This window comes from Dasypus novemcinctus, chromosome 31, assembly GCF_030445035.2.
Source record: "Dasypus novemcinctus isolate mDasNov1 chromosome 31, mDasNov1.1.hap2, whole genome shotgun sequence".
Taxonomy (NCBI): domain Eukaryota; kingdom Metazoa; phylum Chordata; class Mammalia; order Cingulata; family Dasypodidae; genus Dasypus; species Dasypus novemcinctus.
In genome coordinates, this window is record NC_080703.1 from 39,646,609 (window position 1) to 39,934,966 (window position 288,358).

General features: G+C 40.9%; 1 protein-coding gene, 2 long non-coding RNA genes and 2 pseudogenes across 15 annotated transcripts; 3 read left to right on the forward strand and 2 right to left on the reverse strand.

Moving 5' to 3' along the window:
• Window positions 1-20,898: 20,898 nt before the first annotated feature.
• On the reverse strand, window positions 20,899-65,524 carry LOC105745636 (uncharacterized). The gene is made up of 6 exons (XR_001118298.4): window positions 65,394-65,524; window positions 59,001-59,162; window positions 56,034-56,252; window positions 48,955-49,023; window positions 39,635-39,708; window positions 20,899-23,052 (listed from the first exon to the last, which is right to left on the reverse strand). It is a non-coding gene; the product is annotated as an uncharacterized lncRNA (long non-coding RNA).
• LOC101444208 (non-histone chromosomal protein HMG-17 pseudogene) lies at window positions 26,130-26,840 on the forward strand (annotated as a pseudogene).
• Window positions 65,525-81,408: 15,884 nt separating the features above from the next.
• Window positions 81,409-107,979, reverse strand: LOC101443455 (uncharacterized). Of its 4 annotated transcripts, XR_011647841.1 has the most exons (5): window positions 107,872-107,979; window positions 89,846-89,908; window positions 83,515-83,684; window positions 82,642-82,825; window positions 81,409-82,252 (listed from the first exon to the last, which is right to left on the reverse strand). It is a non-coding gene; the product is annotated as an uncharacterized lncRNA (long non-coding RNA). The 4 variants fall into 4 exon arrangements; XR_009184257.2 differs by lacking the exon at window positions 83,515-83,684; XR_187987.5 differs by lacking the exons at window positions 83,515-83,684; window positions 107,872-107,979 and adding an exon at window positions 107,668-107,810.
• Window positions 107,772-205,769, forward strand: SATB1 (SATB homeobox 1). Of its 10 annotated transcripts, none has more exons than XM_071212877.1 (11): window positions 107,772-107,822; window positions 130,478-130,712; window positions 134,354-134,530; window positions 135,322-135,448; window positions 136,189-136,312; window positions 154,658-154,769; window positions 156,940-157,394; window positions 165,177-165,389; window positions 173,399-173,554; window positions 198,774-198,977; window positions 201,413-205,769. In XM_071212877.1, exons 2-11 carry the CDS (start codon window positions 130,502-130,504, stop codon window positions 201,911-201,913), a joined length of 2,280 nt encoding a protein of 759 aa, XP_071068978.1. In that variant the 5' UTR covers window positions 107,772-107,822; window positions 130,478-130,501; the 3' UTR covers window positions 201,914-205,769. The 10 variants fall into 10 exon arrangements, with proteins under 10 accessions (XP_071068978.1, XP_058146760.1, XP_058146761.1 ...); XM_058290777.2 differs by lacking the exon at window positions 107,772-107,822 and adding an exon at window positions 108,406-108,480; XM_058290778.2 differs by lacking the exon at window positions 107,772-107,822 and adding an exon at window positions 108,613-108,703.
• Window positions 205,770-213,741: 7,972 nt separating this feature from the next.
• On the forward strand, window positions 213,742-216,742 carry LOC101446464 (G-protein coupled receptor family C group 5 member C-like; annotated as a pseudogene).
• The last annotated feature ends 71,616 nt before the right edge of the window (window positions 216,743-288,358 follow it).

The window sequence follows — 288,358 nt, forward strand, 5'->3', positions numbered from 1 at the left end:
CTCGGAATCTCATCTCCACACTAACGTCACAAAGACTCACTGAAAACCAGTATCTGCACACACTACTGCCTTGCTGAAACCCTTTCGGTGATGGTCCCTTTCCAACAAAATAGCCAAACCTCCTACTCTTGCATAAAAGGGTCTCAGTGAATGGCCTCTGCCCATTTTTCCAGCATCATCCCACCACAACCTTGCTTTATCCTTTCGTGTTCTACTAGTAACAGATTTCTTGCATTTCCTCACACACAACGTTGTTTTCTATCAACTTTGAATTATCCTTGACATCTTTTCCTTTCATATCATGCACATTATATCCATCAGGACAACTTGTCAACTCTGGAGTTTATCTAGAATCCCACCACACTGCACCATCTTCACAGTGATTACCCTGTTCCAGAAATTACTCTCACCCAGATTATTGTGACAGTATGCTAATTGGTGCCCTGCTTCTAACCTTATTCCCTGTAGCCAACTCACCCTCAAGAAGCCAAGTAATACTTGTCAAACGTTGCTCATGTCATGTCTTCCATCAGTGGTTTCCATTTTACTTAAGTAGACTCCAACTTTTTTATAGTGGTCTACAAGATCCCACATGGTCTTCTACCCTGTCCCCCTTACCTGCCAGGGCTCATCTCCTCCCACTTTCCTTTTGTCCCCTCCGCTCAAGCCACACTGGCCTCCCCATGCTTCCTTGACCATTGCCATTCCATCCAAGCATGTGGCCTCTTCACAGGCATTTCCATGTGCTTTGAGCACTCCTCCCCTAGTTATCTACCTGACTTCCTCTCCAACTACTTTCACAGTCCTTACGAAGGAGTCCTTCTGTGAAGACCCTAGGTAAAATAGAGACTACTCTCCCCCATTATTTTTTTTTAAGATTTATTTATTTATTCTCACCTACCTCCACCCTCGTTTTGGTGCTTGTTGTCTGCTCTCTGTGTCCATTCACTGTGTTCTTCTGTGTCTGCTTGTCTTCTCTTTAGGCAGGGAACCAATCCTGGAACCTTCCAGAGTGGGAGAGGGGCGATCATTCTCTTGTGCCACCTCAGCTCATTGGTCTGCTGTGTCTCTTATTGTCCCCCCTCTGTGTCTCTTTTAGTTGCATCATCTTGCTCCTGTCTGCATGGGTCAGCAGTCCTGTGTAGACCAGCTCTCTGCTTGGGCCAGTTTACTGCACAGGACAGCTCCTCGCTTGGGCCAGCTTGCCTTCACCAGGAGGCCCCAGGAATCAAACCCTGGACCTCCTATATGGTAGACAGGAGCCCAGTTGTTTGAGCCACATCAGCTTCCTTCTCCCCCATTATTGATATGGTTTTTTAATTATTATTATCTGGGAAGCAGATGTGGCTCGGGTGATAGAGCTTCCGCCTACCATATGGGAGGACCTGGGTTTGATACCCTGGGGCCTCCTGGTGAAAAAGAAGAGAAAGCATGCCCACATGGTGAGCCAGAGCTCCTGCAAGTGAATCATGCAGCAAGATGATGATGCATCAAAAGAAAGACAAGGGGAGAGTCAAGGTGAAGTGTAGCAGAAACCAGGAAGTGAGATGGTGCAATTGACAGGGAATCTCTCTCCACATCAGAGGTCCCCAGGATCAAATCCCAGTGAATCCCAGAGTAGAGAAAATGAGAAGAGAAGACAACACAAGACAGCAAAAACAGCAGGGCAGGAGAAGGGGAACGGGGGAAAATGAATAAATAAACAAATCTTTTTTTAAAAAAGTATTATTATCTGTATCCCTGGTGTAACAGAAGCTCCAGGAGGACAAGAATTATTTTCTGACTTCTTCATCTTCAGTCTTCTGCATCTACAGCAGTGTTTGGCACAATAAAGTTATTAAATAAATATTTCTTGAATGAATTAATGAATCTCCATGCTCTGGCATAAGTTATTTTTCTGCCTGGCATATTCCCCTTTTTTCTTGTTACACTTACATTCATCCTTCAAGTCTTAGCATGGACATCATCCCGTCTATGAAGCATTTCCAGAGACTACAGTTGGCCTGATTGCCCCTCCTCTCTACACCGACAGAACCAAATGTGCCATCATCCAGCAATTGTCTCTCTCTTAAAATGGCACGAATCTGTGCCTGCCTTTGCACTAGATGTCAATATCCATCAAATGAGGCACTCTACACATTCTACACGTTCTACAATGTCTACACATTCGATAAATACTTGTTGAGCATCTGAACTAGGTACTCAGGATACAACATGGAGCAGTCAGGAAAGACCCTCATACACATAATACTGGCTTGTAGGATGCCTCACTTGTGGATGTTTTCCCAAGACTTGGGACTTTACTTGACACAGCCAGGATGACGAACGAATGTCTCTGGACCTATTACCTTATAACGGTATGTTTGCAAAATGGTATCTACTCTTGATAAATACTTCTATCTTTAATCAGAATAAAGGAGATATTAACCCAGGCTTTCCTATGTAGGTTCTTTAACCCCCCTCCCACCTATTTTGTCAAAGGTATTCGTGTATTTTCCCCCCATAAACAGGAGGATCGCACACAAGAGCTTGAAGAGGATAAATCAGTTGAGATTCTAATTTATTTTTAAATCACCTTTATTGACACACAATTTATCTACACTAAAATGTGCTATTTGTCTTGTGTACTTTAATGACTTTTGAGTAATTTATTAATCCATATGACCACCATCATCAATGAAGTCATCTACAAAGACACAGAACATTTCTATCAACACAGAAAGTTCCCTTGTTGGTTTAAATTTGATTTGTCCTTTCTGGTTTTACATAAATGAATCATTCACTGTGTACTCTTTTGGGTCTAGCTAATTTTGCTCAACACATTGTCTTTGAGATTCACCTATACTGGTGCTTGAATCAGTATGTTATTCCTCTTTATTGACTGAGTAGTATTCCATTGGATAGAAACACAATGTGTTTGTGCATTCATCAGTTGATGAACACATGGGTTGTTTTCAATTTGGGGTGATTATGAGTTAAGCTGCCATGAGCATTTGTGTATAACCCTTTGGTAGAGAGCTGTGCTCATTTCTCTTGGACAAATGCCTAGGAGCGGAAATGCTGGATCATATGGTAAGTATATGTTTAACTTAGTAAGAAACTAACAACTATTTTCCAAAGGGATAAACCATTTTTGCATCATTACCAGCAAAGTATGAGAAGTCTGGATAGTTGGCATCGTGGCCAGCACTTGGTATTGTCATTCCTTCTTATTCATCTAATTTATTTCTAATAAATACCAGTGCAGATCACTTCTTGGTAGCCAGGGCAGAGCCCATGGAATCCTCAAGCCTTGCAAAATAGCAAGAATTGGTCTGCAGATGGGTTCTCATAGGCAGTTCAATGAAGCCTTCTACATTTAAGCCTGGTGTAGAGAGAGGAGCCAAGATTCTTTGAGCCCCAAGAGCTGAAAGTGGGCAACAAACTTGAAAGGACTTTGAGGTTCAGAGGTTAAGGATGCAGAGAACAAAGATGTCACAGGAGATCATGGTTGGGCTTCAAACTTTAGTAGCCAACGCCGGCACCAAATTATAAGGAACTAATGATTTGATTCATGACTCAGAGACTGCCAGGGATGGCAGAAGGTTACAGAGAAGCAAAAACCTCCTCCTGTTTGCTACCATGTCCTTGCAGAGGTTAGATAGAATCTTAAGGAGCAGAGAACCCTTAGAAGATATTTTCCTTAAATTGGCAGACCTTCAATCCTAAATCCACAAAGTTTATATCTCGAAGTAACTGAGTTTACTTAAGAGTAGCATTTTGAAGCATTGTCCAATAAGCAGCTTGTAGGTATAAACAGAAATTAAGGAAGTTTATTAAAAATAAACTTCATTTTTACACACTTGAGTTTGCTGAGTGTGAAAATTCATCTACAACATAATAGCATATGTCTACCTTTTATACTTTTATACTATATATGTATATATATACATTTATACTATATATGATAAGCAGTCTGTGTTTGATTTTCCTACGTATTTTGAAGGTGGTGATGGTGATGATAAAGAAGGAAATCTTATAATGAAATAATATATTTCAATTAAGGCTTTGAAAACAACTTGACAATAGTTTTTTGACTTAAAAAGTATCCTGCTTCAATGGAAATATTAAAAACTGTTATAAAAGTAATAAAACATAAGCCTGAAGCTAATTATTTCAAACCATAAATACACAGACTTATTTAATGTCAAGTACTTTCAAAAATATATCTGAAGTGAGAGTCCCTGGTAAATATATATAAATAAATAAGTATATGTATATAAATATAATAATAGTGCACGGCAGGCTCCCTGAAGATATCAATATTGCTGATATCGCTGATGATAACTTTGTAAATAGTTAGCTCTCTGTAGATACTCAATATATATTGAATAATCAGTAATTTTTAATCCCACATTAGATTGAAGGAATTTAGCCAAGGTCCCATTCACTTCTTTCCAAAGGTGTTAATACAATAATTTATAAATAATCATTTAACTTCAGACTAGACTAGATAAAGTACTTTGCAGAAGTGGTTTGTACCTTTGTAAAACAATAATTTTATCCAAAATACTACTATCCCAGAATTTAAATATCAATCACCTTAATGCAGCAGACGCTGTTTGCCAGGTTTAGAAAACGTATTCCTTGGAACTGGATCTTTGTGACCTTTCCTTAAGGAACATCAGCATTTAGGTCTAGACGATCCTTTGTGAGGTCACCCTTAACTAGCACCCCAATTTTCCCTTTTCACTCTCCAACCCCTCCCCCAGCCCTTTTCTGGAAGGAGCCTATACACTATCTTCCACATTTTGAATAAACTTGTAGAATTTTATCCCAATGTAAATTGCCTTTTTTATAATTTCAACTATTTTTTCTTATTGACTCAGGGGAGATGCATAATTCATTCCCTTATTTTAAAAGCTCATTTAAGAAATGATGATTGAGTGACTATTGTGTCCTTGATTGCCACCATGCTCTGTGTAGGATCTGTCCTCTACATGCATGCCACCTAGCCAGCATCCTGCCAGATGTAACCATCTTGATTCACATTGCCCAACTTCTCAGTCATCTTCATGTCTCTGTTCTATTATCTTCTTTCCTGTTCTCCAAATATGCTTTCAGTTGAATAGCCCAGAAACAAAACCATTAAATATCCAACCTACTGAAGGGAAAATCTACCAGCAACAGCAATAAAATGACAAAGAGGGTATAAACTTTTCTAATTATAAAGCTGATGATTTGTACTGCCCCCAAATACCTGAAATCATTGGAAAGTTACAAGACAGAGAATAATATAAAATCACACTACCACTTCCAATCCCAGCACCTAGTGATAATCCTCTTTACAATTTGTTGTATTCCTCTACTGGGCATATTGTTTAAATAGTTCAGATTGACAGTTTATGCATTTTCTTGCCTCTTCCACTTCTCCATTATTTAAATTATTTATAAATATAATAATATGATAATAATGTTTATAAATGACATCATAATTTATTAAATCATTCCCATGCTGTTAGATAAAAAGATTCTTTCCAATTAAATAACATTTCAAAGAATTAGCTTGCTACTCAAGTGAAGCCTTAGTCATTTGTTGCCATGGTTGAATACAACCTGTTAATTCTGATTGGTATACACAGTGTTATATTTATTCCTGGGGAATATAATATCCTGTGTTTTTTGACTTCCACTTGTGTTTACCAAGGTCGCTTCAAATTTATTCCTATCAAAAGTGTAAATTTAGCAATGGAACTTTAAGAGAATGTATTATAAATAAGGGACACTTGAATAGAAACATAGATATAGAAGAGTTTTCCATGCTATAAATAAAACAAAAATATTCTTATAAAAATAATTTTAGAAAAATGCCGAAAATGAGCAGGGAGCTTATATATGCTAGAGTTCAAATTAGACACCAAGAATAACAGCACACTAAGTTTAGGGCAGTCCATTTCACAATAAATTATATATTTTACATTAGGCATGATAACTAAAAAAAAAGTTAGAGCTGTTATTACTCAGAGCTTGTATTAATAAAACAGGATCTACTTTTTCAAATGTTAACTTTTACTTTGTAGTTTAAAACCCAACAACTGTTCTCACCACTTAATATTTATTAGGCTCCCCACCTAGCTCGGGGAGCATAGCTATTGCATCTTCTGAAAATGGCAATTAAAAAGTCGAGAATTTTTATTTTAGAGAACACGTGGGAATGGGATGAGAAAAATGTATTTTTGGAAGCATTTTATAGCAAAGGTGTTATGATATAGGCATAGAAAGGAGGCCTCAAGGGAATGGAGACAAAACTGGGGTGTTGAAAAATTTGTCAGTGTGGGTGATATTACATGGAGGCAAATTCATGTAATCTCACAGAATATGCTCATCATAAAATTCATTCCCTGCCTCCTTAGCCATGGGACTTGCATGGACCAATGAAACAAGAAGAGAAGTGATGTATGTCACTTCCAGAAGCAGCTTGAAGACTGATGCACAGTTTGTGAGGATCCCCTTTCCTTCTTCCATGATCAGAGAAGCACATGTTGAAATGAGGTCTAATTCTCCTTGGGTCTCTGAATGACTAAAATGAACAGAGAATTCCTGATCATTTGCTTTGGAAATGCAGAATGTACAAGAAATAAAAGTTTGCTCTTTGAAGCCACTGAGATTTGAGGGTTGTTTGTCACTGTAGCATTAACCTAACTTATGCTGACTGATAACACCTGTGAAAAAATCTCCAGTAACAAACTGTCTTAGTTTGCCAGGGCTGCTGTGACAAATACCACACAATGAGTTGGCTTAAACAACAGAATTAATTGTCTTACATTCTTGGAGGCTGGAAGTCCACAGTCAAGGTCTTGATGAGCCACGTTTTCTCCTTGAGTCTGTATCACTCTGTTGCTGACTCATTGCGATCCTTTGGGTTCCTAGCTTGTGGATGCATCTCTACCTCCACCATATAGCCATCTGCTCCTTTTTCTGGCTTCTTTTGACTTCCAGCTTCTTTTGACCAATTGTGTCCAAATTTCCTTTTCTTTTAAGACCCCATTGATTGGACTCAGATGTGATCTTTGGCCTCAAGTCTCTCCTGTTAATTTTACCGGAACTGTAGTTGGTGCTGGGGTTTAATGTATACCCAGGGGACCTGAATCTCTGGACTGACAATGTGATAGCCAGGCCCTGAGCCTCAACAGACTTGCAACTCCTACACTCTGGTTTATTGGACTTACCCCACTCAGCTAACATGGAGGTGAAGAAGGTCAACCACCACACCACAGAGCCAAGAGTGCCTACAATGGAAAACAGGAGAATTGTATCCAGCATCCATGTGGAATCTAAGCCCCCTCTTGATATACATGTGGTATGGACACAACCATTCTAAGGTCCACAGGATGGAGGAATCGAGTATGGATTAGAGTGGACTTACTGATATTCTATTCATGAACTATTGTGATTAGTAATTGAAGAAAATGTGGCATTGGTGTGGAGAAAGTAGCCATGGTGGCTGCTGAGGGTAGGGAGTGGGAGGAAGAGATGTGATGTAGGGGCATTTTCGGGGGTTAGAGTTGTCCTGGGTGGTGCTGCAGGGACAGTTACCAGACTTGTATGTCCTCCCATGGCCCACTGGGTGGACTGTGGGAGAGTGTGGGCTATGATGTGGACCATTGATCATGAGGTGCAGCAGTGCTCAGAGATGTATTCACCAAATGCAATAAATGTCTCATGATGATGGAGGAGGTTGTTGTTATGGGGGAAGAGTGGGGGGAGGGGGTGGCGGGTATATGGAGACCTCATTTTTTTTAATGTAACATTAAAAAAACAAGTAAAGACAAAAAAAATAAGAAAAAAGGAAATGGGTGCACAATTCATTTCGATTAAAAAAAAAAAAGACTCCAATGTTAGGGATTAAAGATCATCCTGATTCAGTTTGGCCTCATCTAGGTAGGGTCTTCAGAGGTCCTATTCACAAATGAGTCCACACCTAACCTAGCTTTCTTTTTTCCTTTTTGCTATTTCATTGTTTTTCTTTTGTTTTTCTTTTTTTTTAAATACTTTTTTAATTAAAAAAATACTTTAGATTACATAAATGTTACATAAAAAATATAGAGGGGCGGCAGACTTGGCCCAGTGGTTAGGGCGTCTGTCTACCACATGGGAGGTCCACGGTTCAAACCCCGGGCCTCCTTGACCCGTGTGGAGCTGGCCCATGCGCAGTGCTGATGCGCACAAGGAGTGCCCTGCCATGCAGGGGTGTCCCCTGGGTAGGGGAGCCCCACGCGCAAGGAGTGCGCCCATAAGGAGAGCCGCCCAGAGCGAAATAAAGTGCAGCCTGCCCAGGAATGGCACCGCACACACGGAGAGCTGATACAACAAGATGATGCAACAAAAAAGAAACACAGATTCTGCTGACAACAACAGAAGCGGACAAAGAAGACGCAACAAATAGACACAGAGAGCAGACAACCGGGATGGGGGGAGGGGGAGGCAAGAGAAATAAATAAATCTTTACAAAAATAGAGAGAGAGAGAGAGGATTCCATAAGCCCCACTCCCTACCCCTCCCACACTTTCCCACATTAACAACAACCTTTAGTCTGGTACATTTGTTACAATTAATGAACACATATTGGAGCATTGCCACTAACTGTGGATTATAGTCTACATTATACTTTACACTCTGTCCCACACAACTTTGTAAGTTATGACAAAATACATAATGGTCTGTAAAGAAATTATTTACAAACAGGTTCACAACCACAGGAACTCTAAGACTTGAGCATATCTTTTGTGGGAAAAAATGATTCAAACTCCAGAATAAATCATAAAATTCTCCTTGCCTTCAGAATAACTTCACCTGCAAAGAACTAAATAGAACTTTGGTAGAGAGAGGGTTCTTCTGACATGACTTTTTCTCTAAAACCATGGAACTGGCGAAGTTTGAAATTTGCTTCAAATGAACCTAGAGGGTTTGTTGAATGTCCCTTATTCCATAAGGAAAAATCTCCTTAATTAATTTTACGTTTTTCGTTTTTTATATTCATTCCCACAAAGGTATATATTGCCTTTTATGAGCCAAATGATCTGGAGAAGTCAAAGGTGACATGAACCTCACTCTTGAAGACTTTATTACGTAAGGATAGGCAATGTATGAAGTAGAAATGAAAGTTCCCCCATAACCCTATACTTTAGAAATAATTATTTAATTAAGTATGTAGTTTTCAGGATTTTAATGTACATAAAAATAGCATTTTTTCCCTTTACATAACTAGAAATGTACTCTACATGATTTTCCAGGACCTCTTATTTTTTTCCACTTTTGGGGCATCTTTCAATATGAATATGCATACATCAACCTCATTATTTGTTTAACAGTTGCCTTGCATTACATTTAGAAATACCTCAGTTTATATAACTAAGACCCCCATTATGCATATGTTTTTAAATTATGATTATAAATTTGATAGTCTTATTATTTATAAAATACTTTTTTTCTCTTTATTTTTTTTAAATGTTACATTCAAAAAAGAGGTCCCCATATACCCCCACCCCCCTCAACCCACTCCTCCCACATCAACAATCTCTTCCATCGTCATGGGACTTTCATTGCATTTGGTGAATACATTTTGGAGCACGGCTGCACCACATGGATAATGGTTTGCATTGTAGTTTACATTCTCCCCCAGCCCACCCAGTGGGCCACGGCAGGACATACAATGTCCAGCATCTGTCCCCTGCAGCACCACCCAGGACAACTCCAAGTTCTGAAAATGTCCCCACATCATATCTCTTCTTCTTGTCCCTACCCTCAGCAGCTACCGTGGCCACTTTCTCCACATCAATGCTACAATTTCTTCCATTACTAAACACAATAGTTCCATAGTACAATATCAGTAAGTCCACTCTAGTCCATATTCTATTCCTTCATCCTGTAGACCCTGGGATGGTGATGTCCACTCCACCTCTATATCAAGAGGGGGTTAGATTCCACATGGATGATGGATGCAGTTCTCCTGCTTGCAGTCGTAGGCACTCCTGGCTCCCTGGTATGGTGGTTGACCTTCACCTCCCTGTTCACTGGCCAGGGTAAGTCCAATAAACCAGAGGGTAGGAGCTGCAAGTCTGCTGAGGCTCAGGGTCTGGCTGTCACATGGACAGTCCGGAGATTCAGGTCTCCTGAGTATACACCAACCCCAGCACCAACCACAGGTCCAGTAAAAGTGACAGAAGAGGTAGAAATGTCACATCTGAGTCCAACTCCATCACACTCAGGAACACAAACTCCAAAGAGGGCCATCCGACATGGCACTGAATTCCAGAACCATCTGCCATGACCATAGAACCTGTGGGTCTCTGTAGCCCTCAGGAGCACCAGTACCTGGGGTTGTATCTACTTTGGCTGTCTCTGGGACCCTGCTGAGGCATGTGTAAGCCCAACCCCTCTGATGACCTCCTGTCTTTTTGGAGACTGATAGCCATATAACCTCATTTATTCTTTCCATTTCTCCCTTTTATTCAAGGTCAAAAAGCAGTTTTTAACACCTAATATTACATGTAGGCTGAGATATTATGTTCATATAGACTGAACAGAATGATATTAAAAGAAAGAAAAAGAACCCATCTCAAGTAGGTCCTAATTCAAAGTTGCAAAAGGATAAAAATGGTTTATTCTATTTATTTAGCTATCTGCTTGTTTATTACTTTTTGTATTTAACTGCAATATCTAAGGCTCTCACTCTGGGTATGTCAGCTCTGCTGCTGCTTTGTTGTACTGTTTCATCGTTATGATATTTAAATGCTGCAGCAGTTCCAGATGCAAGTATAGAAGAAAAGTGCATTAACTTCCCAAGAGCTTACAAACAAATCCCTGATTCTCTCTGATTGGACTAACTTGCAAATCATAACATCTCTGAACCAATCACCATCGCTAGTAGAACTGGATGGGTTGTTTGACCTGCTCAGGGCCCATGCTCCACTTTTTTTTTTTTAAGATTTATTTTATTTTTATTTATTTCTCTCCCCTTACCCACCCTCCCCCCTCTCAGTTGTCTGCTCTCAGTGTCCGTTCGTTGTGTGTTTTTCTGTGTCTGCTTATGTTCTTGTCAGCAGCACTGGGAATCTGTGTCTCTTTTTGTTGCATCATCTTGCTGTGTCAGCTCTGCGAGTCTGCAGAGCCACTCCTGGGCAGGCTGCACTTTTTTTTCACGCTGGGTGGCTCTCCTTGCAGGGCACACTCCTTGCATGTGGGGCTCCCCTATGTGGCATGGCACTCCTTGCGTGCATCAGCACGGCCAGCTCACCACACGGGTCAGGAGGCCCTAGGTTTGAACCCTGGACCTCCCATGTGGTAGGCAGATGCTCTATCTGTTGAGCCAAATCTGCTTCCCTCATGCTCCACTTCTAAACTCAGTGGGATGTAGCAGCCCCTCACAGCATGTGATTTGAGTGAGAGAGGATGCTATGCTTTAATGAAACGAAGGAGGACTGAGTGGTGATGGCCAAAAAAGCCCTTTCTACCTCCCTGAGCCCCTACTACCCTGCTCTTACGTCATCGCTCTGAACAATTTCTTGTGCACTCCTTCAGAGATTGTCTATTCATATGACAGACACACACAAATAGGGTTTTGCTCTTGACTTTTCATTAGCACTCCACCCCTGAATATCCATGCCAGCCCACAGAAATCTATCTCCTGCTTTTCAATGGCTGCATACGATTCCATTAGAATGGCTGCATACTACTCCATTACTTTAATTCATTTAACTAATCTATTTTTGGACTTCTGTTCTTTTGGGCGGAGTGTATTTCAGTGAACATTCTTGTATGTAAATCCTGATGCATTTGTTCAAGTTCATCTCTAATTGAGTTCCTAGGCTTAAATTACTGAATCAAAAGGGATACACATTTATAATGTTAATAGATATGTTAAAATACATCTTTCTTTCTTTTTTTTAAATTTTGGCATGTCATACATTTAAGGGCCAATTGAATGTCACCACCTGTGAATTGCCTATTTCCTTGATCATTTTTCTTCTGGGTACTAATACTGAGTTATTAGTATATTGAAAAAATTAGGATCTACTCTGCTATGTTAATATCTTTTTAAGACTTCCCTTTGGCTTTTATTTTTTGATGGCACTTTCATCAAATTTTTAAAAAGTTTTATGCATTTAAATGTGTCAATCTCTTTCCTTTGTAGTTGCTGGATTTGGTATAATACTTAGCAATAAATCACTTCAAAATTAAACAAAGCTCACTTGTGTGTTTTCTTTTTCTTATATTTGTGCCTCTTTTTCATTGAAGTGTTTGATCCACGTGTAATTAACGTTAGCTAGGGATGCGGAGTTAATCTGTCACTTCTATTTCTCTTTTCTTCCAGGTGCATAGTAGATGGCAAGTCTGCCCCTAGTGGTTAGACGGGCACATAACCGGATCAGTTGTGAGTAGAGGTAGCACAGGGTAATGGGTCAGACTATTAATTGCTAATGCAGGACCTCTCTTTTCCCTTTTGTACAGCATCAGACCATGCTGGAGAGGATTACCAGTCCATCGGCCTGCGTCTTTTGAGTAAAAGGTCCCCTGACAACCATGCATAAAAATAAACGTGTGTGGTATTCAGCCACTAGTGCTTGGTTGCTTTTTAACCACAGCATAACCAAACTGATCCCAACTGGTACAAGCATTGTTTTTGCTTTGCTTTGCTTTTGTCCTGAACACGCCACCTTTTCTCTTGGGCACAGCTCCGTAGCTGGGGGTGTCAGTTCCCCTCCCATATTGCCTTCCCCTGAAGCACTTGTCTGTCCTTGGCCCAGCTTTCAACTCCCAGCACCAGCAGTTCTTTGTTGAGGTATCCTGTCTCTGCTGGAACTCCCTTTGCCATCTGATCAATGGGTTAGAAGCTCCTGGAATCAATGTCCCTAGAGCAATACTGAGGAGTGCTGGTATATAAATACTGTAGCTCCTTACCTCTTGGAGGGGATAACTCTAAAGTGGAGTAATTTACACCAGCTTCCAGAGCTTTCCCTATGGGATTATACTTCAGGTGCTTGCTGAAGCTGGAAGCTGGCTTGGTGCATGCTCTCGGAGGGCAACCTTCCCTTCTTTGCATCACCTCCCCATTTTCCTCCCTTTACTTCTCAAAAACAAACTACTGGAACTTAAGATCTTACCTCGGTGTCTATTTCTGGGGTAACCCAAACTAAGTCAAATATCAATAACAAAAGTTGGGGACAGGGAATGGTACCTGAGAATGCAGCATCAGAATCGATTTTGAGGTAGAGAAATAAAGCACTTGAGGAAAAGCAAGTAGTTTGTTTGGCTTGGATTATGCAATATGTAAGGCAAAGAAGATGGATTGTAGCTGGAAAATTAGATTGGGCAATATCAGGTAGGGTCTTGAGTGACAAAATGAAGTGTTTGAGGATAGAAACACGTGGATTCCTTGTCTACTCTGATGTTGATCCTTTCATTTGCTCATATTTTCTGCCATATTTTTAAACCTCCCCTCCACCCATCATTTCACAAGATATGTAAAGTGAGGAGCAAAGCCTTAGATGAATACATCAAAGCAAAGAGAAGCATTAGGCAATCCTCGTGATAATTCAATCACTCAACAGTATCAAATTAAACAAGAATTGGACCATAAGACCTGTGTATTTCTAACCTACAAATAGACTGTATCACCATCTTCCCCTTTCAGCTGGGCAAATTCAGAAGGCATTGTTGCTTAGTGGTAGCATGACTACAATTTCATACTCAAAAAAACATCTGATTTAAGACCTTGAGAGGTACATGGCTATTATCTACCCATTAGGATAGCAAGCACAAACTCAAGAAAAACACACGGTCAACAATTTAGTTTGATGTATCAAAAAGCTGGAATCACCTCATTATGGAGATTACAAGGTCTTAGAAAGGAAGCGAATAGTGATGGTGAGCATTGGCTAGAACTCAAGGGGCACAGGATTCTAGTTTCTATATGTTCTTAACCAAATTACTTCTCTTTTACAGTCTGAGTGTTTACATATCTAAAATCACAGAGTAGGGCTAGAGGAACACCTAGGAAATTTTCTTCCTCAAACACTCCAGGATTTCAAGTATGTAGATGTCGTATCTGCTTTATAAGTAAGCAGACCAGACATATCAGAACTTGTTTAACTGGCTCTGCAATTCCAAATTATTGTGGCAGCTAGACACTGCCTCTACTCTCTTAAATCCCCTTCCATCTCTGTTTACCTTCCTTTCTCTTACACTCCCTGAAAGATAGTATGCAAATACCTAACCTCTGGGAAGAGTCTGAAGATTAAGTTGTCCCTGTCCTCAAGAAAATGGAAGATAATTTTTTAAAAAAAATTTTATTAGAGAAGTCATGGATTTACAGAACAATCATACATAAAATGCAGAATCCTATAGATCACCCCACTACCAATACCTTGCACTGACGTGGAGCATTTGTTACAATTAATGACAGCACTTTTTATACTTGTACTATTTTTTTAACAATAGTTACCTTTGTTACAATTGATGAAAGACTATTAAAATAATACTATTAACCGTTATCCATCATTTACAAATTAGGCGCATTTTTCCCCATATACCACCCTCTTCTTAACACCTTGTATTAATGTCATACATTTGCTATATTCCATGAAAGAACATATTTATATCTGGACTATTACCTATGTACAGTCTATTGTCTATAACAGAGTTCACTATGGAAGCTAAATTTTGAGTTACTACAAGTTATGTCGTAAACCCACAGAGTTCTATTAAGAAAGGACAAGAGAATAATAGTTCTGAGAAAAGAGAAAACATTTTTCAAGAATGTGAGTGAATCAAGGAATTATTACTCAAACTCCTGGAGTTCAGAAATTGCAAAGAAGGCCTGAGGGCCCCTTAGCTCAAGAAGAGTTGGGTAAAAAAATCTGGCAAATCTGCATTGTTTGGGCACCCAGAAGTTCCATGGGCAGAGATGGGGGGTCCCATCCCATGGGACAACCTAGGACCCCAGGGACCCCACCTTCAGTTGTCCCATCTACACAGAGACAAGAACTTCTCTGGTCAACCTTTAGCACTTCAAGTGTTGACTGCCCAGTGTTGGCCACACTTTTGGTCAGTAGTTCTCTGATTACAACTTTAATAATCCCTTCTCACAACAGCCCAGGATGTTTATGCCCGAGAAGAGATGTGGAGAAGGGAAAACAATATTAGCCTTTGGACCTTATTGTGAATTTAGTTCTGGAAACTTTCAAGTTCTGACGATAGAATTGATTTCCAAAAATACAAAAAGCCAGTCTAATTATCCTAGGCTTATTCACATTAACTAATGGATATTTATCCTTTAGTTTTTTTGTCAGATTTACTTGAAACTCTTTTCTAGTAAGAACCTCTCAAATTTAAACTGAATGGTTGGATTTTATAAAACACTATATTTATACAAAATAACAACAACTAGTGTATGGGTGACCATAGAAACAATGATATAATTCAGAGATAACATAGCAATATTTGAGGTAATATGAATGGAATTAAAGATTTTTCTTCATGAATTTAACGTTTTTCTTCATGTTTTTATTAGTGAGAAAGTTCAAAGGAGAAGACATTTTTTTAGTGAAAGAGAATATGTAATAGTATTCAAAGGACTGAATATGTATTTACTACAATTAATCCAAAGTCCGTCTAATGCCTACCATGAGAAGGGCATTTTAGGAACGTAGAAATCTGGGTTGTGAAGTTCACACCTTTCAACCATAAATTAATCAGCGTCCTCAGAGTGGAACAGGTGTTAAATGAGCAAGCTCAGGCTTCACCAACTAAAGGTAACAAGAAACCAACAAACTGAAGTTCCATAACCTATTACCAAGTTACAAATCAAAATAATATTTTAAATTATGGTATTTGGTGTGTTTTGTCATGATAAGCCAATATTACCTCATATCGGAGAAGAGGAGCTTGAGGAACTCAGAGAGAAAAATCCACTTGTGCAGTGTTCATGGGATTAGGGCTGTGGGAGAAATTTTTCCATTACGGGCAAAGCCAGGAAAATCTTTTTTGTTTGTTTGGTTTTTGTTTTTGTTTTTTTGCAGAATTTGCAAAAACAATAACTTTAAATCAGCCCTCCTGAACTACCACAGGCTCTGGGTAATTATCCCCAGTAGGTCCCTTTAGTGAGTCAGTTTCTATTTTTTTCATCAAAAGTAGTTTCTTTCTAACATTTTTATGCAGTCTTTCTGATGGTGAAAATAACAGAAGTCTCCTATTACAAAATCATGGGCAACTGTCAGGGATTTTGTTTCTCCAGGGTTTAGCTTTCAAGCCTCCTGACACAGTGGCTAACATGGCAATCTGAGTTGTGAATTTCATGCAAATCCTTTTTTCCCCCTGCAGATTAATGAAACTGAAATTGAGATTGGCTCACTGACCTATTTGACAAACATATAGGTCCCATACCTGAAATCTCCTTTGAGTTCCTGAAAGATTCTTAATTTTTTCATCCTGATCACAAAGGATCCAGTTTAAACAAAAAAGAAAAAGGAGATTGTAGTAGTTTGATATGGTTATGAATTCCAAAAATATTGCATATGTTTGTGATCTGGTCTGTACCTGGGCATGACTGAATTATAACTGGGGCTTTGATTGGTCCATATCATTAATGCATTGAGTCCCCACCCACCAAGGGGCATGGCAAAGGACAGAGTTGAGGGTTCTTAATGTTGGAGTTTTGATGTTGGAGTTTGATGCTGAAGTCTTAAGCTGATGCCCCAGGAAGTAAGTTCACAGAGGAAAGAGAAGCCAGCCCCAGGAAGAAAGGAACCTTGAAACCAGAGAGAAGCAAGACCCTGGAAGGGAGGAACCCAGGAAGCCTGAACTCTCACAGACTTTGGCAGCCACCTTGCTCCAACACGTGGAAAGAGACTTTGGTGAAGGAAGTTATGGCCTGGTATCTGTAAGCTCCTACCCAAAATAAATACCCTTTATAAAAACCAACCAATTTCTGGTATTTTGCATCTGCACTCCTTCGGCTGACTAATACAGAGAGCTTCTTCCAGCGAAGTTGTAGAAACAAGAACTGGATTTACTATCCCACCTGAAACAACCAAAAACTAGACAAAATATATGAAGCAACAGTTTTCAAGAGACTATGTCACTGGGCAATGAAGGATAGTGATGCCTGAGAAATAAGAAACAAATGAAGTGAACCCAATGATTAAGCCACTTCGCTACCTTGAGGGAGTTCAAGGCCAAGCCTGGGGAAGGAGAACCCAGATGGACTGAAGCAGACCCCTCGAGTTGAGGAGATGTGGCTGAGAATTTGAGTCCAAGGCCACAAGAGTTCTCTACCAGAGAGGAGAGAGCTGCAGAGACAGAGAGAACTCCAAAGATCTGCCGAATGTCCATCTAAACACAGAGAAGCCTATGCCTATGAAAAAATGACTGAGGCTAGAGAAAGAACCACTCAAAAGGATTAGAGATAAAAGTACATAGTGAACACAGAGGGGTAGGACTAGTGCCTGTTCTTATCCAGTCAGACTGAAAAACCTAAAGACTTAACAGGGCACTGAGTAGAATATTCAAAAAGGTCTTGCCTCAGTAATCAGGAATACTTAGCTTGAGACTGAGTATTACCTTGGTTCTGCCTAACAATTTTTAAAAGCAAGATGGGAAAAGATCAAACTGTTTTCAAGTAACTTAACTGTGTCCCAGAACAGAACTCAAGAATTCTTTTATTTTGTAGTCTTATCTTAAAGAATCCAGGGTAAACAAAATTTTAAAAATCAAATGAGGAGAATTTCTGCTTCTAAACGAGGAAGGTGTGATGGTTAACTTCATGGTTCAGCTTGGCCTGGTGATGGTGTCCGGTTGTTTGGTCAAGCAAACACTGGCCTCATTGCTACTGTAGGGTATTTCATGAACCTAAATCCTCAGTAAATTGATAGCATCTATGGATGATTACATCCACAATCAACTGAGGAGACTGCCTTCATCATCTCATCCAATCAGTGATGATTTCAGCTGTCAGAGGAGAGAGTCACAGGAAGCAAGAAGCTGGACATCAGTGGAAGTGGAAGAGAAGAGAAAGACCAGGAGACATTGCCATGTGTCTTTCCTTATGAGAAAAGAGTCCACGATCACCAGCAGCCAGCCCCAGAATGCTGGTCTTGGGAAGAAAGCATTGCCTTGATGACACCTTGGTTTGGACTTTCCTTTAGCCTCAAAACCATAAGCTAATAAATTCCCATTGCTTAAACCAACCCACTGCATGGTATTTGCCTGGGCAACCTAGAAAACTAAAAACAGAAGGATATAGAAACAGAAAAATATGAAGCACCCATCAAGGTATAATTTACAATGCATGGCATACAATAAGAAATGTCCAGACCTCCAAAAAGGCAGGAAATCATACATAATGAGAACCCAAGAATATAAGACATTGGAATTAGCAGAGAAAGACATTAAAATGAGTATTTAAATATTCCATCTGTTCCAAAAGTTAAGCAAAATATAGGATATTTAAAAGATATTACAATCAAATTTCTGGAAATGAAAACTACAATGTGTGTGTGATGAAAAAAATACAGTTAATCAGATTAGCAGCAGATTAGACATTGCAGAAGAAAAGGTTAGTGAACATGAAGCCAAAGCAATAGAAATAATACAAAACGTAACACAGAAAGAAAATACAACTTTTAAAATTGGATGGAGCTATGGAACAACTTCAAACAGCCTAATATGTGAACAATTGGAGTCAAAAGGAGAGGCAGAAAAAATATTTGAAGAAATAATGTCTGAAAAATTTCCAGATTTGATAAAAACTATAAATACAAAATCTTAAAAGCAGCCAGAGAAAAAATTAGATATTAGTACAGAGGAAAAAAGATAACGTTGACAATAGATTTCTTGCCACAAACAATGCAAGAATGAAAATAGTGGAGTAATATTTCTAAAGTATTGAAAGAAAAAACAATGAAGGGAAATAATTTTCAGACATAGAAAAGCTAAAAGAATTCATTGTTTCTTTAAGATAAAAAAAGTAATAAATAGCAAGAATGATCAGGAAAGAAAAGATACATATTACTAGTATTGGAAATGAGAGAGATGATATCACTACAAATTCTATAAATATCAAAATAATACCAAGGTAACAGACACAACTTATAAAACTGCAACTGGGATGCAATGCACACATTTCTTTAAAGATACAAACTGTCAAAAACTCACTCAAGTAGAGTTAGAGTAACATGAATAATCTTTACTTATTAAAGACATTGAATTTGTAGTTAAAACCTTCCCACAAAGAAATATCTAGACCCAGATGGCCTGACTGATGAATTTTGGCAAAGATTTAAGGAAGAAACAATGTCAATTCTACACAAATTCTTCCATAAAATTGAAGAAAGGAATATTCTCCAACTCACTCTATGAAGCCAGAATTACCCTGGTATCAAAAACAAATGTACAGGACAGTGAGCCTTAAGGTAAACCATGAACTATAGTACAAACCTAAAATGTGTTTTCATCACTTCTAACAAATGTACCACACTAATGCAAGGTGTTAATAATAGGGTGATATTGGGAAACCCTGTATTTTATGCATGATTTTTCTGTAAACCCACAACTTCATTAACAGAAGAAACAACAAATGTAGAAATTACAAGAAATAAGACAACAAATTAATATCCCTCATAATCATAAATGAAAAATTTCTGATCAAAATATGAGCAATTCAGGCAGCGGACTTGGCCCAGTGGTTAGGGTGTCCATCTACCACATGGGAGGTCCATGGTTCAAACCCTGGGCCTCCTTGACCCATGTGGAGCTGACCCGTGCACAGTGCTGTTGCGTGCAAGGAGTGCCCTGCCACGCAGGAGCGTCCCCGCGTAGGGGAGACCCACGCGCAAGGAGTGCGCCCTGTAAGGAGAGTCGCCCAGAGCAAAAGAAAGTGCAGCCTGTCCAGGAATGGTGCCACACACACGGAGAACTGACACAACAAGATGATGCAACAAAGAGAAACACAGATTCCCGTGCCGCTGACAACAACAGAAGCGGACAAAGAAGACGCAGCAATGGGAAACGGACTTGGCCCAGTGGTTAGGGTGTCCGTCTACCACATGGGAGGTCCGCAGTTCAAGCCCCGGGCCTCCTTGACCCATGTGGAGCTGGCCCATGTGCAGTGCTGATGCGCGCAAGGAGTGCCGTGCTACACAGGGGTGTCCCCCGTGTAGGGGAGCCCCACGCGCAAGGAGTGCACCCATAAGGAGAGCCGCCCAGTGCGAAGGAGGGAGCAGCCTGCGGAGGAATGGCGCCGCCCACACTTCCCCTGCCGCTGACGACAACAGAAGCGGACAAAGAAACAAGACGCAGCAAAAAGACACAGAAAACAGACAACCAGGGGAGGGGAGGGGAATTAAATAAATAAAAATAAATCTAAAAAAAAAAAAAAAAGAAGACGCAGCAAATAGACACAGAGAACAGACAACCAGGGTGGGGGGGGGAAGGGGAGAGAAATAAATAAATAAATATTTTTAAAAAATATATGAGCAATTCAAATTCAATAGTATATAAAATGATAATACATCAAAACCAAGTTTGCAAGATTGTGCAAGGTTCATTTAAAAACAGAAAATTAACCAAAGTACTTCACCATATTAACAAAAGCAATAAAGAAAAACTGTATGATTATCACAACAGATGAAAATATTTGACAAAATTCAACGTCCATTCTTAATTAAAACTCTCAGAAAACTAAGATTAGAAGAGAACATTCTCAACTTGATCAAAGGCATCTATGAAAAACCTAATATCATACTTAATGATGAAACACTAAATAACTCTCCCCTAAGATCAGGAGTAAACCAGCAATGTCCACTCTTAGCACTTCTCTTTAACATAGTACTGGGATTTTTAAAAGAAATAAAAGGCATTCAGTTTGGAAAGGAGGAAGTGAAACTTTATTCATTAACAACATGATCATTTACGTAGAAAATCCAAAGGAATCTCCCAAAAGTATGTAGAAATATTAAGTGAGTTTAGGCAGGGTTGTAGGATAAAAGATCAATATGCAAAAAGCAATTGTATTTCTATATACTAGCAATGAACAATCAGAAATTGAAGTTTCTAAAAAATCATTGACAATGAACATCAAAAATATCAAATAGAGATAAATGCAACAAAAGATGTGATCTTGTGCACTGAAAGCTACACAACACTGCTTTGAGTAAAAGACCTTAATAAATGGTGAGATATATCATGTTCATCAGTAGGAACACAATAATATTGAGATGCTGATCCTTCCCAAACTTATTTATAGATTTAACAAAATCCCATTGAAAATCCCAGCAGACTTTTTTTATAGGAATTGACTGACTGATTCTAAAATTCATACAAAAAAATCAAAGTACCTAGTAGCCAAAACAATTTTGAAGAGAATGAACAAATGTAACATCAACTGATATCAAAACTTACTATGAAACTACAATAATCAAACTAGTTCGGTATAAAGATAGACAAATAGACAAATGGAACAGACCAGAATACAATCTAGAAACAGACCCACACATATACAAATGATTTTCACAAAGGTTCAAAGGCAATTAGGGGAGAAAGATTAGTCTTTTCAACCAATAGTGCAATAATAATTTATCTGTGTGCAAGAAAAAAGTAAACTTTGATTTCTTATCTCCCACTCTAAAAATAAAAAACTCAAAATGAATCCTAGATCTCAATGTAATGATTAAGCCTATAAAACATAAGGAAAAAATTTTACAACCTTGCATTAGATAAATATTTCTTAAATAAGACAGTAAATCATGATCTTTAAAGAAAATATTGATAAACGGGATGTCATCAAATAAAAAAAATTCTCCTTTTTAAAATATACTGTTAAGAGATTATAAAAACAAATTAGACAGTGAGAAAATATTTACAAATCACATATATAATTAAGGACTTGTATCCAGAATATACAAAGACCTTCTATATCTCAATAATAAGAAAACAAGCAATAGGGAAAAGATTTGAATCCATATTTTACCAAAGAAGAAATATGGATGACAAATCAACACATAAGTCCTCAATTTTACTGAATTAAAACCACAGTGAGATAGCATTGCACACCTACTAGATGGCTAAAGCTAAAAAGATAGACTATACCTTGGGTTAGCAAGAATATGGAGTAACTAGAACTTACACACTGCTAATGGGAATGCAAAAGGGTCCAACTACTTTGGAAAGCCATTTGACAGTTTCTAAAAAAGGTGAACCATTTAGCTACATAAAATCTAGTTAATCCATTTCTGGGTGTTTAGCCAAGAATACGAAAGACTTGTGCACAAATATTCATAGCAGATACATCTGAAATAGCCAAAAACTGGAAACAGTATAAACATCCATCAAAAGGTGAAGGGATAAACAAACTGTGGTCTATCAATACCATGGAATAGTATGCAGCACAAAAAATGAATGACGCATTGATATACGAGCAACAACGTGGATGAACCTCAAAATAATTATGCTAACTGAAAGAAGCCAGACTGAGAAAGAGAGAGAGAGAGGGGGAGGGAGAGTGACCATACTGAAGATCCCATTCATAAAAATTTCTGGAAAATGACAACTACTGTATGACAGAAGGCAGATCACTGGTTGCCTAGGCATGGAGTGGCATGAGGAGAAGAAGAAGGGAGGTATTCTAAGGGGCCATGAGGAGAGTTTTGGGAGTGAAGGAGATGCTTATTGTCTTGGTCATGTTGACAATTCCATAGGTATCAACATCTGTTAAAAGTTATCAAATAGTACACTGAATACGCTGTTTGTTTTGTGTCAATTACATTCAATAGATCTGATAAAAAATATTAATATGAAATAAGTAGATCTGATCCTTCCTTTTCATAGGTACCAGAAGCCCTTTAACGAAGACTCAAGGAGATGTTCATGGTGACCCCACAAATGTTCACCAGGCAGGAAAATCTGGGAGGTCCCAGGATTCATCTACATCTTGACCTAATTCCTCTTCGGCTGCAAAGTCTGAAGTAAGCCAAGGTCACAGGAGCTGTGGGCCTGAAGAATGTCAATTTACGGGGTCCTCTTTAAGAAAAGAAATAAAAATCACTATGAATTAGGTACAAAAGTGATTATTAATACAGAACAAGAAATCAGAAAACCTTTCAAATTTTAAAAGGCGGGCAAAAACCAAATATAGCACAAAATCCATAAAATTGAAAACATTTTGTTATTAACCACCTAACACACTGAATACTTTTCGTGCAACTCTTTGATCACCTCTTCATGTGACAATGATTTTTATAATAGCATAGTCTATCGAGAAAATAAGAATGATTATTCAGTCTTTCCTTTTGTAACTTATAGAGAGAGTTAATAATGGTTTATGCAGCATGATTTATTATATTTCTGACAGGAACAAACTTCCTGTTAGACTTCATATTGATAAGAACATAATCTTCTGCTGGCAACTTTACATTTATAATGTTTGGAAGAATTTCTTGAGTCGAGCTTCTGGATCTGTAAATTTCACCCAGGTTTCTCTTACCTGCCTATAAACTTCTAATGGACACAATAGCACCCATCCATTTTGTGAATAAACCTCTCACCCAGTCAGTTCTTGTCCCAAAGCAGGTAACAGTATTTCTCAAAGGCGATCCTCCACCAGGATAGCTAGTCGTACCTTAACTAACCATGGAAGCGTCTTTGACCCATGGAAATACACCCTACTTTAATTTCATCCACAGGAAAACTTTCCCTCACCCAGATGCTAAAATAGTCTGTAGTCATCTCCACAGCTACCCAACCCAAGTAGAAATATGAGGCAGCAGGGGGATTAGAAGTGGAAAAACATAGGAGTCTTAACCAATTGCAGTTCAATTTGCTCTGAATATTTTGGAGAAGCATCTTACTGTGAATGCTTTGCTAGAGTCTCTCCCAGCTCTTCAAAGCTCCCCTGCAAGTGAGGGAAGGATCCTGAAGCTTAAGCTTCGTTAGTTTCACAGTGAAATGACCTTCGAGATAAACCACCTCACTTTGTCCCTCCTGTGTGCTTTCTCCCTCACACCCATATCCCAGCTTCCCTCAGTTTCTTAGTTTAGAGAATAATCGGCAGGCATTCTGCTTTATATGTCATCCATCTAGCACTTGAGAACCATAGCTAAGTTTTCTTATCACGTATAGGAGAAGAGACTGAAAGTACTTTCTGCAAAATGAGTAACGGTCATGATAAAGAGAAATATAATATATTTTGCTTAAAATACAAAATTAATATATTATCTCAGATGAGAAACTCATGTGTATGTACATGTTTTTTAAAAATTAAGCATATGTCAGTTTGCAATTTTTAGTTCTCAGACACAAACCAAAACCCTAGATTTTATTATTCTTACTGGAATTAAAACTTCAATTAACTAGAATTATCAGAGAATGGGGCATTCAATTAATTTTTTCTTCCTAACTTAAAATCGTTAACCAAAACATCTTTATTTTCATTCTTTATTGTTCAGAACCTTGATACCTTGTAAGTGGACAACTTTTCTCAAAGCAAAGAGTATAACCTGAATGTAATTAATTAAGTGGCTGAATTGTTTCAGGAATGTGAACCTGGAAGTCATTTCTCATCATTATCAGAGGTTTAGGAAATATAAAGGTTCTTAATGAAAGTGTATTCTGGGGGGGGGAAGGGGGAATGGGTTATGTCAGTTGCAACTCTACATTGAAGGCAGCACAAAATCCACAAAGTAGCTCCCACTACAAATGGTATGCAATTAAGTTCAGAAGCAGCTCTTACTTCAGAGAAGACTTGATCTAGAAGTTCAAAGTTGTCAGCATGAATCTGAATTCCCTGACTCTGCCCTCTGTCTTGACCCAGTGGCTTCAAATTCAGGTTCTATGCAGTGTTTATGCCAGCAGAATCTGCTCTACCCTAGAAGTAAGAAAACGCTACCACCGTTTGAGAACTCACAAACTTACACAACACAGTTAAAAGTAGCTGCTCAGTCCTAGAAAACTAGCCAACATCACCTTCCATCTTATTGGCTCTGACTGAGGTACCCACCTGTCCTTGAACCACTGGTTAGGGTAGAAAATAGTGGTTGGGGTAAACCAATCTGGGGACACTCCTAAGGCAGGTGACGGGGTCCAGTTCACACAAACTAAATGGTTGTGGGGTGGTAAACAGGTAGTAGCGCTAAATTATCCAAAGAAAAGTAAAGAAAGAATGGGTAAAACTGACTTATAGATTCAAGGTGATCCAAATCAAAATTCCTACAGTCTACTTTAAGAAATAGAAAAGTCAATTATCAAACTTATTTAGAAGGGAAGGGGGTTCCAAATAGTCAAAAACATCCTAAAAAAGAAGAGCAAAGTTGGAAGACTTGCACTTCCTGACCTTGCAGCGTATTATAAAACTACACTGGTCAAAATTATATGATATTGTCGTAAAGATAGACACATTGATCAATGGAATTGAACAGATAGTTCAGAAATAAACTTGCACCTGTATGGTCAAATGATTTTATTTTTTTATTTTTAAAGAAGCTTTAGATTACATAAATGTGACACTGAAAATATAGAGGATTTCCATATAACCCACCTCCTTCCCCTCCCACACTTTCCCCCATTAACATCTTCAATTAGTGTGATACATTTGTTACAATTGAAAACATATTGAAATATTGCTACTAACGGTGGTCTATAGTTTACATTATGGTTTACACTTTGCACTGCACAGTTTTATAGATACTGATAAAATGTATAATGGCCTGTATCCATCACTGCAATGTCATGCTGAACAATTCCAATGTCCCAAAATGCACCATGTTACACCTATTCTCCCCTCTCCCTCCCTTCAGAGCGTCTGGTGACCACTGCCTTTATATCAATGATAAAAGTTCTTCCATTACTAGAATAATAAGTCTACTTTGGTCGATGGTTCCATTCCCCCCTTATGTTTGCTCATTCCTCAATCTTGGGGATTTGGGGATGGTGATTCCCACTCTTCTTCTGATAGAGAGGAGACTAGATCCCATGGGGCAGATGGATGGAACCGTCTTGCTTGCAGTTGTAGATACTCTCTGATTTTGGGATGGGCATTGTCCATCATCATTCTTTTGTTACTTGTCCTGGGTGAGTTCAAAGAACTGGAGAGTAGGAGCAGTGTGAAGAAGAGGCGAGGATGACCCCCGGACCGACCAAAGCCCGTGTGTCGCTGCATCCCCGCGCCCAGCGCCCACGTCCCGCTGCCGCCACCATGCCCAAGAGAAAGGCTGAAGGGGACGTTAAAGGAGATAAAGCCAAGGTAAAGGACAAGCCACAGAGAAGATCGGCAAGGTTATCTGCTAAACTTGCTCCTCCAAAGCCAGAACCCAAGCCTAAAAAGGCTCCTGCAAAGAAAGGAGAGAAGGCACCCAAAGGGAAAAAAGGGAAAGCTGATGCTGGCAAGGATGGGAATAACCCTGCAGAAAATGGAGATGCCAAAACAGACCAGGCACAAAAAGCGGAAGGTGCTGGAGATGCCAAGTGAAGTGTGTGCATTTTTGATAACTGTGTACTTCTGGTGACTGTATAGTTTGAAATACTATTTTTTATCAAGTTTTATAAAAATGTAGAATTTTGTTTTACTTTTTTTTTTTAAGCTATGTTGTTAGCACACAGAACACTTCATTGTTTTGGGGGGAAGGGGCAAATGTCACTAATAGAATATCTCTGAAGCTGGATTAATATGGGAGAAAACAGCTTTCCCCTTAGTTTTTTGAGAGACTTCCTCTTTACTTCCAGAAGGGAATCCCTGACGTTGATAAACATTATTCAACTTGGCACAGATGCCTTGCAGTGTGGAAAAACTAAAATTTGTTTTTATGTCCTCATGACCTATTCTCTCTCTCTGCCTTCAGCATACACTTGACTCTCTTAACCCAGAGACCTGTTGGGGCCTGACCCCAAGAAAATTGGTTACCAGGATGTCAGGCGATCTGGACTTTGCAGTGATGCCATGGATATGGCATCCTCAAAAAAAGTAGCAATTCCTTTTTCAGATTGTGGATAATTCTGCTGTTTTCATTTCATTTCCTGAAAGTCAGGGTCGGCTCGTGAAAAGTTGTTAAACAACATGCTAAACGTGAAATGTCAACCCTCACTCTAAACTTCCCCTGTTCAGAGCATCCAATGAAGACTTCATTGGGTTTTATAGTGGCTTTCTGATTTTGGTAGTCCATTGAAGAAGGGAGTTTGAAAGTTGTTGTATACCGTTAACGATTGTCTGCCCATGTCCTGCCTGAAATGCCATGATTGTTTATGAAAAGTATCTTTAATAAAAGCTGGATACAGTTTGGCTTGGGAAAAAAAAAAAAAACAGAGAGTAGGTGTTGGCTGCAACTCTGCTGAGATTCAGAGGCAACCAGTGTATGAACAGCTGGAGCATTTAAGACTCTGGGGCATACATTTAATAGGTATAATGCTAATTATAGCTTCAAATAAAAAGGCTTAAGAATCATGTGTTGGAAAACTATAAATGAGTCCAACTTTGATACATTATGGGGCTAGGTCATCATATATTCCAGTATAAGTCCCAATGACAGGATACTGAATTCCTGGGGTTATCTGCTCTCTCTCTAGGGTCTAGAAGTCTCTAGAGCCCTCAGGAGGCCCACTGCTTGAGGCACTGTTTACTGTGGCAGTCAGTGAGATCCTACTAAGACATGCCTAAGTATAACCTCTGGAATAACCTCCTGACCCAATTTGAAACCTCATAGTATAAAAATTCATTTTTATTTCCTTTTGGTCAAGGTCTTTTTCAAAATGCATCACTAGTTGGAGCTTGGTAATAATCCCCTGGGTGCTAGGGAGGCTCATCCCTGGGAGTCATTTCTCATGCCAGGGGGAATGTAGTGAGTTTATATGCTGAGTTTGACTTAGAGAGAGGCCATATATGAACAACAAAGAGGCTTCAGGAGGTAACTCTTAGGTAATCTATAGGCTAAGTTTCAATATTATAAGAACACGGGTCATAAGTACAATCAATATCGAGGGCTGGCAAAATGGTCTGTCCTCCTTTGCTAGGCATCGCCCATGTACTTTAGAGATTCTTGCCACTCTATTAGAGAATGTAATAGGACTCCCCACGATGAGAATTCAATGTTTTTTCACTTATTGTGTGGGTCTCCACTCACCGAGACAACCCTCCATGACCACATGAATAAATTCATATTCCATAAAGGCATCACCCCTCCCCACACATCTCCCCACCACTGACACCCCTCACCAATGATCTGCCCCTGCCACAATTGTGATTCTTTTGCAATCCAAAACCTCCCTGAAAACAAAGAAGCTAAATAGTAAATAAATAATTAAAATATATAAAAATAATTTTTTGCATTGTCTTTCATCACTGTAAGATCTGTTATCTTTTATGTACAGTGACGATTTCTTTGGTATGCTCCCTTAGTGTCTTACTTTTATCACTTTATTTTCAAAGAAGCTTTAGGTTACAAAAAAGCCATATGAGAAATAAAGGGGATTCCAATATACTCCCCCATGCCCACTCACATTTTCCTCTACTAATAACATCTTACATGAGTATGGTACATTTCTTACAATTGATGAACAAATATTGAAGCATTGCCGCTAACCATGATCTATGGTTTACATTCTGTACCATACACTTTTACAGTTTCTAACAAAATGCATGGTGGCCTGCATCCATCATTGCAAGATCATGCAGAATAATTCCAATGCCTTAGAAATGCCCCCTGCTCCATCCATTCTTCCTTCCCCCTTTCCTTGGAACCTGTAGTAACCACTAAGTTGCAATCTTTGAAGAATACGGCTCATGGCTACATGCATTAATATTGAGGGCTTGATATGTTGGTCTATCTTCTTTTATCAGGCACTGCCTATGTTCTCAAGAGAATCTTGTCCCTCTATTGGAGAACCTAGCAAGACCCCCTAGGGTGGGAGTTTATTATTTTCTTGTTTATTGTGTGGGTCTCCACCACTGAGATAACATACTATGACAAGAAGAACACTTTCATATCCCATAGAAGCATGCCCCAGGCATGCCTTATCCTGCATATTGCCCTATCTCCAATGCCCTGCACCAGTAACCCAGCCCTGCCATATTTGCCAAAAGAACATTCCCATCATTTAAGTTTTAACCACAAACTACAGAGTTTGTTTAAACCTACAAGGAGAGGTCACCTGTCCCTTCCTCCAGTCCTCACCCCAGTCCCAAGATTAGTCTTACCCAAACCCCCCATCCTCCTCACCCTCAAATTCCAGCACTCACATCCCTGCACCACTATCACCCCCATGTACTACCAAATCACTCCTTCCACTTTATCATAGGTTTTACCCATATTGAGCATTGGCTCACCAAGTTCTACTCCCTCTCTGTATCCTGGTAACCTATTTTGCAGACTAGCTCTGTAAGTCTGCTCAATTTTCTTAAGTCATATCAGTGAGGTCATGTAATATTTGTCCTTTAGTGACTGGCTTACTTAACTCAACATAAAGTCTTCAAGATTCATCCATGTTGTCTTATGTGTCAATACTGCATTCCTTCTTTTAGCTGAGTAATATTCCACTGTATATATATGCCACAATTTGCTTATCCATTCATCTGCTGGTGTACACTTGGGTTGCTCCCAATTTTTGGTAATAGTGAATAATGCCACTATAAACATTGGTGTGCATTTATTTGTTCATGACCCAGCTTTCAATTCTTCAGGTATATACCCAGCAGTGGCATTGCTGGGTCATATGGCAGGTCTATAGTTAGCTTCCTGAGAAACAGCCAAACCATCTTCCACAATGGCTGCACCATTCTACATTCCCACCAGCAGTGAATAAAGGTTCCCTTTCCTTCACATTCCCTCCAACACTTGCAGTTCTCTGTTTTTTTTAAATGCCACCAGTCTAATAAGTGTGAGATGATATTTCATTGTAGTTTTGATTTGCATTTCCTGAGTAGCTAGTGATGTTGAGCATCTTTTCATGTATTTTTTAGCAATTTATACTTCCTCTTTGGAAAAGTGTCTATTCAATCTCTTGCCCATTTATTAAATGGGTTGTTTGTCTTTTTATTTTCAAGATGTAGAATTTCTTTATACATGCTGGATATTAGGCCCGTTGGATAAATGGTTACTAAATATTTTCTCCTTTTCAAAAGACTGCCTTTTCACTTTCTTGACAAACACCTTTGAAGCACAAAAGTTTTAAAATTTTGAGCAGGTCCCATTTATCTATTTTTTCTTTCATTGCTTGTGCTTTGTGTGTAAATTGGATGAAACTATTTCCTACTATGAGAACTCATAAATGATTCCTTACATTATCTTCTAGGAACTTTATGGTTTTGGCTCTTATATTGAGATCTTTGATCCATCTTGAGTTAATTTTTGTAAAGGGCATGAGATGGCAATCCTCTCTCATTCTTTTGGATGTCGATCTACAGTTCTCCCAGCACCATTTGTTGAAGAGGCCATTCTGTCCCAGTTGAGTGGTCTAGGTGGCCTTGTTGAATTTCATTGACTGTATATGCAAGGATTTGTATCAAAACTCACAATTCGGTTCCATTGGTACTTCTATCCTTGTGCCAATACCAAGCAATTTTGACCACTGTAGCTTTGCAGTATGCTTTAAAGTCAGGTAGCATGATTTCTACAATCTCTTTTTCTTTTTCAATATGTTTTTGACTATTCAGGGTCCATTGCCCTTCCAAATAAATTTCATAATTAGCTTTTGCAATTCAATAAAAAATGTTGTTGTAATTTTTATTGGGATTGAATTAAATCTGTAGGTCAATTTGGGTAGGATAGACATCTTAACAATATTAAGTTTTCCAATCCATGAACATGGAATATTCTTCCTCTTATTTAGGTCTTCTTTGATTTCCTTTAACATTGTTGTGTACAAGTCCTTTTCATCTTTAGTTAAGTTTATTCCTATTTGATTCTTTTAGTTACTATTGTAAATGGAATTCTTTCTTGATTTCATTCTCAGAGTATACATTCTTGGTGTACAGAAATGCTACTGATTTTTGCATGTCGATATTATATCCTGTTACTTTACTGAACTCATTTATCAGCTCTAGAAGCTTTGTTGTAGATATTACAGGGCTATCTACGCACAGAATCATGTCATCAGCAAATGATGAACTTGTACTTCTTCCTTTCCAATTTGGATGCCTTTTATTTATTTTTCTTGCCTAAGTACTCAAGCAAGTGTCTCTAACACAATGATAAATAAGGGTGGTGACAATGGGCTTCCTTGTCTTGTTCCAGATTTTATAGACAATGCCTTTAGCATTTCAACATTGAATATGATATTAGCTGTGTGGTTTTTTTTCATATATACCCTTTATCATGTTGAGTAACTTTCCTTCTTTTCCTATCTTTTGAAATGTTTTTAGCAAGAATGGGTGCTTTTTCCTTCATCGATAGAGATGATCCTGTGATTTTTTTCTCTCAATCTGTTAATGTGGTGGATTACATTGATTGATTTTCTTATATTGAACCATCCTTGCATACCAGGGATGAAACCCACTTGATCATGATGAATAATTTGATTGATGTGTTGTTGAATTTGACTAGCAAGTATTTTGTTGAGGATTTTAGCATCCACATTCATTAGATAGACTGGTCTGTAGTTTTCTTTTCTTGTGATGCCTTTACATATCTTTGGCATTAGGGTGATATGGGCATCATAGAATGAATTAGGCAATGTTCCATCTGCTTTTATTTTTTGGAAGAGTTTAAGCTGGATTGGTATTAGTTATTTCCAAATATGATTGGTAGAACTTACCTGTGAAGCCATGTGGTCCTGCACTTTTCTTAGTTAGGAGGTTTTTGATGACTAATTCAGTCTCATACTTGTGAGTGGTCTGCTGTTGAGTTCATCGATTTCTTCTTTCATTAATGTAGGCTGCTTGTTTGTTTCTTGAAATTTGTCCATTTCATCTAAGTTATCCATTTTGTTGGCATACAATTTTTTTCAAGTATCCTCTTATTATACTTTATTTCTATGGGATCAGTGGCGATATCAACTCCTTCATTTTTTATTTCATGAATTTGCATCTTCTCTCTTTTTTTCCTTTTTTAGTCTAGCTAAGGGTTTGTCAAATTTATTGATCTTCTCGAAGAACCAGATTTTGGTTTTGTCAGATTTTTCTATTCTTTTATTAATTCTCAATTTCATTTAATTTTGTGCTAATATTTGTTATTTCCTTCTTTTGGTTTGCTTTGGGATGTGTTTGTTGTTCCTTTCCTAGTTCCTCCAGGTGTGCAGTTAGGTCTTTGATTTTAGACTTTTCTTCTTTTTTAATATAAGCATTCATGGCTATAAATTTCCCTTTCAGCACTGCTTTTGCTGTGTCCCATAAGTTTTCATATGTTGAGTTCTTATTTTCATTCATTTCAGGGTAGTTACTGGTTTCTTTTGCAGTGTCTTTCTTGACCCACTGATTGTCTAAGAGTGTGTTTTTTAACTTTCATATCTTTGTGCCTATTCTGGTTCTTTCCCCCTTATTTATTTCAAGCTTATTCCATTGTAGTCAGAGAAATTACTTTGTATAATTTCAATCTGTCTGAATTTACTGAGAGTTATTCTGTGATCTATCATGTGGTCTGTCCTGGAGAATGATACATGTGTGCTCAAGAAGAATGCATATCTTGCTGTATTTGGGTGTAATGTTCTATATATATCTATTAGATCTAGATCCTCTAACATATTATTCAAGGTGTCTGTTTTTTTTTTACTGACCCTCTGTTGAGATGTTCTGTGTAAGGGTGATAATGGTGTATTAAAGTTCCCCACTATAATTTTAGAGGAATTTACTTCTCCATTTAGTTTTTCCAGTGTTTGCTTCATGTATTTTGGGACACCATGGTTAGGTGCATAAATGTTTATGATTGTTCTTTCTTCTTGATAGATTACCCATTTTATTAATATATACTGTCCTTCTCTGTCTCTTACAAGAGTTTCACATTTAAAGTCTATCATTTGTTTGATATTAGTATAGCTACTCCTGCCCTTCTTTTGTTATTATTTGCATGTAAAATTATTTCAGTTACCACCTCCCAGCATCCCTGGTGAGTTTCTTGTAGATATTACACAGATTGGTCATATTTCCTTAAGCATTCTGCCAATCTCTGTCTTTTGATTGAGAGTTTAATCCATTAACATTCAATGTTATTACTGTCAAGGCAGTACTTATATTACCCATTTTTTCTTTAGGTTTATATGTCATATTTTGTTTTTGTTTTTCTTTTTTATCCTTTTAATTATTCTTACTAATAATCTCCTTTCTATACTCACCTCCAACCCTCTCTCTCCTGTTCTTTTTTCCTTTCAACCTGCAGGCTCCTTTAGTATTTCTTGAAGGGCAGGTTTCTTGTTGACAAACTCTCTTAATTTCTGTTTATCTGTGAATATTTTGAACTCTCTCTCACTTTTGATTGCCAGGTTTGTTAAATACAGAATTACTGGCTGGCAATTTTTTTTCTTTTAGCACCTTAAGTATGTCGTACTAATTTCTTCTTGCCTCCACAGTTTCAGGCAAGAATTCAGCACTTAATCTGATCAAGCTTCCCTTGTATGTGATGGATCTATTTTCTCTTGTTACTTTCAGGATCTATTTTCTCTTGTTACTTTCAGTATTCTCTCTTTGTCTTGAGCATTTGACAATTTGATAAGTCTATGTCTTAGAGCACGCCTGTTAGAATTTATACTGTTTGAAGTGTGCTATCCTTTCTGGAAATACACATCTATGTCCCTCAAAAGAGCTGGGAAATTTTCAGCCATTATTTCCTTCAACACTACTTCTGCCCCCCTTTCCCTTCTCTTCTCCCTCTGGGACACCTATAATGCATGTTTGTGCACTTTGTGTTGTCATTCAATTCCTTGAGTCCTGCTGAATTTTTTCTATCTTTTTATCTATCTATTCTACTATCTGTATGTTTTCAGATGTACTATCTTCAACATCACTATTTCTTTCTTCTGCTTGTTCAAATCTCCTGTTATGTGTTTCCAACATATTTTGAATTCTTGCTGTACCATTAATTACCAACAGCTCTGTTATCTTTTTAATGTACATTTATGATTTCTTCTGTATGCTCCCCCAGTGTCTTCTTAATATCTTTGGTCTCTTACTTTACTTCATTAAATTGATTCATGATAATTGTTTGGACATCCTTGATTAGTTTTCCACATTCTGCATCTCCTCCATTTTTTCAGTTTGTCCAGTAGACTGGGCCTTGTCTTCCTGTTTCTTAGTATGGCTTGTAATATTTTGTTGTTGTCTAGGTATCTGTTTATTTTGATAAGCTTGTTCAGATGCTAGCTTCTCTTTCAACTCTAGGGTTTTATTTTGCTTTGTTTTGTGTTAAGGTTCCTCTTTGGCACTTGGTTCCACTTATTGTATATCTTTGTCATTGTCCATGTCCCCTTGAAAAAATGTTAAGACTGTAGAAAAGGAATGAGAGAGGAAGACAAAAGGAACAAGAGTGAAAACTTAAAAAAAAAAAAAATAGAAAAGGAAACATAAAAGAGCTGGGGAGAGGGAAAAAGTAATGAGTGAAAAATCATTAAAAAGTACAAAGATAAAAATTTAAAAGGTGGAATTTTTAAAAATGAAACAAGAAAAAAAAAATAGAACAAAATAAAAGACAGGAATGATGAGAATAGAAGGGGAGGAAAAAGACCAAACTAGAGAAGGTAGAATGAAAGAAAAGCAATGGAAAAGGGAAAATGAAAGAAAAGAAATAAAGAAACCAAGGAGAAAAAAGAATGAAAAGGAAAAAAAAGGAAACAAAGAGAGAAGACAAACGCCACAAAACAAAAACAACTCAGGAAAAACAGGCTTCCCCCATTGGCCTCTAGCAACTGTCTCAGGCTGCCAGTGCCCATCAATTAATCACCCTGTATCCAGCCATCCACAGGTAAGATACTCATTTTTAGAGAATAAAATAAAGAATGATAATAATTTTTAAAGACATAAAATAATACATTAAAAAAAAAACAGAAAGAAAAACAACCCCAATCTGTAAATCCCCTGTCAGGAGGTGCCCGCTGGGTGCCTGACCACTGGCTGGACTACTCTCTGGACCCCTCCTCTTTGGAGGTACTGAGGGTTGAATTGGGACCTAGCACCTGTGAAGCATTTCCTCCACTGAGCCACACCTGCTCCACAGGTTAGGTGGGCTTCTAGAAGCTATCTAGTCTCCTCCAACCCCTTTCCCTCAGGCAGTTGGTCTTCTAACAGTCTGCCTGCTCTCTCCCCTGCTTCCTTCTCTCCATGGCTGTTAGGTGCCTCTCCACCCACCTCTCTGAACTAGTTCCTCCCTCTCTTGGGGCACGTGGGTGTGACAGCCTGCCTGGTCATTCTCCACCATCCCCCTGGCCACTCTTTCTCCAGTGAACCAGAGGATTCACCCAGGCGATTCGCCTTGAGGGTGCAGTGGAAGTGCCCTTCCCAGCCCAAGAGGCCGGCTTCTTTGTCTCTCCTGTCCCTTTCCCTCCTGAAGCTCAACTGGTCTGCAGAGTTGCCAAAGCCACTCGCTTGGATTGTCAACTGATTTTTGATAAGCCTACCAAGTCTACTTTTCTGGGACAGAACAGTGTCCTCAACAAATTGTGCTGGGAGAACTGGATATCCAACCAAAATAATGAAAGAGGACCCCTATCTTACTCCCAATGCAACAATCAAGGTGAGATGGATCAAAGACCTAAACAAAAGCCAGGACATAAAACTCCTGGAAGATAATGTAGGGAAACATCTACAAGACCTTGTAGTAGGTGGGAGTCTCTTGAACCTTATGTCCAAAGCATGAGCAACAAAAGAAAAAATAGATCAATAGGATCTCCTCAAAAGTAAACACTTTCACACCTCAAAGGACTTTGTAAAGAGGGTAAAAAGACAGCCTACTCAGTGGGAGAAAATATTTGGAAATCACCTAGCCTACAAGGGTTTAATATCCATGATATATAAAAAGAGCCTCAACTCAACAATAAAAAGACAAAACGACTTGATTAAAAAATGGGCAAAAGACCTGAATAGACATTTTTCAAAAGAAGAAATATGAATGGTGAAAAACAATGAAAAAATGTTCAACATCACTGGGTATTAGGGAAATAAAAATCAAAGCTACAATGAGTTATTTTACACATACTGGAATGGACACTATTTAAAAAAAGAAACAAAGAAACAAAAAAAACTGTAAGTATTGGAGAGGATGTGGAGAGATGGGAACATTTATTCACTATTGGTGGGAATGCAGAATGGTACAGCCACTGTGGAGGACTGTTTAGTGGTTCCTAAGGAAGTTAGATATATAGCAGATCTACCATGTAACCCTGCGATACTGCTACTAGGTATATATCCAGAAGATCTGAGAGCAGGTATACAAACAGATATATGCATACCAATGTTCACAGCGGCATCACTCACAATTGCCAAAAGATGGAAATAACCCAGGTGCCCATCAACCAATGAATGGATAAACAAACTGTGGTGTATACACAGGATGGAATATTACTCAGCTGTAAGAAGAAATGAAGTGTGAAGCATATGACAATGTGGATGAACCTGGAGGACATTATGTTGAGTGAAGCAAGCCAGGCACAAAAGGACAAATATTGTATGATTTCGCTATAATGAACTAAACATAATGAGCAAACTCATGGAGTTAATTGCTACACTATAAGTCACCAGAGACTAGAATGTGGTTAAAGCATGGAAAGCTGAGGTTTAATTTGTGCAGAATTGCTAAAAAGTTGTTTGTAAATGTTTGGAAATGAGTAGAAATGGTAAGAACACATCATTGGATTTGTAATTAGTAGCACTAACATATAGGTATGATAGTGGTTTGCTTTTTGTCGTTTTTCTTTTTTTTTTGGAGTAATGAAAATGCTCTAATATTGATTGAAGTGATGAAGGCACAACTGTGTGATTATACCAAATGTCACTGATTGTATACTTTAGATAAATTATATGGTTTACCAAACAAAAAATAGTAATAGATAGGGTTGGGGGAAAATACACCAAATGTGGGTTTTGATCTATAGTTAGTAGCAATACATTGAAAATATTCTTTCATAATTTGTAACAACACAACAATGCAAGGTCTTGGTGGTAGATGATGTGTGGGAGCCTTGTATGGCATTATGCATGTTTGTTTTGTAAAGTTCACAACTTTTCCTATACACCTACTGCTTATGGATATTTGTGTATGAATGGTATGTTTCAATAAAATTTTTTAAATGAAAAAAAAAAAGAATGAATGGATATTAGGATGCAACTAACACGTGTCCACCACAATACCATGGCACGGATTAGGTTTTCCAGTCAGCCAGTCTGGTGCTCACAGCTGAATCCATCACTTCTTATTCAAAGGGTCACAATCAGTTAACTCTGTTTAAGGCAGTTTTCTCTTCTGTACAATGGGGACAATAATACCTCTATCCCAAAGTTGTTGTGAAGACTACCTAAGATAATTATACAAATGACTCAAGGCAAAATATCTGATAGATAGTTGGTGCTCAGTCATAATAGCTGTTAAAATGCCTCGATCCTATGAATGGCTGCCATTAAACAAATAGACAAGGGGATTCTCTTTTATAGGGGACAAATGACCACTTAGGCTAGAGGAAGAGCAGCCCTTGACTTCAGGGGGCAGTTGACTTTGGGCTATTGGCTTTACAGAAAAGCCCCCTGTTCAACCCTTCCCCCTCCCCAAGAGGATAAACAGGGTGGAAATATTCCTGGGATTCTAGATCCAAGTTGGAATTCCTTTGCCCAGAGAGATAATGATCTGAATGGTGACTGAATTCTTAGGCTAGCACAGAATAATTTCGTCCACAGTGTAGCTGAAAAATAGTACCTCCACTAGTTAAATGGGGTGCCCCAAATAATAAATCCATCTATGTCAGAGATTCTAAGGGAAAAACATATTCATAGGTGACTTCCACATGAATTTTAAATGCATGCTTCATTATAAAATGGGAAGATAGTTTAGTGTTCCTGCAGTACCTACCATGCAGATGCATAATCTAGTAAATTAAATACATATATATATGCACGAAAGCTAAAGGAAGATCATCTTCAACACACACGCACAGACACACACAGACACACGTACTCAAATCCCCAAGGGCAGGGGCTATGAGGAGACAGAGAACAACAAAACAGGTTAGTCAAAAATGTGCAGCCCCTCCAAGGAAAGCCGTCCAAGTCCATTCCCTCTGCTCTCCAAAGAGTCATTGGCTCTTTGCCACATTGTAAATAACACAAATGTTTTTTCTCTGTATTCCTCTATAAAATGCTTTTTTACTTGTGTGCAATGTCATTTGAGAACTTGAGGTCTCTGGGGGGAAAAAGGACAAAAGGAAAACAGAGTGTGCTCCATGAGAGGCAAACTACCAGACTAGCCTAGCTCCTATCTCTTCCCTGGCACAAACAATTAGTCAGATAGTTTCTGGAAGGCCATCAGGTTTCCAAGCATCCTCAGCTCCAGCGGAGTTTGCTGGGTTTTTTCACATTCACGCTCCCCCCTTGGTGGAAGGTTGCAGGTGTGAGGCAGCTGTGCTCAAGGTACATTTGCCCGGAGCAGCAGGCTGTGCCTCACGTCCCTCTCCTTCTCTTCCTTTCCAATTTGAGTTTACAGGATTTCACTCAAGTGCGCAATAGCCCCTATGGCCAGGCAGTGCCACCTTAAATCCAGCCTAAAACCTGGGTGCTCTAGCAAGGGGACCTCTTTTTTCCCACTGCTCTGTGAAGACTCGAGGGTAGCTGGTCAGTCTCTTCTGGGTTGAAGCCTTTCGTGAATTCAAAGACCGTGCTTCAGTTTCCTCTCCGTCCTCCCTTGGAATAAGCCCACTCGTTTCCAGGAACATTGTCTTGTTGACAAACCATTTTATCCTTTCTCCTCTTCCTGCTTCCCCTAGCCCAGGCTCACCCATCCCTTGCTGAATAAAATCCTCACTTTCGTAAAGGCTGGCCTTTACCCCTTGCAGACAAACTTGGGGCTAGCATCAGCTCAGCCAACGACGGTTTTTGAACATGTACAAATTACTTAACACTTCAGCTCCTTAGTAGGTTAAAGAGAGATCTTCACAGGGACTTTGTGAAAACTACATGAACTGCTACATGAATAAAAAGCTTTTCTATCACTAACACAGGCTCAACAAATGCCTACGATGCCATCCCAGATACTGCAGCACCCCAGCAAGTTTCCCCGGAATTCCTTGACCATATCTGTGCATTCCTCCCTGGCTGCCTGCCATTTACTTCCAACAGGTACCCACAGGACTCTTCTTTGGAGGATTATTCCAGGGCTGCTGGGCCAGAAGCAGGGGGTTTTCATGAGGTGGTCCTTATCAGTGATTGATCTTACAGAGCTAGGACATCCCCCATTCCTGCTTCTTGCCTGGTGGTGATCCACTCCTACGCTCCACTCAGAGCTCCCTTGCGGGATCCGGCTAAAGTCTCCTTCCATGGGGCTTTGTCCCAAATCGCACACTCTGCTTGACTCTTCCCTTTGCTCACCCTGATTCTCCCACTTCCTCCCTGGTTTCTCCCGGGAGCCCTTCCTTGAAAAGCCACTTATGTTGTAAATCTCAGGATCTGCTTCTGGCATCCCCAGAAGATAATCACCAAAATAATTATCGGACTTACTTCCTCATAGCGTAAGTTGTTCAAATGCCTCCGTTGGAGAGAGAGATCACTTTTTGCTCAGTCGGACAAAGGTTCTGAAAAAAATTCCCCATCAGAAGTTTTTTTAAAAATCATCACGTTGTAGATAAACTATAGAACCTATTGAATTTAGCTAGCATTATCACCAGAAATAAAGGAGGTGGTTAGCAAGTGGCATGGGCATTTACAAAATAATTCACCCTAATTCACTCTGTAGACATTTCTTGGCCATTCCAGGCCTTGTTTCTAAACTGCCAAGCCAACCAGGAAAAAAACATCTCTAATCCGTGGGCTCCATTCTGCTCTGCATTAGAGAAATGGGATTCAGTACATCTAATCTCCTCTCCTCCTTTGTAAGGGAGCTAGGAGTAGAGTTGGGATCTTGAGACATTGGCACAGGGCCTCTTAACTCACCCTGGGAAAGGGGACGTGAGGATGGAACCTGTAAGAGACAAGGCACAAACACGTACTCAAGTTGGAGAGGCAAGAGAAGAAGTCTGCGGTTTTGCAGAGGCAGGTTCAGGCAAAAGAACCAGGAGGAGCACGCAGGAAGAGCCCAGGGTCATTGACACTCAGAGGCTTGGGTCATTGGACCTGTGTCCTGGGAACACTGGGGCCGGCTCACAAGTCCAGACGCAGGGAGTTTAAAGCTAACAGCCCCTCAGGATGGGGTCGATTGTCTTCCACTATCGGCCACCACTCCTGAGGTGTGTCATTTCAAGAACTTAAATGGCCATCTCGTAGCTTTGTTCCTACTCTCCCCACTGCACTCCACTTGCAGAGTCATCAGAAATCGGGCAGTGAATCTACTGCCAAGTAACCAACATGCCCGCCACAGCATGAGCTTTGGGACAGTTTTTCCTTCCGAGGAATCCCAAACACCAGCTGTATTTCAGTTAGTTGAGACTGCCAAAAAAGGCAACGCTGAAGACCTGAGGCCGTGCCGCCATTACTTCCCATAAGTATTCGCCTTTCCTGAGAGTCATGGGGGAACGGTCTGCATTCTTCTAATTTAATAATTAATATGTTCTCTTCCATCCACGTCTCTCACTTTTTACCAATTCTCATACCAATGAGATTGAGTCTGAGGCCTTCAAAAACCCAAAGAGCTATGCTTTTGTTCTATCCAAGATTAGCCTCCACTCTGTACCACGCTTAGACTCCCTACAAAATCCACCCACACAACTGCAACCCCACCCATTGTTTTTGAATGGGGCTTTTACATTTAAATGGATAACTACATAAATGATTCTTAACCACTGACATTAGACCAGTTTTATTTTTTTTCCAAAAGATGGAGAATCACTTATTTATTTTTCCCTCACTCTTGCCAAGGTCACAGCTTGATAAATACATTGGAAAAGCAGAGCACACACATACCCACACAAACGTTTTACAAGACCTCGTTTCCCTGTTGTCATGGTTTCTACTGAAGCCTATTACCTGTGGTAATCCTATTTGGAGCATGTTTTATTTGTCTGTTTGTTCTAAATATCACATCCTTTCCACACTTTAATCTATAAGATGGTACTGGTCAGGAATTTATAACTCTCAGCCTCCGTATCTAGTCGTCTTGTTCACTTTGCCCTACTTTTGAACAAGCTGCTTACATCTGAACCCATTTATTGCATGACCTAAACAGTAGGGGGTTGCAGTAGTGTCTTGGATTACTCCAGACCTTAAGCTGATCAGAAATGAGTTCTTCTCAAGGTCACCGATAACCCCCACATTGTCAAATACAATGGTTAAATCCAATAGAGTGCACCTATCTTATTTGGCCTTTCAGCAACATGTGACATAACTGATTGCTATTTCTGCCTTGAAATAGTCCTTCACGTGGCTTCCAGGATATCATGCATTTTTTAACTATTCCTTCTCAGTTTTAGCAGCTGGTTTCTCCTCATCACCCTGAACACCAGGGTTCTGGCCACTAACCTCTTCTATGTGAAGTGATCTAAGTGATCTCACGCGGTCTCATTGGCTCTAAATGCTATTTATATACTGAGGACCCTCAAGTTTCCATTTCCAACTTGGGCCTCTCTCAACTCCAGACTTGTAAATCCAACTGCTTATTTGATAGCTCCACGTGGATATATAATATACATTTCACTATTAAAATGCCCAAATATCTCCCTCTCCCCACAACCCTGACTCCCCCTCTCCCCCAAAAAAAACCTCCTCCTCCAATCTTCCTCATTTTGATTCATTGAATTCTATCCTACCAGTTACTCAAGTCAAATAACCTGCTGGCATCCATAACTCTACCCCTATGCCTAACAGCTCTCCCCAAACCCTATTGAATCTACCGTCAAAACATTTTCAAGATTTGACTGCCCTGGACACTCCACCTTGGTCCAATATTGTCTGGATAATTTTAGTAGCCTACTAACTGATTTCCCTCCATCTGCCCTTGAACTCCTTCCATCTACTCCCAGTTAACATAGTATCCAGAATCATCTTGTTAAAATGTAAATCTGGTTACATCACTCAACTGCACATAACCACCCCATATGTTCCTCATGGGACTCGGAGTAAAAGTCAGTGACTGAACAAAGACATACCACATCCCATGTGGTCTGGCCTTCCATTACTTCCATGACATCACCTCCTACAACTCTCCCTTTCCCCTCTAGTAATCCCAGCTCCTTTGCTGTTCCTCACACATACAAAAAGCCAGGTATCTCCTACCCCACGACCCTTGTATTGGCCATTCCTTTCTGTCTGGATTACTCATCTTTGAGATATTTGCATGGCAAGTTCCTCCACTTTCTTCAGGTCTTTACTCAAATCACTTTCTCAGTGAGGCTTCCCTTGGCCACCTTATCTAAAACTTTCCCTCCTTCCCTCCTTTATTTCTTTATTATTAGCCCTCCTCACTATCTAACATACCATTTTCTTTGCTTATATATTTGTTATCTGTCTCACTCACCAGAATGCAAGAGCTGTGAAGGCAGAAGGTCTTTCCTGTTTTGTTTACTATTGAATCACCAGATCCTGGTGTCTGAAATAAATATTTGTTGAATGAATGATCTTCAACAGAGAGATCGCTTTATCTCATCCATATCTCTTACCTCAAACTAAAAGTAGTGTGGTAGAGTTAAGAGTTGCTCTGGGAATGGGTGCAAGGTGCTGCCAAGGGGACCACACCCACTCATTACTGAAGTGACATCAGACATCAGACTGGAACCCATGACCAGGTATATCTGATACCTTAACATTGCAACAGTCATTGGATGTGCCTGGTTGGGAAGAAAGGGGTTTCTCCAAAATCATCAAGCATATTAGGCTGCTGAGAACTTATCTTGTGCTCAATTACCTGGAGAGGCTTTTCCTAGCCACAACTTTCTTCCATGCAGTGGTCTTAGCAAGCGCACCATCTAGCAGATTAGTACCTATCATCCTCTTCTTTGAGGTGGGTGTCCACGTGAAGTTTCTTGGCCTTGATGTGTCAGAAAGAATTTTGGGTAGTTTTGTTTAAAAGTCAGTTTTTCATCAATTGATGGCAAGTTGGGCCAAACAGCTGAGAGATTCAACTCCCTCTGCCTGATTTTGCCTCTCCCTTTGTTTTCCTGATTTTCACAAGTCTCCTCGTTGCCAACTGTGTTTTTGCTTTCTCTTTTGTTATTTTTAATTTGGGGGGACATAGCAGGAATCCTACATAGTTCACCTGGAAGCAACAGAAAATTACTCAAGGAATGAAGAAGTATCTGCAATTTTATTACTCAGGAGAGACCAATTTAGATAACTTTTCAGAATTGTGGCAAGTCTTCCAGTTTAGTTGGTTTCTTTGTTTTCCTGCTTCTCTGATTCCATCATACCTAAGAACAGGGGGTGCGGGGGCCCTCCCTTCCCATATTGTATCACCTATAGGCATGACCATATCTATAAGCACTTGTGTGGGTTTTCTGTTCATTTAGAGATTTGGGATAGTCCTATTAGGGTGCTGAAGATGCGTTTCATACAGGGAGTTATGCAGCATCTTCAGGGGATCTGAGACCTAAAAAACAGCAGTCCTAGTCAAGGAAGCCCCTGCTACCAGGGAGCCCAGCTATCAATCAGTGTAGCACAAAAATTAAACCGTCTCTTGTAACAGCAGTTGAAGCACTGAGGGCAATGAATTCTTAGGGGGTGGCAAAACAGATGAAATCCAGTCATCACATTTTACAACAGATCTGTTGCTTGATAAAGTACAACTGGAGAGCAGACTGTGCACAAGAAGGCCATTTCTGAGAATACAATGAGAGTTTGTAAAAGATCCATTTGAATTATTAACTCGGGAAAGTGGCTGGAGAAGAAAATGGTTGCTGCTATCACGGGCTTTTCCCCTCACATGTATGATTAGAACAAAGGGAGGCACAGGAGAGCAGGGGAAAGACGGGAAAGCAAATTTCCCTCCGACATAAGGAGGCACATTTTCACGCAGTGCCTCCTCGGTACATGGAGAGGCCACCTACCAGGTAAAGAAAAGCACTGCGGCCATTGCACAGGCAAGCAGATGCCGGGGCAGGGGAAAACAATGCTCGTTTTTACCAAATACTCTCTCTTTTTTTGCTTGCAAAAGCATTCCTTTAATACCAAGTGGACACATCCAGCCTTTACTTTATTCTGAACCCTGTGGCTTTCCACTCCCCACTCCCACGCACCCCAATCCAGATTCCCTTTTAAGTGAAGGTCACCAGGAAATAGCTAAGGTGACCATTAATATCTTTTCTCTTGTTGAAAGTTACAAACAGAACGAATCAATACGGAAAGACGACGTTAGTGCTTTCCAATTCAATATTTTTCACCACATTAATGATGAGATTTGAAATCTTTCATCCGAAGCAAAGCGGAGAAACATGTTAAACGGGTCACAGTAGTCAATGCTCTCCTTTGATTTTATGGGCTTGTTTTCTCCATGTTGAAAGGAGACAAGCAGATGCATTTCTGGCTCTAGAAAATAAGATGCTTACTTATGGGACCGAGTTCAGTGAAGGAAAACAGAGCCACACTCTGGCGGATATTGAAGATCCTGGGCTGTGACGCAGCCTTTTCCTGGGCAGGTCAGTTGCCCTAAGGTCTCAGGACCCTTCCAAGTCTTCCTTTTCAAACCCTGAGAGTAGGAAATCCCAAAGTCTTCGTCAAAGAATGTAAACCACGATCTCTCAGAACACTTGAGTCCCATGGCCATAGTACTATTAATAAGCAAAGTCAGGGTTCCCTGGAAAGATGGGACCTTCTCTATATACAATAATTGAGTTAAGATAAATTAAATAATATTTCAGACCATAAAGGAATCAGTTGCCCTTCTATTGAAAAGAAGAGGGGAGTAGCGTTTACATCTCAAATATTGCAGGTCTGATCAGGGTAGTGCAAGGAAGAGATAGGAAACGATCCCAGACAAGAAAAGAACAAAAACAAAAACTATGTACACGCTTAGCCTCAACCACTGCAGAGGGAGAGCCATATGATTAAAGGTTGCACAAATCACCATGGGTAAAATGACTTGTCCACCAAATTCTGGAATAACAAGACAAGAGTATTTGAAAGAAGTCGTTTTAGGTTGAATTATTTTTGCTATTGTTTGTAGTTGGTGTTTTAGCTTTCTAAGGGAATTCTTTATGTAACGGGATGGATGCACATTCCGTTTTAGGATTTGGGGTCATTTCATTTGCCTTTATTTACTGTGCACTAGGCACATTTAACAAATTAACTCATGAATCCCCACAAAGTTCACTAAGGCAGGTACTCTTCTTTGCCTTTTTCAGACAGAGCCTGAGGCTCAGAGAGGTCAGGACCTGCTGGTAGGTGGCAGAGTCTTGCCCCCACGTCTGCGCTCTTATCCGCTCCACTGGCTTTCATTTTGGGGTGCATTCAAAAAAGTTCAGCGAGCACCTACTGGGCGCCAGGGGCTCTGATGAGGTAAAGGATGCATTCCCTTTTCGTCACGAGGCCTATAGATTTAGGAAGTGAGACGAGGCACATGTGCCGACAGCCTAAGAGAGCACATGACAAGCCACCTGGCAGAGCTGCCCACACTGGATGGGGCAGCGCCACAGTCCCTGGAGGTGCCCCAAGTGGATTGGGAAGGACCAGAATTGGAAAGAAAAGTTTAGAAGGAAGGGACCAACAGACATGATGAGGGTGGGTCTGAAGGAAGAGGAAGCCTCCAGTAATTTCCATTCAAATTTTAGGAAAAGAGACCTCTCCTTGGGGGAAAATGAATTCTTACAAAATTTGGCAATTTTGATGTGGGATAGACTCGCAGTGAGGCTGGATCTCCTGGAGCAAAGTTTGGCTCTTACGATGCAACCCCCGACAGCAAAGAAGTTGGTCTAGTGCTTACACATTTTAAAAATACAGTTCAGCTTCTAAACACCAATGAAAAGAGCTAAAATTTAAAAAACAAAAATACTGACAATGCCAGGTACTGCTGAGAACAAGGAGCAAATGCAACTCGTAACTTGTGTAAAATGGGTCAACACTTTTGGAAAAAGACTTATCAATTTCTTATGAAACTAAATGTACACTTGCAGTTTGGCCCAGCAACTCTACTCCTAGGTAGTTACCTAAAAGGAATTAAAATATATGCTCACTGGGGAGCAGATGTGGCTCGAGTACCTGCTTTCCCCATGGGAGCCCCATGTTAGGTTCCCAGTGCCTCCTAAAAACAAAAACAAAAAATAACAACAAGCAAAACAAACAAACAAAAACAACTCAGGGGAGCCCATGTGGTTGAGCACCAACTTCCCATATATGAGGTCCTGGGTTCACTCTCCAGCTCCAGTACCTCAAGAAAACAAGAAAACATCATGCTGAGTAAAAGTTGCCAGGCACAAATGACTACCTGCTGTGTGTTCCATTTATATGAAGTTCTAGACTTGGAAAAATAGTTCTATGATGGAAACTAATCAAACAATGGTTGGCTCTGGGAAGATCAGTGCAGGGAATTCTGGCAAGGAGCTCAAGGGGACTTCCTGGATGATAGTAAGTTTCCATAACTTGGCATCAGTTAAGATTATGCTGGTATATGTATTTGTTAAAACTGGTCATGTTTGTATATTCTGTTACATACAAATTTTACCTCAAAAGGTAAGAAAAGAACTTTAAAAAATGTTAAAGTTAGTTAAAGATATGCACGGTGTAGGATTGCAGTGTCCCTTTGTCTGCTATTTACTTTGAAATATATATATATATAAAAAAGACGGATTGATGGATGGATAAATTGATATGTGATGAAGCAAGTATATTAAAATGTTAATTATAGAATCTAGGTGGTGGATCTAAGAGAGAGCACTGTACCATTCTTTCAATTTTTCTACATGTTTGAAAGTTTTCATAATAAATGTTGGAAAAATACAACTCTAGGATATATTAAGACATATATGTTAGAAGAAAGAGATGTTTGACTATTTGAAAAGCCTCCAAATTAAAAGTACTTTGAGGTGGAGAAAGCTTTAGGTTTTCCTTTTTGAAATTTTCCTCCTTTATTAAAGCATAGAACGAAATAACCAGAGAGGTAGCACAACTGCAATTTGTGACCGAATGACTTCAGTTTTATGGCGTAAGAAGTGTGTCTTATCTGTATTTTAGAAATAATTTGACTGCAGGTTTCAAACATAGTGTAACACTTTTGGAGAAACCCACAAGTGCTCAGTGAAGTAGGAAGTAACTATACCCCTCACCCTACCACTAAGAGAAAAATCACTGTTAATTTAATAGTTGAGGACATTTATTTCCAATCATTTCTCTTTCTGTATTTTAACATAGTTAAAATGGTAGATATACTATTTCAGTATCTAAATAGAAATGTTTCATACCAATACAAAATTTCTCTTAAATAATTTCCAGGGTTATACAATATCATTTTAAGTGGGTATGTCATATTTTACTAAGGAAATGTGGTCATATATGCAGTTTTTGTTTTATTCTGCTGTAATCAATAACGTTGAAAGCAAAGAATTTCTGGAGATGTCCACTTAACAGAGTATCTTAGCTGGTCTAGGGTTAAGAAGAGTCTCTATATGTTCTTGACAAAGCATACTTACCTTTCCAGGCAGGTCAATGCGATTAAATACAGCTTTAACCCCATCCCATGGTTTGTCAGCCTTCCAGCAGCTATGTGGAAAGGGATTTGAACACCTGGAGTACATGCAAACACAGATTTGTCCCTTGAACAGGGGACGGGATGGGAGGTAGAAGACGAACTTGGTATAAAAGCACCCACATCTTTCCCAGCATGGGAGGAATAAAATATCAGCCTAGCTGAGGCAGAAGTCTGGCACCAGAAAAAGCCCGGGAGAGCGGCAGGAAGAGACGCTCTCCCAGTGGGAGCCTGTGTTTGAAGTCCTCCCAGGTTGAGGCACCTGGTAGCCTCTGGGTATCCCTGGAGAGTGCAGCCTCTGCCTTAGAAAAGAAAAAAAGAACTATTGCATCAGCAGGAGAAAGGCTAAACCACTTTGCCGGAGGGCCATTTAGAGCAGTGGACGTAAGAGGATAAGGTGGTTCTCTCACCACAGCAGGAAAAAGTGTACTCCATCCAGAGGACCCCTCAGAAATGGGGATCCACCGCAAATGAACTTAATTAAACACAAATTATGTCCCGCAGGCACAAGTTCTGCAAGGTGAGAAAAGACTGGCCTCTCATCGTGTGCCACTGCAAATGACTCACATCTAGACATGCACAGAAGCTGCAGGCAGCAGCTGAAGAGAGCTCATTGATGAGGATTCAGGAATTGGGCAAACCGGTTTGGTAACTTGAAATTGGCCACGAGGGGAGTATTTAAACCAAGGAAATCAGCAAATGCTACGTATCAGAGCCATTTTTTTTCCCCTGGAGAGTTGGTTCACCAGCACATCTCCATTCAAATCCAAAGTTCCTTTTCTAATTTCTCTCCCAAATTCCAGATCCATTGTTGGCCACTATTTCAGGACATCTCTTAGTGTCTCGAATTCATTTTGTTACACAGAGAATTCATCAGATTCTCTCTGCCAGGTATGATCTTACTAGTATGTTCTGCTTTTTTTGTTGTTGTTGTTATTACTGCCAGAGATTGAACCAAGGACCTCGTACGTGGGAAGCTGGTGCCCAGTCACTGGGCCACACTGGATCCCCCAAGTTAGTTCTTTGGTTTGTTTGCTACTTATCTGGTTTTCTTTTTAGGAGGTACCGGGACTGAACCCTGGACCTCCCATGTGGGAAGCAGGTACTCAATGGCTTCAGCCACATCTGCTCTCTGCGTTTTTGTTAACAATTTACTCTTTTCCCAAACACCCACACTAAAAACCTCACATTCAAGTAGCAATACTTTTTTAACACATACCTTAGTATCAGGCCTTTTGAATTACAAACATTTTCACGACATCTCTTGAAAGAAGGTATTATCTCAACTCTGCAGAAGAGAAAACAGAAGCTCTAGGAAGTTATGTTACTTACTCAAGCTTTCACAGCTAATAAATTCAGGATTACGATTTAAATGCAGGTCCTCTGACTACAAAATCCATGCTTCAACCAACGTGCCATGTTTTTAGCCAGTCAGTTGCTAAATTCTGCCTCCTCGCACTTTTTTCATTGTTATTAATGGAAGTAAATACAATGAAATGCACAAATTAAATGTACGTTCACTGTGTTAAAAAAATAACTCATACTTCCTATTATGATATAGAACATTTCTTTACCCCAGAAAGTTTCCTCTTCCCCTATTTTTGTCAATTCTCCTTGGTAAGTCAACCACTGTTTTAATTTTTTCCTCAACAATGAGTTTTACCTATTCTACAACATCATATATTAGCTCAGCATTTGAGAATAATCCACATATTTCAGTTTATCAGTAATCATTCTTTTTTGTTGTTGAGGAATGTTACAAACATAAACCAATGTTTGCTTAGGCACTCTTATTAATGAACATTTGAATACCTGGCTATTTTTAATAAGGATTCTATGGACATTCTTATACAAGCTTTTTAGTTGATATATGTCTTCCCTTCTTGTGAGTAGAGCCTGGATGTATAATTTTTGAATCATAACTTAAATATATGTTTACCTAAAGGAGAAACTGTTAGACTGATTTCCAAAGAGATTTTGACATTTTATATTCCCACCTGCAGTGAATGATGATTCTAGTTGTTTCACATGCTAGCCAACACTTAGTATTGTCAGTTTTTTTTAATTAGAGTTATTCTAACGGATGTGTAATACATTCCCCAAATGACTTACCATACAGACTAAATGTAGAGTAAAATACAAGAATATAGCTTCATGACTTTGGAGTGGGCAAAGATTTTCCGGGCGGGATCCAAAAAGAAAAAAACTATCACCAAAATTAAAATCTTAAGAAAATGATAAATCAAGTCACAAGCTGGAAGAAAATTTATATATATCAACATACACACACACACACACGTCACAAGGGCTTGTACCCAGAATATATAAACAATTCCAACTTCCTCAAATGAAACAACAACAAAAAAAAACCAAAGGGAAAATACGGGCAAAAATCTTGAATAGTCACTTCACGAAGGAAGATATAAATGGCCAAAAAAATCACAGGAAAACAATACCTCCTAGCACTTCCCGTTGACTTTGTCTAGGAGTCGGTCACTTTTTATTTTGCACTACAGTGTGCATAAATATAACTCCCAACCCAAACAAGAAGAAAATTGAAAGTTAAAGTGACATTTTGAGGAATTGCTGTACCCCCAGTGGATATATACATATAGAGACAAGACACGTCCACAAATATTTTAAGTGGTTGACCAAATGAATTAATTCATTTGCAGACCATTAATCTTGTAAACAAATAAAGCAATAATAATAGAGCAGTGCCTGGCGAGAAAAGACATAACAGATAACAATGAGAATAAGGGGGAAATAAGGAATTCTTAAAGACAGAAGAAATGGCATTTTAAGTGATAGTGTAAAAAGTAAGAAGAAATAATGTTAGTAGAATAAAAAACAACCAAGATAATGTGAGACAAAGCCTTTCAAAACTGAAACACCTCTTTTGCACAGGTTGCCCATCTCTGTGTGGGTAATTTTACATCTACGAAAGCCAGGGGGAAGAAAGCAGACCAAAACAGGAAGCTGTGCTGTGCTTTCAGGCGGAAGTCACCAAGACGTGCTCTTGGTGAACTGATGTGCCTCCTGCTTGCCAGAAAACTCAGATTCCTTGTCAGAAATCAGACCCATAAAATGCACACAGCATTGCTACTGCATCACAGCAGTATTTTCAGTTTGGGGTTGATTCCTAGCACACCATAATTTTAACTTCTCCAGGGCATTTCTTCCTTGAAATAAATATGGTTCACCAAGGCTCTTGGGAACGACTTGTGTGAAAGTCTCATCAGCGTGACACGTGGGTACTGTTCAGTGTTTACGGTAACTCAGAAACACATTATCTAGAGCTAGAGGCTTATCTGGACCATCCTCATAATTATTTTAAAATAGTAATGTGCACTTTGTTTCAGATGATGACCTCAGGAGCCAGTTCTTTTCAGGAAAAATCAAATATATTCCAATGCTCTTATTTCTGTCTCAAATTTCAAACGAATTTGTATAAATCATTCAGTGTAAAAGGAAGATGGTGGTTGTTTTTCTGTTTTCCATTACTGATCAGATGTAGAGATATCAGTACTTTGAAACATAGAGATTCTGACCAATAGAAGCAATTTTTGTGTCTTTTCCTTTTTGAGAGTCTCAGGAGAAAAGAACGCAACCTTACCAAATAAATGAAAATTACACTTCATGACTAGAGAGGTAAACAAAAGGATTAGAGTAATGCTCTGGACAGGATTCTTATAGGTCCTGGAAAAATAAGAGAAAACAGAAGTTAAAAAAAAAAAAAACAACAGAAGCATTAAAAGATTTAGAGGACCCTAAAGAATGACATTCCAGAGATGTATCTCACACTTAGCTAAAAAACGTTTGTGTGTGGAGAGGGAGTTATGAGCGTCAGAGAAAAAACTTAAGAGAAAGTTACACTTTTGTTGGGAAAACCTTGGAGACTGAGTTTTCTGTCATGAAACCAATGCATAAGACTGTTTTTTTAGAGAAAAGGTGATGGGGCAAGGAGCCTCTAATTTATCTAATTCGTATACTCATTCATTCATAACTTCAATCCTCTAATAAGAAATGTTCTAAATAAACTTAATCTCCTCTCCATCAGTGTACTCTTCGAAACTCAAAAAATATATAATTTTTAGGACAAATGAAAGGCATTATCTTTATATAAAAGATAGACTTCGCTATCCTAAAGTGTGGAGGTAGTTTTGGTAAGTGTGTTCCTGTATCTGAGCCCTGCCCAAAGTCACGTAGGGGAATCCATCCCACCCTCAGAATGCCCACAACTGAATGCTCACTGGGTTTTTTGTTGTTGTTGTTGTTTTCTTTTTTTTTCACTTTTTTTAATTAAAGTTAATAGATCACAAAGAACGTTACATTAAAAAACATAAAAAACCTAAGAGGTTCCCATATAACCCACTCCCCACCCCCCACCCCACCATTTTTATAAATTGTATTTTTTTAAAGATATATACACCACCAAAAAAAGTTACATTAAAAAATATAAGAGGTTCCCATATACCCCCCACCCCTCCCACACCAACAACCTCCCCCATCGTTGTGGCACACTCGTTGCACTTGGTGAACACATTTTGGAGGACTGCTGTACCAAACTATTGTGACTAGTAATAGAAGAAATTGGAACACTGAGGTGGAGAAAGTGACCACAGTAGTTGCTGAGGGCAGGGAGAGGGAAGAAGAGATATGATGTGGGGGCATTTTGGGTACTTGGAGTTGTCCTAAATGATAGTGCAGGGTCAGATGCTGGACATTATATATCCTGCCATAACCCACTGGATGGACTGGGGGAGAGTGTGAACTACGGGGTAAACTATTATCTATGTGGTGGTCACTGGGTTTTAGTCTGACTGCCTCGACTTCACTCCTCTCAGCTTCCAGACTCCTGCCTCAGTCCCTGACGCAGCCCTGAGATGGCTCAAGTCCAGTGCTCTTGTTTTGACCCATTGCTCCCACCATGCTTCCAAAACTTCCCTCTCACGCCAGATCCCCAGGTGAAAGTCAGCCGCCATCAACAGGGCTTGCTTGCTTCCCTCCAACATTCCCTACAGGGCCACAAGGTCCAGAATCACTATGCTAAGTATTTTTGTTACAAGAGTTCTTTATTTTCTTGACCTTCTCTCCTGGAAAGTTGGCATTAAGGCAGGGGATGGCAAGGCAGTTGCCAACAGAAGTCACTGAATGCACATTTCAAGACACACCTAACTACCTGCTTCAAACTTGGAAACTCTGATGAAGCAGAAACGAAGTAACATCTGTTCTGTGACAAAGCCAATTTTTCCAGCAGGCTGCTAAGAACTAGAAAGAGTAACCAATTCCATTACTATACCTTGATAGAGTTGGGAAAACAGAAAAGATCTGACACCAACTTGAAAAAATGGCCATGACGGGGAAGGTTTAAAATGGCATTTTAGATTTTATGGTGAATGGACAGATACATAAAGCTAGATGGAACATCGGGGTGGATATACATAATGGATTCATAAGACAGTAGCAGCCTGCACAAAAAAATACTGCTTTTTTTGTGCACCTAGCTTGATTAGAATTTCTTGTTTTACTTTTAACATTTGAATCCAACTGTTTTTATTGCCATTTTTGGGTGTTAAAATGGAGGATACACATATCTATACCTACTCAAGCAAAACATACTCAGCTAAGTAGCAGAACTACTTAAATAAGTTTCAAGTTTTCTCACTGAAGAGATAAAAAGAGAAGAAAGTGCTCACAGTCAGGGTTGGGAGAAAAAGAAAAGGGTCCCAAATTCTAGAATGACATCCAGGCAAAGGCAAATTTATTCCAGCTGTCGCCTCCTTGTCCTTCCCACTGTACAGGACATAGACTCAAGTTTGGCTTGCCCCTGGGCTCTCCTGTATTGCCACTCTCAGCCTAGATTTTTTTCAACAAACCTGACCTATTCCTTTACATGCTCATAGCATTTTGCAGATTTTTAAATTTTAAATGCTCAAGGAAAGCCTATCAATTAAAGAATTTCCCTTAGTTTATATATTTTCTAAGTTCTAATTTTGGCATTTTGGACTTCAAAGTCCAGAATAGGATTCCATTTGAACGTGTTTGCTACACCCGAATGCCAGGCGTGAGCCTGCTATTTTATACTTTGTTTGAGATCACAATTCAGATCCTTCATGGGATAGCTATCCACCTCTAATCTGAATTTTGCTGGGTGGTTTAAAGGCGTAAGCCCTTTCTCATCCATTCTTTAAATGCTTAGTTTAGCATCTTGCTTCCTCCTAAGGTTTTATCCGTGCATAATTCTTTAGCACCCCGGGAGGCAGGCTCTGAAACAGTTGCTGGGCTTTCTGTGGCCCCCAAACCATCCCAAGTAATACGGGCAACTTGGGAGGGTCCTGCAGGCTTTTTGGTGCCTGAGGTAATGTGTGCTGTTTGCCTAGTGAATTAGCACCTCAGAAAAAGATGATAAAGAAGGTGCCCCTGATGGCACAGAGGCAAAAATAGGGAATTATTCAATCTGTTTCAGCACTATTTGGTGCTCTGTCAGCACTATCTAAATTTTAGACTCTGGTTTAAAACTGATAGACTAGAAGATGTTTTAACCAGTGTTTACAGTGTCTGAAGATTCTATTGAGAGGGTGTCAGCTAGAATCTATCATCTTGGAGGACCTTTTAAATGAGGATATCGTTTACTTGGTCATGGAGGAGTCAAATGCCTACTGTGTTGTTTTGTACTCGCTTGATGGAATGTGAAGCAAATTTTCCAGGCACCTCAGTTCTAATGTAGCTTTATAAAAAAATTCTTCACTTCAGCAATAAATCTATAATGACTATCTTAAGAACTAACCAAATATGTGAAACTTACAAAGAGTGAAAAGGACATCTGCAATATTACGATCGCAACAATGAAGGCTACCAGCTATGTGGTGCTAAGGTGCCGTCACGAGACTGAGCTATTTGCACAGATCTAATCTTTATAATAATGCTACAACTTAGGTACTATTATCTGTGTTTTACAGATAAAGAAACTGGGCCTTTACATAGCAAAAAATACATCTCCTTCACTCCAAACCCAAAAGTGTTTGATCATTACACTGCACTGCCTCTCTCTGTAATGAATCTAAGTATACGTTGTAAAGGTCTAACACTCTCTATAAATGTCAGCTGGCACTTTCACGGCTGATGGAAAAGACTTTTAATTTTGTACTGCTCTTATTCCTACCAGTTGAAGGAAGCAATGCCTTAAAGCGGTTTGAACGGTAGCGGTACCCCTGTGAGCCATTTAAGTGCATGGAGCTTATACCTTGAGAAATGGGCACAGTCATACTTCACCTCCAAGAACTTGAGATCTGAGTCCAGATCACCAGAAGCTGCTGCTATCCACTTGTGAGTACAGAGAAGGAAAACCCTTGACAAAAAAACAGCAAGGAAAAGCAACCACTTCAAGGTTGAGGAAGCCCTGCCTGGGATACCTACATTTTTCTGCTGCCAAGCAAAGAACATATTTGCATTCCAAGAGCACTCCAAAATTAGTTCATTTATCTGCTCCTTGGAAGAGATATTAAGGTCTCCAAGGAAAGGAGCTTGTTTGTGTGACAGCACAGGTTAAAGGCATGTGTTTCCACTCTCCATGGCTATAATTCTGAAGTGAAATATTGACTGAGGGACAAAGGTCAAGACTTCTGAAGCATAAAACTCAAACGTGTTCAGTCCTTCAGTGACAATCATCCACCCTCAGCCGATACGGCAACTCATAGTCAAAGGGTTATTGTTTCTGATATATCTCTATGAAAACATTATTTATCAGCCTTCCCTGAAATAGAAACACAGATCACTATTGAGACATTAGACTGCTTTTGCTAGCAAGTTGATGATTTGGACAGCAGTAAGCAATTGCAAGTTATCAATAATTGCTTTGTTAAGCAAACAGATTTCAGCAATTTCTCTCTAGTAAAATATTGCTTTCATGACATCCACCCTTTAGCTGAAAAGAGAAATTAATCTGTTGTTGAGGCAACAAAAGTGATCTTAATTATAGCTGTGAATTTGGTCTCATCCATAGATTAGGGGAACTATTTTGTTGATCTCAATGGATTCATGAATTTGCAAGAATGTCTCCAATCTCTCTCTCTCTCTCTCTCTCTTTCTCTCCACCCTGCCCTCCCCCAAATTATGCAAGAATCCTCAAGCCTGAGCTGATGTAGCCAACTTCTATTTAGGGATTCAAATTATCTACCCCCTCTACCATCATTAGTAAACACTGCTTTGGAGCAGGCGCAGCAGCAAACAGCCTTGTCAGTTGAGGGGATGTCAAAGCGTCTTTCTCGATAAGGTAAGGTACCTGTGATCACATACCTTCAGGAGGGAGCAGATGTGGTGTGCTGGGGTGAGAAAGGTGAATTAGCAAACTTGGTGACCATCCAAGCCGCCGCGAAGAGCTTGAGAACTGCCATTGGGATGTGGAACATGCCTGATTATTACCCATTTCTTTTAAAAAAAAATACTTATTAAAAAACAAATGAACAGGAAAACTGTCCACGACACGCCCAACCAGCATCTTCATTTTGCTTTTACCTGAGGAAATAAAATTTATTGTTGGGTACAATTCTAACTTGTTTTGGGGTATCACAGATTTATCCCATTTTGTTTCAACTTACATTCTGCTTTGTTCTGGAGGGAAAACTTCAGAAATGTAAGCCTCCCCTAAGGACAAATTGTGGAGAGCCCATAGTAGGTTTCCGTAACTTCTGTAAGCCTATATCTAAAGAAGTACTTTGAAAAGTCATAGGAGCCATGAGGGTTGCTCCTCCTGACTTAATGAGACAAGGTCTTTCACCGATTCATACACACTTCTCAGCCTGGAAAACAATGTGGGAAAGTCCTTAAAATATTTTTGACAGAAACAGCTAAAACATAATGTGTATGTGTGTGTATGTTGTGTGCATGTGTGGGTGTGTACCACTAGCTTTGGGCTAGAAGCCAAAATGAGAGGTGAAAAATTAAAAGTAATAGGCAAAGTCTCAAAAGTTTAAGTGTTGCTTTCAGTTTGAATCTTCGAGAAGGGTTTGAGTGGTTCGTAGTCTATCGAAAATGGTCTGCTCATAAATAATGAAGGACTGAAAGGCAGCCTCATGCTAAAGCCCCTTGGCCTCCAAAAGGAAATTTATGATCCCTTCAAAATTTCAAAGCACTTTAGATTGCAGAAAAGGAATACCTTTAGGTATTATTTCTGACCAAAGTTCTCCTCAGGCAACTTGCTAGAATTATAATCCATATAAGCAGGGTTCCTTGCCTCAGCACTGCTGACATTTTGTACCAGGTAATTCTTTGGAGCTGGGGGCTGCCCTGTGCATCGTAGGAGGTTGTGGAGCATCCCTGGTCTCTACCCTCTAGATGCCAGGAGCAATCTCAACTGCCACAGTGACAATCAAAACCGTCTCCAGGCACTGCCAATGCCCCCTGGGGGAGGTGGGAACAAAACGGAGCCTAGCTGAACCACTGATATAAGGAGTAACTGTGCAGCATAGGATTCTTGCTAAAGAAACCTAACTGTAAGATCATTTCTCCCTTAAGATGGCATTTGTTGATTATAAAATCATGTCCTCTAGAAAAAAAACATGTTCAAATCTTACTCCTCATCCCTGGAAGCATGACCCCATTCGTGCACAGGACCTCTGGAGATGCAATTGTTAAGGCAAGACTCATACGTGAATAGGACCTTGGAAGATTCTATTTAACTGAGGCCAAAATGAATCGGGGTGGACCTTAATCCATATGACTAGAGTCCTTATAAACAATGGAAATTCAGGCATCGTAGTCAGTAGAAGCCAGAGTCAGAGGAAACCAGAGGAGCAGATAGAAAGAGAGAGAGATGGCCATGTGACTGGGGAATGCCAAAGAGGTCATGAGAAAACAAGTTCGACAAATATCTTGATGTTGGACTCTTGGTCTCCAAAACTGTGAGGCAATAAGTTGCTGTTCTTTAAGGTAACCCATTGTGTGATATTTGTCATAGCAGCCCTGGCAAACTAAGACTGTGTTGCAGATTGAAAAACATGGCTGCAACATTTGGCATCTCCTTTCAAACAATGATAGAGTCCATTTCCCCCTCCCTTTGAATCTGGCTTTGCCTGGGGAAGAGCTTTGGCCAAAGACTACAGCAAAAGTGACTCTGAGGATAGGATTTCAGAGGATTTGCAGCTTCCAATCTTACCATCTTGGAATGCTACCCTGAGACCACCTGGTCAGAAAGCCAGGTTCAGAGGATAAAAGGACACCTGGAAGAGAAAAAAATGTGACCCAACCAACAGCCAGCACCAACCACAGGACATAGGAGCGGGGCCACCTTGGACCCTCCAGCCCAGCTGATCCTCCAGCTGATGCAGCCTCGTGAGCAGGCCCAAGTGAAATGAGCAGAAGAAATACCCAGCCAACGTACAGAATCAGGAAAATGTGGAAGTGTGGTTTTGAGCCTCTAAGTTATGGGGTGGTTTGTTAGCAGCAAAGGCTAATAAACAGATGGCTCCCTGGCTTGGATCCAAAATATACTGCGTTCAAGAGACTCTCATGTGAAATGTAACAGAGCAGATCCCGAGAGGTGACTGATTTACTATTAGAGTCTTGGAGACTTTCAGGTAGATCCTTGGTGTCCTCAGAGACTTCACCCAGCTTCTTAGAAATGCATTACCAAATGAGTTAGTAACTTTTCAGAGCAGCACTCGATTTGATAGGAGAAATGCATTCATTGGTAGAGAACTAACAATTCACAAACTACTAGGCTAGGAGTGGGGGAAGGGGAGCTCTAGTTTTCTGTTTTAAAGCAGGTAAACCAGAATCTTGGTTATTATTGTGAAAAAGAAATGAAACAAGGTGACCTAGAACAAACCAATCATGACTGTGGAAGCTTTGCCCTGATCACTTGTAAAGTTGCTGTGCTGCAAGTTTTTGCCTGGAATCCTCTGCACTTAAGGTTCCACATTCGAGATGACCAAAAGAGAAATTGACATGATTTCTGGACGTTGGCAATGAAGCCACAGCCAGTATGCTTTGATGGCTTTTATGGTTAGAGGCAGTGAAACATGGGTGCAAAGATGCCAATGGATTCCAACTTGTCCCTTCTAACCCCCTTTCTTGCTCTACTCCCCACCCCACCCCAGCTGCAGGAATAGCTGCTCTTCTTTCCAATTGCTGGTCCTACTGAACATGCTCAACCCCACCACCTGATGCAGAGGCTACAACTTCCATAAACACAATTTTCTACCAGCTCTCCTTTGAAGTGTGACTTTAGCAGCTGGATGTTCTTAGGTTTCCCCAATTCTCTACCTGAACTCGCCGGTGTTCTCTCGCAGCAGTGCTTCATCAGGGCTGCACAGGAGCTACTCTCTGTTCCTTCAGCTCTCCCTTTTGACTTCTCTCCAACTTCTCCTCCAATTGTGTAAGGTTGTCCGGTGATACTCACAGTGGTTTTGCTTCCTCAAGGGAACCCTGGCAGATACAGGAATGCAACAGTTCAGAAAGGAGAGGACTAGAGTTTGCTCTTGCACCCACTTTATTTTGAGAATGCCTTAACTGTTAGAGTTCCTCGTGTGAGTGATGCTGGAGAACACCCTTGCATCCCTCCCATTCTTCCCCTGGTCATGGAGATGCAGAGGGTGTAAGGAAGCATTAACTCACCGCTGCCCCTCAGTAGCTCCAATTTTGAAGCCAAGAAAACAGAAAATATTTTTGACAAATAGCAGGGGAATAAGATGCTAACTAAAGAGGCAGAGATCTCATGAGCAAAAAAACTCGATTATGGAGCAGCAATAAGGAATTTTTTTTAACAGAAGGAGAGAAAATATAACACTAGGCATTTTGGTGAGATAAGAAAATGTTTATGGCATTTCAAGGGAGCGGTATCTCAAGAATAATTGCAATAGGTTTCAGTACCGCCATAAATACCAAAATACCAAAAGAAAATTCTACAGGCAAATAGAACCTTGAGAGGTATAAATCAGAGAAGAAAAAAGAATTTTTTTGCAAGACAAATTGAAACGGGTCAGGCAGAAATAAAGGCTACAAGCACCACATTAATAAAAGTGAGATTTGGACTTCTGAAGGTCTTGTATGTGCAAAATAGTTATGATGTTCGTTGTGTATATCATAATGATTAGAAGGAATTTTTAAATTATACAAATGAGCATTTAAGACTACAGTTGTGAACTGTAAGTAACGTTTTGCAAGCTCAATGGATCAAGTCAAACAAACATAAGACACTGTTTTTAGGTAGTTTTGTCCCTAAATGGTTAACCTTGGTCAGATTAGCTGTAAGATTTATACCAGTGGCTCTCAAATTCCAGAGTACATCAGAAATCACCAGGGCCTGGCTCAAATATCCCGATTCAGTAGATCCTTAGAGGGACCAGGCAATTTTAATTTTTCCAGAATATTCCAAGTGATTCTAACCCAGATCACGCTTTGGCAAAGCCACCTGCATCTCACCGAAATATTTTACAGTTTTGCAACTCTGTGTGTACCAAGCAAAAATATCTAACTGATATTTTCAACATATAAAAATACCAAGAGTGTCCCAAGTGCACTCTGCTGAAGAAATGTGACCCAACCATACCATTTGCTTTTGCTCCCAAAGAAAATGCCTGTGAGCTCCTTATTTATGTGTGTGCAGAGAGGGTGAGGCCAACCTCCTGTGCAGATACCCCCGACGCTGCTGGCAGCTATTCTTCAGACAGTGAAGGCCTCGGGGTCTAAAGTTTGCTATCAGGCCCAGGAAGATGGCTCTAGAGCAAAGCAGAATTTCCTCCCAACATGTGCTGCTAATTCCAAAGAAATGCATAAAATCCATCATGTGAGTCTACGGATGCAAGGAAATAGCTATATTTTCTTTCTCAAGCAGTGTATTTAGGAAAAGTAAGGACGACCTAGATTCACCCTGTAGAGTTGGCTTTTGGCAAAACACACAGCTTTCAAAAAAGGCGGAGGAGTATCCATTTTGCGCTTTGAGGGATTCCACGATAATTCAGAGGTGAAATGGGATCTCAGCCTCCCCCACTTGGCCCCTCAGTTTTGCTTCTCTTTCCCAGTGGAAATGGGATGTCTGAAATGCCATCGCCCGGGGCAGCAACAAAGGGTTTCCAACGCTCTCTCTTGCGTCCTTGCTTTGTGGACCTTGTTCACTCTGTAGGAAATGCCTTCCCCAGTCCTTCCTCACCTCACCTTTTCCTGCTTCTCCCTCCAGGCTAAGCTCACACCCCATCTCCTCGGAAGAGCCTGCTCTGAAAGGCCCCGCCTCCCCTGCCTTCACCTGCTGAATAAGACTCTTCTACCTGCAGGACTCACAGGAGGGCCCCTGAGATACCTAGTGTCTGTGTCACTGTGTAAGCCTGCCCAGGAAACCCGGCCACCTGATTCTGGGTGTCGCTAGGGCTGAGCAAATAGTGAGGGTTGAAAATTCTGCACAATGGGTAGATTTTAAAAAGCAAGACAATTATTTACCTTAAAGCAAACCCTAATAAAACCTAACATTAACGCAGGAGCATTAGCCACATGTATACAAAAAGCCAGGGGGTCGCTGGTCATAAAATGTGAAAGTACATCACACACCACAGTGCTAAACATGCACAGACATGTGGTATGGCCGGCTAGGTTCAAGCACTGCGAAGTTACAATGTGATTAGAATTCTTTTCCCCATTACACTGCAAAATCCGCTCACGCACAAAGAAGGCAAGGAAGTTTTCTGACCTTTTTTTTTCGTTCGCTCCCCGCAGCACCCAGCACAGGGCTAAGCAAACATCAATGTCTCTATTTCCTGTGCCCTTATTAATAGGAACGATCTGGTACTATTTGAGGTAAGTGTACAAATTCTCCTAACCAAAAATAAGAACGCAAGTAAGTACTCGATTTTCAAAGAAAAGACAGGGCGCATTTCCTTTCAATGATTTAGTTCTTTAAAATGCATCTCCCACAGCTTAATTAGCATTGCTTATTTGGGTACGATTTTACATTTGTTTTTACTGTTCTAAACTCAAAAAAAAAAAAAAACACCAAAAAACTACAGATTGCTTATTTGTTTTGTATTCTTTTCTCCCATTGCAGGTTGAGCAGTGTAATGCCAAGCAAACTGTGATTAAGAAAATGAGTTTTGCTTTTAATCAATTAAATTAAAAAGTTGGCACATGAAGCTCATAGTTCCTTAAAATATTGACTAAATAAGAAGAGGTAGTTTAATATTGAGCACAGTGAGACAATAATCAGAAAGTAATAAAAACAGACATCTTTAAATAGATAGAATGACAAACCTATACAATGCATAGGGTTTATTCCAATAACCTCCAAAATTAATATCTCATGAAAGAAGGAGTGCAAATCATTGCACTTGATTCAGTGCAATCAGATTGAACCTGCCGTCTGACTATAAAGCTTTCACTGCAGACACATTTATATCCTCAACAGACAAATATTGTTCAGGTATTGTTCAGATGAACACGCGTGGAAGGGAAAAACATGTACATATTTCAAATGAAAAACCATTTATTGAACTAAAAAAAATAAAGACTTCAAATACTTTGAATCCTACATTTACTCAAAACTCGCTACATATTTTTGTATCATTCCTAGAAATCATGAAGCTTTATGATATAAAATATAGTCCAGGTTGAAAGGTGAATGCAGATGCATTTAATCTTTTCAAAGTTCAATACCTGGTTTGGGAGAGTATATGAGACTTTTTTTTTAAAGAGGATACCTTCGTCTTGAATCCTGAGAGAGACATCACCTCTCTGTGGATAAAAATTATTTCAAAAGAAGTATCTTGGCATTGATGTTGGAAATATCCTTGATGACATTCTGGGATAGTGTGAATTTGGGATTTTGGCTAATCGAAATGATATGCCAATTTAAATAGAAGAGAAATCCTAACTTCCCCTATGAAAACAAATTTATCATTATATGATATGTAAGATATATTCCTCTTCTCACTTCCTTCATGTTTTTTCTGTCTTTATTCATTTTTTAAACATTACATTAAAAAAATATGAGGTCCCCATATACCCCCCACCCCCTTCACCCCACTCCTCCCCCCATAGCAACATTCTCCTCCATCGTCATGAGACATTCATTGCATTTGGTGAATACGTCTCTGAGCATCGTTGCACCTCATGGTCAATGGTCCACATCATAGCCCACACTCTCCCATCCTTCATGCTTTTGCTCAAATGTTTCTTGATCAATGAGGCTGACTCTGAAGATGTATGTAAAATTGAAATCTCCAGCCACACTCATTGCCCTTACTTTGTTTTTTGGTTGTCTTTCTGTTTGTTTGCTTTCTTTTATTTTTCCATAGTACTTCTTTCTAATTATTTAAGTTATAAACTATGTTTATTGTTTGTTATCTGTCTCCTCACAGTAGAATGCAAGCTCCACAAGGGTGACAGATGTTATCTGTTTTGCTCAGGGGGTTATCTGTGTACCTAGAACAGTGGCTGGAGCATGACAGGCTTGCAATAAATACTAGTTGACAGGCAACAATTTTGTAAACTGATAAAGCCAAAAATATGTTTCGGCAAAACCCACCTTACTGAAGCATAGAAGCTGAACTTAAGCATTACCTGGCATCGATTCATGGTATACATCTCAAGCAATTTTTAAACTGTGCTATAATGTTCAGAATACAGTTTTCAAGTATCTTTTTTGTTCATTTAAATATGCCTGAAACTTCTGTATATTAGACCTAAATTTTTTTTTTCCAGTTTAGAGACTTAAAGGTATGCACCCCATGGAAAACTCACCGTTACAAGAATATCTTCACAAAACACAGCATCATACGACTGAGGAAAGGGAAGACGTAGTTTTACTTTACCGTCAACATTTTGGATCCAGAAACTTTTGCCATTTGGAAACTTGTGAAAGAAAACAACTGAAAAGCCTGTTCATAATTCCTTCTATATACCCATTTCTTTGAGGAACTCATCCAGCTTCACTGCAAGCCTCCCATCTTCCTACTACTTACTCATCCATTTATGTCAGCACCTGCTCCCCATCTGCCTTGCCAGGATAGTTCAATGTTCTGTCAACTCAGAGGACAGTGAGTTGAGTGAGGACTTCCATTAGATTTTTCCAGTGTCTACCCTTCTAGTCAAAGAATTGTGACCTTGTCTGTAAATTCTACTCCAGTAAAAAGGTTTCGCTTGACCTAAGAGTGCCTCTACTCTTCCGAGAGCACGTCCTTCTTCCACCACTCAGTCCACAGTTGACGAGGATCTTGGGAACCTAGCTCAGAGTTTAAGGCTGGAGAGGCCCGGCTCCTTCCGTCTCACACCATTTGTAATGGGTTCTGCCTTGCCCCTCCCCTCAGATTCCAGTATTTAGACAATCCCCCTATAATTTTCATCTTCCATCCTCCCCACAACCCATCTCTTATGTATGAACTATGTGGTGTGGACTCCATAAACTCTAAGTTTACGACAGTGCCCTCCCAGATGACTACTCAGCCGTGTGGATAAGAAAAAAGCAACACAACGAAACGCACAAAGGCAGCTGCTGTGCTTGTCAGTGAACGATGTAGCCTCTTCCGTGGGGTCTCACCATTTCCACACAGGGAAAGTTTTGGGTCAGGTGCATCCTCCTCCTCTCTGGTGTCATTCGGTTGATGATCTTTCTTCAGCACTCTAGCAGTCACCTTGCAAAGGGATTCCCCTGTCCAGTCTTGTCTTCTTCCTTTTTATCCTTCCTAGATTGACGAAATTACCTTCCTAAGAACTTCTATATTTTTTCCTATCCTGATGCGTTGTCTTTTTTAGTGCGTCACTTTGCTGCGTGGGAGCCTCTCTGCACCCTGCAGGGGTCTGCACCTCTCCGGGTGTGCAGGTCTGGGACCCCTTTTATCTTCTTTTTTTTTTTTTTACCAGAAGGTCCCAAGGATCAAACCTGGGTCCTCCATATGGTAAACGGGAGCTCAGTTGCTTGAGCCATGGCCACTTCCCCCTAAAATATTTAATCCCTATGGTATATAGGATAAAACCCCAACTCCCTGGGAAAGCTGTGGCCCCCACTTACTGGTCAGGCCCCTCTTTGGGGAAATGCCTGATCTTTGAGATGACCACGACGTCCCCTGGATTGTGAGCTCTTGGTCTGCTTTCATCCAGTGACTAGCACCGAGCCTGACAAGCACCAGGCACCAATAAAGAGACTTCAGATTCAAGATGGGTAGCTAAAACGTCTAGCCGACTTGCCCCACTCCAAATCACAGAAAGAAAGAAAAAAGAAGGTAAACATGTGCCCATCACAGTGCCAAACCCACAGCCAACAACACAGGAGTTCAGTCAGGAATTTGAGTGGCAAAAAAATACAATAGGGCTGAGGAATCTAAGCTCCAACACACGTTAAAGAGAAAACTCCTGTAAATATTTAAATGCCCATTTTATTTTAATCTCAGCTGGAGAAAAAAATTAGTGAACTCAACTATCAAGCAAAGCAATTCTCTCAGAATGCACTGAAAAAGGTAAAGATGTGAAAAGTCTAGGAAACAATGAAGAAAAATAAAGGATGGACTCAGAAGTTTCTATTTCAACCTATTATGCATGTGGGGTCTGTGTGTTTTTTTTCCCAAAAAATACTGAGCACATTGAGAATAACATTGTGAGAAAACTAGAAATATAATCAGAAACCCCCTTCCACCATTATTTGTAGGAAGACATGGAAAGTCATGTGATTCCACTCACAATAAGAGTCAAATTCTGGGAAGGATATTTTTTTTTAATGATGGTAAGGAGAGGTCCATAGACTGCATCAACTGCCCAAGGGTTCCATGGGCAAAGAAGAAAAAAAGAATCCCGAGGAATAGATGTTTCCTAAAAAGACAAAAATTGCAAAAATTAACTCAGAAAGTAGGAGAAAAATGGGATAAACCAATATTTACAGGAAAAACTGAAGGGCAGTCAAAGATTTACACATCACATCACCGTTACAATTACCTAAGACCTATGCCAAAATGCTGCTACTGAACCCTCAAGGAACAGGTAATTTCTATGTTATTTATTAATAAATATGTTATATTTATTAATAAATATGAGCACTTAATAAAAATGGGGGAGGGGTGAAGAAGAAAGCTTCCCAATTAACTCTACACATCAAGTAAAATAACCCTGTTAGCAAGACTAAGTAAATCACATATACATAGGATAATCGTTAAAGCAATATTACTTATAAATACATGTACAAAATTCCTAAATGAAACACCCCCAAAGCAAATAAATCCCCTCTAGTATAACAAGAAGGGGAAAAAGAGAGAAAGAAGTCTGTAAATTAGTATATAAAAGCCAAAGCTTCCATCTTCTCTTCAATTGGGAGGCACTATGAAATTCTGAAAGGGAATGTTGGGAAGACTGGGGGAAATCTGACATTTGAGGGAAATGGAGGCAGTTTGAAGTAATTGTGGTAGATGGCGGAGGGGTGATTTAACCAGAAGTTAAATAGGATTGCCAGGTAGGGTTGAGCATCTATTTGAGGTTGCCAATAGCTGCCCTATACCAAGATTTCTTTCTTAGAGATTGTCTGCATGGCTACAAAGCACTGAGAATTGGAGTTTTGCAGAAGGGGTGATGGTGGAAATGATCCACTGAAATGATATCTATTCATGCTAGGAATGGAGAGACGTAAAGAGTAGAAAGGAAATGAGGGAAGGAGAGAAAGAAATTAGGTCAGTAAACTAGAGCTGCTGTTGGAACAGAATAGTCAAGGTGAGAGTGGTTGAGAAGGAAGGTTATTTTATATTTATCCTATGAAATACTATGCAGCAGTTTAAAACAGGAGGTAGAGGTGTATGCACAAAAATGTAAAACTCTCAAAGATATACTGTTGAATTAAAAAAACAAGACACAGGATTTTTCTTCTTTTAGGGGTACTGGGGATTGAACCTGGGACCTCATACATGGGAAGCAGGTGCTCAAACACTGAGCTACACCTGCTTCCCAAGACACAGGATTTTATATATGTATATAGTCTGCCACATGATGCAACTGCAAGGAGAAGGGCTTACAATTTTTATTTATTTTTATTTTCTTTTTCTATGGTTTGAGACTTCTAAACATAATATGCCTTTTATTTTAAAATATTTAAAAAATACTATTTCCATTTTGGAAAAAAATGGTGTGGATAACTCAATCATGTAAAGATATCACTAACATTTCTGTTTGTTTTCATCCGATTTTTTTACAAACGATTTTTTTTTAAAAAAGGAAATCACACTGTGTGTAATATTTTAAGTCAGCTTTTCCCACCTTTTCCATGACATTAAATATTTCTCTTGAATCATTTTTAAGTAATAATAAACTTCATTTTTAGAGAAGTTTTAGATGTATCATTGTATCATTTTTAATGGTTGAATGAAGATGTATTGTTAATTATTTGTTTTATATAGGTTTGAAACCTACCAAAAATTTTCCATAAAAATCTTATAGCTATAGCTTTGCAAATATCTATGACTATTTTCTTAGCATGAATCTTCCAAAGTAAAAATGCTGGTTTAAAGGTATTATGCAAAATTCTGAATCATTCAATAGATATGGCCAAACTGCCTTCCAGAAAGATTTTAAAAATTTACACTCTCCCCAATAGCATATGACAGTGTCTCTTTGTGCCAACACTGAGAATAAAATTAAAAACAAATCTTAAAAATCTAGTTTTTAATATCAGGCATTGAAAACTAGATTTACCATGAAGTTAAGGATTTTTCCACTCTAACTCTATATTAAATTGTATTTGCAAACTCAAATACTACAGTGATAATGATATGAAAATAGTCAGCTTATTTCTTTTAATTCTGTGGAACACAGAAATCAAGAAAATATTTATGGGCCTTTTTTCCTAAGCCTCTTCTTTGCCATTCAGTTACACTAAAAGATTGATGATTTAGGGTTTGAGAGTCTGTTTCTAACCACCTCACATAAGTAAAATTATTAAAATTTAAATATAACTTTAAAAACGGTGCGTTGGACCTTTGCGCCATTGAGAAGGTCAAGTTCAAGCCCCTTATTCAAAAAGACCTCTCCCTTAGAGATCACTGAAGGAAGCCTATTAACATTACATCTTTCCCTTTTCTTTTCCTCTTTGTTCATTTTTAAATAAGGCTAATACTGAGTGAAAGCTAAAATTCCAGGAAACAGTCATGGCTTATACATGTTGATATGGCACCAAAACCCATTGTGTTTCCACCATACCCCTCAGACACAGTTATTAGTGGGATGCTTTCATGAATTAGCCATCTCTGCCTAGTCTTCTTTATTGTCCAGGCAATATTGGAAAGGACTCATCAAATGCTGCCAACTCAGGCACTCTTGTGCTTTTAATTTTCAAACAAGAAATTTAGAGCTTGGTGTGGTTGGAGTTTGGTTACTAAACATTCTGTTTTTCCTAGAAAAGAGAAGTTTTCAAACATGTACGCTGTTTGAAATGCTTTAACACTGAACTTCACGGCCAAAATGGTCTAAAAAATATTTTGAAGTATTTCTTTCGGAAAGATGAGGAGATATTTGCTCGTTATTGCTACACTTGTACTGCATACATGCAAATAAATAATAATTTACCCAAAGATATGGGTGATGGTTGCAAAAGGTTTTATTGTGTGTATACAGGCATACTCTTCAAATTAATTATAATGACAGTGTTAACTGTTAGTGTTCATTCTCATATAAAAATTTCAAAAATGAGACAACGCTGAAAAAAATAGTAGCTGAGGGAGATCAAAGAGGATCAAAAACAATTGAAACCTCTGGTGTCTTAGCTGTTATCAAAGGAAATCACACAGCTCTCAAGACATCCAATACTTATTTATTTCATTACAAAGCACACAGTTGAAGCAAAAAAAGAAAGAAAGATAGGAAGGAAGAAACACAAGATACCGTAGTAAAATATTATTTTGATTATTTTTCCTCTGTAATTCACCCAGGATCTTTTCAAAAGGGCCAAGGCTTGCATATCTTATTTTAAAAATAATTATGAAACACTAGAACTAACCTTTTGCTGTATCTACTATTTACCTAGTCACCTACTTCTTTCTTATCCCTCTCCCTCCGTCCTTCTCTGTCACTGTCAAGCTCCAATTATAAAACGTCCACATTAACCAGGTCTGTTTTATTCATTCCCAGCACAACTTCCTGCCACGTATCAGCTTTATCAAAATATTAAGTTGGTAGTCCCGGTAGAGTTTTCACATTCGAGGAGTGCCACATGGCCCAAAAGGTGCTCGACCATATGGAAATATACAAGGGAGGGGTGCTGAAATCTGGTCACGGATTTCCTGGAACCCCTCAGCCACTTCAAGGATATAAACCCATCAGGTTTGGGAGATGACAGAGGAAGCTGTGGGGGAGAGAACTTGAAAGAGAGCAGCTCTTCTGTTCAGGTCCCACGAGTGGGGAGGAGACACTGCTGCCCCGGATCTGCTGCTCCAGGGACCCTTGGTCTGCTGCTTGGTCTAGTCCCTGCAGCTGGGGGGACACGTGGGGCCTCTGTTTGGCCCCTATCCGGGGAGCTGAAGCAGCTTGGGAATCTGGGAGGTGACTGTGCTTCCCACGGACAACAGACAACAGTGCCTGAACCTGGGGCAGGTGAGACGGGAGTCATTTAAAAGCCTTCTCAAGAGGACCCCGACAGAGCGCCCGCAGGAGGCGCAGGGGCTGAGGGTAGCTGCCAACAGAGACTCCACCACATCAAGGCAGGTGCAGTCAGCAGCCCAGCAGAGGAAACTCAACCCACCAGGGTGCCCCAGAGAAAAAGGGTCAGGTTGAAGTGCCTGCCAGACCTAAAAAAAGGCTGTCACCATCTCGACAAGGATTCCAGCTAAGAAAGAGCGCGGCCGCCTCCCTCGCCCCGCCACCCCTCTGCTCCAACCCCTGGTGGAGCACACGCTAGAGGAAGAGGCGTGGGGAAGAAGAGCAGAAGGCACTTTGTAAATGAAGTTTCATCACTATCGGCACTCGATGCTCTGATTTCAGAAAGGGGACTGTGGCTAAGAGGGACCAGAGACCTTCAAGTTACATAAGAGCAACCAGAAGCTCATCGAGCCTCCCAGGGTTTTATCCAGGAGCAAGGGAAGGCCACCACCTCAGCAGGTTTAAAGGGAGCGTGGAGAGCAAACCTGAGGTTGTTCGTTCTAATCACACCCTGGGAGTCCCGACTCCCCCAGTGGACTCAGCCCATTGCTCTCTTGAAACCATTTTCTTAGCAAGAACCAATAACCTTAAATGGGCCACAGAATACAGTGTGACCAGGAGCTCCGAAATAAAATTCTGGCATCACAACCGAAGAGCAGCGTGGCCTTGACTAAGTCGTTTAACCTCTCTGACCCTCGGTTTTTTCATCTGTAAATGTGAGCGGTTAGATAGGGTAGTCTCTCAAATTGTTTCATGTTCTTAATGTCATTTGTCTTGGTTTGGGTTCCCTAGAAGCGGACACTGCGACAAGGATTTTAGTGCAATCTTGGGAGGCGATCCCAGGAAACCTAGTGGAGAAGAAAAAGGGACAGGAAAGGAAGACAAAATAAGGTGTGTTAAAAAGCAGTTGCCACTGCAGGCAGTGGAGCTTAGTCCCACTAGGAAACTCGAGTTCCGTGTAAACCAGCACCATCCAATAGATACAAGGCAGGTCGAACTGGTAGTTTAAAATTTTCTAGTAGTCATGTTTTAAAAAGGCTAAAAACAAAAACAGGTGAAATTAATTTTAGTATATACTTTACTTAACCTCTTAAATCCAAAATATGACGTCAGCCTGCAATCAATATAAAAATTATTAATGAGATAATTTTTTGACTCAATCTTTGAAAACTGGTGTGTGTTTTATATCACGGTTTGGCCACTAAAGTTTCATCTTGACCTACTTTTAGATTTCATAAAATTTACAGTTGAAAGAGTAGCCATGCGACCCAGTATTTCCAAACATACTAGTTAAGTTTTCCCGTAACTGGCCTGAGTATATTTTAAAAATGAAAATTGAGATCATTAGAATCCAGTCAAATCAACCGTTCGCTTCCTCGGTTGCAGTAGCTGCAGCCTCCATGCTCAATAACCACATGTTGCCAGGGGCTGCTGGAGAAGACAGAACAGATGCAGGATGTCATCAGGGAGTTGGCCCACCTGAGGGCCAGAGGAGCTGGGGCTGTCCTCATTGGTTAACGGCTGTCTCTGGGGCGGTTGGCAGCTGTGCACATGCCTGAACTTGCTGTACGCCAAGAGGTGCAGGTGTTTGCAGGAAGCAGTCTGCCGAATGGGGTGAATTCCTGAGAGAGGAGGCCAGTGCTGGCTCTGCACTAGAGGACCTCTGTTTTGTCCCATGTTGTCATTTTCCTCCACTCGCTTCTCCCTGATTTCTTGAAAGCACATGACAGAGCACTTTTTCCTTCAAGGATCTCCCACGTGGGTCCTTCCCTTCCACGGCCACTGCATTGTTCAGGATATCACCTAGTGCTTTGCCACGTTCCCAGCAATGCCCTTTTAGCTATGGGCGGTGATGGTGCTGTCATATTGGGGGGCTGCGGGACTTCTGACGGGGCCAACCCCTCCTTGGTCTCTCAGACCAATTCTGACTTGAGGTGGGAAGAGCCCAAGATTCAACTTTATGCCTAGTTCAGCTCAGAGCTTGATCCTGAGACCCTTGTCCCAGCGAGACCCATTCAAATGCGTACCATACCAAGCGTGCACCCCTTGAGCGCCATCTTGGTAATGTCTCTATCTCCTATCTCAGGCAGGATGCAGCCTGGCCAGCTGACCTGCCAGGTACCTGTGCCCTACCTGCTGGCTTCGGGGGCCTCTAGGTGCTTTGTACCTCTGCTCCCCACCCTTTAACCCTCAGTGCTCTTTGGTCCTTGTTGCCATTGCTTTCTGGGTTTCGTGAGGTCAAACCCTCTGGACCCCATGTCTGTCTGCCAGACTGAACCTCCTCCCATCTGCCCCCTCCTGACCTGTGCCTCCTCCCTGGAGGGTCCCCTCTTGCCCACCCTCTATCATCCCACTGTACCCAACCAGGCCACCTAATACTTCATCCCTCAACTGTGACAGCCACTCTGCATTAATGCATGTAAGCTTTTCTCTTTCCCTTCCCTTCTAATCCATTCTGCACAATGAAGTCAGATTCACTTCCTAATTCTTGTACTTATCAGGTCACAGTGTGCTGCAGGGATAACCCATAACAGCCCTGGATGGGGTCAGGTATCAGGGAAACAGAAGAAGTGTATGGCAATGCGCCTGATTTCAAGTAATTGTCAAGCAACTTTGGGAGGTGAAATTCATATGCATGACAGAATTAACAAATTGTGTAGAACAAGGGCTGGCAAACTTTATCTGTAAAGAGCCAGACTGTAAATATTTAAGTCATTGCGGGCCATATGTTCTGTGACACAACTATTCAAATGCTATCTTTGTAGCATGAAGGCAGCTACGGATAATACATAAACGGATGAGCATGGTTGTATTTCAATAAAACTTTATTTGATGCTGAGGGAGGACAAAAAAATTTAAGTTTTATATAATTTTCCCATGCCAGGTAATATTATTCTTCTCCGGATTGTTTTCAACTATTTAACAATGTAAAGACAGTTCTTAACTTGAGGGCTGTGATGGTTGATGTCGTGTGTCAACTTGGCTAAATTATAGTGTCCGTTTGGTCAAGAAAGGACTGGCCCGATCATTACTGTGAGAGAATTTCATAGATGGATTAGCATCTGTAGTCAGTTGACTGTATCTACAACTGATGGCATCTACAATCAACAAAGGAGATTATTCTCAGAAATCAAAGTCTTCCCATCCAATCAGTTAGAAGTTTTAAAGCAGAACTGAGGATTTCAGCAGGAAAAAAGTACAGCCAGCTTCTCCTGGGGAATACAACTGCACCCTTAGCAGAGTTTCCAGCTTGCAGCCTGCTCTACAGAGGTTGGATTTTCCAATTAGACTTGGTCATGTGAGCCAACCTCTATAACACATTTATATATATATATAAATTTGTCAGTTCTGTTTCTCTGGAAACAGGAACCATACAAAAATAGGCAGTGGTTAGGATTTGGACCACAGGTTATAATTTACCAAACCATGATGGAGACTATAATTAAGTACTACTTCAGGCGGTTCAGATCCCGTGATAGAAAAGTTTAAGAAAGGGAGAGATTATTGAGATGCCCTTCACAGAAAAGTCAAAACTTAAGTGCATCTAAAGGTAAAAAAAGAATCTGGATGATTCTGCATTGTTTCTCCTTCTCTCTAATCTCATAGAATTGCTTGTGGAAAATTATTGAATCTTCTTCTTCTGTCCTCTATGACTCTTAGATAATCTTTCAACATTTTCTTTGCTATAGTTCTTTGATCTTTATTTTGGATGATTTCCTCAAACATGTCTGCTAGTATCTAATTCTGGTTCTCAATAGTGTCTGATCTATTGTCTAATACTTTCCTTGAAGTTTTAATGTCGATAGCTATATCAATCATTTCTAGGATTCCATGTTTTTACTACATCCTTTTCTAAATTACATTTCTCTACTTTCATTTTTCTCTTTAAACAAATTATACATACTTACTTTATAGCATAACTTAGATTGTTTTATTATCACTAGGACTGAGGATGCTAATTTTCTTGTTTGTTGCTCATGATCATTTGTTCCTTTGAGTGGTTCATAATTTTTAATGGTAAACTAATCTTCGATGGGGTTGTTTTACCTGGGAGTCCCTTGTGCTCCAGATTATGAAAGCATTCCTAAAAAGCGATTTTGCATCTGCCTCTGCTGAGATCATAGGGTTTTACCCACTCCATAAGTTTCTATATTAATTTTGTAGCTGCTATACCATGTGGGTAATATAAATTCATGTCCCATGTTCCCAAAGAGTGCAGGCTTGGCTATGATATCCTGTGTGTGATTGTTTTTCTTTTCATTGCCCCTCGCCTAAGGCAGGCTTCCTTGACACTGCCCCAGGCTAGTGGTTGGAGTTCTCCATCCCTGTGTCTGGAGGATGCAGGGGCTCATTCTAGCTTCTTCCTATATACAGGTTAGAAGTCTTTTTTCCTGTCTACAATGGCATTATAATTTCAGCCCCTGCCCTGAGGTCCATGGGTCTCATATCTCTATGGACTGTTGCTTTCTGCTCTGGCATCTGATAATTTCTTTTCTTTGAGTTTAACTATTTTATTAGTCAGCCAAAGGGGTGCTGATGCAAAGTACCAGAAATCTGTTGGTTTTTATAAAGGGTACTTATTTGGAGTAGAAGGTTACAGTTACAAGGCCGTAAAAGGTCCATCTCAAGGTATCATAAGAGGTACTTCCTCACCCAAAGTCAGTTGCCATGTGTTGAAGCAAGATGGCGGGCAATGTCTGCGAGGGTTCAGCCTTCGTCTTTTCTCTTAAGGCTCTGTGGCCCAGCTTTTTCTGAACTCAGCTGTAGGTTGGCATAGAGCTCATCACTCTTCCTTTGTTTCTTTCTGGGCTCAACAGTTCTGGTCTCTTTACAAGGTCAGCTGTAAACTATCGGCTCATTTCTCTTCCTGGGGCCACAGGATTCTCTGTGTATCTATTTCCATCTGAGAGCCTGTTTTATTAGCCCACTGAGGGGGCTGGGACTCAACACTGATGCATTCTAATGATGTGGTGGAATCAAAGCCCTAATCTTAACATAATTTATTCAGACATCTCAGCTGAATCTAATACAATCAAAGGGTATCATGCCCAGAGGGAAAGACCAGTTTGCAAACATAATCTTTCCTTTTAAATTTCATAAACAATCTCAAACTGCCACACCTATGTATTTCACATGCTTTTATTTAATTTTTTAAATCTTGTAAATAAATCAAATAAATACATTTTCTTCTGAACAGTTTTTTTAAAGATTAATTTTTTATTTATTTCTCTCCCCTTCTCCCACCTCCCCCCTCCCCCGAGTTGTCTGCTATCTGTGTCCATTCGCTGTGTGTTCTTCTGTGAGCACTCCCATTCTTATCAGCAGCACCCGGCATCTGTGTTTCTTTTTGTTGCATCATCTTGCTGTGTCGGCTCTCCCTGTGTGCAATGCCATACTTGGGCAGGCTGAACTTTCTTTCCTGCTGGGCAGCTCTCCTTTATGGGGTGCACTCCTTGCATGTGGGGCTCCCCTACACAGGGACAGCCCTGCATGGCAGGGCACTCCTTGCGCACATCAGCGCTGCACATGGGCCAGCTCCACATGGGTCAAGGAGGCCCGGGGTTTGAACCTTGGACCGCCCATGTGGTAGGCAGATGCCCTATCCATTGGGCCAAGTCTGCTTCCCTCACATGCTTTTAAAAGGATATTTGATTTAGCATTTCTGTACTTGGAGGGCACAGGGAGCCTTTCTATGTCCCCTTGGTCTGACAAAATAGCCAGAAGACCCAATGGTTTTTATTCTTAAGATGAGAAGATAAAAACATGTGAGGACTAAGGGGGTGGAGATTTTAAATATGGAAAGGAAGAGTACGAAGATTCTAAAAAGATAGGGAACAAGGTCCCTCCAGAGACACCTGAGGACTAGTTTGCTAACTTTTTATTATAACACAATTTTAAATTTCCAGAAGAGTGTAGAGGCAGACAATTCTTGTATACCCTTTACCCAGCTTCCCCTAGTATTAGCTCCTTTTATAACCATGGGACAGTGGTCAGAGTAATAAATTAACATGGGTACAATATTGTTTAAAGGATTCAGATTTCCCTAATTTTTCCACTTACGCCCCCCTTTTTCTTCCTGAGTCCAACCCAAGATCCCGTATTGTACTTAGTTGTCTTTTCTCCTTAGTCTCCTCCAATCTACATCATTTACTCAGTTTTCCCTCATGACCTTGAGACTCTTGTGGAGTTCTGGTTAGGTATTTTGTGAAATGTCCCTCATTTTGCACCTGCCTCATGTTTTCTCATGATCAGGTTTATTGGGAAGGACAGCAGAAAAGTGATGCCCCTTTCTCAATGCCTTGTATCAGCTACTTACTGCTAGTGCTCTTACCCATGATCACCTGGTTAACGTGTGGATGCCAGGTTTTTATTACTGGAAAGCTCCTTCCCTCTGTAAATAATAAATACTGGGGTACATACTCTGAGGCAATGCAAATACCCACTTTCTCCTTGAACCTTTGCCCATTAATTTTTTTTAAAGATTATTTTATTTATTTATCCCCCCTTGCCCTTGCTTGCTGTCTGCCCTTTGTGTCCATTCACTGCGTGTTCTTCTGTGTCTGCTTGTCTCCCTTTGTTGCGTCATCTTGCTGTGCCAGCTCTCCTTGGGTGTGGGCCATCAGCTCTCTATCGGAGAAGACCAGTCTGCCTTCACAAGGAGGCCCTGGGAAGCAAACCCAGGGCCTCCCATATGGTAGATGGGAGCCCAATCGGTTGAGTCACATCCGCTTCCCCGAGCCCACTAATTTTTAAAACATTCCTCCATGGATCTTGTGTGCAGCAATTTTTGCTATGGTGATTTTCTATTACCTTCTTCCTGTCTACATTTATTAATTGGAATTCTTCTGTAAGGAGGAGTTGTTCTCTCTCACCCATTTTTCAATCATTTATTTGTATTAGTATGGACTTATGAATATTCATTGTATTCTCTGTGTCATAATCCAATACTTAATTTTGTTGCTGAAATTGTTCCAACTTTGGACATGGAGAGTTCTTTCAAGTTGAATTCCATGTCCTTTCAACATACCACCATCCTTTTTTTTCCCCCTTTGTGCACTTCCTTAACTTTTGGTATCTCAAGATGCTCCAGGTTCATCTTGTGACATCCCTGCCCAGTCCTAGAATCAACTACTTCACCAAGGAGCTATGGAGATGTTTTAAACCATACGTAGATACTGTAAAACCCTGTCCTCTTATTGAGGGAAAGACAGTTAGTAGGAAATGAAGAAGTTAAAAAAAGGATATTGGAGAAGTCCGTCATTATTGGTTGAGTAGAGGAGACATTGGGAGCTGACAAAGGACACAGAGGAGGAGCTGTCAGAGAAGTGGGAAGAACACATGATGTCAGAGAAGCCAAGAAAAGGCACCTCTTAGACTCACTTTCTGGGACCCTGTATCTGTGCTACCTGATCCCTGCCACCCTTTGTAATCTCCCAGCCAGATGCCCTTACCACCCAGGGCTAACCAAATCCCTAACTCTTTCTGAACTGCAGCAAACAGCCACAGCTATGCATATCAGGTCTTCATCTCTACTGCACTCATCTTCCCAAAGCCAGGGAATGTCTCGCCTTTTCCTTGAACCTTATCACAAACTTCTAGCCTATACTTATCACCTGCCTTTTATAAACACCATGATTTTTACCTTTCCAATCAATTTAGTAATTATACTATTTACATTTTCTTTTCTGTTTCATAGTATTTATTCCCCAACAATGATTTATTTCTTTTGGAGACCATGCCTCATACTCTCTGGTATGCTCAGTAGTTAGTAATATTTAAATACCTAATAGACATTTAATAACCATATGTCAGTTTAACATTCTTATCTACAAATCAACCACTACAGTGAGTCAGTGAGTCATCAAAGAAATACTTGAGCACTGGGAAGATTTCAGGCGCTATCTTATTTATGCAGGAATGCAAATCGCTTATGGCTTTGGTGGTGTTCTAAGAAGGTGTGACCATAAACTAGGGCAATTCTTGTGTTTCTTTTTTGAGGTCCTGGGAACCAGGGATTGAACCCAGGACGCTGTGTGTGGGAAGTTGATCCTCAAACCCTGAGCCACATCAGCTTCCCTGAATTGTTTTTTTTTTTGTTTGTTTGGTTTGATTGTTGTTCATTTTTATTTTTTCAGGAGGCACCGGGAACTGAACCCGGGACCTCCCATGTGGGAGGCAGGCTTGAGCCACATCCACTCCAAACTAGGGCAATTCTTATTTCTCACCAGGAAATAATTCATCAAGATATTCATGGATTATCTATTAATAAAGTAAATCACTATGACCCTTCCTTTCTTCAATTTAGAGCTACTTGATCTCTTTTCATTTTAAAAATCAACTGCCTGTTACAGAATTATTAGAATATAAAACGATCAAATTTTCAAAGGAGAAATGGAAGAGTATTAATGGAACAAATTGATTTTTAAAATATAAATATCATGGATCTTATTATAAACATATTACATATTTGTTGGAAAATCAAGGGAAATACAAAGAAAAAAAAAGTGATCCCATAATATCCCAACCCCCAGTAAGACAGCTAACAATTTATTGTATAACATACTATATCTATGTATATAAGATAGTTATAAACAAATTATTTTGTAACCTACTGTTTTTCATTTAATGTTTTATAAATATTTTTTCATACTATTATTGTCTACATTAATGTGACTTAATTTCATAAATTGGATGTATCAATTCATTAAACTAGTCTCTATGTTTGGACATTAGGATGTTTCCAATTTCCCCCAGTATGTGCCATGCTTGTAATAGCCATTCTTATGTTTAATTGTGAACACATCCATGATTTCCTTAGCAATAAATTTCTAAAGGTGAATTATCTCTGTATAAATGACCACACGAAGATTAAGGGAATTTTTGTTTGCTTTTGTTTTTGTTTTATACTAATGGCCAGTGCCAAACTGCCTACTAGAAAGGGTCCAATTTAAAATCCCAACCAGCAACAGAGCAATTACAAACAATTTACCTGGTCATATTTTTAAAGCAACTATGTAACCCTTTAAAGAATTTCTAAAAAGATGATGAAATAAAGCTACATTTTCTCTTCTGTTATGGGCGTACCCTTTTCTCTGCAACTTTGATTAATTTTGCAACAGTTTGCTTCTTCATATAAAAAAGGCAAAACAGACAGGCATTATTGTGAGTTGCAACAAGGTTATCTGATAAGGTCCAAGGTAATGTGGCAGCAGCTAAGAAAAAAATAATGAAATATATTGATTAAACTCCTATTTATAACCACTTGTCAAGAACAATTATTTTTAAGTAAGTTTTCCTCCTTTCTTTGGTACTGTTAGTGCATTTGTATGATCATCTACGTTACATTTGAGATTCATCAGTTTTCTTACAAAAAAAGAATCAGGGGAAGCAGATGCGGCTCAGGTGATCGGGCCTCCACCTACCATATGGGAGGACCCAGGTTCCATCGCTGGGGCCTCCTGGTGAAAAAGAAGAGAAAGCGTGTCAGCGCGGCGAGCCAGTGCCTGCACAGTGAGCCGAGTGCCCATGCAGTGAGCCGAGTGCCTGCATGGTCAGCTGAGTGCCTTTGCAGCGAGCCAGTGCCTGCACACTGAGCCGAGTGCCTGCATGGTCAGCTGAGTGCCTTTGCAGCGAGCCAGTGCCTGCACAAGTGAGTCACACAGCAAGATGATGACTCAACAAGAGAGAGACGAAGGGGAGAGTCAAGGTGAAGCGCAGCAGAAACCAGGAACTGAGGGGGCGCAATTGACAGGGACCCTCTCTCCACATGAGAGGTCCCCAGGATCGAGTCCTGGTGAATCCTAGAGAAGAAAGACAAGAAGACAAAAAGAGAAATAGATACAGAAGATCACACAGCGAATGGACACAAACAGCAAAAACAGCAGGGTGAGGGAAGGAAAGAAAAAAAGAATCAGGCTCAGTCAACACTTGCAAGTGCACAAACCAAGAATCAAATGATAGTTGTCTCATTTAAAATAAGAAATAATGATGCCTCCCAGTAGAAATGTGATCATTATTTATTTCTATTTATTTATCCACTCACCTCAGCACAAGGAATTTGAAACAGCACACTTATATTTTAAATGACAGAACAACAAATATAATTAAAAAAAAATAAAAACAGACCAACAGGACCAAGAAACAGGAAAATACAAATATGTTAATATGATAGCTCTGCTTGAACTTCAAATTTGGTTTCACGAATTATTCTTTTCTACTTTAGACACAAGTCATTGTTGCTAATACACATATCAGATTTAGTTCATGTGAAACATTAAGATGATTTATTACTTTTTAATTATGAATACTTATTTCAAGATGAAAAAAATCAGCATAAATACTTAAAGAAATAAGTGGCTGATACATGCACGTTCACATGTCTATACATAAAATATCAGAAAAGCAATGTAGGATAAGATTACTTTCAAGCAGCTTTACGAATAATTGATCAGGCAATATTAAAAAAAAAAAAGCCCACTTTTCCTTCTAAGATCGGAGAGGCAGAGGATGAAATCAACCTACCCTTTTCTTTCCATGTACCCAGCATCAATCATGGGTGACTGACTCTCAATGAGGTTGCTTTATACTGAACAGTGATAAACTAGTACTGTATTCTTAAGGGGAGACAAAGATGGCATCTAAAAAAAAGAAACACTTTACTGATCCCCAAAGAGATGTTAAGAAAGCTGAAGATGGGATAAGCAGTCTGTCTGGAAGTGTCAAGAGCACAAGGAAAAGCTTTTACTAAACGCGGCGGTGCCCGCCAGGACACAGTGATGCGTTCACGTGATTGCATTCTGCTATTCGTAATACTATTTCTAGTTACTGTAAATTGGATAATATATGTTGGTAAGACAAGCAACATTGCTTCTTAAATAAAGAACTGATAAGTAATTAGCAAAGTCAGGTCTCCTCTGGTCAAGCACATCACAATATTTATAAATCATGATAAGATGCCATAGTGCTTCCAGGACCTGAGAAAAACTCCCATTTCTGGAAATATGCCCCGCAGTTTAAATGCCAGAAGCGTGGCTCTGCAAGTGCACAGTACACCTTGGAAACGCCTAATAATGTGGGATAACGTGTGTACACATGCAACACAAGTACAACACTGTATTCTCCTTTTGTTGTACTGATACTCTAAAATGCATGTCTGTGACTGACATGGACTGCCTCCATGCTTCAGGCAAATCACCTGCTCTTCCAGCTTAAATTTTTGGAAGAATTTTTTATAAATTAAGAGTATGCATTGGGGAAGCGGACTTGGTCCAGTGGTTAGGGCATCCGTCTACCACATGGGAGGTCCACGGTTCAAACCCCGGGCCTCCTTGACCCGTGTGGAGCTGGCCCATGCGCAGTGCTGATGTGAGCAAGGAGTGCGGTGCCACGTAGGGGTGTCCCCCGCGTAGGGGAGCCCCATGCGCAGGGAGTGCGTCCCATAAGGAGAGTTGCCCAGCGCGAAAGAAAGTGCAGCCTGCCCAGGGATGATGACACGGAGAACTGATGCAGCAAGATGATTTAACAACAACAAAAAAAGAAACACAGATTCCCATGCCACTGACAACAGAAGCGGACAAAAAGAAGAACATGCAGCAAATGGACACAGAGAACAGACAGCTGGGGTGGGGTGGGGGGGGGAGGGGAGAGGGAAACAAAAAAGAATACACATTGATGGGAAGCAGACGTGGTTCAACTGATAGAGCATCTGCCTACCATATAGGGGGTCCAGGGTTCAAACCCAGGGCCTCCTGACCCGTGTGGTGAGCTGGTCCACATGCAGCACTGCCATGCACAAGGAGTGCTGTGCCACGCAGGGGTGTCCCCTGTGTAGGGAAGCTCCATGCTCAAGGAGTGCACCCTGCATTGAAACACCCTGTGTGAGAAAAGCACAGCCCATCCAGGAGTGGCACTGCACACAGAGAGAGCTGAAGCAGCAAGATGATGCAACAAAAAGAGACACAGATTCCCGGTGCCACTGACAAGAATGCAAGTGGACACAGAAGAACACACAGTGAATGGACACAGAGAGCAGACAATGGGGGGGAGGAGGAGGTGGGAATAAACAACATAAATCTTTAAAAAGAAATACACATGGACAAAATCATTTATTATTTTCCAGGAATCACAATTATTTGAAATTTTTAGAGGGAACAGATTGATGTACATTATCACTGTACTTCTCAGCAATTCTGAAAGCTTTAGTTCTTCCTTAACAGACAATGCTGAATTTTTCTTCTCTAGTGAAAGGATAGGACCAGAGATAATGACTCTTATTTGGGATTTAAAATTAAAACTTCAAAAACAGCTTCACTTCTGTCCAGTGAATGGCTGGGCAGCCCATCCTTCAATCCACCTCAATGTGTACAATAATGTCGGCTCTTGATGAAAGTGTTTCTTCTTTGGTTATCTTATTTATTTTGGTTTTGGTCTTACCGAGACACTGTACATTTCCTATTCCTTTTAAGCTTCCAACCAATTAATACTTTCCTTATGCTGACTGTACAAAGGTGAGAGGGGCTGTTTCAGAAAGGGTCTGGAGCCTTGCTACTCAGGGGCCAGAGCTTGGCATCACCCAGCTACTGAGAAACTTGTGGGAACTTGTGAAAAAAATCAAGACTGTTGAGTCTACCCCAAATCTACTGACTCAGAATCTGTATCTTAGCAAGACCCCCAAGTGATGCACATGCAGATAAAAGTTTGAGAAATTTTGCCACAGAGCACCTGTCCCATGCCCCATTCAGGTATACTGTCCCTAGCTGTACCATTTAGAAGGCGATGTAGCTATGCAAACATGGCCATGTTCCAAGAGACAGGTAATGAAGGTAAGCGTCTTAAATTATACTAATTCACTTCCTAGGTATAGGAACTTCTTCTTTGTTGTCTGGAGGCATCCACTTTCCAGTGGGGAGATTAGGATTGTTGCAAGAAGACTGTAAAGAAAAAGGGAAAGAGAGAGTTAATGCTCAGCCAACAATGTTCGAAATAGAACATTTTTATTCTGCAAAATAGCTAAAAGACATGAAAGCGAATCTTTATTAAGGGAAAAATATTTTCTACAAGCTCTTTCACTCTTTTATCAGATCAAGAAGCAGGTGGCTGCAGATCAGAAGTTTTCCCACAGTATAGAGAAGATAACCCCCATCCCACCTACAACTTGCGTCATGAGTTTATTTCTCTTCATTAATTTTTTCGTAAATAATTTTATATTTACAGAAGAGTTGCAAAAATAGCACAGTGTTCCCATATATCCTTCACCCAACTTCTCCTAATGTAAATTTCTTAACAGCCACTGTAACAATAATCAAAACTAAGCAATTACCTTGGTACAATACAACAGAAGATTCTGATTTCTCCACTTTTCCCACTAATGTCCATTTTTCTTTTCCAGGATCCAATCTATAGCACCACCTGACATTTAGTCATTGTATCCCCCTTGGTTTTTGATCTAGGACAGTTTTGTTTTTTTTTCATTTAAAAACACTTGAACATTCCGATAGCTGTATCTGTGAAAAAAGCAAGGCAAGAATAGCAGGTTCTTGCTACATCGTTCTTTCTGCCTCGTCAGATCCCTTCAGACGCTTTACCCTAAACATTACCCTGTGATATTTAAAGGGAAAATCACCCCTCCGAAAAAACGTCAACCCACTTACTATGTGACAACAAACCCCACACTCCAATCTTACTGCACTGAAGTTTAGCTGAGTTGCAGGAGAATCCTTGGCATAGCCTTCCAGTACCCCTGCCACACTAAGGCCATTTAAAAAAGCATACTTTTCTACAATAAAATTTCTTAAAAACACCCGTTTCTGTAAAATAACGTGTTTCTGCATGTGCAGCTCTGGGGAATAAAGAAGAGGGCCTGGGGGCCGGCAGGGGGCTCTGGTTGGCTACGGGGAGGCCCGGGGCCCTGCCACCTGCTCGAGGTCACACGAAGCCACCGAGCGGCCATCTCGTCCGCCCCGAGCTGCTGCCCTCCTCGTCGCTGGACTCCCGGCTGGCCTGGCCAGAGCGTCCTCCTCCTCCAGCCTCCTCTTGCGCCTCTGGGGACGCTGCCGTCGGCCTGGCCCCTCTCACCGCCCCCCCCCCCCCGGCCACTGCGCAGCACCTGCTCTCGCGGACCCAGCGCCCTGTTCCTCCTCGTCGCTGTCATCACTGCCTTCTGCTAAGATGTCGTTGGCCTCTTAAGCCCTACCCTAAATCCTCTTTCCAAGCGGGGAGAGAGGCGGCATGGTCTCGATGGCCGGGTGGTCGCTTCCTTCTAGAAGGACCAGGCTGTGTCCGTCTCTGGCAATTCTCTGCTCTCCCTGGCGATTCAATGGCAATTCTTCGCCCACTGTCTGCGGTGGACGTGGCTCAGCAGCTCTGCAGGGCGAGAGCTCTTTCGGAGGAGTTTCCCCGTGTGAGTCCCAGGTGCCAGCTCCGGGCCAGGCTGGCAGTGGGGATGGAGGCTGGAAGGAGGCGAGAAGATGGGAGGGCACAGGGCTGCTGTCCCTCTGTGCCCAGGAGCGGTGCTTCAGCGGGAAGGGCTACTCCCGCACCCAGCAGCCGGGGTGGACCTCGTGCGCCCACTCCTGGGCTGGCCGCACCTCCTCCTGCCGGCCCTGCGGCCACAGGGGGGTCACCCTGTTGGGGACATCTGGCTTCGGCGCCAGCTCCCAAGGACCTACCCCTGAGGGCTGTGGCGTGACAATCCTCCCGGGATATGACAGTTTCCTGGTCTGTCCTTGGCTTTTATGACTCGACAGCTTTGAAGAGAATTGATGAGGGATTTTTGTGGCAGGTCCGTCAACTTGAGTTTGATGTTTTCTCATAGATAGACTAAGCTGGGATTTGGGGGAAGGCTACCAGGGAGATGATGTTAGGCCAGGAGCATTTATCTTTAATGTACAGAAGTTAAGCTATGAAGGAAATAAAAATCCAAAGGATGGTAGAGAGAGGAGGGAGACAGGGGGGCAAGTAGATGAGATGTTATTAGGGCCCTAGCTTTTCAGTATCTCCTCCACACACACTGTTTTGTGGCTGAACCTCTGGGAAGGGCAGCTTTGTAACATCCAAATGGGTATGTGATCAAAAGAGGCCACTGGGTTGGCCCTAAGCAGGGGTGTGCTGGTAAATTTTTACCAACAGTCTCTTGGAAGTGGTGGAGCCCTGATTTGTAGTGTTTGCTGATTTCCATGGTGTACATACTCCCACCATGACTAATTTCAAGCTAAAAACACCGTGTCACAGACTAGAGGTGGAAAGAGCTGTGTGGTAATACCCCATTACAAAGTATTTCTACAAAATCATACAGTAAGCATAGATAAGAGTAAAATACAGGGAAACGGACTTGGCCCAGTGGTTAGGGTATTCGTTTACACATGGGAGGTCCGTGGTTCAAACCCCAGGCCTCCTTGACCCATGTGCAGCTGGCCCATGCGCAGTGCTGATGCACGCAAGGAGTGCCGCGCCACGCAAGGGTGTCCCCCGCGTAGGGGAGCCCCACGCACAAGGAGTGCGCCCGTAAGGAGAGCCGCCCAGCGCGAGAGAAAGTGCAGCCTGCCCAGGAATGGCGCCGCCCACACTTCCCGTGCCGCTGACGACAACAGAAGCGGACAAAGAAACAAGACACAGCAAAAAGACACAGAAAACAGACAACCGGGGGAGGGGAGGGGAATTAAATAAATAAAAATAAATCTTTAAAAAAAAAAAAAAGAGTAAAATACAATAAAATTAGTAGCAAGTGCCGATTTTTGAAAATGAATTGTCCTTTTTAATATATGTATTTGTTTTATCAGAAATTGCCTTCTTAAACTTTATTTAAACTTCAAAAAATAAAGTAACAGACAAAAGGCAGCTTCACAAATTATGGAAGTATTGCTTTAAAAAATCCTGCCCAAAAAGACTTGAGAAGACAATGGTCCAAAGAAGAAATAGAAATGGCGAAGAAATGCATGAAAAAATGTTCAAGATCACTAGCGAATAGGGAAATGCAAATCAAAACTACCATGAGAGATCATCTCACAGCCATTCAACTGGCCACTATGAAAAAGTTGGAAAACTAAAGGTTGGAGAGGATATGGAGAGACAGGAAGGCGTGTTTACTGTTGATGGGAATGGAGAATGGTGCAGCCACCTTGGAGGATGTGACAAATGCCCAACTATGTGATTATACCAATGACTGTACACTTTGGATGGATTTATGCTTCATTAATATGTATCAATAAAAGTGATTCTTAAAAATAAAAACTTCAAAAAAAGTTTTAAAAAAAATCCTGCCCAAGCACATTTATCTTATTTTATCCTAAAAAAAAAACAAAAAAACAAACTCAGTTGTTTCTCCAGTTTTCTGAAAGAAGAATAAATGAGCACAGATTGGTTAAATGACATGACCAAGGTCTCCTTGTTAATGAAGAAAATGAAAAACACTTGATCATATTCACATCTCATAAAAGTAAATCCCATATTACCCTTAGCACTGATATAGATCCTTCTTTGCCTTTGCTATGAAAATATTACAGCACTCCCGCTTACCTCAGTCCGGAAGCTACATTAGTTGCCTCTCACGTACCACCACACTCCCAAAGCCTTGCAATTGAGAGACATTCTTGTATTTGTACTATTAACCACAATCCTCATCCACCACCAAAATCATTACATTATCCAGTCCCTAGATAATTCCCTAGCTGTCTTTCAATTTCTTCCAATTAATATTAGCCTCCCTAGACTATCAGACTACCCCTTTCAGCCATAATCACATTCATAAATCGGCAGTGTTAGTTATACCCATTATAATGAGCTACCATCATTTTTTGCACACATTTACAACCCACTCCACTGCTTCTAGGAGACAACGACCACATCAATGGCACAGAGGAAGCCGCAGGAGGAGCAGAGACAGCTAGACCTCCAGGGGCTGGTGTGGGAAGGAGGGGCCTTCAGAGTTTCCCACTTCCCAGTGGGAGTGGCTGGTGGAAGGGCAGAGGTCGTGGAGCAGGGAACAGGCCATGGGGGGCTGGAAACATTCAGGACTGTGGAAGCAGTGGTGGGCACAGCACGCTGGCCCCCAGATCAGGTGGGACCTAGCCACTCTCCACCGTTCCCAATCCCAGAGAGGAAGGGTCCAGCCCCTCTCTAGAAAAGACCAAGGGGCATCCAGAAGACAGTGCAGGATCTAAGGAGGGCACACACAAACTTTTAGGCCCTCCTCGTACATCCAGAGGGTATCTGGAGAAAGGTAAGAAAGGGGGAGGTACAGAATCTGAGAAAAACAGCATTTTCCTGAAAGAGACTGAGTCGATACTCAAAGGATGGTCCCAGGGCAAGCCCCACTCCAGAAACTGTTCTGGACTGAGGTGAGCAAAACACAGACATCGAGAGTGTTTAGAAATTTTCAGCGCAAGTTGACATTGTCCTGACATCTGAGCACATCAGCAGTGGACTCACGTTACTGAACAGGTTGTCGACTAGTTCAGGTGTGCTCACCTGGCAGGGTGAGCAGCTTGTGGCACACACACCATACTAGTCATACACGCCAGGCTCACATATTTGGTCCATGATCAAGTGGGAAAATCAGCTAGGTATTTTGAGAAGCACTTACCTAAAAGGCTTTCTAAACCATTACCCTTGGATGGGAATTAAACTGAATAGTTTCAGCCTGAGATTCTCAAAATGTGGTCTCTGGACAAACAACATCAGTATCAGCTGGGAACTTGATAGAAATGCAGATTCTTGGGCCCCACTCTGACCCACTGAACCAGAAACTCTTTGGGGCAGGTCCCATCCATCTGTGTTTTAACGAGCCCTCCTGGTGATTCTGAGGCATGCTCCAGTGTAAGAACCACCAGTTTGATGTTGAAAGTGAAAGAATGGTGTTGAAGTTGGAAGAGAATGGACCACTATTAATTAAGTCTAAATGGTCCCTGCTAGAGCACAGGGCTGGAGGAAGATGAGACGACGGAGCGGAAAAGAGTGAAAACAAAATTTTCTCGGCCTATCTGAGTAAACTCTAAGTGGCACGTTCTGATTCTGGAACAGATACTGAGGCCAAGATGATCAAGTTGAATACTCTTAGTGGGTGACCATTTTTAATTTTTCTCGACAGGCCTAGGGCTTGTGGCTCCACATTTCCAGCATAACCCAGTTCCCAGCCCACATCAGTTCAGACGTGATACAAACAGGGTCACCACAATGATCACAGAAGAGTATTTGTCCACGTTTCCTCCCATCACACAACTGGTAGATTTCCAGCCTCCCTTGCTTTCCCTCCAACTACTTGTAAGCATTCAAGAGGCTCTTTCTTGACTACCTTCTGTCACCCATATCTTTCCTCTCAGTTGCTCTCTATCTCCATCACCCCCCTATGTAATCTTCTTTGGTGCTTCTTTTTCTTCCGAGGTGTTTTAGTTTCCTAGGCTGCTCAAGGCAAATACCATGAGGTGAGCTTTAACACTGGGAATTTATTAGCATGTTGTGTTAGACCACAAAAATGTCCAAATCAAGGCATCATCAAGGTGATGCTTTCTTCCTGAAGACTGGCCACCGGTGAACCTCATCTCCTCTGCAACATGGCGGCATCTGCTGGGCTCTGCCTTCTCTTCTGCTTTCATTGCTTTCAGCTTCTTGCTTCCTATGGCTTTTTTTTTTTTTTTTTGCTTTGTCTGAATGTCATTCTTATAAAGAACTCTAGTAATGGGATCAAGATGCATCCTGAATGAGGTGGGTCACACCATAACTGAAGTAGCCTCCTCAAAAGATTCTGCTTACACTGGGTCCACAACCACTTAAATTTAAGAATATATTTTTCTGGGGTACATACAGCTTCAAACCACCACACCAGGTAAGGGTGACACAGTTTAGGCTTCGGATTTGGCCAGCATGGACGTAAACCATATAACAGCCAAGAAGAAATGCTCCTCGCCATCTGTGTTGCATTACCTTACTGGGGGTGAGGGAAGCATGCAACCCAAGGCTCACAGTATCTTCTAGGGCAGTCCTTCTCAAACTTTAATGTGCATACAGATCACATGAGCTCAAGCATCTGACCTCCCGCCTACCACATGGGAGGGCTCAGGTTCGGTTTCTGGTAATTCCTATTGTCTTTCACTGTTGCAGCCATAAAATCTCTCAGGCACAAACACTTGCCTCATCATCCAGGAATATGTCCATTCACAGCTGAAAATTGAGTCCATCCAAAACTAAAAGCCTTTATTAACACTGGAATTTCCAGTAAAATAATTTCCAAACTCCCCACTTGGGCACAAGGTAGTGGTCCTCGTATTTTAACATGCATCAGCATGTCCTGGAGGGCTCCTTTAAAACAGATTGCTGGGCTCTCTCTAACTCCCCCTCCCTCACCAGAGTTTCTGATCCAGTAGGTGGAGGCGAGGTTGGAGAATGAGCATTTCTAACAAATACTGAGGTGATTCTAATGCTGCTTGTGCACTGATAACAAGTGGAGAACCACTGGCTTAGTGGATCCATTGATCTGAACATGGTTTACATTCCCAACACCCAGTTCTACTTCAGGCTTTGAAAGAGACCCACTTGTTTCCTATTTATACAATGTTCTTTCCTACTCTGTTTTGTTTCATTCATTTATTCACTCAATAATGCCTCCCTAATAGATTCATTTATTCAATCAATGGCTCATTGTCTCACCAAACATTTTTAAAGACCAATGTGACTATTATATGCCCCATGGAGCTTATGGTACAAGAGAAGAGAGAAAACAACGTACTTTTCCTTTACAGAACGCTTCATGGTTTCCAAGGAGCTTCCACCCGCAGCTCTCATTTGATCTCCAAATGAAAGACTGCCAGGACAGGGGCTATTTTAAACATTTCACAGGTAAAGAAACATAAGGCTAAGCAGGAGAAGTGGCTTATCCAAGATAAGGCCAACACATGTCTTTCTATTCCCAGGCCAGTGTTTTGCCCGCCCAATCACGTCACGTCAGTCTTGACTCACTGGATTCCTTCTCTTTGGAATGACATTCCTGTCTGAACTGTACTCTTTCTTTAAAGCCCAAACACTAGTTTCTCCATAAAGTTAAACCCAGTTAAAGTAATTTCTCCTGCTTATAAACTAACACAATACTCTATTTGCTCTCTGTACTGCCGTTTTTTGTTTTTTTTTTTTAATATAACCTCCCCTTGTAGACTCCAGTCTCCTTCAGAATGGGATCAACATCTGACTCTCTTGTATTTCCCACAGCAACCAGTTCTTTGCTCATAGTAAATACTCAATGAAGCACCGCTGTATGACCTGTTGGCCCATTAGAAAAGAGACTGTGGAACGTCTTGAAAAAATCCTGGAATTGCAAGGTGGAGAAAAACTCAGAAATGCCTTCCTGACTAGCCCCAAAAGGAAAGCTTTAGCAGAAATGGAAGATTCAGACACTAAAGAAATTTGTTAGACATTGACAATATTGTAGCACTAAGGATTATTAGGACGTGTCACCAAAGGACATTGCCAACGAATGTCACATAAAAGAAAGAGTGGCAGTTCAGAGACAGATAGAATTAGAGAAAGAGCAGACTCACCTAGGAAGATTCACGAGTGGATTCTACCACTGAAATCTCACAAGAGCAGAGGCACGAAACATCCTGAAAACCAAATAGACACATCAAAGGTAATTATTCTCACAAAGGTATGAAATATTAAGTGTCAGCCTTTCCTCTTACAGGTACTACAATATCCTACCAGGTAAACAGCTGTTAGTTTAATTGGCAGGGGTTATTAAAAGGTCTTATACTTTCATTAGACACTAAGACAGATAAAAATAAATTTTAGAATCTTAACTTTTTTTTTTAATAATTTCAAAATTGTTTCAAGTGAAGAGGAAATTCTACCCAAAGCCTCCAAACATTTTGGATCTGCCAGGTAGAAAAAGTGGAAAAACACATATTTAGGCCTTCCAGGGTATTTAATACAGAATAATCAACTCACAACAATTATTATATTTCTTAAACAGCTTTTTATTGTTAGCTGTCAGATAGGGGAGCTGGTAAAAAAAAGTTATTTATCTAGAAAATTCACGAAGGGGATAAATGTGTTCTCTGATTCAGTACTGATAATGTTAATGCAATATTGGCCCCAATGGGTCATTCCAATCACTCATGTACAAGCAGGGAGTCTGAGATTCTTAAAAAGAAAAAGGAAATCAGACATTTTGGTTTTTGTCACTGCTTCTTGGGATAGTAATACCAGTCAATGACAAGAACTTTCCTAGAAACCTCTGTATTGGGTAATTCATAGTAAGAACAAAATAAGATCCATGTACAGAAACAAGATTTACTGCTAATGGGTATGTTTATCTGAGGAATGGCTGGAAGGAACTGTCATTTGCCTGGGCATTCGGGAACCCTAAAACAATGCAAGCTTGTTTTAAAAAAAAAAAATGCTGGAATATTTCCTAAGTACCAGACACTATCCTAAACATGGACCATTTATAAGCATATTTAGCCCTCACACTCACTCTATGTGGTAGGTACCATAATTATCCTCATTTTACAGTAAAACTTAGAAACTTAGAAACAAGAGTTCAATAACTTGCCCACACTACACGCCGAATAAGTGGTGACTCAGGCAGTCTGGCTCCAGCCTACTATTTTTTAATAGAGAGAGATTTATTTTTGCAATATAACACGCATTACTAAACTTGAGAAATGGAGAAATGGAAGGCTGTACGTATAGGGCTACTACCCTAATTGCTGTTAGCCTTTTGAGATATTTGCTTTCAATCATTTTTAGGTGCATATTATTAGATTGATTGTTGTTCAGTGATTTTTTTTTTTCCTCTTCACATTTTGTGAGAAGCTCTTCCCATGTTGTTAAGTGTGTTTCATCTTTTAATGCCTGCATTATATTACAAAGACTGGACATAATGTACTTATTTAGCAAGACTCAGGTTGTTAGCCATGTAGGTTTCTTTTAACAGTCTTGAACAGGTTAAAGTGTAGGCTATGGAGTCAGAAAACCTGGATTCAAATTCTTGCTCCTCTACTCACTAGCTATATAATCTTGGGCAAGTTAGTTGATCTCTCAGGGCTACAGTTTTTTCATCTGTAAAATGGGGATATTAACAGTAACTACCTCCTTGGGTTGCTGTGAGGATTAACTGCATTAACTGAAGTATGCACTTAAAACACTGTACATAGTTATTACTGTCATGAATATAACTGTAGTGAACATTTTCATACATGAGGGAATTCACACTTTAAAAATTATTTCCTTTTGATATACTCCCAGAGATAAGATTACTGGGTCAAAAGATAGAAACCTATTTTGTTCTAATATCTGATTAATGTTTCCAAAGTGTTTGCAAAAGCGTTATACAGATTTATATGCCATCAGTTATATAAGAAAAAAAAAAATTTTTTTTTTTTTAATGCATTCTTGCTGATTTGGGGTATTACCATTAATTTTTCTACTGCTTGGTCTTCCAGCTCACCAATCTGTTCTTCAACTGTGTCTAATCTATTCTTAAACCATCTATTGAATTTTTAATTTTCATCAGTTTCTTTTTTCACTTCTGGAATTTCCATTTGATCCTTTATCATACTTTCCCATAATCTGCTAAAATTCTGTATCTTCTCATCTAATTTTTTAACACATTAATCATGGATATTTTGGCCTATTTTTGGTCATTTTATCTTATCTGCTAGTAGGCCTAGTGATTTTTATTGAATGTCATACATGGTGTATGAAAATTTGTAGAGATTATTTGAGCCTCTGGATGTTTCAAACATTCAAAGCTCCAGTGATGCTTTACTTTTCTACAGGCAGTTAAGAGTATGTGAGAACTTTCTTTAGCTCCCTTCCTCTGGGCTCTTGGCCTCTCAAGCCCTCTCCGCCTAGCAGCTCTCCAATGTCTTCAAATAAATGTTTGCTAAATTTTATCCAGCTTTTCTACTTGTTCTTGGAGAAGTTGATCTAAATCAAAATAATCTGTAGTAACTGGGAAAGTAAATCCTTGACATTAATTTCAAAATTATTTATTAAACCTAAATACAACTTGTTTCTGTTTTACAGTATATTCATTTGATTATTAGTAAGGCTGAATGTTTTTATACATTTGTAAATTTATATTTAATTTTTTGTGAAATGTGATTCTATTCTTATCTCCTGTATTGGTTCCCGGTAGGGTTTTATTGTGAGTTTGTATAGGTTTTTTGTATAATAATGGTATTAACCCTTTCTGTTATTATATTCAAATAATTGTATCCAGGTTACTGTTTGCTCATTTTATTGCTATTTTAATATAATCAAATCTACTTTACCTTTCACTTTGCAATTAGTTACAGCATTCTAAGGCTACAAAGTTATTTTCCCTTTAGGTTTCCTACGGTTTGAATTCTGGTAATTTATTATACGTGCATGATCATTGTATACATTGATGTTTTTCCAAACTGTTAATCATGTAGTCCATGAATTGCAAAATGCTTTCCCTCTCCGCTGATTTTTGCCACAACCATTATCAAATATTTCATTCTTATATATAATATAATTTATTTTGACCACATGTTTTGCCTCATTAATCAATCTATTTTAGTGCCAGTATCATATGGTTTTAATTATTATAAATTTTTAATGTATTTTAATATTTTATAAGACTAGTCTCTTGTCATATTTTTCTTCTTTCTCAAAACTGATTTTTGCTATTCTTGTCTGCCTTTTCTTCCAGATTTGTCAAAATCGAGTTCCCCTTCACAACCACCTCAAAATATGAAAAACAAAACAGAGTTTTATCAGATTTGCAGTACATCTGTACTTTGGAAAGAATACTTTAAAAATATTTTATCTTTTTTTTTTAAAAGACTCTGTTTCCAGGCAATTTCATCAGCACCACATATTAATCCTGCCAGTCATCAGTCTGATAGGATCATATACATATGCATATACCTTTTTTTTTTTTAAGTATTGGGGCTGGGGATTGAACCTGGGACCTTGCATGTGGAAGCTGGTGCTCAACCACTGAGCCACATCAGCTTCCCTGAGTTAGTTTTTTTTGTTTGTTTGTTGCTTGTTGTTTTTTGTTTTTGTTTTTAGGAGGCCCCAGGACTAAACCAAGGACCTCGCATGTGGAAAGCAGGTACTCAACCACTTGAGTCACATCCAATCCCTATTTTATCTTTTTAAAAAGAAACTTGGCTTTCAATTAAATTAAGATTTTTCTAGCCCTCTAAATGTTTTATTTAGTTATATTTCTGGTTTAAGTCAATCCTAGAACTTTACATAATTTGTTACCCTTAGAAAAATGAATCTCTTAAAAGTTTATGCTGTGTTTAGAAATACTACTGAATTATTTTAATATTAATTTTTCCTCTAATATTTTACTGCTTTTAAGTATATTAATATTTTCATTGTCTCCTTTAAGTTTCCAAGCTATACAAGTATTTTCGCAGTAAATAATGATGTTGTATCATCTTTTTCCAATCTTCATAGCTCTTTCTTTAGTATATTTTACTATACTGATCAGAGTTTTTAAAGTAATATTAAAGAACATTATTAAAGCAAAACTATTACACCAACTCTCACCCCACTCCTCTTTTTAAACACATGTATTTCTAGTGTTTTTGCATTATTTTTAATGCTATTACTTTTAAATATTTATTATAATGTTTATGAAATATTTTTATTTTCCCTTTTTTAACCATTTTATCAGTACAAGTATTAAATTCCATTCAATGTTTTAAAAATATCTAATAAAATAATCACTCTTTAAAAAATTTAACCAACTGATATGAAGTATTTCATCAGCATAGTTCCTAATTTGGTAAACTTTTGCTTTGTTTGTATAAATACTATTTTGCTATGGGTGAATTACTATTCTAATTTAAAGTTATTTAATACATAATCTTCCAGTACCATTATTTTTCCACTAATATTACACCATTAATGATTATAAAATAGTTCTTTTTGACCTGTTTACTGTCTTTGATTAAAATTCTGCCTTGTCTGATATGAATAATGATATCTGATTTGTATTTGAACATATTAGTTGAGAAAATCTTTGGCATCTTTAAGAATCCCATCCCTTTCCTTTAGGTATGCCTCTTGGGGACCATCAAAACTTCAGACTCTTAGTGTAATTCAATTTGAGGATCTTGCAATTTCAATGGTAAATTTAACCATATATATTTGCCCTAGTTTTTAAGTTTGATTGGACTTTTTTTCCCCATCTTATTTTATACTTACTTCTTTTCAATAGCTCCTCCTTGTTTCCTTTCTACTCTGTCTTTAAATGGACTATTTTGGTTACTTTTATCTTCCACAATTACTTAGAACATACTCTGTTTCCATCTCCTGTCTCCATTCCATTGTTCTCAAGGCTCTGCAAATGTATTCTTATCTCATGATTAGAAAATAAAGCAACAACTTCTCCTGCTTTTGTTTTCTCCATCTCCTTATTCCTTCTTGTGATGACTAGGAACAGACAGTTCACTAAGAAAAAAAAAATCTCCTTTTCATATTATTTTATTGAAAACTTTCCTCCCTTGAGAACAAATATCCAGTCATCACATCAATTCTTAATTCACTTCAGTTTTCATTGTACTTTATTCCTTAGTTTACTTTGTCTTCATAATGCTTGTTTAGCTCTAATAATTTTTATTCAAGTTTTCTATTCCTGGGGAGAATTTATATTGTCTCACCTGCACGTGGTCTGGAAGATATCTCTTTGCAATTATTGCAGAAAATCTCCTGGTTTTTATATTTTCTGACACCTTTCAGATTTAGAAATGTTGATCTGTTGCTTTTACAGAAGCGAAATACTGGATAGGCATAAAACTTGCAGAATCAAATTCGTTCCTCTTAAAATTATGTAGAAATTTACATGTGGCCTTTAAACATTTCTTATTCTATATAAGAAATAGGACAGTAATTTACAAAAGTATATATGGTTTTCTTCTTAGATACTTACAGGAATTTTCTTTGTCCTATAAATTGAAAAATTTACCAGCCTTTGTGTGGGCATTGATCTCAATTCCCTAATTTTACTCAAAAGATACCTTCCAATGCCAGCACAATTTTTATATATGGAAAGTTGTCTTCTGTTATAACTTTTATTTTTTGCTTCAGATCCATCTGTTGTATTTTCAAGGGAACATCCATTATTTTATTCATAATTTCAAGAAATACTAATTTAAAACTAATAGTAAATACTGTGTATTAAGCCCTCTGTTAGGGATAGGGTTACAAGAAAAAGATGTTTCTTCCCCCTCAAGGAGCTTACATTTTAAATTAGAACTCCATAATTTGTCTATACAATTTTTTCTTATCATTTTAATTCTTTATTCATTTCCTTTGAACATGAGGAATATGAGGTGAATATTTTCTTTTCTTTCCTTTAGATGATTACACTTTTTCTCAAAATTTTCCTCTATCTCTGATTTCTATTTCTGCATTTTTCATTTGGTCACACTCTATTCTTACCGTAACTTACTCTTGTTTAAATAAAAATAATCTATCCTGCTAGACAGTTATAGGTGCATTTCTATGAAACTTGATATTATCAAAAGGTTATAAAAACAAGTAGTTTAAGGAGGAAAAAGGGTTTAGGGGCTAAAGAGTTTCAAATGCACAATAATAAGATAATTTTTTTCTACAGTAATTTCAATAATGTGTTTTTATAGCTCTAAGTGTTTTTAACATAGAATTTTTATAGTTCTGAGTGTTTTAAATGTTTAGCTTCTACATTTAGATCTCTAATCCATTGCAAATGAATTTTTTGTAAGGTGGGGGCTATGGATCAAGGTTTATTTTTTTCCACATGGATATCCAGTTATTTCAGCACCTTTTGTTGAAAATACTTCCTTTTGCACTTTAAATTCAATTGGAAAATTGAAAGTAAATAACTGTCCTATCAAAACTAGGTAATAAGATCCTACACATTACTGATCAAGTCCCGTACAATGTAAGATCAGCTGTTAAACAAGGAACTCCTGGGACCATAAAATAAATTACATCACAGTTTGTAACTACGTATGGTCAAGAAAAGACCATAATAACACAACTGAGCAGCCAGCCATTCAAACACATCTAGTCCAAATTTGTTTATGGAATAACTTCACTGCTGCATGAAAAGCACTGGTCCTACACATGCCATCATGTAATACCCAAAATAGCCAAAGCAATGCAAATGGCGTGCCCCAGTGTATCAGTGGTGGATCTGCACTTCCATCTATAAAACCTAGGAAGTAGGAGAAATGATTGAGCTCCTGTATGGAGATGACCAGTTCCTGGTAAATTTCAGGTCTTTGGGTAGGGTAATTGTTCCACCTCCAAACCTTGCAAGGAAATCCAACCAAGTGGAAGCCTACAAGCAAAACGCCCAGTGGAGAGGCTGTCACCAATCTGAGAGCAAAGGAGAACATTTTTTATGATGCTCACATTATTTCAGGCCACCAGTGCACAAGGCCCCAGAAGGCCCCAGAAGAAAGCTTGTTTTGCCTGACATTTTTGAACTGTAGGTCTAACCAGGAGCAACTTTTACTCTGCTAGCAGAAGACAAGCCTAAGGTAGGCAACGCCCAGCAACTTAGAAGGCCATGGAGCAGGCAGAGAGCAAACTGGAGCTGATGAAGCAGGCCCTTCCTCGTTTCCAAAATCTGGACTATGTTTATTTCTTCCATTTTCATTATTAATGCATGGAAAATCCTTTCTTTTTCAGGTGACCCTAAAGCTTTTGAAAAAGGAATTTGGTCAATAGAAATGGTTACAGCATACCATGATGTTTGTAACCAGCAGAGCTATTGTACGGGTAGGACAGTGGTTGGAAAAGGGAAGTCTAAGGTCAAGTTTTAAAATGTAACATGGAAATGTGTGAAAGTAGAACCTCATAAAAGATGAATATGCATCATATTGCATAATTAAGACTGTTTCTACAAAATATAAATATACTAGAGAGAAGAAAAAAGAAGAGCAGCTATGTATACCAGGCAAGGCATAGGGATGGAGAGCAATGAGCTTTGTTTGTTTTTCGTTTGTTGTTATTATTATTGGAATAAAGAAAGTGCTTTGGGAGTGGTTGGGGTGATGAATGCACAAACATTTGATTACACCAAATACCAATGATTGTACTCTTTCGATGGATTTATGCTTTATTAATATGTATCAATAAAATTGAAAAAAAATGCTAAGAAAAGAAAAATATGAATGTACAAAATAAATTAGAGAGACAGAAATTAAATAGCAGCTATGTACTGCAGAGGATGTTAGGAGAGATTGAGAGCTCAATATTAAGGGGTACAGCTATTTGTTTGCCTGAGGTTTTTTATTATTACTATTAATATTGGAATATTGGGAATACTCTAATGGTGATTGAACTGATGAATGCACAACTATGTGATTACACCAAATACCACTGATTGGACATTGGACATATTGTATGCTTTATTAATATGTATTAATAAAAGTGATTAAATTTTTAAAAATCAAATTGAAAAAAGGAATTTGGTGCAGGAGTGTTCACATACTGCGACTGATGTGGTGTCCTCCCAGAAGTCCCCCAAATTGGAATCTTAAAATATGCATATTGGGATGAGAAACCAGTTACAAAACAGTTCTGTTAAATAAGTCTGGATGCAGTTTTTTAACTCAATGAATGATTTTAAAAATTAGCTTCATTGTTTTTTAATTTACCATCTGTTAACTCAATAAATATGAGTTCTTAAAGTTAACCTAATTGTCTTGGAATTTGCTGCTTTTGAAGTTGATTAAAGTTATTTACATTAATTTTATTGTATATTCAGACTAGAATAAAGCATGTCTGCACTTGGATAGATCTCAGCTAATAATTTACAAATAAATGTGCCCATTTGTAAAATGGGCCATTTTGTTTATGGCCCTTAATATATACCAATCAATATGTAGAGATGCAGATATTAGACAATCAATACATCAGAGCTTATAGATATTAAAAACTGTGACCGAGTACAAAATTCTCATCAACTTTGTGCCTAATGATGTCTAATTCTTATGTCTAATGGAGAGGAAATGTAGGGTGGACGTCAATGGAAATGCAAATCTCTTTTCACCCTACATTTGTGTAGCTGTATGGAACTGCTATGTGTCTTTAAATATTGTCTTCCCTCTGACAACAGGTTTTTGGACCCAAGCAGGTCAATCAGACTCTTCCATGAGAATTGTCAAAGACAGAAAGATGGGCCTTTCTTTGAGTAGCTCAACTGGAATATCCAAAGCTCAAGAACAACTGGCAACCATGATCTGCTGTGTGGACTATGGAGAAGAGGGAGCTGGACTGCCATGAGGAATAAAGACAAAGGTGGAGAGAGTCTTCACTGGGCTCCTTACAGGGCTTCAATACTTCCATTCCTAGGTTCCTGCTGCATCCCTGACTTTGGATTTGATGAAAAGCCCCAATGTGCTTCCACGAAATTCCCCTGTTCACCTAAGCTGCAGAGTCAGCTGCTATCATTTACAAGTGAAAATAACTTGACCTAATGCACAAGAGAGGAAATCCCCCTGGTGGTAATGACTGTTAACCAGGGATTTCCAGCCTTCACTCCTCATCCTGCTTTCCTTTAGATGAGCTAAGTTTTAATTTTTATGTCTAATTGACCTTTTTTTTTCCACTTTCGTGGTTATTGTTTTCTATGATTTATCGAAGAAACCGTTGTCTATCTCCAAGTTATATTTGCCTCGAAAAGCTTTATGGTTTCAACTTCTACATTTAGATCTATAATCCATCACAAAGGAATTTTTGCATGTGGTGACAGGGTCAAGGTTAATTTTCTCCATGTGGATATTCAGTTATTCCAGCACCGCCTGCTGAATATATTTTCCTTTGCACGTTGGATTGCTCTGATGGAGGGGAAAGTGGAGGTGTGGAGAAGCCATCTGATACTAAATTAATGACGATGCTAACATGAAGAAACAGAGCTGGGAGTGATTTTATTAAATGAGTTTAAGAAAATGACAGTAGCTTCTTCATTTAATGAAAATGGGTTAATCATTCATTAATAGTTCATTCATCAGAATTCACATCTTCCATGAACTCACACAGAATGCATCTAAGACTTACCTGTTGACTAATGATCTGCTCAGTGTTCTGTCCAGATATTCCCGCTTCCCCCTTTCTGCGTAATGTGCATCCTTTTATGCTGCCAGCATTACAAGCGGCCAGGGATGCTGACAACAAGGCTGGAAGAGGCGATGCTGGCCCACGATTATGAAATTAAACCAAGCTGACAATATTCAGAGCAGGTTTCAACTGCTGGTCCCGTTTGTTTGTCTGTCTTACCTCTTTGTATCCCCAACTAGAGCTTTTGCTGTTATGAGATAACTGCAGGTTATCTCAAGAAGATCCTGCAGTAATATTATTGCATATTTGAGAAAACCTCAAAGTGTAAGTGATTCTCAAAGTGCAGGTCACATATCACCTGCACATGAATCACTCAGGTTAGTGCTTCCCAACCATCATGGCCACAGAGGAAATGCTGAGTATTTGTCCAAAGCACTGGGGTAAACAGGTGAGGCAATAGCTCAGGAGTTCTGACCACCCCAGGACCTAGCTCCACCCTCCTGGTCACCTTGAGAGCTGCAGGTCTTACTATCAAGGCACACTGGTTACTCTTTTGGGACATAGTAGTTGGGTGATTCTCATCTAAGTGCTTCCAGAAAATGCCCAGTAGTTGCTGGAGATACGTAGTTTTTGGCTAACATGAATCCGTTTTCCATTTTTCTGGAAAAAATTTCCTCTAATTTATCTTGGATAATGATCCTTCCCCAACTCCCAGGGTTTGGGTGGGTTGGCTGCATCCCCCCAGGCCAAAGGCTGGGCATTTGACCCAGAGCTGCTCAGGGAACCAAAGGCACCAGATTGATGAATGTAGGTATGACACAATTTGGCCCAGTGGCAGTCAGACCAGTTCTTTTGCTGGAAGCTTTAGGAAAAGATGCACGCTGTTTGTGGTAGGGTTTCCATGTCCAAGAATGGAAGCCTGAGGGTCTGGGAGCTCTTACTATTGCGAAGAGAAAGCCAGAAAGAGGAGTTAAAACAGATGTTGATGCAGGAGAAAGTGGAACCAAAGAATGGTTGGTGACATTATATAAGCAGCTAGATCCAATTAAGCCTGAAGCAATCCTTACTCTGAATTTTGCTTTTTATATGGGAGAGGAACCTCCAAAATGAAACAAAACAAAAAACCTTCCTTTTTGAGTAGGATTTCTGCTCCTTTCAACTCAAGTGTCTCAAAGCCATGTGGATTGTTGGATCCCAGCTTGTTTTCCACCACATCCAAATTTCTGGATATGAAGCTAAGGAATCAGCATCTAATATCTATGCCTACTAAAGTTTGACAACATCCGATCTAACTCCCTTATTTTTTATTTTTTTTTCCTTTTTTTTTATTTTGTAAAAATATTACATTAAAAAAATATATGAGGTCCCATTCAACCCCCCCACCCCCACCCCACCACTCCCCCCCAGCAACCCTCACTCCCATCATCATGACACATCCATTGCATTTGGTAAGCTCATCTCTGGGCATCTCTGCACCTCATGGTCAATGGTCCACATCACTAACCCCCTTATTTTATGGCTGAGGAAACCGAGTTCTATAGAGACTAAGTGTCTTTCCCAAGACCATTCAACAATGTGTATCTACACTACTTCTGAACGGTTCTAGATGTGTGGGAATCATCAGTGAAAAAAAAAACGAAGATCCCCGCCCTTGTGGGTAGCAGCAAGCTACAGAACCAGAAGTAGAATTCGGCTCAGCTCTTTTCCTTCTGGTGACTTGATTTCCCTAAGGTCATTCTCTAATACTTTTCCTTCCTTATTCCAATATATAACGTTGGTCTAAAACTGTGGGGAGCCGCCCGGAGCTACGTGCATTTGCGGTCTCCAGCAACATGGCGGTTTTCATAGGTACACCTACTCCACCCCTGTGCTTCCGCCTTCTTCTTCCCCTTTCCCCAGTTTCCCGGGCAAAAAGTGTCACGCCTGCACAACAAGATGTCGAAGCCATGACCAGCATTGAAGACTCCCAACCTATAGCAAGTGGTGTAACAGCATTTTATTGCCTTATTTGGAAGAGCCGCCTCATCAGCCTATCACCCCCTGCTAATACCCTCCCCTTAGTATATATTCTGATGCTCTACCCTCAATAAACAGAGACTTGATCAGAATCCTGTCTTGTCTCTGTTTCTCTCGCCTCTTGTCCCCCAATTTCCGCTCCCTCTTTCAGGTGCGGTTCGTTTGACCTGCGGGCCGGGTCATAAAACATGAACATTAACTAACGGCAAAAATTCTACATCTGGGCAGCATTCCCTGCAGATTAAAATAGGAGGCACTTTCACAATTTTAATGAAAATATTTCCGAAGTCCAGTATTCTGTAAACCTTTCCGCCAAAATGGCAGAGGAGAGAAATCAACAGAAGGAAGTGAATGCAGTACCCTCAAAGTCTCAAGCAGCCGAAAGATCTTCAAAGACTTGATTTTTGTTAAAAATCCTTGCAAAATGTTGCATTCAATCCCAATTATATATGTATCTCTTTTAATAGAAAATAATTTCTCCTGAAATCTTTCGGTAAAAATATTCCAGAAATAGAGGTCATAATTAGTCTTTATCTTTGCACACTCCTGGCATGCCATTTAGTCACCCAGGAGGTATTTATACATATTCCATCTATATCCTAGTCAATTTATTTCTCCATGCTTGTTTATGTCCCCTGGATTTCTTTTCTATTACAATAATAGTGACAAAAATAAAATTAACTACAACAGAAACAATGGTCAACCTTTACTGAATCCTGACAGTGCTGAAGCACTGTGCATCTACTGGCTGCAGGAGGTGCAGCCTGTCATTATCCCCATTACAGAGATGGAGGCAGAAAGGAATTAGAAGGCTTGCCAAAGGTCATGCAAGTTGTAACTAGTTGACCCAAGATTAGAATCTAGGCAGTTGGACCCTTAAGGCTGCTTTGCCCATAAACATTTACTATGAAGAGCTGACTTTAAAATATAATTTGCTCATGCTGTCCCTTTGTATTCAAAAAATTCATTGAACTTATAAAGTAAGTGAGTTTTATTGTATCTAAATTACACCTCAAGAAAGCTGAATTTATAAAGTATAATTTGTAGAACGGAGTTATAAAGACTTTAAAGACCTGATCTTCTAGGGAACTGAGCAGCTTTAAAAATATGGATGTGCCCACGGGACTGCAACCTGCAAGAAATCAGGTCAGCAAGCCTTATGAAAGGACTCCTAGTGTTTTTTTTTAACATTTGAAAGGTTTTTTGCAGACGTCTCACTGTTGCGCAGTGGACAAGTATGGTTTCAAAGTAAGAGAGGGGCTAGAAAGAATAAGAGTGAGTGGATGCAATGCTAAAAAATAACAAAAATTAAATATTCTCAAGACGATCTTGGGTACATGGCTATAGGACAGAGTGAGCCATTAATGTAATGTATCCTGGAGCGCAGTATTAAAGGGTCCAGTGTCATTTGACAGAGCCTGGGAGGACAGGGTTGTAGGCTCGAGTAGGAGACCCATCTGTTGAGCTGGCATTTCTTTATGAATGTGGGAGGATCAGTGAGCTTAGTTCCAGACAATAGTTACTCTGATGCTTTGCTGATCTCTCTTTGTATCCTGCACTGAATGCTTTATGCATTTTTAAAAACCAATAAAATGTATCATATGGGGATAGAGAACAAGCTGATATGATCAATGTAGGATCCCGGTGCTCTTGAGAAATGAGCGGTCTAGCAAAGGAAGTGTGTGGCATAAGAAGAAACACTCAAAAAGGGTATTCTCTTGATAAAACTTTACCTTTCTTTCCTCTCATTCATTAACTCTGTAAATCTTTACCTGGGCCCTCCTACATAACATGGAAAGCTGTGTCCTATAAAATGGGCTCAGTGTTATAAAGTAAGACTTGTAGCATCTTCAAGTGATTACAGAGTATCAACTCTAGCCTCTCAGGTTCTGATACTATCCACCTGGCCACCAGATGAGCTCTCTAAGGAGACCTGATGGTGTAAGCCTCATCCTCGCAAATCGGATGACCCCCCACCCCTCACAGTTGCAGACTTTCGCTGGTGGTCCTTAGGCTGGTTTTGACTGGCATTCAAGATTTTCCCCCACACGTGTACTTTAAAACGTGGATAAATTGTCAACCTTTAATACTTTGTTCATTTAAATCTGAATTGTCAGCTTTCCTTTAAAAATGGGAAGTTCGGACAACTGGCATCCTTGACACTGGCTGTTCCATTTAGACAGAGAATATATTCTCCAGATGTCCACAGTTTGCACTGTTCCTGAAGGCCTTAGCTCAGTCCGCTTTGTTCACTTATATCTATGCCTGCCCCAAAGCAATCAGGAGAGTCTGCAATTCCTGTCGGACAGGACGAAGTCCAAACTCCAGACCTTGTCTACTAGGCCCTTCACAATTCGGCACTGTTTGATTTCATCTTTCACAAAGAGCCCGAATTCCTTGTCGTTCCCGATGGCCAAGCGTTGCCATCCTGTGTTTTATGCTAGCCTCTCTGCTTGGAGCATCCTCCCTCTGTTTCCCTTTTCTGCTAGAGCAGTCGCACTCCTTCAAGACTTAGTTCAAGTGTCAATTCCTCTGTGGAGCTTTCCTAAATTCTGCCGGATAAGCTATTTGTTTGTTCTCAAGAGTCCCCATGGCTCTCTGTGCCTCTCTTAGCATTGCCATGAGTTTCCCCGTCTGTCTGCCCAATAGGAGAGAGTGTTTCTTGAAGAGGAGGACTCTTAGACATCTCAATGTCCCCGGTGTGTAATAGTGCCCCACGCCTAGTAGGTACGCGATGAGTATTTACTGAACGAACAAATGGATGGATAAATGAATGAATGAATACATCTACGAGTTTATTTATGCAGCAAGACTATATAAAGCATCTGACATATCAAATAAGGGAACAGTTACTCAAGACCAAATTTCAAATTTTGACAATGACCACGATATCTTCAGATAACAGTCATGAAAAGTTCCTGTTCATTGTGCCCTTGCCAGGAAAATAAGTCTTGAGAAAATAAAATGTATATAATAGTAATAAATAGTGACTTAAAATTGCCAGGGCTCCACCACTGGCGGAGGGGTGGCACTAGGGCTGTATTCCAAGAGAGGGGAGACGGTGAGGGAAGTTGCACCACATCTCTCCGGGAACTTTTGGCAATTCTGACAGTGCTGCCGTGGAGAAGGGAAGACTTGGGCCCCAGAGGGGCAGGAAGGATGGTGGAGCTGGCAAGTTATCAGGCAGACAAGAATGACTAAGGGAAGGATCTCCTCAGAGCCGCTTACCACAGCTCTCCACTTCTGGGCACGAAGCAGGTGGCACTATCTGGCCCCCTGGTGGTGGCTCCGTGGAGCCAGGCAACCAGTATTGACTAATTAGTTGTGTGTGGCCCTTCTGGGCTACCACAGTTAAAGGCCAGTCCATGAGGGAACCATCCTCTGAAGGGATCTTTCTTTTGGCCACAACAACCTGAAATGTTCAAGATGGCGGCTCTCCCGTTTCCTAGGACACAGAGTGAGGAGGCCAGCGGTGGACCTGGCACAACCCAGACAACGTTTGCTGTCACAGGCCGTGAAAAGTTGGGAATGTTTGTTCCTCCAGCATAACCGAGCCTCTCCAGATACAGATTTGGTCTGCTTTGCTGCAAATGGCAGAACTAAGACTACTGGTCAGAAGTTTCAGGACAACCAATTCTATGCAAGAGAAGAAAAAAACTAATAGAACGTATAAAGATGGAACAAACCACTTCAGACATTATTCATCCGTCCACACAGTATATATTGAACTCTAAAGATAAAATTCTGGCCTTCGAGAAGCGAGTGGTAAATTCCTGGTCACCTAAGATACGTGCTTTTGACGACCCCTAAGGGATTGACTGGGGAAATTAGCTTTTAAGACCCCTTCCAAACCAGAGATTCCAGGATCTCTACCTGTTCTGGTCTACAAAGAAAAAACCAAATCTACTTTCTCCAGCATTCCTTGAATTAAAATCATTTACAGATTCAATAAATTTTCACATTTTAATATCACTTTCCCCACAAATATGTTCCTTAGAGGCCAGTACTGTTTATCCTTCCTTGCATCTTTCTCATACTATTGAGTAGGCAATATTTTATTGTATAAAATTTCATTTTATTTTTACTATCAATCCTCCTAGGAAAATAATCAGTAGCGCTTTTGACATTAGCTTCTCTTTTTGACCATGTGCTATGTTTCAGAGTTCTCTTACAGCCATTCAAATTAGATCTGGACTTGTTTAAAAATCTAGTAGCACAAACATATTATCCTAATAACTTTCAGACCAAAATGACTTCTTCTGAAAAACGTCTTAGCCCTATGCCATTGAATTTGAAGCAAACCACAATATGTCATTAACACCTTCATTTAGTAAGTATTTAATGAATTCCTAAGATGTGCCAAGAGTAAGGTTTACATAAAAGTTTATCAAGATATATTATTTAATGCACTGCAACCAACATTACATAACTGTGTGTTATAACAGACCCTCTGATCTCTCCATAGAAGGCCATTTGGAGAGGGAAAAAAAAAGTTAAATGCTTGGGGGCCAAATGCTCCCTTGGTTTAACTGGGGGGGAAGTGCCGTACCGTACCTCCAATTCTGTGGCTTAACTGATAACTTGGGGAAGTGGATGAGTACATGAAGAGTGTGTAAAGGAGAAAAAAACAACCCTTTTCTGTATTTCAATTAAGGTTCATTTCAGGCGTTCAGAGTTGGAGAATCATCCGCCTGCTCTAAGAAATTGCTAATACGCAGTAATTAAAGACTGAGAATTTATTTTTTCCACTCCAAACCTGATGTCATTCCCAGATGGAGATATCTGCATGGTTAGACAAGTCAGCATTTCGGTAAATTAAGGCAGAAGGATTTGGGGTCTCTTGGGACAAATGGAGGCAGAAAGGGGTCTAGGGAAGAAAACTTGTGCTTTACTTTTGTCCCTTGCAATCACGTATACCTTCCTGCTTTACCTTTACAGAACTCCTGTCTTTAAAGAGAAGGGGTGGTTCTCTAAAAGAATACTCTAATTCATAAACTTTCTATATTCCATTGTCTTCATAATTGTTGTCTCTGCCTAAAATGGCAATTACCTGAAAAAGACAGTGAATTCAATACCCACTGGTAGAAAAGACCTGGCATATCAGAAAGCAGTCCATGTGTTCCTCTCCTTTATTTAGAAAAACCACACAAAAATACAGCACGGGTGATGTGTTTGCTACCAGGGCTCGAAACCAACCACCGTGTAAAAGATAAAATAAGACTGCGCGGCTATCGGGATTTTCCCAGCGTGCTTTATTCATAGGCATCTGACAGAAGAGGACTTAACTGAGCTTTTAGGAAAATCTGAATTCTCAGCCCACGGGCACTTTCCAGGAACTTCACTGCAAACGGTGCTCTGCGCCGGCGGGATGGAGATTTCAGCAATCTCCTTCCAGCTTCCATAGTTTCCCTCTCTCTAAACACAATTATTTATGGAGAACTTAATGAGAGAGCAAGCCTGGTGTGAAAGGAACACAAGAAAGTGCAGCTTCTAAAAATACACAGAGGCAGTTCCACGGTCCTGATGGTTACAAACTGACATTTTGCTGTTCCTGCCACTGAACCCCACAACTCCACTTCTGGCCAAACGCAGCCACACTCACAAGTGCGCGCGCGCACACACACAGACTGGTTGTGTTTTTTCCTTTCTGCCATCCCTTTAGCCTGGAGTAAGCAGTAGTAATTTTCTGTTGTCACACTCCATGCAAATTTCCTAGTCAACGACAACACAGCGCAAAACAAAAGACCTGTTAGCTTCCTCCGAGGTGGGTGGGGGAGAAGGGCCGGCGGGCGCGGGCCAAGTTAATTGAGTTCCCGGGAGCCGGGGGTCCTGCTGTCACCGTGGCCCCGCAGAGGCGGGGGCTTTCGGTCCCACTGAGGCCGGCTCCCCTCGCCCCTTCTCAGCTCTCGAGCCCTCTACCTGAGGCACCCTCCTTTCCTCCGGCCCTCCTGGCGCCTGGGGGGAGCCTGGACCCCAGGCTCTGCGCCCCTTTCCAGAGGGATGGAAAGTACGGCTGCGGGCGGGAAGAGAAATAGGGCACTGAAGGGCCCGGGGGCGCAGCGCGCGCGGGGAGGGTCTGCGGGGAGACCCCCGCGGCCGCCCCCTGGGAGGGCGGCAGCGCGCCGCGGCCGAGCACGGCTGGGTGGCGCGAGGACAGGTGGACAGAGGCGGCCGCCGGGCGCGGGGGCCCCCTAGGAGAGGCCGCCTGGGCCCAACGCTGGCGAGAAAATGACAAACGGGCTCCCGGGGGGCGCGGGAGGCCCCCGCAGGCCGGGCTCGGGGTGGGCGCGTCGGGGCCTCTCACCTGACTTCCTTCTCCTCGGCACCCCCGGAGCGCGCGCACATGGCAGTCACCCCTTCCTCCCCGCAGCCCCCCCCCCCCAAACCCCGTAAGACAACGAACAACAAGAGGAAGCCGCAGGCGGCAGGAGGCGGGGTGCGCGCGGTGGGGCCCGAGAGGTGAGGGGGGCGGCGGGCGCCCCGCGCAGCCCCGCGCGCCGGCACTTACCCCCCGCGGCCCAGTCCTCGGCGCCCGGTGGCAGCGCGGCGCCCCCCGGCCGCCCTCGCCGCCCCCCGCAGCCCGGCGGGCGCGCGGGGAGCGGAAGGCGCGCGCGGCGGCCCGGGCGGCGCGGGCTCGGCTCGGGCTCCCGCGCGCCCGGCCCCGCCGCCAGGGGGAGAGGCCCGGGCGGGCGCGGGGGAGGCGGGCGCGGCGCGCGCTCCCGGGCCGCGGCGCGGGGGGCGCCCGGGGGGGCGGCGCGCTGCGGCGGGCGGGGGGGGCGGCCTCGGGGAGCCGCGGGCCGGCGGGGGGGGGGGGGCCGCGCGCAGGGCGCCCCCCCCCCCGCCGCCCCTCCCCGCGCCCGCCCCCGCCCCTCCCCCGCGCCGCCCCGCCGCGGCCCCGCGCGCTCGCTGGCTCGCGCCGCGCCGCGCTCGCCCCTTTAAACGCCCACTCCGCATGGGCGACGGCGACAACTTGAAGTCAAGTTGCCGGGAACTTCCGCGGCGGCCGCAGCTCCGGCGGCGGCGGCAGCAGCAGCGGAGGCCGCCGCCTCGGGAGCCCGACGCCGCCCGCCCGGGACGGCCCCGGGCCCCGCGCCCCGCGCCCCGGGGCCCGCGCTGAGTGAGTGCCGCGCCCGCCTCCCCGCTCGCGCCCGGCGCCGTCGCGCGCTCCCCGGAATCGGGCCAAACTTCGCGGCGGCCCCCACCCGCGGCGCGCCCGTGGGCGCCCGGCGGCGGGAGCGCCCCGCGCCCCGGAGAGGCGCGGCTGCGGCGGGGTCCCCGCGCACGCGGCCACGCGGCCACACCTGCCCGGCGGCCGCGGGCTGCGCGGGGCCCCGCAGGAGGTCGGTACGGCCCACCTCGGGGCGAGCGGGCGCGGGGCGGAGGCCGGGGGAGGGGGCCGGGGCGCCCCGGGGGCGGGCTGCGGGCGGGCTGCGGCCCCCGCCGGGCTGCGGGGCGGCGCGGCATCCCTCGGGCGCCCGCCGCCCGCGTCCTCGGCCCCCGCCCCCCGGCGGCGGCGGCGGGGGGCCCGCGAAGTTTGCGGCAACTTCTGGCGCCCGGGAGCCCCGCGGGCGCTGGGCGCGGGGCGCTCGGCCTCGGAGGCGCCCCGGCCGGCCCCGCTCGTGGGCTTGGACTTGGGCAGGCGGCGGGAGACGGTGCGGGGAGCGGGCGTTTCGTGGAACCCGCCGGCGGCCGGCCTCGAGCGCGCCGGGCTTCTCCCTGGCGAGGCTTCCGGGGCGGCGGGGCGCGGGTTTGGACGATCCCCGGGAGAGGGGCGACGCGGGCAGGTGGCGGCTCCAGGGACCCGCACGGAGCAGGACCCTCCTGGGAAGGCCCGGGTCGACTGAGGGGAGAGGGCCGTGGGTCTCTTGGTGGCAGTGTTGGCCCCTTCAGGGCGCTGCACCCCTCCCGGGTTAGTGTCAACCGCAGGGCCGCCTCTCCAAGTGCCCTCGCCGGCAGCCTTGACCTCTGCGCCCTTACTCGGGGAACTTTCTCCGCGGCGTTCCGGGTGTCCAGACCAATGGTCTAAGATTTTGGACTCCACATGGTGATAAAAGAGGGGGAAACCCAGAGAGAGCCCCCCTCTTCCCAGGAGAGAACCCTTCTGCCCCTGCTGGCCGGGGCGCCACGCCGGCATCCCTGGAGGCCAAGGCCACCTGCCTGGGTCAAGAGGACAGAGCAAGGGGGTAAGGATGAGAGCAACGCGGCCGCTCGGTCTCAGGTTCTGTCCGAAGCAGTTGCTGGAGGCTGCAGGGTTTGTGCTGTCCGACGGAGGACCTCGGAACCTGGAAACTTTATTGACATTTGCACCCTCTCGTAAGTGAATTTTTCCCAGCTGTCAGGCATGCGGGATTTATTCTCTACAGTCAAAAGTAGTTGCATGAACAAACCAAACCAAAAGCCGTCCTTGAATACGCGGGAAAGCCAAAGTTAGGGTATTTTGCTCTAGAAACCTTGAATCTGCTCGACGGTGCTAGTGCTGTGATTTCGCTAAGTAGCCCTTATTTTCTATTGCATATTATTTTAGTAGGACAGTCCTGCCTTCGTATACTGGCTGCTCCGGTCTGCTGGCAAACATTAGCATTCAAGCTTACATTTTTGACAAATGTGCAGACAGGAATAGCATGAATAAGCATCTTAAATATTAACAACCTAAGCATCTGTTGTGAAACAAATTTAATATATTTACTCCGTGTTTCTCACATTGTTAGGAAAGGTTATAGTAAGTGCATAATTTCAACTTTAGCTAGCAGAAGTAACTGGATGTGCCTTTCACTATCCTTCCAAGTCAGAATCACAATCACCAGACAAATACTTTCACTTGGTTAGGTAAATTTACATTAGTAAATACATTTTAAACAATGTGCATTTTATATAAAACATAACAGTAGCAAGATAAGTATTCTTCTTGTGCACATTTTTAAATGGTTATGCATTTTATAAATATACCAAACATGTTTATTCTTCATCTCCATTTGACACTTCTTTTTTCATATTTTTTCTAATGGAAACAACGTTTTAAATGGAGAGTTGTCTAGTCATATGTAGTATATAATAAGTAAACAGTAGCTATAGAATACACAGCATTGTTAAATTTGAGTATGGATGGCTGTAACCAAATTATTTAAGAGAATAAAATCACTGTTTGATTTTTGTATTCCCTCCTGAACAATGAATACAAATGATGGGTGAAAAAGGAACAAGTAGGCATTTCCCTCTAAAGTGGTGTGCCTTAAAATGAGGTGGAGGGGAGGAGGAGAATAGAGATAAAGAAGACCTAAAGAACTTCCAAAAGTCTGAATAGTTGTTTCCAGAATCAATGCATTCCTCATTTTCCCACAAGCTGAAGTATGTAATAAATAATAGTTCTTTGTATGTAAAAGTATTCCAAAGGAATGCCTTTTGTTCAGTTGCTTTAATAAATTAATATATTCTTTGGTTGATAATCTACAAAAGTAGCTCTTTTGTCTCCTGGCATCTTAAACAAGAGTAACAACAAAGTGATTATTGGTTTATTTCTGCAAAGAAGTCTGTTGCCAGCTATATGAACTTTTGGTGTGATTCGCTGAGCGATAGCTGAGAAAGAGCTATGTTAAATTAGCAGAGACCAAGATACCTAGAGGAGATGTTCAGTTATTTTTTCATGGGATGGGTTGCTGATTGTAAATTAGGCCTGAAAGGTCAGGTGAGAGGCACCTGTTCCTCATTATTGTAAAAATCTTTCGGTTACAAACACTATTAAGCTAAACGCAACGTGGATATACTGCAGGGGCGTTATAAAGCACGCTAGTGGTTTTTCATCTGTCCTGAAAATATCCAAAAGAGCCATACATAGCTATGCCCTTTACACAAACACATCATTTCTCCCATACATGCTGTCTTGGTTGACTGTAATTTATATTACATTCGTACTCCAGGGTGACGGAGCCCATGAAATAAATAACTGACTGAATCAATCTCCAGGCTATGTCTACACATGTTGCAGTCAAGTCCAAATTATTCTTTCTAAACCTCCTTTCTTCTCTTGGCAAACCATTAGTTAATTATCAATATTTGCTCATGTTTTAAATAGAAACTTCCTCCCCCATTTTCTTTTATACCTCTTAGAGAAAATGAGTTCCTCTTTTAAATGATGACGTGAAATATTTTGCTTATCACTTGTATACAAGGAGAAAATCAGTTCCTCGATGCCGTTATAGCTTTGCAGCATTAATAAAAGGAGAAAACCACATTTTACATGAATGCGCTTCGGAAGGCTGTCAACATTTGATGTTCAAATGTACTACTTCTTTCAGGAGAGTTCAGTAATCTTTCTATTGGAATTAGGAACTGTGATATGAGTTCTCTGAATAGCTTACCTTGAGATAGTTCAGATAGCAGAATAAGCATATGTATTGAACAGACTAAAACAGCACAAGGTTGCAAAATAGTAAAGGTGTCAGTGTGCTTTTAATTAGCAGAGGAGGATTTTGAGTGACTTAGATCATTCAGATTATTGGACTCATATTTAAATGTGTTCTTTGTCCTTTTTGGTTTCCTACAGTTCACGCTTGTGTTAAGTATTCCTTTTTATTTTTTTGTGATCAAATTACGGACCAGTGATTACTCCTGCTTTTCAAATTGATCTGGGTTTCAAACTCCAAAACTCCGGGATGATTTTTTAACAAATCGGTCTACATTGTGACAGAACAGAGATCTGTCCTTAATAGATCAGGCTGGAAAAAATCATGCACGGGAGGGGTATATTTTCTGGTAAAATGAAAGTTATGTTTCGGCATGATGAGCATCAGGCCTCAGTAATCTGTTCCTCTTGTGGAATGAACACTTCCTCCTCTGAGCTAGCAGGCACCTACTGTTTATTTACGCTGCATTAAACTGACAGCTCAGCAATCAGAGGGAAAATATTACTTACCTTCCTGAAGTAAATACCAGTTTATAGGTTAGTGCACATATTTATATTCCTGTCACCACTAAATAACGGCTCTGTCTCCACTTTAATATCTACCTGTGCTATAACCCAGGGCTGCAGACTCTTCCTGGTTGGGGGTAGGGGTCGGGAGGGGTTTTTCTTATCTTTTCCCAGTGCCAAAACTTTAAAGAAAACCAATTTCATCTCCTCCTTTCGGTCATGTGAGAACCAGTTGAAAGAAGCGTTGTGCACGTTTACAGTTGCATAACATCACTACAACATCAAAATCCCCAAAAAATCCACATGCCACTTAAAATCGTCATCTTGGAGCAACCTCAGGACGGATACATGCAAACAGATTCAAGTGTGTGTTTGCTAAATTAACTTTCTACAAAGTTCCAAAAAGAATTCTTAAACTATTTAATTTCCTTAGGTAATGACTTTGATATAGCTATCTTCCCCTTCCAAGGCTTCAGTGGAATGTTTCAGGTTTTAATGGTACTCTGCAAATACGAGTCCAAAGTCGGGCTCATTGATTGATTGACTGATACTCTAAGCTTTCCCCTGAAAATATTCTCACTGACTCTATTGTTCTCCTTGTTAATCTGCCAACCTTAAGATAAGGGAGATTTCTACATGTTTATAACATTAAATGCATACTTTGTTGCTTTAAAATTAAAAGCCCTTCCTCTTTTAACATCAAAATGCGGTTCAGATTGAATTTCAAAAATCATACTTTACTTTTGAGAAAACGCTTATTTTCATTTACATCCTATAAGTAGCTTTTACACTCATTGTCTACACATAGTTGTCAATCTTGAATCACATATTCTGTTGACATCATAGCAGAATGCACTCTTAATACAGCATATAAATTAGATCTGTTACACAAGGTTCTTTTCCTTCACTATACCAAAGAAAAGTGTCTCCTATGGTAATTTATATATCGTTCCTACGTGCTATTCTCAATGGTAGGTCTATTTAAACTTGATATCTTCATAGAGTGTGATCAACACATTAACACACATTATTTAGTACTTTTGAACTTATGCCAACTGTACCTTTTGCTGTTTATTTTTTTAAAGTCTTTTTTAAGATCAGATATTTCATTTCAGAGTAAATAGATACAGATTGTGTGTATATATATTCAGGGCAAGATTTAATAGTGTAGCGTCTTTCCAGCATATTGGCCTATTTTTATTCTTTCAAGTTATTCTCTATCACTTCCACCCTTGCTGCTGTCGGAAGATTCGTAATAGAAATTCTAATCACCTCTTTCAATGGACTTGCAAGGATGTAATTCAGTTTATGCCGTGATCTAGTTTAGTTACGAGAGAAGAAAATCAGTTAACTGATACCTAGCATTTTTGTGCCTAGTTAACTGCTGAAATTTGTCCAGTACGGATATTTAAATTTTGTTAAAGAACTCTGTCTTAGAGTAAAAAATTAGGAGTTGGTTCAGTTTTCAGTGGAGGAAAGATCTTCCTGGAAAGATACATTTAACTGTGCAAAATTTTATCACATTCATCGGTTATCCTAGAGCCCATTTATTGTTGCACTCGTTTTTTGGGTACCTAGAGTTGCAGGTCCCCCAGATGAGGCTTGCAGGCGCAGCGGATGTCGGGCAGCACCAGCTTGTGCCTTTACTAGAATGTCTAGACCTGCACTGGTCCCCCTCCTCTACCCCCCGTGCCCCCAGGTGTGCAGGAAGTAGAGGGCGGTGTACTGGGTGAAGGGGGTGGACTCTACCCAAAGAGAGCTATGACCTGATTTGTGACGCACCCTCGCAACGGCAGTGATGGTCCAGCTGCCTCACAGGCAACTGGTAACCACTTCACTTGGGGGATGCTTCTGCTTTGTCACCAGAGCCACAGAGAACTTCATTATTGTCGCCTCATCCGAGACTACTTTTGGGGCGCTCTCCTGTAGGGCTAGATTCAGAGAGCAGCCTCTGAGATTTGGAGGGTAAGTGCCAGGAAAGTTCCTGCAGTCAGTAGCAGGTGGAGAGCCAGGAGCTCAGCCGCAGGGCAAGGAAGGCACCTGGTGGCCCCAGGAGAGCTCTGTCTGGGGACTCTTGCTTTTTCTTCGCCAGGGATGATTTGGGATCCGATACCAGGAAAAATTCTTCAGTGGGCATTCTTTTGTGGGGGGGCTGGTGAGATGCGGTGGCAGGCTCCCAGGAGAAATTATTAGCTCTTTATTCCCTTGAGATATTTAAAGAAAAAGATTGTCAGTAATCTGTGCAAGGGAATACAATTTCTCCCGGAAACAGGGCGAATAGTGGGGTTGATGGCTAGAGGTGCCTAAGTCTTCTAGAGGTTTCTGATATGCCGTTAAGAGCATGTAAATGACAGTGGGGCCTTTTAATGTTTATAATGTTAAGGACTTTAAGTTTTATGTTATAAATATTTTATTATAATAATTACAATAAATAAAATAGAAGGTAGTGGCTGTAGATACCTTTTGAAGTGGAGTTAAGTCTTGAAGATAGTATATCCGTAATTAGCTGTTTGATGTTGAGTGCAATTGAGTTTTCCTGTTTCAGTGAACCAGACAATGGAAATCATTTGGCATTAACAAACTGGGCTCTGTGATTCTTGCTATAGTGACCCTTGCTTTTCTCCAGAAAGTATTTGATCAAATGAGTGAAGTAACTAAATTTAAATGCTGGCAGTTTTAAATTTTCAAGGAATTTGCAGAATTGGTAAAATAATCCAAGTGTTTCCCATTGTATTTCCACCAACTGAAATGCATATTTAAATGCCCTGTTTAGTGTTAGATTTCCCCTGACTATAAGGAGAAAAGAACAATATTTTAATAAGAATGCTTTTAAAGAAAAATTCATTTTGCATGGCGTAAGAGGACTCAGAAACAACTGAGAACATTATCTTAAAAGTTTAAAAATGACAGCCTTAGTTTGTATGGAGTCATTGTGTTTTAATACTACTGTATACTTATTAGTGTTATTAGAGCAGTAGACAGTTAATTACAGCCTTTTCTGAGACATGTTAACTGTATATTAAAAAATCACATTAAAAAAGAATGATGTATACTCTTACATACAAGCTACTGCTTGCTTGACTCTTAAAAAAAATTCTTTTAGAATGTATGGAGTCAGATTTTTGGCCCATTATTATCAAAGGTTTTCTACTAAAATGACATAATTTTTAAAACTTTTCAGTGAGATGTAAAATTCTCCTCCTGGTTTTATTTTGTTTGGTTTTGTTCCTTTCTTTGTAATTAGTTAGTCTGGGCTTGATTGCTTTTGCCAATGGCATTAGAAATTGTTGTCCCTCAGCGGCTTTTGCTTTCCCACGTTATATTTTGAGTTGCCCACATTTTCTTGTTTTCTGATTACTTTGGCTATCATATGTCATAAAAAGCTCATTGGGGTGATGTAGCTTCTCTTAGTACTTCTTTTTTGTAGGCTCATTTGTCAATGTTTCTTTACCCAAGTTAACATTTCTTTACAATTCTCTATAACCTAATATTTAAGATCCATTTGAGCAGTTGACTACAGCAGTGGTTCTAAGTCTGTTTCCTTGCCTCAGTCACAAACCATGGTTTTTGCTTTGTCTTTGGGCATGACAAAACAATGGGTGACTGAAACTAAAGAGGTTTAAAGCTGGACTTACCCTTAGACAGTTCGATGAAATTTGTTAACGACTTGAATTCCTTGAATTCATTCAGCTAAGTAGACCCTATAACCGTGTGGCATGGCACTCAAAAATGCACTAGTATCCGGTGCCTTTATGAAGTTGGTAGATGCTGTTTGTTATTTATTTCAACAAGTTATTAAAGTACAACACAAGAATTTAAGTGTATGGTACATGCCTGCGTTTTATAAAATGGGAGAAACTTCACAGTTAGCCTTCTTCACCTTGCATGTCATCAGCTCAAAGAATTGCTAAATGAATAATAACATAGTGAGTTGTGCTTGTGCTGATCAAGATTTGTTGGGGAAAGGGGCCGTCTCTGCTTTTACTGGGATTATCTGAGCACAATCTACATCTGTCCCCGTTTTCTGGATAATTGAACGCTTTTCCTCTTTCACTGTGTATTCTGGGTCGGTTTTTGGATGGTTTTCTTTCTTATTCCCATTGATTGACCTCCAGAATTAGTCTGTCCGCCTTGCAGAGGCTCAAGTTCATGTCCCTTCAGTGCTGATTGTGGTAACTGTACTGTAGTCAACACGGAGCCCTCCCCTGAAGTCTTTGCACATAGGATACCATGGAATGGTTTTCCTTATATTCCAGAACCAAAAATATTATGAACCAGTAGCCCAAGTCTGATTGGCCTCTATTTGTTTTTTCCTACAGCAGTGATTTATTTCCCATATCCTATGAAATAAATACTAGCTGTGGTTATTAGATAAAAAGACAACTTTCATTGCAGGTATGTTATTTCATAACTTAAAAAATGCTCCAAGGTTTAGAGTATTTCTATCAATGAGTATTTTACTCCAGTCCTTCAAGTTAATACTAGAGTTCCAAAACGGTTGTGTCAGCAGCATCTAAAATATTCCGAAAAGGTCTGGGCATTCTATGAAAGTTATCCGAAAAAAGACACTTCCTTTTCTTCCTAAAAATGTGGAGGGGTCTTTGCAAGACAGTTCTATTTAATTGACACAAAGCCAAGTATTCCTTAAGCAATACACTGCTGTGTGACTTATTACATTATCATGCGCATTCTGTCTCTTTAAACACACAGTCTCCTCTATTTGCCCTATTAATTGTTGATATGTTGCCATCCACGAGACAAAAATTAGAGCTGTAATTAAATAATCATGTGATGCTCCTTAGTGCCAGTGAGAGCAAACTCATTTTTTCCAGGCCCTGATGGTCACCGCTTATTGTATTACTACTGGCTTGCTTTACTTTTTTAATGCTTCTCTATCTATAGATTACCCAACTACTGCCCTTCTTTTCAAAATTAAAGTAGGGGGAGGACTTGCAGGCAGTCAGTTGGCTGGAGGTCCTCAGGGATGTAAGGTAGACATAGCCCTTTTGCTTTTGGTCACCTGGCAGTTTCCTCAGGGAGGCTCCATCAGTGGTGTGGTTGCCTGCCATTTAATTTACACTGGTGTTTTGGCTGGGATGAAGGCATACGGGGAATGCCAGGAGAATTACAAAGGGAGCCGGGTATTAAAATTCAGAAATGATTAAAATTGAAATAAAAGGATGCTGCTTCTTTGCCAGTCCTCTGGCAGTCATAATGGCACACAGAGATTAGTTTCCACCTTCATCTTTTCCTTCTTTCTCATTTCCTCTTGTTTATTGTTGACACATTTTCCTTATGTCTGTCTCCTGTCTCTGTATCTTTTTGCACCATTGTGCATTCCTACTTCTCCCTCTTTCCTTAAGCATGGAGAAGCCTACTTAACCTTATTATAACAATAAGAGAATAGGTTATTAATATTTAATAGGCACATGATTAAAATTTCTCTCTCTTAAACATGGGTCAGCTGTATTATTATTAACCAGCATGTAATTTTTCATTTAAAATATTCTTACTCTGCCCCTTGCTGTTTCTGAAATGTAGTCTACTTTAGTAGTGATTTAATACATAATGTTTAGAAAACTGTGGTCGGCTAGTGAGAAAAGAACTTACCAGTCATGGATAATCAATTATGCATGAATTCAAATGTAGCAGATGGAATCTGGTGAGTTAAAGTTTCTCTTTGCCTTACTGGTTTTTTGGTTTGTTTGTTTGTTTGTTTGTTTGACACCTGTCTCTTACATAGAGATAAACATCTAACGTAGCATGCGAGAACTTTCTTTATATCTTTATTTTCTCGTGAAAGTCAACCTGATTTTTTAAGTCAAATTTAGGGGCAGAGAATTTTTTTGGAGTCTTAGAGAGTATCAGATTTTATTCTGTCATTTTATAGATCTGGAACCTGATGCCACTTGCCTTAAGAGGGGTCACTCCGCTCCTAGTAGAGAAAGAAGCAAGTCTCAAATCCTAGTGTGCTATCTTTTCTCCACTACTTTTCCTGCTATACTATTTAACTTTTCTTATGTGGTAGTTGTTTAATAATAGGGCTGTTACACTAATTCTGCATCTTCAAGGATTTCTGCTGAAAACTGTAGTAGCCTCATTTTAAACTTTGTAATATTTTCATGTATGGCATGCAAATATTGTTTATATGTATCTGTTATGCCTTATGTATACATTTATTCATACTCTTGGATGCTGGCCAAACAATTGGGTTTCTCAAATCTATTGAGAATGCCACAAGATTTGGTTTATATCCTAAACTGCAGCATATTCTAGCTGGAAAGGTGTCTTTACCCCTTGCTTGCAGTGTTGCACATTTTTATCGACAAGACCCCTTTGTGCAAAGAGAATTAAAAAGGTATTTTTGATAACCTTGTTAACTGCCAAAGACAAGAAACTTTATTTTCATTAAATATGAATATTAGTGAGGTTTTTTTTCAGTTGTAGAAGCAATTTAAAAGAACAGTGAGTATTGTCCATCTTCAAATCAGAGTCTCAAAACACAAGCTGGTTCCCATCAAAAACTTTCATAAATATGCTGTTTGTTTCTCTGTCAAGTACATTTATATATGTGCATATATATTAAACAAATGAAAATAGTCTTTACAGCATAAATAAAAATAAATGATTAAAAAAATAGCCTCAAGGCTTACTAGTTCTTTTTTTAAAGTTATACTGTAGCATTATTTATCAACTTTTTGCTTCATATCAGCTGCAAATTTGCATGTATATTTATAGTCTATGTCAGTTATCTAATAAATTGCACAATAAACACACTAATAAGGAAATGGGCACCTGCAATATAGATAACTAGGTATGCTCTAGCTACAGTTATATTATGAAACTATTTTTAAGTATTTTATTTAATGCTGCTGCACATAAAAACGATCTTTAATTTTTAATTTGGCTTCACTGTGTACTCACATTCTTTAGTAATGCATCAGGAAAAATATAATACGTATTTGTAGGTATGAACTTCAATAAAATAAATTTAGACATGAATTTCCAATTTATTAGAAACTCCATTATTAATATAAAAGTCCTTAAAAGAAATTAGGAAGAATAAATGATAGGAAACAGAATATAGGAATATGTTACAGAGAAAAAATATTACAAATGATAACATGTAGAAGTAAATACTTGGATCCTTATTACTGCCATAAAAAAAGTGAAAGCCCTTTGGGTTTTTTTTTTAAATGAAAATTTAAACAAAATCTAAACTTCCTCTCTGTGGACATTGTATAAGTCATTATATAGATTGCATTTATACAGTTGATACATCTCTGTGACACGGCTACATATAAGCGTGTGATACTTTAAGCACTGTTTAATTGTGAGGGTCTGCTATTTCTTGAGTATACTAAATGTTTACTGGTTTGAAAAATATCCAAAAAGAATTTTCAGATTTAAGGTACTCTTGTTTGTTTTTGTCTATGCTTCATCCTCTCTCTCTTTTTTTCTTCTTCCAAGATCATGTAGTGAATTAAACCTGAAAAGAGAACCATTTTCTTGCACCCCAGGACCCTCAAATTAAAGACTTTGGGTGGGATCTTGGTCTCTAATTACCAATTCATGTTAATTATCCTCGGGTCAGGTATTCATCATATGAATTAATTATCCAGATAGCCTGGACCGTGGATGTTAGCAGGTAAAGACAAAGCAATGGAAAGCTGGGGGATGGGATGAATGGGGTGGTAGTTCAGTGTGGTAGCTCATTGTTTCTCTAAAGCTTGCCTTGACATTATAATGGTAATATGTGTCTGCCAGTCCTAGAAATAGATGAAATATTGTGCTTTAGTTTGGAGTTAAACTTCTCATAGGGTTCAATAAATTTCAGGCACTACCATGGAAGGTAATCTTTGGCCAGGTGGGATGCATTTGTCTCGGCTAGTGGCTTGTCTTCCCCATGGACAACCCCTGCTCCGGGACCTGGCAGCAGTGAACATGGCAGTACAATCTCAGAGAATGCCTTTGGCTGATGCTTTCCCCAAACTGCCCTGGACTAGAATTCAGGCCCCTGCTACCTGTTTTCCCTCCATCTCTATTTAAGCCAGCAAGGATTTGCAGTAACAGCACCGCTAAGAAAATTTGCTTGGTAGGGTTTGGCTAAGGGTTGATTGGGAATGGTCACCGTTTGGCTTCACTGGAATGAAAAATTCCCCAAGCTTCCTGCGCGTCATCAAAGCAAAGCACTGAGGGCTAGGATGCCCTGCAGTTGGCTTCTTGGCATGAACAGTGTGAATTTTTTTGGCTCTGCTCAAGTACATTGACATAGTCTGGAAAAAAGTTGAACTGTTTTCAGGGAGGAGAAGCCCCACTCAAGACGGAAGAGTTTTCTGGGAGAGAAATCACGTTGAACTGTGTTGAAAAGCGGTGGAGAAAACTGGGTGGTTCTGGCTCCACTAAATAATAGACTGGCTTTTGAACTGTACTTCCATGTGTAATTTTGTGGTTAGCAGCTTAGGTTTGTGATGATAAATCATATCCCTACACAGGATTTCTGGCACCCCAGTAAATCTCAGTCAAGTGTCCAAATACTACTTTATCCTGGTTCCTCAGACAGCATACTTTTAAAAATCTTTAATTATTTTGCAGTAAGTGACTAGCCTGTGCATACATTCCTCAACATTTCTGGTCACTGCTGTTTTCTGGAACAGCCTTTTCTTTTCCAGCTGACCCAAGAATTGGGTTAAAAACTTCCCCTCAGGGTGTCCTAGCAGGCGTATTTGATTGCCTATGTCAAAAACATTGACTAGCCCGGTGGATGCCCATCTTGACTGCATATTGGAGTCACCCTGGCATCTTTAACAAACACACACAACAAAAAAATAATGCCCAGCTCCCACCCTCAGCCCTTCTGATTTCCTTGCAGTAGTACCGTGAAGGCTGGGCATCAGGATTTTTGAATGCCCTGCGGGTAATTCTAATATTCAGCAAATTTGGGGAGCCACTGAGCTGACCTTTGATTCCACACCTGGGATAAGCCTAAGATTTTTTTTTTTTTTTTCAAGCAGCATTCTTAGAAGCAGAAAACAGTTCTTGCATTCCTTCCCTGTGGCAGCAGGCATTCTGGGAGACACTAGGGATGCAGACATAAGGAAACCTCGAGATGCTTCCAGTCTTGCAGTCTGGAGGGGCGGGCATGTACATTTGGAATGCACACAGCAGGACAGGTGGTGTGATGGAACATTGGAGGAAATAACTAGCAGCTGCAGAAGGGTTTGGACCCAGGAGGGGACATGGAGCTGACAGTTAAAGGAGATGGCGGAAGGGCAGTCCCCAGGTGAGAAGGGGCAGCAGAGGGTTCCCGGTGACAAGGACCCGTGGGATAAAATCGGGGCTTCTGGAAACTGTAAGCGGTGACGCCATCCACTGTGCAGGACTGAAGGCATTTGCAGGAGTCCTTCCGCTTCCCGACTCAGTTTTGGATCTAGGTCAAGCTGCCCCTTTTGATGGAATTATTACCATTGTACCTTACTGAGGTACTGACCCATACTAACATCTGGGGAAGGAGATGTAGCTTTTAAAGTTTTGTCCAATAAATTCTTGTTAATAAAAAAGGTAGTATCTCGGGGTAAAAGGGCCAGGTGTTCTGCCAGGTTCTAGGTACCAGCTGGAATGTGGCTCATTTCCCTTATCCAGCTCTCCCAGTGCTAGCTTAGACATCGCCTTTTCTTTGCTCAGCTCTGATGATGACCTTCATGACCCTATCACCCATTGCCAGCAGGTGTTTCCATCCATCCCAAAACCATTAGGAGATACCTTTGATCACTATCACTCGGGCTATGACTGGAATCTACTTTATTAGGGAAAACAAAATCCTTCAACTCTTATTTAGAGTTCTCTATCGTTACTTCTTCATCCCCTCCTGCCATTATTTTCGTCGGTATGCCATTGTTTGTTTGGTCTCTGGTGCCGTCCCAGGTGGAGCAGGTGTCTACATGAAAGCTTCCCAAAGAGTCATTTCTAAGGGAAGCCCATACCAAGGGCCAGGATGGAGCAGCTCAGGGGTTTGGAAAGTGTTTGACTTCATCCACGGGGTATTTCAAATGCTAATGAGAACAGCCTGTGGGGTGTACGCCTATCATTCCCAGTATTTTAAAGGACCCTGTCAAGTACAGCCAGGTCCAGATCCTTGTCTTAAACTTGGGTTCAGAGAAACGTCAGTCTCATTCCACGCAGGCTTAGAAATGGATGGGCTAATTCCAAAGTGGGAAAGGTTTGGATCTGGGCATCATCGGAGGGTCCGAGAGCCAGTCAGCACCTCTCAGCCTCCCGCTCACCCGACGTTGGGCAGTCTTTTCTAGGTGTTCTCTGTACCGACATTGTCCACAGAGCATTCTGCAATGGCGGGAGTCCTCTGCAACCTACACTGCCCAGCGCGATGGCCACTGGCCACACTGGGCTATGGCGCACTTGAAGTGTTGCCCACGAACCAAGTTTCTAGCTCTGTGGCAGTTAATTTCAATTTAAATGGGTATGTTTACCTTCTTCACCGGTTCCTTCTCCTCACTGCTGCAGGCACTAAAAGAAGCTGGCATTGGAGTCAACAAGCTGGTTGCAGGTGGCACCAGGAGGTTTTATGCCCCTTTATTCATTCATATGTAAATATTACCGAGACACCGTATGCTCTCCTGGTAATACGGCAGTGAGCAGGGCTGGCCTGATCTGTGTGCCCGCATGGGGCTTTTAGCCTGGCATGGGAGACCTCTGTTAAACCAATAATAACCCAAACCGTTCACTGATTAAGACTGCGGTGCTTGTGACAAAGGAGAAATTGAGGAGCCTTATGGGGTCCTACGTTTTTGTCGGCTTAGTTTCATCAGAGCCCGGGTTCTTCACTGAACAAGGAAAGCAGGAGGCTGTTTCCTTGGAGGCTGGGCGAGGTTGGCAGCAGGGCCCCTAGGACTCGGGCGGTGTGGAGCTGGGGTGTGCCATGGCGTGCCCGCCCCGCCGTGGGGTCAGTCGGATGAAGCTGCAGGCACACACACACTGCAGCCTTCTGAACTTGATCAAGGAGACGCTCTCTTTAACTGGATGCAGTTGTGATGATGTCGGTCACAGATAAGATGTGAGAAGAAGGGTGCAAATGTTTACAGGATATTGCATTTCCTCTCTCCAACATATGTTTTCACAAAGTTGTTTAGGCTCCAGCCCCAGCTCTTTCCTCCCTGCTCTTACAAATGGGTATTTGGTCCATTCAAAAAACGAGGTGGAAATCAGTCCTGACATCCCAGACAGACAAAATGAGACACACAACGGCAAAACATATGGCCCGAATAGACGTCCTTATATGGCCAACACAGACCATATTCCCAGAAATTCATGTACAGAAAACACCACCTGCAGCTAAAGCCAAAAGACAAAGAGTTGTCAGGACAAAAAGAGCAATATGCTACGTAAATGGTGCTGCTTTAAGAGTGTAGAGAGATAGCCAACTGCATTTGAATCAAAAAAGACAGAAAAAAACCCCCACAAAAAAACTATGTCCTTAGACAGTCCTTCGGTGGTAGGCATTGCTTTGCTCACTGTCACTGGCAGAGTTGCCATATCTTAAAAGCGTTGGAATTTTAAATGCTTTCTCTGTTTATTACAAATGTATGTGCTATTCAGAACTCTGAATGTGTTTTAATGCTTTCGGATATCTGCCTGCATATTTATCTTAATACTTTGCCATCTAAAGCATGCAGTAGTCCTTTCATTATTAAGTTTTTTTTTCAAAATCTTGTATATCTGTTACAATATTTTTCTTTGCTACCTTTGTGCAGCCAGTATGAATGCCTTCTCGTGTGATAAAAAAATCGATGCATTCTCTTTTAACTGTATGTATATGTGTTAAATAAATAGTTCACTTATTGAGTTGTAATATTTCACGTTCCTGAGGTCTTCTATTTTGATATCAAGGTTTATACAGTTTATATTGTTTTAACTTTTTAATACTTGCTTGCATCTTTGTAGTCAAATATAAGATGCCTGTGTAGAATTAATTGATGTATCCTTTCCATCCCTGGAATGATAGGTGATGCTCACAGATACCTAGGAAGGTGTTATTTTCTTAATTATCTTTCTGTTTTACTTTATTTTAATCTGGGCTCACGCTTGCCAATGTTCAGTGGCTATAATGAATGTTCTTTGAGGGTAGATAATATGTAATACTTAAGTTAATCAGTGTAGTATACCACTTGGAAGGCATAAACCTGTGCATACTATTTTACTTACGTCATTTTATCATTTCTTTTAACCATACAGTTCAGGAATAAAGAATGTGCTTGGAGGACAATATGTGTTGGCAAGTAATAGAGACATGTACTATATGTTGGTTATTCTTCATGGTAAAGTTATTATTAGAAGCCTTTATTCTCATTTATTGTGTTTATCATTCTCCAAGGCCATGTCCATCCTTAGTCCATACTTTTATGTTTTGTGTTTATGAATTAGTTTGATTCCTGGATAAAAGGTGCTATTCAGATTTAAAGATTATTATTTCATTTCCCACATTACATTAGAACTGACCAGGACATTAGTAGGCTAAGCCAATCAGAAGGCTTATCTGTTTGTTTAAATGATGGGATAACTATATTTACATTATTTATTCCAGTGTGTCTTGATATTCAGATTTTCTGTCATCATTTTTAGTGCTCTTTTCACTTTGCTCAAATTTTTCCCAAGAGCTTTCTTTTCTTTTCTTTTCTTTTCTTTTTTTTTTTTCTTTTTGACATTCAGTGTGAGGTGAAGTTGCATGGGCAAATTTTTTTTGTAGTCTACTGTAATTTTTCTGTTTTCTTCATTTTGCTAATATGTGTAAGTTTGCACAGGATACTAATAATGCGTTGTCCCTACTAAAACAAGGTGTGTTTCGGTGAAACATGTGGGACATTACCAGTTGGAAGCAACTATTAAGTATCCATCTTATAAATTCCAAGCTTAACCTATCGTATTGAGAAAAGCATGGTAATGATAGAATTGTTGATTTTTCTTTTACATATCAGAAATCTTTTTTCTCAAACCTGAAGTACCCCCATCCACAATACCAACTCTGATAGAAGTGCCATATTTGTGTATTTCCTTATGGATTCTATTCTCAGCATTTAATTAGAATATCCTCCTCGATATTTCCCCACATTTCAAATTTCTCCTTTTATAAACGCAGTATCATTCGGTCTTTCAGTAGAGCTTGCCACTTATTTAGTGTCTTGTCTTTCTTGCCGTGCTTCAGTTTTTTATCACACCTTCTTTCTTTTGCTTAAGGCTTGGGTTTACGTGTGCCAAGATTCACGGTTGCTCTCCTCGATTTTGACTAACCTTTCCGGTTTGCGGTGAATCTTGGGTGCCATTAGAGTGACATATTTTCACTGTGTTTCTCTTGAACTTGTAGTCCCCAGGAGGCCATCATTTTCCTGTACTTTATCTTCTGCTTTTCTTAGATTTCTAATGTAAACAATGGGTCTGCTGTATTGGGAGTGTTAAAAGAGCTTCATTTGCATATTTCCCTTCTCGTCTCAGTACTTGTGCTAACTTGTTGCTTTTCTTTGTGTAACAAAACGTTCGTCTGACTGATTTTCCTCTTTTCCCTATTAGGGTATTCCGAAAACTAATTCTTATAACATTTTTGTTCTTGTTTAATGATTAACTGTCTTCGGGGTGCAAGATGGAAGTACTTAAATCCTGAGCCAGAAACGCTGCCTCTCTATTTGGGGCGAGATTGTAATACTCTTCATTTTCACGTGAACCTTAGTTAATAGATGAGCTAAATAGCAGAATCAATCTTACGTGCTACTATTTATCTGGGTAATTGACCCTAAATTACAGCCGTCGGATTTATTGCCACAACAGATCTGTTTACCAACCCCAAGTTTCTCGTCTTTCACCCGAGGTGAATTCTTTCCAGGCGTCTTCCCTCGCAGTGGCGACTCGCAGCTCTCGTAAATGACCCACATTCTGCTGAACGCGGCCTCTGTGGAGTGCACGGTTCTCCTCCAAAGTGTTGGGTGGCTCAGAAGTGACAAGTGCTTTGAGCTGACCTCCGACTAGCACCAGACCCTCGTGGTTCTTTTTGAAATCGGGGCTCTTGATCGTTTAGGGACCCCTCTCCTTTGGAGATGAATATTGGGGAGAGCGAGCGTTGCAGGGCTCCCCGACTTGGCGCCTCCGCAACTGCAGCAGCCTTCGCCCTCCCGCCGAGAGCCCTACCTCCCGGCTGGCTGGCCCCGTCCCCGCAGTCCCCCTGCCCGAGACCCCGAAGCCCGTCACCCGCACGGCCGGCCCCCCGCTTCCCCCCGGGCGCACGCCCGCCCCGCTCCCGGCGGAACCGTGCCGTGCTCGTGGTGGCGAGTGGGCGGTTGGCTCGTTGTGCCCCCCCCCCCACCCCACTCCCCCGCGCGCCGCCGGGGCAGCCCCCCCCCCCCCCCCCCCCCGACCGCCCCAGCCCGGCCTGGCGGGGCCCCCTGCGCGCCGCCCGCGCGCCCTCGCCGCTCCCTCGCCTCCGCTCCGGCGCTCGCCGCCCCCGCCCCGTCCCGGCCTCCAGCCCGGGTTTTAAGCCGCCCGCGTCCCTCCGCCGCCGCCCCCCCCCCCCCCCCCGCGCGCCCCGCCCCCGCCGCCCGCTCGCTCCCGCTCCCGCTCCCCGGCCGCGGCGCCGCAGCCGTGGGCCCCGGCGGGCAGGGGCGGCGGGCGGCGCGCGGGGCCGGGCGCCACGATGCGGCGGCGGCGGCGGGCGCGGCGCGCGGGGCGGCGGCGCGGGGCGCAGCGGGGCGCGGGCGCCCGGCGCCGGGCGTAGGGGGCGAGGGCCGCGGGGCCCCGCGCTCGCACGCGCGCACACGCACCGCCGCCGGCGCCCCGAGCCCCCCGCCCCGCGCGCGCCGGCCGACTCCGTGCGGGGGAAGGGCGCGGGGCGCTCGCGGCGCGGGGGGGCTGCCGCGGGGGGGGGGGTCTCGCGGCGCCCGGGGCCGGCCGGGCGCCCATGGGCAGGGCGCGGGGGCGCGGCGCCGAGCGGGGCGGCCTCGCGGGGCCCTCGCCGCGCCTCCCCCGACCCGCGCCCCGCGCAGCCCCCCGCCCGGGGGCGCGGGGCCGCCGCCAGAAACTTTGCGGCGCGTTCGCGGCGGGCCGGGGGCGCCCGCGCGTGGGGGGCTCCCGAGGGCGGCGGCGGGGAGGACTCGCGCCCCGGCCCGCGGGGACCCCCCGCGCCCCCCGGCGGGGCTTTGTGTTGGCGACTCCCCCCCGCCTCCGCGGGCCCCGCAGCCCCCCGGCCGAGGCGAGGCTGCGGGGGGCGCGGCGGGCTTGCCGGGCGGCCGTGACCCCCGCGCCCATGGCCCCCCTGCCCCGCGCCCGCTTCCGCCCTTCCCCCGCTCAGGGGCGGGGGCGCGGGGAGCGCAAATAACACAATTTCAGGGGACGTCGCCTCCAGGTCTGCGCGGGGCTTGTTGTGGTTGTGGCGGTTGTCGCACACACACACAAAAAGGACCTAGGAGCCGGCCGGCCTGAACTTCTCTCCGGGAACGCGGGCGGCCCAGGAGATCGCCTTTGTGTGTGTTATTTATCCGCTGTCAAGTTTGGAAGTGGTGAGTCTCGGGGCGCCCGTCGCCCCGCGAGCTGCAGGGTGGCTCTGGCGAGCCAGGACTTTGCTTCTTTGTCTCTTTAAAAGGTCACCGCGAAAGCTGGGCCTGGATCGCGCCGGCCAGCTGGAATGGGTGCGGGCCCCGGCCCCGCGATGGGGTGGGGGTGGGTGGCGTGGGGGCGCGCGCGAGGCGAGCCCGCCGGGAGCGCGTGGAGAAGGACCCTGCGTGGCAAAAGGAAAAAAAAAAAAAAAAGAGGTCCTCGAAACCGGCCTTGCGTGCCTTTTCTTTCTTTTTTTCTAAAAGGGAAATAATTGCTGGGACTGGGTGGGCTCTACTGTTGGCGGCTCACCCGGCTGGGTTGAGTTCCCTGGGCAGGGCGCTGGGCTTTGGAGAAAGTGGCCTGCCTGCCGGGTGCCAGCCAGCCAGCCAGGACGCGGAAATGGGGTTCCCAACGTGTGCCTCGAAGGAAAACTCGGCAGCCTGTCCTCCCTGGAGCCTTCCCGCTGCTGGCAGTCCTGGGCCGGCCTGGCGGAGGTCGGCCTTTGAGTTGGGAACTCAGGTTTGCTGAACTTTAGCCTGGGGCAAGAGAGTTTAAATGAGTCGATTCCGCGGTGTTTGGGGTGCATGTCATTTTGCTCCGTAGTGCACCTTTTTACGAGATGACTGAGTGTGCAATAGACATTCGTAGGTGAGTCTCCTAAGGACAGTTTTGCATGACCTGTATGATATTTTGATTGTCCACCCATTAACCAAATTATCATCTATCATTTCCATTTGCTGTAGAGTTTGCAGTGCTGTGAAGCCTCATGACTACTTAATAGGCTGCGTAGCAATAACTTTGATGCTATGGGTCTACTTTACTTTTTTTTTTTTCCTTCCCTTTTTATTTCTCTTAAATTGCCCCGAGGGGCGAGGATTTTCTTTTTCAAATCGTATGCTTTAAAATTCAGCTTCTGCTCCAGGGTTAGGCAACCAATTTCGGAAAAAGCAGCGCTGTGTTATCATCCACATAAAACACGAGTGTTTTGTATACATTAATAATCATCGCTCTAATTTTGGCTTTAGACTGCAGCTTAATATAATGGAAAAGAGTAATCTTGATAAAAAGCGGTTAAGAGAGGCACATTTATTGTTAATGAACCTCATAACCAAAAACAGCTGGGACCTGGGTGGAAGGTAAACCTTTAGTTCTCAGCCTGCCACCCTGGAGGACAAGGATAAATAGCCATTATTTCCCAAACTTTATGGTCTTTTCACTTTTTCACTTGGCCTGCGAGGTGGCTTTTAAACCTCTAGATTAGCATTGCCCCCCCTCTCCCCCGTTCACCTCTTTTCTTGATTATATGGGACAAAGTATGGTTAGGAAGGGGAAGAGATGTTTATAGAAAGGTCGTTGTAATACCAGCTATCTTTCAACAAATCCAGCTCCAAACAGGTTAGGCACTTTTTTTTTTTTAAGTACAAGATATGTTGAATTACTAGACAGTTGGAGGAAAGTCATAATTCTGTTCTCTCTGGTTCTGCTAAGTATGATTGCCTTGGTGTAAGCTCAGTGCTTCCGGTACCACGAGATTTCATAAAATGATTCTACTCACCTGTTCTCACCTTCTCTAGTTGAAAACTGTATTTTGGAAGTGAATTTGCTATTGTAATAATATAAGTGCTTTATCACCAACAGTGTGAGAAGTGATGTATAATAATAGGTAACTGTAAATAATTATCTGTTAATTTTTTTTCTGAGTATGATGTTGACTTCATTGCATACTGAGATTATTTTGAAAACCAGATTGTGTTTTACTAATATTCTTAAAAAGTAAGCTTGACAGTTCTACCTAATATGTATACATCCTTTTTTTTCCCTCTCTTTTTGTTATTTAAATTGATGGCTAGAAACATTCTTTACTAATGTATGCCTGAATTTTGACTCTAAAACACATGTGTTGTAATGCTTCAGTAGCTGGTATATTTGGAAAAACCCTCCACTTCTTCCTGTTTGCTTAGGAGTGATATGATCCAATCATATTCTTGACCCCAGCCTTGACCTTTAGCATGTCTGGTAACCTAGAAACTTTGATAGTAGAAAACTTTTTCTGTACATTAACCTGTAAAGAGAATGAGGAGTTTAAAAAGCAGTTACATGCTTGCTACCTTTTTTTTGTGAGTCTGTTAATATATTTTTTCCTTGTACAAATTAAAATGTATGTAAAAATGTAAACATCTACTTTAGATTTAACTAATATTTTGGACTGTGATAAGCTTTCTGTTCTTGATTAAAGCATTGGCTGTCGTTTTCTGTGGTGAATTTCTAATGCTTAAAAATTGGGACTACATAAATACAATTTCTTTGCAGCTATCCTTGTGGTAATTCTTGTTATAAAAGTAAACCCCATTCCTGCCCCTGCCCCCGCTCCACCATACTTAGTTTTGTTTGTAGGTGTTTTACTTAGGGGTTGGTCCAGTTTACCCAAATTATTTTGATAAGTTGAATGCAAATGTAGAAGTCGCAGTTAACATCTGCGTTACATTATTTCTAGGTAAGCCACTCTCTGAATACATTGTATTTGTGGAGAGAGCTTTCTAGGGTTCTAGATACATATGTGTCTGTCTGGATAGACCCCTGCTCAATTGTAACATGTCTTCTTTTTAAATCCTGGCAGGTGATCTTTAGAGGGTAACTGAGCATGGATCATTTGAACGAGGCAACTCAGGGGAAAGAACACTCGGAAATGTCTAACAATGTCGCTGATCCGAAGGGTCCACCAGCCAAGATTGCCCGCCTGGAGCAGAACGGGAGCCCTCTAGGAAGAGGAAGGCTTGGGAGTACAGGTGCAAAAATGCAGGGAGTGCCTTTGAAACACTCGGGCCATCTGATGAAGACGAGCCTTAGGAAAGGTAAATCCTCTGGAGCAAGAGCACGGGAGGCTGCAAGCCTTGCGCCCGCCGAAGGCCACTTGGCGTGGGGTAGAGAGGCAAGACTTGTCTTTGTGCCTTCTTTCCCTTGATTCTCTCCCCGATCTGAAATTAGCCCTGTTCCTGGCTGCGCGTCAATCCCGTGTTGAAAGCGTAGGCTCTGGGCTTGGAGGAAGCCTCTTAACTCTTCTCTAGGCTGGAATCATTGGACATCCTGGTGGCAAAGATGGAATTAAATACAGTCATCTTCTTTGGAAGAGGTGGTGTTAGAGAAGAGGATAGGGAAAGGGCTGTTGCTTAAACTGCCATAAGATAAGGATGAAGGATAAGACTTGCAGGTTGTTGGAGTGTACTGCCTTAGCTGTTTTCCTGAGGTCACTAGGGTACAGCAGGGTCAGACATGATGGCACTATTACGTGATCTGATGTAAAAGTTTTGCGATGTCAGTTTTTGTGGTTTATTAAGAGCATGTTTGTTATTTAGCAGTGAAAAACCTGGTGGTTCTTTTTCTTTAAATTATTGCTGTGATTTGGTATTTTGGCAAAAGGAAGAGAAGATGTAGACAAGTTTATAAGGCGAGGCTGTGTTACTACTGTGTGACGCCTTTCTACCAGTTTTATATTAAATTGATGAAGTTTAACAACTTTGTTTCGCATTGTTTGTATAAATCGGTGCCTAAGCCAAGTACAGTGTGTGCCACATAATGGCCCTATTTTGTCTCTGAATAACGTGTAGAGGATTCATATTTTCCTTACATTTGCTAAGCAAAGGATAAAAATGCCATCTTTTAGCAACCAAGAATATTAAGTAGGTAAAGTTAGAAGGCAGAGGAATTTCATTGTGTTTGATGCATAACATTTATCATACAATCATTTATTTTTTCCTTCGTTTGGCGAAAACAAAGAATATATTGATCCTGAAATGAACAGACACAGCAGTCCGTATTGTTAGATCTTTATCTATTAAAAATGGAAAAAGAGCACTTCAGCAAATTCTTTGGCCTCTACTCATGATTACCCTATTTATTGATTGTTTGCCAAGAATGTATGCATCTTAAGAAAGCCAGGGGTAAGAGCATTAAAAATATAATTTATTACGGCTTTTCAAGCAGAGTGCATTAATATTGTACTGGGAAGCGCTGGGGCTCTATAAAAAAGACTTTCTGACGCCTGCAAACATATAAGTTCCATAAATTCCTAAATAGGAGATTTCAGCTGTCTCTGGTATTATGTGATATTTGCACAGCAAACTTTAATGCCAGGACAGTTTTAGACAAGGATTCTGCAGGCTTCACTGCTCCTTACGGCAGACGTGCTGTTTACACAGGCTCATAAACCTTCAGCACAAGCTTCTAAGACTGCCTCCAGGTTTAAATCATGTGGTATTTTTAGCATCCAGCAGTGACCAGTGCACTCCCCTTCTCATGCTGGAAGGTTATGAAGTTGCTGTAGCTGGAAGTCTCACCAAACCTTAGCACGAATAATCAGCCGGTTCAGAGAAGCCTCCTGCTCAACATTCCTCCTAGTCACAGAAGAGCAAATGTAACAGTTTGCTAGAAGGTTTAGCAGCTAGAATTGCAGTTAGATGATAAAGTAACTATTGTCACTTCATCAGTGGCCGTTTTTATGATCTCCAGGGCACCTCTAAATGTGATGAGTAAATTCCAAAATAAATCCAATATATGTCATTGAATTTGAAAAACCTACAGTTATTCCATAGATGTAATGAGAAGCGTAGGGTAGAACATGTCTGTTTCATCCTCTAAGAGGGAAAAAAAAAATCAGTGCATACTTTTTTGTCTTACTAACACAACTCTTTGAAGACGATGGAATGGGGGCTGCGAGTAGAGAAACCAAAGTACAGTAATTTCACTTCCTGCTTAAAAAATTTTTTTTTCAGTATAGCATCCTTAGTGACATACTCTTAAAATGCAGGTAAATAGGTTAAATTACTAATGGCTTTTGCTGGTTTTCCCCCCATATTTTTTTTTCATAGGCATGGCTTCTGTTTGGCAGGTGCTTAGATAAAAATTACGCCTGGGATGAGAAAGCAATACCAAGAAAAAGGGGTCAAACGTTTTTGTCTCTTTGCTTACGAATTTTGTGAAAGTACCTTCAAGCCAGGGAAATCTCCGGTTTGCCTATTGCTGTTTTGCCGTGGTCTCCCCAAATCTTCTTCTGATCCTTGATGGGTTCTCTCTGTGGTATAAAACAGATGAATGAATGGCAAGAATATTGGCAAGCTCTGCGGTTTGTTTTCCGTGCCCAGCCTGTTGGATACCTCGGAATGAGTTTGTGTGCTTTTCTAAGTAAACCTAGTGGGGTTTATTTGTCGGAGCTAGAATCTCTTGTGAACAGTCTTACTAAAGCTGTGGTGAAGACGCACACGTAGAAAAACGTCGCATTTGCCTTGCCGGCTCTTGTTCAGCAGAAACAAGCAAATAGAGAATTTTTAAAGGGCACGTCTCTGGGCGCAGGAGGAAATCCTGACTTTGGCCGTGCTTGGTGGGCGTTTCGCAAGTTGGTGGTTCTGTGAGTCCAGAGGGCAGAGCTTATAGAAGCATTAACGTTGTAGGAGTAATTGGGGATCCTGGGTGCCCTGTTAAAGGAACCCTTGTCATCATTTATGCTAAAGATGATACCCTCCTGGCAATGTGCCACAGTACAGTGCAGATGCATCTGCTTTTAACCCTTTTCAGTTTATCATTGAAGTCTGACAGTGTGCTGCATAAACACCTTGAGTGCCACAGCATTCCATGATTTCAGTTTCTAGAAGCCTTTTTTTCCAAGACTGCTGTAGCCTGTGCTTATCAATCATCTGACTACTGAGTTCTTTCATTGGGCTAAAGTAAATAGAGAGAGAACACACCACGTCTATGCAGATTCCTTTATCCTAATATGCCCTGATAACGCCTGTTACCTTTTCTCTCTCTGGTTTTTATCCCATTGACTATAATACAGATTGTTCATTTTAAAGACTGTCGTTACCCTGATACCTTTTTAGTCAGGTAGAGTAAATGAGTAGCCATGAAAATAAATCTTCTTTATCTACATTCTGTACATATTGATGTCATATGTTATTAACCTCAGTTTGGTTAAGTTTGGCTTTTTTTTTTTTTTTTTAATGGAACCAGTAGGGTAAATATCCAAAATTTAAAAAATTTACAGTCAAAGGTGATTTGAGAATTGGACACAAACAGGAAAAGTTTAATGTTCCCAGAAGGTAACCGTAGTGGGTTAGCTTTGCACACTCTCTGCCACTCACAGCACGTCAGATGAGACACGTTTCTCTCTTGTCAGCTTTGTTACGTGATCAAAAGGGTAATTCTGCATTCATTGATTTTGGAAAATGCGCTGGTACCATCAGAGCCAAGCCCGAGTTCCCCAGGACCAACTACATATTCTGTTTAAATATTTCGGTGTATAACTTAAGAAAAAAGGGTCTCTGTATATACACACACACACATGTCCTCGAACCAGTGCTTCTGTGCCCTGTTTACCTTGGAAACATAGCCCCCCTTTCTCTCAGCGTTGCCAGGGTTTATCTTCACCTCACCTCCCAGCCCCTGACGGTATCTCTGAAGACTGTTGGTTTGTGTCTCTTTTTCTCCATCTTTCTGATAGGAACTATGCTGCCAGTTTTCTGTGTAGTAGAACATTATGAAAACGCCATTGAGTATGATTGCAAGGAGGAGCACGCAGAATTTGTGTTGGTGAGAAAGGACATGCTTTTCAACCAGCTGATAGAAATGGCACTGCTCTCTCTGGGTTATTCCCATAGCTCTGCTGCCCAGGCCAAAGGTAAATGATGTGTACGTGAGGTCACGTGGGAGGATGCGCGGCATCCTTTGTTTACTTTGCAGGGAAAGCACTGAATATTTTTATTCCAAGAACTGTGCTCCGTGTGTTGCATCAGTTCCTTATAGACTGTGGCTTTCAAAAAAATTGGCTTAATTCAGTTTGGTTTAGTTAACACACATTTTGCTCGTGTGGAATGTCGAGGTAGGTTTTTTTTTTTTTTTTTTTTAAATTACTTCAGCTGAATCATTAGTATGCTTATTGACCTTAATAATCTGTCCCACTGAGGACCCACAAGGAAGTGAGGAGTATGTCTGAGCAGATGGACTGTTGAGAGTCAATTTGCATTTATGACTGAATATCTAGTTCTGTTTCTTTTATTCTGTTTCTGATGGTTTTATGGGCGGTAAAGTATTTTTCAATGCTGATTCCCACTGCAATAGAGAATCTTATCTAAATCGTAAAGCCATTTAGAACTGGTTCAGCTATGTCTTATTAGAAGTTCCTGTAAGTTGGGAGAATGCTGGCCTTATGCATAGGTTTTATTGATGGGGTTTTATTTCCAAAATAATAAATAACCCTACAGCCATTTACATAATTTCACAATTTGGAAAGCTGAGCTGTGTATATTCTCATTGACCTGCCTTTTAGAGGGAAGGCAGTCATTCAGACAGAAATAACAGTATTTCTTGTAGTGGGGACCATGAAAAAAAACAAAAAAAAAACAGCTTTCTATTAGATACATTATCTGAAGGATAAAATGCTTAGTGACATGTTCTCTTTATCTCGAATAGGGCTAATCCAGGTTGGAAAGTGGAATCCAGTTCCACTGTCTTATGTGACAGATGCCCCTGATGCCACAGTGGCAGATATGCTTCAGGACGTGTATCATGTGACCACTTTGAAAATTCAGCTACACAGGTGAGTCGACACAGCAGTTCTGCTTAACCTGGTTTTTTCCACGTGAAGATTTTCTGGCTGATTTAAAAATTTTATTTAATGTTTCAGAAAGCTTAATCCAAATTGATTTTGTTAACCTTATTCCTACTTTTTACCCCTCACTTCAAGGTGTAATTTTAAAGCAACCTCCCACCCACCCAGATCCCTGAGTTTATGCAGGTTATCATAAGGCAAGGCTTTACATTGAGTCAATTAAATGATGCATTACAAGAAGGCATTTTCCATAAAGTTTACTTAAGAGAAAAATATTTTTGCATATCATGAACAGTGCCATCTGTGTACATTTTGTGAAAGCCTGCTTTATTCACGATTGCTGCGATCTTATTTATTTATATATTTCCCTAACATTTTGATTCGTATGAACAGAGCAGGGAACGGAAAACGGTTCATACCTCCATGTATCTTGCGACGGATTGTGAGAAAGCAGCACACCTTAAATTGTCTTCCCAAGCGCATCAGAGCAGGAAGGTAGAAGTAACGTGAAAAAATAGCCACCACAGGCAGCTGATGTATAATTCATGCATCGATACAGCAGATGTGTTGTATAAAGTAATTAACTAATCGGAACAATCAGGAGACCGAGAGCAATCTCCAGATGCATCTGTTTGATGCGCAAAATGAAATCTGTCTGTCTTAAAGGAATGTTCTGCAGCGGGATGCAATCTTGTAATAATCCCTTTTCTAATCTGTGTCTCAAATAGTTGCCCCAAACTGGAAGACTTGCCTCCCGAACAATGGTCGCACACGACAGTAAGGAATGCGCTGAAGGACTTACTGAAAGATATGAATCAGAGCTCCTTGGCCAAGGAGTGCCCCCTTTCCCAGGTACTTAGCAGCGCGTGTCATAAATGGTAAAACAGGGGCAGCCCCAACATGAGGTTTGATGGGATGCCACAGTTTAAAGCAACTGGTATCCGAAGCAAGAATCTGCCAGCAAGGCAAAGCAACTTGACCACTGGTGGCCTCTTAAAATATGCCCGAATCATTCTGAACGGAGCTTTTTCACCCTTGGGGGCAAGAGCTAAGGACTATTTACAGGAACAGCAGTCCAGCAGGAGACCAGTCTAGTGAGGTTTTGTCCTCCTTCCTTCTAAGTGCACTGAGCCTGGTAGCTATGTTGTCCTGTACACTCTGATTTAAGAAACGGTGAAGGTGGTCGTACTGCTTCACAAAAACGCGGTGAAGGGGAAATGGTACAGTGAGTGTTAATGGATAAGACTTCGCCATGCTCTCTGAATAAAATAGGAGGGACAGGTCTAGGATACTGTGTTCATTACCAAAAAAAAAATAAGAGAAAGCATTTAGTAAATGTGAGTACAGAAATAAGCATAGAAATCTATTACCTGTAACTGAAAATTTGAATAGTTACTATTTGTTAGGATTTTGTAGCCCGCGTTGAAATCTATTACCTATAACTAAAGATTGAACAGTTATTATTTGTTAGGATTTTGTAGCCATTGTTGTGGCATTGGGTTTATTTTTTTTTAATGCAATCTTATTCTTCCTCTGAGATGCTTACATGCCATCAGGGTTTTTTTTTTTTTTTTTAAAAAGGAGCCATACATTTATTATTGTATGTAATCTTTTAGAATGAATTTTGGTAGAGGGCAACCAAAATTCTAGGAAGAGACTGTTCCTATTTCTAAATTTAAAGCCAAATGTTGTTTTTGATACTGCTCAGCTGATTTCAAATAAAAAAAGAAAAGGAAGAGATGCTGCGAGCCTCCTCCTAACGGGCTGCTGCGTGGCCACCATGTGAATGTGCTAGTCCGTCATCCCTCAGTGCCCAAGACCATTTTTAGCATTTTCCATTAAATAATATAGTAAAGCACTGGCCTAACTAGATTGCCACTGATTTTTGCTTTTTCCTTTTATTTCAAGTTTAAAATGTAATTCTCAATTACTAGTCTGGAAGTCATTTGAACTTAAATTTCATGACTCTGCTGTAAACATTGCTGCAATTGGGATGAAGCCTTATTCTCAAAATGTATTTTTGACGTGATGCCCATGAAGACTTTGAATACTTTGAAAGGAAGTCCATGGGCTTTCTCCCTGTTTCGTGGAAACTCCACGCATTTAAGGTTTGCTCCTTCACAGGCCAGCAGCTTTTACTTTGGTATTTGCTAGCACTTGCAGGGATGAAGCAAGTGAATTAAATTTAGAATTCATGATTATTTTCTGTGTTCTCCTAAGGTAAGCTCCAGCCACAGGTAAAGGTTTTCTGCATTAAGTCAAGTCTCTGTTTATTGAAATTCAGAATGGACTATTTTTTTTTTTTTTTTTTTTCAGTTCAGCTAATCTCTTTGTACCCTTCCTTTTACCTTTGCATAGAGAGGGTGTGAAATTATAACCACTGAATAAAAGTAATGTAAATTAATTAACCACAGTTAAATCAGTAGGATGATATAATGGCACACAGTGCTTTTACATCTGGAACTTGGGGTTTTGCACACAATTCCAGGTAACATCTTACTTGGTTACTAATGTTTAAAAATTTGAAATGTCCTGGAAATAAACTTTTTTAATTTTTTGAGCCAGAGTTGAAGCATACATAAATACCCAAAATAGTCATCTCATACACCTTCATGTTACTAAATAGCCTGCTGGTTTTGGAAGTAAATTCAGGCAGAGACTTAAAGTGTTTACTGTGAGCTGGAGAAGAGGATCCTAGTATAGTATAAATATTTATTGATATAAGCAGTGAGAACTAATTGTTAAATGACATCAACATTCAGCCAATAAACTCCAACTCTCTGTAGCTTATAAATATAATTGTGAATTTACTTAATGTTATCATGGGAAATGAATTGAATACAGACAATTATAACATTAAACAGAATGGCAGAATGAAATCCGGGACTTGGTTTCGGCATCGTACATGGCTGTATTTTTGTAGAGAAGCCATCGGAAGAACGCATGGCCATGTACAGCCGGAGACCCTGGCATTACCACTAATTGATGGAATTGGGCTGTAACCTCAACGTCCGTTATATTTACAGCCTCGAAATATATATGTGTGTGTCACAAAAAAAAATACATGTAGTTTAGCAGCGGTGGCAATTACTAGAAATTAATCTGATATTATGAGAAAAATTTCACCTCTTCTCCAAATAAGGGAGTTACTTCATTCCTATTTGCTGCATCATCTCCTTCTGTTTCTCTCTCTAGAATAAATGCATGAATCGCACCATGTTTTATTTGTGAGGTATTTGGTATTTGATGCTTTATTTTTGGTTCCTTCTGAAGTTATTACGGGTGAGAAACTCAGGCTCGCTAAAGCCTAAGCCCAAAATATATGCTGAGCATGGCAAAACTACTCTTTCATTCCCCTGTGGTTGAGATTTGGTGATGCGCGTGGCTCTGGTTAAAAAAAAAAAAAAAGTCTACAAATAAATATTACCTCTGCCGCCTAGGACAGAGGCCCTAACACCAAGAAATGCTAAGTTTTAAGTCTTTTTCACCCTGCCCTTTGGAGTTTTGATTCATTGACATGAGAACGATGGCATTCGATTCATAGACACGGTTTGCTGCTCATTCAGGGTTGTGTTTTGGTTTGTAATAGGATAAAATACCCCAATTGGGAAGATGGCCACAGGGACCCTAAATATTTTGCTTAGCAGAAAGTCCATCCTGTGTACAAGTAAACTCGGTTTATAGCCTAGAGGCAGAAGCGCTGCTTGAAAAGAAGCCACCGGGCATTTGCAGGAAGTTTGGCAAACCCTGCCTCGCAGGGCCCTTAAGAAAATTCCCCAGCACTTGCTAAGCAAATATTCACCCTTCCCAGACTCCTCATTTGGCAGATGAAGGAACCAGTGTCCCTAGCATGAAAGCAAAAAATGCTTGTTGGTAACTGATCCACAAGTCCCAGTTTGCTAAGCCGATGTCCTTTCCCAATGATAAGTTTGAAAGTAAGTGTTGATTTTAAGATGCATACTTATTTTTTGGTGCCATGATGTTTTCTTTGATAATATTTGCAAGGTTTCCTCCAGCTGCAGAAATTCCATAAGTAGACATGTGGTTTGATTTACAACCCATACCTTTACTTCTGTTATTGCTTTCCTATCATAAATCTGCCCAAATAGACTGACACCATATTTATTAAGTTCTTTGTACCAGGTGTTTGTTTATTTTTGTAAAACGTCCTAAGACGTAAGAAATGCTTGGCCCTTTATAGGCTTGAGGTTGGCTGTTTTATTGTTACTTTTGCTTTTTCCCCTGGATGTGGGTTAGATGAGTTGGACACTGAATTGTGAACTGCAGCTGAATGGGATGGGAAAGCCTGTCATCATGAAAACTTTGGGAGTATGAATTTGGGGAATAAATTGGGAGTTAAAAAAATAAACATTTTGGTTTACTCTTAAACATTTCATCTTTATCCTGAATTTCCCTCTGAAGATTTAGAGATTGAATTTAAACATGGGATAAATATAAATATACCATTTGATTCAGGGAGGGATTATTTCTTTATAGTATGTGATTTTTTAAAAAAAATTTCTCTCCCATCCCCCTCCCCGGTTGTCTGCTGTGTCCATTTATTTCTTAAAAGTTCCATAAGTTAAGTGGCAGTTTGTGCTTCTGCCAGCCGAATGTCTTCCTTCTAAACATGTTTAGAGCAGATATTCCTGAGCGATTTTAATCTCGTATGTGCTTTTTCTACCACTCTCTCCCCGCCAGACACGTACACACATGTACTAGTACAACACACAGATGCACAATCACTCCTTTCACGTTTTTTGAGCATTGGGTTATTTTCGATTTCATTGCTTGCCTGGGGAAAAAGTATCTCCAAGTCCATTTATTTTTAATCATCTCATGTAGAAGTAATATTGAGAAAAATATTTCAGTTTTCCTGATAGAGTTTGAGTATCTAGTATGTTTCACCCTTTTTATTACGTACCAGTAAAGCAAATGACAAAATTGCCCCTGCCTTCATGAAGCTTAGTATTTAATCATGATAATTCTCTGACACTTGACATAGGTGTGTATTAAACTTCTGTGTTCAATAGATTTTCAGTCTGTATTCTAAATAAACCTGGAGCAACAATTTAAAAATTCGTATCTGTTATGTTTTAGATATATATTTATTTCAGACTGCTACTTTGTGTTATTTTTTTCATAATTTTTGGACTGAAATCACATGCTCCTTGAAATTTTTACTGAACCTTAATGATCACATTCCTTTAAGCTAATTGTCAGCCCCAGTATTCATATATTTCCTATGAAAGTCGTATTTGTGAAATTTATTCCCATATTCATATATTCACTCGAAAATAAGAACTTACAGTCCACTGTGTACCAGGCATCCTATTTCCTGTGTTGTAATAAGGATAATAGGATGATGCATTTTAATTTTTTTTTTTTTTTTCTAGGAGGTACTGGGGATTGAACCCAGGACCTCGTACATGGGAAGCAGGTGCTCATCCACTGAGCTCCATCTGCTCCCCAGTGAGAGTTGGCTTTTCGTTCATTTGTTTCTTTTTAGGAGGAATCAGGGATCAGTCTCAGGACATGGGAAGCAGGCGCTCCGCCCCTTGAGCTACATCTGCTCCCCATGCATTTTAATATTTGGAATAATCATTAAATTTCATTTAGTGCTTTTCAGTATATCAAGAACTTTTCTTTTACCCTTGGTAGGAAATGGTTTTATATCCTCATTTTCAAATAGGAACCTGAGCCATAGAATGATTAAATGTGTGTCCTTGGTTATATGGCTGGAAAACTGGAGCCTGGGAGCTTAACCAAATATCCCTCTTGGTTAGGTAGATAGGTTAATAAGTAGATAGGTAGATAGATGATAGGTAGGTAGGTAGGTAGGTAGGTAGGTAGGTAGGTAGGTAGGTAGATAGATAGATAGATAGATAATAGATAAACAGATAGAGGCAGTGAGTGAGGAGAAAAGCCTTTCCTCAATTTGATGTGTTTTATGAAATACTTTGATTTCTCTGAAGTATTAGTAACTACTTGTGATTTTCCAATTGTACCTTTTTCTCACCACTGGAGTTTTTCTGTAACGTGTTACATATCCTTTGGCATTTTGTTTTTGTGTCTTTGATTTTGTTGGTTGTACATTGACTAGTTTCAGAATTACCACTGCTCCCTAATTTAGGGAGGGAGAGGGTGAGCTAGACCACCAGGGCTGACTTTACGGGTGATCTGGCATTTGGGAGGACCCCAGAGAATTGTATGGACAACCCTGCGGTGCTCGCGGCTCTGCCACAAACAGGATTCGCAGGTAAAATTGTGCTAACAACTCTTAGGTTTGAAATCCAACAAAATGTTAGGCCTCTTCATTGGAAAACTCTTAGGTTTGGAATCCAACAAAATGTTAGGCCTCTTCACTGGAAACAGTGGGACAGTGGAATTTCTTGATCTCCTTGAAAGTAACAGACCTTAGTCTTTGGACTGGCCAGATTCAGTGGATAAGGGCAAAACTTAGCAGCTCCACTTGAAAATAGAATGTTTCTTATTTGGGATGTGCTTATAGGATTTTGTACTTGCCCCTTCCCAATTTAAAATTGTGAATCTTCTTCAATGCCATGTATTTTGAGAAAAAGCTCCATGTAGCGTCTTTCCTTTCCTTTTTAAAATTACAAAACTTTGCCCAGTTCTTTTCCCTTTGACCATGGGAATTAGAGATTATGAATCTCAGTTCTGTCTGGCACTGAAATACTTGATAAAGATTGGATATTGTTACCACTTTTAGCAATTGTATTGATGGCAAGATACATAAAGGAAATGATAAACCAGTCTTAAGGGCAGTTGTGTGAAGTACTAAACTTCTACCATATCTTTTTCTGCCCCCTTTTTTTGAACCAGTTGTCATATCATTCTAGCCCCTCTTTCAATTTAGACAGTGAGGTTGTTCTGTGTTAATATTATAATGATATACCATTAGAGGTGTCCTCCAGGTTGCAAGTTTTCCTTTTTTGTATGTAGTATTCTAGGCTCATTTAAGCCAATTTGAATAAATGAGGATTTTACTGTAGCTGGATATTAGCGCTCTGTAACCTCTCAAATATATTAATCAGAAAAGCCAAACTTAATAAAGCATCTAACTTAAAATGGATTGATCTCAAATATTTTATAGCCACTATCTTTTCACCGTAGTAAAACATAAAAGAGTTTAAGCCATGCCAATTTAGAGAGTGCTTAACATTGTATAAGTACTTCATTTTCACTTAATAGATTTTTTTCCTAGGCTTTGTTTTAGATCTGAACAGGTTTCCTTTGACCTCAAAATCACTAATGCAAGGAAAATTACCATATCATGAGAGCATTTCCCTTCTTTTTTTTTTTTTTTTTTTTCCCGATGCACAGAATAATAAATACTGCCAAGTCTAGGAGTAGACCTGGCTTGAAAGAAATTCTATTGAATGCTGTTTTCTGATTGTTCAAAAAAAGCCAAGAAAATCATGCTCCTCAAACTGATTTTCTTGCTAAAGCAGAAATAGTTTTAGAGTGCTTTTTGGGCACCTTTACTTACCATTGCTACTTAAATTTCAAGTTGGGTTCTATCTGGATTTGGTCTTGAAACCTGCTTTATTTCTTGGCAGATGTGTGCCCCAAACAAACAAAAAGACTAAATTCAGAATAACCAAAACAAACAGATCCATGCACCCAATTTTTCCTCTTTCTTTGGAAACTGGTTGATTATAATGTGCTCTGAGTATAAAAAACATAAGAGAGCCTTTAACGTAACAGGAGAGAGCCTTTGCCGCTTTACTCCCCAGCTCTGCAGCTCATTGCCAGTTGAAGTAAGGAACGCTCTGGCTGTTGGGACTTTTAAATCTAGACTTAAAAGTTATTTGTTCTGTTTAGCATTTTTAAAATGATCCTATTAGGAATTGTATGTGCTTCAGTTTTAATTTTAACTCCTAATGATTGTAAAGCACCCTGGGATGCGTGCACGAAGGGTGCTACAGAAATGTAAGAATGTATTGTGTTCTAATATGCAGTATTATTATGGGGTGCTGGAGTTCCATGGACAATTCATATGGTTGCAGAATTCCTCATTGTGGAGAGGACTTCCTTTAATAGTCTTTTTTTTCTCTTTCTTTCTTTCTTTCTCTTGTTCTTACCCTAAAACTTTTTTCTCTTTGTTCATCATCTTTTTCTCCTTTCTTCTTTTTCAAGAATGTGGACTGTTGTTCTTTTCTGGCATCAGTTATTTTCTCATAGAAATGCTAATCTAATTCACTTAACTCAGAAGGGTTAAAGGTGTAAGTCAGTTGACATGTTGCAAGTTAAGGAAAGACTGAAGCTTCCAGCATCCTGAACAATCACTCTCTTAACTGGATGGCATGAGATAGCCCTCCCTCTGTGGTCGATTGCCCAAGCCTTGCCACATCTAACTTCCCTCATTTTTTTTTTTTTCTCAATGGAGTTCAAAAATGAGGGGCTAAATGGAAACAAGGATTACTTAGTGAAAAGTCACAGTGGGAATTTCCCATGTTTTGGAAATCCTGGTTATGTTAACATATATGGCAGGGCTGGATTCCTTTTTCTTTTTAGCTTTCAATGGGGTTTCTGGAAGGAATGTGTTTCTTCAGCTTCGTTCTGTCCCTTTTTACTTGTGTTATTGCTCATTACTTCCCTTGTACTGGTATTAGTAAGGTGGCAGCTCGGTCCAGGAGAATGCAGGCTGTGTCGTTATCAGCTGAGTGGGCTTGGACAAGGGTCCTTTCATGCCTCAGTTTGCCCGGATGGATGGTGATAGTACCATTTTCTCTGGATTGGTATGAGAACTAAATGAGTTAATTCCTGTAAAGCATTAGCCTTAGTGTCCAGTTCTAATGTGTACAATAACTTGAGTTGTTTTTCAAAAAATGTGGGGCTTGAGAGTGTGAAATTACACTTGTGGGTGCTACAGGGTCTGAGAAACTTTTTGCAAATGTAGAAGATTCTGATGCAAGCTTCACCCTGTATGGGAAAAACTGAGAACTTATTTGTGAAAAAATTAAAGAACCGTCTTATAACTCACTCTCACTGTTAAGGAGCACTTGTAGCACATCCCTAAGAATTATTATGAAGTTCCACTATATTTTAAAATGTGAACAGGGAAGACTCAAGCTTTTGTTTTAAATAAGCCTATTTGCAAGAGAAACAAAACATGGTATTTTGGACTAGACCAAATCGATAAGGATAAGATTGCCTCATGGGACTGTCGTCGGGATGAGAGCTTTTCCTAGATGCCTTTGCTTTCCCTACCCTTCCCAACTCTCCCCAGCACCCAAGGGGAGGCGTTCTGTTACACGTCCATCCTAGCACTGCTTCTGAAATTATCTGCAGGCTGACTAGACCCCCTGTCTACACTGTAATCGACTGTCCCAAAAAAGTATCAAACTGAAACAGCCTGGTAGGATTTGTTCTGTGGTTATTCCATGCAGCAATTAACTTTGCAACTGGTTTTATTAGTAATAGTTTATAGGTACTTCGGTGTAGAGCAATCCTACCTTACACAATAGTCTTCCTACTGTACTTGTTCTGAATTTTGACTTGACTTAACCAAGAATAAGTCATTTCTGAATTCTTCTCTAAGAAAACCTACTGATACTTCAAGCCATCTCATATATTTGCATGCAGTTGAATGGTCTTAATATGTGCACACAACTTAAATGTTTGTAAGTGGAAGAGTAGTCTTAGACATACTAGGACACAGAGTTCTAAAAAATGCTGAAACACAGACCTAATTATATGTCACCATTAGACTCAAGCTTTGACAACATATTTTTAGCATTTGTATGCATATGTAAAAATGTTTCTTCCAAAATCAAACATATATTTTAGCCTGGCTAATAACTTTCATCTTGTTTCATTTGTGTCATATTTGAGACCCACTCTTGTACTATCACTTCTACTTGTTCACTTCTCATATTTAAAAATAAAATAGGAAAAATTTCACTAACAGGGTCACATGATTTACAGACAGAAATGCTAACGCTGCCCAAATGACAGTGCTAACAGTCCGTTACCACCCCATAATAGTTCTCAGTGCCCATTCCTGAGTCGATGTTCTAAAGTCCACACTGAGTGTAAGGAAACTGTTTAGGGCTATAAACATATAATGTTTAAATGTCAGATGTATAAAGGTCCAGAATCACCTGAATTTAGAGAGAGCTGCAGGTGCAGATAACTGTTCAGCTTTTCCAAAATGGGCCTTCGGGACCTGGTTTCCACCCTTCAGCCCAAATACCCACTCGGCCTGTGAGCACATGCCTCCAGTGATTGTCTCATGATGTACAACCCATCCCAACACAAGCCCACCATTTCATCATCGCTCCTAAAGAAGAGATCACTGGTGTATGTCTCTTTCCTGAGCTGCGAAGGATCTTCATAATGTTGATAGAGATAAAGCCAGATGATTTGATTTTTCTCTGTGACCTAATCCAGTGGTGACACTGGTTTGTATTTTCAAGTAGCAATGGGAAGCCTTGACTGACCACTGACAAGGGGCTCAGCCAAGCAGGACTCTAGATCTCCTGTGGAGTCTTGGATCATATCTGGAAGGAGCCCATGGGCCCTGCAAGGGCGTCTGAGGGTTCATGTAACCACCTGCAATCAGATGCAAGCTGGTTTTGATAGTCAGTGGGGAGAGCTTCCATGAGATGCCCAGGGAGGGTCCTGTGGCCCCCAAAAGCCAAGATTGTCCACCCTTCCTACCCCATCCCCAGCTGTTAGGTAGTGTGAGTTAAAATCTGACAGCATTCATGTACAGGAGGAATGCACAAGGGAGTAAAATTCCTGCAAAGAGTCTAATTTTAGTACCTACTTGTGGAAGAATGAATTGTTCAAACTACAGTAGCTCTTGTTTTCACTCTGTGTTTTTTCCCAAACAGAACCTCTGGAATGTAAAGAAAAATTTTGTATAGCTTTTTTCCTTCTATTTCTAAGCACAGATATAAGGCATTTTAATTTCTTTAGAGGATGGGAGATTCACCCATACAAGGGCATCAGAGAGAATAAACAAGCATCCCCCATACGTACAAGTTGGTACAGAGTACCTGATATTCAGAATTAAGAAAACTTTTTGCTTATAAAATCAAAACTTATTGATCCACAGTTTTCCAACGGAAAAGTTGTACTGATTCTGTGCATATTAGCCTAATGCGTAACTTGGTAATAGTGTAATTTTAATAATCATGTGATAATCAAGAGGCCATGGGGCTTTAAAACCTTCCTAAAAAGAAAACAGTAGAGGAAGGTGTTTGCACAGTGAGTGCCTGGAAATGGATGATTATTTTACAAATGAATCTTCTTTCGCCATTAAAGAAGACCCTATAGGACCTTTGTTTGGGAATACATAGATTTCATAGAATCTTAAAGCTGTTAGAAGGGACTTCAGAGATTGCCTAGTTCAGTTCCCTTCATGTTGCAGGTAAATAAGCATGGACCTTTATGTGAGGTTATTTGAAATATTACACACTCCTAGTCATAGTATATCTTTTAGGAAATATTTTATAATTTAAGCTTTTTACTAACGTTTTGGTTTGAATGAGAAGGTTTTGGTTTCATTAAGAAAGATCTAAATAGGTACTTACACAAAAGGACAAAAGAGATTGTCTGGGCCTAAGGAAAATTACTTTAATTATATGGAAAAGTCAGGTGAACTGTGGACCAACATCTTCTCTAGAATTTTTTGAAATTGGATATTTAAATAATTAAGTAAAATCTGTGTGCTTTGAAAGGGTCACATTTTCGTCTTTAGGAAATGTCATAAGGAAATGAAAACAGAATCGCATCCGAGCTCTTTGTGCTTCCTTTTGGGTTCCTTTGGAGCTTTGTACTGAGCTCCCATTCTTAGCGCTATGCCAGGGTTACTCTGAGTGAACATGCCATTTTCAGGCACCAAGATTGATGACGATGGCAAGAGCCATAACTCTGACAATGGGAGTTTAAGTAAAATTTAGAAGTGATTAGTCTCTCCCCAACAAATTGAGATTCCGAATATGCCCCAGTTGTGTCTCCCAAGAGAATAGCTTAGAAAGCGATAGAGGATCCAGAGGGAAAGATTTGGGGAACATAAGCTACCAAGCACCAACGGAATACTGCGCTTCGGAACCCTGCCATTCGCTTCTCATCACTTGAAAGCGTATCCCTTCCTTACCACCCGCAAATAACAGATGGGGACTACCTGTTAATTTTCAACAAATTTGTTCCATGTCGGTATCTCATATGATGCCATTTAGAGCTTGTGTGTGGTATTCGAGGTCCTTTGGGATTAAAAGAAAACCCCGTTAACAGAGACTCTCTATTAAAATTGTATGTAAATGTAGAATTGATTCAGACTGATCTCACATTGGAGTTTGACCTTTGAGTGTTCATATGCATCTATGAAATGGCTTAAAAATTCAGGTAGACAAGCTCATGGAGAAAGGGACGAGAGATGAGAATATATGAAGTTGCACTTTTCGAAAAAGAGGAAAGTCAAGTAAAAAGAATAAAGAGCCAGCAGTTTGACAGATTGTTCAGTAAATGCTCATTTTATTGAAAATTATAAAAAAGTACTTAATGCCTGTGTGCCATTAATATAATACATAAAAAGGTTACTGTCAAGATTGGAGTTGCAGTCCTGAAAATTAACTGCACGGCTTATTTATATATCACTCTGCACAGCCTGAGAAGGTAGAGGTTTCTGAATACACATACTGCATGTGCAGACATTTATTTCAGAAAACAGTTATTTTAGACTTTATGCCAAAGACATTAGCAATGATGTGCTCTCATTTAAAGCATGGACACAACAGATCTATGTTTTAGACAAGGAAGAACTGTGAAAATAGCCTTACAAAATTAAACCTGTGCAAGGTTATTTCCCTAGCCGTCTCTAGAGTATTCCAATTCAAAACATACATTCCTTCCTACAGAAAAAGATATTCAGATTCCTTAGTAGAAATTAATTAGCATTCAGAAACGAGATAGCATGTTTTTGGGTATTCATGAGATCTCTGTTTGAAAAAAATGTTTTTAACTTGTAGAAATGTGTTGCAACACACAGATGGGAAGAAAAAGAAAAAAAAATCTCTTTAGCAAGCACTGTGTGTAAAAGGAATATTACATTTTGCACGCTCCTGATTGCTCTGTGTAAACAGTTTTTGACATCTGTCTTTATAGTTTTCGAGGAGAGGAAGACTTTGTTAAAAGAAGCATTTTTATACAGCAGTCACCATTTCAGTCTTGCTTTACCTGTATTATGAAAGCAGATGGTCTGCATGTCTTTTGAATATTTATAACTATCAAAAACAATCTCTTGCTATTCACCCTTAGGCTTATGAGATGTCAGGACTGTTCTGGTTGAAAAAAAATCATCTTGGGTGTTTACAGAAAGAGGATTACATTAAGCTGAAATGACTATACATTTTCCAGTTTAATATTTGTCCATCAGCTGTTTAATCGTATTTAGATAATTGCGTAAATAAGATGTTGTAGCCCTTGCCCTCTCTGCTGATGGAGCTTGAAAGCTGTAAACATGGGCGAAACACCATTTTGTAGATGCTCTTGCTACCCCTTCCCACTTGGGTGAAACCATCAGCAAGTCCTTAGTAAGTTTTGATCCTGTTATCCCAGTGCTGTTAAAAGAAAAAAAGTGCACCAAAAGCCAGCGTGGAGATCGTGAAATGCTCGGGAGCTGCTGGCTTCCTGGACAGGCTGTTTAGTTTATTAGGAGTTTATTGTAATAGGCAAATACAGTGCAGCACTCCCAGTTGCCCTCTAAAGATGCCATGGCACGCTCTTTATTCTCTATGAGCATGAAGAGCTTGGAGGGCATTTTGGAAAACTTTTGGTATACTGGGGGTTAACTGTTTTTTTGACTGGAAGCTGAGCAATCAGAGATAACAGATTTTGCTGTGGTTGGTTGATTTGGCAGAAAAGCATGAACAGTTTTGGTTTAAATGATTGAATAACCTGATTAGCATTGTTTTGGGGTGGGCTCTTTGTTGTTGTTGTTGTTGTTGTTAAAGGCACAACAAAACAATTGTAAGGCTAATCAGATTACCGACTTTCCGGGGTTGATGAACCTTTTTTTAGTTTGCTCATTTTTGAGACGGTCTCCCCTCTTCCTCAGACCTCTGGATTGGCTTCTAAGATGACCAAGTACAGACAGAAAACCGTCTTCCTTGGGTTTCTAAATATGTTACAAATACATGCCTACCGTGTATGATACTCTAGCAAGGGTTTGGAAGAGCATCATATTTTGAAAAATTACATAACGTCAGTCAGTTCCTTATTAGTATTATTTTTCAAATGTAGAGACCTCAGTATTTTAGAGCAAAGGTTCAGAATGTTCCAACTCTATCGGAGTCAGGCTTTAGAAAAATTCCACCCTTACCTTTTCACAATTAGAAAGGTTATAAATAATGTATTTGGCTGAAAAGGAAGCTCAGCCTGTGGCAGATGGTATCGTTCTGGAGAGCTGGGGTTTCTGTGAAGGTGGCATGCTTTCAGATCGGAACTTCAGCAGACTCTCGGAAAGAACCGGAGCTCCTCATAGGGCGTAGACATGTGCTTTATGGATCTTAGAAAAGCTTACAACTCAGCTCCCGGGATGAGAATATTGTGTCACCCTGGGATTCGAAGGCCCAAGCCAATTTCTGCCAACTTTCCCATCCTCTTTCCCAACACTGGAGAGCTTTGGCCTCTTTATCGATCAGTGTGCGCTGTAGTCCTGGAACTGCGTTGTGCCAGTCAGAGCCTCTTAGTCCCTGAATCCTGATGTTTCACACAGACTGGCCATTGAGTAGGAAAACTCGCACCACGAGTTGTGCCTTTTTCGAAGTGCTTCGGAGCGCGTATAAATAGACACTGAGAGAGAACTGGAATAACATACCCACCGACTGCTGCAACTTCCGAGACATCTGTGTGGATGTATTTTGAAAAACCTGGGAAGGGATCTCTTGCAAATTAATGAACAAAGGTTCCTTCAGACTAGGATTTCTTTCGTGACAGCTGAAAGTGATGGATTTAAATGATTCATGTGACAAGCTGCCATTACTATTGATCTTTAAGAAAAGAGTTTTTAAAAAGGAAAGGTTTCAGTGCTGCAGGGACAGTTACCGGACATTGTATGTCCTCCCATGGCCCACTGGGTGGACTGGGGGAGAGTGTGGGCTATGGTGTGGACCATTGACCATGAGGTGCAGTGGTGCTCAGAGATGTATTCACCAAATGCAATGAATGTCTCATGATGATGGAGGAGGTTGTTGTTATGGGAGGAGAAGTGGGGTGAGGGGGGTGGGGGCTATATGGGGACCTCATATTTTTTTTAATAAAGCCAAAAAAAGGGAAAGGTTTCTCAGGTAGTCTGTCATAATGACAATTCATTATTGATCACCTAATACGTGCCCAGCCCTGTGCCAAGTCTAGGCCCTATTGAGTTAACACCCCAGGCTCACAGTCCAGTAGAAACTGCATAGCTTGACAAGTGCTGCTACATGCAGTGTGCCACATGCATACGGACAAACAACTATTAGCTGGAGGTGGGAGAAGGCCGGGGTTGAACACCCAGGTCAGAGAAGTGGCATGCCTCTTTTTGTTCTCAGCTACCAGCTTCTGAAATATCGGAACGAATGGAAGGTACCCTCTTTCTTGGTGGTATCCCTGTGTCCCTTGACCTGACTTGTAACTTAATAATTTAATGATTTCACTCTTGGGTCTTCGCAAGAAAATTTACTTGACTTGAAATACTTCATTTGAAAATTGAATCCGATACACTTCTGATATGTAAAGCAAGAGTTTTTCAGCGAAGCTGAAATGGGCTCAGATGATAAAAGCCCAATGAGGAGTAGGAAGCAGAGAGTAATCATAGTAATTAGCATCTCATGACTCCACGGTTGGCGTGTTCCAGGCTCTGTGCTCGTTGCATCACGTGTGTCATTCTACTCGTCTGTCCCTCCTGAGCCAGTGGAATCTAAGTGTCATGAGGGCGGGTAGCATGTCTCTTCAGGTCATTGCTCAGCCCTTGGCACACAGTGGGAGTGCCGTAAGAATATGCTGAATGAATTTTTAAAATGCCTAAATGAATGGATCCTCAGAATAACCTCAGGAAGTGAGTGCTCCTCTTAATTCCCACTTAACAAGGAAAATGGGAGCGGAGAGGTCAGTTCAGTGGCTCAAGATCACACCAACAACGTGCGACACATCTCGGACGCGAATGCAGATTTAGCCGATTCCGTTTCACCCAAAGAACATTCCGTGTGTATTTAACAAATGCCAGACATTCGGCTGGAGAATGTGGAGCCCCAGACCTGCGTGGACTCACGGCGTAGGCCGACCTCTTTACCCCAGTGCCTCATTTTGATTGGCAATCGTCCCAAACTTCAGCCCTTAAGCACATGGGACCTGGTCGACCACCTGCAGATCCCCATCCCTCTTTGGCAGACTTTACTTTCTGTTATTTGTATTATCAAAACCAGACGCCTTTCTTTCTGATTTTCCAAATTTAAGACAACAGGACTGAACACCATCTCTCAGATGCCACGTGTCCCCCTCAAGATTGCAATCTTTCTCTTCCTTGCCCTTGACGCTCACCAGTGTGGTCAACTATCACACCTGAGTTTCAGTAGGGATTTCATCACAATTTTTTTAAAAAAAGCCCCATGCAGATGCTTTATGAGCTACTTCATTGTACAAATTACTGTAGATTATTCCAATAAAAAGAGATGGCCCTAAATTACCTGAATTATGGAGTATTTCCCACCCCCTCCCCTCCAAAAAGCACGGAAGATGGGGAATCCAGGATATCATTTTGGCATGACTCATAGTCTTTTTTTTTTTTTTTTTTGACTCCTAGCCTTTTGACTTACGTCTTGCTTGGCTAATACTTACATTAATCAGAGTTCTCTAAGCACACAGAAAGCATACAGAAACCACTTACGGACAGAAGCCTCCAATTTAGGGCAGGGGAAGGCTCTGCTAAACATGCACAAATGGGCATTACTTTTCACCTATGGATAATCATGGACTGCATAGCACCATTAAATGTGGACTCCAGTTTTTAAAAAAATATTTCAACCTTATTTTGTTCTGCACACTAGGAATTCACCCTTACCCCCTCTTCTGCCCAAGTGTATTTTCTATCCTTAGTGCACTAAATCTCAGTAAATCTGTTTGCAGTTCTTTCTCCCTAGTAGATGGTAAACATCTATGGGCAAAAGCTGTGTCCTGACTTTGTAGCCCTAGTACCAGGTGGACACGTAGGTAGGCAGCAGAGAGCAAACTGTGGGTCTAGAACTATGGGCAGAACTGAAGTAGACTGGATGTCTGTCCAAATCTTTAACAAAATTTAGATATTCCATACATTTCTGAAAATCGAGATATAAACTACCTCCACAATGTATATGTATTTTTATATTAGCGTTTAAGAAATTGCCCAAATGTCTAAGTATAAGAGTAATAATTTTTAAAAATTGGACCAAAGTGGAAGAATATCAGCTGCGTCCATTTGCAGAATCACCATTATCCATCAGCAATCGCCATAGTTTATCATTAGTGTCCGACTTTTATTGATCCATTATTGCAGTAGAGTAAGTGTGATTGAAGCTGACGGGTTGTTAACTGCTTCTCAGGTAATCTTTGGCTCTGGTTTTGGCAACCTTACTAAGTATCTTTCTCCACTATGGGCTGTGGGAGGCTCTTAGTGAAATTGCAAGCTGTTGGATTAATGGCAGAGCACCATGAGTACTTTAAGAATGTCTTTTCAGAGAAATAAAATGTGAAAATGACAAAGTATAAAGTGTCAAAAAAAATGGTAACATCACACGGTCTCTTTGGAACGATAGCCATGTTTTCCATCAATCTTGCACATCCTTCCCTGGAAATTCTTACACAATCCCCCAGACTTACATTTTCCCGAAATGTGTGCATGTTACAAAACTAGCACTGATAAGAGATGTCAGCAGGATCAGTAACCAAAAAAGCTTTAAATTGGAAGTAGCTTAAAGAAGATGATGTAAAAATACTTTTGTCTCCAAATTGGCTTTTCTGAGTGCCCAGTGCCTCCCATACAGTGCTGCTTTCTGTAAACTTTTTCACCAGAGACCAGCTGAATGTAAGTACTTGTATTTCTACACACAGGAGTGGGGGATGGACTGATGCTCCAAAGACTAATTATTTCTAAGACTCAATAGGAAACTAATTTAGCTTCTGTAGAGAATATGGGCCTTATGGTTAAAAAGAATCATGAGTTCAGTCACTGAAATTACCATAACAAAAATTATCAGGGGAAAGATTACTTTTCTTTATTCAAAATGATCTTTAAAATCCCTAATAATATATTGAAATCATTATTTTTTTAATATGTGAAAATGTAGACTATTTTTGTTTACAGAGCTTCTGTTAAAAACCTAAGGAAGCCAGGTGACAAGAGGTTATTTTCTTTCTTTGGGTCTCCTGGAGAAATTTAGGAAGAAGGAAAGCCATGTATTTTAAGCTTTTATGGTCAGTTTGAAATTCAGAATTCAGGGTCATACTATAGATGAAGCTAGCAGTAAAATTGCAGAACTGGTTTTTCTCTAAGAGAGAATCTCTGTGAGTAGCTTGTCTCTCTCACATTGGTTCAGTCGGCCTCTGAGCAGTGTGACTACACTTCCAGTGCGTATCCAAATAAAAGTGGAAAGTGGAAGCCGTGTTTCTCAAATTTTCCTGTGTGTGTGAATTCCTTGGGGATCTTGGTAAAATGCAGGTCCTGATCAAATAGGTCTGGGGTAGAGCCCAAGACTGCATTTCTAACAAGCCTCCAGGCGATGCCAATATTGCAGGTTCCAGGCATTCAGCAGCAAAGGGGTGAATTCCCTCACCTGGGGATGAGCATTTATGAATTGCCATCATAAAGTCTCCTGCATTTGGATTTATTGGGATCAGTCGGAACTTACCAGTCTGGGAATGGATGACGTCAATAAAGATATCCCATAAATGCTCCCAGAAACTCTGTGGGTTGATAACTCCATAGTGGTCTCAGCGAGCTCTTGCTTTCTCCTTAAAGAAGCATTCGATGATCTGCTTAATGGATTTTAAGGAGCTGAGGCTTTAGGCGAAAGTGCGAAGCAAAAATGTACTGGTACTCAGTTGATTTAAAAAAAAAAAACAAAACGGTTTCCACAGTTGAGGTAATTTCTGTGTTCCGTCTCATGCTGCTGTGTGTTACAAATGTCCCCCCCCTCCCACTTCTCCATGCAGAGTATGATTTCTTCCATTGTGAACAGCACTTACTATGCAAATGTCTCGGCAGCAAAATGTCAAGAATTTGGAAGGTGGTACAAACATTTCAAGAAGACAAAAGACATGATGGGTAAGCAAGAAGCCGTTGTGGTGGTGGCTACATACCGTTGTGTGTCATTTGGGGGTTTATCAAAGTCACATCTAAAGCCAGGTCTTTTGATTGCCCAATTAGAGATCAATTTAGAATGTTTCTTTGGGGGTGGAGGGTGGGTATGAAGTATAATGAGATAATTAAATTCAATAAATGTTTGTGTTTAAATCAGCCAAACTGACTTGGTTGTCAGACATGCAGGGAATCGAGGCGTACAGGGGAGCTGTCATTTTTTTAACATCTCAGTAGAGACCTAACTAGGGCTTGAATAACTAATATTAGCTGTGATTTCTCTCAGAGGTAAATCATGCTTTTAGGGTTGGTTTGTTTGTTTTTTTCTCTTAAGCCCTAATTTTAAGGAAAAATGCAGTTTCCACATTGATACCATGTGATTTTTATGCATATCATTTTACCACTCATACCAAAAAAATCATTACATCATTTCTAAACTTTTAATCCCAATATGGTCTCCCTATACATTCTATCTTAACGTATAAATTTAGGTCAATACCTGTTACACAGAAAATGCATTAAAATGATCTGCAGCATGAAATAAGCATTGAGTATGGCATTTTCTCCCTGCTGAATTGGTTAGTGTTTACAAAAGCAGACACTGTGATTAAGGTTAGTGTTTTAATTTCTATTAATGTTTTCTTTCATATACTTGTACCTTCCAAATAATATCTCTTAAAATAATACAGAAATGGGATGTTTAGTATGCATAGCATGGGGCCCTGTTTTAAATTATTTCTGTTTACTTCCTTACATTCACTTAATAACAACAATAATAACTTTTCTTGAAGACTTTAAGAAACAGAGAACCCGATTTTTGAGCATGTTTTAGCTTTTAATATTTGAAGAAAAGCCATCCATCTACTAAAACAGATTCCCTGCCTTTTATAGCTTAAGGCTATAATGAAGACAATGCATCATTTTTGGAATAATTGCTTGAATTCCTCTTCTCTCTGAATGGCCCACTTGGGCTGATATCACTGATAGAAATTGAAGGTTTCTTCCCCCAATTCTTAGTTCTATTTTGCATACATCAGTGACTGGAGCAATATGATAAGTTCCTCTAAAAATAAAACCTGCATATTTAATGAAAGGAGAAACGATGGTTAAAGCTGAACCAAGGTCTATACGTGGCAGGTGTGGTGTGTTGTTTGGAAAGGGTTACCTAGTTACATACAGCTCCATGCTTAGCCTTTCCGGTCAAGAGCACCGAGCCCGTTTTCTTCCTTGCAGCAGCAAAGCATTTGACACACTTAGAGCTGACTCTCAGCCAGTCCAAGTAGAGGCAGCTAAGGGAGAAGCGTTCATTCTGGGCAGGTGGGAATACATTGCAAAGCCGTGACACCACCACCCCTGTACCAGAGCGACGCCACATCCCTTGCTCTCAAGATTGTTCTAAGCATCTGGAGATAACCATGGCTTCTCCTAAAAAACATTTGGGTCTTAGCAGCACTGGCTCTACTGCCATGCAAAAAATCATTTGCTTCATTTTAAGAAATATTTATAAAGATCCTTACCTCCCATGATAGAATTAAAGGAAAAAAGCCATGTAAAATGCTTAGCACACTGCCCAATATGCAATCCATTGTTATTATGTATTATGACCACTACCAAAAAAGCATTTTATATCATGTTTCTTCTTCCAAACCTTTTGCCTAGAGTTAATAAGCACCATGAGAAATTATTGATGAATTTCTTCACATATTCTGTCTTTCCTTGGCTTACCGTCCTGGTTTTAGTTGCCCTGCAGCAAATGGCATACTTTCTTTAAAAGAAAGCATCACTGCTTCTAAGCCTCCGTAGGGTGATCAGTGAGCGCGACTGACATTCAGTCCAGTTCGAGCCAAAACCTGTCACGTGGAATTTGAAAATAATTGATGTTAGGCCTTAAATTCTGAGCCACATGGAAAAATCACATGAGAGGTGTTTTCCTGTGCTTGAAGCGGGTGTGGTTATGAGGAAGAGGAAAGCAAAGATGTACCCTCCCGTGTGTCCCACCCCAAAGTTTCACTGGTTTCGTTGGCTCTTGGTTGCCCCTTGTGCCCGCCGTCTCTCTCTGTCTAGGAAAGGCTCAGAAGTCCGTACGCCTGCGTATCCCTGCTGGTTTAACCCGCTTCTGCTCTTCTGCCCACTCTAGTGGAAATGGATAGCCTTTCTGAACTCTCCCAGCAAAGTACCAACCACGTCACCTTCGGCCAGCAGCCCGTCCCAGGGAGCACAGCCGAACAGCCGCCGTCCCCCGCGCAGCTCTCCCACAGCGCCCAGCCCTCTGTCCGCACCCCGCTCCCGAACCTGCACCCCGGGCTCGTCTCCACGCCCATCAGTCCTCAGTTGGTGAACCAGCAGCTGGTGATGGCTCAGCTGCTGAACCAGCAGTACGCCGTGAACAGACTCTTAGCCCAGCAGTCCTTAAACCAGCAGTACTTGAACCACCCTCCCCCGGTCAGCAGATCCATGAATAAGCCTTTGGAGCAGCAGGTGTCCACCAACACAGAGGTGTCCTCGGAAATCTACCAGTGGGTCCGCGATGAGCTGAAACGAGCAGGAATCTCCCAGGCAGTATTTGCACGTGTGGCTTTTAACAGAACTCAGGTCAGTTTTTCTTGAAACCACCTCTTCTCGCTCCCTTCTTCTCGATTCCCATCCATTCGGATGTTTGTTCTTTTACTAACGTGTTCTTTCTCTCCGTCTAGTCGCATTGCCCGCTCCTGGTGGGATTTAAATTTTGTCACGTCTTCCCCAACAGATAACCTCATCTACCAATGTAGAGGTTGACCCAGATATAGGGGCCTGGAAGGACAAACGAACAGAAATAATATTTCAGACTGGCTTTACCTATGCTTTTATATCAGGAAAGCATAAAGTGTTAGTAGTAGAAAGGCTGAGAAAAGTTTCAAGACTTGCACGAGGTGGTTGGTGGGATTCCAGGTTTCTAGCCCAGTGAGGACTTCTTCTACAGCTTTTTTCATGGAAACCTCTAGGAGCTCAGTTAGCTGTTTCTGGCTCTGAATTCAGAGCAGCCATTTTGAGAAAAAAAACATCATCGTGGGTTATTGACGTAAAATGCTTCTCAGCTTTGTCCTTTCTCCTCTTCGGGTTATTTGTAATGTTCTCCTGGCCTCTAGGCCAGACGTGCACACCCTTATTCTGTAATAAGCCAGATAGTGAATATTTTAGACTTTTGAGGGCCCTAAAATCCCTGCCTCAACTGCTCAACTCTGCCAGTGTTGGGTGAAAGCAGCCACGGCCAATGTATAAGTGCGCAGGAGTGTGGGGTTCAGTAAAGCTATTTACACAACAGGTGTTAGCTCAAGCTGGCTGCAGATCCTAGCTCCAGTGCTCCCAGCCTACTGTTCGCCGGTTGGTCCTCCTGCACAAATTCCTATGAAGATCCTGTCAGGGTGGAATATGTTTTGGAGGAGCCTGGAGAAAAGATGACAGGTGATATGGAGACTCTGAAGATAAAGAGATTTGAGAACCTAAAGCACATTTTGGTTCTATTAAACTGATAATGAGAGGATCCTTTTTTTTTTTTTAATTTCCCTTTGGAAACCAGTATGTTTATTTTTGGTCCAGGTACACTGACAAACCAAAAAAACATGCACCTTTGATTGGAATGAGGACATGGTGTCCTTTCAACTTTCTTGCCTTACCTCTGTTTTTTTTTTTTTTTCCTGTCGTTATTTTTTTCCTTGTCTGACTCATATTTTCCTCTCTTATTTGGGTTATTTTGTTTGTTACCTGATTAGAAGGATACAGTTCTGCTGCAGAAGTAATCTAGTATTAATTCCTTCTTGGCAGAGTCTCCTTAGCGAGGAGAATCCCAGCTGTGACTTATTTTGGGCTTGCCTTCGGTAGATTGGGAGGTAGGAGACCTGAATCAGTCCTAAAGTCAAGTGTTGCTTCCAGGTTCTGCATCTGTGTGTGTACGTTGGCTGCTTTGAGAGGGTGATTTTAGCAGAGATTGGAGCCTCAAGTTAAAACGTTGCGGTTCTAACCTGGCTCCATACTTTTACAACGTAAAAATGTATTCATTATCAGTTGATAAATGGGTACTTTTTTTATAATTCATTTTTTTTAAAAAAGAATGAATGGCTCAAAAGTCAACCTTCTAAATACTCCTGGTAGCTTTTTTTTTTTTTTCCTTTGGTAAATAGCAATAACTATCAGTAGTTCTCAATACTGACCAAAAAAAAAAAACAAAAAACGTCCAGCCCACTTAAAAATTCATTAACTGTTTGTTGAATTGAATTGAAAGTCCATGGACCAAAAAAAAAAAAAAAAATCCATGGATGAAGACAACATTGGCATAGATACAAATGACATACAGAGTTACATACAGATAAGCATTTTCATGATTTAGCCAAGAGTTGTTTCTTAAATGACCAAGGAGAGTTTACTTCATATGGTGGAGAATGACAGGAGAGGAGCTGAGGGGGAGTTAGAGTGAAGTTCCCACCCAGCAGTACATTTTCTTTTTGGTTATGACGTTACAACCATTACTCTGAAGAGTGGCCTTTTGTTCTGCTGTTAGTTCTCACACTGACAAATTCTACAGATATCTGTAGAATTTGTTACTGGAAGAAAGAATTCTCTCTCTTTTTATACCAAATTAATCTCTTTGAAAAGATAGACATCTTTGTGGTTAACATCAAAAAGAGTGACTGTATTTTTCGTTGGTGATGAGTAGAATGAAAAAACTAGTACAGCTTGATAATAGATTCCTGTAATAATAGCGAATTTGGGGGGGAAAATCATTAACCAAAAATTATTTCTCCCTGGGTGATGGAGGGGTCTAGTTTTAAACCTTTATGTTGATATGTGTTGCTCCTCAGTAAAAGTGGATTTTGGGCCATATTTGAAGATATTTGATTTGAATAGTGTGATTTTCTATGTGTATTTAAGTGTTCACTTTTTTATGAACTAGCTTTTGCACACGCAAGCATACGTGTATTTTGGGTGGTCATACTTAGAAACACCACACACACAACTGCATTTATTTTAACGATGACACATTTATATGAATGTATGTAGTATGTTTATTTCAAAGTGTATGCATTTCAATAAAAGCAGGTGCAGAGTGAGCGTGTGTAATGTGTGTGGAGTACGAAAATGCACATGCTAATGCATATGTATAGATGAGCTCTGCAGAGTAAAATCTCACGTCACACATTTATGTGCACTTATTACAGCTAAAAAATGTAAAATATGTACATACCGATGCAAAGCTATATGGTCTAATCGGATAAAAGCATTGTACCCTTTAAAGAATATGTTAAAACATTATAATAATGCTAATCTGAGCTGAAAATATTTTAGTCATTGACAGTTCTGTATAGCTTTAAAATTCTGGATTTCATATTTTAATTCTTAATTGGAGAATTTTCTCATCATCTTAATAGGGTCTTCTAAATTAAGACATTCTTTAAGACTTTTACATGTGGCTGTTTTTTTTAAAGTTTACCTTTTCTGAAAATTTATGGTGAAATTTATATAACTACTTGTTTTAAGGAATTTTTCCCGTTCTGAATGGATGGGCGTATATTCTTTAATTGCTTTTGAAGGTACCAGCTTTTAGCATATGTCATTCATTCAGTTATGCCTATCTGATGTCTTTTTAATGGAAACCCAAGGCTAAAAATAATTGTTGAAGCTTGTAGATTTATACTTTTCTTTTCACCCCTTCTATATTATTGCTATTTAAAGGTTGTGATATCTTTTAGTGCCTTTTTTTTTTTTTTTTTTTAAATAGAACCGGGCATTTAACTCTGGTCCCATCCTGTGACTTTTTCCTTTTCTCTCCCCCTCCTCTTGTCTTGGGCACACTTTATTTTCCAGTAAAATGAAGAATGAAGATGGATTATTCAAAACTGATAACAGTAATGGACCATCATGTAATGTTTTATTGAATTTGAGTTCTGTAAATTATGTGGTGGAGAGAAATTTGCCTGCTTAAGTATAACAGAAATTGCTACTATGTTCCTATAATTCTTCACAGTGTAATATAAGAAAAGTCCACTATCCATATCACTATTGAATAAAAGGTAAAAAGGTGCTATTACCCCATCCTGACAGTTCTCAGTTCGCCTACCAAACAGCACAGATAAATGTGTCTGCTTAGGTAACTTAATTGGCCGGCAGCCAAGGGAGTGGGTGGAGCTTGAAAATAGTCTTTCACCTGGTCATGTGATCAAAAATTCACCGAACAACAAAGGCAGGTAGCCTTGAAGGATATTGTCTGTATTTTCTTTTTAAGGGGGAGGTTTCATCAGCTCATATTTTCCTTCAGAGGGCTTTGAAGTTCCACGAAGCTGATAACATCTATTTGTATCAGTGATTATACTCAAAGACGAGACAAACGGGAGACCAGACAGGCTTTTTTTGTGCAGATTGGCAGTCTCTTCCGCTTATCTGCTGTTTTAGAGAATTCGTAATTAGCTTTTGGAAGTACTGATAATATTTATTGAAGGCTTTTTCCTTTCTTTTACAATATCTAATGAGTTTTACTGGTAATAACTAACTTGTAAACTCTTTTTGGAATGTAAAACAGGTTGAGGAATTCATCTCATTCCTAAACTCATTCCATAATTGAAAAAATTAAGAATTCTCACTTAAGCACTGTGTAACTACAATGCAGAGTAATTTTAAGTTTTCATACACAGAGTATGCATCTAATTATTTGTAAGATGTGAAGTCCCAGTGAAACGAAAAGCAGCTTCTCATTTCCAATAAAATCAGTAGTCATGAGATGCTGGTAACATCCTACCTAACATACACAATCTCCAGCTTTCTTCCCAGAAACAAGAGTTACTGCTAAGTTTTGCTTACTTTAGTTCAATGAATTTATTGAGCACCTACGATGCAAAATATTGATTATATATTTTAGTATTGTTATTTCATCATTTTTATGAGACAGGTAAGGTATATGACAACTTGGACATACTAGTTTTTAGGAAATAGAATAAATCTTGGTAAAAGGTCTCTCTTCATATCTAATCCTGGGGGATTGATACAAATGACCTTGACTTAACTTGGGGACTCTGTACTACATTTTCAACCGTAGGAAATGGGCAACAGAGGCTGCGAACATCTTGAATCCATAAATGCGGCTATTTTAGTAACAACTCTAACGTCCTGAAACACCCATAGCCATATTCATGTTCTGAGAGCAGTCATTTTGTTGTTCTAAAGTAGCATGAAAAAATGTTTTTGGTAATTAACGCTCTCTAATCAAAATGTTTTCTAACAATGTTTCCAAGCATTTCCACCAGGGGGCACTCCCCTCATTGAAAGCTCTGGGCCAAAAAGCCCCAAAGGTTTCTAAAACCACCTGAGACTGTCTACACTGGCTAATTTATAGCTCTTTGAGCATTCCCGGATTTGAAATACCACTTTAGACCTTAGGCATACTCCAGGTAGGAAAACGACACTTGCCCCTTTAGAATAATTAATATAAGTGGCAATAAAATGCTTTGCCCCTAAAACACATGTATGCTGAAATGGGAAGTTGTGCCAATATCTAAATATGGACAGTGAGAGTCCTCGATTCTCTACACAGTGACTTGCTGTCTTCTACTTTAAGCCATACAATGATGACTCAGTCTCATGTTAGCAAGGCTTGAGAGAGAATAATATCATGGATTTTTTTCATGTGTTTGCTTTTTGCACTTGCCTCGGGACACATTTTTAATAGAAATATGTGTTATGTTACTTTATTTAAGATTCGTAGATGTTGAATTTCCCATTTTCCAAATATAAATAAAATCCTAAATATTTATAGGATCTCTTTTGACCTAATCTGTTTTTTTAAATGGCTGACCAAGTATTGCAGATAAACATCTAACACAGTGCCATGGACCTTTTCATTGAAGGCGGACCCTGAGCACCTGTAATTACCCTGCGAATTTACCTGTGGATAGCATATTTTGTTCGTTAAGGTTCCATCATCCAGAACTCTTTGTGTTCCGTAAACATAGAATTAATTCATACAGTAGATATGTATCAAACATTTATATGCCAGGCATAGTGCTGAGACGTCAGAGCTGAATGTTAGATTATTATACTCCAGGAATTTATGACGTATATGTGTATATATTGTGTGTCCTCTCTCTCTCTCTCATTGATATATTTTGCTCTCAAGCACACTTTTTTATCTATAACATTTGGGGGGCAAAGGGTGGTGAATAAAGCCTACTTTGTTACACCTATCTGCAAACATTTTTTGAGACATATCCTTTTTAGTTTCAAATATCACACGTCAAAAACAGTCAGTCTTGTTAGTTGGCCTTGTGCAAATTAAAGAGCTGGATGATTGACTGCCTGTTTGCTTGAATTTTAGTCACATCGGCTGGATGTTTTGCTCCTGTGTAGACACAGTTGCAGCATGACTTGTCAGTATCATGAATGAAAGGATGTGTGTCCATTCTTAACCGTCCAAATTCTTAACAGCGAAACAGAAAGTTCAGGTCTTGTTTCTCTTTTTTTTTTTTCAGTTGCAACAGATTGAGCAAGAGACTCTTAAAGATTTACTCTTAAGCTCCCTAAGCTTGTTGGAAGTTCTTTTTTAATAGCCTGTGAATCATTTTTAAAGTGGACAGTGCTTTTATACTGCCTACACCCAACCGTTATATTTGGGCAAAATGGTACCTTATCACTAAGGAATTGAAAATAAAGCTAGGTTTGCCCCTCTGGGAAACCACAGAATATAATGTTTGGCTTTGACTGTTTTTATTTATAGTTTACCCTCCCAATATATACCCATTAACCACTAGCATTAAGTCAGGACATATTGGAAAGTGCAATTTACAAATTATGTAGAAATCTCAATACAAATTTTTTCTTAGCTTGATTGTGATAAGCTGGTCTTTGGCTAAGTGTAGAAAGAAAATGTGCCTTGGTGTCCCAAGCATTAGTTGACGTGAAAGATTGAAGAAATAAAGATTGCTTAGCTCTTATTTAAAATTTTTTATTTCTAATCCTTCTGTTTGTATAGTCTCTCTTCTTCCTTTTTTTAAAATGTGTTTTTTATTTGTATGGTGTCTTAAACACATTAGGGAAAACCCCATCCAATTTTGAAATCATTCTTTCAAAAGTTAAAAAAAAAAGTTATAAATTAATATTCTATTATTTGGTGCAACAGGTACCATAAAGACTTTTCTAATGGTTTGTAAATGTCTATCACAAGGTACGATTCTTATTCACTAAATTAATTTGATTTTTTCAGAACCAAGAAATTTGATGGTAGGAAAATTGGGTAAATATTCTTTTCCTTGGCATGCTGTGATAGAATTTTGCAATGTGGAAAAGTGATTATTTCAGGTTTTGTCTGTGGCTTCTAAAATTCACAATTTCTATCTGTGTTTATAGCATTTATTTCAAATAGTATTTAAAATCATTTGCGGTAGTTAGCATGGTTCTCTTTGAATGTAAGTTGAGAGGGTCATTTTGTATCTTTGACTTTAATAACTTGAAGATGAAGCAATACCTTAAAATATTACTTGTGAAAATAGAACATAAACCTTAGGTGGTGCCTCCCTAATGTACATGTTTGTAATACAGTACAGCGCATTGCTTAGTATTCTCTTTAAAGACTCACCCTCCATCTCTAGAAATGCCTTCGTATGTTTAGATATAGGGCAGTTGGCGTTCTTCTCCTTTGTCTGGGTTGCTTGAGCTATACAGCTCCGTGCTGTTGTATTATGAGGACTTCATTTTTTCTTTTTTGTTTTGTTTTGTTTTTCTTTGTTTTTTCTCTATTTTTTTTTTAAATGTTACATTCAAAAAATATAAGAGGTCCCCATATACCTCCCACCCCCCTCACCCCATTCCTCCCACATCAACAACCTCTTCCATCATCGTGGTCATTCATTGCATTTGGTGAATACATCTTGGACCGCATGGATAGTGGTTTACACTGTAGTTGACACTCTCCACAAGTCCACCCAGTGGGCCACGGCAGGACATACCATGTCCAGCATCTGTCCCTGCAGTATCACCCAGGACAACTCCAAGTCCTGAAAATGCCCCCACATCACACCTCTTCTTCCCCTCCCTACCCCCACCCCTCAGTGGCTACATGGTTCATTTATTCTTAACTTCCTTCCATCGCCTCCTGGTGAAAGATTTCCTGGCAAGTTGAGCTACTCAAAGGAAGGAGACCAATTAGACAGTTCCAGTTTATATGTAAAGCTGATGCTTAATAAATTTAGGAATACAGTTGAGGCTCCCGGCCCACACTGGTAGCTAGACTCCTCCCATGTGGAACTGGTGCCTCTGACTGTTCCTTCTCTGGCAGTGTGGGAAAGGAAAGGGAAGGGTCGCGGGCGGCTGGGCGAAGCGCGGGGCCGCTCACCGGGTGCCCCCCTCTCTCTGCAGGGCTTGCTTTCAGAAATCCTCCGGAAAGAGGAGGACCCCAAGACGGCCTCCCAGTCTCTGCTGGTAAACCTCCGGGCTATGCAGAACTTCCTCCAGTTACCGGAGGCGGAGCGGGACCGCATTTACCAGGACGAGAGGGAAAGGAGCCTGAACGCCGCCTCGGCCATGGGCCCCGCGCCCCTGATCAGCACCCCTCCCAGCCGCCCCCCGCAGGTGAGCCGCCTCCCGCAGGTGAATCTCCCCGCAGGTGAGCCCCCCACAGGTGAATTCCCTCCCGTAGGTGAGCCCCCCACAGGTGAGCACCCTCCCCGCAGGTGAGACACCCCCCCCCCCCCCCCCGCAGGTGAGCCCTCCCCTCAGGTAAGCCCCCCCACAGGTGAGCAACCTCCCTGCAGGTGAATTCCCCCTGCAGGTGAGCCCCCCCACAGGTGACGCCCCCTGCAGGTGAGCCCCCTACAGGTGACGCCCCCTGCAGGTGAGCCCCCCACAGGTGAATCCCCTCGCAGGTAAGCCCCCCCACAGGTGACGCCCCCTGCAGGTGAGCCCCCCACAGTTGAATCACCCCCTGCAGGAGGCCCCCCCACAAGTAAACCCCCCCTCCGGTGAGCCCCCTCTCCCACAGGTGAGCCCTCCTGCTTCTCCTCTTGTTTTCATGTATCTAGCGACAAAATGGTGCAAATGGAAATTGATCGAGATTTAAAAGGTACGAATAACTCAGAGTTGCTCGAGGAGACTTTGGTCCCCAATGGCCAATTCTGATATGAAAACAATAAGCCACTAATTAGAGGAAGGAAAATTGCCTTCTGTTTCTTCATTTTTGGGGTTCTTTGGGGGAAAAAAAGGAGCCTTTAAATGGGATATTTGTCTCTACTACTGTTATTAAATAAAGAAATAGTTTAAACTCCATAGGAAAAAAGGGTAATAAAGTTAATTTTACCCCTACCAGTTAAGAACCCTCATTTGAATAGTAAGTAAGTGAATAAATAAATAAATAAATGTATACTCTCCAGGACGGACTGCAGCTGGTACCAATTACATAATTGTCTCGTTTGTAATTTTTCATCATTAAGTTCAGCACAATCCTTGAAGGCTGCTTTAAATGGGCTGATAAGGAATTGTGGCCCTATTCCCAGAAATGGGCACATTTTCTATTTCTCCAAATTTTTGTACTTGGAGGAAAAATGTCATCTTCCCAAAATGTTGTATTTGTACATTTGTTTTACTATTTTCTCAATCAAAATCTAAATTATAGTCTTATAACTATTTTGAGCATTCAAGCAATTACTTTTCAGCACAAAATGAACGATAATAGTTTGATAGTGGATTAGATTCAAACCCACAAGCAAATGCATTTCTTACACTTAATTTGTGGTGTGTCCCACGCTTAAAAGTAAGATCAGCTAAAACTGGATAAAAACTGAATATGGAACTCATATTCAGAGCATTCAAAGAGTATAGTGTCATAATGAAATTGTATCTTGATGTTAATTTCTTTACACTATTAGTAAAACAAAAAATAACTCTACATTTCTATGTGTGGAAATACAGAAAAAGCTCATTTACCACTGCAGAATAAAACCACTCAGATACTTCATAAATAAGGAATAGACATACTATTCAGCCACTTGTTGAGGATCTGAAACTGCTTATTGTAAATGTTCTGAAGCCACAAAAAAATCCGTTTTCTCCATTTTTTTAAAAAATGAAAATCAATCTGGTCTTAAAATCTATAGGAGCAGACTGTAAAGAAGTCGAAGCTGTAATTATGAATAAGAAAGTTCTGTTTCTCCAGCAGAAAAAAAGTGCTCCTGGGTACATAATACCCACCTGCCCACCCACACAATTACTGAGTCTAGTCCGTAGAGTCTTCTATAAACTATCTCTTTAAGGTAAATAGGAACTCTTTATGTATGCCTGTGTGATTAACTTAAAAAGGAAAAACAACAACAAACACCCTCTATTTGGGGCTTGGTTTCACACTTCTGCAGTGTGGGTAGTTCAGATTTAATCCACACACCTTCACTAGGTAACTTACCTCTTCTAGTCATCCCTGAATGGGCAGAGAGGTATTTTACTCATCACTTAATTGCGCTACTGAGGAAAGAACGGCTTACTGGAGACGAATGTAAATTGAGCTCTGTCTTTTATCTACGCAAATGCTTGCCTTAGTGTTCTTTGGTCCAATTCTTGTTTTGTCATTTTCCTAGAATTTTAGTGCTTCCATTTGTTTTCCAAATGTGACTCTGCTCATCTTATTCATCAAGTTTTTCTTTAACTAAAGTTAGATTTGTTCTTATTAAGTGTTAATTCCTTCCATATATAGCTAAGATCCTATTGAATAGCTTTCATATATAGGTGTTTAAAGGCTGTATCTGCTGATAAATTGGGATAGGTAATATATGTAATTTATTTTGGTCTGAATTATTGATTAACTGGTTGAGCCACCCTTAGCTGTATTTGTTTGTTCTTAAGAGGGGTTGAGATCAGTCCTTAGCTGGGGTGATCAGTCAATGATGAACATATAAGGTATAGAGAGAGTCTTAGTTGAAACCCTTGCAAAGGAAAAATTGTTTCTCTTAATGCAATACTGCTGTCCAGCTAACCAAATTCCCAAATGATTACCTGGTATATGTGTGTATGTCTGTGTGTATAATTGTATTTCATTGCTCTAACATAAGCTTTTAAGGTGCCTTATTTGCGTCACTGAGAAGTCCCTTGCATTATGTAATATTAGCATAAAAGAGCTCACCTTTTCCCCTTTAACAAAATGATAATGATGCATTAAACTGTATTAAAAGTGTTATCGGTGCAAAATATTTTATATTTGGAAAAACATGTTAGAGGGCAGTTAAATTTGTGTTGTTTTGCGGTAGTCAAAATTGAATATTATTTAAAATTGGAGCCCATACACCACTTGTAAGGTTTTAATATACTCATGACAAGTGACTCAAATGGACTGAAAAATGGAGGAAACTACAGAAACGGTTATGTAAAACTTTCTATTTTTCAATTTTATGTTGTCAGTACGACAGTGGACTGTATAGGATCGTGCAATTTGAAACACGTTTTAAAACTAACCTTGGGCTCGGGTCTTACCAGAATCCTGACTAATCTACAAAGAGATGCGTGTTGTAGGCAGAGTTCCTCAGTGGCTCACAGATCACCTTTAGGTCGGCAGGACTGGGTCCTCTTTCAGCTCCTTCCCTGTGGACTTGAGGCCACACCTTACCTGGTGCGGATTGCCCTAAACTATTGGCGGGGTTGGATTCTAAGTCCATCCTTCAGCAGGCACTTCCCTGGTCTGGGTCAGGACCACTTGTACTTCCTAGGAATGTCTCACGTGGGGACCCCAGACCAGTGTCAGCAGTTACCGCCGCGCTTGTCTGCCCTGCTCAGGTGAGGTGCCTCCTGTGCCGGCAGGTAGGTCCCTTGTGCTCCAGTGGGGGCAGCCCTACCGTGTCCTTGGGCTGGGGCTGGGACAGTGGCTTCTTTGCCAGACCTGCTTGCTGAAAGCATGTTTTCACAATACACGTACTCCAGTTGCCATTATTGTTTGATAATAATTCACAGGTGTGGTTTTTTTTTATATATACATTAATTCATTAATTTATTGACTCCCCATACCAACTTTTTGGTATGAGAAAAACGAGTCCAAGGTCTAGTCAACGTTTTCCTATCCCCCACTTAAGTCTATTGTTCTCTTCTGTATGTCAAGCCACCTTCTCAAAGTACAAGCTTATTTCAGAGTTGGGACAAGGAGATTTGACAACCTTTTCTTTTCGTCATAGGGATGGGAAGTTTCATGGCTAAATTAGGGAGAGAAACACTTGTGCATATTCTCCTGATAGAATACAATAAAGGCTTGACAAATGTCCGTGTTAGAAGGCTTGTGGCAATCTGGCACTTTTGAGTTTGTGGAGAAAAAGCCCCTTTCAAGCTTTGCTTGTGTGAGACTATGTGGATGAACCCAACCGCTGCAAAGTTCCCTCACCGTCAGGGTTTCTTTTCTGCCTATGCTTGGCAAATTTTCCAGATGGGTTTAAGAGGAATTCTGTTAATAATAATAGATGATAATCTGGGAACTCTTTTTTTCCACAAAACAGATAAGTTTTAAATAGGCGATTTCAACCTTAAGTGGTACTAGTTTTGTGTGTTTTAGTATGTGCAACTTTGGAGTTAAGTTAAGCAATTTCTGACATTTTCATAAGGCTAGTTTGAAAGCCTATAATTATTAGGTTACCACTTCTGTATGAATGATGTAATTTTTCTGTTTATTTTGCATCTCTGTAATTCCTTAGTTTCTTCTATAGTAAGGTATAATATTTTATAAAATGCTCTGGAAAACTTGTAAAATTCATATTAGGAATATGTAATTTAATCTGATAACTGTAAACTTCCATCTCTTTACAACAAATTCTTGTATAATATGGCAAAGCATCAGTTCATCTTGATTTCAGGTTCGGTCACAGGCAGGAACTCAGTAATTGGTGTAAGTTTTATTTGTTATGGGTCCCTTGAATAACATTATTTTAAGGTCTCACTCATGCTTGCAAATGCCTTCTTTTAATGGTCATTTTTTAAAAGTTAGAGGGCCTCTAAAAGCCCATATTTGAAAAATTAATAGTGTTCCTACAAATGGAAGAAAAGTCCAAAAAGAAAGAGTCACGATAATCAAGACCATTTTAATTAACTATTTTCTATATCACCAATTAGAATGCCTGGGAGCAGCTTATCTGTTACATGGCATTATTAAGAAAACATTTGTAGTTTACGTATCTTAAAAAATAAATTCAGTTTGGATTTGTAACATTAGTTACAATAAGGCCCTTGGTTGCTAAAAATTAGACATTAGTAAAGTAGATTTAGCAAAGGGACACCAAAAAGCAGTCCCAGCACGTCTTTAAAAAAACAAGATTTTTCCCAAATAAAGAAGGCTGATATAACTTCATAACCTCATGGGGCTATAGTGTAGTAGTTTCAAAGATAAGCATTAGCAGCAAACATAAGCTCAGATTTCAGCTTTTCCCCTTGGGCAAACCACTTAACCTCTGGGTTAAGAGTTTTCCCAATTTTAAAAGGGGGTAGTAATCGTACCCACTTAGGGCTCTTGTGCAGGTGAAAAAGTTCATGTGTGATAGCACAATGACCAGCACGTAATGCACAGCTAATAGATGTCAGCTTCTGTTATTACTGTAATCATTATTAATACGACATAAAAACTTTAATTTTCGTGCATGTGAGTGATATGCTTGTGGACAGCTTTGCCAGCAGCAAGGAGTAGCCCGTTCCCCAATCAGGACTCACAGTGGGGTCAATTTTGTGGCACCTGAAAGTATGATGGAATACATTCAACAATCCAAGAAGCAAAGTAGAACTTTCATGAAAAATGCGTGTTCTTCACAATTTTAGTGTAGTAAAAAACAGACCCTTGTACTGCTCCCACACCCACGTGGGAGGATAAATAATACAAACTCCAGTTCTTAACTACTTCCCGGCGCCACCGTAATGATGGAGTGGTATACCCTACCTTGATAAAAGCTATGCAGGAAGCAACGCAGTTATTTTACCTCCTGTGTTATTTGTGGAGAAGAGCTGAAGAATAGTTTTGTTTTGCCTGGAAAGAGCTCCATTATGAATTTTAATGTGGGGTATAATATTAAAAGCTAAACCAGGATTAAAGAAGATTTTTTTTTTGTACTAAGCTAAAATAGTACTTAGTAGAGTGAGGTATAAAAGATTTTTGTTTCCATTTTTACCTGGGGAAAAATTCAGCCTTCTTAGTTTTGAAAAGCTGTCCAAGTCAGTTCCCCTTAAGCAACAGCTTGTGTTTAAGGAAAAATGTGATTCCAGAATTCTAATGCTTATCTATGATGAGATGCATACCTGGGCCAACAAGATAGCGAAGAACTTTTCAAAATATTTTAAAAATGGCTGATACATTCAGATATTTTCTTTGTTTTTTTAAAAGGTTGTTTTCACATTTGTGAAAAATGTTTTTGGATATACTTGGTTTCCACTTTGTTTTGATTGTGTTGGCTACTAGGAAAGGATGACTAGATCATTTTTATGATTTAAAGGTCTTGCTTTTTGGTCAAAGTTGTAATTACTTTATTAAAAAAATTAAACCAAATACATTTTCAGAAACAAAATCATAGGGTCGAAACAAATGATCACAGCCTACCTCGAAGGTAAATTCTTAAATATAATTTTTACAAAAGAATGAAAATTATGTTGAGAACACTCGGAAATGGCACATTTTCAAAGCCTCACCCTCCTAGATACTGCTGTGCGGACTGCTCCCAGGAAGGACTTCTTCCATTGGGCTGGACAGTCGTGCCCCCGTTTCCAGAACATTCCATCTTCAAAGCGATTGAAATGGCTTTTCTTTTCCCTTTCATTTAAGCAGGGAGAAGAATAGGTATTAAAAGGGACCCCGTGGAGGGATCAGATCAAATCTATCCCCCCCCCCCCCCCCCCGGCCCGAAAGCAAGACCACCCCAGAGCAACTCTGGGGGCAGTTTCTGGCCATGTGGTAGCTCTTCTGGTCCTAAAGTGGCGTTTAACGGATCACCGCTTCCAAGCCCTGCTCTTCTAGTTCCGCCAGTGCCCCTGCTTCCCAGAGCCACGGGGCTAGAAGGGCAACTCCTGCCACCCCTCTCCCTCGTCCAGGTTAGACCTTGCCCCTCGTCCAGCCCCACCTGCTGGTCCACCAGGCCTGTGACCAGCCTGCTGCAGGGGGTCTGTCCTTGCAGTATTAGTGTCCAGGTAGAAGCATCTAGCTCCTCTTCAAGATTAGCAAGGAGCACTGTTCTTTTGCTAACTTGCCAGACTTAGGAGGATTCAGAAGGTATGTTTTTGCTCCTCTTTATTCTCTTAAGTACAGAGAAATGAATCACCGGGGGTATCCTCTCTTCCTCTTTGCATAACAATTATTTTGGGGCAGGGTAAAATGCACCCGGAAAATTTGCAGTATTTCCTGGGGGCAGGAGAGCTATGCCATTTAGTGGCAGAGATCAGTCATTTATCCTAAAACAGCATTTTAGGATATTTTATTTTCTCTCATATCCATATCATATGTGAGAAATTGTCCAGGATGGACAAAAGCCGGATTCGATAAAAAGGCCCTAAGAATTGAGCTCCTTAGTGGTTCATTTTACTGGGGGAAGCGTAGTCCTGTACCTGTGGTAATTTTTCGTTTTCTTCACTTTCCTGGTTAAAAAAAAAAAAAAGCAGCTGCGTGTAAATTTTCTAGACTGGTTCATATAACTGCATAGTGAAAATTAAGCTTGAAGTTTTATAGATGAATAGTATCAGAAAATTTTGAGATGGAAGATTTTTTCCCCCCCCTAAAATTTTGTGGCATTTTCCTGATGCTATCTTCTTGTCATTATTAAAATTATTGATACTGATATTTCACTCAATGTTGTTCCATTTTGAATCGATCTGCAAAATCACTGATTATATATTTTCCTTAACTTGCAGCAGTGTTCTATTAAATGTCGTGAAACATTTTCTTCCTGTCTGGTTCCCCAAGTCAAAAGGAAACGGTTCTGTACAGGGGCGCCAGGAAAAGATGAAATAATTATACAGAACAGCTTGGACATGCACGTGTAAAATGCAACCAGCCTTTGTGATAATTAAGCAAGGCACTCTACCTGTTTCATGGATGGATAGAAGATTTAAATGTGCAGCTCTGCAAATGGCTTTGTTATGGAAGATGTTTTAAATGAAACATAAGAGGAAAAGGCATAAAAAAAGAGTCTAAAATTAAAAAGGCCATAGTATATAATAGCTATTAGTGATGCAATTGTCTGTATTAGGCGCAGGATACCCAATGAAGATGATACAGCACTGTGCATTATGATTTTAATTGTGAATTTCCTTTGTTAGGATTGCAGCGGAAGGTAATTGGGAAACAATTAGTTTAGGGTTTTCAAGTCTTTGAAACTATTCCGTTTTCCAGAAAACTTACTTTATGGCATTATAATTCCTGGCTGTCAGCTGGCAGTTGCTGTCACATTACAGATGCAATCATCTGTGACAATGTGACTTCCTTAACTTAAGCAATCTGATCTCAGGGTAATAACTAATGTTGAACGACTGCGCTGTTGAGCACCTCGATCATAAAAGAGCAACAGTGTCCAGTTTGGAGGCTGAGCCTGAGAAGCTTCAAAACAATTTGGCCAATGAAAAATGACAGTCATGTTCCCAATGTGTTGTAGGTGAAAACAGCTACTATTGCCACTGAGAGGAATGGGAAACCAGAGAACAATACCATGAACATTAATGCTTCCATTTATGATGAGATTCAGCAGGAAATGAAGCGCGCCAAAGTGTCCCAAGCACTGTTTGCAAAGGTTGCGGCTACCAAGAGCCAGGTAAGAAGCTCGAATAGGCGTGGAGAATGTTTGTCCACGACGCCCATGGAGTGCTCATGGAAAGAGGCGTCCCCTTTCCGTAGGAACTTGCTTGACGGAGAGGTCACAACCTCCGGGATTATTTTCTGAGTTTTAAGCTGAGGCAGAATGTTCCAATTCAGCCAACAGACCGTTGGCTTTGTTTCCTCCAACAGCCATTCCCTAGATCAATAATTTCTCGATATGTTTCTGAATCTCTGCTGGTTAATGATTGTTTTCAGCAGAATATAGTAACGTGTAGGAAGTTTCTCAACATGGTCTATTGCTTCATTATCACTTAGATAGCCTTGATTTCCATCCTAAAATACTACAAACAATAGCCAGTTTTTTTCTGTTCCAACTTGGGCCTGTACAACTGTTATGTATACTTATTAAAACACACACACACATGCATGTATCTTTGCATGTTAGTGATTTTAGCTTTTCTATAGACATGCAGTGAGTTGCAATTGGAAAAGTTACAGATGCCTACAAAACAAGATGAAAAACTCAACAAAGGCAAGATAATGTGATTGTTTTATCCATATAGTTGTCATATACTGATAATTTATGCTCAACGAAAGTAGAGTCATATATATATGAACAAACTAATAATTATTTATAAACACTTCTCCAAAGCCACGGTTACTTTTTGAAAGACCAGAAGAATGCTAAACTCTCTTCCCCTTGGCAAAAATATTTGCTAGCACTGTCAATGTGAGGTTTAGAGGCAGTCGGGCGTGAAGTGTAATTTTAACAACTTGAAAATGTAAACATATTTATTATCATTAACTGACTGTCCTTTATAAAACAGCCTGGCTCTTGTCAACTTCTGATAAAAAATATACAATCCTGTGAATATTTACAATAGGATGTTACAATATGAACTTTCAGCTTTTCCTAAAATTTTACTCTGTAAGCATTAGTAGTGGTTCTTGATGGAAGTTTTACTTTCGAAAAAGGTTGTTCTTGTTTAACTTATAGGCTGGAAATACTTAAGGGATATCTTGGAAATGTTATATAAAAATGATTAAACTCAAGCTGTGGACTGTAAAAATTATAGCTTTATAGGCCACATGCCTGCCTCCCCTTCAATCACTGTCAAAGTGATAATTTCTACAATAATATGTTTCTTTTATTGTGAGATTCTAAACATCAAGTGCTGTTTAAACATTAAACTGAATTGTTTATGTTAGTGCGCTACTCAGCGTGTCATACATCAGGCCACTGTAATCTCTCATGGAATGTAAAATTCTGTCATGAATCATGGCTTGTATATCGGAAATTACTGTAATTTTGATTGGAAATTACAGGGCTCTTGAAATGTTTCTAATTATGATAGAATGTTAGAGCCGCTTCAAACCTGTGTGCGTCTTCAGATGTCTTCATTTACATGCCAAGACTATGCGTTAAGGAGAATGTCCTGCTCTCCCTTTACCCCTCACCCATGCACCCCACACATTCTTGTTGTGGCTGCTTCACCTAATTAGGATGGGAATCTCATATGGAAATGTGTGAAATCTTGCCTTTCCTGTGATCCCCGGTCTTCTTTCCTGACCAGCGCAGTTTGTTTTTCTCGAGAATAACAGACCGTATTTCTGTAAAAGCCAGTTTCCCCAAATCTCCAAAATAGATAAGCAGAGACAGTAGACATGTATTCTTGGTACAGGCATAAGCCTTAAAACAAAATAATGCAATTCATATGGAAATTGTTAGATAGCCATCATTTCATTGTCTTTTATCTTCAAACACTCAGCCAACCCTTCCCTCCCTAACCCCATTTCCTTTCTGACAGTAGCATCACCCTCTGGCCGCCAGCTCCTGGGCTGCCCTTCACTTCATTTCTTCTTTTAAATGAGCCGGGGCTTCTCTTCCCCAGGGGCTGAGTTACCGCTCTTGAAATCATTCAGACAGTGGCGGCCATTGGGTGATAGCGTCATGGGCGTGATGCTCTGGGGAGATTGTTTTAAACATGCTGCTCCTGTGCTCCTGCCCTAGGCAGCCTGCAATGCCTTGGCAACTCCTGTGCACCTGCCCTGATGAGCTTCCCAGAACCCCCAAAGGTTTTAGCTCAGCTTTTCTCTGTCAGTGGTTGAGAGAGAATCCAGCAGGTCACTTGTCGGTTTTAGGGTCAAGCAAACTGTTAACTTCTGTTCTCTCAGATAACTAGTTTACTCTAGTTATCTCTAGCAGAACATTTTTGAGTTTTCTCTTGGTTGGTCAGTTTAGGTTTTAGGGCTCCCCACTTTAGGAAAATGTGTACACAGTGGATAAATACTTAGAAGGGAGACATAGGCTATATGTCTTAGCAAGAGAGAAATTCCGACTTAACAAGGAAAGGTAGTCATTTACTTCATTTCTTTTTTCCTGCCTTGATGTTTTGTGAAGAAGACAGAAGAACTTAACAACAAAAATCTTCATGTCAGCCCGACCTTTCTCATGGTCAAAATTCATAACTTCCAAAATAGATACTTACGCCTCAGGTCTGTGTGCCAAGGATTGTCAAAGTGAGACAGAGGTTCCCCGAAACGAAGTGCACGTGAAGAGCGAAGGGCCAGCGTGACTGGCTTCTCAGCCCATCTGCCTCCATCTGCTTCTGGGGCTGTCCCTGATTCTCCAGGTCGGCGTAATATTCAGCACCGTCTTTGTGTTAGACCCCCATCTGACATTGCGTGTTAGCTGCATTTCATTCTCAGAGAATCCCTGGGAGCTGGCGTTATTTTCTGCATTTTAGAGATGAGGATCACCCACCTACAAAGTAGGAGAGCCAGCCCCAAAGTCTCTGCCCACTCCCACTGTCGCGTTATCCCTCCAGAGTTCCCAGGTAACAGGTTCAAGGCCAGAGCTCAGGGTGTGCTCTGCTCCAGGAAGAAGGACTTAGGAATGTTGGGCTGATTGAAAACAGTGAGGACTCTCCTCTCTTCCTTGATGCAGTCATGTAATACAGGTTCTTACCAGCATGAGCTCCTGGGAATCCAGGGAGTTTTTTAATGCCGTGTGGGGCTGGGGTTTCTATCATGATGGGGGAGTCTAAAGGAGCCCCAAGTCCAGGCTGTGTCACTCCTGTGATATTGGGAAATCACTTAGGCTTTCTGAGCCCAAGAGTCTCTTAACGGAGGAACAGGTCACATGCTATAATGTACGCAAAATGGCTTTGTGAGCTACACAGCATGAGACACAGATGTGCCACCTGAGAGGCTCAGTCTTCCACCCTGATAATTCAGGCGTGATTTATTTATCACTTATTTATGTGTCTCAAATACCTTTCATTCTAAAAGGTATAATGCTTTAGATAGATGTCCTGAATGGCAGCCAGCATAATTATTTTAAAATTACTGCAGTCCTGGAATGTTCTGGAACCAGGCACAGCACACTTGCAGTATGCAAAGACTAAGGTGCAAAGCACTGTCAGTAAAAGAAACTATCTCGTGTCGATTCTACCGTTTCACATGCATTATGTTCTCTCTCCTCGATGAGTAATAGGAATGAGATAGTTTTTAACTCTGATAGAAACGTCTGAATAAAATATGCAAGTAAAAATTGAAGGTAGGCTACTCTTTCTGCTTGGGTAGGAAAGCCGTCTAATGCAAACTTTAAAAAGATGATATGCCTTAAACATAATGTGAGTAGCTATAAATGAATACACTTTATATTCTGGGTATTCAAATAAGCAGCCGTTTTTCCAAGTGAATCATATTGGAATTTTATCAAACATTTAGTCTGATAACATTCAAATAATTGTGAGAGCAGAATTTGCTAATTTTACTGTTAAAAAAAATAGTTGATTTGGGTAATAACCATTATGGTATCAAGGTTCAGTTACTGTTCATTGGTTATAGTGTTTTCATATGGGAGATGGAAATGGGGTTTTTTCCTTAATGGCGGCAGATGTTGGAATCTAATTTTATTCCACAGCAAACCCCTTGAGAGCTCTGAGGCTTAAGGTGTATGTCCAGCAAGGGGACATTAGCAGCACCGCAGGCCTTGCCTTGTACATTGAATTGTTACATTGATTTTCATGTTTGCAGAGGTGGAGCGAGCAGCTACAGTAGTGCAGTAGGAAAGTAAAGGGCACTGCACTGCATCACCACTTGTGTTTAGAAAATGATCGCGCTCTAGTGCATTATTCTTTTAGGTAAAGCAGCTAGTATGATGGAAATCCTATCTGACAGAACAAGCTTTTAGTATAATCTTTTACAGTAGTCTCTACCTCTGAGTTCTTAGAGTTATAGGAATCTTTGGCAGTTACAACTCTGGCTCGTTGTTAGGTGTGTTTTTAAATGCTAAAAAAAAAAAAAAAAATAGAATTTCTGCTTCTGTGAAAATGTCACAACCGGTAGAAAAGACCATGTAATTTAAAGTCTTTCTCCTTCTTCCATCTACTTTGCAGACACTTGTCATTGAGATTCGAGAAGTTCTCTCCTATGAGATGGAAAGGAGAAAGGGAGAGAAAAAGAGTATGTTCATGCTCCTTTGGTTCTTAGGTGCGGGGAAAAAAAGCATTCTCATCTTTTGGATTTGAAAATTCTTTAAATGGTAACCAAAAGGTCTCAGATACAAGTAAGACGTGATATGTCACAAATCAGTGGGCCTAGAAATAGGGCTAAAAAAAGTAGCTTCATTGCAGGGAAAAGAAATCTATCGTGACAAAATCCAGGGATACAGTGATGAGACCGGTGACACTGCATTCTGCACTCTAGCATGTTAGGGCCTCTTTTCTTTTGTTGGAATTACGTGACATTTCACAGCAGCCCTACTTTGAGGCTCTGTGCTGATTCATTCTTTCGGATGTTCAGGTAACAACAGACTTGGCTGCTACACGATTTCACCTGTGCAGCCTCCTGTTTAAGACACACAGGAGGCCTCAACCGATTTGAGTGTCACGGTTTCTGTTATTCCCAGTGCATCCTTTGCGAGCAGTCTGTGGGAAGATCTTGACTTTGTCCCCACCGCCCCTGCTCTTGGGCAAGTAGAGTTTTCTTCGGCCAGGGTAAGAGCATAGAACTGCCCCTCTAAGTTCTCCATCTTGTGCTTTTTTCCTTTATTTTTTTTTAACTGGGTATATGGCAGACCGTGTGGCAGTAGCACTCAGCTTTCCCTGGATTCTCGGGCCTGGAGGAAAATGGGGCAAGAGGAGCCCTTGGAGTGTGTGGATGGAGAAGGAGGACAGTGCACTACTATCCTGAACAGTGTCCAATCAGCTCAGCCTTCTGCCCATGCTCAGTTCAACGCACTTTTTTGGAGGCCCCCCGTGCTGCATTCTTCTGTTGTTGTTGTTAGAAACTGGGGCTGGGGATCGAACCCAGGACCTCAGTGTGGGAGGCTGGTGTTCACCCACTGAGCCACATCGGCTCCTCTGAGTTGTTTTTTTTTTCGTTCATTTTGCCTGTTGTTTGTTTTTGTTTTTGGGGGTACCGGGGATCGAACCCAGGACCTCACCCATGGGAAGCAGGCGCTCAACCACTGGAGCTATATCGCTCCCCATGTATTCTTGAGTAAGACGGTTCTGCCGTTGTCGGTTTCCTCTCTAAGGTGTTTGGTGTTAGTAGCCACCTCCCATAATTTCTTGTGTCTGAATACAACTGAGAACCCGTTTTGGAATCAGTTTTTTTAAAACCTTGACCTGTCATATTTCTAGCTGACTGGTAAACAGGACTTTTTAAATCAACAGCTTTAAATACATAAATAATGATCGTACTCTCACGATTTGAAGGCATTCGTTTGTATGTTATATGATTTTTTAAGGGCTAGTTAAATCTGTGGATCTGAATATGAACCCTTTCAGATTTCTGTACGCTAGAAACAAGCATATATTTTAATAAACCCAGATTTCATCAAGGATGTTCAGAATTATCATCCCCAGGTGGAATACTTACTTACCGGTCATGTTGGCAAAAAGTCATGCAAATGGGTATTTGTTCCCAAGCTACTTGGTGCTCTCTACTTTACGAAGTCGAACAGACTATCGGCAATTATCTTATTACTACTTTTGAATCACGTACTATTTTCACGTTTTCCCGCTAAACGTAAAAATTAACTGAAGGTCATGTAAATGCATTTTTCCTCATCCACCCACTTCATACTGTTTAACCAATACAGTTACAGTCAGAGCTCATTAAGCCCGGTTTCCCAGTCTTTAGAAAATGGCACAAGAAAATGTTTAGGTAAGATGTGAAGCAAATTATTTTGTGAGTCGTGGGCCATCTCCTCGAAGAAGGTCATCTTAGGTGGAAGGTCATGCTTTATGAAACAGGGGTAAAGCGTGTCAGCAAACATTTTATGAAACAGGGGAACCAATTACGTATGTCCAGAATATGCCTTCATCAGAGGCCACCTTCTGTCATAAAAAAGCTTTACCATAAGTTGAAAGGTATGGAAAGATCCTTGTTTTGGAAACTCTTCTAGAATCAGCTTTGGCCATTGAAGACTTCGTTCTTCAGGACAAAAGCAACTGTCGACAAACCAACGGGGCTTACCTCTTAGTAGGAAGGACTCTCAAAACGGAATGGCAGGCAATTAGATTTAGCACGGAACTGTCATGCTGATGTGATCCCTCCCAACTAACCCACCAAGTTAAAAGACAGTTTGCAGAAGTCTCAGCAGTACTCTTTTATGTTTTGGATACTGACAGCAGTAGGTTTTATTTTTAGTTTTATCTTCTTTTTACCTCATATGAGAAATGAAAATAAAGGCCCTGTGAAATGAATGAGCTATGAAAATGCACTTATGCAAAATGACAATAGAAAAATAGCTCTGGAAGACTCTATACCATTAAAACTTCCCTTCAGTGAATGGTAGTAAGGGAGGAATAGAAGAACTTATGTTGGTAATATGAAGCTAATGTAGATTTTTCCTGCCCTGCCTAAAGAGTACTGCCTTCGGTATCTTAAAAGTACCTTAGAGGTTACTCATTTTTATAAGCATAATTCTTACGCTTTTATACTTGCAGTTCTTTTGCATGACAAAATGACACAACTAAGTTGTAGAGCACAGATTTTAAATATGGATTTTTTTAACGCTTCGTGGAAATACAGCCTTTCTGTAATTTATCATTAAATACCTTGTAAAAATACAAGGTCCGAAGTGCCTTGTGGAGTTGATGTGCAGTTGTCCAATGGACGAAGTTGTCTTTTTTTTTTGTAAATCTCAGTCTACTTCTGTTGTCCGTGCCTAGAAAATCTGTTCTCCTTTGATTCCTCGATTCAACAATTCCAGGCGCTTTTGCGTATTTCCGTGACAACTCCCCTTTCCCCCAGCATGCTCTAGGCATTGGGTTTACACACACTGTTTCATCAACTGCCAACCTCCTCGGCCGCCTCAGTGCCTCTGATTCCGTAAATCAGATCATCGGCAGCATGCTGTCATATAATAAGGTGTCTGATCCTTATTACCAGTTTGTTGATGCACAGACTCCTTCAAATTGACCATTGCAACACATGGTTTCCCCTGAAACTAGCTGTGATAATTAGCGTGGTTCTAATGAGACAGAATGTCACTGATCTTGTGCTGAACTGTCGCGTATCGACGCTACGGATGGGAACTGTCAGAGCCTGCCATCTGTGACAGGGCTTGGCATATTCCAGTGGCAAGGTAGAGCATGCTCAATAGAGAGTTTGCAAACAAATGGCCCTTTCCTTGACGCGGGCTCTATGTGCTGTGCAGCTCGGAAGAACGTTTGCCCCAACTCTGCCCTACGCGAAAACCATCTTGAGATCCAAAGGGGAATATACACATTTCCAGGTCTGTTGTGTGTTACATAAGAGAGGAATCTTTTGTTTAGCAGGTGAATTTTAAGTGGAATTCCTTCCCCCACCTCCCTTTTTTTTTTTGTCTCTCCCCATTGTCCCATAATGTCATTTAACAATAAAGCGGTCATTTAAGATACACCCTCAATTTTAAAATTGCCTCGTTGGATGAGATTTGTCGGGGAGCTGAGGATGGATCCTTGTTAGAAAGCAGTCTGATTTTAAAAAGACAGCGGGGAAAAGAAAGAAAGAATTCAGAATGTGCACAGGAATACACACGTCGAATAGAAGAATTAAAACGGACAGGACGGTTAGATCTGTAGGCTCCAGAGAGAAGTAGAGCTTTTTTTTTTCCGCTGGAGTAAAAGTCCGGTGCTGCTTATCATTCCAAAATATGCTTTGTTGCTTTTTATTTCCTCCTCTCTGGCAGACCACACAGGGCTTGTTCTGAGGAACATTTTCACTAATCTGATCAGGCAGCCAAATACGCCGGGAAAACTGCTTTAATGATCCCGCTAATTACCTCAAGTCAATATGAACTGTATTATTAGACTGAGGGAAAATATTCCATTAGGTCGTCCCCTTGGGAGTTTCTCCGCTTTGTGATGTCACCAAAGCCTTCACCCTCTCGCTTGTAATTAATTTTATTTACACACGCAGGCACGCACAAGGTCACACCTGCACAACCGGCGCTGGCCAGGGAGCTCGTGGCACTCCGGCTTAATCAGATCTGTCATAATTACCATTCTGCATGTTTCTGACACATGCTGTGAAATATTTCAATTTAACTGCCGCTACCAGCACAACCAGATGTAGTGCAAGTGTGGCTGCATTGGAAATATTATTCCTCAGGATAAACTCTCTCCTCCTCCTTTTTCCTTCCCCACCGCCCTCCCCCCCCCTTGCAGCTAATGTGGCACAGAAGCTGATGTATCCTGTAAATCTTGAATGCAGCGCTAGATTGATAACAGGCGATTAGACAGTTTAACCACAAACAGCTTGTTCATTTTTCACAAATGAAAACCACATGTGGTGTAACTAAAATTTCAGGACCCCCCCCCCCTTTTTTTTTTTTTAAGGGTTGGGGTATGTATGTGTGCGTGGCGTTTTAAGATGTGCTTAAATAAAAATGCAATCGAAAGAAGTTAAAGGTCTAGAAAAATGGGGACGTCGTCTGGTGATTTCCAGGTTATTTTATCTCAGCCTTCATCATCTTCCATGCTTCTGTGTTCACCAAAACTCAAATGGGGAAAGACATTGTACTCTCTTTTTTTTGGCCTTTCCATTTTTTTTCTGCAAGATTTCATTTTGGGGGAGGGAGAGAACCTCTGTGCTTTTTTATTTTTTCAGTGTTAAACCTTTTATTTAAACAAATACAAAAATTTCCATGGTTGGGTAGATGAACCGTTTTTTTTAATTTTTTAAAAATGAAAAGTCATTGCTATAACCCTGGTGGTCAGATCCTCGGTACTCAACAACAGAAGTGGTCCCGATCAGGAAGTTTATTTCAATGGAGATGTTTGTTGATTTGCAGAATCCTTTCGAAAGGCAGAGTTTTGAAAACCAGTGAATTCTTTTTCTTTAGAAATGTGGGCGATACCTGGCAGAAGCTACCAGCGTTAATACCAGTCTCAGAAGATTGCAGCCATAAAAAATTAAAGTACTGGTGCCATAAGAAGGCACATAAGCCGGTTGAAAACTACAGCTGAAAAAGGAGGGAAAAATAGGATTGGTGGTGATTTGAAATGGTACCTCTGGAGAAAGTCCGCAATAACCCACTTTAGAGAACACTATGAAGCATCAATAATCTAGTTAAATGTCTTTTAATGCCAAATAAAAGACACCCTTTTACTTTTATCTTTATTTTTCTTTTACTACTTCAGTTATGAACCTAGCTTAGAACCTTCGTAGGATCTTTGTCATTACTCATGTTAGCTAACTTGATGAGAAGTGCTGTTTCCTAGAAGATAATGCATTTTTCCCCGCCTTTGTTCCCTTATTCATTTTCTCTCCCTTATTGTCTCACTTTTAAACAAAATCTTTGCTTTTCCAATTTTTCGCTGGTACTTTCTTCCCTCATTAAATTGACTATGTTCTGTGTATTTTGTGTTTGTTCTATATCATCCTATTTAAAAATGTAACATTTTTCCCCCTATTAATATTTCTTCTGGCTTAGTTATCACCTTAGTGAGAGAAAAGTATTTGTCATTTAGTTAAAACCCCCTTTCCATCTCAGCAGCTATGAATTTCACCTGATTAATGCCAAATTGTTAGTTCAGCTTCTTTGTATAATGTTAATCTACCTTTGTACCCATTTTGCAAGACTCAGTTAATGTAGAAGATTTGATTGAATACCCACATAACTGACCTGTTAGAACACTGTTTCCTGCTGAGCAAAGATATAGCCTCTGCATCCTTCTTAACACAAAGATGAAAGAACCCATTACTAATCAGTGAGGCCATCCACCCCTGCTGCAGTCACTTGTATTTGATGAATTCCAAGAAGGAGGTTGCTGTCCATGCTACAGTTGTGTAAGGATGAGTCCAAGAAATAAGGAAAATGATATAAAAACGTTACAGCCTATGATCCTTGCTTTAATAACCCTGATGTTTTTGCATGTCCGCTTCAAGATATGTTAGGGAGAAACTAGCATGTGTATGGAGCCACATTTTACAACCCCTGGTAGACCTCACCAGTTAAAGGAGCTTTGAATCATTCATTTGCAAATGAAAGATTCTACTCACAACCTGAAAGATCACCCCCTAATTTTTTGTGTTTGCAAACAGTAGTTTTTCTGTGTTAGGGTTTCTTTGTATCTAGAATTCCCATTCATACAAAAAGACCCAGAAAAGAAAGTGTAAGAAGAGTTGCTAATATGTCGGGATGCTGACAGAGTTTGAGAATATTCCGTTTTTTAAGTAGGAGAGAAGAGAATGCTTTTCCATTAAATTTTATTAGCCCACAAGAAACCCACTGTTCAAAGAAAATGTTGTAGTTCTCTGTACTGATCCTGCTAGGTCCCTGAACAATAAAATTTCCATGTATCTGTTACCAAGTCACAGGTGAAGATTCAATAGAAATACGCTGTACAGATTTCCCTGCCTCAGGTCCACCAGCTCGCCATCCTTAGCCACCCTGCAGCTGCTTCTCCAGTTCTCTCGGGCGCTCATGAAGTGGTGCGGGAAGGCCAGTCGGTTTCCATCGTTACTCCTTGCTCTTATCTTTTGGACCCCACTGCCTGCGTTTTTCCATCCTCCTCGTTTAAGTCATCCATCGCCATTTACAGGGTAGCTCACTTTTGTTACAGACAAGTGGTCCCTAGTTTACAAACTCAAAAATGTTTTACTCAGCGACTTCATCTTTGCGAGAAGGCATTGAGAAATGCAGGGGTGGGGGTCTCCTCTCACTGCCAAACTGCGTAGCTCCAGGCCAGGCGCTTATCTTCTCAGGCCTTTTGCTTCCCCTTGAGGAAAATAGACTAAGTTGGGTCAGATTATATCTAATGCCCCTTGCAGTTCTCTAGAGTTCTGTAAACTTGTGACTCAGACAGGTGCACCAGTGTGAAAGAGGATGCTATTTTGATTGAAGGTACTGCTGGCAGGTGAACCGGTCCTGGAATGAGTCACAGAAAGTAATGTTTTGAATAACAGAAGGACTTAAACTGTGGGAGAAAAGTGCTGTTCTCCAGCCCATAGCCGAAAGGACATAGAGTGCGTCGAATTAATTCTTTGGACTCTGGAGTATGAACTCAATGTTAGACTGTGTGAGATAGGCTCGAGACTGCACAAGGCTTGTTAATAGATACATGGAAGAATCTTCCTCTTATTATATGGTGCCAACAGAGGCAGTACAGAAGAGAGCATGAGATGAGCTCAATCCAGTTTGGGAACGGGCTAGGCTTAGTGCGAGTGGAGCAGAGATGGCTTACCATGGTAACTTGAAGGCTGCAGGAGTTTCCTTTTTAACCGATACCTTCAAGGTCCACCTTTAGCCATTCTTTCCTTTTTTTTTTTTGGATTGATTTCTGGGAAGGATAGCACATTAAAGAGGGAAACCAAAAAGTGTGAGAATGCTAGGCTCCTGAGAAATCACAGGTTTGGAAGACGCTAGCGATACAGGAGTAAACACAAAAAAGGAGACGGGGTGCCAGCTCATTTGAGGGACTCTCTTGAAACCTGTATTTGCAAGTCTGCAAACTGGTACATGTAGCATTTAATAGCTACTGAGAAATGCTCAGCCCCAAAAGTCTCCTTTAAATATTTACCCCTTTTACCTATGGTGCCAACACAAGTGCTACTTGTCAGGGGTGCTGCTTGGCTGGTTCCTTGCTGGAGTATTTGGTGGTTTAAATGAAATGCGGGCTATAAATAAAATATACATTCTCAAACAGACAAATGCTATTAGGAAATCCAGCTCAGTCCATGCCAGGCTGTTCCTGTTTAAATTGCCTTCTTTCTTCCTGGCTTGCAATTAATTTTTGCTGGTATGTTTGGAGGTTGGGGGAAGGGTAATCACCTAATGGGTAATGATTTTATTTTAGTATTTTGATTAAAGAGACTAAATAACTTGGACCCCGGATAGCCATAAGACCTAAAGCCTCATCCGTCAAGCTTAGTTTTTAGATATTTTATATTTCTGGATAAATTTAGCATTGAGCGACTCGTAATACAAGGTCGGGGGATGGTTGTATGTTCAGTTATTTCCTGTGTGTCCCCACCATCTCTTCTCATGTTTTCTTTCTTTTTCATCCTCTGCCACATCCCCAAGTCTGAAAGGCAAGTACTTTATAGCCATTTGCTCCTGGAGAAGCAGTGTTGAGAGTGTGGACAAGTCTCTGGCTGCTTCTGGCTTCCTGCCTTTTGCACAGCCACCCCCACCCCCACCCCATTGCCTGCCCACCCCACTGCTCCACTCCTGTAGATCGGCCGTGCTACCTCATCCTCTTCTTGGGAAACCCAAGTTGCCTGGGAAAACATTTCTTAAAAGACAATGCCGATAATCTGGTTTCTCTTTGTAATTACTTGAAGTTAACCTAAGTTCCAATATGAATTCTTTCTTCAGAGCTTGTGAACCCATTCTCTGAGTTTGTAACAGGACTAGGGAGAAATGTTGAGCTGTGTATGTGGTAATGTCGTAGTCGATGCAAACGATTTTAAGCATTAGAACCATTGTTTTATGTGTGGACTCTCATCCAGGGTTGAAATACATACATAAATGAATCAGGTAAATGCCTTCCCCCCCATTTTGATTGACTTGCGCCTTGCCTGGGGGTAGAGCTCTTGCCATCAGCCACCCACCTGCACACAGGACAACCAAGGCGCTGCCGAAACCCCTCTGCTGGGAGCCCAGAGGCCCTCAGAGCACGGTCTGAGAACCCTTGTACTCAGGGGAACTGCCGTTCTCCGACTCTTCTCTAGGAGGCATGGTGTTTTAGTGGCCAAAAAAAAAAAAGGAACATGAAAAGGAAATTTGTTTCACAAGTCCATATGCATCAAAATTCAAAATTTTCTAAATTACTAGGAGCTTCTATAAGATGGTCTGGAAAAAAAAATAAGTGGAGGGTTTAAAGTCTGTAGGTATACATGCATGTTTTTATGAATGTTATGTAAACACACAAGCACAAGTGAGGGCATCCTGTTCAGGGGTTCTTAACCAGTGTCCCACTGTCCCCCAGGAGTTCATGAACTTGGATGGAAAAAAAAATACATCTTTATTTTCACTAGCCTCTAACTGAAATTTGGCATTTTATTTATTAGTATAGGCAACAAATCACTATAGTATTAACAGCACCTATGACTCACTAATAAAAAATCACAGATATGTTCATATCCCATTAACTTGTATATATTTCAAAATAGAATTTTTTGCTCATCACTGCAGAATTGCAGTAGTTATTAGATCTGCTGCTAGATCTTGTTGTTTAGTGTGTTAATAAAGAAGCACGTATATTAGTACATCACAAGGTTGATAACTGTATTTCAATGCAATTGGTTTTCTGTGTAATCCTATGTATTTTGTTTCAGGCATATAAAAACCTTGTTCCGAAAAGGCATTCATGGTTCCACCAGACTGCCCAAGGGTCCATGGCACAAAGGAGATGAGCTGAATGATTAGATAAATTGTACATTTTTTAAAAAGTCATATATTTAGCACATTAGCTGAGGAACTCTGGAATTTAACCAGTGTTGTAAAAAATCGCAATAATGTTTAAAACAACAACTAACACAAGCCTCAAGGACAACCTTTTCTCCAACTCTCTCAGGCCCGCATATAGTGCTAGAATTTGTAATGAACCAAAGCAGCTGAGATTCTAAAAATTCTCTGCCAGCTGACCTATGCTTGAAGCTTTTATATCAACCTAAAGCTGGCATTGGAGGGATTCTTACCTCACAGGCAGTGAGTATTGTGAGAATAGATTCCTCGTTTTTCCTCTCTCCCCTTTCCCTGCAGAGTAGCTGGCACAAAGATGGCGCTCGGTGGTCGCTTGCTAAAGGATGAAATGATTGGGAAGCCCGCTTCATCTATGCACAGTTTTGCCCCCACAAAATCTAGCACTTCCTAAGGAAGCCACTGGGAAGACCAAATGGGCTCAGAAGACGAGAGCGGGGTCAGAGTCCACTCCTGCCATTCTCCCCCAGGCTCGCCCTCTGCGCTTGGTTTCCCCAGGTGTCAACTGGGGTCCCCACTTGTGAGGAGTCACAGAGGTGTCCTCTACAGAGAGCCCCAGCCTCCCTTCTCTCCTTTTATTGGTAAAATGACAATAGGGTCATTGTCAAAGATATGCTCACCCATTGCACTGGCGACCACCGTGATGGTTTTAGAAATATGTCTGCTCTTTTTTAATACCTATTTGTGAACCCCAAGATTGGAATCCTTCAAATTAAGCCAACTTCTGATTAGGAGGTTCACATAATGGACAAAATGATGTGGTTTTGGCCACAACATGAGTGCTACTTTATCAGCAAACTCATAAGCAAGTTGGGAGCTCATTTAATTACCCTCCTCAATTGGTTGTTCCTCTTAGGATATGATTCCCATAACTTTTACAATCCCAAATTGCATTCCCCTGGTTTTAAAAACTCTTTATCTTTCCTAGACCATCATAGAGGGAAGATTTAAAATTTTAATTCCCAGCTCTTAAATATGCATAATGGAGAGTCTTTCTCATTCTAGGAGATCTCTGCCGTGTTGACATATTTTCTATAAATCAATTAAAAACGAAGTGGCAGAAATATTGATTTAAAACAACCTGGTGGTGAATTATTTTTGTAAAACACACAAATCACCCTATAAGGTAAAATCATCACCTAAAAAATTATTCATTATATGAGTTCAATTTTTGTAAGTTTTTTTTTTTTGCACATGGCATATGCTAATATTCGGTAACATTTTTCTTTAATGATCGTCATAATTTTGAATAGAAAATAAATACAGTAATTTTAATAGTGATTTTAAGAAACACATAAATTCATAGCCTTACAGTATGAGAGCACATTCATTTGCATTTAGGGGGTTGGAAAAAGTGAAATTTCCCACCTTAAGCATCTTCTTTAAACAATCAAATGTATGAGCTTTTGACAAAACCTCTGATGGTGCTTCCCTCCCTCCTTAAACCAAAGCCAGTCACCTGAGCTCACTTTAGCCTTATTTATTTTTTATTACAATGCAGCAACTTCATTACGAACTTAAATTATTGGACTTTGCTGCTAAATATGATGCCTTCAGGAGTGACAGAGGTGTGTCGTTTTTCTGCCACTAAGTGGCCCAGATTGTATATCATTTTTATTATCTTCTCTTTCTGTCCTCCCAGTTTGCTGCCACTTGAGTGTGGTGCAGGGAATCTTTGGCCTCGTTTTCACGGTCATTTAGGTCTGACCACGAGGGTGTCTCCAGGCCCCTCTGGTGAAGAAAAGAGAATATTTTGCCACTCCAAGGAATGTTTGTGTTGACATTTGTTTATGAAAATTTAACTCAGCAGGGTTGGGGTGCCTTGAAATAGAGAAACCTATTAGCATTTGTTCATGGAAGAAATGCTAAGGGCCTGAGCTGGACCAGTGGAAATGGAAAAAAAAGGAACAAATTCAAGAGATGATTGGAGGGGAGTGGGAGTAAAATTGACAAAAATTTATGACTGGTTGATGATGAAGACCATGGATATGAAAAATCAGATTTAATAAAGTGGTTTGCTGGGAAAAATTTTTTTTCATCCAAAAGCAGTTCATGGCCATTATAGAAAAATTAGAATGTCCACATCCCCAGTGACCTGGAAATAGCACTTTTAATACCCTTATTTATGTTCTTTATATATAAGCACACACATATGTTTATGGATCTATATGCAGTGTGTATGTCTTACATACATTTCTATTCTATCCATACCATTTGCTAACCCCCTTTTTTTCCATTTAATGTGCAACTTTCCAAGTCAATAGAAAATGTCTACAACCACATTCTGTTATCTGAATGTAGCATAATTTTGGATCTGCTAAACTAATTCCCTACTGAAGTATATTTAGGTATATTTATATTTATAGTAAATGTTTGCTATCCCAAATAATGATTTACAGAGAACTTTCTTAAACTTAAGTATTTGAAAACATCTTTATTATTTCCTTAGGATAAATTTTCAGAAGCAGAATTATTGGATCAAAACAGACATGTATTTTAAAGGCTGTTGCTGAAAGTGGCACATTGCCCTTCAATAAGATTATTCCAGTTTATACTAATAACAGCCTTTCAGCCCAGGTGACTGGGAAGAAGTCATGCTATTCAAAGGGATAAATTACGTACGAAGAGAGCTTGTGTAGGGAGAAGATACTAGGTTCAGATTGGGATGTGGTAGCAGTTAATTTCCATTATCTCCCAATATACTCAGATGCCTTCAGGAGGAAGCAAGTGTGAAAATGATAGTAATGAAAGTAAATTAATAATAGCTGGCACTCATTGTATTGTCACTGTGTGCCAGTGAATTATCCCACAGCTCCATGAAATAGGTCATAAAATTACCCCCATTTTATAGAGAAAATGGAGGTCTACAGACCTTGAATGACTTGCCCAAGATCTTACAGCTGGTAGGTGGTGGGACAGGGATTTGAATTAAATCCCATAGAATTACAGTGTGTAGAGTAGCTGAGACTGCAGTAACTGGTTGTGTCCTTGAGGAAGTACCGTAAAGAGATCGTTACAAGGAAAGGACTGATAGATACCATCAACTTGACAGCAACTCTTCTGTTTTTCCAGCACGCTGCCAATTTTTCATGGTTTTTCTTCTCATTCTTCTTCTGCTCCTATAAATATCGTCCATTCTTCAAAGCAAGACCAGTAGTTTTTCAGTGATCATTTCCTTGACCACCCCAACCCAACCCATCTCTCTCTCTTCTTCTTGCTTGGATCCCACTTGATATCTTTCACTGACCTCTTTATCTCATGCTTTCTTGGAATGATTATTTCTGAGTGCCAGGTTTTCCCCGAATGCACTGTGAGCTGTTTAAAACAGTTGCTGTCAGCTAAGTTATTCAGATGTTTTTGAAGTTATCATAGAGCAGGCCTTGGGCTTAATTTATGTAATGTCATTTGATCCAGAAGAGGAATTAGAGGCTCAGAAAGGTAATTTGCTCAAAATTCACATAGGTAAATACCTACATAGAGTGTAAACATTACTGCTATACGGCTTTGAAGAAACCTTTCGGAAGGCAGGTTTGGATTTTATGTCAAAATTAAACTTTATAAAATTTTAAATCTTCCAAATCTAAAACTTCATTTTAAAAATAAAATTGAGGCTTTCTTTGGAAGTTCACTCTACCAGTCAAATCAAGAGATTATTTCCTTGATAGCTACTTGAGCAGGTTACCTAGAATTTTGTACTTTTATCTCCTTTCTTATTTTTCTTCCTTAATTTGTCCCTTCTGAAAATATTTAAGTCTGAGATTTCCTTGCCTGACAACCTCTTTAAAGTGAAAACTGTTTTTATCTAGTTTGACCAGATTGTCATCTGATAACCTTGTTCTGGACCAATATGTAGCCAAAGAAAAACCACTATAGTTATGTGTGCCTTAAAGTCAGTGGCTTTCAGAAGGTAGAAAAGAGGTGAACAAATAACCTTAGAAAACAAATGATTTTCACTTTTTATGGGATCAAATATTAAGCAAAATTGAAGAGTAAAGATCATTTACCGGAGCAGATGTGGCTTGAGCAGTTGAGCACCTGCCTTGCACATGGGAGATCCTGGGTTCCGTTCCCAGTGCCTCATGAAAAAACAAAAACAAACAACAAGCATCGCAGATGAAAAAACCAGCTCGGAGAGCTTATGTGGCTCAGGGGTGGAGAGCCGGCTTCCCACGTACAAGGTCCTACATTCAATCTCTGGTCCTAGGTACCTCCAAAAAAAAAAAATTTTCATTTACAAATGATTCTGAGGATTCCTCCAAAATTAACTAAATTTTATTGGAAGCTTTTCCCCAGTCTGTGTAAACATTACTTCTTTTGCTAATAACAATCCTCCAGAAACTCTGCTTAAGGTGTTTATCCTCTTACTGACAAAGTGGCAAAAAAAATTAGGCAAGTGAGAAATTTCTGGATAGTCATTTTATTTCCTATTATTACCGTAATATAGAAACCCACAGATTTTTGGCTAAGATGCTGAGTCCCTTAAATAAATTGTAGGATCTGGAGAAAGTTTAAAAACAGTAACAATATGGAGGATTATTATGATTATCTTTTTCTTTTTGGCAAGGGCAAGTATCAGAAATTGTATCTTGAAAATAAATATATTTAGTGATTATACACATACACAAGTATAGGTATATATGTTGTATAAAATATATTTTTTTATAAAGACCATTTCTTTTAAAAAATGGATGTCATGCATTACTTTTAGCATGGAAAATGCATTTACTGGCACATCTGTATTCATATTTATTTCCCATGTTTTCTCTAATAAGACCAATGTTAACTTAGCAGGAAAAGTTTACAGTACCTGCTAAGATTCTGTTTACTTTACAAAAAGTAGATATTATTAAACTGGGGAGAAAGATTAATGTGTTTCCTACTAATTCCATAGAAGAGAACGTGTGTCTTTAGTACTGTTAATGATTGGGGCCTCTCATTATGTTAATAGAATAATCTGTTTTAGCCTTTGCTATTTTCCTTCTAAAGAACTTCTTAGCATTTAAAGGTTAATATGTTACATAAAGAACAAATATCTTAAGACAAGTGTTTTTATTACAGGACATGTTGGGATGGTTTTTATTAAATTACGGGATGATTTGAATGGGGAAAAAGAAAAAGTACATCACTTCTTGCCCTCGACTTTAATGCCTTTAATCAAATAATGACCTTCTGGAAAATAGTTAATTTTAAGCATTTGAAAAGATCAATACCACTTTGCTACCAAAAAATGGCCTAGATGATGAAATTTGATGTATTTCAAGTATCATTTCACCCTTTTAACCTAGTAAATAATTTAAAATGCTTTCAATATTGCTTTGCCACTGTTTTGTCTCTCACTGTTTAAAGTGTTAGGATTCTTTATGATAAAAAAGGTTAGAAGTTGGTGTGTGAAGTTTCCATGCTGGCACCTGGAAGTGGGTTCTGTGTGTCCCTGTGAGAGCCCCCAAAGTAATAATATGTTTTAAGGTCACATTTCAGACAAAGTGTCTGTAAAGTCTAAAAGGCATGAAAATGGAAGGAATCCTTCTGCAAAGTTAAAGCGATGGTTTAAAATATTAGTCACTTTGCATCTTTTGTGATATCTTTAAACCTTTATGCTAAAGGTGGAGGATTCAGTAGCTCTGACAATTAGAATCCATTTTCCACAGGCTTATAAAACACTGGTATGAAATTACCCTTGAGTGCCGACAGCTTTGTAAATAAAAAAAAAAATTGCCCTCTATTAGCATGTTTGTGGGCAGATTAAAAACTGTCTTCATTAGCATAAGTAACACTTACAGATTCTTTTAAAAGTAGAAAATTATTTGCTGAATGATAAATTGCTAGCTCTATACTTAGTTGTTGTTGAAAATGTACTCGCTCAAAATGCCTGGTGTAGTTTAGTCTACAGTACTGAATTTTTTGTGTTAGAAGTACTGTTTAATGGATTATGTACTTAATCCTTATTCCTCCTAGTTGCTAAAATGTAATTCATGCTTTCCACTAAAATGTTTGTATCAAATACCTCCCTATTTAGATTGATTTCTTTTAATATCATATATTATTATACTATATGCCCCAGAGATTGGAGCAAAATACTCCTGCAAATAACACATAAAAGATGAGGGGGAGGGGGAGGGAGAACAACATACAGACTATAAAATGTTTTGCTTTTTAGAATTCAAATTACTAGTCTATTTTTAATGTATTTTTCCTTCTTAGTTGCTGCAAGAATTATTTGCCACTTCCCTTCTCTTTTTATAGGTCTTGGTTTAAAAATGCATATGTATATACCGACAATATATACATATATGTATATTGCGTTAAATCACTATTTTCTCAGAGAATGTCGAAGTCTTTTTTTCCCCCTGAAAATCTATTTGTGTTACATGCACCCAGCTCTGTTACAACCAGGCCCATGAGTGTTCTTTTTTTTTTTTTTAATGTGTGTGCAGCTTTATAAGTACAATAAATTATTTCGTGGAACGAGGGTTACTTTCAAACTCTATTAAAATCATTTTGTACCCCTCATAAGATAAAAATGTTACAAGTGAATTGACTTGAATTAACTGTTCTAAAAAGAGCGGATTGGAAATCAGAGATTCAGAGATTGAGTTTGGTTGAAAATTAGCAGCTGAGAGATGAAGGTGCCAGGAATTTTATTTAAATGTGGTGCAACAAGATTCTGTCAGTAAAGCACATCATTAGAATATTGAGTTTAGAACTGCTAATTTTTCCTTTAAAATGAGCATACAGTCATGTGTTTCATGGACCATAATAAATTGCCATTGTGTTGTCATTGAGTTTGTTTGGCTTTTTTTTTTTTTTTCCCCAGTACTGGTTTGGCAGCCATTCTCCGTTTTCTCTTTTTTTTTTTTTTTAATTGTACATTTCTTTAATAAATCCCTTACCAAAACCAGTTTGAAAGAAATGTTACTTATTCATACGGTCTTAGGTTTAGCATCTTTTGCACCGTTTTCTTGCTTACGGTAGCAAGACATTTGCAGATGGCTCTTGGTTACTATAAAGTACATAACAGTATTTCCTTTGTGGCAGATGGATTTAAGACTTTTAGTTCTCAATAAATGTAGGTTTACAATACATAACTTTACAGGATTTGTGTTGTATATAACAGGTTTGAACATATTATCTCAGAATTCATCTGCATGGCATTTTCAGCTTATCCAGGGTCCATGCCAGTTTTTTTTAAGTAATAGGGGAGTGCTGTGATTGATAGCAACAGCTCAAGGCGTGATTTTGAATAGAAACAAAGGGGTTAGAACAGAAGGTGTCAAATTAAACTTTGTCAGTTTGAAAAGTAGTAACATCCTGAAAGTTTTACTAATTTATTTACATGTGGCTACTGTTTATATTTTGCCCTCTTTATATGCAGTGTAATGTTGGTTGGCAAATTTACTACGTTTAAAGTTTAGGTTGTTCTTTGTACCATTTTAGTTTCCTGAGAATGGATTGGTCTCATTATTTTACGACTGCTAGCTCCCTGTCTTTTCTACTGTGCAGAACAGTCGTGATCTAATTTGATTTTGGAGAGTGGATCCCCACTCCCCAAGTCTTACACTATTTCAAATCCCAGAGACCTCTCCTAAAAAGCCTGATCATGTTTACATTTTGCAAGAAAGCACTGCGTTTTATTCTTCATCTCTCCTCTCCCAAATAAATCTATACATTCGTTATTTTAAAACCGATACAGGGCTTAGGAAATCATTATTTTCACTTGTCAAATATTGTAAATATTCTGACATGTTCATTGTCTTCCCAAGTTTGTTTGCTCTGTAACAATATCACTTATGGAAAAGTCACCTAGAAAAAAGTACTGGGAAATTAGAAAGCATTTGGTTTCTTTACTTGCTTTCTGCAAAACATAGATCAGATTACTGTCATCATTAATAGAATCTCAACTGATAGAATTTGAAGGAGTCAAAATATTCCTAGGTATTTAAATAGTATGAGAATAAATCAGTCTTGTTTTTGCCATTGTAAATTGGGAATGAGCCAATTTGTTTCTCTGCTGACAAAGAACTAGCATGTCAAAATGTCTGCTTTCCATTATTTTTTAAGAGTTACGCACGTTGAGAAAGCACCCCCGCCTTTCTCTTCTTTTGGAATACCCTTGTAGAACTAACAGTTCCCAGCTGCACCATTAAATATTTTTCTAAGAAGCATCTGATTTCAGTCTCTTAAAATCATCGTGTCTCTTGAAAGGCTAGCGGAGACATGCTTCAACTTATAATTCATCAAATTATTTTTAGAGAAGGAATTAGAAGTATTATTTAAGGGCAGAGGTTAATAGCAAACTACTGGAAATGTTATGTTAGTCATGGGCAATTAATAAAAATAAGGATCCGTCTCGTAAGTACAGAGACACAGAAGTGACAATATGAGCAAAATATTTGTTGAATGAGTCAGGGCTCTTTTTCTGAAATATTTGTTAAACCAGCCTGAGTGTGATTGTTTAGGAATTAGCTATCATTATTAGCCATTTTAAAAGAACTAATGATTTTCTTTTCCAAAGAACATCTGTGATCCACATGTTTTTTCACATATATCCAAGTGCTAACTGATCCCTGCATTACTTCAGAAAGTTTGTAAAGGGTTTGAAAAATCATTGGATTATTTTTTTGGCTCTAAGAAGCTTTCTTACATGAATTGCTCTTAATTTAACTTTTAGCAATTTTTAGTTACAAGCATTTATTTCTAAAAAAAAAAAATTCTCCAATGCTCAGTGTTTTAGCGGTTATTGCAGTTGTAGAGTACCAGCTAAGTAAAAAAAAAAAAAAAAAATCTGTTCTTCATGAACCTTCTAACTTGTCTTGAAAGGTAAATAAAATTGTAGTGATTTGCTGTGTTTAGGCTTAGGGACCTGTCAGTTGCATAGCTGAAGATCGGAGACAAGAGGAGAGTAATCTTAACCACAGTTAATAGTCAAGCCTACAGGAAGATATATATCTAAAACCTACACAGCAACAAAGCATAGAGGTCAAGCTTAAAGAAATAGCTTTAAGATGTAGGGAAATATAAAATATTTTAATGGTTTAATCCAGATAGCAAATATTTACTGCTAAGAACTATATGAACATCTCCAGGGCACCATGTGCAAGTGGATCTTAAATACTTCCCTGATGGGCCAGTTTTGTAGGCAATATTATATTCACATAAATAGAGCTGAAATAGGCTATATCATCGTATTATTCTGGAAATAAGCACAGAGTTGCCACAGTTGAAAGAGAAGCATGTTTCGTGGTGTTGTAATCACATTTTTTTTAATTAATATTTTTTCAGGTAAGTCTTCGTTTCACTGCCTATTCTCTTTGCCTTGAATTATGCATTCAGTGGCATCAAATGCATGATTGTTTGACTGTCCCCATGTATGTACTTGATCAAAGGACCCCTTGAGTGGAGAATCAAAGCACTCACAGAAATGAGCAGATCCCACAAAAGTTAGCACCAGTCGCTCCTGACGAGTTAATAGGTGGGCCATGGGAAGCTACTGTATTAGTTCTTCATCTTCTCTTTGGAAAAGATTTGGGAGCAAAGGAGGCCACTTCTTTCCACTGTATTTTGCAATCAGAAGGAGAATTTTGTCTCCAATGAGAAGAAAGGGGAGGGAAGTCGTGCCATCCCCTGGCCTCAACCCAAAGCTAACGTCAAAAACTCCTCGGCTAGTTCTGAAAAATCAAGTGATAAACCTACTTCTTTCCCCATCCAACTCATTTCCTGGGGAATGCCCAGGAAACCCCGCAGTCCTGGGCTGGGTTCCCTCAAAGCAGAGCCTCCGATGGGGAATCAGGGGCCCCCCGCGGCCTCGAGTCGGGGAGGGCAAGTAAGAATGGCCGTGAGAATGTGGCAACTTGTAGGCTGGACGGGTGGGGGCAGGAGGTCGAGGAAGGTGGAGAGAGCAGATGGAAGGGGAGAGCTGTCCACTTTGAGACCACAGGGCAGGGAGGGGGTGCAGCTGGGTCAGCCAGTTGTCCTGGCCACCCCGGTGGCCTTCCAGGCACCTCCGGGGAGATGACTTCGAGACACTTCTCCAGACAGAGCTCCCCCGGGCGCTGTCAGCAGGCAGCACAGCAGCTGCGGGAGGGGTGCCTGGGCTGGGGACGGGGATCTGGAGACCCCCACCCATTTGCTTAGTGCCCGTCACGGCGGCCAAGAAGGTTCGAGATGCTGGGTAGAGGATGTGTTCTGTTGGACCACGTCATTCCGGATAAATAATCCCAGAACCCGAGCCTCGGGAGGCAGGTTCGGGCCTTGGCATCCACGACCCACGACGGCCTTTTTTCTCAGCCCAGGATTCCTACACTTCTTGCCCGGCGAGTCCTGTGCACATCCCGCGGTGGGCAGGGAAACGGGCGGCGTCAGGTTCTTTTTTGGAGAAGTCGCCTTGTGCCCCTGCTGGCCACGGGCACTTGCTCACTCAACGACAGAGGCCCCTTCTCTCTCTTGCCCTCTTGTACATACGCACACTTGCATTCAAACGTTTCCCTTCCTAATACAAAAGTGATCAGTGTGGGGAACCTTTTCAGAAAAGAAGCGTTTCCAAAATCTGCCCTTTCCCGTCTTACATCCCTGCCGTTTCCTCACGTGGCCAGTCAGGTTTGCTTCTCTCCTAGTTCACGTTTTCCACGCACATGCTCTCTTGCACTTGGAGGCTCAAAAATAACGTCCCCTCCCGTTAAGATGTAATTCTGAGCATTGACCAGAAAGAGAGTGGCCTTCTCAGCAGCCACAGTTAATCCTTTCAACAGGTTTTTTTTTTTAAGATTCATTTTTTATTTCTCTCCCCTTCCCTGCCCACCCCCCCCACCCCAGTTGTCTGCTCTCTGTGTCCATTTGCTGTGTGTTCTTCTGTGTCCGTTTGTATTCTTGTCAATGGCACCAGGAATCTGTGTCTCATTTTGTTGTGTCATCTTGCTGCATCAACTCCTGGGCAGGCTGCACTTTCTTCTGCACGGGGCGGCTTTCCTTGTGGGCACACTCCTTGCGCGTGGGGCTCTCCTATGTGGGGGACACCCCCGCGTGGCACTCCTTGCGTGCATCAGCACTGCGCGTGGGCCAGCTCCACACGGGTTTGAACCCTGGACCTCCTATGTGGTAGACAGACGCTCTATCCATTGAGCCACATCCAATTTTAACAGGTTTTTAAAAATAATTTTAGGCAGATCTGGAGCGTGTGGAGCTTATAAAAACGGTTCGCCTCGTGCCGGCGCTCCCCCCCCCAGCTCCTCACGGGGAAGGCCAGCCCCTGCCCCGTGTGCGCGCACTGACCCGCTGCACGCTCGTCTCGTAGGGCTGGCTGTGCGAGCTGTTACGCTGGAAGGAAGATCCTTCTCCAGAAAACAGGACCCTGTGGGAGAACCTGTCCATGATCCGGAGGTTCCTCAGTCTTCCTCAGCCTGAGCGCGACGCCATCTACGAGCAGGAGAGCAACGCGGTGCATCACCACGGTGACCGGCCGCCCCACATCCTCCACGTGCCCGCGGAGCAGATGCAGGTGGGCGCACCTGGGCCTCCGCGACAGGGGACAGGGGAGGGGACGCTCTCGCCTGAGAAGAGGGCTTAGCGTTTCTCCTCTCCCCGCCAGTCTGGGGTCATAGGCTTTTTAGCCGGAGGTGACAGGACACTGCCATCTTGCGCAGGGGGACGAAGGGCAAATCCACACACGTTTTCCAGCGTGTGTCCCGGGTTCCTCTCTCCTCCCCGTCGTCAGAGTGACAGGAAGCCCTTGCTTTTTTTTTTTTACACTTTTTTTTAATTAAAGTGAATAGATCACAAAGAACATTACATTAAAAACCATAAGAGGTTCCCGTATACCCCACTCCCGAACCCCCACCCCGTCATTTTTATAAATTGTATTTTTTGGAAGACAGATACATCACCAAAAAATGTTGCATTAAAAAACATAAGAGGTTCCCGTATACCCCCTCACCCCGCACCCCACTCCTCCCACACCAACAACCTCCCCCATCGCTGTGGCCCCCATCGCACTTGGTGAACACGTTTTGGGGCACTGCTGCACCACATGGATAATAGTTTACATTGTAGCTCACACTCTCCCTCAGTCCATTCAGTGGCTTAAGGCAGGATATATAAAGTCCAGCATCTGACTCTGCAGTATCATTTAGGACAACTCCAAGTCCCAAAAATGCCCCCACATCACATCGCTTCTTCTTTTTACACTTCTTGTTTGGCACGTCTTTGTTAGAATTGGGTTCTTTGGTGTGTAAGAGCTTAACTTTTTGTTAGTTTTAAAATCAGAATATGAACACCTTCAATTTTTTTTTTCTGATGAACACCACACTGCCCCCGAGGAAATAAACGGCTGTTTCTGTAGAAGTCTCTAGAATCACGGTCTCTGGACTTTGGATTCTGTCCAGAAAGAGGAGGGGCCATTGCCCCTCACCGTGTCGCTGTCTCCCCACACCCTCCCAGGACACGGGTGAGGGGTGAGTCATGGCCGTCTGTCTTTCCTTGAGCGTCCCTCCACCACCACCCTTGGGAAGGCAGAGGCTAGAGGCGCGCTCTTCCCGGGCCTGCCGACCCCTGCACCGTGGCTGGGTGCTGCGCGGCCCCGCTCAGAATTTTCAGCCTTGCAGGAGACCTGCTGGCCATGGCCGTGACCAGCAGTTCAGCCCGGCGCTTGGCTCGTCCTGCGTCTGTGCCCACTCACCCACTAAGCGAGGCCCCTCTCCATTTATTTGGAAGGTTCCGGGATCAGGTAGTTTGTTGGTGCTCTTATGGCCTTGGCCGCTAGGAAGTGTGTTGTAATTTAGCTTGAGTGCTCTGACTTATTCCTCTTAGGTCTAAGGGGATGTTTCTAGCTTTCTTCTTTGAGAAAATGCCATTGCTTTCTAGAATCTTAAAATTTTGCTCTTTGTTGAATCACCTGTAGTATTTCTTGATATTGATGTGGGGAGAAAAAAATATATATATAAATGGATATATATTTAAAGCTAAAAACAATAATAGTTATCCATCCATCAGGAAAAAAAAATCCTTGGGTGTATATTAAAGATGAAGCAAATTGAAAAAGAGAATCCCTTAGGATATCAAGCCCTAAAATAACCGTGAAAGCCTGAAAAACTTACTGTTTAGCAAAAACAAAAAAAGAGGAAAATGTATGTTAAGTAATAAAAATAGGACTTGTTTGAAAATGTAAACTGTTTTTAATAAAATTGCTTCTTAGGAGGATAAAAGGAAATGCTCAGGCACAGTACAAACACTCTAATATTTTGCCGCACATTTGGCTTGATTTACTCGCTGATAAAAATTATGGATTTAGAGTGCACCGTATGTACATGTGTCATACATTTGTTATGTATAATTGTGTATGGAAATTGCAGCACATATACAGAGACTAATTAGGAAAATGTGTCTGTAGACACTAAATTTAAATCCCGATCACATCTGAGTTGACTACAGACAAAACAGTTCGCTAGCCGTTGTATGATGGGTTGAACCTTTTTGAAAGAAAAATTCTTGCAGTGTCAGCCTCATGTGGTTTGGGAAGAAACTGTGCGTGTGTTCAGTGGGAACTGTCTGGTAGGAAATTCATAAAGCCGAGAATCTCAAAAATCATTTGGAGTCATGAGGGGAGAATCCTGAAGGAGAGCAGAAGCTTATCCATTTCATTTGGAATTTAAAAATGACTTTCTGTTCTTGCCCCATGTCCTAGCTATAGATGAAACGGCTCCCCTGCTTTCTGATAAGCAAGGACAGTGACCCCCAAAAGGTGCCTTTGTTCCTTTCTAGTTCATGTACTTTGGGTTTTTCTTTTCCCCCTGATGGTTTGAGCTGGGCTGTGTGTTCTGAATCTGTGTCCCGTAAAGGCAGCTCTTTTGGGGAGTCCTGGCTAGGTGTGTGCTAACTCGGGGGGCTTTGTGTAGAAGGCGAGGAAGGCTTGCTGACCGTCTCCTGGTTTCTTTGTAGCAGCCGCCGCCGCCGCAGCAGCAGCAGCAGGTGCCGCCGCCGCCCCAGCCCCAGCCCCAGCAGCAGGCAGGCCCCCGGCTCCCCCCACGGCAGCCCACCGTGGCCTCCCCGGCCGAGTCGGAGGAGGAGACCCGGCAGAAGACCCGGCCACGAACCAAAATTTCCGTGGAAGCCCTGGGGATCCTCCAGAGCTTCATCCAAGACGTGGGCCTGTACCCCGACGAGGAGGCCATCCAGACTCTGTCCGCGCAGCTGGACCTTCCCAAGTACACCATCATCAAGTTCTTCCAGAACCAGCGGTACTATCTCAAGCACCACGGCAAGCTGAAGGACAACTCGGGGCTGGAGGTGGACGTCGCGGAGTACAAGGAAGAGGAGCTGCTGAAGGATTTAGAAGAGAGCGCCCAGGATAAAAACACCAACACGCTCTTCTCCGTGAAACTAGAAGAAGAGCTCTCAGTGGAAGGAAACAACGACATGACCACCGACCTGAAAGACTGAGACAAAAGTGTCGCTTTCCTTCCGCGGCGCCGCCGGTGTTTACTGACAACGAGAAGCCCACCTTGTGTTCTCTCGGAAAACCTTGGTTGTTCGTTGTTTGGCCAATGAATCTTCAGAAACTTGCACAAACAGGAAGGTTGGGGAAGAATCATTCAGACTGCACTAAATGTTTTCTCTGTTTTACAAACTGCTCGGCAGCCCCAGGTGAAGCATCGAGGATTGTTTGGTATTAAATTTGTGTTCACGGGATGCACCAAGGCGTGTGTCCCGTAAGCATGAGACCGGTGATTTTATTATTTTTTTTTTTTAATTCTGGAGCATTCAAACAAGCATTATAACTTCTGTGATTATGATTTCCTTTCCTTTAATAATTATTTCTGTAACACTCCACACTGATCTTTGTAAACTTGCCCCATATTTTAAAAAAAAAAAGGAAAAAAAAAAAGAGTTTGTTACTCTATTGTATGTTACAAAAGAACTATAGACTGTGGAATGCAGTTGAAAGATGACATATGCCAACAAATGCCTTGTATTATATGGCACTGCCGTAATTCAAATTTGTTTTTATTTTGGAAATAAAAAGGTTCACTGTAGTTTTTTTTTTTTTTAATCATTCTCATTGTTACATGATCTAAAAAAAAAATGAAAAGAAAATGTGAAACACAATTTAGTCCTCATTATTTATTTGTAGATCCTGCAGCATCATGTTGTAATTAATTTTTTGGACGTTTCCGTTAAATGTAATATTGCTTCTCTTGTTACCATACTGATTCTTTTCTATTTATAAATGTATTTTGATGGGCAGTAAAACAAAGTGTCTTAAAAGTTTTAAATAGAGAAAATGTGCTTTACACAGTTGCCTATAAAAAGTGCTCTATGTTATCCAAGCAATTCATACTATAAGCTTCACTCTTATTGTTGTATGCAATTTTTACTATCATGCAAATAAGCTTAGGTAAATAAAACTAATAGATCACCTTAGAAAATTATGCAATTAATGTGAAAATAATTGATGTTTGCAATGTGTCTTCCTTTGGTTTACAATCAATTTTAAAGCTACATCTGTATAAAATTTCTGTATAAAGGTGTATTTCTTTTCTATGAGTTTATGGCTATGAAAACACCAGCTATTTTGTTACAGCTGGCTGTTTTTATAAGTGTATCACAGTTTTCTTTATGCAGAAACGTTCTGATTAGGAGTGGTTATTGACTGTAACTACACAATTAAAATTGTTTGTATGGTATGACACGGTAGGGCTTGTCTGCGTATGTGAAGTGACTTTAAAGAAGAGTTGTCAAAGGATGGCCCTCTCGTTTAGGTGCCTGTTAATACTTTCTTGGTGATGTTTTACTGGTTTTTAAAAGAAAATGAAAGTCACTTTGAAACACTGTACATTTAGGTCACAAACACGCATATTTTTAAAGTTTGACAGTTAAACGTTTTGCTTAATGAATTGTGGCGAGCAGGGTGGTCAGTAACCAACGAGAACAAGTCCAGTCTCTGGCAGCGATGCACTTAGAATAGATGCATCTGTTTTTATTTTGCAGTTCTTCAATTTTCCTTAAGCTAACGTATAAATATTTTTAAAGGCTGCTAGTAGTAATATAAAATAAGTAGGAGAAAGAATGGGCCTTCTGTGGAAAAACCCTTCGGTAAGCAGTGTTTTTTCTTACAAGTTATGAATGGAATATTAGTTCACTCTGAGCTCACTTGTTTGTGTATGTCCCAACTAGAAGACATGAAGAGTCTAACAGCACACCTGGAATTTAACCCAGTCTTCAAAAGGTAGTCGCTAATTCTTGAAACATCAACCTTAATAAGCCCCAAGATACAAAGGGAGGTATGCTGAATGTCACTTAGGAACGGAGCCCAGTGTTGGCAGGGGTTTGGGTTTTTGTTTTGTTTTTTATTCCCTCTATCTTTTGCTTCCTCTTTTTAAGCCTTCCTGGTTGCTTTTAGTGCGGATGTCTCGGTTCTTTGAGCTATGGTTCTGTGGTTGCCCATTTTCTCTCTCTCCACCATTTCTCCCAGCCCCAGTGAGCTTGTTGGACACCTGGGCTGCTTTAACATTGAACTTTTACCTAAGAAATGGGATGGGGAGCATTGACAACTACCAGTTCAGCTTTCAAATACCACTTTTGAAGCACAGGTGAGCTACTCTAAAGGCAACTGAATTGCTGCAAACTTAAAATTACACAGAAGAAGTTTCCAAATCATTTTATTAACTGAAAAAAACTTTTCAACAGTCTTACTAGAGTTGAGGAAAGTAATTTGAGCAAACTAAATTTGAATTAAAATAGAAACTGAATTGTATGAAATAGAAAGGAAATAGTTTATCAATAAGTTGCGCACACATATCTTCCTTCTTTTCCCCAGGTTTATAGTCTAGAGCAGAGGATAGAATTGTTTTTGTTTTTTGTTTTGTCAACCAGTCCAAAACTTAAGGTGTCAGATAAGAATTTTAGGCCTTTTTACTTTTGAAGAAATTGACTTGTAATAACATCTTCCCATTCCCAATAACTTCCTAGTGTTTTGAAATAACATTTTCAATGAATTGATGAAGGCGTGTTAGAAATCAATGTAACAACGGTAACAAAATTCTCAGACCCTTTCCTTTGTTAAATCAGTATGCTTTTGCTAATTTGTTATTTTGAACCAAGAGAAAAGAAAAAAGCACATGTTAATAAACAATGAATGTCATGATGGAGTGAGCCAAAATTACTTTCAGAAAGATGGGCGCAGTGTCTGGGTCATCTTCCACCTGCTCCCCATGTCACTTATCGTTCATGTCATTGGCCTCTCGTTGCCAGTAGCTGTGGTGAAACGTTAGCAAGCTTCATGGTGTCCACGTATTTCAGAGACCTTTCAGGCTGGGCATGACATTGCGCTTTGTGCTGTTAAGATCGTAGCAGAGTCAGGTAGTTTACGGGTAATATCCAACCTTGTACATCTGAATCTGTCGTGGATTCCTTCACTCAGCACTTTGCCACTAATTTGTATTACACTCTGCGGCCATATCATACTTGCACATTATGCAAAAAAATAATGTCGATAGTATTTCCTTGGCACACAATGTGCAGAGTGGACACATAACTTTTGAAAACCAAGGTAACTAATAGATGTGCCCTAGTTGTGTGGCACTTGGTTACAAAGTCTGTACATATCATGTATGAAAAGTGTATTAACAGTACTACAGAATTCTGAGCTTAAAATAATTTTTACAAGTAGTGATATCCATATCTAACTGTGCGTAACTAAAATACATAGCTTGACTAGAAAACATTTTCAAGATGAGTAAAAATGCGAATCCCATAATTACATTATTCAGTTCTGCCCTAATCTCCATTGTTAACATCTGGCTGATATTAAGGTCCTTGATTGTTACACAGTAATAGTCTCAATAAATGAGGTATTCTGAACTGCCTGGTGATATTTTCAAAAAGAGCAATTAAAATGTGTATACACTATAACATAGCTGATAGAAATAGGACTATTATGTTAAAGCAAGCCAGAAATTTGCATGATAGTATGGAAACCGACAGGTCCAAAAACATTTAGCATATCTAAAATATTAGAAAAATATTGATACTGTAGTCTATCTTACAGATAAATATTTTTGACTTTTTAAGGGGTCATCTTATGGACTCAGCGTTTCTTCTGAGGCAATTCTTTTACTGTAAATACTAAATACATGTGTGTCTTTTTGACAAAGGATAAAGTACAATCTATGAACGTGCACATTTTTTATAAAACGTAAAGTACCCTTATTAAAGACGTGTGGAAGGTGTATGTCCAGAATCCTTACTATACCTGTTTAACAATACCAGATGTTAAATAAAAATAGTTTGGAATTAACCTTTTAAGAGAGCAACCTTTTTAAGCCTGTCTGACCCTATCCCAGATTTAATTTTATCAAAAGAACTCCACCAAAATTCAGCTATGGCTTCTTGCCTTGTACCAGAGTTGTGTATTTTTCTGTCCCCTCTCTTCAGCTGTCGATACCCCTACCTGACTTGGGTCCTGTTCTCTGGTAATGGTTGATGAGGTGGTTGATGAAGGGTGCAGGAGAGCAGGGCATTGCATTAGTTTCCTTGCAAAGTAAACACTCAACATAGAAACTAAAGTGGCGTATTTTGCACCAAGTTATTTGTTTACCCTCAGCTGAATCTCCAACATTGGCTTTTCTGTGGTATCCAAATGAGAAGTTTCCATTACCACGACAAAGCACTCCTGCCCTAATCCCCCACAAAACGCTGTCCCATGTACTGCTCTGATTCTCCAGTCAGTAAAACCAACAGTGCCTGTTAAGAGATTGAGAAGCTTCAAGTATTTAAATGTGTCCATTAACCCATTGAGGCCGTGGCACTGTGACGCAAAGCGAATGTTCTCCGAGCTCAGAACGGTGGAAATCCCTCTTGACATGGGGCCAGGATTCGCCTTCTCCACCTTTTTTCCACTCCTGATTTCCTATGAGTTGTTTTTCAAGACCTGGCAGAACTGCAAAGCTGTGGTACCTTTCTGAGCACCCCCCTTGCTAGCTCTGTAGAATGTTTCTTTTCACAAGTCACTGCCACGGGCATTATCTCGTTTAAATCTCTCAGGTCCACCAGGAGGGGCTTAAGGCAGGTACTGAAATGCCCACTTCAAAGATAAGGAAAGAGAAACCAATAGGTCAGCTGGTCTGTTCAGTTGTCAGGTGGCTGCACTGATCTCACAGCCCAAGTCTTCAGCCTTCCAATTCCTCTCTATTCTATTTTCGCCTTTTCTTTTTCAGTAGCTCATTTTTATTTTCTGCAGTAAAATCATTTAAGCACCAAGTGAAAATGGGGGGGGACCCCATTACCCAAGGGTCAGTACAGCCAAAAAGCCAGTCTCAAATAATACAATGGCAACACTTCGAGGAATCAATGCCCTGGGGAAGGAAGCGTTGGCTGGAGGGGCCACGAGGTTAGACCCAGGTGTAGTGGGAAATGGGGGGTGGGCCAGTGGGCCGAGGGCTGCATGGTCTGCTCCACCAAGGAAAGCTGGTGGAGAAAGTTCGTGATGGAAATTGGGAGGAGGCGAGGGTCTTGAGCTCTCAGGACAGCAAGAACACTGTTGGTTCCATGAATCCTTCTGAATCGCCCTTTGTCCAAGGTTTCCTTGAATGCAGGGGAAAAATTCATTACAATTCAACCGTCTCCTAAATGTCCTGTTTATTTTGCTAGTATGAAAAAGCTCATTGATAAATAATTAACATTAGATGTATGGAATAGTCCATCGTGAAATATTAGCCCAAAACTCTGCCAATCCTGGTAGTATAAGATCCATACACAGCAAGTGCTTAAAAAAAAAAAAAAAAACTTTATTATGGAAAACTTCAAGCACACACAAAGAGTAGAGACTAGTATAATGACCGCAAACATACTCATCAGCCAGCTTCATCAGGCGTAATATTTTTTGTTAATAAATGCTTTGTGAAATGCATTTAAAATAAAATGAAACTTCTACCAAACCATTCTAATTGATCAACAGTTTTTGCTCGTCTTGATGTAATATCACCTTACTTTTCTGCAAAGTAAAGAATTTTGTGATTTCTAGAGAACGTGTTAAAAGGCAAGAAGTTTTCCTCAGAGCTCTGTGAATTTTCAAAAAGCCAAGTTTTAAAAAGAGAACCTAAGAGAATTCCACAAATATTTGTAACAAAAAAAAATAGACAAACCATCCTCTCTTTATTTATAAACAATGCGTGCTTTCATATCATTGTTGAGACTAAAGTACATAATTTTCAGTTGTGCATAATAAAATATGTAATTAAGCAACATTCCATGGTGGATTAAAGAATTAAAAGCTTCAGGTGCAGAAAAGAATTTGTTGGCATTTTCCTTTTCAAGGTGGTATTTTGAGGTGTTACTTTTCATTTTCCTTTGACATCTTATACACAAATAAATAGACAGAAACAGGTGAGAAGCAGAGAAAATGAAGAATTGGCTCTACTACAATAGACTTGTAAAACATAGCAAGGCAGAGTGTTTGCAGCATGCCCATGAAGGCTAAATTAAAAAGGGCAGAAATCTTCTTAGCCTGGAGAGAAAAAGCACTAAACAGGGACATGTGCTTCAAGAGATAGAAATAACAACTAAAAGTTAACCGTATTTGGTAATTCCTATATTTCAAACTGCATTAAATTACTTCACACTCTAGTTAGTACAGTCCAGTAAACTCTTTCTTTAAGTGAAGAACTAAATTTAATTAATAATTCTGTGATATGAACCCTGCTGTTCATTTGACATTTATCCTATTTATTAAAATCGAACTACTCAAATGTCAAAATGTGTCAGGATGATTCTGAAATAAACTATTCTTCTGGACATCAAAGAATAAGGTTTTGAGAAGAAATTTTGCAGCTAATAATATCAAACAGACTAGTATCCACAGTTTTTCATCTGATGTTTAAACTAGAGTTAGAATCAAGCATTTAAGACCAACTAAATTCAACATCGTATACTGATATTACTCAAATTCTAACACAGAAATATATGTTTAATGAATGAATGCAAGAAAGAATGAATGCGTTTAATTTTGAAGAAATGTTGGGCATAGGGTATGGAATGAGAGAGGTTATCTCCTTTAAAAGACAATCCTGGGAAGCGGATGTGGCTCAAGCAATTGGGCTCCCGTCTACCATATAGGAGGTCCAGGGTTCGATACCCCGGGCCTCCTGGTGAAGCATGATGGCCCATATGGCGAGCTGGCCCACGTGGAGTGCTGGCCCATGTGGAGTGCTGTTCCAGGCAGGATTGCTGCCCCACACAGGAGTGCTGGCCCACTTGGAGAGCTGGCACAGCAAGATGACGCAACAAAAAGAGACAGTAGAGAGACAGTAAGAGTCGCAGCAGACCAGGGAGCTGAGGTGGCGCAAGAGATTGATTGCCTCTCTCCTGCTCCAGAAGGTCCCAGGATCAGTTCCCAGAGTCACCAAATGAGAATACAAACAGACACAGAAGAACACACAGGGAATGGACACAGAGAGTAGACAACGGGGGCAGGTGAGGGGGGTGAGAAATTAATTAATTATTTAAAAAAAGACAATCCTCTTAGTGTTGTGTTTTGAATTAACATATGCTGGGAGGCTTTCGTTAAAGTTTAAGTGTCACATCTCATGAAAATATGTCATTGTTGTTATTTCTATGTTGTTTTTATACCACATCTTATTATAAAGAGTTTTGCTGAAATTTTCATGTATACTTAAATAAGATAGGATAAAAAAGAAAAAATTAAACAAGAATTAAAAATTGGGGTAGAAAAGAACATAATGGAAAGTTAAAGTTGACACATAGAAATGCATGTCATGAGATACTATACAATTTATTAGAATTTATTAGAATTAGCTACAAAAATTTTAACAGCTTTATTGGGGTATAATTGACATAGAATAACGACATATTTATAATGTACAATTTGATAAGTTTTGACACATATATGTGTACACAAACAAATGCACAACTGGGGACTTAATAAACATATCCATCACCCTAAAAGCTTCCTGGTGCCCTTTTAATCCATCCTTCCAACCCTTCCCATCCCCATTTACCAATCTCCCCACTGATCTGCTTCCTGTCATTAGAGATCGCATTTTCTAGAATTTTATATAAATAGACTAATTCAGTATGTACTTGCTTTTGTCTGGCCTCTTTCCACTAAGCATAATTACATTAAGATTCATCCATGTTCATTCCTTTTCATGTTGAGCAATATTCCCTTTTGTAAGGATAATGCAATGTGTTTATCCATTAACCTGTTGATAAATATTTGGGTTGTTTCTCGCTTGGACTGTTATAAATAAAGATATTATTTTTATATCTTGTCTAAATCTTTATATGGACATATGCTTTCATTTATCATAGGAATATGCTTAACTTTTTAAAGAAATTGCTGAACTGTTTTCCAAAGTAATTGAACATTTTACATTGCACCAGTCGTGTCTGAGAGTTCCCACCAACCTCAATAATGGTTGGTATGGTCAGTCTTTCTTAATTTTAGACATTCTTATAGGTTTCTAGTGGTATCTCACCATGATTTCAATTTGCATTTCCCTAATTAAATATATTTTTTTGTGTTTCTTTGCTATCTATACATCTTTGGTGAAGTGACAGCTCAAGTCTTTTGCCTGTTTCATTATTGGGTTGTCTGCTTTCCTACTGAGTTTTGAGCACTCTTTATATATTCTGGATACAAGTCCTTTATCAGATGTGACTGCAAATATTTCCTGCCAGACCATGGCTTGACTTTTCTTTCTCTTAACTTCGTCCTTTGAAGAGAAGTTTTTCATTTTGAAGAAGTCTAACTTCCCAGTTTTATTCTTTTAAAGATCCTGCTTTCAGTGTTTTATAGAAGTATTGTTTGCCTAGTGCAAGGTCACAAAGATTTTTCCCATGTTTTCTTTAAGAAATTTTATAGTTTCAGGATTTACATTTCGGTCCATGATACATTTTAAGTTAACTATTTTATATGGCATAAGGTATAGATCGCTATTCCTTTCTTTCTTCTTTTTACTTCTTTGCGTATGTATTTTCAACTTCTTTCTCCCCTGAATTACCTTTGAAGCTCTGTAAAAAACAAATTGGTCCTACACAGTGTCTGCCTTTTCTGTTCTTTCTATTTTGGTCCATTGATCTTTGTCTACCTTTCCACCAAGGCTATGCTCGCTTGATTACTATAACCTTTAAAAGTTCTTAAAATCCGTCTTCCAAATTTATTATTCTTTTTCGAAATTGGTTACTCTAGGTCTTTTCATTTCCTTGTGGGTTTTAGTTCAGCTTGTCAACTTCTAACACCAAGAGCCTGCTGGATTTTGCTTGGGATTGCTTAACTCTATAGATAATTTGGGGAAGAACTAACATGTTAAGAATATTGAGTCTTCTGGTCTGTAAAGGCGATCAAAGCCTTCTCCCACCTTCCACAGATTCCAACACCACCTACAAATACTGCTGTAACTCGGTTCAGTTCTGACTCTAACCACGTGGAGGTAGGCCAGACCCCGCTGTTAAGAACTGTCCTCTGGAGATCGTCCTCCAGGCACCAGGGGCAGGTTCTGGGGCGAGGACCACCATCTGCATTTCTGACATCGGGCTACAGATTCGGGAATTCCCACCTTTGGATTCCACAATTCTCTGGAACCGCTCTCAGAGCTCACTGAAAGTGCTTTATTACAATTACAGCCTTCTTACAGTAAAATGATACAAATAAGAAGAAGCCAGAAGAAAAGACACATAGGGCGAGGACTGGAAGGGTCTCAGGCAGTCTTCCTTGTCCTCTCCATGTGGCGCAGAACGTGGTGTCACCCTCCCAGCACAGTGGCCATACGTTCTCTCAATCATGGGAGCGCCTGACTTCCAAGGTCCTGAGTTTATACGGGGTCTCGTGGCCAGATATGGTTACTAGACTCGATGCCCATGTGTGGAGCTCACCTGCAGAGGTGGGCAAGTGGGCTGATATGATGTGGCTCAAAGCCCACCCCCTAACCACAGGGTTGGTCCTTCTAGTGGGGCAAGCCCCTGCCCAGGTGGGGCTGGCCCCGCCCTCTCATCTCGTTAGCATATGAACTTTCAGGTGTGGTCTGCGCCTACCTTGAAGAACAAAAGACTCTCCAAATCACAGGAAATACCAAAGATTCAGAGCTTCCCCAGGAACCGAGGACAAAGGCCAGCCAAGTTTTGCAGGATCCTTAGCCATGACAGAGCTCTCCATTTGTTTCCATTTCTGTCCATTGTTGGTCATCGTTAATTTTTCTCAACAATGTTTTATAGTTTTCCGTGTAGAATTCCAGCATACCTTTTGTCCTACTTACCCCTAAATTACTTCATATTTTTGTATTCCATTGTCAATAGTATTTTTAAAAATTGGTATGTCAATAGTCTGTTGTTAGTATATTGAATCACAATTGATATTTTCATATATTGATCTTTTGTCTTGCTACCTAGTTTAACCCACTTAATAGTTACAGTAGCTTTTTTGTAGATTCCTTCAGATTTTCTACATAGATAGCCATGTCACCTACACATAAAGACGCCTAATTTCTTCTTTCCAATCTAAATGATCTTTCCTTTCTTTTCTTCTTTTCTTTTCCTTAATTTTCTCTTCTTTTATTTCATTTCTTTTCCAGAATCTCCAGCCTAATATCAAATTTAGGTCATCTAATCATTCAAGTTTTCATCATGAAGTATGTTAGCTGTTAGTATAAATGCCCTTAATCATGTTAAAACAGTTCTCTTCTATTCCTAGTTTACATATAGTTTTTATTAGGAAGGGATATTGGGGGATACAACATTAATTGTGAGTTTTGTAGAGATCAAAACCAATAATAGTGAGACAAACATATATAATATTTAGAATTTAACCTACAATTATCAAACTCTTTGGTCTCAGAACTTCATTACACTCTTAAAGATTATCACTGTTCTAATCTTTTACAAAGACAAATTCATTTAATCTATGGAAAAGCTATGTAAGGTAGGAAGATTCTTATCACTATACTTTCGATGATTAAATTGAAACACAGGTTATATAACTTGTCCTAGTGGATTTATCTCCCAACAACTCTCAAAATACCTCTGTGGTTTTACCTTGGTGCTCGCTGATGTAGTCCCTACTTGCCACAAGTCGGGTGACTTTAACACCCCATTCTTGATTAGATTGTCAGGCTAGTCCACAAAAGCCTATTTGACCAACAACTAAGTTGAACTGTGGAAATGGGGCTAGAAGGAGGTTTGTGTGAAAGCATGAAACTAAGGGAAAAAAAACAGAGCTGGGAGAAGGAAGAAACAGGGAAGAGAAAGATGAAGGGGATGTTGGAAAGGAACCATGAGGACTTGGGCTCTGAGTGAGATGACTCCCGCATATTTCCATATTATGAGTAAAAAAGTTCTGGGAGCCACCTAGCGAACTGACCTTACTAGAAGATTTTAGAAACACTGCCTATTTGTAAGTCTGGAGCTTCAAAAACAAGTGCCTCAAGTTTGGGAAAAGAAAGTAATTCTCTATATAATGTTAGAGGAATCTGTGCCCTAGGTCAGGAAACTGCAAACTCTGGCCCAATTCTGTCCAGCTGCCAGTTTTGTCAGTAAAGTTTTATTGGAACACAGTCATACCCATTCATTGACGTATTCTGATTGCCTGCTTTTGTACCATAGCAGCAGAGTTGAGTCCTTTTGAAGGAGACCATATGGCCCTTCAAAGCCTAAAATATTTACTTTTTTCTAGCTCTTTAGAGAAAACGTTTCAACCTCTGCCTTAGATCGTTAAGCTGGCTCTAGATTTGCAAAATTAGAGAATTAAAGCAATTTTCTTGATAACTGGTGTAAAAACAAAATAATGACTTTAGCATCTTGCAGACAAGTTGGAGCCTGTATTAAGTAGAAAACTCTTTCTCAATTCCACAGTTCACTTAATGTGTCTGAAAAACCCACTGCTTAAGTTTCTGATAATTTCTCGAGTCTACCTATGAAGGGAAGGCCAGAGATCCTCTTCCTTGTTGCCCAACGGCATCTAGTCCATAAATTTAGAAAATTATTGACTTGTCACTTCACCCCTTCCTGATAAACTCCAGAAGTGTTAATATTCTTGGCAAAATTGGTTTTGCACTAATTGCCGTATCCATCTGCTCGGTGCGATTGATTAGCCGGTGATAGCATTTGCTCTCTCCTGCAATCAGGGCTCCCTGGCCCCGCAGAAAGCGGGAGCTGTCTTCCTGTCATCTGAAGAAGGATGTGTCCCTGACAACTGTAAGCTTCTCCTCGGAGGACTTGAGATTAAATTGGCACTTGGCTTGATGGCCTTTCGGGAAACGATGCACTCGGAGAGATCTGTGGGAGTAAAGCAAGACCTGGGGAATTTCGTTGACTCTGTCTTATACAGAGAACCTCTCTACTTCGGAAGGGCTATGGCTGTAAGCCCCGTGATGGGGTGCCAGCTCCTGGAGCAGGGTTTCCCTGACCAGCGGAGAATCAAGCAAGGGCAGAGATTTCCGTCCCCTTCGCTCTCCACCTCGCAAAACCTGCAGAGGCTGACGCACGCTGCCAGCGTGGCTGGGGGAAAGCAGCTGCAGAGCCTAATTCAGTCTGGCTTGGGCCCAATATTTATTTTAATTTCATTTATTTTTTTTTTTTATTTGCTAAAAATGCACCTATCGCAACAGCCTATGGATCTAAAAAAAAAAAAAAAGTGCGGAGAAATATGAGAAAGAGGGACTTAGGGGAAAAAAAGGTATCCAGAAATAGCCAGCAACTTCCTCCACTGCAGTCCTGCTGCAGACCTGGATTCCAGCCCGTGGTGCCCGATGGGCCCAGGGCCTGGACACCAGTGGTGCAGTGGCCGGCAGGGAGCCAGCACCTTGAGTTGACCGACTGTGACAAGGTCCCTTTCTCTGCCAGCACCACGGGATTAATCTGGAGAACATTTTATTTATCAACACGTTATACTCTCCTTATAATGAGCAGGACGTGTGGGCTTCAAATCACCATTTCTGGAGATGTCAACTAGAGCAGGCTGCCTCTGGGCCCGTGAAGTGAGAGAAAAAAGACAATGGGGGTAAAAAAGGCTTGAGCTGACTGTGTACCTTTTAAAGGACTATGGTTTCTTCTGAGATTTTGGTTTCCTACTTTTGGTGGTGAAGCACCTGCTTCGTGACAAGATGGTGATAAAATATGGGAGGACTTTTGTTGTGTTTTCCTTCTTTAGGTGGTGCAATCAGTAGAAAGCAAGCTTATTAAGACCTTTACAGGAAAGTGGATTTGGCTCAACAGGTAGAGCGTCCACCTACCACATAGGAGGTCCAGGGTTCAAACCCAGGGCCTCCTGACCCTTGTGGAGCTGGCCCACGTTCAGCGCTGATGCGCACAAGGAGTGCCCTGCCATGCAGGAGTGTCCCCCGTGTAGGGGAGCCCCACACACAAGGAGTGTGCCCCGTAAGGAGAGCCACCCCATGTGAAAAAAGCACAGCCTGCCCAGGAGTGGCGCCGCATACACAGAGAGCTGATGCAGCAAGATGATGGAACAAAAAATGAGACACAGATTCCCGTTTCCACTGACAAGAATCTAGGCGGACACAGAAGAACACACCGCAAATGGATGCAGAGAGCAGACAAGGCGGGGATCGGGGGAGAAATAAATAAAAAATAGATCCTTAAAAAAAAAAAAGAACTTTACAAAACTTTTATTTATTTTTCCATATCTATGAAATCCAAACTCTAAGAACTGTAGAATTTAACCTGCAACTGTCCAAAGACCTCTTTCCACACTTAAACTTTACTGAGACTTCCTCTTCCAGGAAAATGGAATAGAGATACTTTTTCCTTTTCGTCCTACTAAAGACGACTGAAAACCCTGCACGTTACATGTAAAGCAAAGAGTAAAAGCACTTGAGACCAGCATGAGCAGGGTTGCACAGCCAGCTCCGCCACGGTCCCTGGGAGCTGCAGGCCCTGCGCCTGAGCCCCCGCCGGCCACTGTAGGCCATGGCTGGGCCACGTCCCTCCCCACACCCCATTGGGGCTGGAGTTGGCCCCAAATGCTGTGCCCAAGCCAGGTGGGTGGCCCTTCCCAGGGACCCAGCGGGAACCTGGCCTGGGAGTCAGGAGGGTCACCCCAAAGTCTAGCTGCTGTGCCTGGGACTGCCCAGGCCAGTGGCCACCCAGCTGCAGCCCAGGCCCCAGCCCCTACCACAACCCGGGGCCCATACTGGGGCACGGTGTCTTGTCTTGGGGGCACTGGCTGGGGCAGGTGTCGTCACCACTGTTGTCCTCTCCATCATGCTTGTGGCCAGCCTCCCCTTTGAGCAAGACCCCAAGAAGGGGAGGCTTCTGGGGAACCCGGGGCCCCTCCTGCCCCTTCTGCCCTGTGCTGGCCTGCGTGGAGAAGCCTGACATCTCCACCAGGGCCTCCCCACGCTTCCTCTTTGGAGTCCTATTTGCCATCAGCTTCTCCCACCTGGTGGCCCATGTCTTTGACCTCAACTTCCTGGCCCGGGAGAACCATAGGCCCTGGGCTGGTGACCTTCACGGTGACTCTGCGCTGACCCTGTGGAGGTGATCGTCAACACCGAGTGGAAGTCCAGGGAGGAGGCGAGGGTGGAAGTCCGGGGAGGAGTCGAGGGTGGGCTCCGGGCAATGGCAGTGCCAGCTGGGTTGCGGCCTCCCCCTCTGCCATCGCCAACATGGACTTGGTCATGGCGCTCATCTAAGTCATGCTGCTACTGCTGGCATCAGCCTGGGTCTTTGTGCTCCTCACAGCTACGTCCTCTGCCATCTGGGTGGCATGGATTGTCATGTACACCTACGGCAGCCAGGAGCACAAGAGTCCCACCTGGGATGACCCCACACTGGCCATTGCCCTCACCGCCAATGGCTGGGCCTTTGTCTGCTTCTGCATTATCCCTGAGCTCGTCCATGTGACCAAGGCAAGCCCAGGGCCAAGCTCCAGAGGGAAATGCACCCTATCTGGGGCATGGGCTACGAGACCATCCTGAAAGAGCAGAAAGACCAAAGTCCATTTGTGGAGAACAAGGCGTTTTCCACAGATGAGCCAGTCTCACCCAAGACACCAGTGTCACCTTACAGTGACAATGGGCAGCTGCCAGCCCACCAAGATGGTCCTGGTGCACAGAGGCCCATTGAAGGCATTCATAAATTTATCCTCCCACGGACCAAGCCAACAGCCAAGTCATGGTCAATTCAAACTCTATCCTGCGGGCCAAAGACATACATACTGCCCAGAGCCACCAGGCAGCCACTGTGCCCCAAGATGGCAAGAATTCACAGGCTGAGCCCCCACAAAATAAAATGAGATGGTAGCTGCCCTCCTTCCCTGGACTGCACCCCCTCCCACTATCCTTATTCCTCTGTGACCAGAGGGTCAGAGCCCAGCACCTTTCCTGCCTTGTCATTGGACCTGGGAGGGGACAACGGCCACTGAGCCGAAGCAGGGCACACTGCTGGGAGCCGGCTAAGTCTGGAGGTTTCGTATGAAGCTTGTAGAGCCCACCTCCTTCCTGCCCAGCCCAATCTACCCTGGTCAAGAGCAGCCCCCCAGGGAGTTGAGTTGCCTGGGGGCCACAACTTGTAGTCAGCCCCACAGCTCTCCAGCAGCCCATACCTCTGTCATGAGTAATTTCCAGAGCTAAGTTGAGTGAACAGGTGCCGTGGAAAACCTAGGATGGACCCCCCCCCCCATTCCTCTGTCCATTGTCCTGGTCTGCTCAATTCTAAGAGAGCCCAGGTATTATTTCCTACTAACAGATGGGAAGGGGAGAGCTCAGTGCACCTCAAACGTCTCTTGGCCCCAAGAGTGACGTTCAATGAATAAAGGCACCATCTAGCTTTTCTGAGTGATAAGCTCATGTGAGTCCCTGGCGGTGCCAGGCGGCCACGGGGATGCAGCCTGCGATGAATGTGGGCTTGTTTTAGCCTGAGCCTTCCAAGGATGTCTGTGTGTGAGGCACGGGAGGAATGGGCGCCTAAAAGACGCAGGCCTGTCTGGGCTTTCGGAATACCCCGTGGCCCTGTTTACCAAAGGCCCTTGGCCAACTGGCAAAGATAGATTTGTTTTTTTGCAGCAAAGAGACACCTTCTCTGAGATGGTCCAACTGCATCACAAATGAACCTTAAGTGGAAGAAAAATATATTAATAATAGGTCACAGCCCATTGCAGGTAATAACAGGGCAACACCTCAGGAGAGTTCACGTCCACTGCCATCAAACAATGTAGTCCACAGCAGGGTAATTTGGAATTCACCATAACTGCTCAGAAGTAAATGACCCTCACCTCCATTTGGAAGGAATTTCTTTCTTTCTTTTTTTATCTTGTATGATGTTCCAAGTGCCATTTTTTCTCTATTTTTAAAGAAGTTTTAGATTACATAAAAGTTACATTAAAAATACAGGGGATTCCCATATACCACCCCACCCCCCCATGTTTTCCCCTGTTAACAACATCTTTCATTAGTGTGGTATATTTGTTAAAATTGGTGAACACATATTGAAACATTGCTACTAATCATGAGCTATAGTTTACATTATGGTTTACACTTTGCACCACACAATTTTATAGGTTTTGACTAAATGTATAATGGCCTGTATCCGTCATTGCAATGTCATGCTGAATAATTCCAATGTCCCCAAAATACCCCCATGTTACACCTATTCTTCCCTCTCCCTCCCCTCAGAACCTCTGGTGGCCACCATCTTTATGTTAATGTTACAAGTTCTTCCACTACTAGAATAATGATAAGTCTACTTCAGTCTATAGTTGCATTCCCCTCTTAAGTTTGGTCATTCCTCAATCTTGAGGATTTTAGGATGGCGATGCCCGCTATGCTCCAGATTGAGAAGGGGCTTAGAGCCCATGGGGCAGATGGATGGAACTGTCTTGCTTGCAGTTGTAGATACTCTCTGTATTTTAGGGTGCGTGTTTTCCATCATCATCATTTTTTTAGTTGTCCTGGTGAGTCCGATGAAGTGGAGAGTAGGTGTGGGCTGCAACTCTGCTGAGATTCAGGGCTCAACCACCATACGAACAGACTGAAGATTTAAGTCCCTGGGACATATTTTAAACAAGTATAGTGCTAATTATAGGTTCAAATAAAAAGGGCAGAAGCCCCAAGTGTAGGAAAATTATAAATGAGTCTAACTCTGTTACATTGAGGAGATAGATTATGATATATTCCAAGGTAAGGCCCACCAATGGGCTGCCAATTTCCTGAGCTTGTCTGCCTTCCTATAGTGTCTAGATGTCTCTAGGGCCCTTAGGAGAGCTACTGTTTGAGGCACTGTTTACTGTGAGAATCAATGAGATCCTCCTGAGATGTGCATAACTGTAACCTCTGGAATGGCCTCCTGACTCACTTTGAAATCTCTTAGCCATAAAAACTCATTTGCATGTAATAGTTCACCCTTTTGGTCAAGATCTTTTTTCAAAAGCCTTGCTAGTTGGCACTTAGTAATAATCCCTTGGTGCCAGGGAGGCCCATCTCTGAGAGTCGGTTCCCACATTGGGGGGAAGACAGTGAGATTATATGTTGAGTTAGATTTAAAGGGAGACAACACTTAGTAACAAGGAGGTTTTCAGGAGGTAACTCTCAGGCAATATATAATGCTAGGCTAAGTTTCAATTTTATAAGAATAAAGTTCATAATATCAAGGGCCTGGGGTGTTGATCTGTCCTCTTTCGCTAGGCACTGCCTATGTACTCTAGAGATTCTTGCACCTCTATTTGGGAATGTAAAAGGAGTCCTCAGGATGGGAGTTTAATGTTTTGTTGGTTGTTTTGTGGGTCTCTACCCACTGAGATAACACCCCAGTACCACAGGAATACATTCATATTGGGAGGAATTTCTGAGATAAAAAAAAAAAAAAGAAAGGTAGCGAGAAGGTGGCCAACTGTCTAGGGAGCTCAATGCCTGAGGAATGACGTGGCAATTAGTTCCCCGTGTTTTCATTTTGCCTAATATATGCTAGACTTGGCGCTAAAGAAGCCAGCAACCCAGAAATGATAACTTACCTGGACAAAAGAAGCCCCCAAATCCTGATCTCTGTAGCCAAAGGACCAGGAAGGGGACAGCCTGGCAAGACAGAAGATCTTTTAGACAATAAACACCCTATTCCAGACAAACACCACAAAAAAAAACTATGGTCCCACTATGCCAGCAAAGGCTGAGGGGAGAGATTTCTACCTTTGAGAGGCTGTAACAAAACTCTGCCGCCTCTTCCAGGGGGCTGGTGTCAGAGGAGGCCTAGTGGACAGTCAAGATTTTTGTCACTTTCCAGTGGTGACAAGGCCACCATTTCCCTCCCCATGGTGTCAGTGGAGACCATGTGGGGAGAAGTAGCAAGGCATTCCTATTTCTCCCAGCCAGGGAAGTACTAGTAGAGTACTAGGGGAGGCAGAACTCCTGCTTCCACCCAGCAGCAATAAGGAGAAACCTCAAATGGCAAACTAGGACTTCTACCTCCACCTGGAATTAACAGGGTGGTGCACTAACTTCTCCTGATTGAGTGGTGTCAGAGAAGGTAGCTAAAACAGAACATTTAAATAAAATTCAAAGTTTCATAATGTAATACCTAAAAGTTGCTAATTATACAAAAATCCAGGAAGATCACATACTGAATGAAAAAAAGACAATAACCAGGTCCAAACACTGAGATGATAGAGATGTTAGATTTAGATTTTAAAGCGGCCATCACAAAAGAACTTCAATGAGTAGTTACAGCATTTGAAACAAATGAAAAAACAATAGGAAGTCTCAGCAAAGAAATAAAAGGTCTCAGAAAATAAATAGAAGATACAAAGAGGAACCGAATGAAAATTTTAGAACTGAAGATAACATAACTTTAAAAAAAAAAAACCCTCAATGGATAGGCTCTATCCATTGAAGGAGGCAGAGGGGAAAAAATTCCGTGAACTGGATGAGGGTACTTTAGAAATTTCCCAGTATGAATGACAGAGACAAAATACTGGAAAAGTAAATGAACAGAGCTTCAGGAAACTGTTGGGCTATAAGAAAAGATCTAATATTCATGGCATCTGACTCCTAAAAAGAGAGGAGAAAGAAGGCGAAGCTAAAAAGGTACTCAAAGAAACAATGGTTGAAAACTTGCTGAAGTTAGCATAAGACACACACCTACAGATCCAATAAGCTGAGTGAACTCCAAACAGGGTAAACCCAAAGAAATCTATACCAGATCATATTATAGTCAAAGTTCTGAAAACTAAAGTCTTTAAAGTAGCAAGAAAGTAATAATGCTCTGGGTGAAAACACAGAATGACAGCAGATTTCTCTCCAAAAAATAATGGAGGGCAGAAGGAAGTGGCACAACATTTTTTAATTATAGAAAGAAAAGAACTGTCAGGGCAAAATCTTACATCTGGTGAAAATATACTTCAGGAATAAAAAGGAAATAAAGAAATTCTCAGTTAAGGAAAAGTAAAGAGAATTTGTCATTAGTAGACAAGCCCTAAGATGATGGGTAAAAGAATTTCTTTAATCAGAAAGGAAACAATATAAAAAGAAATCTTGGAACACCAGGAAGGAAGAAAGAATATAATAAGTAAAACTATGGGTAAATACAACAAATTTTACTTCTTTTGAGTTTTCAATGTTTTATGGTTGAAAAAAAAATTATAACACTGTCTGATGTGGTTCTTCAAACTATGAAAAAAATATTTTCGAACTACGTACCCAACAAAAGAATAATATTAAGAATACATAAAGAACTCTCAAAACTCTAAGAGGAAACTATCAATCAACTAGGAAATGGGCAAATGACATGAACACTTTTCAAAGAGGATATACAGATGGCAAATAAGCGCATGCTGAACATCTTCATAGAAGCCTTACCTGTAATAATTAAAAACTCAAAAAAAAAAACAGATGTTCTTCAATGATTAAATAAACTATGGGACATACATACAATGGAATACCACTCATCAATAAAGAGGGATAAAATATTGACACATGTAACCACCTGGATGAGTCTCCAGAGAATTAAACTGAGTGAAAAAAGTCAATCCAAAAGGTTACATATTCTGTGATTCTATTTATATAACATTCTTTAAATGATAAAATGATAAAAATGGAGAACAGTTCAGTCACTACCAGAGGTTAAAGAAGGGGTAGAAGTGAGAGAGAAGTAGATGTGATTATCAAAGGACAATATAAGGGTGATGAAAATGTTCTTTATCTTGACTATCAATAACTTCCTTGTGATATTGTACTATAGTTTTTCATGATGTTACCATCAGGGAAAATTGGGTAAATGTTCCATGGATTTCTCTATATTATTTCTCACAACTGCATGTCAATCTATAATAATCTCAAAATAAAATGTTTAATTAAAATACATTATTGAAAGTCCCAAAGAACTTTTATTTATGTAGATTATATCTATTAATATTTACCATATTTGACATTAAAACTGAGAAATTTTAAAAATCATTCATTAATTCATTAAAATGAACAGATGGAGTGATGTATGGGAGCCCTGTCTGATGTTATACATATTTGTTTTGTAATCTCATATCTTTTACTATACACTTATTAATTATGTTTGTTCATGTATGAATGATATACTTCAATAAAATTTTGTTAAAATGGAAAAAATAACAATAATATATTTTTATTAAAAACTGCTATATATTATAACGTAATTAGTAAGAAGAGTGGCATTGTTTTACATTTTGAAAATCTCTTTAATATCCTATTCTTCTGGATTGTCATAACTGCTTTTGTATTGAAGAGAGCTTGATTCTCATACCTGCTGCTATGTGGTTTGTAGACTATGGAAAACTGCACTCTATACTCATGACAGAGTAAGAGTAAGAAACCAAATAACATCTCATTATTATTATGAACATAGGTTGGGCCTTGCAGACCACTAAAAGAGTCTCAGAGATCTCCCACAGATTCCCAGACCATGCTTCAAGAACCCCTAAGTGAGACTATTAATCATCACTTCAAACCAGTCAGAATTTTGTAGTATGTTGAGTTATTGGTCCCAATTTTTCACTCCATGTGGTAGGGTTTATATCCACACACTTACCTTGCTATAACTTCATAATTAAAGCAAAAATGGTAAATCCCATTATCTAATTATTGACCTAATTAGTTAATATCTGACCTTCCAAAAACCAGAAATCAGGATTTGTTATGGACATTTAACCTTTTCACACAAAAGACTTGCACATATCTGGGTGTTTTGAACTCTCTTTTTTTTTCCTTTGCGCTGTCCATTAATTCAAAACTATTTGGTTAATTTTTTTTGATTGACCTAACTAGATGTAGTATATAAATGTCTCTTTCCTTAAGTAAAATGTCATTTTCCCCTAAAGAGACTGAGTGAGTTTCTACCTAAGATCTTAGTAGGTTAAGGCCATGAGATGAGATGTGTTTTGTTTTTATGACCTTGAGAAGTCTGTGAACCCATGAGGCAATCTCTCTGATGTCCAAGGAAGAAAATCTGGGAGCTAGTCTAAAAACATGAGCAGGAAATAGGCCCACTGTACAGATGAACAGGCAGCTAAGCTAATAGACTTTTTGGGATACTTTGGGCCTTGCTCCTGGCCAAATGGGTCTAAGACAATCTGAGCAAAAGACACTTGTTTTAGTTTGCCAAAGGCTACCAATGCAAAAATGAGAGAAATGGGTTTGCTTTTATAAAGGCAATTTATTTGGGGTAAAAGTTTACAATTCCAAGGCTGCAAAAATGTCCAAATCAAAGCACCATCAGAGATGCTTCTCATCAAAGGTTGGCTGCTAGCAGATCCTATACTCCTGCCACATGGCAAGGCAAGAGGGCAGGTCTGCCATTTCTCTGCACTTTCTTCCTTAGCTCAGCTGTGGGCAATCAGCGATCTCTCCCTGGGACTCATCTACTTGAGCCTCTCTGGGCTTCTCTGTCTTTCTGCAGCTGTAGAGTCCTCTCTCACATGGCAGGGTCAACATGGCAGGGCTCCCTCTCTCTGTGTCTCTTTTTTTCTCTTTGGGTTCTCAGTTTATTAAAGACCCAGCAAGAGGCAGAGACCTAACCTGGGTCATGCCTCACTGAAGTAGTCCAATCAAAAGCCCTAGAGCAATCTAACTGAAAGTGATCCAATCAAATGGTTCCTTAATTGAATCTAATGCAATCAAAGGGCCCCACATCCACAGGAATGGAATTAGTTCAAGCACATAATCTTTTCTGAGATTCAAAAAATTCAAACCATCACAACACTTGATAGAATAAATTTCTGCTTTGTTTCCTTTCTCTTCCTTCAGGTCTGTTCATATTCTTTAAAGGCAGATACCTTCTGAGCAGCTGAGGCAGCTCAGTGGATAATATAAAGGGGAAAAACAAACATTTAGGGAGGATTCATTGGCTTAAAAAAAAATGGTACCATATGACCCAATTAGCTCACTCCTAGGTATTTACCCGAGAGAAATGAAAGCCACCCAAGGACTGGTACACAATTATTCATAACATCTTTATTCACAATAGCTCAGAACTGTAAACAAGCCATCAACTGGTGAATGGATAAACAAATTATGGGGTATTCATATAAGGGAATACTAGTTGGCCACAAAAAGGAAAGAATTACTAATATTCACTACAGTGTGAATGAGTTGCAAAAACATTTTACTGGGTGAAAGAAATAAAAAGTGGATGTTGTATGATTCTGTTTAAACGTAATTCTTCAATAGCAAAATCAAGCTCTAGTAATGCAAAGCAAATTAATGGTTGCCCAGTGCTGTGGGTTGGGGGAATTGACTATAAAAGAGCATGAGGAAGTCTTTGGGATGATGGAAATATTCTACTGATTGTGGTAGTTGGTACTCCAATAAATAAATTTGTCAAAACTCTGAAATTTTTCCACTTTTTAAAATGGGTTCATTTAAATTTATGTAAATTATACCTCATTGTTATTCATTTAAAAAATAGCCACTTTTCTTTACTACCATCTACCAACCATCTGGCCCAGAATCATTTTTCTTCCTTCCTTCCTGCTTCCCTGCCTTCCTTCCTTTTCCCTCTTTCTTTCCCTTTTCTTCCTTCTAATCCTTCCTTCTTCCCTTCCTTTCTTTCCCTCCCTTCCTCCCTCCCTCCCTTCCTTCCTTCCTTCCATCTCAAAGGGCACTCACACTAATCCTGGATAATAAGGAAATCAATCTCTTCTGGTCAAAATCCTGGACTATAAAGGAAGAGTTTGACAGCATGTGAGAACTATTTGGAATCAGGTGGGACGAAAACATATGCAGCCAACTAGTTGAAGGCATATGTCAGTTACATATGTACATGTAATTCTGAAACAAGGTCAAGCATAGTATACAAAACGTCAGAAAGACTCCCTGTAGCAGCCCCCCTGGCACAAAGCAAGGCTTTCCAGCTGTCCAGAGCCTGAAGGAGAAAAAAATGTTTCTGAGGCAAGGTATTTACTGGCAAAAGTGACCATGCTACATGACCCATCCTTATAGAGAAGGTATAAAAAGCATGTTCTCTTAATATCAGATTTGGGCTCACCACTAGAATGAGAGGAAATGAGAGGGGAAAGTTCACTTTTGGGAACCTGTGGCCTCTAGGTATGATGTTTTAGCGCTTGCTTTATGTGGTGAATGTTCTAATGCTTAGAATCTAATTTCTATCTTAATATGAATTTTATTTGGCTCTGTTTTAGTTTCCTTCACTGCTCAAACAAAATACCATGCAATAGGTTGTCTTAAACAATGGAAATTTATTGACTTGCTGTTTTGAGACTAGGAAACATCCAAATTAAGGTGTCATCAAAGTGGAGCTTTCTCCCGAAAGACTGGCACTGTGGGGCCGGCTGCCAGTGCTCTCTGGTCCTCAGCTTTTCTGTGACACGGCAAAGCAAATGGCAGGCTCACCTGGACTCTCTCTTCTCTTCCAGGGTCTGTCAATTTAAGCTTCTGGCTGCTCTCTCTGTGAGTTTCTCCCCCAGAGTCTGAATTTCATTCTGCTTATAAAGTACTCTGGTAATAGGATTAAGGTGCATCTCGATGGAGTTGAGCCACACCTTACCTGAAGGAACCTCATCCAAAGGTCCTAGTTACACCCACAGGAATGCATTAAGTTTAAAAGCATGTTTCCCTGTGGCCCATAACTCCAAACCACCACAAGATCTAGGAAGAATTTTTCCTTCATGGAGAAAAGCCTCTGCTTGTTTTATTCAGACAACATTCTTTTATTGGTCTTTAATCAAAGACGTCAGTGGTCTTCCCAATGGTTAAAAGGTCCGTCAAAGAAAGGTTTGACATCATTTAAAACAAAAATTAAGTGACAACCTTTTTTTTTTTTCATTTTTCAACAAATTATATTTGAAGACACACTCTAGACCCCAACTCTTCTCAAGGTCACTGAGCATAGAAGTATCAGGAAGATGGTATCAGCTCACCTATGTGGGTGAGCAAATCAACTTGGCCTTGGCAGACAGAACAGATTGTGAACCTGGGTCAGCACGATAAGGGTGGCAGTGTTCTTTTCTAGTTCAGTGGACAAAGCCACAGAGAGGTTGGGTGGTTTGACCAAGCCTGCCAAGAAAGTTGGTACACGTGCAAGAGACACCAGTGTCGGGAGGTGTGTGCGAGTGGGTCTGTCTGTGCATACGTGGGCTTGTGTGTGTGCACATGTGTGCGATGTCTTCCTGTCCCCACAGGCTCACGGCTACTTCTTGAAGCAATATTTTGAGGAATAGGGTTCTGGAAAGTTTGAAGCGTCTACGTCCTGTTTTAGCTACACCCTGCCAAAGAATAGTCATAAGTTTGACAGTCAAAGGACACCTTGAGCCCTGATGAAGGATATTAGCTAAATCAATGCCCAAATAAATAAAGATGAATGCAGGTTGTTAATAAATGCTGTACTTTGGGAAAACAAGACTGTTATCAAGAAACTAGAGCAGAAACATTTTGAGGAAAAAAAAAAGGCTCCATTTTTTGCTCTTATTTTTAATGTCATAAAATATCAATTGAAAATTTCTACAGTTGACCACAACTCACAAGGAAAATAACCACTTTTGCAAAAAAAACAAGGTTTTCCTTAGTCTATTTTACTTAAATTTTGATCCTGAAATGCGATAAAAATACATGGTCTCTTGCCAGAACTGGTCAGTGAAATCCCATTAGATTATAAAAGAACATATTCTTGGCATCACATGTAGTTCTTTATTAAACGTTCTACTTGCTCACATGTGAAAACTAATTGAGGGGCATTCTTTCAGTAATGTGTTGGTTCAAAGCGCTGCCCCCTAAATGATATGGCTAAAAGCCACTTCTGCCTGTCAAGAGAATAAAATTATCCCTTCCATCATTGTCAGGATGTCAGCATATATTCCTAAAGTAAATCTGTATTTCTTTCAGCTTGATTCCATATGTAGTGCTAATAAAACCAAGGGGTCTTTGGTTTGTATATACAAATAAATTTTCAGTTATTCAAAGTTTTTGTTCTTGCCATCTGCCCAAACTAGAACTTTCATCTTCCCTCTTATGCTTTCAAATTCTTCTCTAAATATTTCTGGGAATTCCCAAAGGACTAATATTTAGCTGGCACACACTGGTGCACCAGTTATTTTCAATTGACTTCTGGTGAAATTGGCCAGTGTTACATTATTAAATATTTGCATATCATGCCTGTATGTGCTGGCAAGCAAGGCTATGTGTTACAGACAACTATTGGACCTCGTTCCATTCCTACCTACTTCTTATGGAGAGCTGTTGGCCACTCAAAAACCACTTCCAAATTTCACTCCTGCCATTGTCACCGGAGCTCATTGTAAAAAGCCTGCCTCTATGCTCCCAAAGCTTTGATGCATCTTGGTGAACTGTGCAAAGAAAGGAGAATGATCCTTTCCCAGCTCCTTGCCACACTTGGTCACCTAATATCTGAAGCAGACTTACTTGTGCTCCGTGCCTCACAACATTCCTCATGAAACTAGCTCTGTCAAATCGTGGCCCTTGGATACCTAACCAGATGGACCCGAAACCTTCCCAAAGAGCTGAATATACCACAGGTGCTCCGTAAGCATCTCCAGAGCTCTCATCTCCTCCTATTTTGTGGACTCTGCTCTCAATCAGAGTCTCCCTTCTCAACTACTCACAAAGAACCTCCACATGCTTTGTCAGTGAGAGCCATTCAAGACTGGTGGTGCTAGGGTGGGAGTGTCTCACCTTCTGCTTCCTGGATCTCAAGTCAAGTCAGAAAAACATGCTTTTATATTTATTATAAAGCATTATCCCTTGAAGGGGTAAATGTGTACTTTAGTGTAAATAAAAAGACATAAGTAACAGGGGAGAGTATGGAACTGTAGGAAAGCTGGGATGAAGCCATCTGGAGCATTTATATTGAAATAGCTATTTCTTGGATATTTATTTAAATATTGCCTGTTAACAACATTGACTCTTCTATTTCTACCAAGAAATGACTTCCTTCTTAATTCCACATAGAACAAAAATGGGTTGGTATCTTTTACTTTTTTAAAAAATGACAGGAATATAATAGACCCTTCAGATTTAGAGCTATACGAAAATCTGGCTTGAAAATTCCAATTTTAAAACACGGTCTCTGTCAAAGAATGGAAACTCTGAAGGTTGTACAGTCATAGTGAAAACTTCAATGATGTGGGTCAAATTCTATTCCAAAAAATTCCTTTAAATTGTCAGATACGATGGCAATCTGAAGTAAGTTACAAAGTCCTAATCAGTAGAGTTGGAAGATTTCCAAGATAAAAAGTGGTAATAATCAAAAAGCTGATTTTACATGTTGAATCAATGTATCAACATAATTGTGGCATCTAATATGATTTTTGCTCTAGATTTTGAAGTTACCAAACTAAAAGAAATTCTTAAAAAGTTAAAACATCGCCATGTAGTACAGTAAATAATTTTTACTTTTTATTGGGAACTTTCTTCATTATGAACTTATATTTTGATTTCACTTTCAAAATATAGTTTTTAAAGTGGAAATAATGGTCCATTTCTCTGGTTTGATTCAAAGATACTAACTCCAGTAGCTGCTTTTTGAATTACAACACAATCGATAGTCATGCTTCCTCAAAACCACTGATCAGTTTTGAGTTGAAGATGGCTTCCAATAGCTTACCATTCACCAATTACTTACTTGAACTTTCCAAAAGTTGAGTCAGTCATTATTTTATAGTGGAGAATAATAAAGGATCAGCAAGGATAAAGTACATAGGGGTATAAATCTAGAACTTGAACCCAAACCTTCTAACTCCAAGTTTAGTTTTTCCCAGCTACCATACTGCTTCTCTGAGAAGGCCAGGAAGATCTGAGCAGGGCATGGTAGTGAAATTGGTCACAGTATCCTCTCTATAATTCAGCTCTTGAATAAGAAGGACCAAGGAAGAAGTCACAAAGTAAGCATCCTGTTAAGTTCTTAATTTTTAAGAAGGATTTCACAAGAGATGGGGAACAAATTTCTGGTCAGATGCCAACTGTAATTTCTGGGAGGTGGTTCCCTGAGGCACTATTTTGAGAAGGATTCTGGGAATGAGTGCCAGCTCCATGCTATGATCTGTTAGTGGTGTTTACTGTGAAGTACAGAGAAGAAAAGACAACATTACCACTAAGTATTTTTGATGCCTGGATTATATTCTCACTTTATGTGGCAGACACTGTTCACAAAAATATGCATTCTTTTCTTCGTGGACACAGTTATCCTATATTTCTCAGAATCCCTTGTAGTTAGGTGTGGTCATGTGACAAAGCTAACCTAACCAATGGAAAGTGAGTAAAGGGGATGTGAGCTATTGCTGGGCCAAGGTTTTTAAGAAATGGCTTTATTTTTTTTTAAAGATTTATTTTTATGTATCTCTCCCCCTTCCCCCCCCCCCGCCCCCGCCACCCGGCATTCCCCCCATTGTCTGTTCTCTGTGTCCATTCACTGTGTACTCTTCTGTTTCTGCCTGTATTCTCATTAGGCAGCTCCAAGAACCAATTCTGAGACCTTCCGGAGTGGGAGAGAGGCGATTACTTCTCTTGTACCACCCCAACTCCCTGTTCTGCTACGTCTTCTTATTTTCTCTCCTCTGTTCCTCATCTTTATTGTACCATCTTGCTGCACCAGCTCTCAACATCAGCCGGCTCTCCTGTGCGGGATGGCTTTGCCACTGGGCAGCATTCCCACGCAGGGGGGCACTCCTTCACAGGACAGCATTCCAGTGTGGATGGGCACTCCATGTGGGCCAGCTTGCCCTAACCAGGAGGCCCTGGGCCTTGAACCATGGACCTCCTATATGGTAGACGGGAGCCCAATTGTTTGAGCCACTCTGCTTCCCAAGAAATGGCTTTGTTTCTTCTATATTTTCATTTCCTTTCTACTGGCCAATTGCAGATAAGGACAAGATGCTCTTAATTCTAAAGGATTTCATAACCTACTAGACATGGACAGTGTGTCTGTAAACAATTACAACACATGCAATAAAACAGATGCATGCAGAATGTTATAAAACAAAAAGTAAGGATGCCAACTTGGGTGGGCAGAGCATCGGGGAAAACTTGCAGAAAAGGTGATGCTCAAGTTAAGTAGATTTCACCCAGAAGATAAAGGGGAGAAGAGTTATTTGAGATGGGGAAAGGGATGTTCAATGATTGATTGACATAAAAGAGTATAGTGCATGAAAGGGATTTCAATTGTCTATATGGCAGAAACATAGAATGGCCATGGGATTATCTGACGACAATCCTGGAGCAGTGGGAAGGTCTAGCTCATAAAGGACTGTCTTTGTCGTACCATTATTTAATGGCTGAGGAGCTATGGAAAAGCTTTAAAGAATGGAATGAAACAACAAACTTCAGTTTAGAAAGATCAGTCCAGCACCAGTGTAGAACTTCTGAGTCCTGCGGACTTCTCTGCCTTCAGACTTCTGAGTTCTGGAGACAGAGAATCTAGTAAGGATGGCAAGGGCTTAGAGTCAAGCCAAAGCGGGGTGGATAAAGAGCAAGTGTTGGGTTCAGGAAATATCTGAGGCACGATTCACAAGACTTGGTGCCTGGATGGTTGTGGATAATGATGAAGAGATGTAAGTTTAGGATAATTCCTGGTTTTCCTATTTGTTTGGTTTGTTTTTGCCTTCGAGACTGGTTGGATTGGATTGCCATTTACTAGGGTAGCAAACAAAAGAAAAGGAACATGATGGCAGGAAAGCTAAAGAGTAGGGCTCTGGATGTTAGAAATTTAAAGGTGTTGAAGATCTAGTAAGCAGCTATACATATATATATGCAGGACAACCAGAGAAGTCTGATGGGTGATAGAGATTTGGAGACCATTCACAGAATTAGGAGTTGAAATATTGAGCAAAGATGTTGGCATGTATTGACAAAGAAGAACTCAGATTTCAGAAGCAGGGAGACAGTGCAAAGCCTGCGAGAATGAAGAATGTTCTAGAAGCAGGAGAAAAACTAGGAGCAAGTGGTGTGATGGAAACTGATGAGAAGAGAATTTCAAAACAGAAGAAGAAATGGATATGTTGCTTTGACTGTCCAGCCATTCCGTTCTCCTTGTGCTTGGCTTTGGTGTGGGTAGGTTTGTGACAGCTTTTACCAATTGTATATTATGAGAGCCAAAGGGGTAGGGTCCCTTCTTTTACTGTCCTGGGCAGATCTGAGATGTAGGCTGAGCCAATGGGGACGATTCCATGGCTTTCAGTTTTGAGTGTAAACATCCAGAAGGTGGGGAAACAGGATGAACTCATCTCAGCTGCAGTGTGGACAATACTCAACCTGGTGGGTGAACACAGTGGTAGTTCTTTCACACAGTTCTCCTGCACTGCCTTGCTCCTTCTGATTGTCCCATTTTTTCCTGTTAATTCTTTCAATACCTTCACTTTTCCTTAGGATATATTGCCAACACAGAGTTAAAAGGACAATCCTTCCCAATATTCACTCTCCCCTTTTCTCTCATGGTAAAAGGACTCCCTCTGCCCCTGACAGTTTTAGTTATGCACATGTCCTCCTAAAGTAAATCTGCTTCCCTAGCCCTCCTTGCAGCTCGGGCTGCCCGTGGCATGTGAGAAAATATGACTTGTACAACCTCTAGGCTATGCTCTTGAAAGGAAAGAGCATGCCTTTGTGGTGGCTTAGAGATATGTGCCCCAGAAAAACCTCTTTCTAGACTTAATCCAACCTGTGGGTGTGAACACATTGTAAACAGGACCATTTGATGAGGTTACATCGGCTGAGGTGTGGGCCAACTCAATCAGGATGGCTCTTCTATTACTGAAGATCTTATAGTGAAGACTACAAAGAGAAAGCCAGAGGAAGCAGCCAGAAGCTGAAAGACAACGGACCCCAGAAAAGAAAGGATCCAGGACAGACCCCTACATGCATTGCCATGTGATAGAAATGTCAAGGACCAAGGATCACTGGCAACCAACCCCAGAATGTCAGTTTTGTGGGAGCAAGCATTGCCTTGAAGATACCTTGATTTTTGGACTTTCAGCCTCAAAACCCTGAGTCAATAAATTTGCATCATTGGAGCCAACCCATTGCATGGTATTTGAGTTAGCAGCTACGAAACCAAAACACTCTTCATTTTCCTCCTCCCACCCAAAGAGCTGTGGACCATGGCAGATGGATACTTTTGTAGAGATGAAGGCAGAGCAAGACTGTAGAAGTCCCATGACAATTTCATGAAGTGCAGCTGCCATGGATTGGTTGGACTTTTATGTGATTAAGAAAACAAATTCCTGTACTATTTAATCTACTGTTCATTTGAGTCTTTCTGTTACAAAATCTGATCCAACCATACTGAACCTTATTTGTCTTCCTTTCCTCAAGCACTGCAGGGATTTAGATTCTCGTCTTCTGAAATGCTGGATAAGCAGAGTCACATTTAATGTCCTTGGACCCCAAATCCAAGAAGAACGACATTTAGATTATCCCATTAACAAGGTCAAGCTGATGGAAACACACATGCATATAATGCTACAATTTAAAAGATTGAGGAAAGCCAAGAGGAAATCTACTTTAGGCAAAGTGCTTGCAGTGAGACCTTTGTACTAAAACAGCTTACCTGATAAATAAAGGGAAAAAATATCCATCTTCTTTTTTATTTAGATTTATTTCTGGAAGATAAGTATGCAGGTGGGGCGGGGGATGAGGCATAAGAAAACTGCACAAATATTTCAACATATTCTCACACATGTGACAACTAGGAGTATTTACTCAGGAGCTGGTGGTTCCACCAGGTAGTAAAAAGCTGGAGAAAGAATTCAGGAAAGAATAAGTTTTGTATTGAGAAAACCATGGAGAACCTTATAACCATAATCCATTCTGATTCATGAAAGTCTATAATTCTTATGAAACACTTTATATAAAGAAGAATTATATTGCTGTTAGACTTTTCTTCTAGAGGCTTCTTGGCTACATAAATCAACTATGTGCTACTTGAAGTAACAACAGCAGTGCTACTTAATTTTTTCCCAAATAAGGTCACTTAGTATATTCAATATTGATGCTAAATGCCTTAAAATCACTTGTCTAAGAATCAGCCAGACTTTGTTATCATTTCTGCCACAGCTACATGATAGTTTAAGACTTGTGGCAAGTATCCAACTCTTCCGAGCTTCAGTTTCCTCATCTGAAATTAAAGATCATCATATTTGCACAGTAGTGTTGATATGATAATTAGGGAATATAAATTCTGTGAAGTACTTAGCTATTGTGTGCTCAAGAAATGATACACACTGATGTTGTTTATTGCTATTATTACTGCTAGAGCAAAATGACAATTTATGTCATTAATCCAGATTACTTTTTAAAATTTATTAATTTTTTAAAAATCAATTTTACTGGTACATATTAGTAAAGCATACAATTCATCCAAAGTGTGCAATCAATGGTATTTGGTAAAATCACATAGTTGTGCATTCAGCACTTCAATCATTATTAGACCATTTTCATTATTTCAGTAATAATAAACAAAAAACAAAAAATAAGAAAACTCTTCACCTCTCATCTCTCAGTTTCCCCTGCTGTACATAGCTGCTATTTCTAGCTATTCTTGCACAATTATTCATTTAATTATAAAGCAGTTTGATTGAGCTGTATTTGTATCCCATAGGATCTATCCAAAGTGTAATGGTGAGCTCTCTGGACTTGGAATCCAGGTTAGTTTTTAAATTTTGGGTATGGTGGTAGAATGCTCTGATGTATGATTCCTCCAAACTGCAATACTTCCTTTTTTTGTCTCTCTCTATTTTTTTAAATGTTACATTCACACATATAAGAGGTCCCCATATACCCCCCACCCCCTTCACCCCATTCCTCCCACATCAACAACCTCTTTTATCATCATGGCACAATCATTGCATTTGGTGAGTACATTTTGGAGCACTGCTGCACCGCATGGATAGTGGTTTACACTGTAGTTGACACTCTCCCCCAGTCCACCCAGTGGGCCATGTCAGGACACACAATCTGTCCCTGCAGTACCACCCAGGACAACTCCAAGTCCTGAAAATGCCCCCACATCATACTCTTCTTCTGCAATTACTTCTTGAAAACACACCCTTCCTCCAGGAAATAAATAAGTAAAGATCAAAATATAAAGAGGGCTGAAAACAAGAATCTTGATCCAAGTTTTGCAGGTAGTGGGAGAAGCTTGCACTCAGGAAAGCCTGGAAAGAGAGAAGGCTTGTAAGAGGCAGGGGTGGTGGGTTTTTATCTGCTCACCGCCCCTCTGTACCCGCTCCTCCTTCTCCAGCAGCTCTTGCTGACAAGAGGGAAGCAAGGAGCTCCCATGGGCTCTGCACCAACTGCCTCTCAGCGCGCCACTTTAAAATACCTTTTCTATAGACTTCCAGCATCCTCAGAGCAACTCACGTTGAGCCAAGGAGGAGAGGCGTGCTTACCACGAGGTGGGAAACTGGTGTTAGATGAGCCTGTGCCTGGGTGGCCCATAGGAACCCTGAGTTCTGGGAGCTGTGGTTCTGATTCACTATTTTGGACCAGGGGAGGATTAGAAATTGCTTTCGATTATCCAGAAAGTTTGTAATCCAAGCAGTAACACAATAAAATCTCTCTTCCTGTTAGCAGGAGAACGCTTAATAAAAGAGGATGAAACAGCTACAGTGTGACTGGGGAATCTCCATATTAACAGATGAATTGTTGAAGATTGATCCAACAGCAAACAGGCTGGGGTAGATTTAGCCTGGGCAGGCTTAGAATTTCTGCCTTTTTGCTGAGTATATGGGGTGTGGGGAGCCTTTGGAATTGTTCTGCAGCTTTGAAGGACACAGCGTTGAGCATACTTTTCACAGCACTAGAGGAAACAAGGGTATTTAAAAAATATACTGTCTCTTTGCTTTTGAACTTTCTGTGCATTGGATCACATTCTATGTACTCTGTGGCTTACTGCTTTTGCTTAATATCATATATTTTTTAAAGATTTATTTTTTATTTATTTCCTTCCCCCCGCCCCCCGCCGTTGTCTGCTCTCTGTGTCCATTTGCTATATGTTCTTCTGTGTCCACTTGCATTCTTGTCATGTGGCATTGGGAAACTGTGTCGCTTTTTTTTGTTCCGTCATCTTTCTGCATCAGCTCTCCATGTGTGCGGCGCCACTCCTGGGCAGGCTGTGCTCTTTTTGCAGGGGGCGGGTCTCCTTGTGAGGTGCACTCCTTGCACATAGGGCACCCCTACGTGGGTGACACCCCTGCATGGCATGGCACTCCTTGTGCATGGCAGCCCTACATGTGGCCAGTCCACCACACGGGTCAGGAGGCCATGGGTACCGAACCCTGGACCTTCTATATGGTAGGCAGACACTCTTATCAGTTGAGCCACGACCGCTTCCCTTAATATCATATTTTTGAGGTTTATTCATGTTGATGATTGTGGCTATTGATATTTCATTTTCACTGCTATATAGCATTTCAGCGTATGAATATACAACAATTTATTTGTCAGCCCTGGTGGAAATTAAATAGCTATTCTCCTCCTACTAACAATGCTGTTAGGACATTTTTGTATTTGTGTTAGTGCAGAGTAATATTTTTAGCTTTAGTTAAAAGTAAAATTTAGGATATGACTATAGTTAGGTTACCTCAGCAATGCCATGTTCTCCCCAACCTTTGGTGTTGCCACAGTTTAATATTTTGCCTATCTGGTAGGTATGAAAATGTATCATTTCCCTGATTGCTAATGAGACTGAGTAGACATTATTATATTTATGGGCCATTTGTAATTCCTTTGCTATGGTATGTCTTTATTCTTTGCCCAGTTTTGTTGCTTTTCAAATTTTATTGTTTCATAGCTCTTTATATATTCGAGATATCAATGCTATTGATTAATGTGTTGTAAATTTTGTGTCCAGTTGGTAGCATATATATTAACGCTTTTTAAAAAACCACAATTTCAGGAACATTTATGGTGGTAAAATGTATATAGCATAAAATTTGCGATTTTAACCATTTTTAAGCGTATAATTCTATGGCATTAATTGCCTTCACAATTTTGTGCAACTATCACCACTATATTTTTACAACTTTTTCATCTTGCCAACAGAAAGTCTGTACACATTAAGCAGTAACTCCCCATTCCTTCCTCCCCTGATAACCTCTATTCTACCTCCGTGTCTCTGAATTGGTCTATTCTTGACATTTCATGTAAGTGGAATAAAATACTATTACTATGTTAAGATGGCAACACCACCCAAAGTGATCTATGCAATCTCTATCAAAATTCCAGCAGTTTTTTTTTTTTCAGAAATAGAAAAGCCAGTCTTTAATTTTTTTTTTTTTAATTTCAAGAGCCCCTAAATAGTAAAACTCTTTTGAAGAGTAAAACAAGTTGGAGGACTCAAACTCCCTGATTTCAAATTGTACTCCAAAACTGGGAAGCGGCTGTGGCTCAAACAGTTGGGCTCCCGTCTACCATAGGGGAGGCCCTGGGTTCACATCCCGGAGCCTCCTTGTAAAGGCAGGCTCGCCCGCACGCTGCGGAGAGCCACTGGCCTGCAAGTGCCACGGAGGGCTGACTCAGCAAGGTGATGCAACATAAAGGGAGACAAGTAAAAAACAAACAAACAAACACAGACGAGCATGCAGCAAATGGATACAGAGAGCAAAACAACAAGCAAGCCTCAAAGGGGGTGAATAAAAAATAAATAAAAAATAAAATTTAAAAAAATGTACTGCAAAACTGCAATAATCAAAAGTGTGGTACTGGCATAAGGATAGACAAATAGGACAAGAGAAGAGAATTGAACGTCCAAAAATAAATAATAAACTTACACATCTATGGACAACTGAACCATGTCAAAAGTGCCAAGTACATGCAATAGGGAAAGAATAGTGTCTTCAAGAAATGGTGCTGGGAAAATTGGATTTCTACATGCAAAAGAATGAAGTTGGACCCCAACTTCATACCATATATAGGAAATAAATAAAAATGGATCATCAATCTAAATATAATATCATAAAACTCTTAAAAGAAAACACAGGGGTTGATTTTTATGACTTGGGATTAGCAATGGATTCTTAGATATGAGCAACAATAGGAACAATGATAAATTTGTCTTCATCAAAATTAAAAACTTGACTGCATCAAAGGACATTATTAAGAAAGTGAAAAGACAACCTACAGTATGGGAGAAAATAATTGCGAACCATATAGCTGACGAAGGTTTTAGATCCAGAATATCCAGCTCAATAAGAAAAAGACAAACAACCCAATTAAAAAATGTGCAAAAGATTTGACCAGTTTTTCAAAGAGGATGTACAAATGGGCAACAAGCATATGAAAATTTGCTCAACATCATTAGCTGGTAGGTAATTGCAAATCAAAACACAATTGAGATACCATTTCACAGTGATATATCTATTTTTTAAAACAAAAACAAAACCAGAATATAAGTGTTGGCAAGAATGTGGAGAATTTGGAACCCTTATGCATTCCTAGAGGAAAGTAAAATCATGTAGTCATTGTGGAAAACAGTTTGGCATTTCCTCAAAAGTAAAATATAGAGTTACCATATGACCTAGCAATTCCACTCATAGGAATATACCCAAAGAAAATAAAAACAGGGTCTTAAAAGACACTTGTACATCAATGTTCATAGCAACATTAGTCACGATAGCCAAAAGGTAGAAGCGATCCAAGTATCCATCAATTAATGCATGGATAAACAAAATGCGATATGTAAGTATAATGGAGTAATATTTGGCCATAAAAAGGGAAATATGGATGAACCTTGACAACATCATGCTAAGTGAAATAAGCAATGCTTTTAGGATGAATATTGTATGATGTCTTGTATGTGAGATATCTAGAAATAGAAAACTTGCAGGGACATAAAGTAAGTTAGAGGTTGCCAGGGGAGGTAAGTAATGGGGAATTTTTGCTGGGTATTAGAATGTTTGGAAATGAAAATTAGGTAAAAAATTAAGTAGAATAAAACAACAACATCTATTATTTCATTACGTTGGTGGTTCAGGAACCCAGTGAGGCTTAGCTGGGTAAATTTGGCCAGAATCTCTCATTACAATGAAGATGCTGATCAGGGCTACAACCGCGTGAAGGGTGGACACTCTGCTTCTAAGAGGGCTCACTCTCACGGCTCTTGGCTCTTGGCTGGAGGCCTCAGTTTCTTGCCTCCTGGGCCTCTCTGTAAGACTGCTTAATATGACAGGTGACTTCCCCCCAGGTAAGTGATCCAAGATTGAGAGACAGAGAGCAAGCAGAAGGCTGCAGTGCCTTTTGTGTCCAAGCCTCTAAGCCATCATTGTCATTTCCACCTTAATGCAAGTCACTAAGTCCAATTAAATGCCACCTCTTAGGTAGAGGAATATAAACAAATTTATAGTCTTCTTTAAAAGCCACCACACAGACTAAGTCCAGTTGTAGTATGATTGCACTGACTTTTTCCACCTGCAAATTTTTAGCTCATTAATTCTGATCTTTTTTTAGTTTGGGAAATCTTTCTAAATAATTTATTGGATATTTTCTTCTGTTGTGTTTGCTTTTAACTTTTCTACATGACTTCTAATTATTCTACCTTATGCATTTCACACTTCTGTTCTCTGTGTTTACCATTTCTCTCTGGTAACTTTCATTTCTTTGTTCTTTTTCTTTGCATTCTGAGAACAGGTCTCATGTGTGTGCTCTACACTATTTCTGCTCTTTATGATCTCCAATATCTTTTTGAATTCTGCAGTTACATTTTAAATTCATCTGCACTCCTCCTCCATCCTCATCCACATCTGTTTTTACCTTATACTATTACCTTTTCGCAACTTGCTGACTTTCCTTCCTCGATTATTCTTGCCGTATGCATTTTAGCTCCTCTTCATCAAAGTAATTTTTTTTCACGTCAATTGAAGGTGCTAAAGAATTTCCTGAGTTTTTTTCTGAACCAGCAGCTGATAGTTTTCAGTTAGGCTACTCCTTATCTGAACCTTCCAGATTGGCACCATTTCCTCATAGGCCCACTCGTGCTTTGCTTTCACTTTTGTTAGAAACTTGGCACATAGTAGCAAGCGAGAAGTGTAGGTTCCCTTGGTTCTGTCCAACAGTGTGACGGTAAAATTCCTGACTTAGCCTGACGACCAGTGGGCAGGTTGACGCAATCAGTACCTACGTTATAAAGTCAGGCATTCATCAAGGCCAGCTCTGCTTTATTGACTTGGCACCTTCTACTTCTGCTGAATAGCTTTATGATGCTGTGAACAGGTAGGATACCTGAACACAAAACTCCTTGACATACCTTCCCAGCATTCTTCTCATCTCTGTCCCATGCCTTACAGATTCTGTTTATGAGGCCACAGCTCCTGGCCTCACCGCCAGCCCCCTGTTTGCTTAACTGGTTGCATTCTGGGTAGATCTGTTTCTGTAGAGGTGTTGGTTAATGGGGTGCTGAAAGGATGGGGTGGAGAGAAGTGACATCCTTACAAGGTGACAGCTGTAGTGCAAAGAAGAGCTTCTAGTTTTCTGTTGGATGAAAAATCCTGAGTCTTGAGCAAGGTTGCTGATAGTGGAAGAATATATAGTATCTTTGTTTTTCAGGTGGTTCCTGTTTCGTAGGGCTGAAGGTTGGGCATGTCATGAGATAAAACTTAAACAGTTTTGTTTTTAACCCTCTTCTATTTGCCTTGTAGTTAGTGGTTAGTCCTTCTAGAATCTGGCATTAAACTAGTCATAAATCAGTGTTTTGAGAGTGACCATGAGCGTTCATTATTTGCGGGTCTTTATAGTTATTTTAGGGGGAAGTGGCAACCAGCCAGGATAGCATTTTAAGCTGGAAATCTCTCATTGCATCATTTATATTAACAAAAAAGCAACATTTTAAATGCCCAACAATAGGGGATAAACAAAATAAATTATGGCATATTTTTGTGAATGGACTCTTCGTAGTCACTAGAAATCATATTCTTGAAGCATATTTAATGGCACAGGGAAATGCCTACAATCTATCATTTGGTAGAAAAATTATAAAACAGTATGTACAATATAGTTCCAAAGTCGTAAAACAATAAAACAAAGAAAACAAAAAAGACAGGGAAAGATATATAATAGAACATTCACAAAGATCATCTGGGCAGTGGGATTAGGCATAACTTTTATGTTTATTTTTAGTGCATTTTCTATATTTTAAAATTATTCTATTAAAATATCTATTACTTATTAAATATGGAAAGCAACTCTAGTTTGAATGATAGTTTATAATGACAAGATAAATGATTTGTGGAGGTGCTAAGAATTAATGTTATATAACAGCGATTTGGGAGTAGGAAGGGAAAAGTATCCTTGGAGTATACAGAAAAATTTCTATGTCCCAATAAGAGCAAAGGTATGTAGAATTACCCGTGTTCCATGTTTAATATAACATTAGCTTTATATGGATTTTTGCCCTTCGAAGTAATTGACCTATAGATATTATCCATGCACACACATGAGCACGTATGTGTGCATGAGTGTGTATTTTCTAAAAAGGATTTGAAGGTGTCTTATGATGACTTTAATAGTATATGGTAGCTGGCATCCCCTAGGATACCACATCTGGTCACAATAAAGATTAATTTGTAGCCCAGTGATTCTCAAAACGTGGTCCCAAGATCAGAAGCGTCAGCATCACTTGAGAACATGTTAGAAATCCAAAGCCTCCAGTCCCACCCCAGACTTACCAAATCGGAAACTCCTTGTGTGTTGGATAAGCCTTCCAGAAAGGTTTCTGACACGTGCAGGCTTGAGAACCACAGCTGGGGTCATGGGCATGTGGACATCGCCAAAGCAGCCGAAGTCTTTCACGGCCTTGGTCACTGCACTAGTCGGGGTTCTCCAGGAGAATGGAATGGACAGAATGCATAGCTATCATGAGATTTCTTACAGCGTTGGCTCGCACAGCCGTCGAGATTGGCAAGTCTGACTTCCACCGGGCGGCCTGCAAGTTGGGAACTCCGGGGAAGGAGGAATTCCCCAGGAGATGCTGGCTGGCTGAGGCTGAGTGAGAAATTCTTCTTTCTAACTGCTGAAACCATCAGTTCTCCCTTGCAGGCCTTCAGCTGACGAGGTAAGGCTTCTCTCATGGCTGAAGGCAATCTCCTTTGTGTAGTGTAGGTGTACTTCGCCATAGATGCAATCAACTTGCTGAGGATTTAAATCCAGGAAATACCCTCACAGTAACAAGCAGGCGCCCACTTGCTTGACAGACTGGACACCAGAACCTGGCCAAGTTGACACGTGAAGTCCCAAATAGGGCATGGGACCTACTGAAAATTAAAAATAGTATTTACTGAAATTCAGACTTAGCTGGACATCCCGTATTTTATCTGGCAACCCTGCTAGCCCACTGAGCTCACCAGGAGCCCCCACTAGGATGTGGGCCAAAAGTCTTAGGAGCAAAAGAAGCCTTATGATGCAAAGAAGGCTTTTGCCTGCAAGTCCATCCTCCCTTAGGAGCCTTGTCTGGTGATGGGTGGTTGGCCAAGAACTTGGGTGCTGCACCTTCTGCATCCCAGCACCCTAATGCTGTATCAGTGAGATTCCCAGAAGGCAGATACCCTTGACCATTTACATCATTTTCCCTTGAATAATTTCTAAATTTCTTAAGGATGCTGAAAAGAAGAAGGGGTGGAGGAGGGTTTTGGTTCTTTTAGGATGACCCCCTCAGTTTCATTTGATACATTTCCTGGTTTCGCTAAATGCAGATCACACAGTCATGGCTCCCCTGCATGCAATTTCAAAATAGAAAAATATCATTATGAGAAATGGGCCCCTCTCTACACCAGCGGTCAAAAGTCGGCCAGACACTGAGAAAAGCAGTGGTGAGCTCTACTTGTTTTTCACATTTCCTGCTTGAATGGCAGCTCGAGGAACCACATTTACCACCAAAAAATGAAAATGAGTTTTCCATAATGGGCAAAGGCCATTTTATAAAAATCAGGTCTGATGCTCTTCAAAAAAGGTGAAAAGAATTTATTTCTCCTTCCCCACCTCGGCCTCGGTGTTGATCTGGGAGCAATGGCATTGTGCACTGCTGGTTTTCAGCTGGGGAGATTGTGTATGAGCTATTGCTCTTTCCCAGGTGAGAACAGGTGTACACCACTTTAAATTTCCCGTGGATCTGATTGCATCATTTGTTATATTATCCAACATAATGACATGAAATACGTAAATAATAAAATGCCAGTTGCCTGCTGAAAATTTAAAGCAGCAGCTCCTCTTTTCTTTGCTGGGAGAGGCTGCTATGTGTTGATGGCGCTTTCACCACTGAAAAATGACTGCCAGGCTGAAGGGAGCAGCGGGGAAAATCTTCGTTTTCTGGCTGATGAAGTGAACACAAAAGGGAATGGCAGGATGCTGCCCCATCTCTGCTCTGCACAATGACCATATCTTCCTGCATTTAGCAGATGCTTGGCCAAAAGAGTAACTTGAATGTGTGCTTTTCAATCACAAGACTGTTCAAGAGAGTCTGTGTAGAGGTCAACTCTTCCGCTAAGAGAGAAGGAAGCTGTAGTACGTTCCACTTTCATTAAAAAAGCATATGCAGTCACTTTTGTTTGTCTGTTTAAATAAGTTTCCACTTGATAGGTAAGTTTTCCTATCAGGTAGAATCCACGGCACTGGTGATGGGTGCAAATGCAGAATTGGTTGATTTAAAGGATTTCCTGTGGATTTGAGAACTCAAGGCAAATGTTTTCAACCTGATTCTGCACACTATCTTGCTACCTAAGTTCTTCAAAAGCCAAGAAAATTTCCCCTAAATTCGAGTAACAGTATCAGCAGATTTCCATCTGCAGCATGAACAAAATGAACCACAAGTTTTTATTTAGTTGGATTCAGCAGAAATTTACTGAGCACCCATCCCGGAAGATTTGTGTGAGGTGCAAGGAAAATGAGAGTGAATCTTATGGACTGTGGATCATTTAGCATGAATTCAGGGTTTCTGATCTACAATGCCTTTGACAACCAAGAGATAAACACAAGGAACCCTTCATGAAATTACAATTCTTCACCTATAAATTTCTCTTTTATAAAGAACAAAAGACATGGGAAGCAGATGGTGACTCAAGTGATTGAGTTTCTACCTACCACATGGGAGGTCCCAGGTTCGGTTCCCGGTGCCTCCTGGAGAAGGTGAGCTGGCACGACCGGCAGGTGCAGTAAGCTGGTGCAGCAAGATGATACAACAAAGAGACAAATAGGAAAGGCAATGAGAGACACGGCAAACCAGGGAGCTGAGGTGGCTCAGGTGACTGAGCACCTCTCTCCCACATGGAAGGTCCTGGGTTCAGTTCCTGGTGTCTCTTAAAGAGAAGAAGAGAGCACACAGTGAATGGACACAGAGAGCAGACAGCGAGCACAAACAATGAGGGGGGCGGGGAATAAATAAATAAAATAAATCTTTAAAAAATAAAAGACAATTTCCAGCTAGTGTTCTTTAACCATTGACCTGGAAATGATACTTGAAGACAACTCACCAAGTATCTCTAGAAGGTAATACCAAAAAAGAGTTGTAAGGGATATATATGCATATGGAATGTGAGAATGAATAACCCTTAACAAGCTCTCTACTGTTTGTCTTGCCCGATATGCTGTGGCAGTGCTTCTTGTTCTGGGCTGCCAAAGATGAGAGCCACAGTACATATTCCGGGGACCCTACAGGAGAAAGAAACAATGCGGTGGAGGACTTAATGGGGGATTTGGCCACAGAGCAATTGCTGGTGTGTTGGATGAGGAGTGGCTGCCAGCACAACACACAGCTATAAGATTTGCCAGCTCCAAGTATTAGCAGCTTATGAATTAAAAATGCATTTTGATGGCGTTCTGCTTATTTGCCTAAAGGAATGAGACCAAAGGCTAGAAGAACAGAAAAATCTCTCAAAATGGTGGGGCACCGATGGCCTTAAAAATATGTCAGTTGTGGCTGGATATGTGTGTTGGAAGGAGGCATTATGTCTTTCTCTTGGTATCTTTGGGGGCAACGTTTGGATGCTATTCCATCTGACTCTAACTATTCAGACTTAGAAATTGTAGCAAAAATGAAAATGAGCTTTTGAGATACTCATGCAAAACTATCCTGGTATCTTAAGCCTGTTGTTTCTCTGCATATACAATAGAAACCCTTCTACGCATGTCTGTCACCTTCCCTTCCCTCCACTTTCAACCTACATCTTCACAGACAGGAGAGTGGAAATGTATTGCAAACTGATGTGGTTTAAAACTGTGCATTGGGATTTGGTGAAATGTATAGGATATTTCCGCTAAAAGTGAATAGTTATACAAAGTTCCATTATAGCTATATGTGTGCATGTCTTTCTTCACTTACTGGTTTGGATATTTTTTGACATGTACCCCTCTCAACCTTTCCTAGTGTCCTAAGCAAAATACATGTTCAATAAGCACTATTGGATACATGAATAAATGAATCTGTCCTAGAAAAACGGTATGGAATCAATCATCAGCCTGTTGGAAAATACCTAATACCATATTCCTTCAAAGGGTTGGAGATAGAAAAACTAAGGAGTAGAGCTATCAATTTTTGTGTTCATATAGCAAATATCACTTCCTAGTTCCAAAATCTGCCTGGTTAATCATTGCTGTTATTTTAACAGCAATGTGGTAAAGCATCAACTCAAAGTTGTAGGATGGGTTCTTGGTCCTTGCCTGAAAGAGGTCCCTTTCCATAGTATAATTAGGGTCTATACAACTTATTCTAAAGGGCTAGGCTGGTGGAGGCTGGATAGCTAGAAAATAGTGAAGCCACGGAGTCTGGAACCAGATGTTCATGGGTTTGAATCTCAGCTCTACTAGTTGCCAACCACTTGACCTTGGCTCTAATTTCCACTATCGTGAAGTGAAGGAAAATCGTTGTGAGAATTCAAGTAGATAAACACATGTAAAGTGCATGACCCCTAGTAAGGGCTTCTAAGTGATGGACTACTGGAGAAGATGTGATCATTTTTCCTGGGGAAAGTTAGAAGTAAATTTTGAGCTAGGTCTTAAAGGATGAACAGGAGTTTGTCTTGTTTCAGGTGCCCCACCATTGTGAAAGAAGAGAGTGATTTTCCAGACAAAACGAACAGTAAGCAAAGGCAGTGGAGTTATACAATCCTCGGTATGTTCAGAGATACTCCACCGAGTATCCGAAGAGTCCACAGAGCATCGTGAAGGTGCAGAGAGAAGGGGTGGGAGCACACCCAAAGCCAAGAGCATATTTGTAGCTTGGGTGATGCTAGAATCTGTCTATTGATTCCCAATGAATGAGATTTTTTTAAAAAAACAAATACCAATCTTCCTGAAGCTAAAATTTAAATTCCCAGCAGTTTTCAGTATCTTCAAAGAAACTTAAATGCAGTCTACACAGATTGCTAGGTAGTGAGTCTTTATTCAACCCCCTGAAAGCCGAGAGTCTACCTGTTCAGGGTGAATATTAAAGCCTTCTCAGCATGCGTCGACAATGAGGGCAGATGTTGCTGCCAATATTTTTAGACAGAATTCAGAGACCTGCTAAGAATTCTGAGCAGCTGAGCATTTCACTCTCCATATAGGCTATTAGTCATCTCACAGACATAGCTTTAAATGCCCTAGCATGAAGTGTGTTCATCTAGATCATGTAATTCCAACGTCAGCTGTTTGTGGATGGTTACTTAGTAATTGTGATTTAAAGAAGTGCAGAGGGGTCCATTTAGAGTGGACCAATTTATTTATAGACAGAAAGCCCAGAATTACTGCTATGCTTCAGGAAAATTATGGTTCTACTTATCATGGCTTCTTATTTTTCGTTATATTTGGCTAGGGGGAAAGAACGGCTAAGGTTTTAACTTGACTTTTTGATTGGCTAGGTAGGATTGTTGTGATTAACATATTCAGTAGTATCTAGATGTCTAGTATATAGTAGGTGTTCAATGGAATATGGTAGGCATATTTTCAATAAACAGTTGCTAAATAAATGAATAAAATCGGCTGGCCCATACTTTTAAAATGGATTTTACAATGTGTGGAGCTTTGGTAAAAGCTGACACCTATGACCTTACCATTATATACCAAGAAAACAGAAGAAAAGAAGAGAAGAGAAGAGAAGAGAAGAGAAGAGAAGAGAAGAGAAGAGAAGAGAAGAGAAGAGAAGAGAAGAGAAGAGAAGAGAAGAGAAGAGAAGAGAAGAGAAGAGAAGAGAAGAGACGAGACGAGACCTTGGTCATTGTCCATCATGTGACACATTCATCAAATATCTTCTTTTTTTTTTAAAGATTTATTTTTTATTTATTTTTCTCCTCTTACTGTGCCCCGCCTCATTGTCTACTCTCTGTGTCCATTTGCTGCGTGTTCTTCTGTGACCACTTCTATCCTTATCAGCGGCACCAGGAATCTGTGTTTCTTTTTGTTGTGTCATCTTGTTGTGTCTGCTCTCCACGTGTGTGGCACCATTCTTGGGCAGGCTGCACTTTCTTTTACGCTGGGCAGCTCTCCTCACAGGGTGCACTCCTTGCACGTGGGACTCCCCTATGCGGGGTCACCCCTGCGTGGCACGGTGCTCCTTGTGTGCATCAGCACTGCGCATGGGCCAGCATCACATGGGTCAAGGAGGCCCGGGGTTTGAACCGCAGACCTCCCATGTGGTAGGTGGATGCCCTATCCATTGGGCCAAGTCCGCTTCCCCAAATATCTTCTTACTACCTCTCCACTAGCAACTGAAAAGTCCCTTACATCTTCCCATTTTGTTGACTAAAAACAGAAATTGTGATCTGATGCAAGTAAAGATTTTCTTTTCTCAGGGAGGGGAGAAAAATATTTTGAAATTTTAACCCAATGCTATTGCTAGACATTACATGATTATAATAATGGGAATGGAGTTGAAGGCGTGCAAGAAACTTGCCAGTTTATGGAATAAGGACATGCTAATACTCATATGTCTGATACTATCTTGGGTTCGATATACAGAAGAAAGAAAGAGAAACATTTCATATGGCAAGGCAAATAATTGGATTGCTGTCATGTAACTGTCATCTGATTCATAAGAGCATGGTTTTCTTTGTGTGTATTTCAGAACAGTGTTTTGGACACCGAGGTCACTCACAGAAAGCCCTAGTAACACACTTAGAGGTGGAAGAACACAGCAAGGTAGATCCAGGCTCAGTCCTGCTCTAGTTCTCAGTGTGCACTGGTAGTCATTAGCCCCTTGCCCCCAGTGGATGGCCCACCTTCCCCTGCCCTGCCGTGGTCCTCCAGGTGCCTCTGGCAGCTGGCTTGCAGGTAGCTCCACCGGTGAGGGTGGGGAATGCAGAGCCCCTTACCTGCTCCCCTACTCTTGGCCATCTCCAGCAGGGAACTGCATCTCCTTCAGACCCCAGGCATCTGCAGGAAGCCCTGGCTACTGGCTACTCCTTTCCCCACCTCTTCCATTTGTCCCCACAGCCCTAGCGATGAGAGTAACTGCTGCTGCTGTTGGGATTTCCTGTTTTCCCTTTTGCTCTCCCAACACCTTGACAGTTATTTCCTAATATACACTTTTCTCTGTTAAAGTTCCAGAGTGCATTCTTTTGTCCTGAGTCAACCCTGATGTTACAATAGCCTAGGAGTCATCGGTTTTGGAATATTTCTTTACATTGCCTTTATAAATGTATTTCTTTTACATTTACATTGCAGTCTTTATAGAGTGATAAGAGAATACTCATTGCCACTAACTTGGACCATCTTCTTTTCAGGCATTTTATGTAGTGCTTAATCTACAATGACAAAAGCAGTTGAGGCTTAAGAGTGATGGGTAATTAATACATAACAATAATGAAAGCATGATTTAAACATAACAATGGGAACTTCCACTTTTAAAAGGCCATTTCAGTATCTAATTAATGAAAGAACAAGGAAGGACAACAGAAGATTTTCCACACAAAGAGGTTCGATCCAGACCACAAGCAAAAATAGCTTTCTTAGACACCAAGCATGTTTGTCTATTCAAAGAACACGGAACTCTCAAAACTTATTTTACTGATCTTTGAAAACAAGCTAAATTCCAAATCAAATGACAGATGACAAAACGTTTCTAGAGAGTTATATAACTGCAAACAATATGCCAGAACGATAAGCAAGAAGGGATTCCAAAGGCTTCACCACGATGCAAACTGGAAGACGCCCCAACATGCAAAGTGAGAGGACTCAGTGTTTTACTAGTGGACACAAGATACAGTGGCAGAGAGGAGGGACAATATAGATGAAAAACTGGAAACTAGACAACACATTATTTTAAAAGTGCAACATACCTGAACCAAATATCAGAAAACACAGAACTTCTTCCTTTTATGAAGATACCGTAACTTGAGAGTTTTGACATAACCTACCATTGCAGATTCTGCTTTTCAGACTATGTTTGGCAAAGACGTGACCATAATGGGTGCGCCTCCAGCTGAAGTTCATATAAAAATAGTTGAACCTGGAGAACTCTGCTTATTTCAGATCTTCCTTTTCTTCTCCGGCTTGTGTAACTTCGGAGACTCCCAAACGTGCTCTCTTGATTTATGATTTCTTTCCTCCTCTCACACAGGACCATGTTTTCATGATCCTTAACAAAGGATCAGCCACAAATATAATACATCCTGAGGAATATGTGACTGTTAACAGTTCAAAATGCTGACATTTTTGGGAGGAGAAGTTAAAGGTATGAAGTATCAAAACAAAACAAAAAACCCAACAACACTGGTTTTTGTTTCAATTCTAGCTCCAACACATTTACTCTTTGTGTAGTATTAGACAAATTATTTAACTTCTATGTGCCTCAATTTATATCACTATTAAAGGATGATAATACTAGTAAGTACTGGTTAGGGTCAGGTTTCTTAGTTGCAAGCAACAGAATCTACTTTGGCTATTGTAAGGTGAAATGGAAAATTATTACAAGATGGTAAGCAGCTTATAGAATCAGGAGGAGCACTGGAGTAACAGGTGCAACTCTCAGTTTTCAGGAATAATGGACATTGCCCTGAGCCACGATGAAGAATTAGATGGAGCGGAAGCCACCACGGCAACTGCCTCCTGAGCCCAAGTTGAAGGGAAGTTGAGTACAATCATCACTGCCACCTACCTCTGTTGCCACTCATGCCCGCAAATGAAAGTCCCTTGCCACCCTTGCAGAGCCTCTCGACTCAGGTCACTCACATCTAATGAAGCCTTGCTTGGGTGGGTCCGTTAGGTTGAATTTATGACACATCTCTTCCTAGCTGCAAGGGAACCTGGGGAAGTGGATGTGGCTACCCCAGGAAGGTGAGCCTTGTAGAGGGAATTATCAAAACAACACATTTCCACCATAGGTCATTATCTGTGCAACTGTAGTAAATAATGCTTAAGATGATATGCATGAAATGTATAGTAGGTGCTTAGCATATAATATACTCTTTAAGAATGGTAGGTTTGCTTTTTCTTGTTTTTTGTTTTTTTTTTTAAATTTCTCTCCCCTTCCCCCCCCTCCCAGTTGTCTGCTCTCTGTGTCCATTTGCTGCGTGTTCTTCTTTGTCTGCTTCTGTTGTCAGCGGCACGGGAATCTGTGTTTCTTTTGTTGTTGTTGTTGCATCAGCTCTCCGTGTGTGCAGTGCCATTCTTGGGCAGGCTGCACTTTCTTTCGCACTGGGCGGCTCTCCTTATGGGGTGCACTCCTTGTGCTTGGGGTTTCCCCACGCAGGGGCACCCCTGTGTGGCAGGGCACTCCTTGCGTGCATCAGCACTGCACGTGGGCCAGCTCCACGCGGGTCAAGGAGGCCCAGGGTTTGAACCATGGACCTCCCATGAGGTAGATGGACGCCCTAACCACTGGGCCAAGTCCGCTTCTCTTATTAGTACTTTTCATATGAAGCTGGATATGACCTGGATACTCAAACTAAGCACCAACTGCTAGGAGCTCTCATGCCCCGAAATATCTGGCTTAATGGAGACAATAAACCTAGATATGGGTAAAGACTTCGAAAAGTAGGTGTGGGGGGTTGGAGAATCAGAAATTTGATCATTCCAGGAGAGAAATGATGAGCGATTAGAGCTTAAGTAAATTTCAACCAATCAAAAATTCTTTGCCTTTTGTGACTCTCTGTCCACCTATTTCTCCAGGAAAGATATTTGTCCTTGTTTGCACTTTGGCTAAATGGTCCTTATGAAAAGAGGGTATTATATTTCAATAGTTGGAATATAAAATATTGAATATATATATAACTAAAGAAACTTAAGACTCTTACACTACCCTCCCTTCTTTATCCAAGCTCTATTTAGAATTATATCCCATTTGTAATACAGAAGATGTTATTTTCTCACCATAAAATAAGGCAAGTGATGGTTTGCATGAGAGCTTGGATCCATTTCCCTTAACTTCCAGACGATGTGCTCATATCCTGCTTCCTTTTGGCATATGAGGCACCTTCAGTTTAAAATGCAGATGTTCCTAGTTACAGTTGCTATGCGAAATGCTATGAGGTAAAAATTACTGTCGCAATTAATAATAGGTAAAGGTTTTACCTTCGATGTGCTGCATTCTACAGTTGATTGAGCCTTTTTGATTGTATTTACTGTACATCTCTATCGCCCCATGGGTTTTCTGGCTGTTTGTGTGCTTAGCTCGATGTGTGTTTCAATTTAGTCAAGGCTGTTAATGCCATTCAGACTTATTTTCAACTTCTCTGTAAACCCACATGGTTTAGCTTTAAAGGGAGATTTACACTATTACACTTTTGGATATTAAAATCCTCTTGTGTCCTTCTGATGGTGCTGTCCTTAAAGGAATGCTGTGATTTATTGAGAAGGTACACATAATTTTATACTCACAGTTGCCAAAATAAGAAAGACAGTCCAGAAACTAAACTCTCCCAAAGCCAAACCTTTTAGTAAAATAAGAGCCCTAAATACATGTTACAATTTGCAAAGCCCATTCATGTATACCAGTGGGGCATTTAATAAACCACAGTGATTGGAGTGCCAGCATATGCTTCTACTGATCCAGCATCTTTCCCCCTTTCTTGGGGAAATGGGATCCTAATTTTGTTTAGGGAAATGCCTCCTCCCCACCTGAATCTAACATCAGTGAGAGTGAGTCTGTTAATCAAGATGACATGGCCCCTCCTGGCAAATAGGTGAGCATGAGATTAAGAACACATTGGCCTCCTTCCTCCTCGAAGGTGAAGCTAAACACAATTCCTAGAAGACCGAACAATAGTAGAAGTCCATTCATTCTGACCATGTCGCCCTGAAGAGGCCTGCCTATTAATTTCTGCTACTTTAGCAGAGCTGTTTTGGGCCTAGTATTTTCCAAAGCTTGTGCTTTATTTTTTCTTCCAATTCTAAGAGCTATCCATATCTCTTTCTAAGACTCTTCCCCTTCACCATCCCCTTTAAGATTTTTTGTTTGCAATGAAATAACCTTAATTCAAAAATTGGAACATGGAGAGAAGAGAAGCTAATGCACTCAGGAAAATGAGGAATATTTGAAATTGGCAATTAGGCAGAAGGCTCAGACACAATGAAAAAATAACTAAGTTACTGCCTCTGGGTGCCTAGGGTCATAATCGAAAGCTGGGGTACTTGTTTCAAGTCCACAAAACAATGTCAAAGGCATGAGGAATTCTGAGATCATGGGGAAGTTATCACTGGCTATTTTTAACATGAGGACATGGCAAATATAAAGACTAGATTCTTGTCTCAAGGCCCAAAGTAAAATTCAGAAACTGACCGGAGCATGCTGAAACAATCTCTTGTCTCAAGTAGATAAGGGCTAAGATCACACACACAAAAAAAAAAAAAAAAGAAAGAAAGAAATAAACAATAAAGACAAAATTCCCCAAGGTTGCTGAATTATAATCTCAGGTGCATTCTCAGCCACATAAAGTCTTTTATGTTAGGTTAGGTGCTGATCTGACTCTTGATAGTAGGAATGGTTATATCTGGGAAGACTCAGTGTTAGCGCTACTTGGAACCCACAAAAACCCTCTGAAAAACTCCGATGAAATGCTCCCTTACCTCATGAAACATTCCCTCTGCTACCAGAGGAAGCATAACTTTCTTTACAGGAAGAGACCAATCATGGCTGCCCCTCATAGTTATAGGATCTGAGCTGAACATGGACTTGGGTGAGACATTTGGAAGCAGAGCAAGAAATTGCAGACATTTGCTGATGTATATTATAAAGCTTTCTTGTTTATTTATGTGGATGGATTCTGAAGGTACTGATCAAAAAGCGTTGGTTGGACTGAAATATTTGATATGAAGTCTTCAGAATGTCTGTCCAAAGTGTGTGAGCTCAGATGGCTGGCTTTGATTCTAAAAGCTTCTAAGTTAGTTAATTCAGAGAGTGAATACTTTCCTCATTGAATTACATCAAATGGTTGTAGATCCTTCAGCACAGCACAGAACGTGGGGTTCCTGGGCCAGCAGGGAACTTGTGAGAAATGCAGAACCCCAGGCTCTGAGCCGGACCTCCTGGGCGGGCGCCGAAACAATGTATGTTTTAACCCGGCCCCCGCATGGTTCCGATGCATGTTCAAGGTTGAGAACCACAAACGTAGAGTAACAAATTAAAAGGCTGGGAGAGTGAAACACTGCTTTGCTTCTCTCAGGTACTTTCTGCCCATGTACAAAAGCCCCCTCATTTGGGAAGGCTGGAGCATGGGCTCATGGAAAGCACGGTCTCATCTCTCTCACTGGGCTGGCTACACTCGTGGAGAGGACTTTAAGAAAGGAAACAGCCCTGAATGTCATGGGCACGACCTCTAAGTGGCAGAGAGAGCAGATACCAGAGAGTAGGTCGGATGTAACAGGCGGCGAGGCTGGGGAGATAACCACTGCTCTGACCCATAGATAGCCCTGGACTGGCTTAATTCAACATGAGCGTGCATGGATTAAAATGAACAAGAAACCCCATTATGTCTTTCTTGATTTATTTAATAATAATTTTTAAAAAGTGCGCGTGGTCTGGTGAGTGAAGGTCCAGCTTGAGCCATTACATAGAAATCCACAGCCCCACGCCAGGTCCCAGCCCTGGCATGATTTATAGACTCAGTCCCAAGGATGAAGGAAATGTAGACCCCCTAGAAGAAGACCCCACTGACACACTGCTGGTGCTCCTTCTAGATTTTCAGTGTAGCCCTCCCCAAAAGGCATCTGCTGTCATGCATGAAGGGAGCTATGTCCTGGGAAAAGGAAACATTTAGGGCGAGTTTGACTCAAATCTCATGGGAGATCTAATAGGATCTTGAGTATACCCAAGAGTTAATTCCCCAGATTTTTAAATACACAGTTGGAATACAAGTCTCTAGCAACTGGTGGAATCCCTTCTTTAGATCCCTGGGTGATCAGGGCTATTGCAGGGAGGGACAAGTGGAACCAGTGGCTGCTTTGTCTCCATATCAAAGTAGCAAATAAAAAGCAATCAAGGGAAGCGGATTTGACTCAACTGACAGAGGATCCATCTACCATAAAGGAGGTCCAGGGTTCAAGCTCAGGGCCTCCTGATCCATGTGGAGCTGGCCCACTCACAGTGCTGATGAGTACAAGGAGCGCCCTGCCACGCAGGGGTGTCCCCCGTGTAGGGGAGCCCCATGAGCAAGGTGTGCGCCCCGTAAGGAGAGCAGCCCCATGCGAAAAAAAGCGCAGCCCGCCCAGGAGTGGCATCACACACACGGAGAGCTGACGCAGCAAGACGACAAAACAAAAAGAGACCCAGATTCCCGGTGCTGCCGAGAATGCAAGCAGACATGGAAGAACACACAGCGAAGAGACAAGGAGAGCAGACAATGGGGGCAGCAGGAAAGGGAGAGAAAAATAAATAAATAAATGAAAAAATAATAAAATTAAAGAATTTTTTTTTTTAAAAAAGACAATCAAGCATCCCTGGAGGAAGCACGTCAATCAGCCTCTGGAGAAGATGGGATGGATGGAAAGGAAAGTATCCCATTCACATGCCGGTCACTGAAACTAAAGGTGGAGTTAGAGCAGTGAGGAACGACATCCATCTGGATACACTGTGGCGTGGCATAGTGGTCAAGAACACGATGGGCTCAAAACCAGACCGCCTCAGTGTGGCATATGGTCAGGAACACGACAGGCTCAAAACCTCAAACCACCTGGGTTTGATCCCAGCTTGGCACTTCCTAGTTGTGTGATGTTGGGTGTCGCTTAAACTCTCTGTGTCTAAACTTCCCCTGTGTAAAACAGGGATGGTAGTAATAATACCTAACAAATAGGATGAATATGTGATTAGGATGACTGAATGAGTTAATATTTGCAAAGCATTTAGAATGGTATCTAGTACATACTAACTGTTACAGAGGTTGTTATATAAAATCAGAGAAATTCAGAACTACTCTCCAGTTAGCTTTTATTTTCATGCTCCGTAGTTATATTTGCCTTGTATATCATTATCTAAAGAGTTTAAGTTGGGTCACATCAACTGTATTTGATATGCTAGTCTAGACAATGGGTGGCCCTTTCTGTGTATCTTAAAATGAATTGTAATGCCTATGAACGTATATTCTTCATTTTGCCACAGATCCCTCTTCTCCTATTGTCCTCTACCCAACTAGCTTTATTCATTTACATGAATATTGATCTAGAACATAAAAGTAATCTAGACATGACTATTAACTGACAATTTGGTCAGAAAAAGAGAAACAACTTTATAAAAATGCCAGACTCAAAACCAAATAGTATTTTGCATACCTAGAAACTCCCACGTCTGTGTTCAAATGCTGCAGAGAATACCAGGTTTCAAACTTTAAAAACACACGCAAGTTTGGAGTCAGATTTATTTGGTGTCAGAATCCAGCTTTGACATGTGCAAACTATGAATCCAAACTGAGCTTGTTCCTTCTTCTAAAAATTGGAGAAATTTGCATCAATCACACAGAAGTTTTCTGATAATTAGATAGGACCATATATAGTTCTTAGCACATAGTAGACTCTCAAAAATGGTAGTATAGTAAGAGTAGTAGATGTGGTAGTTATTCTTAGACAGATATTTATACCAAAATAGGCCAAGTTGTGTTTTAGTCATATGTTCTGCTTTTCTTTGGCTATATTTATTGCATATATAATCTTGTTCATCTTTTTAACCAATTGCATGCTTAATTTGACATCTCTTTCTAGGAAAGCAAGGCCTTAACATTTACCTGCCCTTGCCCCATGGGGGTGTCACCTAGTCTTGGCACAGACTGACCCTGCCTGTGCCCAGTGATCTTGGTGTACCATTTGCAAATTAACTCCATATATTTTGTATCTTCAGCCACATCTTCTGCATGCTCTTAGCATTCAGAGTTCATGTATCCTTGGGTCTGTGTTTGCATTATTTTTTTACCTCTACAGAAGAAAGCCAAAGAAAGATTAATTCATAAAAAATGAATGGTTGTTGAAACTCTTCAAAGCCTTGATTTACTGCATAATTAGTAGACAACACTAGAAAACAGAATATCTTTCAGCCTGTGAATTAAGTAAATTGATTAATTCATTAATTACGTATGATAATGCCGTAGATAGCAACACCATAATAGTTTCACTGGTTAACAAAACAGCAAAAGAATCAAGCAGGTTTTCAACTTGGTCAAAAATTTAATTTACAATATTGGACCCCTCTCTCAGAATCCTAACTGAAGACCTCAGGAAAGCCAGATAGAGTCCAAACGTATTTCTGGAAGACAGGTTATATTTCTTACAAGTCGTGCTAGTAGCAATGTTTGCCTCTCCCACAGTTTCGTCCCAACCAGAGATCACTCATTCATTCATTTATTCATTAAAAAATATCACTGAGCACCTTTCATGTTTCAGGCACTCTTCTCTGCATTGGGGCTCTAGCAGAGAACAAGTTACGCAAGGACCCTGCCTTCGTGGAGCATGCATCCATGAACAAGCTACATAGAGACCCTGCCTTCCTGGGGCATGCAGCCACAAGCAAGCTACATAGAGACCCCTGCCTTCATGGAGCATGCATCTAAGAACGAGCTACATAGAGACCCTGCCTTCTTGGAGGGTGCATCCAAGAACAAACTACGTAGAGACCACTGCCTTTGTGAAGCATGCATCCACAAATGAGCTACGTAGAGAGCCTGCCTTCGTGGAGCATGCATCCAACAACTGTTGCCTTTGCTATGGCAACCACTAGTCACATATGGGCATTTACATTTACATTTCAATCAGTTATGATTCAATTCAGTTCCTCAGTCATCTTAGCCACATTTCCAGTCATCAATAAACACAGTAGTTAACCTGCTTGACCAGCACAGGAGACTGCCACCTTGCAGAAAGTGAGAGTAGAACTTCCTGGACGTGCTGAAGGAGTAGACGTCGGGGGTGAGGAGCTCTGACTTTCTGCACTGAGCAGCTCAGGGGATGGTATCATGGACCGAGACTTGGGAGATTACGGAAAGGCAAGTTTGAGGCAAATTAACAGAAACATGCTTGCATTTCTCTTTTGGCCACATGAAGTTTAAAATTCTAGCTAGACATCTGAAGAAGGGTGGTGAGTAAAGAAAGATGGATGGCTAAATTGATAGAAATTTGAAGTTTCTGCAGAAAAATTAAGTTTGTATTTGTACATTTGAGAGCGACCATCAAACAGATAGTATTTAAAAAATATTTTTTCTTCCCTGCTCCCTGCCCGTCCTCCACCCTCCTGTTTTTGCTGTCAGTGTCCATTCGCCGTGTGATCTTCTGTACCTATTTCTCTTTTTATCTTCTCTTATTGCCTTTCTCCTCAAGGATTCATCAGGTTTCGATCCTGGGGACCTCTGATGTGGAGAGAGGTTCCCTGTCCGTTGCACCACCTCAGTTCTGGGTCTCTGTTGCACTTCACCTTAACTCTCCCCTTCATCTCTCTTTAGTTGCATCATTATCTTACCACATGACTCACTTGCATGGGCCCTGGCTCACCGCGTGGACACTCAGCTTGCCATGCGGGCTTTTGTGCGGGCACTCAGCTAACTGTGCGGGCACTTGGCTTGCCACGAGGGCACCCACATGGGCACGTGGCTCGCCACACAGGCATGCTTTCTCTTCTTTTTTACCAGGAGGCCCCAGGGATTGAACCTGGGTCCTTCTATATGATAGGTGGAGGCCCCATCACTTGAGCCACATCTGCTTTCCTAGATGGTATTTGAAGCCGCCCAAGCTGGGACATTCAACATTTATGATGGGGTAGAGGGAGAAGAGTCAGTAGAAGGGTGCATGGTGGCAGAAGAAAAACCAGAAGTAGGTGAAAACTCAGAGCAGATGTAGGAGAAGGAAAGCTGCTGAGCAGGAGAGTAGGATGAGGACGCGATCTACAGGAGGCCGTTGGAGACCTTGTCGAGTAGTTCATTGGAGCACTGGGCACATAGGCCAGAGTGGAGTACATGGAAACATAAACGAGAGGTGAAGAAAAGGAGACAGCTGGGTGCAGAAGCTTTTCAGAAATGGGCCAGAAGCTGGAATGGAGCAAGGTCTCAAGAGATGATCTCCTTTAGAAGGGGAGAGAGTAGACATGCCTGCGTGCTTGTGAAGCTGCTACATCACAGAGGGAAAACAATGTTGGCATCAGGAAAGAGAGAAGACCTGAACAAGGCAACAGAAAAGGGACATAGCCCAAATGCAGGAGTTGGTCTTCTGTTTCACCAGGAGGAAAAGCAGAGGCTATAGGTACAGCTGCAGATGGATGTGTAGTTAAGTGGCCGGCTTGGGAGGAGAGAGCATTCAGGAATGTTGCTTGTGGCTCCCCAACGGAAAGGAAAAAATTCTTGAAGCAAGAATTAGAAGATGTAATAGAGCAAACGAGACTCTTTTTCATCACCTTAGGATCTGAGAGAAAAACATTTCAGGGTCATCTGCAGTTATTAGCTGAAGACTCTACGGGAGAGGGATGTGGCGTTAGATCTGGTATCAAATCCTGGCGCTATGTGACTTTGAGCTGGTTATTTAAATTCTGTCCGCTTCCACTCCTTCATCTGTAAAATGGCAACTACTACATACTTAGCCCATTGAGGTTCTGGATAATATATATGAAGCATATATACATATGAAGTATTTCTGAAAAGCTAAGCAAAGAGAGCATAAGCAGCAATCAGAGATTGCAATCAGACACAGAAGAAGAGGGACGCAGGGTTAGCGAAGAGCAAGGAGGAGAGAATTTCAAGAATGGAAAGTGATTCACAGAACCAAATGGTATAGACAGAAAGGTGAGAAGAGATTCAAGCTGGGAGAAGGCCACTGGATTTGCTCATGAATCGTCACTGGTCTCTTCACCGTTATGGCTTCCATGGAAATCGGAATGGATGGGATATACGTGACCAGTGAGGAGACAAAGGCAGATACTGCAGAGTACGTTTGCACGAGTTTGAGTGGTTAAGGAAGGAGAAACAGATATTAGGAATGAAAGATGGAGTGGGAGCAGCAGGAGGCCCTTTGTCAGTGTGAGGAAATGGAGAGCTAAGGAGTAGTGGAGAGAGGGAGAAGCTTCAGGAGACGGTGCCTGAGCAAACAGGAGCCAAGGACCTCAGGACCTATGTGGAGCTGGGACTTTTGAAAGCAGAGGCATTTCTGTTCGTATAGACAGAAAGGAAGGAGAAGAAGGGAACGGAAGCCACCAGATCAGTGGGTGGTGTGAACCCTATGCAGAGAAGAAGCTGAGAGGTGACTCCCAAATGCAAACCAGAGTTACCCGGAAATCAGCAACTGAGAAACAGGAGGAGCTTGTTAACCGCATCAGGCTTGGCTCTACTGAGAAGTCTTCAAACTCATGATGGACGTTCTGGAAGATGAGTTTTCCTAGTGCCCATCTGGGGGTCATCCTTCCTGGCTTCTGGAAACAGAACCCCCAACTTCCGGCTCTTGGGTTATTCCTTTTCTATTACCTGTTCTCCAAAGAGGAAACAGTCCACCAGATTAAGCTTCCCCTTCGTTTCTATTGTCCTGCTGTCTCCTAAATCACTCTAATAGAGCTTTCTTTACGTATTCCCAAACTCTTGAGTCACAAACTTGTCGATACTCCTCTAGTTGGTTAATCATCTATATTGTGTGTGGGATTGATTCACTCAATTCTTAGCGGAAAACCTTGGCTCTCTTATATGTGAATTCTTGGATGGCACTTCACCATAGCCTCCATGAAAATCAGCAACAGGATGTAGCTATAAACCAACCACTTCAAAGGTTGATGAACAGGTGCTCATATCGCAATTTCATCAGGATCTGTCTCTGCCCTCTCTCCACCGTCTGCACCCACAGAAAGCTTAAGTCATAGAAGAGAAATGATCATAAATCAAGTCACCTCCATCTTGGCCTCTAAGCCCATCCACCACTTCATTAATCAGCTGGCATTCCCCAAACCTCCAGGTTGTAAAAGGAGTCCATTTATGAAATATCTGGTTATGGTGTGTAGTAAACAATGCCAGAGTGAACTAAAAACAGACTAATTTAATGACAATTCTTTTCCCCTACACTGTTTAAATTTACATAATCAACCGGCTATAATATTTAGCATACTTTTGTTTCTCTTTTGTTTACACTACAATTCTGTGTTTCAGAGTTTCTCCATTCACCGAAATATTCATTGGCCTACAAAGGGCTCAAAACAGCAAATATTCCATTGGTAATCGTTACCTGAATGTGAAGGAAGTGAGAAATGGATCTACTATATTTTTCCTGTTAATTACAAACCTAATTTTCCATTAAAATGTATGAGCCTGACAAAATCTCAACAAATTCTTTAAAGCTCTTGCTAGCAGATAAAGTATTCTACCAAAGTATTAATATTAGCATCATTAAAATTGTTTTATCAAGTGCATGTTTATCACCAGATTGGAAGCAATAGCAGCCTGAAGGAGAGGAATGCCCTTTAGTATTGTGGTATGAAAACCAACAGCAGTTTGCGAGCCACATAAAGTCTTGTGGCTTTACAACTAAAAATAACAAAAATTCTCGAAGCCACACTTACAAGATATAATAGAGTAAATGAGTCTATTTTTCCTCACCTTGGGCCCTGAGAGGAAAACATTTCAGCGTTATCTTGATAAGGGAAGAGCTCAGATATTAAAATACATTAACTCCGCTTAATTGATTTAAACAGATCCAGAGCTTCTGAAAATGCGCATGATGTTATTTCTGCTTTAATGGACAAAATAGATCTGCTTTAGATCGCCAGGCTACTTCTCTGTCTGGTATGGAGACAAAAACCTCTCTATTTCTTAGTCTCTCTTAAAAACAGACATGCAACCACATACATTAGTTTGCTCTTGCTAAATAACGTCTTACTTGATTGTTCCTTCAAAACGTCTTTGGTAACGTTAGTACACCTTTGACTCAAACTCAGAATGCTATAGTCAGGGGAAAATAACCACAGATCACAGTGAAAAAAATGTAACATGTGTTACATTGTTTAATCCTCACATGACCTTTTGGGGTAGATCCTGTTAATTTCCTCATTTACACAGATGAGGAAACTGGGGCGCTGGGACGTTCACCCACTTGCCCAGGAAATGAGGCTGAGGGTTATAAAACCAGAGAAACGGCTGTGGTCCCTGGATCATTACCCAAAGTCCTTCATGTTTTCTCTCCAGGGGTGAAAGTGAAATCAAAGGCCACAGTAAAGTTTTTCTACAACCATCAAAATTAAAGCTTATGTTAGTTCCTCCAAAACCCCAAACCAAAATGGCCTCTTCCGTCAATTTCCTTCTTTCTGTTACTCTTTCTAGTTTTTTTTTTTTTTAAGATTTTATTTATTTATTTCTCCCCCCTCCCTCCATTGTCTGCTCCCTGTCCATTCACTCTGTGTTCTTCTGTGTCTGCTTATATTCTCATTATGTGACTCCGGGAACCGATCCTGGGACCTTCTGGAGTGGGAGAGAGGCGATCATTTTCTTGTACCCCTTCAGCTCCCTGGTCTGCCGCATGTCTTATTGTCTCTCCTCTGTGTCTCTTTTTGTTGCGTCATCCCTGCACCAGCTCTCTGTGGGGGCCAGCATTCCTGCGTGGGGCAGCACTCTGTATGGGCTAGCACTCTGCATGGGCCAGCTCAACACATGGGCCAGCGTGCCTTCACCAGGAGGCCCTGGGTATCAAACCCTGGACCTCCTCTATGGTAGACAGGAGCCCAATTGCTTGAGCCACATCCGCTTCCCTTGCTTGTTTTTGTAACGTCATTAAATCAGAGACGAGTCACCAAAGGGTGGACTGGGAGGACTCATCAGACCTAACACCCAGTCTCCCAGGAGAAGCAGGGCTACCTGCTCAAGGAAGAGTCCGCTCTAGAGCCCAGGTCTCCTTTAAGTTATTTTAAACATTTTTAGGGTGTTCAAGAGGAAAAACAAATGTGACACAGGAGAATAGGCCTCCAATTCAACTAACACTTTTGAAATTTAAAGTATTTCCATTTTTTGGTCAAAACCCTATGACAATTCCCTTTCTGATGTGAGGAGAATGTGGGCATTTTGTAGACGCTACTGTGGCAGTTGAATTAAATGTCGAAACTCGGCTCATACAAAATATTTTCTAGAGTCCCAACGGATTGGAGCCTGCTTTTAATCTTGGGTTCGATAAGCAGTCAGGGCCATCAAAAGAATGGAGGACACCTATGTCTATTCTCAGGATGGTGATGGCCACGAGGTGAAGAAATCTGCTCCTTCCACCCCCTGCTCAACACACCGCTCGCATGGAACAATCAGCAAAAGGAAGAATCCGTGTTCGCAAACAGCGTGCCAGCCAAAACTGCGTTTCTTTAATAATCCCCAAACAAATGCTATTGAATGGACTGCTTTAAGTGCTTTGCTTATTTTAGGGAAATATTTCCAAAGGAAGCTTTCCTACGTGGGGCCGTGAAAGGCCTTTTATAAAAAAGATATTAATTCTATGCCGAAAGTACAAATATTGTCGAGCAAGAGTACCACTGGATGAAATACCAATATACCATCTTGCCGATCTACTAATTTAGGCTAGTCCTGATCCTAGATTTCCAGCTGAGGACTGGAATTATTTAGCAATTATTTAGCTGAGCATAAATATTTAGAGACAGTTTCTGCTAACAAATCTTGCCTCTTGGAGCCAGGGCCATAACAATATTCTTGGCGCTAGTTTCCCACATATAAATCACACGTCTAACTTCACACCTCCTCTGGTTCATTTTTGCTATATTGTATGGTACAGTTGCTCCTTTTATTCCTGGGTTGTGTTTTTTTTTCCACACCACCCTCTGGAATGGAAATCTGGCCAACCTCATCCGGCCTGGACTGAGAATCTGAAAATCTACTCAAGGCAAACAGATTGAATTCTTTTTGAGCATCCCACTTTGGATTTGTACAGCTTAGGAAAGTTGGGGATTTTCCACGCCTGGGCTATTACTTTTATAAGAGGTGTTTCCTGCTCAGCCTTCTCTTGGTGTGTATATCGCACAAGTGCGTGAGTGTAAGCCCTCACCTGCGGCCTGAAAGCACTAGGGTATTTCTCAAACGGCAAGAGATCCCTGTTTTGAATCCCCAACCAACTGGGAACATGGTATCAGGTGTTCAAGGCAAAGCAATACGTGGGCTAGCCTTTCCTGCATCGTGTGGATTTTAAGCTCCATGGCTCCTGTGAACTTTCATCCTCTGAAAATGCGCTGCCTCTTAAGAGAGCTCACCAGTTTTCCAGCTCCTCTAAAATCTCATTGGGAGCATCACTGATAGCAGTACTCCAGCTGGGTCCTCTATATGTGCTAAATAAATCATGTGAACAACAGTCCCCAATTCCACATTAATTGTTTGTAACTCTCTGCAACATCAAACATTTTCTTAAAAGTCTAGGAAAAAAAATAAGTGGAGCTCTTTTGTTATTACCGTCGTTGTTTTGCTTCAGAGTGATTTGTTCTAAAAACAGCTTAACAGGCAGATGACTGGTTTGTGACTAGAGTATCTTTTCTGAGATGAAAAAGCAATGTAAATGCTTCCCCGAAGGCTGCCAACCGGGCGCAAAGCAGCATGGGGACCGGGGAATGGGCGCACCTGGGAAAATCTGTATCACAAATTGGATTGACAGGGAAGACTCAGCGCCTTCCCCGGCACATGTGCCCCTGAGAAGCTGAAAGGGAATCACAATGCTTTAGGAAAGAGACCTGGGAATTGCCTAAATATGAGAGTTTCAAATTGCTCAGGCATTAAGAGAATAAGAACATGAAAGGCAAAATTGCAGGAATACAGGGGGAGAAGGTACGGCCCTCAAAACTCGTAATCATTGAGAAATGGAGGCGGAATCTGGAGCTGTGCCCGGGGGTTGGATCTGGGGAGATGGCTTGAACCTGCAGGCGGGCAGCTCCTCTCAACCTTCCCCTTTCACGGCTGACTTCTGGGCATCACCCCCGAACTAAAAGGGAAGCTGGAGATTCCTTCAGAACTCAGCTGAGCTGGGAAGAAGAAAATCTGTTCACACCCTTGCTGGTTAGGATCTTTCTTGCTTGTGAAAAAATTACCAGGCTGAAGAGATAAAGAAAAGCCAAGGTATATTTGTCTTCAAGGGTCACTGTGGGGAAGCAGATGTGGCTCAAGCGACTGAGCTCCTGCCTACCACATGGAAGGTCCTGGGTTCAATTCCTGGTGTCTCCTGGAGAAGACGAGCAAAACAGCGAGCTGGTGCGATGGACAGGTGCAGTGAACTGACGCAACAAGATGACACAATAAGGAAACACAGAGGAAAGACAAAGAGAGACACAGCAAGGCAGGAAGCTGAGGTAGCTCAAATGATTGAGCGCCTCTCTCCCACATGGAAGATCCCAAGTTTGGTTCCTGGTGCCCCTTAAAGAGAAGACAAGCTGACACAGAGAGCACATGGACACAGGGAGCAGACAGTGAGAGCAAACAAGGGGGAAGGGAATATGTAAAGAAAATAAATCTTTTAAAAAAGTCACTGTAAACTAAGGGCTTTGATTTTTATGAGATGCCATATTGACTCTCCTAGAAATGTAAGATGTGATGTCTCTTTTACTGCAAAGGATGAACCAGCACAAAGATAGAACAACGAGCTGGATTCCACAAAACTCACCCCAAAACGTGGTCTGATTTCTTCAGGATTCTCTTCTGTCAACTTTCCATCTTTGAGTCTGCCTTGTAGGAAAGATCATCGGGCAAATGATACATAGTTTCTATTTTCACAAGACGGGCTCCACAGTCCCTGGTTTGAAGCCTCACCATCTAATCAACCGTTACTCGCCTAAAATGAAACCAACACTGTATCATTATTTGGATAAATCCCTTTTAAGCTTTGGGATCATGGAAGCTGCACACTTGTCGACTTCAAAGTTATATGGACTCTGGGGCATTATTTCACACAAAGATTTCCATAGATGAGAACCTTCTGGTGAAGGAAATGACTACAAATCACAAGAGCGCTCTTATGGCCAGGTGGGTCGAGTCAATAGATCAGCAGGTGGGATTCTTGGATTGCGACTTTCACCACTCTGCGCTTTTGAGAATGACGCAGAACCGGATGTGAGCACAGACCGGGGTCAACGAGAGCTCAGCCTTGGGGCATCTGGGTCAAAGAAAGCAGTCCTGTGACTCTTATGGGAAGAAGACAAGAGGCGCTTGTGCCTGAAGCCACCAGGGTAGGGTCACCGAGTCTCCCTCTGCAGTTTTAGCACCTATAGGTCCTCTCTCTTCCCCCTCTGGAAATCATATTGCACATTCTTGAGCAGAAGTGGAGGGCTTTTTTCCCCCGCAGGGCTGTGACTGATAAAGAGAGTGGGAGGTAGGTGGACCCCTGCCTGCGGCTCCTACGACCAGATCTGCCTCCATTACCCTTCACTGGCTGCTTTCTAGAAGGAACCAACCCGACGCCCTCTGCTGCTTTCCCATCTTCATAATGGGTGTCATCTACAAATCCCAGAGAATGCGTAAGACAGGGCTCTCTGTGTCCACATGTGTCCCGTGCCTTCTGGACTAACACGCCGAGTAGGAAAGAGGATGTGCCCTGCACTTATGGAGAGGGTTCTGGTCCCAGTTGGGCTAAACGCCCATCTTCGGCAAGTTGCTGAAGCCTCAGTTTCCTCACCTGCAGAACAGAACTGGTAACTGACATCTCCAAGGGTGATTGGGCATAGTGGATGGGAGAGAACAAGCAGATGCTCAGGAAAACACCTAGTTCACGGTCAGCGTGCAATAACACATGGGATCGAGACCATTATTCCCCAGTAATGGAAACATTAATTGCTCAGTAATGTTTCTGGAATACTTACATGAGCAGATAGGGAGCAAGGAGGCAATGGCTCCTGCTCTCGGAGTTGAACGTGCTTTACCCTAAAAGGCTAACCCACGTTTCCCCCCATGGCTCTGTCATGGATCCCCAAAGGGTCTACTGTTCCAGGCAGCTGCCCTGAAGTGAGACGTGCCCCTCCCTCGGAATTCTTTGTTTTTTTGTTTTTTTTTCCCGGAAGCTAAAAATGAAAAGGCTCAGAAATGCGAGTGATCCCTGGAAGAGCAAAGCAAAAACAATAATACTAATTAGTAGCTACCAGAGCTGTTCAGCTTGGCAATAAGCTGTGAATTTATGGTTTTGTTAAGAGTCAGGACACATTTGAAATCTTGTATATGATATTAGATATGAAAATACACACCATCTGGACCTCTTGCTGGTAGCCTTGAAATGTCTACATCTCACAGGAATCAAACCCATTTTACCTGCTAGGGAATAAAACACCTGTTTCACATATTACTTCACACTGGGTGATGAACATTTCCACCAGCTCCAGCCAGAAAGAAAAAAATGAAACTGTGGCTTCACATTGTTCAGTAGATTTTTAAAAAGCTGGCTGGGGTGGGAGCTGTTTGGCTCTGGTAGGAAGAAGACTCTGCAAACTGCTGCTGTAACAACCCCTAGTAATTTGGGGGGGGGGGGTTCTCTGCAGCCCGGCTTTGTATCAACAAAGTACATTTGCCTCTCATTATATATCTGCTTATGAAAACATGCAGTGTGATAACCAACTGCATCGTGGCTGCCGGTTGCATTGCGTGATGGATGGTCCCAAGGTGGACAGAAGGTTGAAATTCACAGGAATAATGGGGTGATGACATGAGACAGTTGAACACTTCATGAGCAGCCCCAGAATCCTGAGAGAAAAAGGGGCTTTGCTTTCGTCCTAGGACATCTGTTGCTATCCTATAGATATGCTTCTGCAAACTGGGAAGGAAAAAATAAACAAACTTCCTTCTCTTGCTTTCCTTTTTACTTCCCATAAATCCTTTTGTTCTTCAGCGGAAACAAAATTGCCCTGCTAGGGAATCCGGTTGCATTTCATTAAATACATAATCCCAATACCATTATCTTCTTTAAAAATATAACAATAATTCTTCATATCTTCAAATACTCGGTCCTGTTCACATTTCCAACAGTCTTGTGATTTTTTTTTAACTGTTTGGTTGACTTGGGATCCAAATGGAACCCATATTTTGCTATTTCTTGTCAATATTTTTCCTTGCCATTTGTTCCTGGCATAATTTCCAGAGTTATAGAAGTTCCCAGAGCCTGGATTTTGCTGATTGCATCCCCATGGTGCCATTTGCCATGTTCTCATGTCCTCTGGATGCTCCGTGTGCTTGTAGTTGACTCTGAGGCTTGTTCTTTTTGTCATTTCAGCAGTCATTAATGATCAATACTGAGATTCATTAATTCACTCCTTGAGAAAATTACTATTTTAATCTTATCACACCTTTCTTATGTTTTAGCTGTAATAATGCTGTAAAGAGAAATGTTTCTCTGATCTACTTTCAGCTACCCAGTTCACACAGGAAAGGCAGTAGGCAACCATGATTTTCCTCTTAATATATCAGTTTCCAAAGTAATGAGATGGTTTTCTGGCATACTCCGATTGTTATCTGTTCATCTTAAGTGTATTATAAACACGCAGACTTAAACACACTTGAGATGTTGCTGTCACCTGGAGTTTTACACATTTTGATCCTTTCTGCTGAGGGGCAGACTTCACCAGGAGCCCGGTATCGTTGTCAGCTGCCTTACTCTCTGGTATAAGAAGTTCCAGGCCCGTTTTGGCATTTTCTGCCTCAGGCCTGGAACCAGCTATTTCTTCAAGGTGCCCAAGCTCCTTTTAGCGGGAAATGTTATTTGGACGCTAAACTGATCGTTCATTCTTTGTAAAGGTTCCCAGGCTTTTCAGGGTCCAGGCATGGGTGATCCCCACAGCCCACTGCTGCTCAGTGATATTCCCAAACCTAATTCCAGGCCGAAGAATTTTCACGTCCACTCTTCAATCTGTTTCTTCTTTCTCCCTTGCCTAGAATCCCAGTTCTCAGTGTCACCAGGCCTGATAGCACTGGAATATTCCACAGTGCATTTCAAGCAGGTCAGAATAGCCATCTCAACACTACCAGCAATCCTATGATTACTGAAAATAGGTAACAATTTTTTTTTCCTTCTTTTTTACACTTAGAATAGATCTCACTAAGGATGTCAAATTATTGTGGTTTTTTTGTCTGATTGTTTTTTAGGAGGTACTGGAGATTGAGCCCGGAACCCAGGACCTCATACATGGGAAGCAGGTGCTCAGCCACTTGAGCTACATCCACTCCCCAGATTATTGTTGCGACATCAGCTGGAATTTTTTCGCTCTTGGTTGTTATACCACTAACTGGATGCTCCTCTGGGTCTATTTGTTTAATTTTATTTCTTTTTCTAAATATTATTTTTAAATTTGACTTTATAATTGTGCAAAATATTTATATAGCTCCAAAGTCAAATCTACAAATAAGGTAAATTCAAAGGGTTTAACATCTATTCCTGTCCTTTCCACCTTATTCCTTCCTTCTCCCCATAACCCACAAATCATTATTTTTAATGACTTCCCCCATAGGTTATTACATTGTAAAAATTGCAGTTTAAACCTTCAGTTGCTTTTTCAAATCTAATCTGATATGCACGTGTGAGTATATAAATATATAATATATCCATACTCCCATCCTTAGATAAGCGGTAGCATATTATACACATTTTTGTCCACCTTGCTTTTTTCGCTTAAAAGTACAACTCGAAGATCACCGCATAATAGCATATAGAGCTATTTGATATTTTCTAGACCTTTGCTGTCAAAAATAGCCCCCAGTGAGTAGCCTAATGCAGAGAGCCTTCCACAAACTTACCAGCCTTGCTTTGGAATAGAAACCTAGAAGTGGGGTCGCCGTGTCAAAGAGTAAATGCATGTTAATTTTTTAAAAATTATTGCCAAATTCCCCTCTCACAGATATTATAGTATTTTATATTCTCGGTAATAATGTAAGAAAGTAAAGCTTTATTTTTATGCCACTCTATTCTTGGCTGGATGGAATAGCAATTGGCATTGTACCTCATCCCCTTTCTTTCAGAAACAAGATGAAAGGATTGTCATCTTTTAAATGACATTTGCAGAAAAAAGCTTCGGCGTAGCAAAAATCTTTGGAGATTTATAACAGATTCTTGTCCCACTCCAGGTTGTCAAGGAAAAAAGTGTTAAGTGTAAACAAAGCGTCGTAGACTTATGACAATGGCCAAACTCCTTTTTCCTTTAATGGTTGTTGACTGAGATTGTTTCTACCTTTTAATTCTCTTCATGTGATTTAAGATTGGCCTCCTCTGCATCCTGCTAATCACCGATATAAATTAATATTTCTTCTTGTTTATCCAATCTAAAATGTTCTGCATAAAAAAAAAAAAAAGATTTTTTAGATTTGTATCCTCAGGTTCCTTTCTGCTGTGGCAGTGTAATCAATGTGTCCTTGGTGTTCTAAATCACAATTTGTTTTCCAGTACAACAAGATAAATGCAGAAATAGAAATAAGCATAGAAAAATTCTTAAAGCAATTTGACACCATGGTGACACCAATTGCATGACCATAGGGCTTTTACAAAGATATTGATCCTTGATGGATAAGAAATATTTTAAAATGGTCCTTCACCACTGATAGTCTGAGAACCACTGCTCTGTGGCCCTATTTCTCTTTTCTACTGTTGTCCTGAACCAGTTCTTCTGCATCTTGTGTATTTGCAGGGTCTCCTTCCACCTAGTGTAATCCTCTAACAAAATTTTCTCCATTGGTTTGGGTCAGTACTTCCCAAAGTGGGCCAGTAGCAGTTATACAAGCTTCTTTTGAGTCTTCAGAACTTTCCAGGGCCTTTATGTGCTAACATGCATCAAGGCCCACAGAAACCTTGTTCTGTGAAGTGTTTTATGGAAACAGTTTACAGAGCAGAAACAAAGAGAAGTCCCAGTTTAGGTTTTCTTTCCACAAAAACGGTTTTGTGGGAAAATGTCCAAATTTTGCAATTCCATCTCATCGTCAAGTCACTAAATAAAGCCAGGGCATAAACAAACAAGCAAAAACCATCCCGAGACTAAATGTCCAGGTATGTCTTGTATTCTAAACTTGACTTCTATTTCTGTGTTTAAAATACCTAGTTATTTATTTGATTCCAAAAGAGTACTGAGTTCATGGACTGGTGCCACCCGTGAACCATCTGTCAAGCAGCGTTGCCATAAAGGACAGTGAACTTGAAGATGAACATCTGATGCATCCTTTTAACCACCTCTGTTTTCATCAAGGTTATACCTCCTTCGCGGGGGTAGTGACTGTCAGTGCCAAGTTTGAAAGGTCAAGTTCCCTTGCCTTGATCAGGGACAGCTCTGAAGGGCCATCTCAGCTCTCGAGCTCCCTCTAGAGCGAGGGGCTGAGGCTCTGCTGCAAGTGCCTTAGAGTTTACACATTCTAAAACAATTTCCCACTGCCCAGTCGTGTTGTCTTTGTTCCTTTATAGCTCTTGCCCATGAGAGCACTTCGCAGTAGTTCTCCTCCACACAAATCTCAATCTCAGCATCGGTATCCCACATCACCTGACACTGCATTTTCATGTTTGCATGTCTTTTGTGTTTCCTTTTAGGGAATATTTCTGTTTGCCTGACTTGTCCTTTTTTTATTGATTGGGTGGTTTGATTTTTTTCCTTAGTGATTTCTGAAAGTTATTTATATATTCTGGAAATTAATTGTTAATTTTGTTGCAAGTATCTTTTTCTACTTACGATCTGACTCTTCATTGTCTTTATGGTGACTTTCATGAGCAGGTGACCTTTATATGGCAGTTTAATTTGTTAATCCTTTCTTCATAGTTGATAATTTTGGTGTTTTATTAAAGAAAGCCTTCCATCTTCTGAGTTCAGAAATATGTTCTTATATTTACTTTTAAATGTTTTATATTTTGACTTTCATACATGTGTTTTTTAATCTATAGGGAATTAATTTTTGTAAAGAGTCAGGGAGGAGTCCATTTTAATTACTTCTGAAAGAGTGTCATATTTAGCCTTCTTGTTAAACTATTTTCTTCCTTCTCATAATGTCTTGGCGATTTTTTTTGAGGGGAGCAGTTCTACATTCAAAACCACATCCTCTTTGAAGAATGTCAATTTTGTTTCTTTCTCTTTGGTCCTTTCATCTTTAATCCTTTTCTTGTTTATTCCACTGGCTAGGAATTAAAAAACAGTCTTAAATAAAAGTGGTGTAGAGTGGGCATTCCTATCTTGTCCTTAATGTTAGAGGGGTACACTTCTATTGCTATTTTTCTAAGGAATTTTCAAAATCATTATTGCATGAGGAAATTTATAAGATGCCTATTTTGTGTGTATATAGATGATCTTTTTTTTTTCATTCAATCTGTTAGTTGTACAAGTAATGTTTATAGATTTTTCTAATGTTTTACTGTACTTGTATATGTATGATAATTCCAATTTGGTCATGATGCTTTAAATTTTTTGTATTCTTTTTGAATCATTTTGCCCATATTTTATTTTAAGAGTTTGTATTTATGGTCACATATAATAATGACTTCTTTTCTGTTCTCTTTGTGTGGCTTTGATAATAAAGAGTTACTGAATTTATAAAATAAGTCCAAAAATATTTGCTCTTTTTCTATATTCTGGAAAGTTTTGGGTAATTTCGGAATAAGTTGTTCTTACAGAGTTTTGTAGACCTCGCTTAAAAAACCATCTGGGACTAGGATTTTTTCTTTTTTTTTTTTTTTTTTGGTAGAAGTATTTTTAATTACCAATTAATTTCTTTGGAGGTTAGAAGTTTAAGCAGGCTTTCTAATTTCTTGAAAGTTCAGCAAATTATATTTTTCTAGGAATTCTTCCATTTTTGTCTGACTTTTAAATTTGTTGCTAAAGTAGTTTATAATATTATTTTTATCTGTTGGGTATTTGTTATGTTCCTGTTTTGTGTGTGTGTGTATTTCTCATTTTCTTTAATCTTCTTGGAAAGATTTATCTATTATTCTTTTCAATGAACCAAATTTTTACTTTCTTGATCTTCTCTATTGTGTTTTATTTTCTGTTTTTTTCTTTCTTATCCTATTGGTCCTTTTCTAACTTCTTAACTTGGCTATATTAATTTCAAAAACTGTTCTTCTTCTTAATATAAGCATTAAAGATACAAATCTCCCTCTAAATACCACTTTGGCTGAACCTATCAAGTTTTATTCATTAGTATTTTCATTATAGTTTAATTCTGGTGTATTTTATGTTCCATGTAAGTTCATATTTGACCCACTTATTTGGATTTGTGTTATTTTGTTTATAAATGTGGGGTTTTTCATTTGTTATTGACTTCTAATTTAAATATTCAGAATGTGATTGGTATGATATTGGTGCTTTGAAATTTGTTAAAAGACTTATTTTGTGACCCAGAACATAATTGTTCCATGTTTCTTTGCAAATAATGTATACTTTCTGATTGCAGTATTCCATAAATATTCAGTAACACACGCTTCTTAGTTGTGCTTTTCAAATAGATTACTTTTATTAATTTTTTGACCATTTGAAGGAGGTATATTGAAATGTCACACTGTTGTTAATGAATATGTAGTTTTCTCCCTGATTTCTACCAAATATTGACTCATTTATTTTAAGATACCTTAGTGATACACAGATATTTAGATTTCCTGCCAAATCGAACCTTTAGTCCAAGGTTAGGCTCCCTTCCCCAGCAAAGCCTGCATCCAATAACTGTAGTGTTCTTCGTAGTAGGCAGAATTCTAAAATGTCCCCCCATGTGTTCCTGCCACCATTTGCTGAGGTGGTGGGGCCATGGAGCAAGGACCTGGCAGTGGTCAGCAAGACCTAAAATACTTCCTCAGGAACCAGGCAACAGGAGCCTCAGTCCAGTTTATTCCTGTTCACAAGGGAATACATTCTATCAACAATCTAAAGGTGCTTGGAGGCCCATGCTTCTCTAGGTGAGCCTCTGGAGGGGGATGCAGTCAGCCAATATCTTGAATTCAGCCCCCTGAGACTGGAACATAGGAGCCAGCCATGCTGCACCAGACTGCTGACATATGGAAACTGTGATGGAATAAATTTGCAGTGTTTGGGTAATTATTTACAAAGCATTGGAAAACTAATACATGTACAAAAAGAGTGCTTTTTGTTTTAATATCTATTTTGTTATTAATGTAGTTATATAATCTTCCTTTTGTTAGTATTCTGAGTATTTGTTTCATCTCTTTATTGTCACCTTTTCCATTTTCTGACTTTTATTTTCATTTTTGGTGTTATTTTTATAAGCGACATATGTTGAATGTTTAATGTCCAAACCGCAAATCTCTATCTTTTAACTTGGAAATGTTGCCCAAGTGCATTTATTGTAATTACTAATGTGTTCGTGCTTGGGTCTACCATCTTCTTTTCTGTGCTTGTTCTATGCTTTTTAGCATTTTCTTTTTGTTTTTGTTTATTTCCTTATTGCATAGTTACACTTTTATTGACTTGGAAATTATACACTTTAATTCTGCTCTGTTTTATGCCCTTAATATTTTACTATGCATAGTTAGTAAAAATATAAGATTTATCATGAATTTGCATGTCATTCCTGTTCATGCAGCCATGTAGATTTTCCTATATTGTTTAAATATAGTATACATGTGACCAAAGTATTTTCTCTGTGACTCTTTGCCTTCTCTCTTCAGCTTTCGGAAAAAGTGGAGGGAAAATGTCTTCATATTCTATCCACATTTGCTCTGTCCTTATTGATGTCATTTTATGCAGCAGGGATCTGGTTCCAAAATTCCATGTATCTTATTATGTACCCTTGGGCAAATTACTCATCATCTTTATGTTTCATTTTGCTCATCTATACAATGGGGATAGTAAAACCGGAAGTCGAGGGGTTTGGGTAGGAATAAATAAGATAATGTATGTATAGCACAAATCCTTTTTTAAAGTTCAGCATGATTTTATTTTTGTATCATAGTTTCTTTGCTTAAATATTTTCCCCTTCTTATGTGCATGTGTATGTTTTTTGTTTGTGTTGACATCATATTCCATTTTGTCTCATTCTGAATTATATCCCCAAATTAGACAAAGTAGTTTGTTCAAGGCTGTTACGGGTAAGGGTGGTCAAGTGGAAAGTGGTCCCTAAGAAGCACCATTTTATATGTTCTCACTACACTTTCAAACATAACACACCATTGAATGAGTGAGTAGCAAGAAATGATAACCCTAAAGAAAATATGATAATTATAAGCCAAGAAAGACAAGGCACCTTTAGTACACTTATATGAATAGGATACAACACAATTTTTAACCTAAGTATTTGAACTTAAGTAAAAGCCACATGTAGAGCATTGCTCTAAATAGGCTTGCAAAAAGAGATCATTAAACTTAAGTCATTTTTTAAATTTGACCATGGATGCTTATCCCTTTTAATCTACTGGACTTGATGTGCTTGGCTTCTAAGTAGCATGTTGTTAGAAGGATGTTTCTGGACCTTCTCACTACATGTAATGCATGAAATTAGCATCCTTTTTTGGCAACTGAATCTCTACCTTTCAAAGTTAACCCATCTCATCAGATGAGTGAAGATTTTGAATTTTCTTCTGTTTTAAGTTTAAACTCTTTATTGGCACAGATATGTAGAGGTTAAACTTGAGTGACAGGAGTCAAATAAATGTTCAGCAGTGTTACGATCGTATCGGAGCGCTTAAAGTTAAAAAAAAAAAGAAAACGAAAATAATTACTTCTTTATGATCACATTAAAGTCACAGTGTAGTTATAACTGTTGATCTTTGAAGGTTCAATCCAAGTGTAAAAAAAAAGGAAGCTTGCTGAAAGGATATGTCAGACCTTCACATTTCTTTCTTTTCTGAAGTTGAGCAGGCACAATGAAAACAGCCAAATCGTCTGCCTACCAGAACAACAAAAAACATCCTCACCATTGCCAAGTTAGCCAGAACCCATGTGGGTGGAGAGGCCAACGCAGTTAAAAAGCATGCAAAACATTGCTAAACGATGGCGTAGAGAGACTTGTCCGAAGCCTCCACTGCCAGGGGCAGGAATAGAGTTCTCTGAAGGCTGAAAGACTTCGTACCATGCTGTTTTCATTTTTCAAGGAGCTGGGAACATTACAGGCAGGAAAATGTTGGATGTGGGAATAGACAAGCAATATAACAAGGTTTCATTGTATTTCCCCTTTCAAGAAGTTCCACCAAAATGAGGAAATTGAATCATTCTGCCGCAAGCCTCCATGAAAAAGTCTATGGGATGCATTAGGAGGAGAGGGTGTACAGACGCTGTGCTTGTTTTTGTTTTTAGAAATCTGTATAGTGTGAGCAAGCATTGGCTCCAAGGCACTTTGAATTATTAATTTTACTTAAGGATTCTTCTCAACAGCCTTCTGAGACAAAACCATTTTACAGATAAAGAAATGAAGGTAAGGAAGATGTAAGGAATAATCATCATTAATACTTCCATCATTTATCAGGTATTGATGATGCACCCAGGCACTGAATTAGGTGAATTAGAGTACATTATCTTGTTAAATATTGACAGGAATAGGTCACACGATCCTCGTGCTACAGATTAGAAATCGAAGCTTAGAGAAGTATTAGGATGTCTCCCAAGGGTAAGTAGCAAGCGAAAAGTAGTGTCAGAATTTAACCCAAGTCTGTCAGATTCCAAAGCTTGTGCTCTTTTGAATTCTCTAACGAAGTCTCTCCCCATGCACTATACTGTTGATGTATCCAGAAAGCTCCAAGGATGACAACAAGAGCACAAGGGCAATCAGTCCTGTTTGCTCCATGTCAGTAGCTGAGCTACAACCCTCTACCTTTGAGGCTGGTTGTTCTGTAATGAGTTACCATCACTGCTGCTGGCCTGCTGTCAAAGCTAGCTCTGGGCTGGCCCCATCAGACCCTCTCTTTGGAGCTTCTGTCTCTAGGGCTAGAGCCCACAGGGGAGGTTCATTGCAGAGACGGACTTGCCTGATTCTGGGCCTCGGGGCCATTGGTTTCACCAGCACCACGATCTTCTGAAAAATGTGCTGGTGTTCCGTGGCAGTGGTGACTGTCTCCTGCTATAGACTCATCAGAGAAGCAACGCAACCTCTCCTTATTTCTTCCCCTGGGCTTCTAAAGGATTGGCTTCCTGCCGAGATGGAGCGGTGATTGGGGAAGCCGGCAGTGCTTTACATTGGAGAACAAGCAGAGAATCTGACTTCTAGCTCTACCACCTTGAGTTTCAGTTTTTTCACGTGTTAAATTCTGATAATAATAGCACCTACGTCATAAGCTGGTTGTGAGAAGTGAGTTAAAACAAATGAAGTGCTTGGAATAGGTTCCAATCCACAGTAAGTGCTATGTAGCAATTATTCAATAAAACAGAATGTGTTGCAGTCACATTGTCCCAAAGCTGGGTGGGGATGAGCTTACACACTTTGGGTACTGTAAGAAGGTTCTCCCTGCTTCAGGTGTCTTCCAGAGAATGAGAAGAGGAGAACGTGGACTGTGAGTACCACAGGGGACAGAGGCGAGATTGCCATGGAAATGAGCGGCTGACCACATGTGGTGCACATGGAGGCTGGGCCTTCAGGATCCACAGCTTTGTTAGGATTCCCAGAGAAACAGAAGTGACAGGACTGACAGGAGATATATGAGATTTATTATAGGAATTGACTCACTCAACCATGGGGCCTGGCCATGTTCCATCCAGCAGGTCATAGGTTCAAAACTCTGATGAAGGTGAGATTGAATTCCCCAGGAGAACCAGCTGGCTGAAGTAGAGATAGGAATTCTCTCTGATTTCTGAAATCTTCAGTTCTGGCTTTAAGACCTCCAGCTGACTGGATGAAAAGACTTCACTCATTGCTGAGGGCAACCTCTTTTGTAGCTTGTAGATGCAATCAACCATAGATGCAATTAACTGACCATAGGTGGAAATCCATCTATGAAATACCTTTGTTGTAACAAATAACAGTGCTTGCTTAACCAAATAACCAGACACCATAACCAGCATAGTTGACACATGAAAAATTAACCATCATAGTGTACCCTATGTCAACTCGGTACCCATATATTCCTCCTTAAATCATACTTAATCTGCAAATAAAGACAATACTATAATCATACTTCCATCTAACATAATATAACTGCTCTGTGAACAAAATACATTAACCCTTTCTCCAGGGATGCAAGTCCCTGAGTGATATTCATTCTTATCTTTGAAATCCTGTAACTTAAATACTATGACATAAATTTAATACAGACTATGTTATACCATAAGGAAATAAGAGAAGAAAGAAAATAAGATATATGCTTTATGTATGTACAAACATATTCATAACAGATCGAGGAGGAACTCATAACCTGTTTCTGTAACTGGTCATGTGCTTGTAGCTCATATTTATCACTATCTCCTTACCCTACCCATTCCATATTCCCTTTAGCCTCAGGTAACACCTCAACTGATCATGGTTCTTTGCCTGGTGGGGTGGCCCAAACTGTCATTCCCGAGGGGTCTGGACAATCAGTAGTGTTGCCTGGATTGGGTTGTTGCAGTTTTCCATTGACGTTAATCTCGGGCCATGGTAGTATTAAGATCTTCTATATTCCAGGCAAGCTCTTCTTTACCTCCTTTGTGTAGTAGCAGTCCTACTTTCTCTTGATAATCAGGATCAATCACCCCAGCCAGTAAAGTAACTGCCTTCTTTGCCTGTTGATTCAGAGGCATGAGAGCCTAAAGTGGGCAGAGCCTAAACTTCCAGTCAATGGGGTTAGCTGCCAGCAATTCTTGGTCTTTGGTTTTTCTGTCACATGGCAATGCACCTGTCAGTGTCCTCTCCATGCCATCTGGATTCTGTTGACTTCCACCTTCTGGCTATTTCTCTTGGTTCTCCTTCCAGGCCCAGTTTCCTTTGCTTGTAAGAACTTCAGCCGTGTTGGATGGAGGCCCACAGTCATTCAGTCTCGGCACACCTTAATAATGGCATCTTCAAGGGTCCCATTGAAAAATGAGTTCACACCCACAGGACCAGGGATCTGAACTTGCCTTTTTGGGGGAACATGATTCAATCCACAACGAATCCTCTAAGTTCATGGACGGTAGGTTTGGCAGACCAAGGTTAATCTCCTCAAGTGGAAGTGTGTGGGCTCTTTTCTCAGAGAAGGCAATTACCGGCTTATCAGGCAAGGTAAGGTTAATCTCTGAAGGCAGAGCTGGGATGGCTGATTCCTCAGGAAGACTGTTAGAGGCTTATTTGGCAAAGAAGGCTCTGCAGAGTTCATCACGATCAGCCCATCTGACTCCATTTCAATTCTCAGGATCTCATTCCTTTCCAATCAGTGCCCTCATATTAACAGCAGATGCCCTACAAATTCGGGAATTCAATTTATACTGTAATTCAGCTACTTGCACAAGGAGACTCTGCATTTGGTTTTCACAAATCTCAAGTGTGAGGTTATTAGAAAGAAGAATTTCAGCACACATAGATATTTTCTTGTCATTGATGTGGCACTTGAGCTTGGAACTTGAAGCCCTGAGCTCAACCTTTTTTATTTTTTTTAACCAACTTTTTCTGGCATTTTAAGGAACAACCACACAATATCTCTAGACTTCTTAACTTCACAAAATCTGCTAAACTATCAAATACACTGCCACCAAAGCCTTGCTTCTTACAAGCATCTGAGTTGCAGCATCCAATGGTGAATATTACATATTTCTATTGCCAGTTTATACCATGGACTGTCAGTGCCATTTTGATGACTGGAAATAGAGTCATTAGTGCCTTTAAATCTAACTACATTAGAGAACCTATTCTAAAAACCCCAGAACCAACTCAGAAATCTCATCCTTAAGAGTTGATTTCTCAAAAATGACTCTTGGTACCAAAATCTGTTAGTCAAGGTTCTTCAGGGAAACAGAATAGACAGGATATGTGTGTGTGTGTGTATTTGTATTTTTATATGTAAACATTAAGATATTTCTTATAAGAATTGGTTCACAACTGTGGGATTGCCAAGTCCAAATTCTGCAAGGCAGGCCACAAGTTGGAAACTCCAATGAAAGTAAGGTTAAATTCTCCAGAAGCTGGCTGGATGAAATAAAAGCAGGGATTCTTTCTGACATCTGAAATCCTCAACTCTGGCTTTAAGGCCTCCCACTGATTGGTTGAGGAAACTCTGCTCATTGCTGAGAGTAATCTCATTTGTTGATTGTAGATGCAATCAGTCATAGATGCAATCAACTAACTATAGATGCTAATCCATCTTTGAAATAATTTTGCAGTAACAATCAGGCCAGTGCTTACTTGACTAAACAACTAGACTCAATAACTTAGTCAAGTTGATACATGTAATTAACTATCACAGTGACCTTAAAGGTTCCAGAGCTTAGTGTGGGAAGAATGGAATGCCACCAGAGCTGGCATTTAAAATAATCTATGCAGGTCTGCACCAAAACCACAACACAGTGTCTGAGAACTTAGGTCTTCTCTCATTACTCCTAAAGATCCAAATGTGGAGGGAAGGGGAAGCTTGGAATTGACCAATGTTGCATTTCTGGTTAATTTCATTGAATAGTGGCTGGATTTGGATTTAATTTCATTTATTAAAAAGTAAATGGCATGTGCCATTTTTCACTCCAATTTACCAGTTCATTGATCTTTTTTATTCTTCTTTAATCTGGTCACTTTGTAAGATTATCCAAACTGTAATGCTGGGATAATAATGTCAGGTGCTATAGAATTTATCAAAAAGTTTGAGAAGCAAGAAGTATCAAGCAATATGGGAGTAGGTCATTGGTAAGAGCTGCCATTTTACTCCCAGGATCATCTTTCCGATGCTATAAAATGTAGTGAGAAATCTACTGTCTTCCTGCCCCATTTTGGTGGCATAAGCCAGAATCCCCATAAAGGGCAAGGGCTCTTAAGGGAGGAGTGCCTCCCCCTTCTGAAAGGGTATTTCTAAGCTTTAGAGCATGACTTTGGCTTCTGTCAAACACATCCAATATGGTGGCTGCTGAGAGTGAAGCTCCATTCATTTTCAACTCACTGAGAAACCGAGCTGAAATTTTGCAGAAGCTGTTGCTTTTTCTTTCCCTCAGGAACTCCCTCAGGCCTTGGAAGAACTGAGGATCTTGCTTTCTAGGCTTCTGGACCTAGGTTTGACGGCTTTAGTTATTTGAATCACACGTTTGGTTTCCTCCTCGTAAGACCGTGATGGGTAACAGTGCAGGCTCTGGAACTGAAACCCTTGGGTTAGAATCCTGGTTCTGTCACTGTGAGACCTTGAGCAAGTTACTTAACTTCTACCCACCTCGGTTTCCTCCTTTATTAAAAAGGGAATAATAATAATAGCCACTGAATTGCTGGAAGGAGTAAATGTGTTAATACTCACATTGTACTTGTAGTCTAGAGCACAGTAAGGACTGCATCGATGCTACCTACCATTATTTTTACTTATTTTGCTATGATCGGTATGCGCTGGAGAACTCTGATGCAGTTACTTGTCGTCGTGTAGGTATGCCTACTTGTGGCGCAGGTTGTGGGATTCTGCGGGCTCTATATTGAAATGCACTGAATTTACGTTCTTTTATGACTAGTGTAAGAAAACCCTAAACTTTCCTAGTGGCTTGCAGTGTGGACTCCCAGGGCTCTAGTGTCTTGGAAGTTTCCTGGAATATCAGGGAAAACTATCGGAGATGCAAACTCATCCTGCGGCAAGTGGTCATCAGGTACCTAATGCTGGTTGATTAATAGAGACTGAGTGGGGAGAGGATGTGGCTCAAGTGGTTGAGCGCCTGCTTCCTCCATGAGAGTCCTGAGTTCGGTTCCCAGTGCCTCTTAAAAACAAAATGGGCAGACAAGTGGGGGACCAACTCAATGGAGCCCATGTGGCTCAGAGGTTGAGCATCAGCTTCCCACATTCAAGATCCTGGATTGAATCCCTGGTCCCGGTACCTGAAAAACAATAAAGACTGAGTTGTTGGAGAGGAAGGGAGGGGTGATTCCAAATATATTGTCCGAACACATTACTCTTCTGCTCTACCCAATCCCTCTTATTACTGAATCTACAAAATTTAGGGGCTATGAGAAAAAAAGGAAAGCACTATTTTCGTGGAAACCTTTGCTAGACAGAGGCAATCCTCAGAAAAATTCCTCCTGGACTAGAGAGCACTAATGGATTGTGACCAATTTTGCGAAGCAAAGGAAGCCTGCGAAATACCAGTCAGATTCCTAACAGCTGCCCGAGGGGAAATCTGTGGGCAGGAAATTTCCATGCTTCTCAGTTTTGTGATGAAGGGAGTCTGAGAGGTTGGCGAGGGCTAAAAGAAAGTGGGTTGATTGTGGTCAAAGTAAACTGAGCAAGTCCTCGCACCAAAGCTTGCAGGCCTAAAGATTTTTCAGGATGGCCAGATAGACCGGGATTCATATTTGGAAATGCTGCCTCGTCGGTGGAATTTTCTCCCTTCTCTCCCCATGTTTTATGACACGGACATCTTTGCCTCTGGTCAAAGTAAAGGATGACAGAGGGTCCTCTGAAGACAACTGTGCCTGCTGTTTGCCTTTGGCTGGTATGTCAAACAGGTCAAACAGGCTTTTCATGCCGCTGGTCTTGGCATCGCTGGAACCCGCCCAGGGGACCAAAGGCTGTGGCCTGGTGGGCATGCAGGTGCCTGGAGCACCACAGGGAGCATTTCCAGAAGACTAGCTCACGAGGCCCTGGGAATAAAGAGCTCTAACTGGGCTTGGGCGCTTACCCTCTAGGGCTTCGAGTTTTGTCCCGGGCGTAGTCCATGATTATCACTTTCCTAAAACCCAGGAAAGCCTCTTGCTCTGATGATCTACTGGTTACTTTTCAACAGGCCACCTCCCTGAGAGCTTTCGAGAACTTCCACATATCAAAGTTGTTGCATTATACGTCCCTTAAATAGGATGCTTCAAATTTACTGCTGAATGTCTAGATGGGTGCCCTGTTTATCTCGTACTGCTCATTGGGCTTAATCTAGCTGAACCGAAAAAAGAGAGAAAAGACCGCATGGCGCCACAAAATGGGAAAGAACCCTCTTCCTTCCCTAACTACAAAAGCTTGCTGCTTAATTGTAGGAATATTTGTGGGTTCGGCGAAGGTGAGGGCTAATTTGTTGCTTTCGTAGAAAGCTGGAATGGTTAGGAGAGTGCTGAGAAAATAAAAATAGGTCCTTAGTGCACATGATGTGCTAAATTCGTGGGAGAAGTTCAAGCTCTGCAGATAGGTTTCAGCAAGTCGAAGCTTGCAGAAAGTCCAAAAGGAAAATTTTTTGGTGGTTATCAGGTGCACAGAAGAGAGAAAAAGACAGACATGCAAGAACCAGCCCTGGGGCCAGAACGGCTTTTTTTTGTTCTTCCTCCATGGAGATGCACATTCATTTGCTTGCTCGCTGCGTTCGATTTTCACTTCAGAAACTGGTTTTGGTGATTTTAAGGGAAGGAATGATTTAAGGAAATATAATGTTTCATCCTGGAAATTAGAATACTTGATGAGAAATAATCAGATAGTTAAAATGTATAAATATGCCTCTCTTTTATGCATCTTTAAAATCACTGCATTGTCCTGTGAGGAAGATGAATTTGTCACTGACTGGGAATAATTTAGAAATTCTCAAGTGAAAAAATGTGTTGCTCTCCTGGATTTCTTTATCTGAGGTTCAATGTTCTGTGGTCCAAGACAGTGCCGCTCGAACGTTAATGGACCCATGAGCCCCTGGAAGTCTTAAAATGCAGGTTCTCATTCCACAGGTTTGGGTGTGGCCCGAGAATCTGCATTCTGACCAGCTCCCAGAAGAAGCTGTGATGCCAGTCCACAGACCACACTTCGGAAATCTAGAAGCTGAAGTTCCTGTTGCTCTAACTCAATGGCATGTTGGAATCAACTGGGCACCTGCCTCAGTTTGTCAGGGCTTCTGCCACAAAGTCCCACAGACTAACTGGCTTAAACAACAGAAGGGCTTTGTCCCGCCGTTCAGAAGCTGCAAGTCCACGATCGAGAGGTCGGCACGGCCATGCCTCCTCTTCCAAGGGAAAATGAGCTCTGTGCCGCTCAGCCTGGCTGCCCGCGGGACTGGCAGTCCGCGGCGCTCTTTTGGCTGATGGCTGCCTCCATCACGTTGGCCATCTCGCTCTGTCTCTGGGTCCCTGTGTCCAAATTTCTTCTCTTGTAAGGACACCTGCCACGTTGGCTTAGGGCCAATCCAGTTTGGCCTCATCTTAACTATCAATATTGGGAAACAGACTTGGCCCAGTGGTTAGGGCGTCCGTCTACCACATGGGAGGCCCGCGGTTCAAACCCCGGGCCTCCTTGACCCGTGTGTAGCTGGCCCATGCGCAGTGCTGATGCGCGCAAAGAGTGCCCTGCCACGCAGGGGTGTCCCCCACGTAGGGGAGCCCCACGCGCAAGGAGTGCGCCCCATAAGGAGAGCCGCCCAGCGCGAAAGAAAGTGCAGCCTGCCCAGGAGTGGCGCCGCCCATGCTGCTGACGACAACAGAAGTGGACAAAGAAACAAGACACAGCAAACAGACACAGAGGACAGACAACTGGGGGAGGGGGGGAATTAAATAAATAAATAAATCTTAAAAAAAAAACTATTAATATCATCAAAGAGCCTGTTTACAAATAAATCCGCAATCGCAGGGCCAGGGATTAGACTGGAACTGGTTATTGGAAGAGTTTAAGCCCCTTGTGATTCTACTACGCAGCAAAGTGAGAGAACCACACTGCTGGAAGGGGCCAGTGTTCAAGGCCACCCCAAATGGCGGTGGGATTAAATGAAGTAATGAGGCATTTAATCCCCACAGGAGTAATGCCCCTGTCACATAGTAGCCCCCAGTAAACTTTGACCATTGCAAGTACTTTGGACTGTGAAAAGAGATACCACCCAAGGCGTAGACCACACTAGCCCACAGAATACCAGCAGGCAGGAGCCACGGCTAACCCACAGAACATCAGCAGGGAAGAGGCAAGGCTAGCCCACAGAACATTAGCAGGGAGGAACCAAGGCTAACCCACAGAACATCAGCAGGGAGGGGCAAAGGCTAGCCCACAGAACATCAGCAGGGAGGAGCCAAGGCTAGCCCACAGAACATCAGCAGGGAAGAGCCAAGGCTAGCCCACAGAACATCAGCAGGGAGGAACCACGGCTAGCCCACAGACCATCAGCAGGAAAGAGCCAAGGCTAGTCCACAGAGCATTAGCAGGGAGGAGCCAAGGCTAGCCCACAGACCATCAACACAGAGGAGCCAGGCTAGTCCACAGACCATCAGCAGGGAAGAGCCAAGGCTAACCCACAGACCATCAGCAGGGAAGAGCCAAGGCTACCTCACAGACCATCAGCAGGGAAGAGCCAAGGCTAACCCATAGACCATCAACACGGAGGAGCCAAGGCTAGCCCACAGAGCATCAGCAGGGAAGAGCCAGGCTAGTCCACAGCAGGGAGGAGCCCAGGCTAGCCCACAGAGCATCAGCAGGGAGGAGCCCAGGCTAGCCCACAGAGCATCAGCGGGGAGGAGCCAGGCTAGTCCACAGCAGGGAGAAGCCCAGGCTAGCCCACAGAGCATCCGCAGGGAGGAGCCAGGCTAGTCCACAGCAGGGAGGAGCCCAGGCTAGCCCACAGAGCATCAGCAGGGAGGAGCCAAGGCCAGCAGGAGTGCAGGGGCGGTGACAGCCCAGATCAGCAAGACAGCAGGAGTGTCTACATGTGCAGAGCCAGAGAGGAAGAGGCAAGGCTGCCATGGCCTGTGAAGACGCTTGGAAGGGATGGGAAGAGGAAACAGGAAGGTCTGGCTGTCATTGTCACCTCTCTTTTCCCCTCAATTTCTGGGCTCTGGGAAGTCCCAGGTCCTAGAGGAGGGTGTACGTAAAAGCATCTAGCTTACTATTCGGCTGTTGTAACAGCAGCTTTACAAATAGTGTAGTGATTGAGTACTTACTTTGTGCCAAAGACTGTGCTAATTACACTATTTATCTTACTTGTAACTCAGTGCGGTCGGTTCAAGTACCATCCCATTTCCTGATGAGGCAATTGGGGCTGAGAAAGCTTAAAGTTCTCTGAGAGTATAAGAGCCAGGGTTTAAGCCAAAACCAAACTATGCTTTTACCCATCAGACTATCCTGTACACGTCATATGCATTTAATAAATGCTCATCTATCTTTTAATCCCAATAGTTTATATTAAATATTGGTTAGAATACGAAATCTACTCAGACTCTACCACAAGAGAAAGACTGGTGACTAAATTTCTCAGGTATTTGAAAAGATTGACTATTTTGCCACAAAGGAAAAGAAAGAGTGAGTTTAGATTGCAGCAAGAATGCTTTTAGGACAGGCTGACTTCATTAACCTCAGTATATATTGATGTATTTGTTTTTAAGCCAGGCAATGGTATTTCTTGGTTGGATTAAATGACCTCTTAAACTCTGACTCCATATATAGATTTATACTTCTTTAGAACTAAAAGGAAACCCGGGGTTAATTTTTTTTTTAAAAGTTCACTTACAGGTAAATCAAGCCACATTGAATACTTTACGGGGTTGATAGGTGCCTAAATAAATATATATAGATACATGCACACAAATAAGGACACTATAGTAGTTTTGAAACAATAAGGAAAAATATTAATAAGACTAAATCTCTGGCTTGGAAGAAAGTCTGAGTTGGCACAGCATGAGTTCACGGAATTACTCAACAATAGCTTTATAAGGTGATATATACCTTATATCACCTGTATTCTCCTAGGACTGTGTGATATATACACTTTTAGGTATTTTAAGGTCTCATTTCATCTGACCCTCACAAACACTCCATGAGCTAAATATACAGAGGAGAAAACTGAGGCCCAGAGAGGTTGAATGACTTGTCCAAGGGCACACAGCTGGCAAGTAGTAGAGCCAGGACTTAGATCCCGGTTTTTCTGACTCCAAGCCTGAGTGCCTCCAGGCATATGATGTCAGGGAAGAGCTGGGACCCATCCCAGAGAGGTGAGGCAGTGTTTGAACAGGTAGAGTGGGTGGGAGCGCACAAGGAATGCGCTTGAGACCTTTGGATGAAGCTCTGTGCACTCACCCCCGTGATTTCCTTCCCACTTGTGTCACGTTCTGTATTAGTGATTGATGGGTTGTTGCGTTGTGATACAGACTATCCTTTTTTAAACTGAGATACCTATTCACGATAGGGTTCAAATATATGTAAACGTTTCTTCCTTAATGTGAATTTGTTCGTTAGGATATTCAGTCTCCTAAGAGCACTGGAAAACCGAACGTCAAAAAAAATTGAAATGCAGATGGATCGGTGGAGTGAAGGGATTATTTTGAAGCCGGCTTGTGGGGCACCTCGGGGGGAGACAAGACTGAGTGGAGTAGAATATGATTCCATATTGGGGAGAAGTGAGATTAGAGCCTGTTGGAAATGGTGAGATTCATGGCCTAACTAATGAATCGATGGGTATTAAAACAAGAGGAGGTAGAGAGCCACGACAGGTTTTAGATAGGAAGAGTGATGAGTGCAGTACAGAAATGAGGGATGAGTTAGGAGGGGAGAGACGAGCTCAGGCGCTGTCATAAATTCAGATGCTGAGACCCACTGGGAGTAGTGGCCACCAAAAGGGAGCCAAGGCAGGAACTTGCATGAACAGGCAGAATTGTGGGATGAAGTGTAGCCTCAGGGACTGAAGAAAAGCCCTTAAACCAAATGGACAGGGAAACAGACTTTGGCCCAGTGGTTAGGGCGTCCGTCTACCATATGGGAGGTCCGCGGTTCAAACCCCGGGCCTCCTTGACCCGTGTGGAGCTGGCCCACGTGCAGTGCTGATGCGCGCAAGGAGTGCCCTGCCACGCAAGGGTGTCCCCTGCGTGGGGGAGCCCCACGCGCAAGGAGTGCGCCCGTGAGGAGAGCCACCCAGCGTGAAAAGAAAGAGCAGCCTGCCCAGGAATGGCACCGCCCACACTTCCCGTGCCGCTGACGACAACAGAAGCGGACAAAGAAACAAGACGCAGCAAATAGACACCAAGAACAGACAACCAGGGGAGGGGGGGGAATTAAATAAATAAATAAATCTTTTAAAAAAAAAAAAAACCAAATGGACAAGTTAAAAGTCTGGGGGAGGGACCAATGAGTCCAATTCAAGGATATCGTAGACATGGATTAGTACTGGTAATAATTTAGCACAGACTCCCTGATTATTAGATGCACCACCATTTTTTCTTTATTGTTTCTAACACCGCAGAACTACTCAATTATCGTGAAACTAGCCAATGCGCATACAGTGCTTTGTTACTCCCCCCAAACAGCTGCGTGGTATCTCATCTAGTTGGAGACTGAATGTGCTTCTAGAACTTCTGGCTCCATCTAAATTCCAGCTTGACTTCTCCAACTTGCCTTGCTGGATCCTGTACCCAATGATGGCAGGGTATCAAATGGCCAGATTAATGTAAAAGAAGAATTTCATTCACGCATAAGGAGATCGGAGTATTTGTCTGCCAAATTGTCAGTAGCGTTTATTGAGACCTCTTTAAGTAACCATAGGTTGGCAGCTATTTTTCCTCCAAGTTGAATTTTCTCGGAATTGTAACCACCGTATGATAAAGTAGGCACCTCTGTTATCTGCTGTGCCCTTTACTATGTTGGTACCTGTCTTTAAAATGATGTAGACTACTGGTTAATCCTCGAAGTGAATAATAAACTTCCCTGGGACAAAAGGTCTTGGTTAATGTGGCCAACAGAAAACTAAGCTAGCATTGGAGTAACAGGAAAAGTGATCCTGTCTAAGTCAAGCAGCAGGGTATATTATTAGTGTTCTTTTTGTAAAAAGAGTTTCATTGAAGTTCAATTTGCACACCATAAAATTCACTGGTTATAAGCATACAATTCAATGATTCTTAGTAAATTTATAGAGTTGTGCAACCACCACCACAATCTAATTTTAGAATATTTCCATCACTCCAAAAAGTTCCTTACTGTCTTTTTCCGCTAAACCCCATTCCTAAGAAGCCACAGATCTGCTTGCTGTCTGTATAAATTTGCCTTTCCTAGACATTTCATACAAATGGAGTCATCCTCTATGTAGTCTTTTATGTCATGCTTCTTTCACTTAGTATGTTTTCGCAGTCCATCCATGATGTAGCAAGTATCAGTACTTAATTTCTTAATTTCTTTTTTGTATGGATACAACACATTTTGTGTATTCACTTTCCAGCTGATGGATTGTTTCTAGTTTGGGATTATTATGCTGTGAACACTGCTATGAACATTTGCATACATGTCTTTGTGTGGCTCTAAGTTCCCATTTCTCTTGTGTAGACTTCCAGAAGTAGATGTGATATGTGGTATGGAAAGTTTGTTTAATCTCTTAAGAAATTGCCAACGTGTGAAAGTTCCAGTTTCTCCACATCCTCACCAGCATTTGGTATTGTCTTTTTGATTATGGTCATTCTAATAGGTATGAGGTGGTATCTCATTGTGACTTTAATTTGCCTTTCCCTAATGACTAATGATGTTGAGCATTTTAAACATGTGCTTATTAGCCATTCATGTAACTTATTTGATGAATTGTCTATTCAAATCTAGGTTAATTTTATAGTTGGGTAAACAACCATTATGGAATTATAGGAGTTCTTTATATATTCTGAATATAAGTCCTTTAGCAAATATATGATTACGAGTGTTTTTGTTCAGTCTGTGGCTTGTCTTTCTTAATGGTGTCTTCTGAAGCATAAAAATTTTAAATTTGGGAAACGGACTTTGGCCCAGTGGTTAGGGCGTCCGTCTACCATATGGGAGGTCCGCGGTTCAAACCCCGGGCCTCCTTGACCCGTGTGGAGATGGCCATGCGCAGTGCTGATGCGCGCAAGGAGTGCCGTGCCACGCAAGGGTGTCCCCCGCGTGGGGAAGCCCCACGCGCAAGGAGTGTGCCCGTGAGGAAAGCCGCCCAGCGTGAAAAGAAAGAGCAGCCTGCCCAGGAATGGCGCTGCCCACACTTCCCGTGCCACTGACGACAACAGAAGCGGACAAAGAAACAAGACGCAGCAAATAGACACCAAGAACAGACAACCAGGGGAGGGGGGGGAAATTAAATAAATAAATAAATCTTTAAAAAAAAAAATTTAAAATTTGATGAAGTCTGATATATCAAGCTTTTTCTCTAATGAATTGTGTTTTTAGTGTAGTGTCTAGAAACCATTTGCCCAGCTCCAAATCA

Coding starts and splice junctions, on each gene's coding strand:
- SATB1 (XM_071212877.1), top strand. CDS start 130,502: ATGGATCATTTGAACGAGGCAACTCAGGGGAAAGAACACTCGGAAATG. Junction 134,531..135,321: donor CTCTGCTGCCCAGGCCAAAG/GTAAATGATGTG, acceptor TATCTCGAATAG/GGCTAATCCAGGTTGGAAAG. Junction 157,395..165,176: donor TGGCTTTTAACAGAACTCAG/GTCAGTTTTTCT, acceptor CTCTCTCTGCAG/GGCTTGCTTTCAGAAATCCT.